At 45.4% G+C, this 276,349-nt stretch overlaps 2 protein-coding genes across 4 annotated transcripts; one reads left to right on the top strand and one right to left on the bottom strand.

Annotated features, from left to right (window-relative positions):
• The first annotated feature begins 89,381 nt into the window (after positions 1-89,381).
• Positions 89,382-148,243, top strand: FAT2 (FAT atypical cadherin 2). Its single transcript, XM_061149460.1, has 23 exons — positions 89,382-92,628; positions 94,045-94,359; positions 98,447-98,505; positions 100,000-100,311; positions 101,282-101,492; positions 103,063-103,202; positions 103,848-104,129; positions 105,192-105,402; positions 108,995-113,053; positions 114,595-114,791; positions 117,808-117,961; positions 120,453-120,686; positions 123,141-123,524; positions 125,884-126,098; positions 127,074-127,211; positions 127,808-127,951; positions 129,977-130,174; positions 134,379-135,189; positions 136,395-136,540; positions 141,938-142,379; positions 144,750-144,903; positions 145,936-146,393; positions 147,711-148,243. The coding sequence occupies exons 1-23, from the start codon at positions 89,382-89,384 to the stop codon at positions 148,241-148,243; spliced, it is 13,044 nt and encodes a 4,347-aa protein (XP_061005443.1).
• A 7,640-nt stretch (positions 148,244-155,883) lies between these two features.
• On the bottom strand, positions 155,884-230,227 carry SLC36A1 (solute carrier family 36 member 1). 3 transcript variants are annotated; one of them, XM_061151775.1, is made up of 11 exons: positions 230,099-230,227; positions 218,416-218,563; positions 211,861-211,951; positions 210,738-210,826; positions 209,953-210,048; positions 207,642-207,726; positions 206,732-206,950; positions 202,234-202,332; positions 198,683-198,849; positions 194,989-195,158; positions 181,477-185,920 (listed from the first exon to the last, which is right to left on the bottom strand). In XM_061151775.1, exons 2-11 carry the CDS (start codon positions 218,556-218,558, stop codon positions 185,649-185,651), a joined length of 1,431 nt encoding a protein of 476 aa, XP_061007758.1. In that variant the 5' UTR covers positions 218,559-218,563; positions 230,099-230,227; the 3' UTR covers positions 181,477-185,648. The 3 variants fall into 3 exon arrangements, with proteins under 3 accessions (XP_061007759.1, XP_061007758.1, XP_061007760.1); XM_061151776.1 differs by lacking the exons at positions 181,477-185,920; positions 230,099-230,227 and adding an exon at positions 155,884-157,896; XM_061151777.1 differs by lacking the exons at positions 218,416-218,563; positions 230,099-230,227 and adding an exon at positions 211,386-211,439 and having other exon boundaries at positions 210,738-210,828.
• Positions 230,228-276,349: the final 46,122 nt, after the last annotated feature.

Raw genomic sequence — 276,349 nt, 5'->3', positions numbered from 1 at the left:
AGGTCTTGAGTGGGTGGGGAACATGATGAGTCCCCCAGCATGGTCTGTGTCCAGGCTGAGGGCTGTCTTGTACTGGATGAAGCTGAACAGGTGGGCAGAGGCCAGACCCTGCAGTCTGGTAGGCCATGTGAGGAGTTTGGATTTTATTTTTTTGTTTGCAGTGGAAGTTATTGGCGGGTTTTAAACCAGAGAAACAGAGACAAGATTAGACTGGCTTTAAAAAGAACACTCTGGCTCTGGAAAGGCCCACCGTTAAGTCCACTGAGCGTTTTTCAAGGTTCATGCGTGCCCATCACGCTGGTGTGATATTTCAGGCTGGTGTTCTGAGGCTCCCCTTTGAGATAGAGAAATAGTTCCAGGAAGTGTGCTTAGTTGCAATGGACCACACACAGAGCGAGGTCTTCAGATGCCAAGTCTAGAGTTGGTTTATTCCTCTCTTATTTTACATTATTTTCAAACTACTAATAATACAAAGTCATTAAAAAAAATCATAAAACTCATAAACTTGTATTACTGTGTTTCTTGTTCACACAATGGGAGGCAAGGACCGGGCAGTTTGATCCCGGCCATTTGAGGAAGGCAAGTCCAGCCTAGTGTCATCATCTAGAGGAATCCAGGCAGAGACTGATAGGGTACATTTTGGAACTGGCTCATTCCTTCACTCTATGACGTTTACCAGATGCCCGCAGTAATGTTTTATGTTCTCCCGAGTAAGCGCAGGCATGGCCTCTGCTGCCCTGGAGCTTTCATTCTGGCTAGGCAGACCATGCAGAAATCAGACCATTTGAGGCAGAAACATGTGATGCAAAGGCCATAGAGCAGAGAGCTCTGACGGAACGTGGCTTGAACGAGTCGTTCCTTCGGGTAGGGAGGGAGCTGCGACATTCCCCTGAGACTGTAGGACGCAGTCCTTGCGTCTTGGTCAGCCTGGGGAGACCCCCTGTATAATACACAGCGCTCACTCTCAGAACAGCTCTGCTCCCCACACTGGCACATGAGGAAACTGAGGTTCAGGCAGGCTGAGTGACTTGCTCATTTTTCATAAACTGGGGGAAATTGGAAACCAGAGCTTTCTCCCCTATATCTAGAATTCTCCCTCTAGGGAGTTTTGCCAAGTTTTCAAGGAAAAGGCAGCATCAAAGAGAGGCAAAGAGCATGAATCAGCCTGGAACCCTGGGAGGACAAGGTGGGGTTGCAGCAACACTGAGGAGCTGAGTTGAGGGGGGCCCTCAGAATCCTTACAGGCAATGTTTTCATGCTCTCCTTCCATCAGTGGCTTCGCTCCCTGTAAGTCAAATCTCTTAAAAAAAAAATTAACATTTAAAGGAAATTAATTATCTCATTACCCTGAGAGAAAAATCAGTATCATTTACTATTGGCATAAATAAACTTAAAAAAAAAAAAAAAAATACCAGAAAAAAAAAAAATACAGGGGAAAAAAATGTAATGCAATTACAAATGTTCCCTGTTCCTGAAGGATGCTGTTTTTTGTCAAACGAAGAAAAGACTTTCTCTTTGATAATCAAATGATCCAGAAGAGAACTGAATTACACTTAATTCAATGCCAAATTGGTAAGTCTCCTAAAATCATTTCCAGTCCTGACGTGGTGGCTCTCTCTCCCTTTGAGCAATTCCTCTTTTCTCCTGAAGGGGGTGGGGGTCCTTCAGAGATCTTCTAGGTCTTCTCTCCCAACAGCTACAGGACTGGTTTGAGCCCCATTTAGCCCAGTGACCAAACACTGAGCTTGTTTCCTGGTCTGTAAAATCCTGAGGATAACGGACCCTGCCTCACAGGCCACTGTATCTGGCAGGGAGGAAGATGATGTTGACGACAACATTCCCGCCTTAAATGAGAGGGGCCTGCACTTTCCCCACTGGCTAGATGAGTCCTTTATCCCTGGTGCTCTCTCCTTCGCAAAGTTTCAAGACCACATCCTCTTTGTGAAGGTGTTACATGCTCAGGAATGTCACAGTGGTTAGGTTGTGCTGGGCTGCCTGGTGTCTACACTGGTTTTGGTTTTAGAACTGCAAGGGTTAAAATATGTCCAGCCGGGAACAGAAATAAGGGAACCCTCATGAGGTAAAGGGGCCCTGGAGAGGGAGTTAAAGCCTAGTTTCCAGGACAGTGGTCTTTGCCTGGACTAGAGCTTTCCCCTCAGGGGTCCAGCCTCTCCTTCTAAATAATGGTAGAGGGGGAGCTGGATAAGATGGTCCCATCTTCAGAAACTCTATGAGATCTCCCCGTCTCTCCTTCTGAACCAGCGGTCCTCGGGATGAGTAAAGACCTGGAGCCATCGAAGCCTCACAACCCAGTTTCCAGATGGCCCCCCAGAGCCAGACGGACCCAGCAGTCGGCTCCCTGAACGTAATCCCCGAGCCAGCTGAGGAGAGCCAGGGCGCCCTCTGGTGGAGCCGGGGAGAAGGGCTCCCAGAACTGTGGGATGCCTCTGAACTGACTGCTACAGCATCCAAGTCGTAAGAACCTACAGAAGTCATCCAGCCGAAGCCCCTCATCTTCCAAACGTGGAAACTGAGGTTTGCAGGAGCAGAAGATGCCGCCTAAGGCAAGACTGCCAGGTAAAACACAGGACTTCCAGTTAAACTTGAATTTTATATAAACGATTTTTTTTTTTTAGTGTATGTTCCATGGGATGTTTAGAACACACTTCTATTAGAAAATTATTCATTACATATGTAAAACTTTGCTAAATCTGGCGACTCAACCTCCAGTCCACTCACTGAGTTAATGTCCGAGCTGGGAATGCAGCCCAGACATGGGTCAGGGCTCTTGCAAGCAGCTCTGCCCAGCACTCAGAGGCATGTGAAATGCTTGCTGACATTATTCTGGGGGAAAGCAAGTGTAAGAATATCAGAATCTGACTTAGATGATGCCAGGAATGTTTCAAACAGAACAAGGGACATGGGTCTTCCCAACTCCATCTCCCCTCTTCCCCCAGCCCCTGGTAACCATCCAAAATCCACCTTTTCGAGGTTTTGGTCATAGAGTTTGCTGACATCCCTGCCCTACTCTGATTTACAAGGGAGGAGCCTAGGATCTGTATTTTTGAAAGTTCCCCCAGGTGCCTCTGATGCATAGCAAAGATTAAAACCTTCAGAGGTGGCTGTAAGGAAGAACAGACAACTGCTTGATGGAGCAGATTTTAACCAGGATATGTCAGTGATTGTCAAACTTCACTGTGCATAGGAATCATGGTGGGTGAGGTAGGAAGAGGGAGAACAGATTGTTAAAAATGCACAGCTTGCTTTCCAGAGATTCTGAATAAGTAGACCCAGGTGAGGGCCTTGGAATCTGCACTTCTGACAAGCACTCGGGCTTCACCTGTATTTATGATGTGTTTTGTTTCTTAAGAAACAAAAACAGAACTGAAGCAAGCATGGATGAATGGTAAAGTTATTAAAAGCAGTTGGTGAGCATAGAAATATACATTATTCCACTTGCTAAAACTTAAATATTTCACTAAAAACACTTTTAAAACTTAGGAACATTTTAGGAGAACTGTGACGCAAGTGGTCTGAAGACCATCCCTTGAGAAACACTGGCTTAGGAGGCAAGAGAGTAAACAGAGCTTCCTGCTTCAACACATAATGGGTGCCAATCACCCCATCCCCACCCTGCCCATGTCTAAAAGCTGGGAGAGTCAAGGAAGCTTCTGGGAGGAGATGGACAGAGGCTGGTCTTGAAAGGTGGATAAGACCCAGAGGAGTGTTAATAGAAGGAAGTATTATGGGCAGGAAGCAAGCAGTCTGATCAGATGAGAAAGTAAGTGTCAGGAGACAGGGTTGTGTCTTGTTTACAGATGGCGTCTAATAAATGATCCCTCTAGCCATGTCCCCCCTTCACAGATCATTGCCTTGTCATATTGAAGGGGTTTGTATAATCAATGAAGCTATGACCCGTGCCGGGTAGGGCAACCCAAAATGGACTGGTCATAGTGGAGAGTTCTAACAAAACGTGATCCACTGGAGGAGGGAATGGCCAACCACCCCCAGTATACTTGCCGTGACAACCTCTAAATTCTGTCAAGAGAATGCATGGCCAATATGAAATCAAACTGATTACATTCTTTGTAGCTGAAGATGGAGAAGCTATAAACAATCAGCAAAAACAAGACCTGGATCTGACTGTGGCTCAGATCATCAGCTTCTCATAGCAAAATTCAGGCTTAAACCAAAAAAAGCAGGGAAAATCACTAGGCCAGCCAGGTATGACTTAAATCAAATCCCCTATGAATATGCAGTGGAGGTAATGAATAGATTCAAGGAATTAGAGCTTATAAACAGCGTGCCTGAAGAACTATGGATGGAGGTCTGTAATAATGTATGGGAGGCAGCAAACAAAACCATCTTGAATAAAAAGACAAACAAGAAGGCAAAGTGGTTATCTGAGGAGGCTTTATAAATAGCTAAAGAAAGAAAAGAAATGAAAAGCAAGGGAGAAAGGGAAAGGTACATCCAACTAAATGCAGATTTCCAGAGACTAGCACAGAGAGACAAGAAAACCTTTATCAATGAACAGTGCATGAAACTATAAGACAAAAACAAAAGGGGAAAGACTAGAGATCTCTTCAGGAAAATTGGAGATATCAAGAGGATATTTTGTCCAAAGATGGGCACAATAAAGGACATAAATGGTTGAGACCTAGTAGACACTGAAGGAATCAAGAAAAGATGGAAAGAATATATGGAAGAATTGTGCAAAAAAGATCCAAATGAACCAGATTGCTATGACGGTGTGGTCAGCCACCCAGAGCCAGACATTCTGGAGACTGAACTCAAGTGGGCCCTAGGAAGCACTGCTGTGTTGGATGTGATGGAATAAAGCTAATAAGTTAGTGGATGTGATGGAATTCCAGTAGAAACTATTCAAAACCTTAAAGGATGATGCCATCAAGGTGTTCCAATCAATATGTCAGAAAATCTGTAAGACCCAGCAGTGGCCACAGGACTGGAAAAGGTCAATCCTCATCCCGATTCCCAAGAAGGATAGTACTAAAGAATGTGCTGACCACTGAACAATTGCACTCATCTCCCATGCTTGGAAGGAATGTTATGACCAACCTAGACAGCATATTAAAAAGCAGAGACATTACTTAGTCAACAATGGTCCATCCAGTCAAGGCTATGGTTTTTCTAGTAGTCATGTATGGATCTGAGAGTTGGACTATAAAAAGCTGAGCTTTTTATAGATGATGCTTTTGAACTGTGGTGTTGGAGAAGACTCTTGAGAGTCCCTTGGACTGCAAGAAGATCCAACCAGACCATCCTAAAGGAGATCAGTCCTGGGTGTTCATTGGAAGGACTGATGTTGAAGCTGAAACTCCAATACTTTGGCCCCCTGATGCAAAGAGCTGACTCATTGGAAAAGACCCTGATGCTGGGAAAGATTGAGGGCAGGAGGAGAAGGGGACAACAGAGGATGAGATGGCTGGATGGCATCACCAATTCGATGGACATGGGTTTGGGTAAACTCCGGGAGTTGGTGATGGACAGGGAGGCCTGGCGTGCTGCAGTTCATGGGGTCGCAAAGAGTCGGACACGACTGAACGACTGAACTGAACCCATGCTAGTAAGGTCACGCTTAAAATATTGCATGCTAGGCTTCAGCATTATATGAACCAAGAACTTCCAGATGTCCTAGCTGGGTTTAGAAAAAGAAGAGGAACCAGAGATCAAATTGCCAACATTTGCTGGATCACAGAGAAAGCTAAGTTTTTCTGGAGAAAAACTTCTACTGCTGTTTCATCAACTATACCAAAGCCTTTTGACTGTGTGGATCATAACAAACTGTGGAAAGTTCTTAAAGAGATGGGAATACTAGACCATCTTACCTATCTCCTGAGAAACCTATATGTGGGTCAAGAAGCAACAGCTACAATCCTGTAGGGAATAACTGATTGGTTGAAGATTGAGAAAGGAGTCTGACAGAGCTGCCTGCTGTCACCCTTTTTGTTTACTCTATATGCTGAGCACATCATGAGAAATGCCAGGCTGGATGAGTTAGAAGCTGGAATCAAGATAGGTGGGCAAACATCAACAACCTCAGATATGCAGATGATACCACTCTAATAGCAGAAAGCGAAGAGGAATTAAAGACCTTCTTGATGAGGGTGAAGGAAGTGAGTGAAAGAGCTGGCTTAAAACTAAATACTAAAAAAACTAAGATCATGGCATCCGGCCCCATTACTTCATGGCAAATAGAGGGGGAAAAGGTGGAATTAGTGACAGATTTCCTCTTCTTGGGCTCTAAAATCACTGCGGATGGTGACATCAGCCATGAAATCAGAAGACGTTTGCTTCTTGGCAGGAAAACTATGACAAACCTGGACAGCGTGTTGAAAAGCAGAGACATTACTCTGCTGACAAACGTCCGTATAGTCAAGACTATGGTCTTCCCAGTGGTCATGTATGGTTGTGAGAGCTGGACTGTAAAGAAGACAGAGTGCCAAAAACCAGTCAATCTTAAGGAAAATCAACCCTGAATACTCTTGGAAGGACTGATGCTGAAGCTGAAACTCCTGTATTTTGGTTACCTGATGCGAACAGCTGACTCATTGGAAAAGTCCCTGATGCTGGGAAAGATGGAGGGCAGAAAGAGGAGACAGCATCAGAAGATGAGATGGCTGGATGGCATCATTGATGCAATGGACATGAACTTGGGCAAACTTTGGGAGATGGTGAGGAACAGAGAGGCCTGGCATGCTGCAGTCCGTGGGGTCACAAAGAGTTGCACATGACTGGGGGACTGAAAAACAACTAGCCATGTCTCCTAGCACATCCTGGTCAGTCACTCTACTAGTGCCATGATGGCCTCCTTTGTATTCCCGAAACAGCCAAGGTCTGCCCTACCTCAGGGCCTTTGCACTTGCTGTCCCAGTTGTTGAAACTACACTCTTTCCCCAGCTTTCCACATTAAAACACTTTTATTACTAGCTTTTCACTAGTAACAAAAACTTTGTCTCTTCACCACTATCAGAACTCAGTTCAAATGTCACGTCCTCAGAGAGACCTTTCAGGTCTACCCCCTCTTTCCTCTCTTACCCCTCTTTCCTCTCCTTCAGATATGCAGATGACACCACCTTAAAGGCAGAAAGCAAAGAGGAACCTAAGAGCCTCCTGATGAAGGTGACAGAGGAGAGTGGAAAAGCTGGTTGAAAACTCAACGTTCAAAAAACTAAGATCATAGCCTCCAGTCCCATCACTTCATGGCAAATAGATGAGGAAAAAATGGAAACAGTGACAGACCTTATTTTCTTGGGCTCCAAGTCACAGAGGATGTGACTGCAGCCATGAAATTAAAAGACGCTTGCTCCTTGGAAGAAAAGCTATGACAAACCTAGATAGCACTTTGAAAAGCAGAGACATCACTGCCGACAAAGGTCTGTATTGTCAAAGCTATAGTTTTTCCAGTGGTCATGTGCAGAGTTGGACTATAAAGAAGGCTGAGAGCAGAAGAATGCTCTTTAACTGATGCTTTTTAATTGTGGTGCTAGAAAAGACTCTTCAGAGTCCCTTGGACTGCAAGGAGATCAAACCAGTCTATCCGAAAGGAAATAAACCCTGAATATTCATTGGAAGGACTGATGCTGAAGCTGAAACTCCAATACCTTGGCCACCTGATGTGACTCATTGGAAAAGACCCTGATGCTGGGAAAGATTGAGGGCAGGAGAAGGGGGCGACAGAGGATGAGATGGTTGGATGGCGTCATTGATTCAATGAACATGAGTTTGAGCAAACTGCAGGAGATAGAGAAGGACAGGGAAGTCTGGAGTGCTGCAGTTCATGGGATCGCAGGGTCGGACACAACTGAGCAAGTGAACACCAACCTGACACTCCTGTCTGCAATGAAAATGTAAGGTCCATGAAAATAGGGACTTGATCTCTTTTTTCACTGCTGTGGCCCTCACCCTGAGCACATTTCTTGGAACATATTAATATTTCATTAATATTTGTTAAGAGAAAATAAGTTAATTAATGAGAGGTGGGACAAAGTCAGCATAGGAAAAGTCTTGGGACCAAGAAAAAGGGCAGGTGGATGTTGGGGTCTGACAGGGAAAAACTCCTTTGACATTGGCCTTGGCAAAGATTTTTTAGCTATGACACTAAAAGTGCAAGCAACCAAAACAAAAATAAAAATTGAGATTATATCAAACACAAAAGATTCCTCACAGCAAAAGAAAATATCAGCAAAATAAAAAGGCAACTTACAGAGTGGGAGAACATGTTTACAAGCCATCTATGTGATAAACAGTTAATATCTAAAATATACTAGGAACTCAAACAGCTCAGCAGCAAAAAAGCCAACAATCTAATTAAAATATGGGCAGACAACTTGAATAGACATTCCCCCCAAAAGGTATTCAAATGACCGACATGTACATGAAAAGATGCTCAACATCACTAATGATCAGGAAAATGCAAGTCAAAGCCACAACACGATATCACCTCACATCTGCTAGAATGGCTGTCAACAAAATCACGAGGATGGTGAGTATTTGTGAGGGTGTAGGAAAAGGGAACCCTCATACCCTGTTGGTGGGAATGTGAAGTGGTACAGCCACTATGGAGAGCAGTATGCAGGTTCCTCAAAAAACTAAAAATTGAGCTACCATACGATCCAGCATTCCCTCTTCCAGGTATATATCTGAAGAAAATAAACTATTTTAAGGAGGTATCGCCACCTCTGTGCTCATGGCAGCATTATTAACAATAGTCAATACATGGAAACAACTTAAATGTTCATGAATGCATGAATGGATAAAGAAAATGTACAAATTTATGGTTACCAAAGGGGGTTAGAGGAGGGAGAATTAGAATTAGGAGTATGAGATTAACAGATACAAACTACTATATAGAAAAATAGAGAAGCAACTTGGATTTACTACATAGCACAGGGAACTATATTCAATATCTTATAATAATAACCTATAATGGAAATAATCTGAAAAATATAACTGAATCGCTTTGCTGTACCTGGAACTAACACAAGTATAAGACAACTATACTTCAACAAAGAGAAAAAAAATGTGCACACACACAAGAATGTTATTCAGCCATAAAGGAAGGAAATCCTGCCCTTTGCAACAATATGGATGAACCTTGAGGGCATTAAGCTAAGCGAAATAAATCTGACAGAGATAAACACTGCGTGTTCTCACTTCTATATGGAATCTAAAGAAGTTGGACTTACAGACAGTAGCCTGGTGACTGCCAGAGGCCAGGGAGGGGTGTGTGGGGAAAATGGGAAAATATTGGTCAAAGGGCACATACTGCCACCTTTAAAATGAATAAATTCTGGGGAGTAATCTACAATCTGGTGACTATAATCCACAAAAATGTGCTATAAACTTGAAAGTTGTTAACAGAGGTCTTAAATGCTATCATCACACACAAAAAAGAGGTAATTTCATGAGGGGATGGAGGTGTTAACTAGGGCTTCCCTGTTGACTCAGTGGTAAAGAATCTCCCTGCCAAGGCAGGAGACGCAGGTTTGATCCCTGAGTTGGGAAGATTCCCCTGGAAAAGGAAATGGCAGCCCACTCTAGAATTCTTGCCTGGAAAATCCCATGGACGGAGGAGCCTGACTGGCTACAGTCCATAAGGTCACAAAGGAGTCAGACATGGCTTAGTGACTAAATAACAACAACAGGTGTTGTGGTAAGCATTTTGCAATACACACATGCATCAAATCACATTTCACCTAATATCTCAAAGCTAGAAAAAATTAAACAAAATCTCTGCATTTCATATACAACTGCTAATTTAGTAATATTTAGTTTTCTATCTGTTAAAAGAAGCCTAAGATTTCTTAGGCTACATATTTGCCAAGGGATATAGAATCTGCCTGCAATGCAGGAGATGTGGGTTCAGTCTCTGCATCAGGAAGATACCCCAGAGAAGGGAATAGCTACCCATTCCAGTATTCTTGCCTGGAGAATTTCATGGATAGAAGAGCCTGGTAGGCTCCAGTCCACAGGGTCACAAAGAGTTAGACACAACTGAGCAATTAACACTGACATGGCTACAAATGCAGGTGGATATGAGTGGGCGGAAGTGATGGCATGGTTATATGAGATGGTGAACAACTCTTGATAAAGCTCTAGACAGAGCAAAGCGCGAGCATCCATTGATTTACAGGATAGCTGCAGTTCAGTAGATCCTAAAACAGTGCAAACCAGAACAACAGAGAAACAAAAACTCAAGTGATTTGGTTAATGCTTGTAAAGGAGAATGAGATTCCAGGCTCAGATAATTATGAACGGGATTTCTTCATTGGCTCATTCAAAAGTCATGAAGGATGTAGGACAGTTCTTCACTGTGTAGCACTGTCTCCTGCATTGGAGGATGTCCAGGCTCTCTCAGCTCCGCCCGTTAAACACCACTGTCCCCAGAGCCCCAGACAATCCCACACATCTCCAAAAGACCATCACGGAGTGTACAGCCACCCTTGAGAATCTGTCTCTTAGCAGCTTCCTGAAGAAACCAGCAGGGGGAAACCTGACGCAAGAAATGAGAACTCCTAGGGGTGTGTGTGTGTGTGTGTGTGTGTGCGTGTGTGTGTGTGTGTGCGCGCGCCTGTGCACGCGCGTGCCCCAGCTCCAGGGGGGGTTGCCCCCAGAAGGACACTGAGGGACCACCTGTTCTACCACACTTCTACCACACACACACACACACACACACACACACACACACTGTGTTTTACAGATAGGGAAACTGAGTCTCGGGGAGGAAAAGGGATTTACCATTTGCTCCATATCTTAGGGAAACAACCAGCAAAGGAATTCAAGAAGCAGAAGCCCAAAGCTTTCATTGCTGTGCCCTGTGATGAAGTATCACAAACCTGATAAAAACCTGCCCAACATTAAACTCCAGACTTTGCAGAAGGGAATAAAATGAAATTAAAATGTCTTCTCTTCAGTTCCCATTTCATTTCCTAAACTGTTGATATTCTTTAGGTATCTTTCTGAAAATATGCTAATAATATATAAAAATACAGGTGTGTACATTTATTTCTAAAAATTTTGTTGGAGGCTAGTTGATTTACAATGTTGTGTTACTTTCTGCTGTATAGTAAAGTTATACATATACATATATCCACTCTTTTTTAGATTTTTTTCCCATATAGGCCATTATAGAGCACGGAGCTGAGTTTCCAGTGCTATACAACAGGTTCTTATTAATTATCCAACCAGGATAATAAGGAGCCACGAGGGAAGCCCGAGAATACTGGAGTGGGTAGCCTAATCCCTTCTCCAGTGGATGTTCCCAACCCAGGAATCAAACTGAAGTCTCTTACATTGCAGGCAGATTCTTTACCAGCTGAGGTACTAGGGAAGACCTCTTATTAATTACCTATTTTATATTCAGTAGTGTGTATATGTCTATCCCAATCTCCCAGTTTATCCCTCCCCTGCTTCCCCCACTGGTAACCATAAGATTGTTTTCTATATCTGTGACTCTATTTCTGTTTTGTAAATAAGTTCATTTGTCTCATGTTTTTAGATTCCACATATAAATGATATCATGCACTATTTGTCCTTCTTGGTCTGACGTGCGTCATTTAAAAGTACATATGATTTTGTTACTATACCATACGATTTACGTGATTTATTTTTCATCACTAGTAATCTTCCCAGAGCGATGATGCATATTTGCCTCCTTCTTCTTCCCAGTGTCTGTAAAGTATTCCATAAAACAAAGGTCCCACAGTTTAATCTGTGGGAACTGTGGTGCTGGAGAAGACTCCCAAGAGTCCCTTTAATAGCAAGGAGATCAAACCAGTCAATCTTAAGGAAAATCAACCCTGCATACTCTTGGAAGGAGTATGCTGATGCTGAAGCTGAAATTCCTGTATTTTGGTCATCTGATGCGAACAGCTGACTCATTGGAAAAGTCCCTGATGCTGGGAAAGATTGAGGGCAGAAGGAGAAGAGGATGTCAGAGGTTGAGATGGCTGGATGGCATCACCGATGCAATGGACATGAACTTGGGCAAACTTTGGGAGATGGTGAGGGACAGAGTGGCCTGGCATGCTGCAATCCAGGAGTTGCAAAGAGTCGGACACGAATAGGGGACTGACAACAACCACCACCACCATGCCCTGTGCTGTTTCTTGAGGTTTCTTGACAAGGTGCATGCTACAGGGCACCTCATACATACAGCTCTGTGCACATGTGCAAGATTTCTGTAGGATGAATTCATAGAAGTGGAATTGCTGGGTCCAAGAACATATGTGTGTTTAAAACATTGACAGATGTTGCCAAAGTGTCCTCCAAAATGCATACATTCCAATTCCTCCTCTGGTATAGAAAGCCACCTCCTCTGCTAGCCAGCAAGGAGAAGCTCTCACCTTTGGGGTCTCAATCTTTTCATCCAAGGAATAAGGTTGGACCGGATGATACCTGGGGTCCCTTGCAGCCCTAACTTTCTAAATCTGTGATTTTTCTTTTTCCTCCAAGATGTCCAGCTTTGGGAGTGGCACTGAGCCTCACCTTCAGCAGATCTCTGCTCTAATCCACTCCCCTCCTTTCCCCTTCCCTCCCATCCCTCCCTCCGAGTCCCAGGGGAGTGGAAAATGCAGTTCAGTTCAGTTCAGCCAGTCAGCCTAGTAAGCATCTCCCCACCCATCTGTCCATTTCCCCACCTGGTTTAACAACTTCTGCCTTCCCTCCCAGGGCTCCCATGCGGGTCTCTTGAGATAACATCTTACGAAGTCCTTTGCCAAAAGCATGCCTGTTTCTGCCCCTGGAAGGAATTATTTTCACTTGTTCTGAAGAAGAGTCTCTGCATGTACTTGTAACTCCTGCCAAGAAACCGGAGAGGCCCCGAATTCCTTAGCGCCTGGATCCCAGAATCGCTTAATCTGCCGGTTGCTCCCTTCCAAGGGGTGCTGAGATGATGGAGTTACAAGCTGCTTAAAGGCTTAGAGAGTGTCAGTTTGAAGGGAGGAGAGAGTGAGGGAGCGTCTGCCGCCACGCTCAACCTCTCAGATGAAAGGGAGAAGGGAGTGTTTATGGGGATCAGTGCAGACACCCTGGAGGGACCAGAGTTCCCCTTGAGCTTCTCAAAGATGACAGAGGATTGGCATCATCAAAGCCCCGAGGAAGACTTTCTACCCGAAAGTCACTTAGCTTCAGGATCCTCCGATGCTCGTGGGGATGGAGGAGGACAGACAGGGCTGTTTCACTTTGCACAACTCCAGGGGGCTCCTGGAGCCCCCTGATCACACTGTGATCACATTCACACTGATCACACCGTGAATGGTGCCCCGGAGAAGTTCACAGTGGTGCTAATGACAACAATACAGCAGCCGGCATGACGCTTTTTTTTTTTTTTTTTAAGTTTATTTAGTTATTAATATTTGGCTGCACTGGGTCTTAGTTGCAGTATGTGGAATCTAGTTCCCTAACCAAGAATTGAACCTAGGCCCCATGTATTGGGAGTGTGGAGTCTCAGCCATTGGACCATCAGGGAAGTCCCAGCATGACTTATTAATTTTGAAAGAACTCTAATGATTTTTTGTTATACTCAAAATGCTAAGTCTCTCTGCACAATCCAACCCAATTTTCCTGTCCGATTTCATGTCTTGCTATCACCCTGGCTTCCTAAGTTCCAAATACACTTTCTGATCCCCAGTGCCTCGGATGCTTATTTAGGTCCTGCCTCAGGGCCTTTGCACAAGCTGCCTCTAGACCTTCCCAAGGTTGGCTACCTCTAAATGCTCATTTTGCTTTCAGACATGGGCTCTCTCTATTTAGTCCCACCTTACATTCAAAGTTCTCTTCACAAGGAACGATGCCCCTTCTCAAATCCACACTTCCTTTTCCCTACCACATTATTTCCGAACCCCTCACCTCATTCATGCTTGTATCTGTAGAGCTGAGACAATGACTGACACCTTACAGTTGCTCACAGTTAATTGTTGAACTGTTGACCTAAAATAGACTGCTGGATATTTCTCCAGCAAAAATGAGTTTATTTGGGGTCAGCAAAGAATTGCAATTTGGGATCTGCGACTGTGGCAAGCCACATGGAAGTCCCAGCATGGCAAGTGAAGGAGAACTCTTTTATAGAGGGAAAAGGAAGGTGGGAGGGCTGGAGTTAACAAAGAGTCCATGGCTTTTCACTGGCTGAGTCCTTGCCGGGAGTCTTTCTTCTTCCTGTTGGGCTCTGTAATCATTGCGTGGCATGAGAGCTCCTCCTTCAGGTCTCTCAAGTTTATTTAATTGAGGTTTCTATTTATTAATTTTTTTTTACAGAACAAGCATTGCATTGAGTCAGGACGGTGAAAGCACCATGGAAGCTGTGAAGCATTATGCTGTTGTTGTTGTTGTTTGGTCGCTCAGTCGCATCTGACTCTTTTGTGACCCCATGGGTTGTAGCCCGCCAGGCTCCTCTGTCCATGGGATTCCCAGGCAAGAATACTAGAGTGGGTTGTTCATATCCTTCTCCAGGGGATCCTCCCAACCCAGGGACTGAACCTGAGTTTTCTGCACTGCAGGCAGATTCTTTACCACTGAGTCAATAGGGAAGTCTGTAAAGTGCTATGGCTTGGGGAAAACCATCCCGAGTAGCAGAAAAGCCATGTGTGTTAGAATTCCAGAAATTTTACTGTCTCCTAGTTTCATGAGAAGTTCTTAAAAAGCAAAGAATTTTTTTGGGGGAGGGGGGTCAACACATCAGTTTCTCCCTCTCACTTACACAGGCTTGTAAATGGTGGGGCTGGGGGTAATCGTTCCATCCAACCCCTTTGCCGTAATGATGGGAAAGCTGAGGCTCTTTCAGAGGGGTAGAAGAGATGGATGTTAATGGCTGAGCTGAGGCTAGGAGCTCAGGACCCCTTCTTGCTGGGCCAGCGTACCCTGGTGTCTGTTGCTTAGACAAAGAACAGAGCGGTGACTGTATTTGAGGGGCAGCCTGATCTGCCATGAGAAACCTGTCACAATGCCTGGATATTGTGTCTCCTGAAGATTCCCATTAAAACAGAAACACTTCATCAAAATTTCATCCCTTCGAAGAGATTTGTTTCTGAGATAAGCCATATGAAACAGCAAAGAATGAGACCCTGAGGGAGGAGGAATTCCAAAGATGGTGGTGGTGGTGTTTGTCATTAATATAAAGGGGAGCTGGGGGGTCTAGACTTGGGGGCAGGAGGGTGGAAAAGAGGTGTGGCACCCATGCCCACCTTTGCCAATCTACTTTTGTCTCATGCTGGCCTCAAACTTGAACCACAGAGAACTGTTCAAATGACAACAAACAAACACAAAGCGTCAAACAAAGAGGTGCTTGTGTTGCGGATAACCAGTCCCACGGGTGGCTTGGGTGTAGCGGAGAGCAAGCTTGGGTTTGGGAACAGATGGCGTTTAGAAAGCTGAGGAGGGTAGAGGGTCACCCCCTGCTGCCCTGTGCCACCACCCCCCCCCCCCCCCCGCCCTGCACCCCCGTGGTGACGGAACAAGACTGTTCCCTCCCAGTTCCCTCCCATCAGAGGCACCTCCTGGGGGCCTGAACCACACACTTGAAGCCCCTCTTCATTCCTGCCCTCCTGGAGGGTGGGGTGGGGAGGACGCAGGGGGCTGTCTGTGACTGCTTGGACAGCTGGACCGGGCAGAAAACAAGCAAGTTCAGCAAGACTTTGATATTCTAGCTAGAGAGCTCAGAACTGTCCACACCCTGCTCCCTGCAGTCAACAACCAGAAACACCTACAAGAAACCGAATGGAACAAATAATGTCACCAGTAGACGTGGACCTGAGCATCCCCTGGTTGGTTCCATTCATCCTCGGCTGCTCCAGGGAGGGAAATGAAGCCAGGACCTGCTGCCAGAGCTTAGTCTGAGGGCTAAGCGGCTCCTGAAGTGCATAAAGTTTTCCCTTCTCTCCCTATTCAAAGCCTATCTGTTGTTAAAGGCTCAGTTAAGGTCCTTTCCAGTCCATAGCAGCTCTCTTCCCTCTGAGCACCTGTAGCTGTTTTCTTCACCCGGCATTTTGCACAGGCAGCCCCGTGTTACCACTGCTTACCAATGCCTGACATCTCTCCACAGTTCTTCCTCAAGTTCCTCGCAGGCACGGAGCTGAACACACAGCACGAGACCCTGATAAAAAAATCCTGGAGCTGGATGGAACCTGAATCACCATGATTATTCACTCTCCCCACCCCCATGTTACAGATGGAGAAACTGAGGCCCAGAGAGGGCAAGGGGCTTGCATGAATGAATACGTGCCCTCCCAGCTAGGGAGGGCTGGGGTGTTCACTGAACTAAGAAACAAGGATAAGGGTCATCCCTGTGGTGTGTCCCCACTGGCAGGCATGGAAGACAGCATTTCAACTGATGAATCTGAGATGTCCTTCAGCTTCAGTATAATTGCATTTTAATAAACCAAATTCTACTTTAGCTCTCTGGGGGCTTTTCTTTTCCCAAACTTTAAACTTTTTATTTTGTGTTGGCATATGGCTGATTAACAATGTTGTGGTATTTTCAGGTGAGCAGTGAAGGGATTTAGCCATACACACACATGTATCAGTTCTCCACCAAGCCCCCTGGGGGCTTTGTGATGAAAGAAATTATATAGGATACTGTTCCTTAAAAGTCAGTGATCAAGGACTTCCTGGTAGCCCAGTGGCTAAGACTCTGTGCTCCCAATGCAGGGGGCCCGGGTTCAATTCGTGGTCAGGAAACTAGATCCCACATGCTGCAACTAGAGATCCCATGTTCTACAACTAAGACCCAGAACAGACAAATAAATAAATGTTTTTTAAAAAGTCAGTGATCAGTCAAGATTTTCTAGTTGTGAGCAACAGAAACTGATGCCAGTGAATACAGCAGAACGGAAATTTACAAAAGGATGGGGGGATGCTTGCAGAACAGAAGGAAAACTGAGTCACCAGGATAGGAAAGGTTCCTATACCCCTGGTTCCCAGGGGGGGTTGGGGAATTCTGGTAGGAGGAACCAGCAACAGTCACCACCACCAGAGACCATAGGTTTGATTAGTTTCAACATCTTGTCTTTGCTTCAAGATGCGTAGGCCAGATAGAAAGGTCCAGTTTGGGCCATGTGCCCACCTCTTGACCCCAGTTAGGGTAGGCTACCTTGACGACAATACCAAGATCATACATAGGCAACTGGAAGTTCGGGGTCTGGTGCTACACCGGCTTCCTACATTTTAGCATAATGCTTCAGAACAGGAGTCAGCAAACTGTAGGCCACTGCCTGTTTTTGTAAACAAAGCTTTACTGGCATACCGCCACATCTGAATGTGCCGTCTATGGCTGCTTCCCTGATAGAGCAGCAGCACTGAGTTGAGACAGAGATCATGTGGCCCGGAATCTAAAGTATTTACTATCTGTCTTTTCACTGCAAATGTTTTCTGACCCCTGGATTAGAATCCTGCACCACCACACCTTAAGGCGTGACTTGGAGCAAGTCCTTTACCCAGCAGCCTCAGTTTACTCATTTGCTAGTGATGGATTTGAGTTGTCCATTCCTTTGTGTGTCTTTCTAGCTGACCTAGTTTAGCACAGTTGTTCTATAATTAAGCTGGTACAAGTAGTTTTTAAAAAACAGTCTTTACTTCACACCCATTAGGGTAGCAATTACTGAAAACAAAACAAAACAGGAAATAAGAAGTGTTGGTGAGGATGCAGAGAAATTGGAACCCTTGTGCACTGTTTGTAGAAATGTAGAATAGTGCATACACTGTGGAAATCAATATTGTGGTTCTTCAAAAAATTAGAATTACCGTACAAGCCAGCAATTCCACTTCTGGGTATATACCCCAAAGAATTGAAAGCAAGGTCTTAAAGAGATATTTGTGTTACACTCATATTCATAGTAGCATTATTCATAACAGCCAAAAGGTGGAAGCACCCAAAAGCCCATCTGTGGATGAGTGGATGAAGGAAATGTATACACTGCAGTGGAATATTCAGCCTTAAAAAGGAAGAGAATTCTGACATACACTACAACATGCATAACCGTGAAGACATTACGCTAAATGAAACAGGCCAGCCACAAAAAGACAAATGCCTGTGATTCCATTTATACAAAGTACTTAGAGAAATTAAATTGAGAGATAAAATAGAACACCAGGGGCCTGGGGTCGGGGTGGACAAAGGGGAGCTGTTGGTTAGTGGGTATACAATGTCAGTTCTGCAAAATGACAAAGTTCTGGAGATTAACTGTACAATAACGTAAATTAGCACTACTGAACTGTACACTCAAATCATTGTAACACTGGTTAAAATGATAAATTTAATGTTTTTTTTCCTTTTTTGGTCACCCCATGCAGCATGTGGGATTGAACCTACACCCCCTGCATCTCTGCACTGGGAGCATGGAGCTCCCAATGGACCAACAGGGAAGTCCCACATTTAATGTTATTTTCGATGTCTGAAAAAGTCTCGAAAGCTCTTAGGTGAGCAAGTCATGGAAGCTCCCCGAGGGCAGGGATTTTGGTCTGTTCTGTGCACTGCTGTAACCCTCACTCCAGGACTGTGCCTGGCATGGAGCAGAGGTTGGGTACACATATTTAGAGAGAGAGGGAACCCCAGCCACTTTGCCATGGTGTTTTATTCACAACCTCTTTAAGTGTGAGGGTGATGTGGCAATTGCTGACTGAAGGTCAAGCCAAACCCCAGAGGGTCCCTGTGGGACTTGTCCTTCTACCTGCTTCCTGCCACCAGCTGAACGGGTGAGGTTGGCACCAGGGCAAAGGCAGCAACTGAGCGTGGGCTGTGACAACCCAGAATCTACCCTGTGCCAGCCCTTGCTAGCATTCTCATGGGTAACTTAAATAAACAACTATGTCCCGGAGCGCCCTTCGTTAATTTGCTCTATCACACATAAATATGTTAAACAGTATCTGAAGCCAGGATGAAACAAAACAAATAACTCAGTCCAAGAGGCACTGCTGCTGCTGCTGCGGCTAAGTCGCTTCAGTCGTGTCTGACTCTGAGCGACCCCATAGACGGCAGCCCACCAGGCTCCCCCATCCCTGGGATTCTCCAGGCAAGAACACTGGAGTGGGTTGCCATTTCCTTCTGCAATGCGTGAAAGTGAAGTCGCTCAGTTGTGTCCGACTCTTTGCGGCCCCATGGACCGCAGCCTACGAAGCTCCTCCATCCATGGGATTTTCCAGGCAAGAGTACTGGAGTGGGGTGCCGTTGCCTTCTCTGCCCAGAGGCACAGTACACCTCATATCTGTCACAGTAACCCTGTTTTGGCCGTGTCAGGTTAAGGAGGCTTTCTCTTCTCTGAATCTGGAAGGGGGGAAGTTGTGACCTGCCTTTCTTCTTACACAATAGTGGGAGCTCCTCAAATGAAAGCATTTTAGAAAAAGTATAATTCTTATTATAACATCCATTATAGAAGCTTTAAAACATATATAAAAATATACAAGATGTCATAATGAGCCCCCAAAACTCATCCCTTGGCTTCAGCAATGATCAATTCACATTCAATTTTATTTCATCTCTATTCATATCCATTCACTCTATCTCTTTTTTAGTTTATGTAAGCTTCTTTTTAATTTATTTATTTGGCTGCAGCAGGTCTTTGTTGTAGCATGTGGGATCTAGTTCCCTGACCAGGTATTGAACGCAGACCCCCTGCATTGAGAGCACGGAGTCTTAGCCACTGGAACACCAGGGAAGTCCCAGTTTATATAAACTTTTATCAAAGCAAAATATACATCCAGAAATAGTGCACACATTATAAATGTATAACTCAGTGAATGTTCACAAATTACACACATCCGTGTAACCAATGCCCAGTTCAAGAAAAAGAACATCACCAGCTTGCCAGAAGACCTCCTGTGTTGCATGGAAAGACAAGGAAGTCTAGTCCAATGTCTTCACTTCGCAGAGGTGAAAACTAAGCCCCAACAGGGAAAGTGGCCGCCCCAGAGTGACAAGGTCCAAGGCGCTACTACAGCTTCATAATCTTGGAGGCGCGATGCCTCTCACACAGAACCCATTCCTCTGGGCTGCAGGCAAAAGCACGTATGGAGCAGAACACATGGGTTACCTAATGCCCTCTACCTAAGGATGCTGACGTCAGGGCACGGTCTGCACTTGCCCTTTGCAGGAATGATTTCTATATCCTGGCCGTTCCCAGGGTTTCACATGGACCTCTCCCTTGACCACATACTCCCAAGAAGCTTAACAAGGGACCTTCAAAGATCCAATCAGCATATGGTTTGCTTAGAAAAGAAAAATAAAAAGCTCATTAAACTTTATTTCAAAAAAGTCCCTAAATTACTGGGTGGTTATTATTTTAAAAATTCTAAAAATAGAGGAACATACCATGCCAACATAGAGCATTCCCTTGCCTGAACTGTAAATGGGGCAGGAGTACAGGTAGCTGCATGACCTATGGGCTTTATATGTGTGTGATTTTTTTAACAGCTAAAGGAGAGAGTTGCCTCTTTCCTTCCCTCTTCCTTGGCTTTCACTCAAAGTCACTGTATTGCTGCCAAAAGTTGGTTGAGGAGGAGATGGGAAGGGGTAAAGTGGTTGCCCCTGGCTATGAACTATGAAAGCCCAGCCCCTCTTTCACTTCCGATGTGGTGCCTTTGTGTGTGTGATGGAAACACAGATGCAGGGGATACAGGTTTGATCCCTGGGTTGGGAAGATCCCCTACAGTAGGGAATGGCAAACCACTTTAGTATTCTTGCCTGGAAAATTCCATGGACAGAGGAGCCTGGCAGGCTACAGTCCACGGGGTCATAAGAGTCAGACATGACTGAGCAACTGAGCACACTCGCATGTCCATTCTTCTACATTGAAAAATATGGTCACAGCATCAAGTTAATTCATTTGTTTGTTCAACAGTTTATTCAGTGTCTAGAAAGTGACAGGCACAAGCTATTCCAGGTGGGCTGGACAAAACCAGAAGCTGTCACTTCCTCTTAGAGTTCACAGCATTGCTCCCCGGCATACACACACATTTATACAGATGTGATTATTTACTGACATGGACACAGAGTGAGGGGTCGACACCTCAGGAGCACAGATCAGTGAACTTCTCCACATACAGAAGTTCCACCACTCACATACAGAACATGTCTGGAACCCCAGAAAGTTCCTTTCCCACTCACAGAGCCCTCTTTACTGAAGCCCATTCTGGGGTATATGGATTTTTCACAGGAGTGGGTTTTATCCCTAGAACTAGACAGAACTTGAGCTTCTCAGTGGAGCCCCTCCTGGGCTGGGCCCCTCTTGCGCTTTGGGACAAGGCAGGCCAGTGGGCACCACTGAACATTGGGGGTGCATCTTCCAAGGACCTCTGGACACCTACCCTCCCTGGGCACGCTAAAGACAGAGGCTCAGCCGTCCCGTGATGACACCTGAGGAGAGGTCAAAGGTGAGGAGAGCCTTCCTGCTCCTCATGGCAGCATTTTCTGTTCTGTCTGGTCTGGGCAGGCCTCAGCAGAGGGGGCAGGGGAAAGGGGCCCAGAGCCAGGAGGTAGTAGGCGGGAAAGAAGGGATTAAAGGCCTGATTCATGTTGCCTGGGTGAAAGGGCAGGGCACCTGGGCACAGGGGTAATGGATAAAAATAATTGCCAGTTTTGAAGTGGGGGTTGGGGGATGGTGGAGGACATTTGAATATGGACTGTATATTAAATAATGGCATTATAGCAAAGTTAAATTTGCCAATTTTGATCATTTTACTGTGGTTTTGAAAGGGAAATACTAGCACACTGAGGGATGCTGTATTTGACTTAATTTCAAACGGTTCAGATAAAAATCAGTATGAGGACTTCTCTGGTGGTCCAGTGGTTAAGACTGTGCTTCTGAAACTTAGCAAAGATCAATAAAACTAAAAGCTGGTTCTTTGAGAAGAGAAACAAAATTGACAAACCGTTAGCCAGACTCTTCAAGGAAAAAAGGTAGAAGACTCAAATCAATAAAATTAGAAATGATAAAGGAGAAGTTACAACACAGACAGCAAGACAACACAGAAATACAGAGGATCATAAAAGACTACTAGGCATGACTATATGCCAATAAAATGGATAACCTGGAAGAAATGGACAAATTTTTAGAAAAGTATAACCTTGCAAAACTGAACCAGGAAGAAATAGAAAATATAAACAGATCAATCACAAACATGGAAATCGAATCTGTAATAAAAAATCTTTCAGCAAACAAAAGCCTAGGGCCAGATGTCTTAACAGGCAAATTCTACCAAAAGTTTAGAGAACAGCTAACAGTTATGACCTATTCTATTCAAACTCTTCCAGAAAATAGCAGAGGGAGGAAAATTCCCAAACTCATTCTATGATGCCACCATCACCCTGATACCAAAACCAGACAAAGACGCCACCAAAAAAAAAAAGAAGAAGGAAAATTACAGATCAATATCACTGATGAACATAGGTCCAAAATCCTTGACAAAATTCTACCAAACAGAATCCAACAGCATATTAAAAAGATCACATATAATGATCAAGTGAGATTCATTCCAGGGATGCAAGGATTCTTCAATATATCTGAATCAATCAATGTGATACATCATATTAACAAACTGAAAGATAAAAACCATATGATCATCTCAATAGATACAGAGAAAGCTTTTGACAAAATTTGACACCCATCTATGATAAAAACTCTCCAGAAAGTAGGAATAGCAGGAATATATCTCAACATAATAAAGGCCATATACAACACCCAGGATTTCCCAGGTGGCACCAGTATTAAAGAACCTGCCTGCCAAAGCAGGAGACATAAGAGATTCGGATTGAATTCCTGGGTCAGGAAGATTCCCTGGAGGAGAGCATGGAAATGCACTTCAGTATTCTTGCCTGGAGAATCCCATGGACAGAGGAGCCTGATGGGCTATAGTTCACAGGGTCACAAAGAGTTGGACATGACTAAAGTGACTTGGCACACACACAAATATAGCAAACACACAGCAAATATTTCAATGGTCAAAAACTGAAAACATTTCCTCTAAATGCTTAAATGAATAAGATAAGGGTACCAACTCTTGCCACTATTATTCAGTATAGTGTTGGAAGTCCTAGCCACAGCAACCAGAGAAGAAAAAGAAATAAAGGCATCCAGGTTGGAAAAGAAATAAAACTCTCACTGTTTGCAGATGACATGATTCTTTACAAAGAAAACCCTGAAGATGCCACCAGAAGATTACTACTAGTGCTAATCAATGAATATGAGGACAAGATGGTTGGATGGCATCACCGACTCAATGGACATGAGTTTGGGTAAACTTCAGGAATTGGAGATGGACAGGGAGGCCTGGCATGCTGCAGTCCATGGGGTTGCAGAGTCGGACATGACTGAGTAACTGAACTAAACTGAATCAATGAATATAGTAAAATCACAGGATACAAAATTAGTACACAGAAATTCCTTGCACTCCTATACACTAATAATGAAAAATCAGAAAGAGAAGCTAAAGGGACAAACCCATTCATCACTGCAACAAAAAGAATAAAATACTTAGGAATAAATTAACCTAAAGAGACAAAAGACCTGTAAGCAGAAAATAAGACACTAATGAAAGAAATTAAGGACTACACAAACAAATGAAGATATATACTATGTTCTTGGATTGGAGAATCAATATTGTGAAATTGACAAAGGAATCTATAGATTTAATGCAACCTCTGTCAAACTACCAATGATATTTTTCACAGAACTAGGACAAATAATTTCACAATTGTTATGGAAACACAACAGATCTTGAATAGCCAAAGCAATCTTGAGAAAGAAGAATGGAGCTGGAGGAATCAACCATTCTGACTTCAGACTATACTACAAAGCTACAGTCATCAAGACAGTATGGTACTGGCACAAGAATAGAAACATAGACCAATGGAACAAGACAGAAAGCCCAGAGCTAAATCCACACACTTATGGGTACCCAATCTTTGACAAAGGAGGCAAAAATATACAATGGAGAAAAGACAATCTCTTCAATAAGTGGTGCTGGGAAAATGGGACAGCTATGTCTGTGTAAAAGAATGAAATGAGAACACTTCCTAACAGCATACACAAAAGTAAACTCAAAATGGATTAAAGACCTAAATGTAAGACCAGAAACTACAAAATTCGTAAAGGAAAACATAGGCAGAACACTCTTTGACATAAATCACAGCAAGATCCTCTATGACTCATCTCCTAGAGTAACGGAAATAAAAAAAAAAAAGTGGGACCTAACTAAACTTAAAAGCTTTTCACAAACTATAATCAAGGTAAGACAACCCTCAGAATGGAAGAAAATAACAGCAAACAAAACAACTGACAAAGGATTAATCTCCAAAATATACAAGCAGCTCATTCAGCTCAATACCAGAAAAACAAACAACCCAATCAAAAGGTGAGCAGAAGACCTAAACAGACATTTCTCCAAAGAGGACATACAGATAGCTAATAAACACACGAAAAGATGCTGAACATCGCTTATCATTCAGTTTAGTTCAGTCTCTCAGTCATGTCCGACTCTTTGCGACCCCATGAATCACAGCACACCAGGTGTCCCTGTCCATCACCAACTCCTGGAGTCTACTCAGACTCATGTCCATCGAGTCCATGATGCCATCCAGCCATCTCATCCTCTGTCATCCCCTTCTCCTCCTGCCCCCAATCCCTCCCAGAATCAAGGTCTTTTCCAATAAGTCAACTCTTCACATGAGGTGGCCAAAGTATTGGAGTTTCAACTTCAGCATCAGTCCTTCCAATGAACACCTAGGACTGATCTCCTTTATGATGGACTGGTTGGATCTCCTTGCAGTCCAAGGGACTCTCAAGAGAATTGCAAATCAAGACTACAATGAGGTGACATCCCACACTGGTCAGAATGGCCATCATCAAAAAGTCTACAAACAATAAATGCTGGAGAGGGTGTGGAGAAAAAGGAATTCTCTTGCTCTGTTGGTGGGAACAAGAATTGATGCAGCCACTACGGAGAACAATATGGAGATTTCTTAAAAAACTAGAAATAGGACTTTCCTGGTGGTCCAGTGATTAAGAATCCACCTGCCAATGCAGGGGATAGGATTCAATCCCTGGTCCAGGAAGATCCCACATGCTTCAGGGCAACTAAGCCTGTGTGCCACAACTACTGAGCCCATGCCCCACAACGAGAGGTCATAGCAATGAGACAGTAGCCGCCGCTCTCCACAACTAGAGAAAGCCCTCAGGCAGCAATGAGTGCAACCAAAAATAAAAATAAATAAACAATTTTTTAAAAACTAGGAATAAAACTACCATTTGACCCAGCAATCCCATTACTGGGCATATATCTTGAGGAAACCATAATTCAAAAAGACACATGTACTCCAGTGTTCATCACATCACTATTTACAATAGCTAGAATGTGGAAGCAACCTAGATATCCATCAACAGATGAATGGATAAAGAAGTTGTGGTACCTAAACACAATGGAACGTTACTCAGCTATAAAAAAAGAATGCATTTGAGTCCGTTCTAATACGATGGATGAACCTAGAATCTATTATACAGAGTGAAGTAAGTCAGAAAGAGAAAGACAAATACCATATATTAACACATATATATATGGAATCTAGAAAGATGGCACTGATGATCCTGTTTGTGGGGCCACAAAGGAGATGCAGACACAAAGGACAGATTTATGGTCACAGTGGAGGAGAGGGTGGGATGATATGAGAGAGCAGTATTGAAATATATACGTTACCATATGTAACATAAATAGCCAGTAGGAATTTGATGTATGATGCAGGGAACCCAGTCAGCGTTCTGTGATAACCTAGGGGGGTGGGATGGGGAGAGAGGTGGGAGGGAGGTTTAAGAGGGAGGAAACATATGTATACCTATGGCTGAGTCATGTTGATGTATGGCAGAAGCCATCACAATATTATAAAGTAATTATCTCTCAATTAAAAATTAAAATAACTTAGTAAAAAAAAGACTTTGTGCTTCCACTACAGGGGGCATAGATTTGATCCCTGATCAGGGAATAAGATCCTGCAGGCCACAGGATGTTTAAAAAAAAAAAAAAAAAGATGGTGTGTGTGTGTGTGTGTGTGTGTGTGTGTATGTGAGTTTGTGTATTTGTGGAAGAAGAGAATGGTAAAGAAACTGAGGCAAGATATAAACTAAAAAAAGAAAAAAAGATATAAAACAAAGGTGAATCTGGATAAGAGGTTTTCTGGAATGTTCCTATACTATTCTTTCAACTTTCATCAAGTAAGTTTAAAATTATAACAAGATACAAAGTCATAGAGAATAATGGTATCTGAGACCTGACTGAATTCGCATATTTCCACTCTGAGGCCAGGGGACAATGTGGTCTTGGGCAGCTTCCTGTCCCTTTTCGGTCCTAAGGCTCTACTTTGTAGGGGTGAAACTGGACACCAGATGTCTTTGTGAGACAGATCAGCTCTGACTTTCTGGTAGCTTAAGGCTCTGGGTTTGTGGAATCACAGGATTACTCAGGAGACCCACTGGGTGACTGATGGATGTTGGGTCCCTCTATTTTAACCTTCGCAAAGTGCCTGGGGCATGGAGTTTGCTTCCTGCTGGGGAGGCAGAGAGGTGAGGTGGTGATTTTGCAATGGTTGCCGTTCTCCAAAATTTAAAGGAACAGAAAACTTTTAAATATGGAAAACAGGGAAATGAAAAGCAAGTAGCCAGGCCTCTACAATCTCATTCACCTAATGTTGGAAGCTATTTGACAGGTATAGGCTGTCTGAACAGAAGGGAATCCCCACTTTCTGTACTACTGAGGAAATTGAGACTCAGATGGGGTGTGACTTACTCAACATTTCATAGATGCCCCCGAGTGGCAGGGTCAGGATTAGAAACTACGTGTTGTGAATTTCAGACTAACCCAATATTGGTGTTTATTTTTATTTATTTGTTTTTGGCCTTAGTTCCCCAACTAGGGATTGAACCTGCACCCTTAGCAGTGAAAGAAAGCACAGCATCCTAACTACTGAATCACCAGGGAATTCCCCCAACATTGGTGTATAATATATGTCATTTTTTTCTAATTATGAAATAAATATAAAACAATTGACAATATGGAAATGACTGAGGAGCCATAGCTAATGGATTTGCTTGCTGGCTTTCCTTCTCTAAGAATCTCCAGATTCCAGATGGGGCGTTCCTCTCTGCTTTTGGGCCCCACAGCTGGACCTTCCTTCATCCAGTAGCCTGGGCAGGGCAGGGCTGGACTCTGTTCCTCTGCAGGGTGTTAGTGGCTTCCAGCTGACAGTCGGTAAAACACCCAGGCCCTGAACCTTCCCTTATGGTTCCTTCTCATCTTCCCATGCAATGCTGGGCTGGAGCTAGCCCACTGACTGGGTGCTGTATATGCCACTCACAGAGTCAGGCTTTGGGAGGTTCAGGAAGATAAACCATCTGTGCAATGTTCTGCCTGAAACTTCACAGTTCATGCTTCATTGCTTTAACTTCAGCTTTGACCAAATTGCTTGGGTAGCCAGGTCTGCCTCCAGAGTTCATCAGAAGAGGGGGGTCATTCTGTTTGTGGGGAGAGGAGGTATCCTGCTCTTCTTTTTTCTCACTCCCAGACCCTGTTTATGCACATCTCCAGTGGACCTCTGAGTTCTGTTCTGGAGTCATCCCCGGATGAGGCTCAGTGCGACCTTGATGGTCAAAGTGAGAATGTCTGAGGGCAGATCCTTTTGTTTTACAAAACAAAACAAAGATAGTGATGAACCTAATGTTTATCAAGCTGTTTTGATGGGCTAGGCACATGGGTTAGGTGCTTGAAAGGCACCACTTCTTTTAATCCTCATAAAGGTGCTATGAGGTATACAGTTTCTTTTCTCTGGTTTATTCTTGTGAAAAAACTGGCTAGAGAGTTTTGATTACACATAACTGGAAAGAGTAGTAGAGATGAGCTCAGAGGTACAATTTCCAGGTCTGGCTCTGGGAGGAGGGGGTCACTGTTCCTTTTGGGCCTGGCTATCTTTCAGTCCCCGGACCATCTCTGTCACCACGCCTGGACTGGGCCCAGGCTCCACCCCTCCTCCATTCCCAGCGCCCCACACTCTGTGCCTGCTGCTGGCAGTGCTGTGAGGCTACCTGAGGCAGCCGAGAGGACAGGCAGGGCCAGCGGGCTGCACAACTCCAGGGCCATTTCATTGTCTTCCATGTGAACGCTATTTCCTGGAGTTGTGCAACGCAGGGCCTGTGAGAAAGAAGCAGGGACCAGCCCAAGGCACATGGACTAGGAGAACCAGCGCTTGGACCCAGAGCCGAGGTCTTTCCCGGAGGTCAGGGCGGCACTGTGGGTGTGTTCAGGAGAGCAGGCAGGGTTAAGTCTTGTCTGGATGTCTGCCCTGGAGGCAGGCCTCAGAGGCTTGGTGTCCACTCCAGCCATTCCTTGGGGCGGTGGGGGCTTCCTTGCAGGCAGATCCACAGCCTCCTCTACCTGGCCCCAGAGCACAGCTGGGAGGCAGAGGTGCCCCTATGCAGCCTGACTGGGAACCTGTCTCACTCCATCCCGGGCAGCTCTTCCAGAAGACCCGGCAGACAGCAGGAAGGAGTCAGGCCTCCTCCCAGAGCCCAGCCCTGGCCTGGTACCCATCCTTTCACTTACTGCCAGTGAGCACAGGGCATAGCAGGTCTCTTCTCTCTCACAAAACCTTCCAGGGTCTCCCACCGCTTACAGGACGGAGGGGTTTAGACACTTCAGCCTGCTATAACAGGTTTCTACTTATCCAGCTGCATCTTAGGCCACAATTTCCTGTGTGCTCCATCAACCCCAGGCCACTTACAACCATCACCAAGCACGATGAACTCTCCTGTCTCCTGCCTTATCTCAGCTTGTCCTCTGCTCCCTAAACGACTTTCTCCTCTCTGATCTCTTATTCTTACCCTGCTGAAATCTTACCCAAGGCCAAACATTTGACTCAGGCCAAATGTTTCTTCTTTACGAAGTGTTATCTTCACATCAGAATTAATATCTTCATACATCTTAGTGTTTATTACTACATGTGCCCCTTCGCCACAGAGAGAAAAGTGACCCAGACACGGGGATGCCGGCAGCCACCCTCAGAGCCCTGATCCAGTCTCGAGGTGTAGGGGTGTGCTGAAGCTTCTCTCTCCAAACCTCCTTTGAGCCCCAAGTTTTTGAATGGCTGGGGAACTCTGCTGAGCTCCCTGGTCATCAGAAATCCTCATTTTTATGGCAGCAAGTGGTGGGGGTAGGGGGGAGATCTGGTGGGTAGAAGCCCTACCTGGGTCCCCAAAACTGACCACAGTGATGGATACATCTGTGGGTACAGTTCTGCACTAGCTTGTTCCCTGGGGGAGGGAGTTGCACAAGAAGATAGGGAAGGGCCCTGTCCCATCCAATTCCTCACCCTGCAGCCATCCAGTGGCCCATTCCATTCTCAGAGCCCTTGTAATTTGCTCTCATTAACCAAGCTTTGTTCTAGGGGGCAGTGGTAGAGAAGCCCAGGCGTCCACTGCAGGCCTGGTCATGTCCCCAACACCCTCCCCTTCCTGCCCTGGGAGGGGAAACCTGGAGTGAAGGCCATACCTGGCTCCTTCCCACGCCACCCTCTCTGCAGGGAGTCAGGGACTCAGGAGAGCTGGCCCCACAGCAGGCGGAAGTGGGTAAGTCTGTTATCAGAAGAGGTGTCCGGGCAGAACACCAAAATCCCTGGGCTAGGGGCAGGGATTGAGATAGGCTCTAACTTGCTGTGTGACCTTGGGTAAGGCCTTTTCTGTCTCTGAGCCTTGCTGGTCTCTTCTGGGATATGAGGCATGCTCAGGCTCTGTACCTGAGTCAGTGTCAGGTCCAAGAATCTAGAAGTCAGGAGCCTTTTCCTTTGGTTCAACCATGCCCAGCCCCAGAGACATTGTACTCCTAGCACCTGAATCTCAGCTGCTTGATGCCCCAACCTGCTGCCATCTCCTCCCAGCCTCCATCCATCACCTCCCCTTTACATTCCACTCCCCAGACCTTGCAAGACAGTGACCCACCACCACGACCCTGTGGGACCCCAGCTGAGCCTCTCAAGGCACTCAGATTCCCCGTGTGTGAGTGCAAATAACATCATTATCTGCTGCCTAGGGTGACTGTGAGCGTTCAAAGAGGTGATTCACACAAAGTGCTCTGCATGGTGCCAGGCACATGCTAAGTTCTCAATAACTAGAAATCATTCTTGTGATTATCGCTCTTGTTAGTATTTTAGAAGCTAAGCTGAGCCAGGGCTCTGGTTAGACAACATCCTCTCTTAGCTTGACTTTCTGTTCTAACATATTACCATTCTCTTTTCCTCTCTCCTTTTCCCCTCACATCTAATTATCTAGAGAAACTGTCCAAGTTGTCCTTTTCTTATCAATGAAAAGACATAATTCCATTTCTTCTTTCCTTTAATAAGCATCCAAATATTTGTAGAACCCCTACCATATCCCAGGTGCTGCAGTCATCGAAGCAAAAAAGACCAAGAAGGTCCCTGACCTCGGTGGGGAGGCAGTGAATAATCAAATACGTTCATATGTAACCATAACCTGGATGTGCTGTCTGGATGGCAGGCAGAGGCATGAGAGAGCTCAGATATCTCACACTGAGGTCCTGTGTAGATGCGGTCTGGCCCATGAGGTAGGGTGCATTTCACAGCAGGACAAAATCAGATACTGCAGGGTCCCCATTCCAAGCACGCTCACGTGCCTGTAAGTGTAGAGTGTGGGAGTGGAGGAGGGTGGTGCTCTGTAGACTGCAGCGGTGAACCTGATCTGCTAAGTGACTGTAATGAGTCACCAGGCCTCTCTCATTTGTTTAGCTTGTGTATGCAAGAAAACTGACTTCCTTTGGTCCCAGGAAGGGCTGGAGAGTCCTCTGACATGCGGGGATTATTTCCATGTGCCTTCATTTATTTGGTAGAGATTCCTTGAGTGCCTACTCCATGCTCTGTATGGGAGGAAGATGAACCGACGTGCTCTGCTCTCGAGAGGCTCATCATAACAAGTCAGGATTTTTTGAGCTGCTCCTATGTTTCAGGCACGTTAGCCATTTTAAGCCATTTTATTGTCATAAGACTCTGATGACAAAAGTTATTACTGTCCCATATTTTTTTTTCCATTTATTTTTATTAGTTGGAGGCTAATTACTTTACAATATTGTAGTGGTTTTTGCCATACACTGACATGAATCAGCCATGGATTTACATGTGTTCCCCATCCCGATCCCCCTTCCTGCCTCCCTCTCCATCCCACGTCCCATATTTTATAAGCATGGAAATTGAGGCACAGAGAGGTTGATTGACTTGTCCAATGCTCCCAAGAGTTGGCGGCAACCTCTCCACCAGCGATTCTCATGGAGTGGCCTAGGGAACTCTGAGGGTTCCAGAGACCTTTGTACATGGTCCAAAAGTTCAATATATATATATATATATATATATATATATATATATTTTTTGTTACTAAGAATTTGCCTTCCTTTCTCTCATTTTCTCATGAGTGCACAGTGGAATTTTCCAGAAGTTACGTGACTTAAGGTATCACAGCAAGCAGCAGGAAGAACCCCAGTATCTTCTATAGAGATTTGCAAGACTGTAGAATGATGCCACTCTCCTCCCTACTTTTTTTTTTTTCCTACTTTTTTATTTGGAAAATGTTTTTCATAAGAATACTTTCTGTGAATATGCAGTGAGTTCACTGTTATTTTTAAAATAGTGAGTGTGAATGAAAATCACTTAAATGTGCTCGACTCTTTGTGACCCCATGGACTATACAGTCCATGGAATTCTCCAGGCCAGAATACTGGAGTGGGTAGCCTTTCCTTTCTCCAGGGGATCTTCCCAACCCAGGATTGAACCCAGGTCTCCTGCATTGCAGGCGGATTCTTTACTAGCTAAGTTACCCCATAAAGTTTTAGAATATTCTTCTCAGTTTGAATTTCTAATAAACTAAGAGGGTAAAGGGGCACAGAGACCAAAAAAGCTTGAGAACTGCTGTGTAATGCTAAGCAGAAATGTTCCCCAAACACTGTAACTCGGGAATAACACTTCAGGAGAGGCCTACTGGAGGTGTGGGCCTGGTGCTGTTGCCAATGTCGTTAGCATTATTAAGAGACAGATCCCTGGATCATGCTCCATGGAGTGGACCGTGTGGGAACCAGCTTCATCACAAATCAATGCTGTGATTCAGAGTGTCTGCCCATGTGACTTGCAACATGGGAGTTAGATTTAAATCCCTCTGTGTGTTTCTCTTCCTATAGCTTTCTCAGGACTATGGCTTGTCTCTTCTTTTTTCTGGCTGCACTGGGCCTTCATTGCTGCACATAGGCTTTCTCTAGTTGCAGTGTGCGGGCTTCTCATTGCAGTGGCTTCTCTGGTGGAGGGTGGGCTCTAGAGCATGCTGGCTGCAGTAATTACAGTGTGTGGGCTCCGAAGTGAGGGCTCAGTAGTTGTGGCACACGGGCTTAGCTGTCATGCAGCATGTGTGATCTTCCCGGACCAGGGATCAAACCTGTGTCCCCTGCACTGGCAGGCAGATTCTTAACCACTGGACCACCAGGGAAGTCCTGGCTTGTTTCTCTTGGTCAGCCATCCCTCCAGGGTCTAAGTGACCTCCCTACTCTTTGTGATGTCCCCCACCTGAGCCCTGCAAAATAAATTTTGTTTCCTACACAGCCTATATATACAAGATGTTCACCAACATTCCCACTGAATTTGGTGACCGTCCACCTGGTTACTTTCACTTGATATGGTGACAAATGAAAACTGAATAATAAAAATGCTGATAACAATAATATCAGGAATTCAGTAGACATTAAGGGCATGGAAACAAATGCCAAACCAAGGCAGATCTGAAGAAAATTCTGTGAAAACTTTCATGAAATCTGTGTCAGTGTCCCTGGCAGGGGAATCTGGTCTTCTGGAGGACAATCTTGATATTATCTTTTAGATTATTCTCTTCATCTGGAACTCTGTAGGAAGCTTCTTGGAAGAGCTCCAAAGGACATATATTTGAGAATTTCATTCCAGGAATAGTAAGTTACGATCTGACACAAACATGATTCTAACTTGCAGTGTTTCTATAAAGGTTTATTCAAAAGATGAGAGCTAAGTTTTTCAGCCACACTGGTTAAATTACTACACTGGAACAGAGTGTGTTAAGTCTCTCTATAGACGCACAACAGAGCTTTCTATATCATGCCTGGCAACTTGGCTTCATTTGGTTCTGCTTTGAACTTTGTGACCCATTCAGAGGCTTGCCTGAGAGCCGATCTTAATTGGAAGCTCATGGTGGCATGGTGTCAAAAGAATGCACTTCAGATCTGACCCGAAAAACAGCATAGACTGTAAGTTTTGGCTCCTGAATCAGGATAGTCCTGTGTGATCCTGGCTGAACTATTAAGACATTCTAGAGCTTCAGCTCCTCAGCTGTTGAATGGAAAAAAAGAAATCTACCCTTCTTAGCCTGACAGCTTTATTCTGGGGATCAAATGTGGTAAAATATTTTAAAAAACAGAAAGCACTTGTCTCTCTCCTGAAGGCTTTGCACATGCTGTTCTTCTTATCTAGAACCAGCTCCAGCCCTGTCTGGTGGCTGGTCTGAAGCTATGGCTCTCTCTGCTCCGGCCACGCTGATCTGCCCTGTCCTGCCCGTCTGTCTCAGGACCTTCGTATCTGCCATGCCCTTTGCATGGAACACTCTTTCCTCAGGTACTGCACAGCGGCCTCCCTGACTTCCTTTAGGTCTCTGCTTAAATGTCGCCTTATCAGAAAGACCCTTTCTGGACACAATATACAAAGTAACCTCCAAATCCCAGGAGCCCTCCATGTTCTTCAGAGTGTGTGTGCAGTTTATCTGTTGATTATCTGACTAAAGGGCCTCCTTGGTGGCTCAGTGGTAAAGAACCTGCATGGCCAACGCAGGTTCGATCCCTGGGTCAGGAAGATGCCCTGGAGGAGGAAATGGCAACCAGGTCCAGTATTCTTGCTGGGACAGTCTCACAGACTGAGGAGACTGGTGGGCTACAAAATGTCAGTTCCATGAGAACAGGGGCTTTGCTTTGTTCTGCTATAATCCTAAAGATTAGAACCTAGCAACCATGCCCTCCTCCACCAAGAAGAAGAAGAAGAAAGTCAGGAGACAGCCATATCAGGAGAGGAGACAGGGTGGGCTGGGTGGAAGAGATTTCAGCTGGGCAGACCTACAGAACAAAGAGGAGGCCCCATGTTCCCTCCTGCTCTGACTCCCACCTCTTGGCTTAGATGTATCAGAGCAAATCCTTAGTGTAATTATGGGCATTTGAATTGTTTACTCCTTGTTAACCACCCTCTTTGCTCACTTAATTGGTTCAAAGCCTGTGGCATGAGTAACTAACTGTGCAGCCATTTGGCATGTGGTGAGCAGGCAGCGGCGGTGTAACTGCACAACGAGGGCTCGCTTGCAGTAACCAGGCTCTAGGTGCAATCCTCACACAGCAACAGAGCTAGACGGGGCCACAGCACCTCTGATGTCCCGGCAGCACACCCGGTGGGAATTGCTCAACCCCTGCATCTTCATGCCGGGCTTCTCCACGGGTGCCTGATTGGTCGCATGGATTCCATGCTCTCTGGGCATCCTACCCATGTGGGCAGAGTAATTCAGACCCCTGATCCAGGAGGAGTGAAATCCAGGCTGGTCTGGCTTCTGCTTGCCTGGCCACCTCACCTCACATGTCTCTCCTCTTCACTCAACTCCTACTTGCTCTCCTGTAGTGGTTCTGCCTCAGGCCCTTTGCACTGGCTGTTTCCCCGTATCCTCACATGGCTACCTCTTCTTTCCCGTGGATCAGCTTGCATGGATGACTGGATGGACTGCATGACATCAGGGAAGTCCTAGTCTTGGTCTGAATCTCCACTTCCCCATCTGATAAATGGGTAGATGGATTCAAGATCTATGTTCCTCTCTAAAACATATGTCTGAGCACTATGTTAGTCATCGAATGAGGCCATAAAATTTTTTGGAGGCATTACAGGGCACTGGATCCTAGGGGCTAGGTAGATAGTGGTGAAAAAAGAAAATAGAAATCCTGCCCTAAAGGGCTATATGTGCTAGTGGGAGGAGATTGACAGACAATCCCTGTGATTCAGCTGGTAAAGAATCAGCCTCCAATATGGGAGACCTAGGTTCAATCCCTGGTATCCACTCCAGTATTCTGGCCCAGAGAATTCTGTGTCCATGGGGTGGCAGAGTTGGACATGACCAAACAATAAATATAGAAACAGATAAATAAGATAATGTCATTTACTAACAATTTAAGTAAGTGCTGTGATGATAAAAATAAATGAATGAGATGGAGAATGAGTGACAGCAGGCAGGTTTTGGTTAAAGCAGTCAAGGAGGGCCTCTTTGAGATAGTGACTTTTGAGTTGAGACCTAGACAATAGTGACCAATCATTCCAAGAAGAAGCAGTAATTGCAGGGACCCAAAGAAAGGAAAGAGGTGTCATCTTCTAGAAACAGAGAGGGAAGATGACCAGTGGGCAAGAGACAGAGAACGAAGGCTTTGTCTAGGGGCCGTGGTACCTCTGTATGTTTCATGTTAGGGGCCATGAGATGTCCACAGAGGGTTTTAGGAGAACAGTGATTTACATCTTACAGCAAATCATTCTGGCTGTTCCTCTGAGAACAGACTACAGTGAGAGAAGAGGGGAGGCAGGGGAGTAGCTATCCAGGGAATAAAAGGCAACGTCAGTATCTGGGTCAAAGGCAGACAAGCTGGTCAAATTCGGGGCATGTTTTAGAGGTAGAGCTGGGAGCACTCACTGGTGGATTGGACGGGCCCGTGAGAGAGGGAGAGGCATGTGGGAAACAGTTGATACACGTCTGATGAATAATAAACATGGTTCTGTGATCCTTCCAGGAGGCTAGTTTGCCAAACAGCTCAGCATCGGGGCTGAGGCACATCTGCAATGATGACAGAGTGATCTTTGTATTTCCCATCTGTCATTGTCCCGGAGGGGGGCAACCATGTGGGTTTTGTTGCTTTACCCCTGATGCCTAGGACAGTGCCAGGCCCAGAATGGCACTTATAATAGTTACAAATGGTCCCTGGAGCTTGTACCTCCCCAGGAACTTCACAGGGAGACTAAGCCAAGAAGGCATTTCTGGGCTCTCCAGCCACACAGAACTTCATGGTCCTACTGGTCCCTAGATGAACCAATCTTGGCAGGTGAGGCAACCCTGCCATGTCCTCACTGCCAAACCCAGATCACCCAGATCCTGCTTCCGGTCCCAGGCTCCCAATTCTGATGCAGTCTGCCTACTCTCCCAGCTCAAAAGCATGCCCATCGCTTAAAATTTACCAGTAGTCTGGACTGCCAACTCCTTCTTCCCCTGTGGGTCACACGCACACTCACAGAGGCCTTTGAGAGACTCAGGAGTCTGCTTCATACTAAGGGTGGAATTTCAACTATATGGGGCAATGTTAAGGGCTGGGGTTCTTTGGAGATGGGGTGGCCTATATTAATCCATGCTTCTTTTGCCTGAGGAGCACCCCACTTTGTCTACCACTGGGGCTGGTACAGGAAAAAGAGATGCCTTTTTCTGAAGGTCCCCCCAAGCTACCTGCATATGGGGAGAGGGCTGCCCCAGAAACTTCCCAGGGAAGAAACTCCAACCCTACCTTTCTTGGCTCAGCCTGACTCTGCAGGCTTTGCCCTGTTCCAGGGCTAATAAGAAAGACTGCCCCAAGGCACTGGGGCTTTGTATTAAATTTTTAATAGCCACAGTGGGTTTGATCCTACACTCCTGGGAGAATTAGTCACTGCAGGTTCAAGTGAGGAATTTATGGACAGGCCTCAACAATCTGTTTCTAATTTGGGGATAGAAATTCTTTGATTCAAGAATCCCAGGAGGCAATATGGTATAGCCAAGAAGGCCTAGGTTCCTACTGTTCAACAAATTTTTTAAAATCTTTGTATCTGGCGCTATGCTACTCCAAACTCCTGCTGTGACTCTGAAGCTGTGTGACCTTGGGCAAGTTCCTCCCCATCTCTGGGCCTTAGCCTCCTGACTTGAACATGGTAGAGTGGGACTCCTTCCAACTCTGACGCCCTGCATCTGGGTCTGTGAAGGACAAATGACATCTCCAGCTGCAGCTCCTCCCTGGAAGGCCTCCCTTATGGAAAGTTAGCTTTGGAGGCAGAGCAACTGCTGGGCGCCCAAGCATGCCCTGCCCTGAAACCCTGCTTGCCCTCCTGCTGTTTGGGAAGGCACTGAAAGGGTTAAAGTTGGCTCAGTCAGGCAGAGAGAGACTCACTCAATCCCCTCCCTCTTCAGGTCCACTCCCCTTTTTGTTCTCTGGGATTTGCTCAGCTTGCTGAGGTTAGGTAAGCCTGCTTGCTGGGCTTGGAGCCCTGCCCCTCTGCCTCTCCGCTGTGAGAGCGCTGAACCGCTGATCTGTAGCAACTTGCCCTCGCTCTTCCCCCAGGCAAGAAATCTGAAGCTGTGGCAAGGGGTGGAGAAATCTTGGAACCTGAGACAGTGATTCTAGCTGCAGCCAGAAGTGGCTCTAGAGATTATGGAGCCCAACTAACTCCTTCTGAGATGGGGAAATGGAGGCCCAGAGAGGGGACTTTTCTAGGTTCATCCAGAGAGTCAGTTCAGTCCAGTCACTCAGTCGTGTCCAACTCTTTGCGACCCCATGGACTGCAGCACGCCAGGTCTCCCTGTCTATCACTCCCGGAGCTTACTCAGACTCATATCCATTAGGTCGGTGATGCCATCCAGCTATCTCATCCTCTGTTATCCCCTTCTCCTCCTGCCTTCAATCTTTCCCAGCATTAGGGTCTTTTCAAATGAGTCAGTTCTTCATATCAGATGGCCAAAGTATTGGAGTTTCAGCTTCAGCATCAGTTCTTCCAATGAATATTCAGGACTGATTTCCTTCAGGATAGACTGGTTTGATCTCCTTGCAGTCCAAGGGACTCTCAAGAGTCTTCTCCAACACCACGGTTCAAGAGCATCAATTCTTCGGTGCTCAGCTTTCTTTATAGTCCAACTCTCACATCCATACATGACTACTGGAAAAACCATAGCTTTGACTAGATGGACCTTTGTCAGCAAAGTAATGTCTCTGCTCTTTAATATGCTGTCTAGGTTGGTTGTAACTTTTCTTCCAAGGAGCATAGACTCAAATGCAGGTTTTCAGATTCCCAGGCCAAAACTTTCTTCCTGGGCTGATTTCTGGAGTTTGGTGACAGTCTTTGGTGTTAAAGCTGTCATGAATAGGTCATGTTGGGGTGGGGGACATGCAGAAGGAAACCAAAGGAAGTATGATTTCAGATGTCTTGAAAGCAAGAAAAAGGGCCTCTGTTAATGCTTCTTCAAGTTGCCTTCTTCTTCTTCTTCTTTTTCTTCTTCCCTTTTAAAATTTATTTGGCTGTGCCAGTCTTAGTAGTGACATATGGGACCTTTAGTTGTAGCCTGTGAGCTTTTAACGCATAAGGGATCTAGTTCCCTGACCAGGGATTGAACCCGGGCCTCCTGCATTGGGAGTGAGAAGTCTTAACTACTGGGCCACCAGGGAAGTCCTGGAGCTGCCTTCTTGACACCCATCCCTGCCCTTACCAAGGATCCCGAATATCTACCCCTCCAATCCTCAGATTGCAGTAGCCAGGTCTGTTTTTACTGAGAAGCCAGTTTGAATAGAGGTTCATTTGTTTATGGCCCAGTTTTGTAAATAGACCGCTACCTCAAGCCCCAGCTTCTCTTTTTATCAGTTGTGTGATCCTGAGCATGTTGTTTCACTCTTCTGACCCTGACCTACCTGTCTGGAAAATGGTGGTGCTAATAGTCCTTTCTTCACAGCGCTGATGAGAGAAGAACAAGGGCTGGGCATAAAGTAAGTGGTGGAGAAATCACAGTGTTACCATCACTCCTCAGCTCCCTCTTCTTCCTCTTCAGTAGAATGGACCTATTTCTTCTGGTTCTGCCCTCTCCACAGGAATGTGAAACTCTAATAAGACAACAGAGATAAAGGAGTTTTATAAGAATGATACAAGGGTCTTTCCTGGTGGTCCAGTGGCTAAGACTCTTGCTCCCAATGCAGGGGGCCCAGGTTTGACCCCTGGTCAGAGAATTACATCCCATATGCCACACCTAAAAGATTTTTTCACGCCTCAATGAAGACCCAGCACAACCAAATAAATATTTTTTTTAAAAAAGAACGATATGGAACCACTGGTCTCTCTTGGTTGTTCCACTGGCACATTTGTTCCATGACTCTGTGCCTCTGGACAATCCCTGATTGATTAGTTGTCTGGTCAGCTCAGGATGTGGTGTAGGGGAAATACCAGGAATTCAGATGCAGTGGGATGCATTCTAACCACCCATGAGCTAAATGGCTCTCCTAGATGGTTATACTTACTGTAAAATGGGGCCAGAATCCTTGCTGTTCCAAATTCATAGGTCTATGGTAAAACTGCAAAGCACTATGCCTGCTTTGTATTCATCCCCCCTTCCTCTGGTTCCACATCTCATTCTCATGACGGAGTCTAGTCCACCTAACCTTCAGTTTTAACCAGAGCTTTGGGGGCGACTGACCAAACCTAACACTCCAGAGTTGGGGCTGAGAATTTGGCCTTGTCAATCAGAGCCCTGAATTCCCTGTGGTCACCATGACTGGTTTGAGGATGGGCCTGTGACCCAGTCACAGCCAACCAGTTTTCATCTTGGAATTTTGACTTGTATCAACAGGGAGAAATGACTCATTCTCTTTTCTGCCAGACAAGATTTGGGTGGGGGGGGGGGGCAGGGATGAGAGCTTGGAGCTCTCAGACGCTATCAGATGAGAAGAACTCAACTGATTCTTAAGCAAATGCAAAGGAAAACAGACAAAAAGTGGAGAAGGGCAGTCTTTTGCCAATGCTGTTTGTGCATTTGGCCCAGGCTTACCTAAAGTCAAGCTATTCCTGGACTTTTCAGGAATATGAGTCAATTAATTTCTTTTATTATTTGCCTTCTTTCTTCCCATTAATTTTTCTATCCATTTATTTATTTTTCCTTAAGCCAATCTAATTTTGGTTTCTGCCATTTGTAATCAAAGTTTCCCAATTGAGACTAAATAAAGAATGATGTTAGTTATTGGGATAAACAATGCTAGCTGCTGACCTGATATCTATTTTTCCCTCTTTATCACTAACAGAACCCTGGATGGAGGACAGAAATAAGGAGAAATGGCATAGTAAGTCCCAAGAGAGATGTGACATTTGGTCTAAGCTAATCATGACACCCATGTTTCATATTTTTCAGAATGCTTTGTACTGACAACAGTCATGTAACCCAGTTCTAGACCATGAAACAAGGAGAAATCTGGGAAAGCAAACACATGGGAAAACAGACATAGCCAGCATCATTCTGTCTCTCTCTTTCTGCCTTGAAAGAGGATGTAATGAATGGAATTGCAGCATCCACATTGTGGCCATGAAGCAGAGACCAAAAAAAAGTTGCAGTGACACCAATCCTAACATCATTGAGTCACTAAGGGCAACAGCTGTCTACATCTTTCTCATGTAATAAAGACAAACACCCATTTGTTTAGGATAACATTAATTGAAATTTCTGTTATTTGCAGCTCAAAGCATTCTTTAGGAATGAATCATCTTAGTCATGAAGAACTTGAGTAGCTACCTGGCAATATTACTGGCCCAAAATTCAGACAGGAATCCTAGTTAAGAATAAAACAAGGACTTCCCTGGAGGCACAGTGGATAAGAACCTGCCTCCAATGCAGGGGACATGGGTTCAATCCTTGGCCGGGGAAGATCCCACATGCTGCAGAGCGACTAAGCCCATGCATCACAACTACTGAGCCTGAGTGCCACAACTACTGAAGCTCGGGTGCCCTAGAGCCCACACGCTGCAACAAGAGAAGCCCTTGCTCCCTGCAACTGGAGAAAGCCTTCACAAAAGCAATGAAGACCAAAAATAATTTTTTTTAAAAAGAGTAAAACAAATAACACTTGTGGAGTAGCAGCTATTGAGAGGAAGGGTGTAAAGTGCCTTCATTGCATACAACTTTATGTTTAGTTGCCATAACCTTACAAAGCAGATACTATTACTCATCCTGTTTTATAGATCAGAGTGATCAAAAGATCTTTTTAGGTTCACATGGCTAATAAGTGCTGGAAAAAAGGCTTCTAAGTAGTCATGATAGTATGAATTCTACCATGTATTTTATTTATAGGAGAGACCCTTGGTTAGTAAATATATGCACTCATTGTCTACACAATGTAGATATACAATTATCTAACAGATTCACTATTATAAATAGAGCAAACCTAAAATAAGTGATAGTTGACACACTGCCAGTGAACAAGGGAAAAAAATAGAAAAAAAAAAAAGCCTGGCTCTTGCAGTGCAGGGGCAAATATCCTAACATACCTTCACAGCCCTTAAGGACATTCCTGCATTAACACTCAATTCAATCATTAATGTTTTATAATGGCCCTGAGTCATCAAACAAAGATGAAATCATGCTTAGCCTCTTGTTTGGGAAAGCAGGGAAGCAGTAATACATCTAGGGAAGGTTCCCACCTGAAATGCTTAACAGAAGGTTTTAGCACATTAATCAGCAATACCTTTCCCCTCACCCTTCCCCAGTTCACTCTGGAAAAATCAACTTACAGAAAGCTTCCACCCCCAGGGGCCCAGAGGCCAAGGTAGTAGAGGACTGCATTTTTCATCACCATTTTCCCGAGATGTTCCCTTCCCAAGCCTATAAATGTCAACTAGCAGGTTTCTAGCAAAGGGGATCTTAATTATTATTCCTGGGGGATACCAATGGGCACTCAGAGCCAAGAACATAGCAACAGTGTGAAGACTCGAAGAGCAGGACTTCGTTGGGACCTCTGCTCATAGCCTGAGTTGAGATCAGGGGAAGTTGTACAAGTGGGAGAAGGATCCGAGAGAGGCAATTTAATCGATTCAATGGCAGGATGGGCAGGAGTCACTGAGCAAAGGGCTTGAAGGCAAAAATGACACCATGCTGGACTTCCCTGGTGGTCCAGTGGTCAAGACTCTGCGTTTCCACTGCTGCACGGCCACACACACACACACATGCACGCACGCACCCCAAGAGAATCAAGCAACAAAACCACCACACCATGCCGAGACTAGATGTGGCCTCTGATGTCCGTAAATCCAACATGCTCTTTTAACAGGTAGGAAAACTGAGGCTCAGAGAGGGAAAGGGATTTACTCAAGGTCACAAAGCAAGGTAACAACAGAGCTCAGAGCTTTGTTTCCTGACTTTTGACCAGGGCAGAAGGGGACACTGGACAAAACTTTGAGGGTTGGAGAGGTTAGCTAACACTTGTGTCCTGAGCTATGAAAGAAATATACCTGGCTGAGGTTTCTCTCACATCCTGGGCCCCCTCTTTGGGACTTCTGGAGCTTCTCAGAGAGCAGGGCCAGGTGGGGGCCCCTCTGAGATATTAATTCAACAAATATATATTGAGTATCTATTATATTCTCACAACAATGATGAAAATAGGAAGCAGTGTCAGTACTCAAGAGGCTGTCAAACACAGTGGTTGAGACTACAGGTTCAGGAATCATAAGGCAGGAGCCAAGCTGGGGGTCTCTTCTTTGCCGCCCCAAGACAGGTTACAGAGGGAAAGACAGACAGGTAGACCCACACAACAGAGCCACACAGGCATAGGCAACGTGACTTACATATTCAAACACAGACATAGACACTGAACACACAGACACACAACCACACAGATGGATGTATAGACAGGTGTGCCCAGAGACACACACAGCTGTCACATGCAGACAGATGCACACATGTACACACACACAGAGCCTTCTCATTTCCCCCATAAGTAAATTGCAGAATCGGCAACTCTAGAGATTGTAACTACATATTTTCCTGGAAAAACAGACTTCTTTAATGCTGCCTGACTCAAGACCAGGGCTGCCTGATCCTACCCTTCCACCCCACCTCCCCCTTGCTGCTACAGGTGTTTCCGAGTAGAGGCCAGAAACCAGGATGTGAGCCCCTCCTGCCTGATTCACTCCTCTTGGCCCCAGAACTTCCTCTTCCCTACTCAGAGCAGCTGCCCAGGACTCTCAGCTCCTCAGCCTCTACCCCTGACTCATTCTGCCTTAGCACAGTCCACAGGACTGTGGTTCACACAAGTCAGGGCACAAAAGAGGTGGGGATGGGGTGATTTGGGTGGGAGGTGGGGGTCATTATTAGGTAAGGGCCCAGGAGGAGATAGGGGTGTGGGCTGTGTGTCTTGAAGGGAGTATAAGGAGTATGTACCAATATCTCCTGGTGGAGAGAGCTGGCTCGTGAGGGTAGAGGGGGGACCTAGTGGTAGCCCTGGGATTGTCTTCAGTTAGGATAGCCCTCATGCTGGAGCTATGGGGCCCCACCCGGCCCATCCTGCCCCTCCCCCAGCAGCATTCTCCCCTTGGGGCCAAGAGTCTATGGAGTCAAGGGGACAGCTCACCCCAAGCCTATGACCTCCCCCATCACTTCCCTCTGCATCAGACCTCTGCCAGTTGGCTTTCTCCAAGCACTGGCAGTGCATCCCGAGGGATGTAGAAGAGGGAGCAAGTTGGTGCTGTTTGCTGGGCAGGTGTTAGGACAGTGTGAGTGGAGTTTTGGCTGAGAGGTGTCAGCACCTTCCTTGTGGAAAAGGAACAGGTAGAAAGGGAAGGCAGGTGGCCCAGAGCCACAGGGCCTGGCATTTGGACCTTTGCTTGTTGCCCCACACTATTAAGGGTGAACCTGAAATTGGTCACTCTTGGTTCAAGGAGGTCTCCCAGAAGGGGTACACCAGGTTGAGTTTCTATTCTAAAGCAAGAAGCATGAAGCTGAATGTCAGAGAACCTGGGTTCTGGCCAAGTTCTGCCTAAGAGTTCTGCTGAATAGGATTATAGTCTCTGGGGTCAGCCACTCTGGGAGTTTCTAGCGGGTGACCCCAGTCAAGATCCCCTCTATGAGCCTCAGTTTCCTCCTTCGTTGCATGAAACCAGTAATTGTCTCCACCTTGTGATGATTAATTAGCATGATCATCTGTGACCCTCATAAGTCCCCTGCTTTCTCTGAGTCTCAGTTCTCTTTCAGGAAAGAGGGAGGGCTTGGTGAAGCTAAATTCAATGGTCTTTTTCAAAATTTTGTTTTATTTTTTATATCTTTTGGGCATGCCACACAGCACGTGGGATTTTAGTTCCCCGACTAAGGTTCAAATCTGTGCCCCCTGCACTTAGAGTCTTAATCACTGGACCACCAGGGAAGTCCCTCAATGATCTTTGAGGTTCCTTCAGATGCTTAGTTCAGAATTAGGTCCCGGGGAGATGCCTCTCAGTGGCCTGAATGCCCCACCAACAGAGCGCAGCAAGCACACAGGACATTATCCAGGCCCAGCTCTCTGCTCTAACTGGTGGTTTGAACCTACAGATTCTTGTCAAAGGGCTTGGGGAGGAAAATGGTTCTTAGAGAATCATACTTCCCACCCCGGGGCCTTTGCACATGCTCGTCCCTTGCTGGGAACACTTGTCACCTTTCATCTCTTACCATTTAACTTCCACTTAGGTTTCAAGTCTTAAATCAAATATCACGTTGTCAGAAAAGTTCAGACCCTCTTTTACAGGTCCTTCTTGTTCCTTGTATCTATTCCTACCTATAGTCATACATCTTTGTAGATGACGTTGGATGTCACCTCCTCCAAGAGACCTTCCTTTCAATCCCATCAAGGTTCAGTGCCCTCCTGCTGTACTCCCAAAGCACCCTGCACTTTGCATTTCACCTTTCAGCTTGGAGTTCTTTGTATTTCATCTTTGAGGGGTGGATAAAATGATGGAGGCACCAGATCAAGACAGGCTCCCCTGCTGCATGGGCCCATGGTGCTTCTTACTCTCCTTTCACAAAATGCACTGCACCTGTCCAACTTGTCATGACTTATTCGATGTCTGTCTTCCTCACCAGAGCAGGAACTTCCTGCAGCAGGAACCTACTTGCCTTCTGCACAGCTGTATCCCTAGCATATAGGACAGTGCTTAGCACATTGAAAGAATTATGAGCCTACATAACAACCTTTTCCACTCTGTGTGCGCACACACACACTTTTATTCTCCATGTCTATGACAGTGCCTGCCACAAGGTAAAATTCTCAATGAGCACTTGTTGAATGAATGAATATATGATTGATCTTTATAGGAGTTGAAGTTCTGGGAGGCCAGGGATCACACCTTCAGTGATGTTGTTTTCCATCTCCTTGTGAAAATGGGATCAAGCAAGATCCCTGGAGAAATGTCCCTGTTATAGGACCAGATCTCCTGGCTTCCACTCCACACAGGCACAGCAGGGCCTCCATGTCCTCACTTCTCAACTGTTTATGATCTGCCCCATTCTCCCGTCCAGCCCCAGCCTTTCTTTCCAGTCTTAATTTCCACAATCTCCCGTCAACCTTAGGTCTCAGTCATGGCTTCCCAAGTGGCGCTAGTGGTAAAGAACCCACCTACCAATGCAGGAGACATAAGATCCCATGGAGAAGGAAAAGGCAACCCACTCCAATATTCTTGTCTGGAGTATCCCATGGACAGAGGAGCCTGGTGGCTTACCGTTCAGAGGGTCGCAAAGAGTCAGACACAACTGAGACAACTTAGCATGCATGCATACGACTTACTATGTACAGCACAGGGCCCCTCCCAGAGTTTCCTGAAGCCCCCTGGTTTTCCCCATTGTCCCAGAGCTGCTATGGAGAGGCTCAGAAGAAGACATGCACAAGTTCACTGGCATAGAGGAAACGTCATCAAAAGAGTGATATTTGACCCTGGCCTTGAAGGGTAACTATCTAGCCAGGCTGAGACTGTGAGGGGGTGGAGTAGAAAAGAGCAAAGAGAGGAAAGGCATTTCAGGCAGAGAGAATGGTCAGCAAAACGTAAGGCAGAACGGGCTGAAATTCTTGGCAATGTGGCCACCCCCTTAAGAACACTGGGGTCCAGCATTATGGGGGTAGCAGAAGGATTGGCAGGGGCTGGAAGAAAACCTGAACCTGGTATCATTTTAGAGAAAATAAGTAGTACTATCATGAGCAATAGAGATACTAAGATGTGATCTTTCCTTTTATTTATTTTTTTTTTGTGTGATCTTTCCTTTTAAAGAGATTGTTGTGTAACTGAGCGTGGGACCTTGCCTCTCTTGGTTCTCAGTTTCCTGACCTTCCAGATGAATGTTTTGGATGAGATGAACCTTCCATCTCTTTCCAGCTCTGAAGTCCTGTGACTGAAACTGAAGTCTTCTCTTGGCTTCTCATTCCTGTTCTGGGCCAGGACCGGTGACCAGATATGAGATCAGTCTTGCAGATTTCAAGACAAATGAGCTCTGTCTGTGCCGCTGGTGTCCACTTCCCGTGCCCGGGGTTTTGCTCTTATGCTGTGTGCGGCCGGCTGTCACTGCGCCCATGGTGTAAGCAGCTCCTCCCGGCCTTTACTCCTCTGAGCTCTTGGAGTGTTCTCGGAGCCTGGCCAGGGGGAAGACAGCACAGCAGGTCAGGAAGGGTAGGTGGGCGAGAGGGATCCTACGGAGGGCTGGCAGGGCATTGCAGACCCCCTGACGGTTCCTGGCTCAGTAGTCAGGCTTCTTTTTTTCCTATACCCACATATTTTTTTTTTTTGCAGCCAATGACTTTTGGAATGAGTCAGACCTGGCTTTGAAATACCTCCTTGCCACTTACTAACTAGGCATTTGGCCTAGTTTAGTTGTATGTTTACTAGTTATTTCATTTGACCGTTAGCTCAGTTTGCTTGTTGAAGCATTCATGTGTACATTCTTCAATAAATGCTTATTTTTTTATTTAAAAATTTTTACTGAAGTATAATTGCTCTGTAATGTTGTGTTACATTATACACTAATGTTCTGCTGAGCAATGAACTGACTCAGCTATATGTATATGTATATATATATGTATCCCCCCCCCCTTGAGCCTCCCTCCCACTACCACCCCCATCCCACCTATCTAGGTCATCACAGAGCACCGATCTCAGCTCCCTGTGCGAAACAGCAGTTCCCACTAGCTGTCTATGTGACACATGGTAGTATATACATGTCAAACTTAATCTTCCAATTCATCCCACCTCCCCTTCCCCACTGTGTCCACATGTCCATTCTCTGCATCTGTGTCTTTGTTACTGCCCTGAAACTAGGTTCATCTGTACTATTTTTCTAGGTTCCACATGTATGCATTAATATACAATATTTGTTTTTCTGACTTACTTCACTCTCTATGACAAACTCTAGTCTGTCCACCTCTCTACAAATGACCCAATTGTATTGAATGCCTACTATGTCACACTCAATGCAAGGAATGCAATGGTCAACAAGCTGACTCTTACTGCCCTCATGACTTAGTACAACAGGAGTGTTCACCTGCATGTCCAACACAATGGCCACTAACCATTCATGACTGTAGAACACTTGAAATCTGGTTAGACTAGGAAACTGAAGACTGAGGAAATGAATTTTTTTAATTTTATTTACTTTTTATTAACTTAAATTTAAAAGCACATATTTGGTTCACTTTTAAGTATGCTTGATATAACTCAGGAATGTGAAGCTATTTTTTCAAATGTAAACCTTACGAAATCTAAACACAGATCAAATCTTGCTTATGAAAATTTAGCATTTGAATCAAGATGTTCTGGACATGTATAAGAACACATTGGTTTTTAAAGTGTTAGTAAGAAAAAAAAAAGAATAGAAAAATATCTCACTAGTAAATGTTGATTTCAAGTTGGATAGAATACCATTTTTGAAATACTGAGTTAAATAAAATGGTACCAAAATGAATTTCACCTGCTTCTTTTAACTTCTTTTAATGTGACTCCTGGAAATTTTACATCACATGTGTGGATACACGGTATTTCTGTTGGATAGTGCTCTGTCAGCCAATTAAGCAATGCAACGTGAACTTAAAAGATTGTTCAGTCCAATTCAGTTGCCCAGTTGTGTCTGTCTCTTTGCAACCCCATGGACTGCAGATTGTGAGCATTAAATGAGGATTTATCTAAAGTGCTTAGTTCAGGATAAATACTCAGTCAATTTTAGCCAATTCTGAATGTCAGACATTGGGCTGTCCCCCACGTCACCCCTTTCCGTCATCTTGACATTGGTGCCTTCTTGGGGCCAAGACCTTGTTCCCCTGGTTGAGGGTGATGTTTTCCCCCAGGAGGCTCTTTGGCCTTTCCTGCAAATAGGGTCTTCCCCATCCCACCTCTCAGCCTTTCAGACACTCTAAGGTGTAGCTGCTACAACAAGGCTCCACTTGATGCCATCTCTGTTTTCTCCTCCGTAGGAGGGCACACTCTCTGCCCTACCTGAAAATCTGACCCATTCTCCAGAAATTTCTAAGTCACTTTTGGATTTCACAGGTTGATAAAATTTCTCAGAATTCTGTGGGCCCAATACAGGATTTCTTTTCTTTTCTCTCTCTCTCTTTGGCTAAATGAAGTCTTTAAAAATTACTGTCTTCTATCACCTTATTTCACAAAAGAAAGAACACTTCTTTAAAAATGGGACTTTTTTGGGTAGAATTTGGGAAATCCCATGGATAGAGGAGCCTGGTGGGCTAAAGTCCGTAGGGTCCCTAAGAGTCTGACATGACTGAGCATGCACACACATGCACATGACAAGCTAATTCTAGAATTTATATGGAAATGCCAGGAACACAGAAAAGCCAAAACAATCTTGAAAAAGAAGAGCAAAGTTGGAGAACTCATACTTCTCCATTTCAAAACCTAACTTCGAAGTCATAGTAATCAAGACAGTGTGGTACTGGCATAAGGATAGACATATGGGTCAATGGGAAAAAAATCAAAAGCTCAGAGGCAAACCCTTACATTTATGTGCAACTGATCTTGATAAGGGCACCAAAACAACTCAACTTGGACATAATAGCCTTTTCAACAAACAGTTCTGTGATAACTAGATACACAAATGCAAAAGAATTAATTTGGACCCCTATATAGTATCATACACAAAACAGCTCAATATGGACCATAGACCTAAAGGGCTGTAAAATCAGAAAATATCAGTAAGAATCTCTGCAACTCTGGATTAGGCAATAATTTTCTAGATATAATACCTGAAGCATAAGCAATACAAGAAAAAAATTTATTAGCTGGAGATGAAAATTAAAACCTTGTGTGTTTTAAATGATGCCATCAAACAAGTGAAAGGACAACCCGCATAACTGGAAAAAATGCTTATACATTGTGTTTATAATAAGGGATTTTATCCAGAATATATAAAGTACTCTTCCAAGTCAATAACATAAAGACAAATAATCTAATTCTAAAATGGGTAAAGGATTTGAATACCCAAAAAGATACACAAATGGTCAATAAGCACAGAAAAAGATGCTTAACATTAGTCATTAGGGAAATTAGTCCCTTAGTCATTAGGGAAATGCAAATCAAAACCCTAGCACAATACAAATTTCACACCTACTAGGATGGCTGTAATCAAGAAGGCAAATAATAACAAGTGTTGGCAAGGATGTAGAGAAATTGGAAAGCTTATACATTGCTGGCGGGAATGTACAAAGTGGCCACTCTGGGAAACAGTTTGGCAGTTTTTCAAAATGCTAAGGATAGAGTTACCATATGACACAACCTTTCCACCCAGGAGAAATGAAAACATATGTCAAAAAAAAAAAAAAAACCCACCTCAAGCATATATGTTCATATAGGCATTATTGCTAACAGCTAAAAAAGTAGAAGAGTCCAGGTATCCATCAACGGATAAAAGGATAAACAAAGTGGGGTATACCTGTGCATGGAATCCTATTTAGCCACAGAAAGGAATGAAGTACATGCCACCACAGGAAGGAACCTTAAAACCATTATGCTCGGTGAAAAGAAGCAAGGAACAAAAGAACATATCTAGTATGATTTTATTTATTTGAAATGTCTGGATTAGGCAAATCTACAGAGGCGGAAAGTAGATTAGAGGTTAGCAGGTACTGAAGGGGAGGGAAGGGGATTGGGGAGTGACCACTAATGGGTATGAAATTTGGGGGCGGGGATGATAAAAAAGTTCTAAAATTCTCCTAGGGTGAACATTGCCTAACTCTGCAATAAATCGAAAGCCATTGACCTGTATACTTTAAACAGGTGAATTTTATGGCATGTAAATTGTATCTCAGTAAGGCCAGAAACCATAAAAGTGGGCCCCAGGACAGACTGCATGTGGGTAAAGAGAGCAGAGCTCTGCGTCCTGAGGGCCTCTGAGTGTCTCAGCTCTGCCCCTTCCCAGTTGTGGGATGGGACCTCAAACAAAAGAGTCGACCAGGCTCAGTCTCAGTTGTCTCAGCTCTCTGGGGGGTGGGGTGGGGAGGGTGCGGGGGTGGGGGTTGTGAGGACTAAACAAGAACATCTGTGTAACGTGTCCAGAACATAGCCAGGGCTCAACAAGCAGCAGGCATTTTTGTTCTTACGTTTCCATCTCATTCAAGTACCGCCCTTTAAATGAAGTAAAGTGACTTTTGTGAAAATCAGTGAGATTGTTCCAGTAAGCCTGTCTGTCCTTCTTTTTCTCACTTTGTAAAAACCACACTGATGACGGCCTCCTTACCTTGCCAGTATCACCCCTGCCAACCCCCGCAGCAGCAGGGTACCGCCCACCCACGCTGCACGCCTCTCTCTGAGAAGGAGACTGCCTGGACTGGAAGAGCTCTAGGGATCACTCACTCCAGTCCTTTCCAAACATATTTTAGAAGTGGGATCAGTCTTCACATGAAACTAAAATAATAATAACCATGATAGCAGCTAACAATTATTGAAACTTTACCATAAGCCAGTTCCATCTAAAGCATCTCATGTGCGTTATCTCCTTCAATAACCCTTGAGGTCCTCAAGGCCTGTTAGTAAGTAGCAGAGTCCTCAGCTCAAGCCTGTTCGTTTAATACAAAACACCTGTGCTCTGAATCCCCGGACAGCTAAAAAGGGCCTGATCACAAGCATTTGTATCTTAGATCCTAGACAGGTTTCTTAACAGCTCAGAGCCTCAGTTTCCTCATCTCAAGATATATATGTGCTCATGATAAAATACTAAGCAAGGTAATTACACTAAGTGCTTTGTACACATTAGCACATGTAATCCACCCAACATCGTGGGAGGGCTCAGTGTTTATTTTCATTATTACTACAAGTCACCTCCTCATGAAGAAACCCAGAGGGTGAAGTGGATTCAAAAAGAGCTATTCTGGTTGAAAAGAGCAGGGACACCACTTCTTTCTGTCTTATCTTCTGTTGCCCCTTCCCCCAAGGCAACCCTAAGAACCCCTCTTTAGGACTCTAGAGCTCCTTAAAGCATAGTTTCAAACTGTGCTTCTCAGCACATCCTCACTCACTGCACAGATGAGAATACTGAGGCCCAGAGAGGGTAGGATACCGGTTCAAGGTCACACAGTCACTCAGGGGCAGAGATGGGACTCTAACCCTGGATTCCTGACTCCCAACCGGGTTGTTGCTGAGGCAACTGGGGTCCCAGGTCTCCCTCCTGCCTCAGAGGAGGTTGTGTGGCTGCCAGAACTCCCAGGTTGGGCTCCCTACCCTCCTCCAGTCTAGAAGATAATCCTTTAAAGAATTAAGTGCGGCAATTATGTGGCTGAGAGGGAGGTTTTGTTACTTTTTGATAACCATTCTTGCAGAATCTCATTTACTGTCAGTTGAGTGCTCAGAGAGAAACCCCCTTGCTTTCCCCATCTTCATCAGAATTTCCTCCCCACCACTTTCCCTTCACTTCACAGCAACAGCCTGGATGGGCAACCCTCCACAGCACCTCCTCTCCCGGCGCTTCCAGTTAGCACAGCTGACGGGCACCGAACAAGCAAAAAGCAGAGCAAAACCCTGAAAGAGAAACAGTCTCTAGTTACCTTCTAGCATGCAGTTCTCTTGTTCAGAGTGGAGCAAGGAGTTGAGTCTGGGAGGAAGCACAGCCTGGCTGTTGCTCTTCCTTCTGCCTGGAACGGTCCTCTCTGACCTTGTGACTGGCTTCTTCTCACTCTGGGTCCCCTCCCGGGTCATCTGTTCAGGGTGGCCTTCCCTGACCACCCCACCAGAGCAGGGCCAAGCTACTCTGACCCTTCTGCTTTCTTTAGAACACACAGCTCGCTCCAATCATCCAACTGATTGATTTGCTGATGCTTTTATTCTCTGCCTCCTCCCCTCCATGGGAAAGTCCAGCAGGCAGGAAGTGTGTGTCTCGCTCACTTACTGCAGGCCCAGGATATGGAGCAGTGACTGGCATGTGGTAGGGGCTCCATGTGAATGTGTGTGTGTTTTCTTAGTCGTGCCACTCTTTGTGACCCCATGGACTGTAGCCCGCCAGGTTCCTGCATCCATGGAATTTTTCAGGCAAGAATTCTGGAGTGGGTTGCCATTTCGTACTCCAGGGGCTCCATAATATTTGTTAAATGAATAAAAGGAGGAAGGAATGGGAGAGCAAAGTTAGCCTCTTTGGTTCACTATGTTGTCTTCAATTGCAAAATTAAAGAACTGGAGTTAGCACGGGCTGCATGTTCACATCTCCCTATAATACTTTTCACACTGAAGTATAATTTTGTTTCTAGACATCCATCTTACCCATTAAGTTCTTGGGGACAGAGACCAAGTTTTAGTCTCCATTCTAACCTTGCACAGGGCGCTGAACATACAGGGGCACTAATAGTGTTGCATGAGTGAATGGATAGACGGATGGATGGATGGATGGGTGGGTGGATGGATGGGTGGATGGGTGGGTAGAAGGCTCTAAGAAGTCCCTTCTAGGAGTAGAGACTTAGGATTCCAGGGTTCCTTTAAGCAGGGGCAATTAAAAGAGAACGTAGGTATCCAGGTCTCTGCCTCCTTTGGTGTTTCAGCTTGGATATACTCCTTAGTCTCCCCAAATCCATTTGGAGGGGTTCAGGCTGTTCCTGCTTCCCCAACCCCTAAGGCAGAGAACTATCTGCTCCGTCAGAGGTAAGACCATGGAAGAACTGGGACTTCTTGGTGGTCTAATAACTCAGAGTCCAAGATCCCAATGCAGGGGCCCCAGGTTCAATCCCTGGTCAGGGAAACAGATGCCACATGCTGCAACTAAAGATCCTGTGTGTCACAACCAAGACCCAGAGCAGCCAAATAAATAATAAATATATTAAAGAAAAGACCAGGGAAGGAGTGGTACAAAGGTGGCATATGACACAATCTCATTAAGGAGTGTAAGACAGCAAATTATCCAAATGGCACAGTGTGTAAAGTTGATACAGCAACAATCCAGTGGACTGGGGGCACTCAGAGCACAGGCTGGTGTACTGTTTTCCTGCAAAGAGCCGGATAGTAAGTATTTTAGGTTTTATGAGCCATACTGTCTCTGTTGTAACTTCTCAGCTCTGCCGTTGTATCATGAGAGCAGCCACAGATGATTCCTAAATGAGTGAGCATGGCTGTATTCCAAGAAAACTAGGTATGGACACTGAAATTTGAATTTCATCTAATTTTCATGTAACACAATGTATTGTGCTTGATTTGATTTTTTCTAACTGTTTGAAATCTCACACCCATCCTTAGCTTGCAAGCAGTACAAAAACAGGTGATGGGTTGGACTGGCTCCTGACCTAGAAAGGACCAGACAGTGTTGGGGAGCTTACCTGGGAGGCTTTCTGGAGGAGTGACAGGGGGGCCAGGGAAGGATTTGGATAGGACAGCAGTAGAAGTTCGGGTCTGAGGTGAGCAGGCAGGGCACCAGCTCAAACGCCAGCAGAGGTCAGGAAGATGCAGGGCATGAGTGAGGCCAGCCAGGAGGGGCTGGGGGGACTCACACACCCATGTCCCATCTGTCAAGACCTGCAGCATGTATGCTCCAGTCCTTTATTGCCAACATGCCCATTTTTCAGATATCCAAAGTTTTGAGAGAAGTCTGGATTATTCTGAAAGGAAATATGGAAAAACAAACAAACAAACAACATAGAGTGGGTCAAACAGAATCTGATAAGGGGTGATTGTGGTTTATGGACCATTAGCTTGCTACTCTGGGCTTTGGATGTTTATGGAGATCATTCAAAATGGAGTGAGTGGGAAAACTTCTGAACTTGGGAGCATGCTCCAAGGATAGATGGACACTAGGAAGAGGGGACTGATGCCCACTGGATAAACAAGGCCTATATTCCCAAATAGCCCATTTCCCTGAAATATTTTGGAGGAAATCATTGTTAAAGTCTAAGCATATTTGGCTAGATTGCAGAACTTAAATCTTTTCCTTTTTTTTTTAATTAAATTTTTTTCTTAAGTTGGCATTACATATAATAAAGTTCACTGATCTTATTAAGTACAGTTCAATGGATTAATTTGTTGGTTCCTAAACTTCATGCACATAGAGTCATACAGAAAATTCTACTTGGGGTCTGACTTGCTTCCCTCGACCTTTTCTGAGATTCATTCATGTCACTATGGGTAGCAGTGGTCTGCTATTTTCTGTGCTCACATACTATTGCTCCATTTACTGATTTTACTGTTAACGGGCATTTTGTTTGTTTCCAGTTTATGGATTCTATGAATGGCATCACTAGTACCATTCCTGTATGTGTCTTTTTGTGGACATAAGCACTCTCTTCCCTGGGCTGTGGACTTGCTGGCAGTCTGGAAGAATGTGCTTGCTGTGAGTGGTTTCAGATTCTGCCTCCAGGTCCTCAGGGGCCCAAGCCCTCTCTCCTTTGCAGTTAGGTGCCCCCATTGGAACATTTGAGAACGGTGGTATGGGGGTGGGGGCAAGAACATGGCACAAAGAACCAGAAGTCAGTGGTCAACACATGGTACCAGTATCAGCATCATTTTGTACCTTCACTCAGAAAAACAAGCTGAGTTGTCTGAGGTCAAGTAGATATTAAGGGGAGACCCTGGGTTTAAATTCAGATTCATCCAGCTCCAGAGTCATGCTGCTAATTGCTCTGCTCTAAAACCTGGGAGTGTGCACCTATATTTTCATCCACCCAGCATCCATTCCTTTCTTTTTGCTAACAGCATCCCGGTTGTGTTTTGGAGAGGCATCCAGGAGCTATCTGACGCAGTCTTAGTGGGCTGTCACTCTGGCGATCCTCAGCCCTGGGCCAAGGTGTAGGCTCAGCACTAGAGTGAGGAGAGTCAGGTGTCAAAGGGCCCCAGGGTGAAAAATTTAAGGATGCACTCACTGTCTATTGTTGTGTTAGTTGCTCAGTCATATCTGATTCTTGGTGACCCCATGGACTGTAGCCCTCCAGGCTCCTCTGTCCATGGAATTCTCCAGGCAAGGATACTGGAGTGGGTTGCCATTTCCATCCTCAGGGGATCCTCCTGGCCCAGGGATAGAACTCGGGTGTCCTGCATTGCAGGTAGGTTCTTTACTGTCTAAGCCCTCACTATGCCTTGAGAGGCATAAAGGTGTGGGGTCAGCCTCTCCCTCATCTCAGTTCTACAGGGGACCCTAGCTCAGCCAGCCCAGCCCCCTGGAAGCAGTCTGGATCTTGAGATTGCTCACAAAGATGAAGGGCATCCTTCCAGTGGTGATGGTCTGAGTTATCACCCATCCACTCCTGGCTCGTGTCTTTTGGGAGGTCTAGCTGTGAACCCGATACTCTCATTCTGGGTCGCTCATAACTGTGCATTAATTTCCCCTTCTGTGTAAGTTATGCAAAGTTGGTTTCTGTGGCTTTTAGGGAAGACACTGTGTGCTCTAGAGCATATTGCCTGATGCTTCAAAGTCTCATTTACTCCATCTGAAAAATGGGGATTCAATGCTTAGCACTCCAGCTGGAAAACATGGCGAGTCCCTGGATAAGGGATACCTCTAGGCGCTGCTTCCCAGCCTGGGCTCCACGTTGGCACCACGTACTGAGACTTAATAGCCTGATGCCTAGGCTTGCAGACATTCACAATCTCTGGGGTGGGCTCACATAACAATATTTTGTAAAGTTCCACAGGTGATTCCAGGGAGCTGTGAGGGCGAGAACAATTGCTCTAAACAATGCGGGATTTCTGTGGGTAATTAGCAGCTCCACTGCTCTCACATCGCCCCCGTGGCTGCACACCTGGGACTTCAGGGTTGCACCAGCATGGCCCCCATCTGGGCAGCAGGCAGATGGGAGGAGAAGCAAGAATCTCTTATCTCTACTAGGCCTCTATTATCCCTGGGTTTTCAAGGATCCCAGCAGCAGCCTGGTGAAAGCCAGAGGACTTAGTTTAAAATCCTCAGGCAATTGGAGAAGCTTGTGTCTCAGAGTTGCTGAGGAGTCTGCAATGTTAGAGCCTAAGGCCGTGGAGAGGTCATTGCGGCCATTTCCTTGCAGGAGGCACTGGCAGGGCCCCTGGAATAGGCAGCAGGAGACCTGGGTTCAGGTTTCAATTCTGCCAATGGGACATCAACCAGTGAGCCTGGGCAAACAGCAACAGCTGAAAAATGAACAGATATTTATTGAAGAATCATTGTATGCAAGGCTTCAAGCTGGTATCCTCAACAGGGGCATGTTAAAGGACTCTGAATTAGAAGACAAAACTGGGATCCCAGAATCTGTACTTGTCAGTGGGCACCCAAGTGATTCTGATATTGTGGGCCCTTGGATACTGACTCTGAGGCTGAGTGATCCAGGGGATTCCTAGGAGGGAAGCAGAGTTGAGCATCACAACAGAAGGTGCTGTGTCTGGGAGGAGTAGCATGTTTTGGATGATGAGACAGAGTAAAGTGAGATACAGACCTCAAGCAGTCTCCTAACATCAGGCCTTCAGTAACTCAACAGCTACTTGATGGAGTAGGACCTACTGCTGTGTAATATACATTCCAGCTCCTATGTCTTTTCCTCCACCAGCCACTCTTGCATTGTCCTCTTTGTATATCTAAGACCGAGAGCTCCTTTAGATTTGCTTATTTCCACAATCCTCCGACACTTACATGTAGCTTTATGCAGTTTCCCCTCTCATCTTCTATTTGAGGCAATTCTTATAATTTCCTGGTTAACACGGCAGACTGGACTGATCATCTCTGTTTCTCAGTACAAAACTCTCATGGTTACAATGGTCAGTAAGAGTCAGTAAGTAAAAGGGCCCAAATCCAAACTTAGGCATCAGACCCTACATCCCTACATCCAATGACCCTAGACTAAGAAGATTATCTGTCTTGTCTCTCTGCTTACTCATCCATTTGTCCCTCATCCATCCAGCCAGCCAACCACATGTCCATCCAACCACGCATTGCTAGCTTACTCTCGTCTGCTCATTTCTGCCATCAATTTAATATGCTCATCTATTTCTGTTTGGGCTTTCCCAGTGGCTCAGTGGTAAAGAATCCACTTACCAATGCAGGAGACATGGGTTCGATCCTGCCCTGGGGCAGAAAGATCCTCTAAGGAAAGAAATGGCAGCCCGCTACAGTATTCTTGCCTGGGAAATCTCATGGACAGAGGAGCCTGGCAGGCTACAGTCCATGGGGTCACAAAGAGTCAAACACAACTTCTTACCTACTAAACAACTTCTGTTTATCCATTTAACACAGCTGGTGTCTATAACAAGTTGTTTATTGCAAATATTTATTGAGCCTGCCATATATCACACTCCCCCTACTTGCATTTTCTGCTTCCACACTCCACGTACCTCATCTTCCCTCTGAATGCTTTCTCCATTGACCTCTTTACAGGACCCTTAGTTTGTGTGACCACAGTCTCCACTTGCCTGTCTCCTAACCCACACTCTCCCCTGATCGCTTGTGACCTGACCCCTTGTCCTTCCATGACTGCCCTGACCTGGCTCCATTCCTCCCCAGGCTAGACTCCAGGGAAATATTGATTGACTCGCTGACTGGACCCCCAGCTGGGCTGTTTGCAACTCCAGGGCAAGGACCACATCTCTTTCAGGGTTCCACCCTTCTCAGTTTCCAGTCTAGGGCTAGGCACACGCTGCGCATTTTGTTCATACTGGCTGGCTGGAATTTGCAGTCCTTGGGAGTTGGAAGGGTCTTTTTAACTATTATTCATTTGACAAATGTTGCATGATTTGTCTTGCTAGATGTTCTTGCCAGGTCTAGAGATTAATGAGTACAACCTTTTGTGCAGATGGGGAGAGGGAAGCCCTGAGAAGGACAGGGGCTCCATCAAGGTCCCACAGCTGAGGCAGAACCTTGAGCACAGTGAAAAGAACGTCACTACTCTGGACCATGATGGCTCCTGAGCTGCTCCCCCAGAGCCAGATGGCATGTGCTTGAAGGTGTCCACAGAGGAGGTATTGGAAGACGTGGGCTGCTTCACCAAGTCACACCAATCAGTCCCTAGCGAGAGCCACAGGGAACTGCCTTCCAGATGGCGGGAAAGCCTGAGTCAGCTTAACCCACACAGATGACATCAGGGTGGCCGGGAGCTGGCAAGGGAGAGGAGTGGCCCTGAGGGCTCTAAGGGAAGGGAAGTAGGGAACCCTAGCTGGCTCCCAGGGTATCACACCCCTGAGACAGGATATCTGAGCAATAGAGTCCATGGCCAAGTACCGAGAACCCTCTAATTAGGCTGGACTTTCTCTCACTGCTGGAAATATCCACTCTCCCTGCCCCTATCCTATGCTAAAATCAGACTCATAAGACATGATGTCAGAGTTTATCTAGCTCTGAGGTTCTCAAACTTGAGAGAGCCCCCGAATGAGCTCCAAGCCTGGGTAGCTCCATGAAAAGACCCCAAGACACAGCAATAAGTGATTAAGCTATGGAAGGACACACAGTGCACTGCTTTAACAGCCCACCCCACCCCTCAGAGCAAGCGAAAACCCCAAATGTTATATATCTCCTACTGGTACATTTACATGTGAATGTAAGAAGGGTTACACACCTAAATATATTATTTGCCTCCGAAGAAGGTATTGCTGGTGGTGGCAAAGAGGACTTTAGCCTTAAATGTAATGTTTTATTATTTGAGAAGGAAAATATATCATGTAAATGCAACACTTAAAGATTTCTCCGATTTTTTTTTTCACCCATCTAATCTGGTTGGAAGTCTGAGAATCTGCGTTTTAGCAAAGTTTCTGTGCTTCTGTAGAGTTGATCCATGAATTGCACTTTGAGAAAAGCTCGTCTAATCCCATCATTGTACGATAAGTTGAGAGTCAGAGAGTCAGGAAACTACCTAAGACCAAACAGCATGATAGTGACTGAGCTGGGACTTGAGCCCAGGAGGTTTTACTCCACGGTGCTCTCTTCTACGTGATGACATGAGAAGGAAACTCAGGAGAAGAGTGGAGATTGGGGATAGGGCGTGGATGTCCACAGGCAGAGTGTGAGCAAGCAGGGCTCAGTGTACACTGGGAACTGGGCCCATTGGTGGCCTCTGTGCTGGAGAGGGATACAGGGATGATGGGTAGGGGAGGAGGAGGCAAGAGGGGGAATTATTACTCATCTTTATAATTTTTCCTCGAGCCAGACTGGTCTCAGGTCCCTCTTCCTTTCTGGATTTCCCTGCCTCCTGCAGCTCACTGCTGAGGCCCTCCTATTTCCAGCAGGTGCAATGGCTCCCATTTTGGACAGCCTTGTGGCTAGGTAACCTTGGGCACTTCTTTTCTCTTTCTTGACTGCATCATCTTCGTCTCTCATCTATACAGTGGACTGGGCTTCCCTGGTGGCTCAGTGCTAAAGAATCCACCTGCAAAAAAAAAAAAAAAAAGAATCCACCTGCAATGCAGGAGACTCAGGTTCAACCGCTGGGTCAGGAAGATCCCCTGAAGAAGGAAATGACAACCCACCCCAGTATTCCTGCCTGGAAAAATTCCATGGACAAAGGAACCTGGCAGAGTACAGTCCATGCAGTCAGAAAGAGTTGGACATGACTGAGGGACTAAACAACAACAAAAATACAGAGGTTCCCAAACCTGACTTGGTGTCCTCTCAGAGATTCATTTGAAAATCCGGGAAGCTGGGCTTCCCTGGTGACTCAGTGGTGGAGAGTCCGCCTGCCAATGCAGGAGACGTAGGTTCCATCCCTGATCCAGGAGGATCCACAAGCTGCGGAGCAACTGAGCCATGGGCATCAACTGTTGAACCTGTGCTCTAGAGCCCAGGAACTGCAGCTATTGATGCCCACAAGCCCTAGAGCCTATGCTCAACAACAAGAGAAGCCACTGCACCGAAATGAGAAGCCCACACACCCCTACTAGAGAGCAGCCCCCGTTTGTCAGAACTAGACAAAACCTTCTAGCACTGAAGACCCAGCACAGCCAAAAATAAATGAATAAATTAATTTTTTAAAAAGTACAGACTGCTGGGCCCCTCTGTAATGGAGCGGGGGCTGAAATGTGGGTTTTTTTTTTTTTTTTTGTCTTTTTTCTTTTAAAACTTTTTATTTTATATTGGGGTATAACTGATTAATAATGCTGTGATAGTTTCAGACGCACAGCAGAGTGTCTCAGCCATACATATGCGTGCATCCATTCTCCTCCAAACTCCCCTCCCATCCAGGCTGTCACATAACGTTGAGCAGAGTTCCCTGTGCTATACAGTAGGTCCTTGTTGGTTATCCATTTTAAATACGACAGTGTGTACTTATCGATCTCAATGGAACTTACATGTTTTAACAACCTCATCCCTCTGTCCCTCCAGGATCCCTACAAAGTCCTCACTTAGAAAACCGCTGTGCTACTAGTCATTTTCCCTGAGCAGTACCTCCAGCCTTGGGCCTCGGGCAGTCTGAGGTCTGGCCTGTGAGGAGAGCTGTGGGCACTGAGGAATCCAGAGTGGCAGGCAGGCCAGGAGACCTCTCCCCAGCCACCCCTTGTCTAGTGGTTCCGGATTTCCTCCTTCAGGGCCGGCCTCTTCCTCGCCTGGGCAGAATGTCTGGAATGTGGGGCTGGTCAGGCTGCCAGAGCTGCCTCTGGAATCCAGGCATTGGAGAGCAGACTCCTGCCTCCGAAGGCCTCTGCCCTGCCAGCCTGGAGGTGACTCTGCAGGACCCAGGCGTCTGAGAAAGCGAGGAAGGGGCGGGCAGTAGGGCCCTGAGCACATCAGGAAACCTCTCCCGGCCTCAGTTATTTTGTCTGTGTGCTAGATGAAGATGCATAACAGAGTTAATGTGTGTTCAGTCACTTCAGTTGTGTCTGATTCCTTGTGACCTCCACGGACTATAGCCCGCCAGGCTCCTCTGTCCATGGAATTCTCCAGGCAAGAATACTGAAGTGGGTTGCCATTTCCTCCTCCAGGGGATCTTCCCGAGCCAGGGACTGAACCCACATCTCCTGTGTCTCCTGCATTGCAGGCAGATTCTTTACCGCAGAGCCCCCAGGGAAGCTCCTTTATTTGTAACAATATCCTACCCTCTACACGTGTGGCGTTTTGGCACTTGCCATCTATCTGTTGTAGGAAGGGGGAGGCTCCCCTTCAGGGCTCCAAGAGTGGGCTCTTGTCTAACACTCAGAAAAGAATTGTCCGAGGAGACACGTGCTGACAAAACAAGAGATTTTATTGGGAAGGGCACCCAGGTGGAGACCCGTAGGGTGAGGGAACCCAGGGGAGGTGCTCTGCCGCATGGCTCAGTCTCAGGTTTTATGGTGATGGGATTAGTTTCTGGGTGGTCTTTGGCCAATCATTCTAATTCAGAGTCTTTCCTGGTGGCGCATGCATCCCTCAGCCAAGATGGATGCTAGCTAGAGGGATTCTGGGAAGTGGACGGACACGCGGTGTCTCCTTTCGACCTTTAACGAACTCTTCCAGTTGGTGGTGGCTTATTAGTTCCATATTCCTTATCAGGATCTCCTGTCATAAAACAACTCATGCAAATGGTTACTAACGGGCCTGGACAGGGTGGGCGGTTTCAGTCAGTGTGCTTCCCCTAACATATCCATTCTCTGCACCCATCACATTTCATTAGCACCGTATGAAGAGCTATTGGAACTTCATAGATGAATTAGACACCACTGATCTGGAAAACCACCACTTTTTGCCCCAGGCACACTCCTTGGAGATTTTTTTTTTTTTTTTTTTTGATGTGGACAATTTTTTATAAGTCTATATTGAATTGTTACACTATTGCTTCTGTTTTAAGTTTTGGTTTTTTGGCCTCAAGGCATGTGGGATCTTAGTTCCCCAACGAGGGATCAAATTGGCAACCCCAAGGCTGGAGGACAAAGTCCTAACCACTGGACCACCAGGGAAGTCCCTTGGAGGTTTGCTGATCCACTCTTATTTAATCCTGACAACCCCTGCAAGATAAGAACCCCATTCAGCACTTCTATTTTCACCCCCATTTGGCAGATGAGGAAACTACTTCCCAGAGAGATTAAGTAACTTGTCCAATGCCACACAGCTGCAAGACGGCAGAGCTGGTTTTGAATCCAAACGTCTAACCTTAAGTCCAAACCTCCCCTTGTGCTCCAACTCCTTAATGCAGCAAGGGGGAGAGGGACCACACAGTGTATCCTGCCCAGACCTCACTGTCAGACCAGAACAGAGCAATCTGCACTCGGCAAGGGCACAGAAGCGCTGGCAGTTCATGGGGAGCTACAGAGGGAGAGGCCAAGAGACCTTCCTGAGTGGGCAACCGTGTGATGGACCTGGTAGGTGTGGGCAGGATGGCAATCTCTCAGAAGGAGCCAGTGGAGGGTGATGCGTTAAAGCTGGCTGATCTGCAGTCCATCTGCACCTCATCTATGAGGCCCAGTGTAAAAGGATAATGTGGAGGGGGGAGCTTATTCAAAAGTTACTGGGATGTGTAAGACAGAGAGAGCAGAGCATTGGCTCGAGAGTGCGGCCTTGCTAGATACAGGTGGCGTGGCCATGGATCCAAATCCTATGATTAGACTGGAGCATAACCAAGGACCAAGGCTAAGAGCACAGGTTTTAGATCCAGATAAACTCGGTTCAAATCCTATCTCTGCCATTTAAGACCTTGGACAAGTCACTTAAAACTAAATCCCAGGTCCTTTCTCTGCAAAATGAAAATGGTAATAGTAGTACCTTATCAGGAGGATCTCTTTCAGGATCAAATGAGATGATGCTTAGCCTAATACTTCATAAATTGGAACAAATAGCAGTTATTCATAGATTCATCATAATTGTTGTTGTTACTATACAAAAGGCAGAAAAGTGGTTGGCGGTTGTGGAGAAGGGGACATGGGAGGGATACTGATTCTGGGGGGTGGGGGCAGAGCCAATCAGATCCCCTGGTCTGGGGGCAGGTAAGGGTGGGTATGACGTCAGAGGTTCTGTTTCATGTCCGTTTCGGAGCGACTCACCACCTCCCAGCTTCCTGTTGGGGTGACCTAACCAAAGTCTTGGACCAGCCAGCCGGGCTCCAGGAGCTCTGTGCCAGCCCCACCCACCAGCACCAGCCTGGGGCAGGCTGACGGAGGGCTGGATTGGGCAGGTGAGCTCATTCTGTCCAGCCTCACCAACCAAGCCGGACACTGCTCCTGGCAGGAGCTGTCAGAACTGCCAGCTGGGGGTCAGGATGAGCTGGAGGGCCTGGTGGTGCCCAGATGCCCATGGCCAGCAGGTCTGCTGAGTGTTTGATTACATTCCCGGGCACCCCAGGCAATGCCAGGGCTAGTGGTTCCCACTCCTGCTGGGTCCCGTCTGTCAGCCGCGGAGCTGACATCCCCCAGCTCGGCCCCCACAGCCCACCTGCCTTCCACCTTCTGCTTCTTCCCCTGGGCTGCAGCCCTCATGGAGCCAGGTGGCCTTATCTCCCGATGACTTCATCCTCCTTAAAGGCACCGTGTCCCTTCCTTTGACAGTCAAGCCTCTGGAGCCCTTCCTGTCCACAGGTACACAAACTGGACCCCAGGGTTCCCGCTCTGTACCCACTCCCATCCCACTCTATGTGACCCTCCCCAGGAAGAACACAGTACGACAGAAGAGAGGCCAGCCCCAGAGATGACAGCTTGCATCTCATGTTTATTGACCGTGTTATCCCAGTGTAACCAGGCCATCAGCCAACTGTCCCCATGAGCTGAATCTTTTCTCCAGACCAGTCCTCCAAGGTGGACTACACTCATCCCATACACTCTGGGTATGCAGTTCACATGGGGCAGTAATGCAGCAGTTCCCTCCATTAGGGTGACAGACCAGTACCATTTCCCTGAAAGCCCCGCATCCCTGGAAACCCCTCAGTCCCATGCCAAGCAAGATGCTTGTCAGCCAATCCTGCACTTGCATCTGTGATGTCCTGGCTCTCATGACTTGTGTCTCTGGTTTCCCCTGCTCTGATTAACCTAAGATTTCAGCCTGCCCCAGAAGGAATTAGGGGGGTTCAGCCTGTTAAAAATGAAAATACAATTATCTGTGCTTCTAGACTCTATGGACACCCTGAAATTTGCCATCTGGTTAGAATTTTCATCACTGCTCAAGCCCTTCATTTATACCCCCTACCCCATGGGGAATGTGGACAGATTGCTCTAGAAAGGAAAACCTAGGAGGGAGAGGGGAAGCACTCACCCAGACCACAGTGGGGAGTCCAGCTTTCTCCAGGCAAACAGGAGGGTGGGCAGGGATAGTGTGCTAGGTCTTTCTTTAGAAGCCTACGACATCCTATGTCAAGAATATTAGAGCTTTAGAATCTCAGAGCTGGATCTTAAAGATCAGAGTTCAACACCTGCTTTAATGAAATAGGGAAACTGAGGTCCAGGCAGGGGATTGAGAATCAGATGTAATTCTTTTAATATCTATGATATGACTGACACTGCTGGGAAACACCGATGGCGGGGCGTATTCTCAGGGAGTCTGAGGCAACAAATCAGTGGGTGGGCAGCGGTTGGACACTAGAATGTAGCTCCCCAAGTGAAGCCAGTGTGCAGCAGCCCCAGTTGAGAACTCCTGGGTTAGACAGAGATCCCTGGGGCTTCCCAGGTGGTTCTGTGGGTACCCTGTTAGGACCTGGGGCCAGCAGGGAGGAGGATCAGGGCCTGGGGCAGGAGTGGAAGGGGAACTGGAGAGGAGGGGACGGATGTCAGTAGCAATCTGCGGTTCTCTGTTCATCCCATTCCTCATCTCCTCTTACCCCCAGGTTGCAGACATCCCTTCGCTGGACAGGCTGGAGGCCAGTCTTGGCCAGGATGGGGAGCCCAAAAACAGATAGTCACACATGACTAGTCAAAGCGTTCGTGGGGCTGCCCAGCCACCTTCCTCGGGTTAATGCCTAATCGGCCCAGACTCGGAGACTTGGGCGGCAATCAGCCAAGTGGATAACTGCCCAGGTTAGCCTTTCCATTGGTGTTGATCACAGGAGTCCTCTCATGCTGTAAACCCCTAAGGCTTTCAGGCAGCCTGTAGGAGGGACGCCTGAGAGACTCCTCCCTGTATGTCTCAGGCAACATGTGGCAGCCACTTACTTGACACCTGTGGTCATCCCCAGTGCTGGTGACAGATCCCTGAGGGCATGGTCCACAGGAACTGCAGTCATTCCATGAATGGATATCTCCCAAGAGCTGGGATACAGCCAAGAGTCTCTTTACTCCTCCATAAACAAGATCAGAACCTGGGGACTTCCCTGGTGGTCCAGTGGTTAAGAATCCACCTGCCAATTCAGGGGACACAGGTTCGATCCCTGGTCAGGGAACTAGATCCCACATGCCCATGTACAGCTAAGCCCGTGCAACACAATTACTGAAGCCTGTACATCCTAGAGCCCATGCTCCATGGCCTGAGAAGCCCCTGCTGGCCGCAACTAGAGAAAGCCCACTAACAGCAATGAAGATCCAGTGCAGCCAAAAATAAATAAATAAGTATATTTTCAAAAGACCAGAACCTTAATAGTTCCACTTAAACACAGGGTCTCCTAAACCAGAGCCTGAATATCTAGAAAACTTAGTCCTAGCCAGAGAATCAGGCGTTAGCATTTGTCATGTGGCAGAGGAAATATATCTTTTCTGAGTGGCCTCAGCAGTTTTGAGTCCATTTAATAAATGAGGAAACAGAGGAAATTGATGTCATCTGCCTTATGTCACGTGGTTTTCATAATAGTAAGAATAAGGATAAATAGAATGCTTATTTATTAGCCAGGTTCAAGGGCTACTGCTCAGCTGGACATCAGGTAGAACTGCTAAGAATCAGAACTGTCTGCTGGGAAAGGTTGTGAGTCCCCCATAATTAGAGGTATGCAAGCAAAGACTTATTTATTTGTCAGGGAAGCTGCAGAAGGGTTGCGAGTCCAGGGAGAGAGGAGGATAGGGGTACTGAACAGGATGGTCTCGGAGCCATTTCATCCCCAGTGCCTGGTACAGTGCCTGGAAAAGAGATCCCGGCACTGTGCTGTGCATTTTACACACATCTCTGTCCCATGATTCTGCACAACCTTACAAAGCAGGGATCCCTGTTACCCCCATTTCACGGCTGAGGAAGCCAGAGATCAGAGAGGTTAAGTCAGTCATGGAGAAAGTCACAGCTAATAACCGTAAGAAGAATTTCCTTTTATGGGGGACTTAGTCTGCTAAGGGCCTTCCCTCAACCTTTATATCATTTAATCCTCATAACAATCTTGTGAGGTAGGAGTTATTAGCCACCCAAAAGGAAACTGAGGCTCAGACTAGTAACCCCCGGCAAGGTTACTGAGCTAGTAGGAGGCAGTGGCAGGGTTCTGAACCAGACCTCGAGGGGAGGGGTGCTTGTGCTTGTTCGTCTCAGATCTGCAGAGTGGGGAGGAGAGAGGAGAGAATTCTGGCTGGAGAACTGAGCAACCTGGGGCCTTTCCCAGGGCCTCGTGGTCCCTGACCGGGGCCTCAGTTTATCCCCTGTAAAGCTGAGAAGGCAGGTGGAGATGGGCCGGACTTCTCAGCAACTCTCCAGCCGTCATTTTCCATGACTTGATTCCCCACCGTGAGTTCTGGGCCACAACCCAGTTGGCTCCCTCCCTCCCTCCTGCTCCGTGAGACAGAGAGCTGGCAGGAGGGGATGATCCGCCTCAATTCTCCCACCTCCTTTTCCCTCCTCCTCCTCCTGGGCTGGGACACACCTACTCCAACTTTCTCAGCAGCCTCTTTGAGTGTGCGCCTTCCGGCTCTGAGACTCCGCGCCTCCCTCCGGAGCTTGTCAGCCCGGTGCTTGTGAAAGGGGCTCCTGCCCAGCGGCCCACTCCGGGGCACCCTCCCCCACCCAAAGGGCCCAGGTAAGAACTGCTGGAGGGTGGGAAGTCAGGGGGCGGGGGTTGCGAAGCTTATCCATTTTGTTCCCGAGTAGGGGCTCCTGGAAGGTGCAACAGAACCTGGGAGACGCTGGGGCAGGCACAGCAGGGGTGGGACACCTGGGCCCTGCCTGAAGCCAGGTACACCTAGGTATACTGAATGAAGCCAGCCCGAGCTTAGCGCTGGGGATCCGGGCCCAGAATGGACAAGGTTAGGGCTTTGATCTCCTGGAGCAGCAAGGTCATATTTGTATGTGTGGAAAGTTGGACTCCTTTTCTTGGAAGAATGAAATTCCCTGCTCGGGCTTTCTGGGGATGCACCTTCAAGGGGATGGGGAGACAAGCTTCTCCTTGATTTGAGGAGGAAAGGCTGGGGCCAGGGAACTGAGAGATGCTAACTCCTCATGTGTGTCCAAGGCGGGGGGCACAGGGTCCCTACACAGACAGAGTCACCTGGTGAGGGGGCGGGAGGCAGGCCTAAGGGAGAGTTAGACATCTGGCTGGCCCTGACTTTTGCGGGACTCTAGAGGTACCCAGATTAGAACCTCAACTCTCCCGGCTTGGGGAGGGCTGTGAAAGGCAGCGAGCCTCAGAGGCCAAGGGCAGCACTGGGGTGGGTGGGGGGGAGCAGGAATCCGATGTGTATCTGTGGAGGTAGGACAGATGGAGCGGAACACTAAACAGGGCCGCCAGGGCCGCAGTTCAGCCCTCCTCTTGGGCGGGGATGGGAGTAGGCCTCTGCTTGGGGGGGAAGCAGCCGCTGTGCTGAGGTGTGCTGAGGGCTCAGAGAGGCTAGTCCGTCTGTCCCCAGGTACACAGCACTCAGGAGCAAGGCTGGGGTTTAGGGCACCAGGGAGGTAGAGAAGCAGACTCAGGATGCAGTATTTTCAATCCTTCAACTTCTTCTATGGATGGGTGGGTGAGGGGCGCTGAGCCTGGGCAGGTGGGCAGTGCCCTCCACGCAGAAATGACCAACAGTGACTACTATGGCTGACACCTTCTGGATGCTTCCTGTGTTAGGGGATGGGGCTGACCACACACCGTCATTTGAAAATGTCACGTTTTCAAAGCAGGCAGGGGAAAGGAGAATTTTATTATCTGTGAGCTTGTAGGTCACGGATGGTGTGGCTTGAAATAGTTCCATACAGCTCTGGGCTGATTTCCCTACATTTTCAATAAGGGGGCAGTTGGGCTATTGTTAAGATCCATTCCTTTTTAATTAATTTAAAAAAATTAGAGCATAGTTGCTTTATAATGCTGTGTTAGTTTCTGCTGTAGAGCAAAGTAAATCAGCCATATGTATACATAGATCCATTCTCCTCCAGACTCAATTCCCACATAGGTCATTGCAGAGCATCCCTGTAAGATTTTTACACCCTTAATCTCACTCCCACAAGGCTGCTGGGTAGGCAGAGCAAGAAAGATTGCATTTTGCAGGTGAGGAAGCTTTGGAACTCAGCATCCCCCAGGGCAGGAAGAGGCAAGCTCCGGTTCCCCCCAGGGCTCTCCACGGAGCACAAGTTACACCTCTGGCAGGAAAGGACTGAGCCAAAGAGTTGGCTAGGGTGGTGGAGCAAAGCAGCGAGGCCCTGTCTGCTACAAGCTCCCTGGGCCTCAGTTTCCTCATCTGTAAAATGGGGAGGATCTGGAGGGAGTCAAGGTCTCCCTAGAACTTGTTTCCGTGCTCACTGGCCTCTTAAGGATGCAGGGAACCAGACGGAGAAGGACACTGGCATGCTCCACATCACACGTGTCAGCTGCCTCTGTGTTTTCCACTGGGAGGGGTGGCCAGGGCCCCTGCACCAGGCCTCTGTGAGCTGGGCCGCCACGGTCCGCTGCTCGTACACCCTTCCCCAGGTGCCACTGAACTCACCTCAGCCTGAGTTTCCCTTCCCCAGGACAGGCTGAGGCGCTGGCACTGCTGCTGGCCAGGCGGGGCCAGGGAGGAGAGGAGAGAACGTGGGGCAGCCTCAGAGGAAACCAGCGTGTGTCGGGGGTGATGGGGTTGGCATAGTCAGGGACGTTCCTGTGCCCGCTGGGTGGACTCTGCCTTTTTGGTTCCTTCAGTAACGTGTGGACCAAGCTTCTGAAAGCTCCTGTGCTTCCTGGGCCCCAGCACAGGCTGAGCTAACTCAGAAACTCCGTGCTACTGTTTCCATGACTAACGGTACTGATGCTTACATTCACAATAGGGGTTTTCAGACAGGTCTATAAGGAAGGGTGTGGGTCCAAGACTTATAAGATGAACTTATGGTTGCCGGGGAGGGGGAAGGATGAGGGGGAAGGAATAGTTAGGGAGTTTAGATGGACATGTACACATGGCTATATTTGAAATGGATAACCAGCAAGGACCTACTGTATTGGACAAGGAACTCTGCTCAGTGTTACGTGGCAGCCTGGATGGGAGGGAAGTTTGGTGGAAAATGAATACATGTATATGTATGGCTGCGTCCCTTTGCTGTCAACCTGAACTTATCACATTGTTAATCTATCAGCCATATACATATACATATACAAAGAAAAAGTTTAAATTAAAAAAAAAAAGGAAGATGAGTGTTGGTCCAAATCCTAGATATTATTGGTTGTATGACCTGGGCCTCAACTTCTTCAAACCGCAGTTTCCTCATCTGAAAAAATGGGGCAAATAACAATCCTTTTCTCAGAGACTGATGTGAACATTAAATGAGATAATGCGTGTGGTGCCCAGGGCATGATCATTAAATTAATTAATTGGCTCCTCTCCCCTTCCCCTGGGGTACAGATCATCTCAGGGCACCCTGAAGTGTCGCTTCCTAAGACAGATCACAATTGTAATTATTAGTTATTTGTGTATATTTTATATGATACTGTCTCTCCTACTAAGTGTTGCTCACAGCTCCAGAATCCGTGTCTAGCACAGCACCTGGCACACAAAAGAAGCTCAGTGCATATCTATTAAGAGAATGAATGAATCTTCACTTCTAGATGAGAACTGACACTCAGAGGGACTAAGCATTAGTCCAACCCCACCATAGATAAGAGTGAAATGGTCCTTTAGAGATCACTGAATCAGACATGGAGGCCTCCCTAGAGAGGACTGATAACTTGGCTGGGGTCACACAGCAAGTGAGTGGGGAAGGCAGGGCCATGTCCCAGATCTTCTCACCTTCCTCTGCCTCTTTCTGCCTAGCCCAAATCAGGAGAGTCATGCTTGCTATGTGAGTGGTCAGCCTCAGAGGCCAGGGAATTGCCCCCATACCCCAGGAAGCAATTTGGGATGAAGAACAAGGTTGATCCCTAAACTGTAAGATGCCTTTCAGGGGACAAGGGACATAGATATCATCAATCAGACCCCTTCTCCAACCCCCCACCAACATATACACACACACATGTACACACCTGCACATCATCCCCTCACTATTGCCAGAGAGTCGGCAAGAATCTGCAACTGTACAAGTGGAAGGTGCTCAGGAGTTCCCTCAAGTCTCCTTTAAGAATTATTGGGTCCATTTTAAGGAAATCCCGAAAAGAGGGGATATATGCATACATAGAGCTGATTTAGTTTGCTGTACAGTGGAAACTAACACAACATTGTAAATCAACTATACTCCAATAAAAATTTCAAAAAAGAATTATTGGTTCCATTTTACAAATGGAAATTTGTAAACTGGTTCCATTTTACTTGCCTAAAATCAGTAGCCAGCTTTTGATGGGTCCTGGGCCTGAGCGCAGCCCTGAACATTGAACACTAAAGAGAGAACTCTTGATGTACTGAGCCCCTTGAACCACCAGGTTAGACCTTGCCACCTATACCTTCTCTTTTACTCTGCACGACCTCCCTGCACGCCTGCAATCATGATCCTCCACCACTTCTTTTGCTGTTGCTATTAGTTTCCAGCATGGACATGAATAGAGACTCAGAAAAGCTAAGCCACTTCCTTTCAGTCGCACAGCTTCTGTTTTCTCAACAGATCCTTAGTTCAATAGACACTTAGCGCTTACGATGTGTCAGGCCTCCAAAGACTCACAGCTAGCGGAGGCAGGTCTGTAAGTGGATGGTTTAATACTTTGAGGTAGGTGGTAAAATAGAGGCAAACTCAAGCAGGCAGGGGGAGCCGAGAAGCCGTACATAGTTAGCCTAGTATGGAGTTAGTGGAGGAAGGCTTCTAGGAGCAGCTGGGACTGAATATCAGTTTTGGAGACTAAATAAGGCTTAAATAAAGAAAAAAAGTGGGAAAGGCAATTCAGAAAGAGAAAATAGCACATGCAAAAGCATAGCTGTTAAAGAAAAGAGCATGTGTGTGCAGGCAACTGTCAGCTGGGTAGGGAATATTTGGAGGTGTGCTCCGAAAGGCAAGATGGGGCCACGTCACTGAAGGCCATGGGTGTCAGGCCAAGGAGTGTGACTTTAATATGTATATATATAAATATGATGATGGGCCACCATTACCCACTGACTGACAAACCACCCCTGAAAGAGGTGACGCCTCAAGCAGTTTCCAGTTTGGAGCCTGCAGAAGGGAGAAATGTCTCCTCTGCCCGCCCACCCCACTCCTGAGTCCTTCTCCATCCCTGAGGCTGGTGAGGGCCCCTGCAAGGTGACCTGGAGTGGCAGGTAAACGACAACTGCCCATCCCCTGGCCGGGGGGCAGGGGACAGCGACGGAGAACTCTCCTGTTCCCAGTTCCCGTTCAGCTCCAGCACCCACAGCAGTTGGCCTCGGTGCCAGTTGAGCAGGACTGCACATGTCAGCTGTGAGGTAACATTAGCATGTATGTGCGTGTTGGCCCATGTGTGCTCACGTGTCCCAGGCGAGAGCTGCTGCTTGTGCCTGCAGCACCCCCTTCTCTCTGGGTCCTCCCAGCAAGTGCAAGGCTAGACGGCACCAAACGCATCACTGGGATACTTAAACACTCAGCCTTGGGAAGTAGTGGAGCTTGATGCCAGTATGGCGTCATGGTTGGCACACCAGCTCTGGAGCCAGGGCGCTCGAGTTCTGGTCCTGGCTTTGCTGCTTTCCAGCTCTGTCTGTGACCTTGAACCCATCATTTCATGTTTCTGAGGGGTTTGGGGTGGATAATGCCATCCACCTCACAGAGCTGCTGTGAGTTGATCCATACAAAGCTCTTAAGCTCTTAGCATAGCAGTCAGCACATACTAAGAGCTCACTAAACATTAGCTACTATTACAGATTTGGGGGCTCCTGCAGTCTTGGAACTGATTTAGAGAATCAGAGCATTGTGGAACATTCAAATCCTAGAATCTCAAACTCTTGGAAGCATATAATTAGAAGAACTCTATTGGATTTTTTATACAAATCTCTACTCTATGTAAAGATTGCTTCTACAGTGTCTCTGATGGATGGTCAGCCTGATTTTTTTTTCCCTTTTCGCAAACATTCAAAAAGATGCATCAATTGTAAGTTATAGCTTGATGACTTTTTACCAACTGAGTGCAAACAGTGGCTAACCAGGAGCCGAGCAAAAAGCAGACACCACCCTGTCCCCACTAGAGCCCTCTGAATACTCCTTGTTGGTCATGCCCCCCACCCCAAGCACAGCTATCATCCAGTCAGGTGGGCTGTTATCAAGTATATTCTTGAGGGCTTGTGTACCATTGTTAGGAGGACTCTAATTATTAGAGAGGTTCCGTGAGCTATTTGAAAGTTGGTAAATGAAGTTTCACATTTGTTTTTACTGTCATATTTCAGTGGCAGCCTTGTTTAGAGCTGAGCATCCCAAATGCCCAGGGATGTTTTTAAAAAATATGGATTTCTCAGCTGCATCCTGAGTCCACATCATTGGAATGTGTGGTCTGGGGGTGAAGCCAGGGAATCTGTATTTTTACAAGCTCCAAGGGAACTCCAGCTGGGTTTGGGAACCACTGGACTAGAGGTTCAGAGCTTGGTCTCAACTCAGACCATTTCTTCCAAACCATGCCCCACACTCAGTGGACACTGGTCTTGGATAAGGCGCTTGGACTTTTTGATCTTTGAGCTTTTTCATTTGTAAAATATGGATGAAATGATAGTACCTACTTCCTTGGGTTGTTGGAGGACTCTGAGGGACAGTGCTCACTAACTGATTGCTCACTAGTTCTGACAGATACTCAGCATTGCTCTTACTGGGAAGAATCCATCTGTGGTGTAGCCAAGGGAGTGTTGGATTTTTCATCTAAAGCCTCTTGTTTAAGTCCTGGCTGGGCTGCTTGCTAGCTGTTGCTAGCTTTGGACAAGTCTTTTGACCCCTATCTTAGGGCCTCAACTTCCCCATCTATAAAATGGAAATATTTCTTGCTCTACATGTAGGGTCTTTGAGAGGATACAAAAAGAACATGGTCCAGAAACCTGCTCTGAGGACAGAAAAATGCTGCATGAAGCAAGCCCTAATGAACTGTGAACTCAGTTGAACCTGGGAACCCAGTACAAAATGGGCTGTCATTGTAACTTGCGGTTCTGGGGAGGGCGGGCCATGTGGAGGTGGGGACAGAGAACTGCTGAGGCATTGGTTTTCCACAGCCCTGGTGTGCCCTGGCATGGTGCCCGTGCTCTCAGGTTCTGAGAATTGTCTCCTTCCTGGTTCCTGGGGAAGGAAGAGTCCACGATCCCACAGTCATGAAATCCCATGTAATCTGCCATAGTCAGAAGTCACCTGGAGTTCCCTTTTATTAGTTAAATTATTTTTCTTTTATTAAAAGTCTTCTTTGAGCTCCTTTACTAGTACTTTTAGAAAGCCTTTAAATTAAGCATAATAAGAAAACAGAAAAAGGCACGGATCACAAGTGTGCAGCTCAGTGAACTTTCCAGAAACTAACCAGCTTCCAGATAAAGAAACAGAACATTACTACCAATTCCAGAAACCTTCTTTGTGCCCTGTCCAGTTGCTAACTACCCCTCTTCTCCTGCCCAAGGTAACTTTATCCCAACATAATCCATAGACAAGTTTTGACTGTTCGAAAGATTTATACAGTTGGAATAGCACAATATGTACTCTTTTGTATGTGGCTGTTTTCACCCCACATTACGTGAGGGGGATTCATCCGTGTTGTTACCTAGAATAATACTTTCATTTTCTTTGCTGTATAGTGTTCTTCTGTATGACTAAGCCACAACTTACTTATCCATCTGCTCTTGGTGGTCATTCAGGCTGTTTCCAGCAGAGGGTTATTATAAATAATGCTGCTCTGAACATTCTCGTGTGAATCTTTTGTGGACATACGTACACAAAACTGCTGTGCAAATGCCGAAGATAGAAATTGTTGGGCCATGAGTATGCCTGTGTGGATGGAATCCACTGATTTTAAGTTCAGTTTTATTCACTGCAAGGAGAACATGGTTCATGGGACTGTGTCTCTATCTGGGAGATAGACCTGTTCCCAAGAATTAAAAACAGTTGTCTCTGGGGTTTGAGATGCTAATGAGTGGAGAGGTTTGCACTCAGAGACTTTCAGGTGAAAGGCATAGGAAACAGATCTGTTGTTTCACCCTCCTGTTTGCTCTTGTTCACGCTTCTATTTGATTTTAGAGATAATCTTGCTTTGCCTGGGAGCCAGTGGTCCCCACAGACGAGGGAAGCCCTCTGAGTTCCACAGCTCTGAGTTTTATTACACTGACATTTGAGAAGCACTTGTCTAGCCTAAAAGTCACCGAAACTTTGGTCTTTTCCTGACTCCCCTACCCACCTCTTCACTGGGGCTAGAGGAGGCCCACAGATGGGATACTAACAACACAGGATCTTAAAGAACGCAATTACCATGGTGAGTGGATCCCAAACACCAGTCACACAAAAATCACCCCAGAAACTTGTTAAACATCTATTCCCGAGCCCCATCCATAAGGATTTTGATTCAGTAGATCTGGGGTGGGGCTTGAAATATGTATTTGTAACCCCTACGCCCCTCCCCTTAGGGAATTCCCAAAATGTAATCCCTGGTTTAATTCAATGGCCAGCCCTGTCTGGTGAGAACGCAGCTGACCCAGTGGTCCTGTTGAGTTTCGGGTCCACAGATAGCTGGGTGGAGAACATTTACCAGGGAGTCGGTGTGGACAGAGCCGGGGAACTTGAGCTGGAGTCCCTGGCAGAGGTTCATTTGCATCTCATTAGTAAGCACCTTGATGCTCCCACATCATCCCTAACCCCTCTGTTGTCCCTAGCTCTACAGTCAGGTTCAGCCAGCTCCCCGCAGGACTGCAAACAGCGGAGGGAGCTGCCTGCCTTGCTCTACTGCTGGAGCGCGGCTCCTCACCTGCTGAGGCCTGCCTACATTCTCATCTGTCCTGAGTTGCTCTGCTCAGAGGGGATTGGACTTGGACAGACAAACAGCTGGGCTGGGCACAGCCAGAAGGAAAGTGATCCAACTGGAGATGAAGCTTTTGCTGAGAATCTGTGTGCTGGTGGGAGAGAACCCATGGATACAAGATCCTTGATGTGGGGGAGGGATCATATAACTCTCCCTCTCAACCACTCTGTCCAGTCCACAGGCCCCGGGAGGCAGGCCAGGGAACTGTTAGATGCACCAGAGATCTGAGTTTTAATCCTCCTTGGCTAGCTGTGTGAACTTGGAGCTTAGGTAACCTCCCTGAGTCTCATTTATCCCTTCTGTAAAATGAGCATAATTACAGGGTTGCTGTAAGCCAGCTTAAAAGTGATAACGCGTGCCAAGGGCTGGCCTCCAGTGAAATCAGTGAGCGTCAGCTGTGATCAGGGCTTGTGCATCTCCTAGTCCCTAAACCTCACCTTCTTTAGAGCATCATTTGCCAACAGCTCAGGGGAGGGTTCCCTCATAGCTCAGTTGGTAAAGAATCTGCCTGCAATGCAGGATACCCTGGTTCGATTCCTGGGTTGTTAAGATCCCCTGGAGAAGGGATAGGCTACCCACTCCAGTATTCTTGGGCTTCCCTTGTGGCTCAGCTGGTAAAGAATCTGCCTGCAATGCAGGAGACCTGGGTTTGATCCCTGGGTTGGGAAGATCCCCTAGAGAAGGCAAAGGCTACCCACTCCAGTATTCTGGCCTGGAGAATTCCATATAGTTCATGGGGTCACAAAGGTCACAAAGAGTCAGACACGACTGAGTGACTTTCACTTTCACAGGGGAGGGTTACCCAGGAAGGTAGGAGAGCAGGCTCTAGTCCCAATTCCCAGACGGATAAGTGGAGACCCCATGAGGCGGTTTGCTCAGGGGGTCTCTAGTTAGATCCCCTCCCAGGCCCTCTGATACATTACCAAGATCCCTCACCAAAGGAGTGGAGCTCCCATCCCTAAATCATTTCATCACTGCCATTTCATCAGTGCCCCTGCAAGGCACTGGGACCGTGTGAGGCACTTCCTCTTAACTGCAGTCTCACTGCAGCGGGATTATTTCTCCAGTTTATATGAAGGGACTGAGGCTCTGTCAGGGTTAAAGATTTGCTCAAGGTCATACAGCCAGCAATGGGCTGAGCACAACTCAAGAAGCAGGTTGCCTCACTTCAGAGCCTGAGCAGGTGACCTCCACACGCTGTGGCCCTGACGGGAGCCTCCCCACCCCCGAGCAGACCTGGCAGGCGGGGGCCACGGGCGGTGGATGGCCTTTGGTACAAGAAACAAAGAAGCTTGGGGACTTCTCTGGTGGTCCCGTGGTTAAGAATCAGCCTGCCAATGCAGGGAACATGGGTTCGATCTCTGGTCCAGGAAGAGCCCACCTGTCTCAGGGCAACTAAGCTCTCAAGCAACAACTACTAAAGCCTGTGCATTTTAGAGCCCAAGCTCTGCAATGAGAAGCCACTGCAATAAGAAGCCAGAAACTACAGAGGAGCCCCAATTTGCCGCAACTAGAGAAAGCCTGCTCGCAGCAACGAAGACCCAGTGCAGCCAAAACTAAATAAACAAATAAACTAAAAAAAAAAAAAGAGAGAGAGAGAGAGAGAAAGAGAAGCTTCAGTCCCATCAGCTTCAAAGAGCCAGTATGAGGAACAGAATTCACTTCACCGGGGGCCACAAGGCCTGCTAACTTTGGAGAAGGCAGTTTGTTGTATTTGGATAGACAGGGGAACCATGCTGGATGGCTTCATTTGACAAATCACATGGGATGGGGCCCAGAGAGTCACCCCAACACACCAGAAAGATCAGGTAGGTTGTGAAGTGTCCACAACATTCTCTGCCTTGTGTTTCCAAGGCCCATCTTCTTCTGCCCGCCTCACACCCCATCTTCTGCCCCCTCACACTCTAAATAAGATCACATCTCTGACCTCTCTGTACCCACTGTGGGGAAAAGTGGTGACAAGAACAGAAATTATTTTTATTACTCAAATGCTGCTCAAGCTGCTGTGTGAGCTTTGCTACAAATTGTTGCAAGGAGACAGGGGATGCCACAGAGACTCATGGTGTGTGTACATGTATGTGTGTGTACCTGTTTGGGCTTAACAGTACTCCTGCAAGGGGCTCCTGGAGCATAGACAGGTATCTGTATACACACAGAGGATATTCCACACATATTTTTGAACACCAAACGTAACAGTAATAACATTACTATAACCATTCCAATAACTATAGTAATAATAATGAATAATAGTAATAGATAACATTATTTTCTATGTGCTAAATGCTTTGCCTGCATAAACTCATTAACTCCTCCATGGAGGTAACTGTTGCTAGCCGCATTTCACAAAAGGGGAAACTGAGGCTTGGATAGAGGAGGTCAGGCTTCCAGACAAGCAGAGGCAGGAGGGACTTCCTTGATGGTCCAATGGTTAAGACTGTGCTTCCACTGCATGGGCAAGGATTCAATCCCTGGTTAGGGAACTAAGATCTTGCATGCCCTGCAGTGCAGCTAAAATTAAAAAAAAAAAAAAAAATTTTTTTATTAATTAAAAAAAAGGAAACAGAAAACAGAGACAGTACAGGGGGCAGGTGTGACCCAGAAGGCTGGTTCCTTCCTCCGCACTCTCCTGAGTGGGAGGAGTGCTTTGTGGGTTCCTGAGGAGCCCCAGGTTGGAAGAGGAGCTGGGGTGTGGGGAGCAACTTGGCCAGTGCAAAGTGCCCAAGATGAGGAGACTGGGTTCGGGTTCCAGGTATGCCACCAAAGTCCAATACGACTTAGTACAGCGCACTATGGACTTCCTTCTCCAGGCAGAGTTCTCCCACCTCTACAAAACAGAGATGAGACGCCTAGCAGCTCTCACACTGTGCCCTAGGCGGGCTTGGGAACCTCACAGAGACGCCTGAGAAGGTGAAGGTGGGAACCAGTGGGGGTGGGCTCAGGGCAACAGGTGGGTCTCAGTCCACTTTCCATAATGATAATGACAGTTTTCAAAAATAGCAGCTAATATTCTTTCAGCAGTTGCTAGGTGTAACAGCGTGTTAACTGTTTAATATGAAATCACCTAGTCAAGCCTGCAGAACAACTATCTGAGGTGCATTCAGTTAGTATCTCTCTTTTATAGATGAGAACAGAGGCTCAGAGGTTCAGTTAGTGATCCAAGGTCCCCCCTGCTGGAACTTGAGGCCTATATGTTTGAAAATTCATCCATAGCTTCTGGAAAGACAAAGGGTTTCACTAGACCCAAGAATTGCAAGACGCACAGAAGAGTGAAGACCCCCCTGCCCCAGGTGAGGCCCATGTGGTGGGGACACTCTGGCCTCTACAATCTGTTCTACCCTCTGGAGTTTTGCAGTCCTCCAGGGATGTCTGTCTCCTGTCTTCAGGACACAATCTTCCAGCCTCACAGAGAGCCACCCCAAACTAACCTTTCTTTCCACACAGGGACCTCCTGGTCCCTGCCTGGCCGGAGGCTGCCCCATCAAGAAGAGAGACTCCACTGGCCTTCCCACGGAGCTGAGTTTGTGCCTGATGGATCCCAAGGCGTAAACACAGAACTTGGAGGAGGTATTCTGTTCCTCCTGCTTTGTCTCCGGAATGTCTAACTGATAAACAGGTTCATCGTCATTCTGAGCTGGACCTGGTTTTGGTAACTTATGATTCCCTCTGGACAGAGAGTCCAGAAAAAGTGGGACAGGATTTGCCCTCCCCTCAAGCCCTCTGATTCCGGGATGCCCTCTGGTTTAGGGAGTTTTCAGCTCCAAATGCAAAGCTCATGCACCTATATAGGCAGTCCCAAGAGGAAGAGATCCTTTGTTCTCTCTGGGGTTCAGTGAGTGTCGGGGGCTCTGAACTCTCCAGCCAGGGTAGGGGGAGCTTCAGGGGTCAAGCAGGCCCAGTGTGTGGACAGGAGGCCATCCTGGAGTCTATTTTCCTTACAGTTTGGAAAGAGTCTTGGTATAGGTATGTGTCTCTTCTGATAAAAACTACCTTGGAGATAAACGGTAGCTGATGCAGCCTCCGCATCTGGGAGAGCTTGGGGAAGGGGTCTGGAGAACGCAGGCCCCATCTAAAGGTGGCAGCCACCACTCAGCTCCAGCCAGCCGTTCTATGGACCAACACAGACAGTGCCTTCCACTTTGTTAAATGGAAGCTGGAGTCTAGATTTTTGGGTGAAGCTTTCCAATGTTTATACATTAACAACTAATTAGGTAAATAGCCATCAAACAACAAAGCAATATACTATGGCCCAACAAAACTAACTGAAGCAGGACAGCCTATGTACTACCCATTGGCCACATGGGATGGCCTTGAAGGGCTCTAAGACTTTATGTCCAGCAGCACCTCCCTCTCTCCTTCAGCTCCTCATAGACCATCATGTCAATCTCATGATGGGGTCCTGCTCACTACAGGTCTTTCCTTTGGCCTGAATTGCCCTGGGCCACCTCCCTGGCCTGCAGGAACCGCTCTCTCCTTTCCCCCTCTAGTCTGTCTGCAATCTCCTTGTTCCTGCCCCAGGGCCTTTGCACTGCCTATTTCTTCTGCTTGGAATTCTTTCTCAAGATGACCTTGTAGCCTTCCCTCTGCTCAAATGTCACCTTGCTGTGTAGGCTTTCCCTGACCACTCTTTCAAAAATAGCACCTCCTCCGTCACTCTCTAATCTTGCTCTCTATGAGTTTCCTTCACATAACTTTTCATCACCTGATGTTTTTTTTTTTTGGTGATGCCACCAGCTTGTGGGATCTTAATTCCCCAACCAGGGATCAAACCTATGCCTCCTGCACTGGAAGCATAGAGTCCTAACCACTGGACTGCCAGGGAGGTCCCTTATAAAGTACTTTTACTTATTTATTTAGGCCACATTGGGATCTTAGTTCCCCAATCAGGGATCAAACCCATGCCTCTTGCATTGGAAATACAGAGTCTTAACCACCAGACTTTCTCTTAACCTCTGTCTCTGCCATTAGAATCCAACCCCCACAAGAGCAAGGTCTTTATCCATCATGTTCTCTGCTCTAGAATGCCTTCATAGGGTAGGCCGTCAATAAATAAGTACTGAATGAATGCATAAATGAATGACTTTGGCAGAGGAAGTCCAATAACAAAACACTTTCTCATTATCCCCCATTTTGTCCCTTTTCTTTTTTAAAATCCAGTTGCCTAGAAGCCCTTTGTTTCCTTCAAATGTCCAACTCTCCAGGGTCACATTATGCCTTTTGAGGGCCCCTTCCTTCATGAAAAAAATATCAGAAAGTATATTTAAGGACAACACTGACATACAGATGAGCTAGTGGCTCCCATGCTGGACAGCTCAGACATAGAACACTTCCATCACTGTAGGAAATTCTTTCGGAGAATGCTGCTCCAGAAAGTCAGCTGCAGCCCCCTCTGAGTCTCTCTTTTTGGAATATGGGTTCCTATTCTGGGCCAGTACTTGAATCTATCACCTGCTAGATGGGTGAACCACGCAGAGCCCTCCAATTATCTGAGCCTCCGTTTCTCATTTACAGAATGAGAATGATAATAAGTGTCACAATAAGGATGAGGCTGGTACAGTAACTAGCTCACACTGAGTGTATCCTGTGCTGGGAATTGCCATGTATTGACTCATGCAGCCTTCTCAACAGCTCCATGAGCTAGATGCGACTCTCATTTCACTTTTTCCAGGAACAGAGAGGTTAAATAACTGCCCAAGGTCACACAGCTGGTGAATGATAGAGCTGGGATTTGAAAGCAGGTTGATCTGACTTCAGAGACCACTTTCTTGCTATCAATTCTACCCAATACTATACCCTTTCCCCAAAGACCAAGTGAGAAAATGCATGCAGATGTGTTTTGAAAATGTATAGATTGCCATCCAGATATCAGACTGTATAATGTCATCAATAATGATAATCAGAATACTAATAAAGAAGGGGACCTCAAGTCTCAGCTCTATTTCACCTGTGCCTTAGATGAGAACTTCCTTTTCAGCCATTTCTCTTCCCCTTAATTCCAGGCTTGGGTTTCTCAGTCTGCTGGTGGTTCCTGCTGCCATTTAGCAAGCCATTATTGGTCCTAATAAGGTGTTACTCTGCGTCTTTCTTCCTCCCCCCTGTGCTTTCACCTGTCATATTATCTGTCTTTCCTCCAGCCCTGGGAAGTGGGTAGGAGTAGCTATTATTATTTCCATTTTACAGACAGGTAAATTGAGGCTCAGAAGAAATCCTGTGGCCTTCCTAAGGTCACACGGCCCATCCAGGGCTCAAGTCACTGGTCCTTTTCCTGTTTGTACCCAATTCTTTGACTTGTTTTTGTTACATAAGGACCCAGCAGTGGCTGCCTATAAACTAGCACATGACTCAAGTGTTCCAGTTTCTTAGAAATGAATCGAGCCTCCCTACCAATTCCTGAATTTCAGTTGACCTAAACCAATAGAGCTGGTGTGCAAGACCAGTCCACACTAGAGTCGGAATCTTTTTTTGAAAAAAAAAACCTTTTTATTTTCTATTGGGGCATAGCTGATTAACAGTGTTGTGATAGTTTTAGGTGAACAGCAAAGGGACTCAGCCATACATACACATATATCCCTTCTCCCCAAAACTCCTCCCACCCAGGCTGCCACATAACACTGAGCAGTGTTCCCTGTGCTATACAGTAGGACCCTGTTGGTTATCCATTTTAAATACAGTAATGTATACATGCCGATCACAAACTCCCAAACTATCCTTTCCCCCTACCCTTCCTCCCACCCCCAGCAGCCATAAGTTCCTTCTCTGTGAGTCTCTTCTTAATTTGTAAGTTCATTTGTATGTTTCCTTTCAGATTCTACATATAAGGGATGAGATATGACGTTTTTTCCTTCTCTGTCTGAATTACTTCATAGAGTGGGAATATTGAGTGGGAAAATTCCCCTTTTGATTTGATGTTAGATTACTCTTCCTAGCACATAGTTCTGCTCCGGGCCTGCCTCTTCTCTAAAACCTTCAGTAGCTCCATACAACTAAGCAGAAAAATTATTTCAGTAGCTAAAGACTTCCTGACAAGCAAGTACCTGGAATGTCAACATTCTTTCACTTACAGTTTTAATCTGGCTCAAAGGCAAAAGGCCTCCTAATTCTCACTCCCTGGTTCTACCCTCCCCCACTTCCCACTTTGTCATAAACAGAATATATTCAGGATTCTTTCTTGAGAGACATGGAGCCAGCCTAACACTGGATACCACAGGCGGGGGATAGGGGTGGGCCTTCAAAAAATAAATGCTGAGAGCGCGCAAATCCATGGTAAATTCATATTCAGACTTTTTGGGGGAGAGTGTGGACATCATCTAATGAAGAGGAATGAATGTAGTGACTCTTTCTCTCATGAAAGACTCTCCAAACTATACAAAATATTTTCCCTCATTGCTTCTCCCCCAAGCCTAGCCAATCCAGAATGTCCAGCTTCAGGAAATCCAGCTTTCTGTTATCAGTTCAGCCTCCCCCTTCTGGGTGCCCTTGACGTGCCAGGCAAATCTCAGTTTACCTCACCTGAGAAATGGGAGTAAAAGGACAGATGTGTTTCCTAAAAGTACTCTTGGGCTATTAGTTAATGTCTAAGAAAAGGGAAGGTGCTGGGCCACAAGTGAGAATGTCATTTTCTGATCTGTGCCTGGGTGATGGGGAGGAATTTAATCATCAGAAACAAGCCTGGCATTTTGAACAAATCTGGTAGGACTTTTAGTGGAAGCTTGATCTGGCTTTGAATTCTTTTAAGTACATCTGCTTCCCCATGGAAGAGACAGAATTACAGAGTCACAAACTCCTAGAACTAGACGCCTGAGTCCCTGCACATGGACCATTATGGATACAGGTCACAGAGCATCAGATTCACAGCACATCCAACCACGCGGTTCAGAACATGCAGGCAGGGCACAGAATGTTAGGATGGCAGAGCCCCCACTTGTCAGATCTGGAGGGGCTCCCAGTCCAGTTTTTCAAACCTGTGCTTCCCAAGAGAATGAGGGACAAGCCTGGAGGCAGAGTCCGAGGCCCTGAGCCCTGCTTCAATAGCGCAGTTCTGCTTTTATCTGTTTATGGGCTGTGTTTCCAAGTGCAACTTGATTAGGAAAAAAAGAAAGCAACAGAGGGGTCTGAAATCACAGATCCATTCCTGCCCCTCCCCCCAAGACACACACATCATTTAGAGATGAAGAAGGAGGTCCAGAAGGCTTAGGTGACTGACTTGACCAACACTCCAGGGAATAAGTGACTTTAGATCTAGGTCTTCCAAGAGCCAGGTCAGCTAACTATACTGACCACTGAACAGGCATCGGTGAATGTGCAACCCTGATCCACAGCCAGAGGAAGTCCCAAGTTACACAAACCAAAGAATCTGCCCATGTAAGTTGGAAAGGACTTTAGAGCTCTCTTTGTCATCCCCAAGGGCAACCATTCCCTTGGAGTAGCACATCCTTTCCAGGTGGCCACCCAGAATCTGCTTGGATTCATCCAGAGACGGGGAGCTCTCTATACTGTGAGACCACTCATTCCAGAATTGCACTTGAGATCACTAACCAAGAAAACAGTGCTAGATCTCAGAGCACTGTTCCTGCCAGTTGTGTTCAGACTTTTATCACTGACTTGGATAAAGACACAGATGTTACAATCACCAAGTCTCTAAACATTAGAATTAAGATTCTGAGAAGCTGGAGCAGTGAGTGAAACAAACGGAGAAATGAATCCTGGTCTCATTAAAGCCCTATGTAATTTAGTTGCAGAAGATCAGCCTGCATAGGAACAGATTGGGAGTGGTGTGAAAAGACATCTAGGAGTTTTCATTACCTACAAACTCAACAATCAATAATCTGAGCCGGTTGCTAAAAAGTAATAGTACTTGGTAATATTTGTTGAAAATTATGTCTTATACCATAGCAATTATGTACTTTAATTCATTTCATTCTCAAAATGATATTATGAAGTCAGAAACCAAGGATCAGAGAAGGTAAGCCACTTGCCCAAAGTCACACAGCCAGAAGCTGTGTGCTGCGAACCACTTTCTGCATGAAATGGGATTGGGAGTTACACAGAGTTTGATTCACACATATATCCTAAAAGAGTCCATTCATGAAGCCGCATACCTGCACTTGCTCGCATCTGTGCACACACACAAGCCCCATGGCTACCAGTTTATTTACTCCCATTCCGTTCATTCTGTCAAGCAGGCACACACTGAGTGCATTCACACAATTATTCAAAATTGCCTCCTAAGTGTGTGTGTATGTGATTTCTCGCAAATGTGCACATTCAGCCACATGCAGATTTCTCTCTGAGCCTGGGGAGCCAAAAGCTTGAGGCCCCACCCCGGACAAGAGCCTGCTCGCAGCTTCCCAGCACAGCCTGTGGCTCGGCTAGCAAGCTTAGACTTGACCAGGGACCAGCGGCTTCCTGCTCTGCCGGGGAGTAGACTGGGCCTTCTCCAGGGGGTTCAGTGGACCCCACCCTTACCCCAATCTCAGTCTTTGATTCTACCTTGGCTTTGAAACAACAGTAACTAATATTTATTGAGAGCTTTTCTATGGGCCAGGCACCATACTAAGCACATTAACATGCATAATCCTGTTTAATCTTCATAAAACCTCAGGAAAGCATTGTTCTTAAAAGCCCCATCTTACAGATGAGGAAACTGAGGTTCGAAGAGGTTAACTTCCCCAAGGTTATCCAGTCAGCAAGTGGTAGAGTTGGACTTGAACCCAAACAGTTGGATTTATAAGTGAGCACATTTTCTCTTTCTGGCAATGTGACTAGGAGGAAAGAACCTGGCTCTGGTTCTCACCCTCTGACCTTGGGCAAGCCCCTTTCTTTTTGAGGGACTTTATATTCCAGCTTCAAAAAGAAAGGGATGCTCACTAAAGGTTCTCTCAGTTTTCCCTCTGTCTTTGCTTTTCCTAAGTCCAGATCTCTCCATTTTTTTCAACTAGTATTTATTGAGCTTGCTAATGTACCAGGCACTGATCAAAGCACTGGGAGTTCATGCATGAATAAGATACACAAAGCTCCTGTCTTCATGGAGCCCAGGAGACAGTAAACAAATAAATAAGAACAATACTGGGAGGTGACAAGTGCCATGGAGAAAATGAGGATGAAGTGATAAAAAAGGGTGTTAGACAGCAGGCTACATCAACCTGGGGGTTAGAAGGTGACACTGTGTTCAGTTGCTCAGTTGTGTCTGACTCTTTGAGACCCCATGGACTGTAACCCACCTGACTCCTCTGTCCATGGGATTCTCCAGGCAAGAATACTGGAGTGGGTTGCCATTTCCTTCTCCAGAAGGTGATATTAGAGTTGAGAAATGGATAACAAGAAGGAGCTAGCCATGGGTGAATCTTAAACAGAGGAAAATAGCAAGTGCAAATTTGGTGTGTTTGCAGACGAGAAAGAGACCCTTGTTGCTGCAGCTTGGTGAACAATAAGAGGAGTGCTGGGAGGTATCATCAGAGATGCAGGCAGGGCCCAGGTGGTGGGGAGCCTTCCAGGCCATGATACAAGTTCAGATTTCATCTAAATGCTATAGGAAGTTGCTGGAAAATTTTAAGCATGGAAGTGATAAGAATTGATTTATGCTTTCACAAGATGTTTCAAAATAGTGGTCCTGGGTGCTGTGGGTGGGGAAGGTAGCCCAGGGAGCTGAACATGTCCCTGCCCCCTGCAAGCCTGTTCACTTGCCTGGGCACAGTGCCAGAAACAAGTCTCAGACACAGGCAGGCCCTTCCCCCAGCAAACCACTCGCCAGGTCTGTGGGCCCTACAACTTGAACGCAGCCATGGGCACCAAACCCCCACCCAAGGGTTCATTCCTTTTGACATTATTCCCTTTGACCACCACCACCACCACTTCCCCCTGCCGTGGCGAGACCCCCATCCCTGCTCCCTTCTCTGAAGCTCAGTTTAAGAACTCTAGCTCTGCAAGGCACCCCTGCAGCTGCTGAGCGGAGTGTCTTGTTGGGACCTGCCCTCCATGGGAGCTGACCTGGTGAACAGGAAGTGTTCCCCACAGCGGGGCGGGCGGAGCTGGGAGGCTGCCTGCATCCTGAACTTGCTGGGCCACCAAATTGAGTGTGGACCCGGGACCAGGTAAGCACTCATTTCCTCCCTCCAGCTTCAACTTCAAAAGCAATGCCATCCTGGGGGAAGGAGTGGGCTCTGAATGATTGGTGGGGGGTCCCCTTCCTGCTTGCAAGGAACTGTGGCAGGGATGGGCAAGTGTGGCTTCTCCCTGTGGCCAGGACCCTTGTGGGCTGCAGAGGCAAGCAAGGGGTGACAGCGAGGGGTGGGAAGGGTGGGGAATAGACAACATCTTTTTCCGTCACCGGCTTTAGGACTCCAGGTGTTAAGTCTGCCTCCATCCTGGCCCCTCTCTTCTGAGGTGCTGGGCTTAGGGCGCCACCAACAGGATGTCAAGTGAGGAATGGCAGGAGGGAGCCTGGAAGGGGGAGGCATAATCAAATTCTTTTCTGGATTTCAGATCCCAAGTTAGGCTGACTTTCCCATTTCTGTCTTCACTCTCCTTCCCATGTTGGGATGCAACCCACAAGGTCTTAAAGAACCTGCCTTTGGTTCTCTCGACTCTAGAGAGACAAGGATCTAAGCCTCTCTTTTTTCCCCTTGCCCTGGACATTTAACTCTTCCTTGCCTTTGAAGACCAAGGCAACTGGAAAAACAAGTCTTGCCTGCTTCCTCCAGGAATGCTTGGCACATCTGGCTGATAGCCATGAACTCCCCAGAGTCAAGACTCCCATGGTCAGGCCAGGCACCAGCCTGGAACACACAACCTCACACGTGCTTCTAGAAGACTCGGTTTGGCAACCAAACTCAGCCCACCCCCATCACCCTCCCCATCCTTGGCCCTGATGAGTCTCATATTTTGACCCAGGATGGAGTTCAGGGATGAGCCATTGAGGAAGCCATAAGGGAGAGGATGGGGAACAGTGGGTCTTAGAGGTGAAGCACTCATTCACGATTAGTTCAACAATTGCCAGGGGCTGCTTCTTACCTGGTCGGCCACTATGTGACTGGGGGCAAGATCCCTCCCCCATCTGGCTCTCTTTCCATCTCTGCAGGAGAAGCGGTCGGAGCTCCATTATCTCTCGGGACCACTTCAGCTCTGGCATTCCAGAGGAGGGAGGGAAGGTTTTTCTCTCTTCAGGATTACAAGACAAGTCAGAATCAGGCCCTGTCCAAAGGGACTTATGGTGGAGGAGATGTAGCTAAGCCAGGGACTTTTGCCCACGAAATATTTATCTACTTATTTGGCAGTATTAGGTCTTAGCTGCATCATGCAGGATCTTTGGTTACAATACTTGGGCTCTCTAGCTGTGATGTGTGGGCTCAGTAGTTGTGGCACTCGGGCTGAGTCGCCCTGCAACATGTGGGATCTTATTTCCCTGAACAGGAATTTGAACCCATGTCCCCTGCATTGCAAGGCAGATTCTTAACCACTGGACCACAAAGGATGTCTCACCAGGATTAATTTGTGCTTTATTTCTATTTAGCTGTCAGACCATGGGCAGGCCCCTTCCATTTATGAAACTTAGATTCCTATGACTAATAATAGCTAATATGTTAAAACTTATGGTCTTCCCTGGTGGCTCAGATGGTAAAGAATCTGCCTGAAATGCAGGAGACCTGGGTTCGATCCCTGGATTGGGAAGATTCCCTGGAGAAGGAAATGGCAACCCACTTTAGTATTTTTCCCTGGGGAATCCCATGGACAGAGGACCCTGGCTGACTACAGTTCATGGGGTCACAAGAGTCAGACATGATTGAGTGACTTTCACTTCACTTCACTTATGTTAAAACTTACTATGTGCCAGGCACTCTATTAGCTCATTTACCTTTGTTATTTCACTTAATTTTCAAATAATCCAGTGAGGTAGATATTATCCTTATTCCTACTTTACAGAAGAGGGGATCGAGGCTCATAGAGGTGAAACAACCTGCCCAGAAAGTCACCCAGCTAGTAAGTAGTGGAGCCAGGCCTGATGGCCCAGCAGCCTGATGCCAGGCCTGTGATCCTGGTCCCTTTGCTTTTTTGCAGCCCCTACATGTACAGATGCAGCTCAGTTCAACTGGAATTCAGCCCTGATGGAAGTGTCTTGTGGGAAGTATTTAGTGCCAGACTGCTAAGCTTGGGTACCTGTTCAGAATGATTTCAGCATCACTGAGGAAGATTTCCCAGGTGGTATTAGTGGTAAAGAACCCACTTGCCAATGCAGGAGACATAAGAGATGCACATTTGATCCCTGGGTTGGGAAGATCCCCTGGAGGAGGAAATGGCAACCCACTCCAGTATTCTTGCCTGAAGAATCCCATGGACAGAGGAGACTGGTGGGCTACAGTCCATGGGGGTCCCAAAGAGTCGGACACGGCTGAAGCGACTTAGCACGCATGCACAGGGAACCACTGAAGGTTTGGAAAAGGGAGGGAAGCAGTTAAGGACTGTGCTGTATCTGCTAGATGCCCTTAAGGAAGCACTTAAACTAGTCTGTTACTCTTCAAACACAAGGCTTTGCGGTCTCAGCACTACTGACTTGCTGTGGGTGTCTGTCCCGTGGACCACAGGCTGTTTGCCAGCATCCTCATCCTCTATCTGCTAAATGCCGACAGCACCTCCTGCACAAGCTGGAATAGCCAAAGACATGTTCGTGCATGCTACATTGCTCTGGGCGTGTCCGACTCTTTGTGACCCTATGGACTGTAGCCCACCAGGCTCCTCTGTCAATGGGATTCTCCAGGCAAGAACAAGACTGGGTTGCCAGGCCCTTCTCCAGGGGATCTTCCATACCCAGGGATCAAACCTGCGTCTCTTAAGTCTCTTGCATTGGCAGGTGCGTTCTTTTCCATGAGTGCCACCTGGGAAGGAAAAAATAACTTCAGATGTTGCCAAATGTCCTCTGAGGGGCAAAACCACCCCAGTTAAGAGCCACAGCAGTAGGAACCATTTCTTTCCTAACTCATACCCTTTCTTTTTCTACCCAGGGTTTCGGGAGGTTTTCCATCATGATTATTGCCTCGTTGGGGTTGGCCATTCTCTTGCTCCACTGTACAACGTGTGAGAACCCCCTCATCTCCTCAGCCTGGCACTTCACATACCCCCTATATAATGCGACCATCTATGAAAACTCTGCTCCCAAGACCTATGTGGAAAGCTCTGAGAAAATGGGCATCTACCTCACAGACCCCCAGTGGGCAGTGAGGTACCGGATTATCTCTGGAGACGTGGCCAATGTGTTTAAAACAGAGGAGTACGTGGTGGGCAACTTCTGCTTTCTGAGAATAAGGACAAAGAGCAGCAACACGGCCCTTCTGAACAGGGAGGTGCGAGACAGCTACACCCTCATCATCCAAGCCACGGAGAAGACCCTGGAGTTAGAAGCACTGGCCCGAGTGGTGGTCCGCATCCTGGACCAGAATGACCTGAAACCCCTCTTCTCCCCGCCTTCATACCGAGTCACCATCTCTGAGGACATGCCCCTCAAGAGCCCCATCTGCAAGGTGAGCGCCACCGATGCAGACCTGGGCCAGAACGCCGAGTTCTATTATGCTTTTAACACAAGGTCGGAGATGTTCGCCATCCACCCCACCAGCGGGGTGGTCACCTTGGCCGGGAAGCTCAACGTCACCTGGAGAGGGAAGCATGAGCTCCAGGTACTGGCTGTGGACCGCATGAGGAAGATCTCGGAGGGCAATGGATTTGGCAACTTGGCTGCTCTCATCATCCACGTAGAACCTGCCCTCAGGAAGCCCCCAGCCATTTCCTCGGTGGTCTTGGCTGCACCAGACCGCCATGAGGATGCCACCTATGCCACTGTCATGGTAGATGCAAACAGCTCAGGGGTGGACGTGGACTCGCTGGAAATTGTTGGTGGTGACCCTGGAAAGAACTTTAAAGCCATCAAGTCTTATGCCCAGAGCAGTGAATTCAGCGTGGTTTCCGTCAAAGACATCAACTGGATGGAACACCCTCATGGATTCAACCTCAGCCTGCAGGCCAGGGCTGGGAGCAGACCTTCCTTTTATTCCCAGATCAGGGGCTTTCACCTACCCCCTTCCAAACTGACTTCCCTCAAATTTGAGAAGGCCACATACAGAGTGCAGCTTAGTGAGTTTTCCCCCACTGGCAGCCGCGTGGTGATGGTGAAAGTAACCCCAGCCTTCCCCAACCTGAAGTATGTTCTAAAGCCATCCTCAGAGAGTGCAGCATTTAAATTGAATGCCCGCACAGGGCTGATCACCACCACGAAGCTCATGGACTTCCATGACCAAGCCCAGTACCAGCTACACATCAGAACCTCACCGGGCCTGGCCTCCACCACTGTGGTCATTGACATTATGGACTGTAACAATCATGCCCCAGTATTCAACAGGTCCTCCTATGATGGCACTTTTGATGAGAACATCCCTCCAGGCACCAGTGTTCTGACTGTTACTGCCACAGACCAGGATCATGGAGAGAATGGATATATCACCTACTCCATCACTCATCCAAATGCTGTCCCCTTTTCTATTGACCCTTACCTGGGGATCATCTCCACCTCTAAACCCATGGACTATGAGCTCATGAATAGAATTTACACGTTCCGCGTACGGGCATCAGATTGGGGATCCCCATTTCGCCAGGAAAAAGAAGTGTCTGTTTCTCTTAGGCTCAAGAACCTGAATGACAACAAGCCTATGTTTGAGGAAGTTAATTGCACTGGGTCTATCCACGAAGACTGGCCAGTAGGAAAATCCGTAATGACTGTGTCAGCTATAGATGTGGATGAGCTTCTCAACCTAAAATACGAGTTTGTATCAGGCAATGAACTCGAGTATTTTGATCTAAATCATTTCTCTGGTGTGATATCCCTCAAACGCTCTTTTAGGAACCGTACTACCGGTCAACCCATCAATTATTCCCTGAAAATTACAGCTTCAGATGGGAAAAATTATGCCTCCCCCATGACTTTGAATGTTACTGTAGTGAAGGACCCTCATTTTGAGGTCCCTGTAAAGTGTGAAAAGACAGGGGTACTGACACATTTCACAAAGACCATCTTGCACTCTGTTGGGCTTCAGAATCAGGAGTCCAATGATGAGGATTTCACTTCCTTAAGTGCATATCAGATCAATCATCATACCCCTCAGTTTGAGGACCACTTTCCACAGTCCATTGACATCCTTGAGAGTGCGCCTCTCAACACACCTCTAGCCCATCTGGCAGCCACTGACCCTGATGCTGGCTTTAATGGAAAACTGGTCTATGTGATTGCAGATGGCAATGAAGACGGTTGCTTTGACATTGAGCTAGAAACAGGGCTTCTCACTGTAGCTTCCCCCTTAGATTATGAAGCCACCAGTTTCTACATCCTCAATGTAACAGTATATGACCTGGGCACTCCCCAGAAGTCCTCCTGGAAGCTGCTGACAGTGAATGTGGAAGACTGGAATGACAATGCGCCCAGATTTCCTCCTGGTGGGTACCAGGTAACAATCTCAGAAGACACAGAAGTCGGAACCACTGTTGCAGAGCTGAAAGCAAAAGATGTTGACTCAGAGGACAATGGGAGGGTTCGATATGTGCTGTTAAGCCCCACAGAGAAGTTCTCCCTCCATCCTCTCACCGGAGAAATGGTTGTCACAGGACACCTGGATCGGGAATCAGAACCTCAGTATATACTCAAGGTGGAGGCCAGGGACCAGCCCAGAAAGGGCCACCAGCTTTTCTCTGTCACTGACCTGATAATCACACTGGAAGATGTCAATGACAACGCCCCTCAGTGCATCACAGAACACCGCAGGCTTAAGGTCCCAGAGGACCTACCCCCAGGGACTATTCTAACTTTTCTGGATGCCTCTGATCCTGACTTGGGCCCTGCGGGGGAAGTACAGTATGTCCTGTTGGATGATGCCCACAGGACCTTCCATGTGAACCCGATGACCGGGGCCCTCAGTCTGGAGAAAGAGCTGGACTTTGAGAGGAGGGCTGGGTATAACTTGAGCCTGTGGGTCAGCGATAGTGGGAAGCCCCTGGCCCGCAGGACCCTCTGCCACGTGGAGGTGATCGTCCTGGATGTGAATGAGAATCTCCACCCTCCCCACTTTGCCTCCTTTGTGCACCAGGGCCAGGTGCAGGAGAACAGCCCCTCAGGAACCTCGGTGATGGTAGTGGCCGCCCACGACGATGACACTGGCTTGGACGGGGAGATCCAGTACTTCCTGAGAGCTGGCACCAGCCTCGCCGCCTTCAGCATCAACCAAGACACAGGTACTGGGAGTGGGGAGGGACGGGAGGGCCAGGTGCTGGGAGAGGATGGGGCTGAGGGATATCAGGGGCTGTTTTGAGAGAAGTCAGGCTGTAAGCTAAAAAGAGCAATAAATAGGGCCACTCCTTCCTGTCCCTCTTATTTTATTTTCATTTTTTATTTTTTTAATTATTTTGGCTACACCACATGACTTTTTGGATCTCAGTCCCCTGACTAGGGATGAGACTCATGTGCTTGGCAGTGAAATTACATAGCCCTAACCACTGGACCACCTGGAAATTTCCTCGCTCTTTTTTAATGGCTGCATTTGTTCATATACTTTTACTCGTATGCATGAGTCTCTATAGGAAAAACTCTCAAAAAATGCAGTTCTTGGGTCAAAGGATAATACACATTTTCAATGTTAATATATCTTTCCAAGTTGTCCTCCAAAAGGTGGCATCAATGTATTTATTCCTTTGAAGCTCCATAGAAAATAAGTGCAATTCAGCAAACACTGGGCACCCTCTACTTGTGAGGCCCTGAGATGGGTAACTTAGAGAAGATCCCAGGTGAATAAAAGTAGGTTATTCACCTTGAGAAGTTTACAACCTGATGGATGATTTCTCTCCAGGGTAAAGGGGAGGGTGATGAAAGAGAATGAGATTGAGAGTCAATTCTAGACTCAGCTTTGCTGCTTACTTGCTACATGATCTTGGTCAAGTCATGCTCTTTTTATGGGCCTCAGTTTCCCCATCTGTCAAAGGAGTAAGGTTCCTTCGGCTCTGAGATGCTATGGCTGTGAACCTGGGCCTTGCCCTCTCACCCAGGTCTTATGAGTTGAGTATGCCCCATGAGGACTCAGGGCACAAACCTCTTTTGCTCACTCTTGGACTCTTGACTTCTGGAACAGTGTTGGCCCACAATAAGTAATCTGTAGAATGAGTGAACTAATGAATGAAGCTAAGTCTCTAAAATCGTGAAGATGATGGAGAGAGGAACAGCAATTTATTCGTCAAATCCCTCACCCTTGAATTAGTATCTATAAGGACTTGAAGCTTGAAGGAACCACTGTAAGGACCAAAGTATGGAAATCCCACCTAGAGAATGTGAAATAAATAAATTGAACTTGGGTTGAAGTAGTCAGAAGAAAGTAGGTCAACTACCACGGCCTTCTGGAAACCCTGCGTGTGCCCATATGCCCGAGTTATGGACCTGTCTTAGCAGAGAAAGGCTCTAAGAGGTTCTTCAGTAAGGATACGAGCTCTCCTGTGTTTAACTCAGCAGCTCCCGTGCTGTATAGGCCACAGTTTCCCTTTCTCGTGAAACACTTGTTCATATTCTTTCCATGGTATGGTTTCAGGACTGTTAGGTAAAGTGATCTCTAGAGCTACTTTGAGCTCTGAAATACTTTGGGTTTGGTGATCACCTCTCCCCAGGAATGATTCAGACTCTGGCACCCCTGGACCGAGAATTTACATCCTGTTACTGGCTGACGGTACTGGCAGTAGACAGGGGTTCCGTCCCCCTCTCGTCTGTAACTGAAGTCTACATCGAGGTTTTGGATGTTAATGACAACCCACCCCAAATGTCCAGACCTGTGTTCTACCCCTCCGTCCCAGAAGATGCACCCCTGCACACTTCTGTGCTTCAGTTAGATGCCTGGGACCTGGACTCCAGCTCCAAAGGGAAACTGACCTTCAATATCACCAGTGGGAACCATATGGGATTCTTTGTTCTTCATCCTCTCACAGGTAAGGACCTCCGAAACCTGGGTGAGTAGGATTCTCTACAGCAATGCTTCTCAAAGTATGATCTGAAGATTGGCATCATGAGTGCCGCGTATGAACCTGCTAGTAGGTCAAGTTCTCAGATTCTACCTTAGACCTACTGAATCAGAAATCTGTTTTTTAGTAAGACATCCAGAGGATTTTGATGTGTGCTGTGTCTGAGAATTGCATTTCATCAAAGTCCATCTCTATGGGAGAATAAGATGTCAATTTTCTTTCCTTAGGGCCTAGGGAAGCTAAGCAGGTTCCCCATGTTGTCAAGTTGGGACTATTTCAACCCTGCAAGTGTTCCCACCATGACCATTCCCCAGAATCACAAGCCACAGGCTGAGTCTCTTAACTCTAGTTTCAAACTGATCTCAAGCCTGCACATGGAGTGGTGGTGATAGAGATCCACTTCAGAGGAGTCAACAATCTCACAAAGATCTATCCTCAGTCCAAGACCATCTAGGATGGTTCAGAGGAATCTAGAGGTCAAAAATTTGCAGCATGAACCAGATACAGTCCACAGCAGTGTTCTGTTTGGTCTGCACAAGCTTTAAACAGCAATTTTCAAGTTGTTGCCAACATTTAAAAATGAACAAAGCTCAAAAATAGTCCCAGACTTCTGTAACTAGAAGACCTAGCCATATGCCAACTGCACATCCCGCAGGGTCACAGCTGCCTGAGCCAACAGCAGCTCCCCGTGTAGGGCAGGCGTGCCCTCTCTCCTCACAATCCCCTCACTCCCGCCTCTTCCTGCGTTTATGCTGCCTGCCTGGCTCCCAGAAGAATGAGAGCCAGTTCCCACGGCTGCAGGTACAGCTCCAAGGCCATGTGTCCCTCTGGATCACGAACAACAATGCTATTGCAGAGAATGATGACATTTTTGCCTTCCAACCCAACCTCCCATTTTCCAGTCCCAACTACTGACTCTTGTCCTTGAAGGACAGAAGTCTAGCAAGATTGGAAAAGGGAGGGGAGAGAGCCAGCAGCATCTTCCTTCATGATCCTTAAGGCAAAAGGGAGTCAGGAAGAGTGATGGGCCTGGGGGTCCTGAGGCAGACAGTGGGTGGGGGACACAGTGCCTCTTTGCCCTGTGACATCTGTTTGGCACCTTTGACCTCGGGGAGTGGATTAGTCTTCCTGGAAGGAGGATGCCTTTTCCAAGCTGGCTCTCTGCCTGGGCCCACTCAGTCCCTCCCTTTTTGGAAGAGGGAAGACATCTCTCACCTAAGGTAATAGGTTCCCTACTTTTCCCAAATCCCTGCTGTGTTTACTGTCAACAGTTCCCTGACACCAGGTCTGGCAAAATGCCCCAAAGGGCAGAGATGCTTAGTCTTCCTTCAGTCGAGAAGAAATTCTTATCAGCACGAACATTTAAAAATGAAATAATAAATCCAGCAATGACAGCTCCTCCCCACCCCCGCCTACCTTTCTTATCCCTGAGATTGCCCTACTTCCATACATGGATCCCTTGGCTGGTTTCCCTATGCCCTTAAGATAAAGCCAAGCCCTGCCATGTCCCATGAACTTGCCTCTCTCACCCCATCACTCCCTGATTCCAACTACGTGGCCTGTCTCAGTCCACGCACGCCCTCTCCTGGCACAGGGCCTTTGCACATACTTTTCCTTCTGCCAGGGGTCTCCTCTCCTTTTTCAAGCTAACTCCTGCTTTTCTTTCATATCTTAGCCAGCTGTTCTTTTCTTAAAGAAGTTTTCTTGACACTATAATACATCTCCTAGCAGCATCTACTTTTAAAAAACATGCTATCACATAGAACATTATATTCATCTGTGTGATTATTCCATTAATTATCCATGTACTTCACTAGACTTTAACAAACTTTCCTTAAAAGGAACTTTGGTTGTTTTTTGAAAACTATAATATCGAGGCCTGGCACAGAGTAGAACCTCAACAAATAATGAGGAAATGAATGAACGAATCTCTGCCAGCATTCACAATCATTGGTTAAGCCCAAGATTCATTTATTCTGCAAATGTTTGAAGGTGTCTGTCCTTATAAGGCATTTAAGTTAAGTGCTGTGGAGAGGGGAAGAAGAATAAGACACAGTTTCAGCCCTTGAGGAACCCAATCCATGAGGAGTATAAAAATTTGGATATAAAAAGAGCTGTAGGAATGGTGTAAAGAGTACAACATTGTAGAAGATGAGTAGATGTGAGGCTGTGACTTTAGAGGAGAGAGGAAGCTGCTCAGTGTAGTGGACCAGCAATGACTTCATGGGACAGCAGGCAGCTGTGCTGAGCTGAAGGACAGGGAAGATTCTGACAGGCAGCAGGCTGGGCGGGCACTTGGCTAAAAATGGTGACAGAAGCAACAGCCAGGAGAAGACCCAGGACTTGCTGAAGACAGAGCAAGTAGGTCCATTTTCTCTTTCTGTTTTTAAAAACTCTTTTCTTCTTTTTTTACATTTTTTAATGGTGAAATAATCATAGACTTACAGGAGAGCCGCAAAGAGAGTTCTCAGACACCGGTCACTCAGCTTCCCCTAATGTTAGCACAGTGTATGCATCAACACTAAGAATTAATACTGGTGCAAGGGAATTCAGGAGATTATAGATTTCATTCAGATTTCCCCAGTTTTCTCTGCTAACAGCCTTACTCCCATCCAGGACTTCATACCAACCTCAGAGAGGGGGATGTGGAAGAACACAGGGGCAATGGTCCAGGGGGTCCGGCAACAATTCCAGGGACACCGGCCCTGAGAAGGTGGGGGAGAAGGTCACGGGAGAGGCAGTGGTGAGAGAAAGGAAAGAGAGAAAAGAAAAACTAGAGACAGAAAAACAGTGACTGAGTTTCCCAGACACACAGATGGGGGGGTGGGGCAGAGAGGAATCCCTGGGAAGGCAAGAGAGGAGGAGGATGGACAGGGATAAATAGAGAGGGGAGAGGGGCTGAAGAGGGAGCAGGAGAAGCAGGAGGGCAGGACCGGGCTGGAAGGAAGGCTCTCCGCCAAGCCCTCTCATCCCGCACTCTTCCTGGGGGTCCCCCGGATGCTGGGCCATCCCCAGCAGGTTCCTCAGCTTGGGGACAAGCTGGGTGGGCAACTTGAAACAATATTCACTCTGTCCCAGAGGAACGTCTTCCTTCCTGGTTGTGGGGCTTTCCAACAACCTTCTAGGACCTCTCCCATGGCTGCCTTCAGTGAGGGAAGAAAGAGCCAGAATGACACAAAGCAAAGATGTGCCCCCAACAGAGGTCACTCCTCACATCTGTACTGGAGACCCCACCCCAACACCAGATCCCCCTTTCCCCTCAGGAAGCCCCCATCCCCACACTTCATTCCATTACTCTATCATTTAATTGCCTAAACAAGATCAAGAAACTTACAGAAAGCTTTTAGAACACCCACAACCCCCTACCAATAGCTCTGCCTTCATTGCAAAGGGACCCGCCTACCCAGCTAGGACCTCTCAGTCTATGGGCTCAGGTGCCCCTCTGGTCTCCCAACAATCTTGAGCTTGACTTGTCTGATGCAGGCAGAGAACTGGCTCCTTTACACCACTATGGCCTCAATTTATAGCCACAGTGCCTAGAAAATGAAAACCAGAATTACAGATCACTAAGTTCACCTTCTGAAATTTACAGAAGTGCTGGGAGGAGCCCAGAGCAGCCCTCTTCTGGCTCATCTGTGCCAGCTGGGCATGGGAAGAGCCCATTCTAGGTGCCAGGTGAGCGAGAGAATTAGAACAAAGGAGTAAAATGTCACCCCTTTGTGATTTCTCGAGAACTAAAGGCAGTGACTGTGATCCCCATTATAACTCCTGATGAGTTGCCCTTTCACTCAACAGTATCCTGGGCTCAGCACCCTCCTCATGGTGAAAGCAGGAAGTAGGTGGGAACCCCTGCTGATACCATCACCTCTGCTGTCCTCTCTCTACCTCTCCTCCCCTTCTCTCTCTCCAGATTTCCATTTCCTCTTTATGTTCTTGCTCTCCCAAGACCAAAAGAATTCTGATCTAGGCTTTGAATATAGGCGTTGAATTTATCCCAGTAAGATGGCCCTGGGAGCCCTTTGCTCCAGTCTCCCCCCAACCATCTCTCCTCCAGGTCTCCTAGCCACTGCCCGGCAGCTGGACCGAGAAAACAAGGATGAACACATCCTGGAGGTGAGTGATGCTGCTGAACCCATTCACCACATTAGAAAACCTCCTGCAGGAGGCCAGGCGGGAGCCAAGCCAGGCCTCGGGGCCACATGCACGTCTCCAGGCAGTAGCTGAGGAGGGTTCTGACTCGGGGAGAAGTTGCTACTTAAGCTGAGCAGGAAGCACTGATCAATTAGCAATGCCTGCAGGGAGTGCAGGAAAACGGAGCAGTACACACGGGTCATGTATTTGTCCAGTATGCTTTCTGGCCTATCCCCATGTTCTAGAGTAACCCAAGGTCAAACACTAGGTCAGTAGCAGAGCCAGGATGAAAACCCAGACCTTTGTCCTCTAGGCCCAGGCTTTTTCTGTGCATGTGTGCTCAGTCACTCAGTTGGGTCTGACTCTTTGTGACCCCCATGGACTCTAGCCCACCAGGCTCCTCTGTCCCTAGGATTTTCCAGGCAAGAATACTGGAGTGGGTTGCCACTCTCTTCTTCAGGGGAGCTTCTCCACCAAGAATCAAACATGCATCTTCTGCACTGCAGTTGTATTTTCTACCACTCAGCCACCTGGGCAGTTGTGCTCTTTCTAGGATGTCTCTAAAATAAGCATCCCTGGTGACCATTCCAATGAGAGGCGTCAGTCTTGACCCAGAGGGGCTTAAATCAGAAGTACTCTAGCAATCTTGTCCTGTGTTATCCACAACTGATGAACAGGCATCTCCGCTAGTCTTAAAGGCATCAGCTGGGAGGGAAACATATTCCTCAGCAGAACTGAAATCAGTGTTGCCTTCTATGATCCCAGGCTCTGAACATTCCCTTTGCATAAAACAGGCATCACTAGTAAGCAGCAGCTCAATGGCCTTCTAGGCACTGAGGCATTACAGTTCAGTAGAGACATTTGTCTTTAAATAGCAAAAATCTTTTTAAAATTCAGAAGCATTTTGAGTTGAAATGTCCTATCTATACTGATGCATGCGATAATTTGCTGGCACATGGAACAGTGCCTGGTCCTGAAATTGTTTTCGTGCCTTTATTCTGTCTCCGGATCTCATCTCATACACTGGGCCACATGCCTGACTCCAAAGGTACCACCCACGCCTCCATAAACGCCTCCTCGTTTGTTTTTTTCTAATCTCCCGTAGCTTAAGGAAAGTGAGAACAAAGCTTAAGAAAATTACAAGCAAATAGAATGTCAAAAGTCTCAGAGAAATGGCCTATGGGCCTCCCGAGTAAAGAGCCCCAGCTTTTGTTACAGCCTTTGTGGCTTTGTCTTCTTCCAGTTCTTTCTGGTTTCTTTCTCTGTTCTTGCTGGCTTTTCTGTGGGTGTGGTTGCCAGAGAGCTGGGTTCCAAGAAGATGAGGTTACGATAATAAAAATCACAAGCATATACCAAAGAACAGACGGATTGGTATTTCCAGGCTTTTGAAAGCAGGGGCAGAGGAAGAGCTGTGGTGGGTGGCGATACCTAGTCATGGCCTTGCGCCTGTCAACTCACGCTGGATCCTCTCCCCAGGTGACTGTGCTGGACAACGGGGAGCCCTCCCTCCGGTCCACCTCCAGGGTGGTGGTACGCATCGTGGACGTCAATGACAACCCCCCTGTCTTCTCCCACAAGCTCTTCAATGTCCGCCTTCCAGAGAGGCTGAACCCAGGGACCTCCGGGCCTGTGTACAGGCTGGTGGCTTCAGATCTGGATGAGGGTCTCAATGGCAGGGTCACCTACAGTATCGAGGAGAGTGATGAGGCAGGCTTCAGTATTGACCCGGTCACAGGCGTGGTATCAGCAAGCAGCACCTTCACAGCTGGAGAGTATAACATTCTCACGGTGAGGGGCTGGTGGGGGTGGGGATGGGGTGCACACCTGCTCAGGGATGGATCTTCTCTGAGGATACAAAACTGGGGAGACAGCCTTCAGGTGTGATGGAGGAAGTCCTCCCCTCCATGGCTTTCTCCCAAAAAGAAGCCAAAAGATCAAAATTCTGGGCCTTTCTTTTTGAAGGCAATAAGGTCCTTGCCTGGGAAATGTACTCTCTTCTTAAAGATTTTTGTTGAGAGGGGCAGAGGCATTGAAATCAAGATAAACCTGGGTTCCATTCTTAGCACTGACATTTTTACACCTGTGTGGGCTTGGACAAGTCATTATACCTGGGAGCCTTTGTTCCATCATCTGTAAAATGGAGATGAGAACATTCTCCTTCTGGAAGCCAATATGGTAAGTGGCTTGGGCCTGGGCTCTCATGTTGGTAGCCTAAATCCCAGCCTCACTGCTGGCCAGGCAGACAAGACACCCCTGGCAGAAGAATTCCCAATGCAGAGCCCTGGGTTCCTCCTGCAAAAAATAGCTGATGATGGTTCCTCTCTGTGGGCAGTCATGAGGAGTGAATTAGATATTGCACATATTGCTCTTAGAGCAGGACCTAATGATAGGGAGAGCTCAATAAATTCTAGTTTATTGGGTTGATTGTTGTGGGGAAGGGTAAAGAGCCCTTGTATGGAAAGTCTTAGGAATGAGCACGCAAAGCCTTCAGTTAACAGTGGCTTTGATTCATCTTTCACTACCCGTAAGGTTCTGGAGCATAGTCCTATGTTCTGTTCACTACTGTGCTTGCTGAAGCTGACTTGCTGCCTGTTTACAGTAAGCTCCTAACTGGGTCGAATGGATGAACTAACAGATGAAAGACAAGCTCAGTCCATCACAGGAAACCCTGTCTCTTGGCCTGGCCACCTGGGTCTTCTTGCTTCTTGGCTCCAACTCTACAGGCAAAGCCTCAACTTGAATTCTGGCCTCTTTTCAGGTCAAGGCAACAGATGGCGGGCAGCCACCGCTCTCAGCCAGCGTCCGGCTACACATCGAGTGGATCCCCAAGCCCCGGCCCTCCTCCATCCTGCTGGCCTTTGACGAATCCCACTACAGCTTTACCGTCATGGAGACAGACCCCGTGAATCACATGGTGGGGGTCATCAGTGTTGAGGGCCGACCTGGTCTCTTCTGGTTCAGCATCTCAGGTAAGGGCCCCAGGAGGGCCAGTCCCTCCCATCCTGAGCCCTAGTCCTCGGGGCACAATCCTTCTGAGCCCTCTCAAGGTCATGTTCCCTGGCATCCTCTGTCTTGGCTGTGAGTGGTAATTGCCTCTTCCCTGTTTCTCTGGGGCAGTGGGTTGTCAGGACACTGCTTCTTCCAAGCTTTCCTTTATACCATCTATGATCTCAGGAATTCACTGGTAACCCCAGCCAGAACTGGATGGGGCCTCAGTTATCCCAAGTTCCTGGGAGACCTAAGACAGGTCCAGAGAGTGGCCAGAGAGACCCGGAGGAGAAAATACAAGTTTTATTCTTCCTCTTCTGCCTCACTATGAACATCATTGCAGAGCTGACTTCACTGACCACGAACTCGAGACGAGCTGTACCCTGGGGCTATGCTTAACGTTCTGGTCCCAGGTTCCATCCTCAAGATCAGAGAAAGGGTGCATTCTTGTGGTAGGAGACACTTGGGTCCAAACTCTCACAGCCTCCTCTGAAATTTCTTTCTGTTTCTAAATCAACATTTTGTCAGAACATATCCGGGTTGGGAGTGGTTCACAGATCCCTTTGGGAATCTGATGAATGTTTAGGCTCTCTTTTTGGAAGGATACTTGTGACCTGTGTGCATGTGCGTGCAGACACGCACACACAAATTTGCATACAAATTGGGGGGGGGGGGATTTATAGATTCTCTGAAACCCAGCCAGGGACTCCAGGTCAAGAATCTCTAATCTAAGAGCTTCAGTACCACCTGAAGTCTTGTCACAGAGACTCCCACAGAGACTTCAGAGGTTGGATACCAAACCTATCTCAAGCTTTTTAATCTCCTAGATTTACTTCCACTGCTAATTCACTGTTCTTTATAAGCATTTGACATTTTTTCTTCTGTACAGAATTAACATATGCACTCTATAGAACATTTGGAAAGTACAAATAAGTACAGAGAGGAGAATAAAAATCACCTAATCAGCGGGAGGATAAACTCCCACTAAATAGAAGTTAATCTGCTGTTTTCATTTTGATGTTTCCCTTTGGTCATTCTGCTTTACACACCCACACACTTAGGGTTACAGGAAAATACTGCTTTATAAACTTTTAAAATATATCCTGAACATGTTTCTGTGTCACTAAACAGATTTCTACTAGCAGACATTTAAACAGCTGCATGCTACTTCTATGTTTTGGGTTCTCACAGTTTATTAATAAACAATTCCCTCTTGTCAAAGTTATTTCCATTTTTCCCCATGTCTAGGCTTCTCTAGACCATGCAAACTACCTGGAAGCCATAACACAGAGCTCCATTACTCCTGCATGTTTTAATTCTAGTAACAGACTACATCGTAGGGCAAATTCTGGTCTTCCTCTGCGACTCCCCAGTCCTTATAAGTTTACCTTTTCCTGAATCATCACTTGGATCTTGATAATAATTTGATAATAACCCGACAGGATCAACTACCACCTTCTCTAGATCTGCCAAATCCCATAGTATTAATACTTGTGCTATTACTGCCTACCTCACTAAGGCTGTGCACGCTTTCCCCCACCCCCCTCCCAGGTGGGGACAAGGACATGGACTTTGACATTGAGAAGACGACGGGCAGCATCGTCATTGCCAGGCCTCTTGATACAAGGAGGAGGTCGAGCTATAACTTGACTGTGGAGGTGACCGATGGGTCCCAAACCATTGCCACCCAGGTGAGAAGCCTCACTGGGAGCCCTGAGTGGAGAAGAGATAGGAGGTTTCCTTGGTTGGAAGTAGCTGTGCTCACCACTATGTCACCAACGCACACTGGGGCCTCCTTGGTAGGGATGAGGACGCAGAAGGCTCTCTGTGCATGTGTGCACCTCAAAGAACACTGAATCTGGAATCAAGGTTCTGCATTCCAGTCTTATCTGATCACTCTCTACATCTGTGATCTTGGGAGAATTCTTGTTCCCACTGTGGATCTCTGTATAATAAGGAGTTTTATCTAAATAAGCAGTTTTCAATTAAAGATAGAGCACCTAAGGGCTTCCATAGGTGTAAGGAATGGTGGGAAGTGGGGCTCTGGATTTCTATTCTGGTTTCAGCCCATTTTATTTGCTTCATATACTGGAATTTCACCCCAAAATTTTCATCTGAAGAAAAGGCCCTTTAAGAAGAATTTTGTTTTTGAAAACCACTAAACTGCCTACCACCTTAAAGTCTTGTGATTCTGAAATATGGTCATTCATTCGACAAAATTTTTATCAAGTGACTGCTGTATGCCAGGCTGAGTTGTTACGGTGGAGAAGCAGACAGACAAGGTCCCTGGCCCCCTGGAGCTTACAGTCCATCTTCTCTTTCACCCTCCTCCCTAGGTTTACATCGTCATGATTGCCAATGTTAACCACCATCGGCCCCAGTTTTTGGAGGCTCATTATGAGGTCAGAGTTCCTCAGGACACAATGCCTGGCGTGGAGCTCCTCCGAGTCCAGGCCACAGACCAAGACAAGGGCAAGGGCCTCATCTACACCATACTCGGCAGCCAAGACCCAGGAAGTGCCAGTCTCTTCCAGCTGGACCCCAGTAGTGGTGCCCTGGTAACTGTGGGGAAATTGGACCTGGGCTCGGGGCCTTCCCAGCACACACTGACAGTCATGGTGAGTTAACTGAAGACTTGGGTAAGGATGTGCTTGCATGCGGATGTGTGGGGGTGTACATGCCTGGAGGCATGCTGAGGGTTCCCTTTCCCCTACTGAGCCAGGCGTACTGATGTTTGTAGTGATAATCCATGAGATGAGTTGTGACATTTCACTGCCTGCCAGAGGCACCTTCCATAATGGATGCCTGAGAGTGAGGAAAGAGATGGGATGGCTGCCAAAGAAGTTCCTGCAACTTTGGCTTTTCCTAAGCTCACTCCAAATATCCCCAACAATTCCCTCCTTGCTCCATGACTGCATTATCACATGAACTCATATAGCATCAGAGCTGGGAGGGGCCCAGAGACCATCCTACCCAGAGCAAACAGATATGTAAGGGCCTAAATGGAGGGCTTACTCTGAGGGTTATGTGCCTGCACTTTCATAACCCTGAGAGTGAGAGCCTCCTGAATTTATGCCCTCCATCCCTCATTTGTCTCACTTGAGTACCAGTCCTGGTCCTACCTATTTCTCTTATTTTACACCTGAGGCTCACAGAGGAAGTGACTTGCTCACCATCATACAGTTTTTTAGATAGAACCAGAATCACAGTCCAACCTTTCCGACTCAAGGCTCAAGGTACTTATATGCTACTTTATCATCCTCTGGGCACTAAAATATATATTAAAGGCTCTGAGAAGTCCGCAGCAAAGAAAACATCAACTTGGCTTAGTTCAGTGCTCCCTAAATTTACTTGACTATAGAATTTTTTTTCCTGAATAATACACTAACATCTTGAAGAACTAATATTCTCTGAGAACAAATTTGGAAAATACTGCTCCTCTGGTTATTTCTGCCTTTCTCCTAAAGTGGAATTATCCATGAAAATAGCTCAGTCTAATAATCATGAGTTGATAAACTTATTTAAAAAGAGAAAAGAACGTAACAGAGCCAAGCTTAAAGGAATACAGAGAGTAATGACTGGGTGTATTTTTCACTGGCATTCTATTTCATTTACCTTTATCTAATTCTGCATCCTCCATTCCACTTGCTGCTCATCCCATTGCCTGCTTGGGCCCATAGGTTCGCGACCAGGAGATGCCCATCAAGAGGAACTTTGTGTGGGTGTCCATTCACGTGGAGGATGGAAACCTCCACCCTCCCCGCTTCACCCAGCTCCACTATGAGACACGTGTTTCTGACACCACAGTCCCCAGATCAGAGCTGCTCCAGGTCCGAGCCATGGATGGTGACCGGGGAGCCAATGCTGAGGTCCGCTACTCCTTCCTCAAAGGTGAGATGTCTGACCCTGAGTGCAGGATACGAGGAGAGGGGCTTTGGCAATAATGAAAAGCACCAGGAACATGGATTTGCAAGTTATTCAAGTGTCAATTACTTGCCAAACTTTGGCAAATTATCATTCTAGAGCATTCCCTGGAACTATAATGACATAAATTAATGTGCTTTCAAAGATGGTGAGAATGATAACAAAGGATTACTCAAGTTATGGGAGAATTTACATTGAGAATACACACACACACACACACACACACACACACACACATATATATGTCTCCACCAATGATCATACATGTAAAGGGTGCTTATGAAGTCCACGAAATAATTTTTTTTTTTTGGCCACACCATGTGGCATGCAGGATCTTAGTTCCCCAGCCAAGGATTGAACCAATGCCCACTACATTGAGAGCACAGAGCTTAACCACTGGACTGTCAGGGAAGTCCCCCATGCAACACTTTAAAAGATAGTATCTTTGTGCATGTACAATAAAAGGGACCTATAAATACTTGATAAGATATATGGCATAGTTTCAGGAGTATTTTCTTCTAAGGCCACATCATGATTTCATATCTATTTTTTTTAATCTAAAAAATGGGAATATTATCTGTGCCAGAAACTCTTTGTGAAGACTAAAAGAGAAAATGTATGTTAACACTTTGTAAATTGTAAAATATTATACAAGTGCCAGGGGTTATTACTAAGTGTTAATTATAAGTAGTTAATATGACAAAAATGATAATATCCAGTATCCAACTAATTATTAATCATAATTTGTAATGTTTGATAATTCATAATCAATAGTTAATTCATAATTAATACTTAATAACTTATTGTTATCTTTAATATGAATTAATACCTATAGGGCAAGATGCTATGGATGTTTAAAGGTGAGCATGACTTGCTCCTTGCCTTCATGGAGCATAATAATGTTCATTTACTGCTTGTCAGTGTCTTATATACTTTCAAGAACTCAGAATGTTTCACATTTCCTTTTTTTGAAGAGACAGTTGTTATACCTTGTCATATGGCAGAAGTCTATTCATCCCTGAAGAATAATAATGCAAATAATAGCCCATTAATTGCTTATTTTTGTGACTTATGAAGTATAATATATCTTTTTTCTCACTGACAGTCCCACTGATGTTGTACTAATTTTTTTAGTAAATCTAAAACATTTTTTAAATCCATGCCTCACAGCATATGGGATCTTAGTTCCCTGACCAGGGATCAAACCCAGGCATCCTGTAGAGGAAGCTTGGAGTCTTAACAACTTGACCACCAGGGAATTCCCCCTGGTACTAATTTTATTTTATAGACTGAGTTAGTTTTAAAATAATCTTCTGATTAAAGAAGTAACACATGGTTATTCTTTAAAACCTGAAAAAAACAAGAATCTAAGAAGAAGAAAATAACACTCAGAGGACTTCCCTAGTGGTCCAGTGGTTAAGACTCTGCACTGACTTCCATTGCAAGGGGCACAGGTTCAAATTTAAGATCCTGCATGCAGCAGTATGGTCAAAAAATAATAAAAATAACACTCGGCCATGGCTTTCATAACCCAGAGAAAATAATTTCATGTACTTCTCTCTTATATCTTTCTATGCATCTTTCTGCAGTGCTAAGATCAAAATGAATATACAATTTTCTTCCCTATTTTTCTCTCAACAGTATAATAAGAAATTATGATTATGCTTACTTGGCTACTTTTAAATTTCTGGTTACTCATTAAAACCACATTCTTTGATCAACCTCAGGATTTGTATCACAAAGGCAAGTTGGGAAATCACCTCAATAGTCAGCTGCAGAGTGACTTTCCTTAGTGGGAGAATCAGATGGAAAGTTTTGTGGTGAAGCCTGGCTATTTATTTTGCCATTGAAATAATAAATGAACTAAGCATAGTAATAAGTAGTACTCCCCTGAGTGAAGGACTTGTACTCCTGGGCAGTGAGCAGAATTATTCAGGTGTTAGTCATGGTATTAAATAGGTAATGGTCTCATTGCAGGAAAAAAAAAAAAAACGTATTTGAAAAACTATATTAGGTGATGGATGTTAACTAAACATTGTGGTAGCCATTTTGCAATATATACTTAAACATAGATCAAATTATGTTATACACCTTTAATGCCATGTTATATGTCAATTATTTCTTAATAAAGCTGAAAAGAAGTGCCAGTTATGCAAGCTGAATAAGTTCTGGTGATCTCTGTACAGCACTGTGCTTATAGTTAACAACACTGTACTATAACCTCTAAAAATTCAAGAATGTAGACCTCATGTTACCTGTTATTACCATAGTATAAAAAAAGATAAAGGGAAAAAAAAAGAATAGTTGCAGCCCAAGTAAGGTCAGACTCTAAAAACTGTGACAACTTTGAGAACTTTTTTAGGAAAATATGATTAGTTTTCAACATTACCTTTTGTGAACTATGTAATGTTGCATAATCACAACTTTCCTCAACTTAAATTTGAAATGATATTCTGTATTTATCCAAATAAATATCCAATTTTAAAAGGACTATAAAAATAACAATCAGACATGGAGAAAGGAGTCCATTTTTTACTCTCATTTGGGCTTCCTGATTAGTCAAGGAAGATTCCTTTGAGTACTAGGATCTCTTTAATTTTCTAATACTTGCTGCAGAAAGACTGTAGGTCTTGGGCCAGACCCTCTTAGCAAGCAATAGATGTTACCCAGATTTTTAAGAAAATATTTTCCATTGACTGGTTTTTATCGTAAGCTTTGATTTATAACAAGCAATACTGTGCTTCTTTTTAAAGAACCAATATATAAAGTTGCCTGTTAAAAATACTTTATATTTTAAAAAGAAATCAATTTAAAAGAAAGTATCCATTAAATAATGGTATAAACTGTATACTATACTGTCGAACAGGTAGTGGCTGAATATTTTTTTAAAAAAAACCTATAAAGGTGGTGTGAGAATGCCTAACCGTTAGGAAATCCAGGTGTGGTGGAAAGGGCATTTGACCAAGAGCCACAAGAGCTGGGTGTGCTACCCAGTCCCTCCCAACTCAACCCCCGCCAGTCACTCCCAACCCAGACAAAGGATCTTCCCACAGTAGACTATACGGGGAATAGACAAGGCAGTTTTCCCAGTCTGTTTCAGTTTAGACAGTTTATGATTCCATATTTACAATTTTCAACTATTGAGTGTGTAACCAAAGCTATTCAAAGTTATACAAAGAATGGTTTAAAATTCTATATAATGTAACTGAAGCTTTTCCTATAAAAGTCACCACTGAAATACAGAGAGGAGTATGCTTTTCCTACAAAGTTTAAATCTCCTTTCTTTCCTCCAAAACCCTACTATGGCTTTGGTTTGTAGCTTTAAGTTATGGCCCCCAAACCTTCCATTTATAGAGCACCTACTAGGTGCACCAATTAAGAGATTTCATAAAGTACAGACCTACCCTACATCTTGTAGCATAACTAAATCCATGGTGGCACAGGATGTGGGTTTTGCCCTGCCCAACTTTTGTGTGATTGTCTTATACTGATCTAGAAAGCCTAGTTGGTACCTCTTGAGGATGTGGTAAACTTCAATTTCTCTTGTCTTTTGTTTTAGGGAACAGTGAAGGTTTCTTCAACATCAACGCCCTGCTAGGCATCATCACTCTAGCACAGAAACTTAATCAGGCAAATAATGCCCAGTATACTCTAACAGTGAAGGCAGAAGATCAAGGCTCCCCACAAGGGCATGACCTGGCTACAGTGATCATTCACGTCTACCCCTCTGACAGCAGTGCCCCCGTCTTTTCAAACTCTGAGTACTTTGTAGAGATCCCTGAATCAATCCCTGTGGGTTCCCCAATCCTCCTCATCTCAGCTACAAGCTTCTCAGAAGTTACCTATGAGTTAAGAGAGGGAAACAAGAATGGCGTATTCTCCATGAACTCATATTCTGGACTCATTTCCACTCAGAAGAAACTGGATCATGAGAAAATTTCATCTTACCAGCTGAAAATCCGAGGCAGCAATATGGCGGGTGCATTTACTGATGTCATGGTTCTTGTTTACATCATTGACGAAAATGACAATGCTCCTGTGTTCTCAAAATCGACTTTTGTGGGCCAAATTAGTGAAGCAGCTCCACTGAATAGCATGATCATGGATGAAAACAACAACCCCCTCGTGATCCAAGCCTCTGACAGTGACAAGGAAGCAAATTCCTTGTTGGTCTATAAAATTTTGGAACCAGAGACTCTGAAGTTTTTAAAAATCGATCCCAGCATGGGAACTCTAACCACCGTATTAGAGATGGATTACGAAAGCATGCCCTCTTTCCGATTCAACATCTATGTCCATGACCAAGGAAGCCCCATCTTATTTGCACCCAGGGCTGCCCAGGTCATAATCAATGTCAGAAATGTTAATGACTGTCCTCCCAGGTTCTTGGACCAGATATATGAAGTAGCAATAATGAAGCCAATCCACCGGGGTATGGAGCTCCTTAAGGTTCAGGCCAGTGATGATGACTCAGAAGTCAATTATAGCATCAAAACTGGCAATGCTGACGAAGCTATTGCCATGCATCCCATTACTGGTCACATATCTGTGTTGGATCCTGCTCTCCTGGGAGTCTCTCGGGAGCTTATTGTCAGAGCTTCTGATGGCCTGTATCAAGATACTGCACTAGTAAAACTTTCTTGGACACAAGCTCCTAACACAACCTTGCAGTTTGACCGGGATGTCTATAGGGCAACAGTGAAGGAGAATTTACTAGACAGAAAGGCATTGGTGATTCTTGGTGCCCAAGGCAATCATTTGAATGACACCTTGTTCTACTTCCTTTTGAATGGCACAGATATGTTTCATATGATCAAATCAGCAGGTGTGTTGCAGACGAGAGGTGTGGGGTTTGACAGAGAACAGCAGGACACTCATGAGGTGGCAGTGGAACTGAGGGACAATCGGTCACCTCAGAGGGTGGCTCAGGCTCTGGTCCGAGTCTCTGTTGAGGATGTCAATGACAATAGACCTGAATTTAAACATCTGCCCTACCACACAATCATCCAAGATGGCACAGAACCAGGAGATGTCCTCTTTCAGGTATCTGCCACTGACCAGGACTTGGGGGTGAATGGTGCTGTCACCTATGCATTTGCAGAAGATTACACATATTTTCGAATTGACCCCTATCTTGGGGACATATCATTAAGGAAACCCTTTGATTATCAGGCTCTGAATAAGTATCGCCTCAAAGTCATTGCTCAAGATGGAGGAACTCCATCCCTCCAGGCTGAGGAAGAGGTACTTGTCATTGTGAGAAATAAATCCAACCCACTGTTTCAGACACCTTACTACAAAGTCAGAGTGCCTGAAAATATCACACTCTATACCCCTATTCTGCACACCCAGGCCCGGAGTCCAGAGGGACTCCGGCTCATCTACAATATTGTAGAAGAAGAACCCTTGATGCTGTTCACCACTGACTTTAAGACTGGTGTCCTAACCGTGACAGGCCCTTTGGACTATGAGTCTAAGACCAAACACGTGTTCACAGTCAGAGCCACAGACACTGCTCTGGGATCATTTTCTGAAGCCACCGTGGAAGTCCTGGTGGAGGATGTGAATGATAATCCTCCCACTTTCTCTCAGTTGGTCTACACCACTTCAATCTCAGAAGGTTTGCCTGCTCAGACTCCTGTGATCCAACTGTTGGCTTCTGACCAGGATTCAGGGAAGAACCGTGATGTCTCTTACCAGATCATAGAGGATGGCTCAGATGTTTCCAAATTCTTCCAGATCAATGGGAGCACAGGGGAAATGTCCACAGTTCAAGAGTTGGACTATGAAGCCCAACAACATTTTCATGTGAAAGTCAGGGCCATGGATAGAGGAGATCCCCCACTCACTGGTGAAACCCTTGTGGTTGTCAATGTGTCTGACATCAATGACAACCCCCCAGAGTTCAGGCAACCTCAGTACGAAGCCAATGTCAGTGAGCTGGCAACCTGCGGACACCTGGTTCTCAAAGTTCAAGCTCTTGACCCTGACAGCAGGGACACCTCCCGCCTGGAGTACCTGATTCTTTCCGGCAATCAGGACAGGCACTTCTCCATCAACAGCTCATCGGGAATAATTTCTATGTACAACCTTTGCAAAAAGCACTTGGACTCTTCTTACAATTTGAGGGTAGGTGCTTCTGACGGGGTCTTCCGAGCAACTGTACCTGTGTATATCAACACTACAAATGCCAACAAGTACAGCCCAGAGTTCCAGCAGCATATTTATGAGGCAGAATTGGCCGAGAATGCAAAGGTGGGGACCAAGGTAATTGAATTGTTAGCCATAGACAAAGACAGTGGTCCCTATGGCACTGTAGATTACACCATCATCAATAAACTAGCAAGTGAGAAGTTCTCCATAAACCCAAGTGGCCAGATCACCACACTGCAGAAACTAGACCGGGAAAATTCCACAGAAAGGGTCATTGCTATTAAGGTCATGGCTCAGGATGGGGGAGGACGCGTGGCCTTCTGCACTGTGAAGATCATCCTCACGGATGAAAATGACAACCCTCCACAGTTCAAGGCATCTGAGTACACTGTATCCATTCAGTCCAATGTCAGTAAGGACTCCCCGGTCATCCAGGTGCTGGCTTATGATGCAGATGAAGGCCGGAATGCAGATGTCACCTACTCAGTGGACTCAGTGGAGGACTTGGAAGAAGAGGTCGTTGAAGTCAACCCAATTACTGGTGTTGTCAAGGTGAAAGAGAGCCTGGTGGGATTGGAAAATCGGGCCTTTGACTTAAAAATTAAAGCTCAGGATGGGGGCCCTCCTCATTGGAACTCTCTCATGCTGTTACGACTTCAGGTGGTTCCTAATGAAGTATCCTTGCCCCAATTTTCTGAACCTCTATATACCTTTTCTGCATCAGAAGATCTTCCAGAGGGGTCTGAAATTGGTTCTGTTAAAGCAGTGGCAGCTCAAGATCCAGTCATCTATAGTCTGGTGCAGGGCACCACGCCAGAGAGCAACAAGGATGGCATCTTCTCCTTGGACCAAAACACAGGGGTTCTAAAGGTGAGGAAGGCCATGGATTATGAGTCCACCAAATGGTACCAGATTGACTTGATGGCTCATTGCCCCCATAATGACACTTACTTGGGTTCCTTGGTCTCTGTCAACATCCAAGTGAAGGATGTCAATGACAATAGGCCTATATTTGAGGCTGATCCATATAAGGCTGTTCTCACTGAGAATATGCCAGTGGGGACCTCGGTCATTCAAGTGACTGCCAATGATCAGGACACTGGGGATGATGGGCAGGTGAGCTACAGGCTGCCAGTGGACCCTGCTAGCAACATCCATGAACTCTTTGCCATTGACAGTGAAACTGGCTGGATCACCACACTCCAGGAACTTGACTGTGAGACCAACCAGATCTACCACTTTTACGTAGTGGCCTATGACCACGGCCAGACGATCCAGCTATCTTCTCAGGTCCTGGTTGAAGTCTCCATTACAGATGAAAATGACAATGCCCCCCGATTTGCTTCAGAAGACTATAGAGGATCTGTGGTTGAGAATAGTGAGCCTGGTGAGCCTGTGGCCACTCTTAAAACCTTGGATGCTGATATCTCTGAGCAGAATAGACAGGTCACCTGCTATATCACAGGTAAGGATACCTATCTTAGAGTGGGATGCATTGAAAAAAATTCCAGTAAGATGTTTCTTAAGACATGGGTTTAAGTCCTTGCTCTGCCACTTAACAGTGTGATTTTGAGCAAATCACTTAACTTTCCAGGACCTCAGTTGCTCCAGTTATAGACTTGGCACGGCTGTTTTAATTCATCTCAAGGGATGCTGACAGGATCTAACTTGAAAAAGCTTTGATAGCTCCCTATAAATTAGAAAGTGCTTTGTAAAGAGGATTTCTTATTACCTTAGCTGAAGTAGATAAAATAGAAGGGAGATACTGTAACTGTTCTCAGTTAGCTTCTGGAAGATGGAGAGGGGATCAACAGTTGTGTGGTCTATAGAAACTCTGTGAGGTGACTATCCTTGCAGAGTAGTACTCTGCCAAGGGCAAGTTGTGGATAGTAGAAAATGCTTCCTAGTCAATCATAGGACCTGAGTGTTAAGTGGGTTGGATATGATTCCCACCCAATCCTCTTCTTTCACACACACATGGGAGAACCAAAGCCCAGATAGGAGGAGAAACTCAACCAAGGTCACACTCCAAGCTTGCATCAGGACTGGGATTAAAACCAGACCCTACAAACTGCTTTCCCCAGTAGATAACTACTGCAAACCTAAACGACTCCAATCTCTGTCCAGGGGTGAAACCAGCCAACTGGTAGCCAAAGAGAGTCTCCTTACTTCTCAGTGTCCCTGTCCCTGTGTCCCAGGTGCCTTGTCATCCCATTCCCATAGTCGTGGATTCTTCTGCTCTCGTAGCTGGCTGGTGGAGAGTTAACAAGCATGACATTCCAACCAAGAGTTATAGACTCCTGGAGACAGAGCCTGGATCAAAGTTGTTTGAAACATGGAGTCTTAGTGAAGTAGAGTCTTATCATTTTATAATATCAGACTCTTAAAAACACAAAAATCTTAAAATCTCTGAATAATAACATAATAAGTGTCACTGTATCATCAACTCTGGGAATAGCTGAATCTTGGAGCTCTGCAATCTTAGAATCACAAAAATCCATCTTCCCTCTCAATGATGGAGGTCAAGAAAAGATGACTCAGAAGCAAACCTAATGACCCATCTGAACCTCCAGTTAGCCTGTGTACTCAGTTGTAAAATAAAACCTCAGAGAGTTTAATGTTATTGATCACTTTCCAGCCCTCCACTGTTGAACAGATACTGGATACTAGAAGGTTCTTGTCTAGAATTGTTATCCGCTTCCCTTTAATTTCCTCCAAAGTCTTCCAATGCACACAAAATAAGAAATGTGCCCCTTAGCTACATATTTTGGAGCAGTGTTTCTCGCAGTGATAATTCCATTTAACAGGAGACCTTTGAAGTTGAAAGAGGTTTCATAACACCAAATAACTGACTCATTGAAGAACTGTGGGTCCCTAATTAAAGGAGGAAATTTTTGACTTTCCCTGAAATCCTAAAAAAAAGTGTCAGGTGGGCAGTCACCTACAGTACAAAGCCTGGTTTGTTCCTATGGCTTGGCTTCAGGAAACTCTGTCCCGTATTTCTAGAGGGAGACCCCCTGGGCCAGTTTGGCATCAGCCAAGTTGGTGATGAGTGGAGAATTTTCTCGAGGAAGACCCTGGACCGTGAGCACACAGCCAAGTACTTGCTCCGAATCACAGCTTCCGATGGCAAGTTCCAGGCTTCAGTCCCTGTGGAGATCTTTGTCCTGGACATCAATGATAACAGCCCACAGTGCTCACAGGTGAGAGCCAGGTGAGGGTAGGGGAGGAGTGGAGATAAGGAAGCTGGAGCAAAGGGTAAGAGGAAGGAGAAGGACTCAGAGTACCATCTCTGAGGCAGGCCATCGCTGACCAAACCCTCCCTTGCTTCTCCCTGGCCGGCCTCAGACTAGTGCCTGGGGCAGGGCCCATTCCAGGTAATTCCTTGCCCTTCCCAAAAGGATGTCATCAAGCTCTTTAGGCTTCATGGTCCATAGCTCTCCCTGCCCCCCACCCCCTACTCCCTACAAAGATCCTTTTTTCTGCAAAACATATCCAGAAGTAAGTAACTTCATTCTCCAAACAGACTGCTATGCTCAATGGAAAAGTCACTGTATCACTCAACTTGTTAGCATGGCTCATTGTTATCAAATATATCCAAAGAGACCTGCCCCCAGAGACGCCCTGCACCACTCACCATGTCTTTATGTGCATATCCCTACATCTGCATGCATTATACAGACCAACGGAAACCCTCCTCCAAGATACATGTATACACAAACATACAGACAGGGTAGCTACATTTTTGATAAGGGAGACTTTCCTAAGGACCTCATGTGTGTGCACACACACACATATATCAGGAGAAAAACTGCATTCTTAGAGGACATAAATCAACAACCATTGTCATGTAGCTTTGCTTTTAAACATATTTTTTAAAACACAAGAAATAATTTTTAATTTGGGGGAGTTGCATTACTTCAAGGTTTGCAAATAATGTTAAACTATTAATATTAAATTTTTATGACATCAAGTTAGCATAATTCAAGTATATAAAAAATCCAGTTCTTCAGTATATATACATATAAGTGCACACTTATATGTAGGTACTCACACACATACACATAGTTGAAAGATCATCTATAACTCTATAAATATGCAAATACATATATACATACACACAAAGATACACATAAGCATGCATGCATGAAGTCGCTCTGTTGTGTCCAACTCTTTGCAACGCCATGGACTGTAGCCTACCAGGCTCCTCTGTCCATGGAATTTTCCAGGCAAGAGAATTGGAGTGGGTTGCCATTTCCTTCTCCAGGGGGTCTTCCCAACCCAGGGATCAAACTCAGGTCTCCCACATTGCAGGCAGATACTTTACCAACTGAGCCACCAAATAACATTCATCCATAACACACCCATTCATACAGGTAAATGTACATCTCTAACTCACACAAATATACTTATATAAGCATGTGCATATATGTATACTTCAATTCTTCATACTTTATTTGTATACATATATGTGAACACGTACCTTGGGATACACAAAAATCATGTATGCTATCACCTTTCCTTCCTCTGTTTTCTATGCTCCAATCTCATAGAAGCATAGTAGAAAAAGAGAACCTGGATTATCAAGTGGGGTGAATGGAAAATGTCTCTGCAGGATCCAAGATGACCACCTTTTTTTTTTTTTTTTTTTGTAAATTAAGTCATTTTTTAAGTAAAATTACACCTACACATTTTAAATGAGCAAAATAGACCTATAAACCTTTCTTTGAAACAGTAAGACCCACTCTGTCTTCTGTATCACCCTTCCCCAGAGACCACCAGGCTCAAGGTTTTTAGCCGATTTACTTTGTATTTGTCTCCAAATCACATGTTCCTTAATAGTGTTTCAGTTTTAGGTATTTTCTTTTGAATTTCCATCATAGAAGGGCTTTCTTTCACCTCCCTTTCCTCTGCACACACTACTATCTCTCCATCCTCCCAATATTCTTTCAATTTGGTTGCATCAGTATTCATTGTTTGGTATTATAACTGTAAGTGCTACTCACAGCTTTATCACGTTGTGTATTGTGATGACTTTATGTATAAAATGTATTTTCATGCATTTCAAATTTGTCTTTTCTGTGCAGGGCTGTGGGGACATTGGTTTTGTATATTTTATTGCTAACCTGTAACCAAACCCTTCTCCCAGCTGTGTAACCTTCTCTCGGTATTCAAGCACATTGCTGCTGCTGCTGCTAAGTCACTTCAGTTGTGTCCGACTCTGTGATCCCCATAGACAGCAGCCCACCAGACTCCGCCATCCCTTGGATTCTCCAGGCAAGAACACTGGAGTGGGTTGCCATTTCCTTCTCCACCAAGATGACCACCTTTTGGATGGTCTCAGAAGGGCAACCTTTTGGGGAGAACAGTGGCCATACATTCTTTCTCTTTTGTCTCAGCATCCTCTGATCAGCCTGTATCCTCCTCATACTGGGGGAGTCTGGGGCCAAGCTCACCTTAGCCTTCTCAGAGATGATCAAGAGCATAACGAGAGCCAGGGGAAAGAGTCTGGGGGGCCATCTCCACACAGCCTGCCAGGCACAAAACCTCCATCCAGAGCATATATGGGGGTCCTTGCTAACCCACACTTGGTAATGGGGGGACAAGTTTGCTTGGAAACTGTGTCCAGCTCCAGCAGCTGGAGAAACATTGGGTTCTCAGGGAGCTCCAGCCTCTCTCCTGTGCCACACACTTCGAAATGTGGCCCTTATGGAGTAAGAGATTGTGGCAGGTCCTGGTGGCTCAGACGGTCAAGAATCTGTCTGCAATGTGGGAGACCTGGGTTCAATCCCTGGGTTGGGAAGATCCACTGGAGAAGATCCCCTGGAGATCCTCCAGTACTCTTGCCTGGAGAATCCCATGGACAGAGGAGCCTGGTGGGCCTACAGTCCATGGGGTTGCAAAGAGTCAGACATGACTGAGCGACTTTCACTTTCACTTCTAGCCCTGAGTGTGAGCTTTCAGACGGTGGAAATTCTCTCTCATTCTCTGCTTTTCTGACTAGGTCTCCCGTCATCTTACTCCTTTTCATCTCCATTTTCCCTGCATGTTCCACCTTATTCTATTCTCCTCCCTCCCTCTCTCCACTTCTCTCCCCTCCCCCACTTCCATCTCTGCTCTCTAATCTCTCTCTCTGCTTCTGTCTTGTCCTGTTACTCTGTCTCTCTGGATCGTAGCACATCTCCCACAATCTCCCTCTTCTTCGTCTTTCATCTTCAGCTTCTCTACACTGGCAAAGTCAGCGAAGATGTACCTCCAGGACACTTCATTTTGAAAGTTTCTGCAACAGACTTGGACTCCGACACCAATGCTCAGATCACATATTCTCTGCATGGCCCTGGGGCGGATGAATTTAAGCTGGATCCTCACACAGGTAGGTTTCCTGAGTTGCAGGATCAAGCCAAGAACTGATACACTGTGCCCAGTACCCAGGGTCCTTAGAGAAGAAACAAGAATTCACTTATCCATCCATCCATCCACTCAGCAAACATATCGGCACTATGTGCCAAGCATTCACTAAATGCTGGGGACAAAAATTGGTAAGACAAGATCGAGGTCTTCATAGTCAGTGGTTTGACATGTGCTGAGTTAAGAAAAATTCAGGATATTAGGTGAGGTTTGACAGCAGAGCTTAAGTTTGGAAGTGCGGTTAAGTAAAATTTGAGGAAATAGCCAGGGGGTAAGGGAGTGGTAAGGTTGGACATTCAAGGCAGAAAGAGATTTCATACAAGACTTTGTTTTGGGAAAGAAAATGCACAGGTAAGGACCTAGAAGGCAGAAACTGGTGCACAGAAGGGCAGGAGAGAGAGAGGGCAAAGGATGAGGCCCCCTGGGGCACAGGGACCAAGTCCTTACCTACAGAGCCATTAAAGTAAAGCAAGTAAAGTAAAGTAAGTAAGGTCGCTCAGTCGTGTCCGACTCTTTGTGACCCCATGGACTATAGCCCACCAGGCTCCTCAGTCCATGGAATTTTCCAGGCAAGAGTACTGGAGTGGGTTGCCATTTCCTTCTCCAGGGGATCTTCCCAACCCACGGGTCGAACCTGGGTCTCCCACATTCCAGACAGACACTTTACCATCTGAGCCACCAGGGAAGCCGAATTAAAGGGTTTAAGTAGGTAAAAAGTCATGATCAAAGACATGATCTCAAGGTTGTATGCTGCAGATTGAGATAAAACCCCAGGGCACTGTTTTTTTGTTTTGTTTTTTTTTTTAGTTCTACCAGTTTATTGCTACCAACCCATCTTCCTCCACCCTCGTGCACACATGCTCGGTCATGTAACCCCATGGACTGCAGCCCGCCAGGCTCCTCTGTCCATGGACTTTTCCAGGCAAGAATATTGGAGTGGGTTGCCATTTCCTTCTCCAAGGTCACTGTTGTAAGGATCCCAATAAAGTATATAGAAATCTAAGCCCAAGTCTGGCACATAATAATAATTCAGTAGATATGGTTTCCATTGTCATTATCAGTTAGGGGACAAAGCAGAGAGTGGGAAACAGAGAGTCCAGCAGAGTAGACCGGAATACTTGGGAGAGGTTTGGCTGTGAGCATCTGGTGGAGAAGGCAGGGTAGAGACTGGTTCCTTCAGAGAACGGGAAGTCCTTGTCCTGCTGCGGTAATGGAGGGTGTGGGGACATGCAATGTAAAGGGCTCAAGTCACAGACAGCCAGCTGCTGACACTTGGAACCAGTAGTTCAAAGGATACTATGGAGGTTGCTGAGCAGGGAGGTGGCAGGTGAGAGTGAGTATTTCAAGAAGCTGCACTGCCCTGTCTGATTCCAGCACAGGCATGCTGAGTCACCCAAGTAGGTGACCTAACCTCTCTCTACTGCTCTTTGTCCAGATGAAGGATGATTAGCAGGGTCTTTAAAAAAATTCAATTTTTATTGAATTGGTTTATCTGAGTAAGGAAATAATACGTGCTCATTATTCAAAACGGGGTTCCCTTGTGGCTCAGTTGGTAAAGAATCTGCCTGCAATGTGGGAGACCTGGGTTCGATCCCGAGGTTAGGAAGATCCCTTGAAGAGGGGAAAGGCTACCCACTCCAGTATTCTGGCCTGGAGAATTCCATGGACTGTATAGTCCATGGGGTCGCAAAGAGTTGGACACGACTGAGCAGCTTTCACTTACTCATTGTTCAAAAATTCAAACCATGTAGGTGTATATTAGGCAGACATTGGAATATCTTCATGATAACCAGCCTGTTAATGAAAGATGAGTACTCTTGGCATATAGTCTATCAGACTGGTTATATATCTCTATATAGCATAGTATTTTGTGCCTTCCTGTTTCTTAGAGCAATATCTTGGAGCTATCAACAAGGCAGTACATAAAGTTCTGCTATTATCACTTTTCCCATTGCAGAATATTTTACTGTATGGCTAAATGATAACGTATTTAACCAGTACCTTTTTGAAACACACAGGATATTTTCAGTATGTTGCTATTTATAAAGAATGCTGCAGATAATATCTCTACATGTATATTTTCTCCTTGGGTTGATTATTCTATGGGATACAGTCCTAGAAGTGAAACTGCAGGCCAAAGCATAAACACATTTTATGTGGTGTTAGAAACTAACTGGCATTTTAAAATGTTGTGCCTCTTTGTAGCTTGTTGGTGTGGATTTTAAATTGGGGATGCGGTGGTGGAATGTGACTAGGAAGGCAAGCACGTGTGGAAAGATACAGACTGAGCCTCTTTCCTAACCATCTGTACACAGGACCCCTTTTATCTGGGACAGCACACAGAGCCGGCAGGGGTGGGGGCTGGTGTTGAGGTTATCTCATATAGACATCAGGAATGTACATGCTAGGATCATGGCCTCCAGAGAAAGCTCACTTTCTGTCCTTTCTCCTGCCAGGGGAGCTGACCACACTCACAGCCTTAGACCGAGAGAAGAGGGATGCGTACAACCTTGTTGCCAAGGCGACAGATGGAGGCGGCCAATCGTGCCAGGCAGATGTGACCCTCCATGTGGAGGATGTGAATGACAATGCCCCCCGGTTCTTCCCCAGCCACTCTGCTGTGGCAGTCTTCGACAACACCACAGTGAAGACCCCTGTGGCGGTAGTATTGGCCCGGGATCCTGACCAAGGTGAGAAAGAAGGACTAGAGGCCATTTGTTTACAGGGTCACCCTAGGCGAGGGTTTGGCTCTCTCTCTGTGGTTCTGGAACTGCAAGAACTGTCACTCCTGAGCCTACAGACAGTTACAAGTAGAAAATGTTCATAAACTGCATACCTAAGTGCTAGGGGACCAAAGATTTTGGCCATTTCAAGACTGATATGAGGCATTTCAGCCTCATTGCTTCTCCCTGCCTCTTAGACCTGGAGCACTTTCAATCCTATCATTTAAACTCCAGGATATGTTTGAATACAATACACTAATCAGAATTATTCAACTCTGATTAATTGGCCACAAGAAAGAAACCTAGGGCACAAACTCTATTTAGTCTACTAAATTCTTGGATCAATTTTCTAGGCAATGAAGTGGAATAGTTTACATTTTACTTTTACATTTTAATATTTTATATTTTAATTTTAATAACATGGTTTTCATTAGGATTCTTTTCCTTTTACTATTTACAAGGCAAATTGGATTCATCCAGTATTCATTTCATATTGTACCATTTAAACATACTGACATTATGAAGTTTTCACTCTGGCGCTCTCTATGTCTATATATATATGTGTGTATATATACATGTTTATACTTATATATGTACATATACAATTATAAAATTTAATTCAAGAAAATTTGACAATTTTGCTGTAGGTAAAAAATACCCTCAGGATCAAAATAGCCAGAGGAACATAGAATATGACAATGATGGAGATGATGGTAGTGATAAGACAGATCAAAATACCCTGCTTCATGTGACACCAACAGAGAAAATTTATGACTTCTTAGAGGAAGGGAGTTTTAGCTTGGAATTGAGGGAGGTGAGAGATTTCGGAGGAATGCAGGTGTTCCAGGGAGGGCAAATAGTTAGTGCAAAGCCATCTAACATCTAAGGCCCTGCAAATGCTCAACTAGCCAGGGCTTGCACACCTCCAGGGACAGGAAGCTCCCAACTTCCCAGGCAGCCCCTTCCTTCCTCGGATAATTAGCAAGTGTTAGCATTTTGGAGCAGATACCTGTCAATCATAGCCCTGCCATTGGCAGCCACACAGGTGTCCTAGACCTTCCAAGACTGGGAAGTGCTAACTATCAGCTCCAGCCTCAAGGTTCCCTTTCTGGATGAAAGAGCCTTGTGTTTCCAACCCTACCTCCCTTCTAGGATTCATCCTCTGGCCTTGTAACAGTTAACAATTAACCCTTCAAAACTGTTATTATTCTAACCCAAATATTCCACCTCAATATTTCAAATGTATCCTGACCAGTACTTCTCTCTCGAGAAAAAAATACACATATGGAAGAATGCGCATGGTATGCACATTTAGTTCATAAATTCAACAAAAGGGCTGTGTGTCCCCATGTGAGTGTGAGATTCAGTCTCTATAGGCTCAGGGCCTGTGCTCCTCCCATTGGGTGAGGCTCTCATGGCTGAGCACTAAATGTTGGCCTTCTTCAGACCCTATGGGCCCTGCCTGAGCCAACTGCTTCATCTGATCCACAACCAAAGGAAATAATGGCCTCTGAGACAAAGTCGGTAAAACACTATGTGCTTTGATTTACTGAGAACTTTCCATGGGTGTATATTTTGTTTTCTGCTTTTTATTTTCTTTTTATTTTGACATAATTATAGACACACAGGAAGTTGCAAAAATAGTACTGAGAGGCCCATGCATCCTTCACCTAGCTTCCCCCAAAGGCAACAATCTGTAGAATGACATTAAAACCAGGAAAATGGTCATGGGACATTACTGATAGAAAATTAAAAAAAGAAAGTGAAGTTGCTAGTCGTGTCCAACTCTCTGCAACTCCATGTAGCCTGCCAGGCTCCTCCATCCATGGGATTTTCCAGGCAAGAATACTGGAGTAGGTTGCCATTGCCTTCTCCAGGGGATCTTCCTGACCCAGGGGTCGAACTTGGGTCTCCTGCACTGCAGGCAGATTCTTTACCATCTGAGCCACCAGGGACATTACTGATAATTAGACTCCAACCTTATTCAAATTACACAGTTTCCATAGGCACTTATTTGAATATGTACATGTGTGCATTTCTATTCAATATTATCCCATGTAACCACCTCCACAATCAAGAATTGTTCTATCACAACCAAAGAACTCGCTATGGGTGGTTTCGAGCTTGTAAAATTTTCATTTTATGAGCTGATACTGGACCCTACCCTCTACATAAACAGCTTCAGATATCCTTAAGGGTTTGCAGAATAACCCTCCCCTTCACAAGAACCTTCTATGAGGTCTTGAACCCCACCCTCGTCAAGAACCCCCACATGAGAGGGTCTCATTGCTAACAGCCTAAGCATTTTAGCCTTTGTAGGGACCCTGCCTTCCAGACCCTCCTCTGTCTGAAAGCTTTGCAGCAAGCAGGGCCCAGGGAAGGTCCCTCTGTATGAATAATGCACTCTGTCTCCCTCCCCAGGCACCAATGCCCAGGTGGTTTATTCTCTCACGGACTCTGCTGAAGGCCACTTTTCCATTGAGGCCACCACGGGTGTGATCCGGCTGGAGAAGCCACTGCGGGTCAGGCCACAGGCAGCGCTGGAGCTCACCGTCCGTGCCTCTGACCTGGGCAGCCCGATACCGCTGTCCACGCTGGGCACGGTCACAGTCTCTGTGGTGGGCCTGGAGGACTACCTGCCCGTGTTTCTGAACACCGAGCACAACGTGCAGGTGCCAGAGGATGCCCAGCGTGGCACAGAGGTGCTGCGGCTGGCCACCCTCACTCGCCCGGGTGCCGAGAAGACCAGTTACCGCGTGGTCAGTGGGAATGAGCAGGGGCGGTTCCGCCTGGATGCCCGCACAGGTGAGACAGCGCCGGCAGGCAGCCCCACCCCTACCCTAAACACACACACACACACACACACACACACACACTGACTCACAGTCTTGGGGAACACTGGATTCTTCACATACCACAGCCCCTCCCTGGCATCCTTCAGCCCCTTTTTCACTCTGGATCTCTCTAGATACCAAGTCCCTTCTTGCACCCTGGGCCCAGCTCACATGGAAACACCTCTCCTTCCATTATGTCCCCACCAACGACTCTGTGTTGAGGATCCCCTCCTCCCACTTTGCAGCTTCACAGTCCCAGCTCACATCCAGCCCCAGGATGCTGAGGCCACCCTCCATCCTTGGCTGCCAAGGCATAAAGCACCTGCTAGAATTTGTGGCTTGAGCAGTCCAAGGCAAGGCTGCCTGCTTTCCTCCTAAAGCCATCCACAAACATCGTGGCTCCCTTGAATTTTCCCTTAGTCTCATAAAGATAGACATCTAGGAAAACTGCTCTCTTTTATCCTCCTATCCATGAAAGAATCTAAGTCAGACTCACAGAATCCCATGGAAGGGCCTCAGAAGCTGCTCAGGTCAGACCAGGCCCCACGTGGATCCCTCCCCACAGTACCTCTGCAATGGTGTGCTTTACCTCCTAAAGCAGCAGCCTTACTGTTGAGCAGTAATTTTTTTCAGTTTTTATTATGGAGACTTTAAACATATTTTTTAAAATAGAGGAAACAGTGTATGGACCCCATGTTCCCATCACCCAGCTGCAGTAATTATCAGCATTCGTCTTGTCTAATTTCATCCTTAACCCACACATCCACCCATTGCTGAGTTATTTTAAAGCAAATTCCAGGGACTTCCCTGGTGGTCCAGTGGCTAATGCTTTGCACTCCCAATGCAGGGGGCTGGGCTTCATTCCCTGGTCAGGGAACAAGACCCCACATGCTTCAACTAAGAGCCTGCACATCTCAACAAAGACTGAAGATCCCACGTACCACAACTAAGGCCCAGTGCAGCCAAATATATTGTAACAGGATTAAGATTCAGTTAAAAAAAAAAAAAAGCAAATCCCAGACATGATATCATGTGGTTTATAAAACTTCAGTGTGTATCTCTAAATGATAAGGATTTCTTGTATAGGCACAGCCATATCATTATCACACCCAAAAGATAATAATTCCTTAATATAGTTTCCAGACAATTTTTCAGACTATATCTCAAATGACTTTTTGAAGTTGGTTTGTCTGTCAACAGCCTCAAAAGTCCACATATTGCATTTCATTGATAGGAACTATATAATGTCCCTTTGAATCTCTAACATTTTCCTCTCCCTCTTTATTTCCTGCTGCCATTTATTTAATGAAAAATTGGGGTCATGTGTGAGGCAAGATTTTCTAATATTTTGGATTGGCTAGTTGTACCTTTATGATGTTATATAATATACCCCCCTAGCCCCTAAGCTTATTATAAATGACATTTGGATCAAAGACCTTGATCATGTTCAAGCTCGATATTTTGCCAACAGTGCTTCATAGATGATGCTGGGCTCTCCTTTGCACCACATTAGGAGGCATATAATGGTTTATTGGTTCTTTTTCCTGAGGTTAAGATTGATGGTGGGCTCAGAGGCTGTCAGTATGATCTATCTATTATAGAGTTCCTCATTAGCTATTCTCTCAACAGAGGTTTTAACAGCCTTGAATGATTATTTCCTAGGTATATTATTTCTTTAGGGGCTGCAAAATGGTGGCTTTTTCTAGCCCTGTCATTCTTCATTCATTTACTAACTGGAATCATTTTATAAAGAAGAGTTTTCTACCATTAACTATTCAGTTATCAAGGAACGGCAGGATAAATCCTTATTCTTTTATTTTCCAGTTTTCACAATAATAACTCTCTGCCCTAACAATTTGTTGAACAATGCTGGGTAGTATAAAACTCTATAATGTAAGTTCTGTCATTTACTAGGTGACTGAGCTTGGGCAGGTCACTTAGCTTTTGGGCGCATCAGCTGATTTACCTAGAAAAAAGAAATCACACCTTGTTCTTGTTCTAAGGGTTATTATAGATCCATATGACACAGAGTTAATATTATAGAGTTAAACAAAATCTCAATGAAATAGTACATAAATAAATGAGGGAAAAGCTGCTGCTGAGATGGTGATAAGGAAAATGAGAGGAGATGGAGGAGGAGAAGGGAGACTATGGGGGAGGGAAATAAACAGAGAGATGATGGAGGAGATGACAGAGAAGATGAGGCAGGAGATCAATCTCTCCCAACACAGCTGAGCTGCCTCTCCTAGCATTTGGCTCAAGACCCCCTCGGTACTCTGCCTTTGTGGTCCCAACTGCCTCAATGCTCCCATCACCTCTTGTTTCTTCAGGGATCCTGTACGTCAACAAGAGCCTGGACTTTGAGACCAGCCCCAAGTACTTCCTGTCCATCGAGTGCAGTCGGAAGGGCTCTTCCTCCCTCAGTGACATGACCACTATCGTAGTCAATATCACCGATATCAATGAACATCGGCCCAGATTCCCCCAGCATCTGTACAGCACAAGGGTCTTAGAGAATGCCATCGTGGGGGATGTTGTGCTGACAGTAAGAATCTGTGATTTTGCCCTGTAGGGGTGGGGGTGGGTGGGGATGGACTCTGGGGGTGGGTTCTTATCTCCCCCTCCTCTAGTCAGTCTATGAGCATAATTATTTTATCAATTAATACACTATAGTCTTGACTGACGTGTAGCCACTCAACCAAGCTCTCTCATGACAAAATATCTCAGAGCCATGTCTGATAAGATCTAGATCAGGTAATGAAATAATGGGAATGGGAGAGGCCCCAGAGGACACAGGGGGCACAGAGGGTCAGCCTGGGAAGGGAGGAATGGGGGGCCATCAAACAACACCTCTTTGCATTTAAATATGTAATTGCTCCCCATTTCATGCAGTAAAAGTGAACTCTGCATGCCCATATTCGAGGTTTTCATCTCCTTTAACATGCACCCTACACTCCAGCCACACAGAAGGAGATGCCTTTCCCCAAACATCCTCTGTACTTTCATATCCCTGGGCTCATATTGTTTCCTCTGCTTGGAATGCTGACTCCACTCCCAGAAGCCTTCCTTATCCTACAAGGCTTTGCAAATCCTTGTCTAACCTCTCCAGGTGAAATTTATAGCCATAAAACTGATCATTCTTTGCTCCAAATTAGACTTGACCGTAAAATTAGACATTAAGCTTCCTGAGGGCTTACTCATTTTGGCATATTCCTCAACTCCTAGCACAGGACCTTAGTACCCTGTCAGTTATGAATGAATGAGTAAATGAAGGAATGAATGAATGGACAGATAAATGAATGGATAGATAAATGAATGAACCAAGACATGCTGACATCCTTACCAGGATGTAAATGAAGATATTCCCTTGGAAAGGATGACTGTGGTCTAGGGACTGCCAGCCCAAGGACAATCTGTGGGGCAGGAACATATTTGTGCCCCCTACACTCCTAGGGGCCAAGATTTCCTCTCTGGTCTCTCTTGCCCCTCCATTCACAACCATCACCTGCCTCCACTGCAGGTGTCAGCAACTGATGAAGATGGACCTGTAAATAGTGCCATCACTTACAGCCTCATAGGAGGGAACCAGCTTGGGCACTTTGCCATCCATCCCAAGAAAGGAGAGCTACAGGTGGCCAAGGCCCTGGACTGGGAACAGGTGAGTCACATGGGACGGATCCATTCTGAGACCATCAGAGCAGAATATAGCCCTGCTGAAGGTCCAGAGGGTGAACTGTGGTCAACACCCTAGCCTGATGCTTCTCCAGACCTGCCCACTGTGTCCCCCATTCCTTTTCTCTGTGGAGACTCTGGGGTGTGTAAAGCCAGAGGCAGGAGAGGGGCGGAGTGACTTTTAACTCAGGCCAACTTCTCACTATTAACCAAGGATTATTAGATCATTATAACAAGTTATAATTTACTGAGCACCTGCTCTGTGACAGGGATTTTGCTATGTGATGTACATACATTATGCCATTTGGTCCTTAAAGTAATCCTAGGATGTGGGTCCTGATATCACCCTCACACAAGTTCAGTCACTCTGCCAAGGTCTCATAGCTAGTAAATAGTTAAACTGAAAGTCAAATTTACTTCTGCCTGACACCAGAACCTGAGCCCTAAAATGCTATGGGAGAGCAATGGGGGCAGGCATAAGGGAGTGTCTCCATCTTATTTTTCCAAAAACATTAGTCATGAATCAGCGGGTGCAGAACTGAGGGTCCTGTTGCTAATTCTCCCCTGGGCCTCTTGCTGTAGACTTCTAGCTATTCCCTGAAGCTCCGAGCCACAGACAGTGGGCAGCCCCCACTCTATGAGGACACAGACGTTGCTATCCAAGTGGTTGATGTCAATGACAACCCACCAAGATTCTTCCAGCTCAACTACAGCACCTCTGTCCAGGTATGCTCAACTTCCAAAATCATCCTGAACCTATCATCTTCCCTCTATTTCCCTTCTAGTGGAGGGTGCTCACCACTGGTACCAGTCCACCCAAACAGTGACTGTGACCTTGCACTGATATCCCAAATGGCAACACAGCCTGATGAAGGGGATTATGGATTATACAATTAAAAATTATCAAGCATTCTGCTAGGTTCTTCTGCATCCATTATCTCATAGGGGGCTCACACAGCCATATGGAAGTAGATAGTACTCATTTTACAGATTTTTTAAATGGAGGTACAGAAACATGCCATAGTCAAAATGTGGCAAATTTGGGATTTGAACTCAAAGGTTTTCCAGATCCCAAGCTCTTTCCACTATACTAATGGTTTATAAACAGGATTTTGAGAAGGCCTTGGGATTCTGTGGGGAATTGTGATCACATAAAGAGAGGTAAGGAAGTGGGTAGGAGCACAGAATTCTGAGTCCCATATCCATCAACCAGGGTCACCTGTTTTGGAAATTGTGAGTATGAGTTAGGATGCTTTGGCTGCTAATAACAGATCACTTGACTAAAAGTTCATTAAACAATAAGCCCTTATTAATCCTATAGCAAAAGTTCTGATAGTGAGAAAACCTATTCCAGAATTGGTTATTTCAGCAGAAAAAAAAATATCACAATTTTGGATTACTTTCTTCCAAATTCACTCACCTTCTTCCTTCTGGTTATAAAATGGCTGCTGCAGCTCCAGCATCACATCCTTGCCTAACCTTCTTCAAAAATGAACAGGAGGAAACTTCTTTTGCCGAATCTGTTTCTATCAAAAGAATAACCCTCACCTGTCAGACTCCTCCAATGGTCAGAACTGGATTACACGATCACCCTTAAATAAAAAAAACTGGCACAGGAAATCAGATTATTACAACTGACTTAAACCAATCATAGTCTGTCTCCTCTTATGAGGAGCATATCTTTGCTGAGGGTATTGCTCTACCTGAATAAAAGTAGGGTTTTATAAGAAAGGGCAGACTACCTGTTGAATATGAAACTATGACTTTCTGCTCATAAGATTGTGTTTTTAGATAAAGTTTTTATTGTTAAAAAGACAGTTAACAATCATTGGAAATATTATAGCATGCTGAATTCCTGTGTTATAGGACAAAGACTGGAACAGGGACTTCCCTGGTGGTCCAGTGGCTAAGACTGTGCTTATAATGCAGGGAGCCCAAGTTTGAGCCCTGGTCTAGGAACTAGATCCTGCATGCTGCAACTAAAGATCCTGTGTGCTGCAATGAAGACTGAAGATCCCACACGCCGCCAAGACCTGGCACAGCCAAATTATGGCGACCCCATGGACTGTAGCCTACCAGGCTCCTCTGTTCATGGGATTTTCCAGGCAAAAGTACTAGAGTGGGTTGCCATTTCTTTCTCCAGGGGATCTTCCTGACCCAGGGATCAAACCCTGGTCACCAGCATTGCAAACAGACGCTTTACCGTCTGAGCCACCAGGGAAGCCCAAATAAATATTAAAATAAAAAACAAACAAACAAAAAAACCTGGAACAATACCCAGGGAATCCATTCTTCTCAGTTGAATTACTAATTGTCTTTGAATTTTTCTCGTTGGATGTGTGTTCCATTGGTCATCTAATCATGAAACCATGTCTAGGTTTTCAACTGATCCTATGAATCACAAAATTCCCATGTGGATCTCAGGCACAAATTTATATACATGAATTATCAGTTATGTGACTTGGACAAGTCACCTCTCTGTAGGATAAAGGGATTCTAAAGACCCTTCCAGCCCCAGTGGCCTTTGTTTCTAAAACCTAGGACTGCCCTCAGGAAGCTCTGGTCTAGACTAACAAAGTCAACCACTAATTCACTGACAGGCAGAATGAATGAATGACAGTTCAAGATGTAGGCATGACCTGGGATTAGCCAGAGTGCCGAGGACTCATCCTAGAGAAGGGAATCCAGAAAGATGTGACAGGAAGGACTAGGACTCACTTTGCTCTTTGATTTTGTCACTCTTGTTCTCAGGAAAATGCTCCCATTGGCAGCAAAGTCTTGCAACTGATCCTGAGTGACCCAGACTCCCCAGAGAATGGTCCCCCCTTCTCATTCCGAATCACCAAGGGGAATGATGGCTTTGCCTTCCGAGTGACCGCAGATGGATGGTTGGTGACTACTGCAGGCCTGAGCAAGAGAGTCCAGGAATGGTATCAGCTTCAGATTGAGGTGAGAGCTGTGGGGGCCACTGGTGGTGACCATGGGGACAAAAAATGTGCTGGCAGTGCTAATAGATAGCTAGCAGGAAGCTGTTGTATAGCGCAGGGAGCTCAGCTTGGTGCTCTGTGATGATGTAGACTGGTAGGATGGGGGGTGGGGGTGGGATGGGAGGTTTAAGAGAGAACCATATACCCCTGGCCAATTCATATTGATATATGGCAGAAACAAACACAATAATGTAAAGCAATTGTCCTCCAATTAAAAATTAATAAACTCAAATTAAAATAAACAGGGAAGGGGTATGTGTATATATATAGCCATTTATATGTGTTGGTCTATATACACATATATACATATACATATAGCTGGTTCACTTTGCTATACAGCAGAAACTAACACAACATTGTAAAGCAATTATACTCCAATAAAAAATAATAAATAAACAAAAGCACCGTCAGTGCTTCTCTTATTAGGAAAAAAAAAATGTACATATGTGCCAGGCACTGGACTAAGTGCTTTACGTGCATCATTGCACTAAATCTCCACACCATGCTTTAGGGTGAGTGCAGTTATCACCCCCACTTTCCTGATGTGGTAACTGAGGCACACAGAGATTAAGTGACTGGCTTAAAGTGATACTATTAGTAAGTGGTAGAGCCGGGCTGCTCCAAACTCCAGCACTCTGACTCCAAGCTCTTCATCCCTGCCCTGCTCTCAGAACAGAAATTCCCTCACCCTGGATCTAATTCCTCAAGTCTGGCCAGAATAGCTCTTTGAACCTCAAGTCTTGTTAAAGACCTACCTCTGAGCATTGATTGGTGTTAAGTTTATCCAGCGTCACAGCAAGCCAAAATGCTGAGATGACTAAGTCTGCAGTGAAGAGAGGGTTTATTAGCAAGGCAGCCAGGCAAGGTGATAGGATAACAAGTCTCAGAACCACCTCCTGGAAGGCAAGGGGCTCTGGGTGTTTATGGATAAAGAACAAAGGGCCAGGCCTGGGGAGTGAGGTGGGCACGGGGAAAGGTGATTAGAAAAAGGTGCAGTAATCATTGTTCTGCCACAGGTGTTCCTAAGCTACAGGCCTCTGCATGTCCAGAAATGGAGGCACTTTGCACTACCTGAGGCTGGAGTTTTCTGCCCTCTGACATCAAGGTCACCAAGCAGAACTTGGGCAAGCCCTGTTGAAGGGCTGGTGGTCCTATCCAGTCTGAACCAGTTCTATTCCCACTAGACACAATTGACTCCCCAAGTATTGGAAAACAACTCAGACAACTATCTTATTGTTTAGGTTATATGCAGATGCAAGTCTTAAAGTGACCTTGACTAGTGAAGGCAGGTGAAGTAGATTTGACTAATGATTATTCATGGTTTCAGTGCTGGGGTTCAATGAGAGAACATATATACATGTGCAGGGGATTACAGTGATATTATCATGGGTTTTAGGAAAACTGCCCAAGAGAAAGTGGCCAAGATGCTGATGAAACATGCTGATGCTCATTGCATCCCCCCAAATCTTTTTTTTAAATCTTAAGTCTAGTGGATACTACTATCCTGTGAACTTCTCTGGGCTCAGAATGTTGTAGTCATCCATTCAGACAGACAGCCGGTCAGGCATTCATTCATTCAGCATCCACTGAGTACCTATCATATGCTGGGTCCCATGCTAGCAACGGAAAGAAGAGGGTGATCCCTGTCCCCATGGGCTTTTGATTCTAATTATGGAGATAAACAATAAACAGATAAAAGAAAGGGATGGGAAGCTCAAAAGGCACTGCAGAGACATATTCAGAGGGTGGCTGCCCTTGAGTTGAGGCCTGAGGAGCTGGCCACATGAAAAGGGGGCTGGAGAGTGTCCCAGGCAAGAAGAACAAGACAAGACCAATCCCACTTTGGGAAAGAGCTTGAAGTGACCCGAGACATGGTCATTCGGTCATCACATGGTAAGCAATGGTGGGAATGAAGCTGCAGGGATGGGCTGGATGGCTCATGGGGGCCTCATAGCTTGGATGACCATGTTATTTGAGGTCCAAACTGTGATGCTCCTGAGAGTGAGAGAGGCAGTAAAAACAGTTAATTGGCTATAACTGTTGATTTTCACAACAAATGAAAATCAAGACTGTCCTGGGCTAACCAGGAAGTACGGTCACCCATGATAAGCCTTGGTAATACTTGTAGATTCTAATCAAGGTGCAGTGAGAAGTGATGGAAGGGTTTCTAACAGGGAAGTGACCCTTCTTGTGTCTCAGGAAGTTCATTTTTTAAGTTCCAGAGAGAGTCAGTTGAAGGGGGCAAGAGTGGTTGAAGGAAACCAATGAGAAGTCATCTAAGCTGGAGGCAGGTGGTGCTGAGACCTTGAGGTGATGATGAAGATGAACAAGTGGACAGATTTGCAACACGTTTTGCTTGGAAATTAGTGGGAATTGGTGGTGGATTGGTTATGGGGAGAGAAAGAAAAGAAAGAATCAGGACCACTCCCAGGTTCATGACTCCAGTGAAGTCTGGTTGGTAGGGCCATTTATGAGACTGGAGAGACTTAGATGGAGAGAGAACAGGTTTATGGGGTAAAATGAGGGCTTTATTTAGGTGTTCAGGTGTCCATGATATATCTAAGTGAAGGTGTCCAATAAGTAGCTGGAAATGGGAGTCTTCAGCTCAGAGAACAGATGTGGGCTAATGTAGAGAGTCTTCAAATCCAAAGGCATAGGTCAAGAGATCAGCTTCCTCTGATCTCTGTAGCCTGGCTCAGATTATCACTTGGTAACTCAGTCACTTTCTTGCATTTGTCCTGTATTTCCACTTTGGTTCACTGGGGGGCAGTATAGGCCAGCGGATTCTGCTCCGGCTCTACCTGCTGTACAGCCTTGAGCATGTTAACTGTCCTCTTTGAGACCCAGTTATATCTTTTGTAAAGTAGGACACTTCAGCATACCTGCCTCATCAGACAGGTCAACTACGATCACACATTTAAAGCATGTAAAAGTGACTGGCACACAGTTTGTACTCAGTTAATGTCAGTTACATGTTATAATGCAGTGCTTAGTCACTCAGTTATGTCTGATTCTTTGTGAACTGTAGCCCGCCAGGCTCCTCTGTCCATGTGATTCTCCAGGCAAGAATTCTGGAGTAGGTTACCATGCCCTCCTCCAGGGGATCGTCCCAACCCAGGGATCGAACCCAGGTCTCCAGCACTGCAGGAGGATTCTTTACCATTTGAGCCACCAGGAAAGCCCATATATTATAATACTTAGCAGTAATATTGATTATTACCATTGCTATTGATATCTCATCAGTTACCCATAATTCCCAGAAGCAGGTGTATTGTTATACCTTTCTTGCCCACTCAAAGCAAATCCACATGAACAAGATATTACTGTAGGGAAAACCATGAAGACCCTTGCTGACAGCTGAGAAAGTGGTAATGCTACTGAGGAGAGGAAGGAAAGCTTCGCCCTTGTCTGCCTAAGTCTGGGCAGAAAGTTGTAGAGATGCTTGGTGAAATGTGCAAGGGAAAGGCATTTCTAATTTATTCTAATAATCACCTTGCTTAAAACCTTTGGTGGCTTTTCATGTCTCTGACTTAAATCCAACCTCGTGTTCCTCAGCCCATCAGTAACCACCTGGGTTGCCTCTCTGCTCACCTCTGGCCCTCAGCCCTGGCCACTCTGGTCCCTTTCTGCTTTTTCAGCATTCTTTCCCACCTGAGGGCCTGACACTTGCTGTTCCCTGTCTGTCACCTCTCCTCCTCACCTCTCTTTTCTCCTGATCACGGCGGAGGGCCTGGCCCATACAAGGCACTCAATACATATTTGTTGACTGAACTGAAGAAGACATGCCCATCCCCAGCCTGACCCCAGTCACATAGGAAAGAGGAGTAAGAGAACCTGTTGGGCTGACAGTGGCCACAAAGGATGTGCTCTGAAATCACTAGGAGACATGTGATGACCCTCCTAAGGAAAGAGACAGAATGAGAGAAGTTCAAGAGGAAGGAAACTGGCTGGCGAGGCTTAGGAGGGACTCAGAGAGGTGTCAGATAAGAAGGTGGTAGAGTTAAGTTTTACCGCCTGGTGTGGGCTGTAAATCCCTCCACAAAGCCTTCGGTTCTTCTGGAGTGATGATTTTCCTTTTCAAATGCAACAGCGCGCTGAGCCCACCCTGGAGCAGCAGGGAGGCCCCGAGAGCCACAGTCCTAATTCGTAGCCTGCTTCACCCACAGGTGTCAGACAGCGGCACCCCGCCCCTCTCATCTTCCACGTCGGTCAAGGTCCACGTCAGGGAGCAGAGCCACTACCCACCCTCTGCCCTCCCCCTGGAGATCTTCATCACCACTGGGGAGGAGGAGTTCCAGGGCGGCATGGTGGGCAAAATCCATGCCACAGACCGAGACCCGCAGGACACATTGACCTACAGCCTGGCAGGAGAGGAGAGTGTGGGCCGGCGCTTCTCAGTGGGGGCGGCCGACGGCAAGATCATTGCCTCCCACGCGCTGCCTCGGGGCCGATACACATTCAACGTCACAGTCAGTGATGGAACCTTCTCCACCATGGCTGGTGTCCACGTCCACGTGTGGCACATGGGGCCGGAGGCTCTACAGCAGACCATGTGGATGGGATTCCACCAGCTCACCCCGGAAGAGCTGGTGAGTGACCACTGGAGGAACCTGCAGAGATTCCTTAGCAACTGGCTGGACATCAAACGAGCCAACATCCACCTGGCCAGCCTTCAGCCAGCAGAGACCACGGCTGGTGTGGATGTGCTCCTGGTCTTCGAGGGGCACTCGGGGGCCTTCTCCAAGCTCCAGGAGCTGGCATCCACCATTGCTCGCTCAGCCAAGGAGATGGAGCACTCGGTGGGAATTCAGATGAGGTCAGCCATGCCTGTGGTACCCTGCCAGGGGGCAAGCTGCCAGGGACAAATCTGCCAAGAGACTGTGCGCCTGGACCCCAGGGTTGGGCCCACGTACAGCACAGCCCGGCTCAGCATCCTGACCCCGAGGCACCGCCTGGAGAAGAACTGCTCCTGTAAAGGTGAGAGATGGGCCTTTCCCAGGTGCCTTTGTGCTATACTGTAGGGATTGAGCAAGAATTAAATATTAAGTGCTTGCTTAGAAAAGTGCCTGACATATAGAAGGTGGTCAATTAACCTGAGTCAGTAACACTACTACTACTATCACTGCAGTCCGATGGGTTTAACCTTAGCATTCCGAGTAGGCAGCTCAGGTTCAAATCTGAGCTTCTATCATTTACTAGCTGTGTACCCTGGAGTGGGTTATTAAAACTCTCTTTCTGCTCCTTTTGACCTGTGTTCCCTCTCTTCAACAGTTCTCTTCCCCTCCTCTCAACCCCCCTCCCCCCAAACCAATCCTCTTCCCTAGGAATCTGGAGCCCTGACAACTGATAATCTTATTCACACTGAGGTTTTAAGGATTTAATAAGTGAACTCACTTCTGGGGAGGGTGGATTTAAAAAACAAAATCTGGGGAGGGCATTGCTTAATATAACACAGCATTTCTCAAAGGGGTTTCCACAGAATGCTATATCCAAGGGCCAATGGTAGGTGGTCCGCATTAAAGGGTCCCATGGTCAAATAAGCTTGAAAAACTCAAGTTTAAGTGAAGTTTCAGACCCCTCACTATGCAACAGTGCCTTAGCAATTGCTATTGGGGATGGAGCATGCAGGACCTTATGGAAGTTTTAGCCACATTATTTATCACTATTTTCTTTCTTCTTGGCTTAGCAGCCTATCATGTGGGACGTGCTTATTCAAATGATTACACTCCTAATGATGAAGGAGATATCTTGAGGCAAAAAGCCCTTGTGGTGTTCCTGAAATCACATATATACGCAAGATCCTCTCCAGCCTGGCCTCCTTCTTCCCCAAGTGATGTCAGAAACAACATGGAAACTATGGAGGATTTTGATATCAACCAACATACTTGGTTGATAATATTTCTGGCTTGATTCTTGTTTCCTTCATGGTTTGAGCTCATAGTTTCTGACCCAGGCTGGGACCCAAGGCAAGGGTCCCTGGGGCCAAAGAAAGGTGTGCAGGGTGATGGCCCCTGTCTAACAGTGTGACCCTGGACAAGTTACCCCACACCCTCGCTTCTTCACCTGTAAAATGTGAGCAATGACTTTGCTTGCCACCCAAGGGTTGAGTGAGACAAAGTCGGTTCCAGTGCTCCGTGGTGACCACTTGGATGTGGAGGTGACACCTTTGGTTGCTTTCACAGGTACTGCCGTGAGGTTCAGCGGTCAGAGTTTTGGGCGGTACCATCTCCCGGAGGCTCAGAACGGGCACATCCACTTCCGCCTGAAGACTCTCCAGTCACAGGCAATTCTCCTGTTCAGCAATAAGGCAGTGCATCTCTCCCTGAAGGTAAGGCATCGCCACCCCGAGAGATTTCCTGGGGGCGAGCCAGGCTGGGGAGGTGGGGTGGCGTGGGCGTGGCCAAGAAGGCAAACTTCCGCAAAGAAATCCTTGCGTGGTTTACTGTGATCCTGGGTGCAACTCTCGAAGGTCAGAACATGAGACTTTCTAGTTACAATGGCCAAAACCACCCCACTTGGGGACACATCATGTCCTAGTACAACAGAGGTTGGGCTGTTCTGAGGGATGACAGAGAGCCTCTGAAGATAGAAAGAGAGATGCATGAGGCCACCTAGACCTGGCTGATGCTTTTATCACCTTGGCCGAGTAAGAGACCAATGTTCCCCAAGATGGGTTGGACCAAGGGGGCGCTCAAGATGCCAAACTCAGCATTAAGGTACATGGAATCATATGGAGGAAAATGAATTTCCTTTCTCAGGGTCTTTCAGTTTTTCCGATTATATCTTGTAGAAAGTCTCAGAGTACCTGCCTGATTTTAACACCTCCATCACACATGTCCATCTCCCAAAGAGAAAGGAGACTTTGGCAGCTGGTTCGTGCTAAGTTGCTTCAGTTGTGTCTGACTCTTTGCAACCCTATAGACTGGAGCCCAGCAGTCTCTGCTGTCCATGGGACTCTCCGCGCAGGAATACTGGAGTGGGTTGCCATGTCCTCTTCTAGGGAATCTTCCCTACCCAGGGATCGAACCCACGTCTTATGTCTCATGCATTGGCAGGTGGGATCTTTACCTCTAGCACCACCTGGGAAGCCCCATTTAGAATTTTTTAAATATTTATTTATTTTTACTGCACTGGGTCATCATTGATGGGCACAGGCTTCCTCTAGTTGTAGCAAGTGGAGGCTACTATTTGGTTGTGGTGCTTGGGCTTCTCATTGTGGTGGCTTCTTACGTTGCAGAACGTGGGCTCTAAGAACAGGGGCTCAGTAGTTGTGTTGCTCTGCGGTGTGTGGGATCTTCCCACAGCAGGGATCTGTGTCCCTTGAGTTGCAAGGTGGATTATTCACCACTAGACCACCATGGAAGCCCTAGTTAGAACTGAATTCATTTAGCAAATATTTATCAAGCATTACTATGCAACAGGTACTCTTCCAGGTACTTAGGTCTTATCAGTGAAAAAGATTTTAAAAAACCCTCTTAGAGTTTTCATCCTATGGTGAGAGACTGACAGTAAACCTAATAAATCAGAAAATTACAGAATCTGTCTAAATATGATAAGTGTTTGGGGTTAAAAGAAAAAAAAAGGTTAAGGGGGATCAGGAATGTGGGAAGTTACAATTTTAAATAAAGTGGTTAGGGAAGGTTTCATTGAGGGTCTAGTTATGTAGCCCTCTGGAGGAACAGCATTCTAGGTAGAGGGAACAGTCATTGGTAGGAGATTGCTTGGCATGTTTAAAAACAGCTCAGATGTCAATATGGCTTGAGTGAAATGAGTCGGAGAACAGTATTAGCATGAGTTGAGGTCTGATACATAATAAGATGAGATGAGATCATATCTATAAAAAGTTCTCAGGCTATTTAAGGACACTGGGTTTTATTCTAAGTAATGTAGGGGATGTTAAAGGTTTTGAGCAAAGAATTAACATGGTTTGACATATGTGAAAAGGGTCCTCATGGCTACTGTGCTGAGCATAGACTTTAGAGGAACAAGGATGGAAGTGGAAAGACCCAGCCCAAAGGAAGTAATTCTGGTAAGAGATGATGGCAGTTTAGATTAGGGGAATGAGAGTGGAACTGGGGGAAAAAAGAGTTCAGATGCTAGAGGTATTTTGAAGGCAAAGACAACAGGACTCCTGATGAGCTGAATGAGGGCTAGGAGAGAAAGCAAGGAGTAAGATGTTGACCTGGAGCAACCAGAAAGAATGGAGTTGCTGCCAACAGACCTAGCCAAGGATATGGATAGAGTAGACTGGGGAAGCGGGGGTGACCAGGAGTTCCATTTTGGACACATGAGCTTGAGATAACTATTAGACCTACTAGTGGAGCTGGACAAACAAAATCTAGTTAGAAAGTTCTGGGCTGGAGGTAAAGATCCGAGATTCTTCAACATATAGGTAGTATTCACAACCATGAGACTGGAGAGATCACCAAGGAGTGCAGGTTAAAAAGAGGGTACATCAAGGATTTATCCTTGAGATACTCCAACACTGAGAAGTCAAGAGAAGAGGAGAATCCAATAAAGGAGAATGAAAAGATGCAACCAGTGATGCTGAAAGAAAATGAACAGAGTGTTGTATCTGGGAAGCCAAATGAAGGGCTTGTATTAAGAAGGAAGCAGTGGGGCTTCCCTGGTGGCTTGGTGGTAAAGAATCCATGCAGGACACATGGATTCAATCCCTGGTCTGGTGAGATCCTACATGCCTCAGAGCAACGAAGCCCATGCACCACAACTGTTGAACAAGTGTAGAGCCTGGGAGCCTCAACTACTGAACCCATGTGTCACAACTACTGAAGCCCGAATGCCCTAGAGCCCAGTGCTACGCAACAAGAGAAGTCACTGCAATGAGAAGCCCATGCACCGCAACTAGAGAGTAGCCCTCACTCTCTGTAACTATAGAACAACTGCGTACAGCAACAAATACTCGGCACAGCCATAAATAAATAAATAAATAAAATTATATATAAAAAGAGAAGGAAGCATTAAGTGATCAGCTCAGTCATGTTCTGCTAAGAGGTCAAGTAAGATACGAAGTGATATCAATCATTGGATTTGGCAACAAAGAGGATGCTGCATAATCTGACATCAGTGGTTTCTCTGTCATGGTGTCACAGTGGGTAGGAGCAGAATTTTATTACAAAGGGAAAGCAAATAAAGAAAGTGCAATCTGACAGGAGATTTGGGTTCAATAAAACTTTTCTTTTTTTTAAGATTAGAGCAATAGGGACTTCCGTGGTGGTCCAGTGGCGAAGACTCTATGCTCGCAAAACAGGGGACCCAGGTTTGATCACTGATCAGGGAACTAGATCCCACATGCCAGAGCTAAGACATTCTTATGCCTCAACTAAAGACCCCACATGCTGCAACAAAGATCAAAGACCCTGCATGTCACAACTAAGACCTGGCAAATAAATAAATACATAAATATATATATTTTTTAAATATTAGAGCAATAACAGCATGTCTATATGATGACTGGAATGACCCAGTGGAGAATGAACAAAGATACAGGAAGGGGAAAGGATAGTCAGTGGTCTCTTGTCCAATATATACAAGGTTAAGAAGGGTGGGGTGGGATCTAGTGCATGAATAGAGAGATTGGCTTTGGACAACATGGACAGATGTGATGGTGACTGTGCCTATAAGTTCCCATCTGGTTGCTGAGAGCAAGGATGGGGAGAGAGGCATTAAGTGTCTAAGGAGAGAGAAGTGAAAATAGTCATTTGGAAGAGTGAGGGGACTAAACAAGAGAGTGAAAGTGAAAGTGTTAGTCACTCAGTCTTGTCCGACTCTTTGCAACACCATGGACTGTAGCCCATCTGGCTCCTCTGTCCATGGAATTCTCCAGGCAAGAATACTGGAGTGGGTGGCCATTCTCTTCTCCGGGAGATCTTCCCAACCCAGGGATCGAACCTGGGTCTCCTGCATTGTAGGCAGATTCTTTACTGTCTGAGCCAATAGGGAAGCCCAGCCAAGACAGTACAATCGTACAGTTGTTGGGTAGTACAAAGGACACATTTGAGACTCATGGCCATGAAATTAAAGGGAGACAGATAAACAAAGGCTGTGTGTTACTCCCTAGCCACGTTCAGCTCCATGGTACCTATACAAAGTAGAGGGAAAGTTGAGTTTTACCTGATGTGTGTATTTGCCAAGTGAGAGCTACCAAGTTAAAAAGGGAAAAGAATTTATCTATGGACTTTGAGCTTGATAAGGTGAGGAATGAGGACATGACAGATGGGAGAGACAGTGAAGAAATGGAGGGATCAATGGAGTCGTGGTCTTTGGTAAGTGAAAGCAGTGATTTAATAACAATGTTTTGTGTAAGATGTATTATTTTTTGAAAATTTTTTAATTGAACAATAATTGCTTTACAAAATTTTGTGGTTTTGTCATACCTCAGTAAGAATCACCCATAGGTACACCCATGTCCCCTCCCTCCCATCTCCTTCCCCATCCCAGACTTCAGCCTGTCACAGAGCCCCTGTTTGAGTTCCCAGAGTCACACAGCCAATTCTCATTGGCTGTCTATTTTACATATGGTATGGTAATTTTCTATGTTACTCTCTCCATACATAAGATGTGCTTATTTTTGACATTCTCTTTCCTCAATGGCAAGTTATATTGATTTTCTATTTGCTGTAATAATACTAAGCATTCTTTTTAATAAAGGTATATGTAGTATTCAACCAGGGCAAAAGTCGGCAAGATTGTGTACAAGTGGCCAGTCTCTAGAAAACACTGGGTTAGATCTTCACATTTCACCCAGAGGAAGCTCTACTCAACCCAGCTCTACTTAATAGTTTCACTTTGTTGTTGCTCGGTTGCTAAGTTGTGTCCAACTCTCGGTGACCCCATGAACTGCAGCACACCACCATTCCCTGTCCTTCACCATCTCCCAGAGTTTGCTCAAACTCATGTCCATTGAGTTGATAATGCCATCCAACCATCTCATCCTCTGTCATCCCCTTCTCCTCCTGCCTTCAATCTTTCCCAGCATCAGGGTCTTTTCCAGTGAGTTGGCTCTTCGCATCACGTGGCCAAAGAATTGGAGCTTCAGCTTCAGCATCAGTCCTTCCAGTGAATATTCAGGGTTGATTTCCTTTAGGATTGACTGGTTTGATCTCCTTGCTGACCAAGGGACCCTCAGGAGTCTTCTCTAGCACCACAGTCCGAAAGCATCAATCCTTCAGTGCTCAGCATTCTTTATGGTCCAGCTCTCACATCCATACACGACTACTGGAAAAACTACAGCTTTGACTATATGCACCTTTGTCAGCTTGTGGATCCCCTGAAATCATCTTTGAGATCCACTTCAAGAACTGCTGAACTGTTGAATAAGGCGTGGGGGTGAGGGGGAGGTTTTTGGTTTCCCTGAAGGCTTAGGAGGGTGGAACACTAGAGAGGCCCGTGAAGAAGAATCCAAAAGACAGGGTCCAGAGAGATGTCTCTGGGCCTCAGTTTCCTCATCTGTGAAATGGAGATGTCACCTCTGCCCAGGACATTCCATGGAGAACAGCAAAGGCCAAATGAAACCATAAATGGAAGTGCACTTTGAGGGTTTTTATGCTCTACAAATACAATGTCTAAAAAAATACAGCCTTGAAAAAATCACTACCCCTTCTACCTGTAAAAATACACTAACATTCTTTGCACTAGCAGCTTCTGAGCAAGGGTTTTTCTAAGCACTTCTTGGTTTTGCTGATGGTCATCTGGGTTTTCTTTACAGCTGGTCAACGGAGTGCTCCAGCTGGAATACCACTGCCCCGGTGGCTTCTATGGAAATCTTTCCTCCCGGTCGCACGTGAATGACCATGAGTGGCACTCTGTTCTGGTGGAGGAGATGGACACTTCCGTCCGCCTGTTGGTTGACAGTGCAAGCAGCACCTCCCTCGGGCTCCCAGAGAACTGCCGGGGTCTGAAGCCTGAAAGGGACCTCTTTCTGGGTGGCCTCGTCCACTCGCGTTCTTCCCCAAATGTCTCCCAGGGCTTTGAAGGCTGCCTGGATGCTGTTGTGATCAACGGAGAGGCACTGGAGCTGCTGGTCCATGGCAAGAAGGTGGCTGGCTTGCTGGAGAGGCAGGCCCTCACGGAGTGCTGCTTCCCCAGTGACCAGTGCGGCCAGAACCCATGTCTCAATGGTGGGAAGTGCTCGCAGACCGGAGGGGCAGGTAAGGCTGTGGCTGACCCTGAGGCTTATCCCAGGAGACTCTGCAGAGGACCCTGACACGCTGGACTAGCAATCGTGGATCACTGTAGAGTTGACTTAGCATATTTCTCCACACCGCCCCATGAGGGAGAGAGGGGGAGGGAAGAGAGCCACTAAAGCTCTATTTTACTACTCAGGAAACCACTGTGCTATGGAAGGGATACCTGGAAAGGTGAGGGAACTCAGCCAAGGTCACGGGGCTGAAGTTAGAGACAGGTTCAGGGTGCAGATCTCAGTGGAAATAATTCCTCCCTTCCCTTTACTGTCTGGTGAGTTGGGATTGGCTAGGTTTACACCAGGAGAGGCCAAGAGTCTTCTTTCTCCTTCAACAAGAACTATCTTTCTACTTGTTTTTCTGGATAGGGGAAGGGCGCGAATGGGGACCTCCATGTAGAAGGCTGAGGTCAACACAACTGTGTCATCATTGGTCCATGCTAAGTTCCTCTTTCTTACTGCCCTTGATACCCCAATGCCTTTTCCCTTCCCCAAACTCACAGGCAAACATTTAAAGCTGGTTTTTGTTTTGTTTTTTTGGCCACACTGCACAGCATACGGGATCTTAGTTTCCTGACCAGGGATCAAACCCTCACCCCTCAGTGGAAGCATGGAATCTTAACCACTGGACTGCCAGGGAGGTCCCTAAAGTTTTTAAAAGAGTCCTTTCAACATGCATGAACTATGTTTCACTTGCTTGAATGTTTATACTCTTCCATCCACACTGCCACAAGTAATTCTTTTTTCTAATTTATTTATTTTTAATTGGAGGATAATTGCTTTACAACGTTGTATTGGTTTCTGCCATACATCAACATGAATCAGCCATAGGCATATATATGTCTCCTCCCTCTTGAACCTCCCTCCTACTGCTTTTAATTTTGGCTCAATTTGCCGAGGTGTGCATGTGCTTACCTTTTCCCTCTCCACTTTTCTAGCAATGGACATCCCACTTCCATCAACAGTGCTGCGCTAAACATCCTTCCATGTCATCTTACGAACCTACATGAAAACTTTTACACACACACACACATGAAATTCACAAACCCAGAGTATACCAATACTTTGACTAAGTCAGGCCAGATTGCTGTCCAGCATGGCTGCAGCAGTCTGTACTTCCACCAGCAAGTGCATGGGGTTCCTAAGCACCTATATCCCTGTCAACACTTGGCCCTCTCCCATTTTCTAATGTTTGCCTGGCTGATAATACTGTCATTTCTATCTGAGATATCCAAGGAGTCCATCACTTGTGTGTCCCTACTGCCATCAGTCTGACCCCAGCCCTCATCACCTCTCATCTTCTCTTCTGCACCAGCCACCTCTCTGCTCTCCTGCTTCTGTCCCTCCATTAGCATCTTCCAGCAGGACACCAGAGCCATCCTTACACAGTGCAGATCTGAGCACATCGCTTTCCTGCTTGGAACCTAGCGGTGGCTTCCCCTTGCTATTCAGATGGAGTCCCGATATCTTACTCCTGCCTGTGGCTCCTATGCACTGGACGCTTCACCTGCCAGCCCTCCTGCTCCCACTCTCCCCTCTGCTCCCTAGGCTCACGCCCGCCCTCACCCCTGGTGATATGTCATGCCCTCTCCTCTGAGTCTCTGTACATGTTCTCCTTTGCTTAAAGCATCTTCCTCTTTGCCTTTCTCTTTTTGCCTGGCTAATTTTTACTCATCCTTCAGGTCTGAACTAAAATACCACCTCCTCCAGGAAACTTGCCCTGGTCCCTAGTTTAGGCTAGTTCCCTCCCCTAACACTTTCTTTCAATAAAATGAATTTTTATAATAATTACTAATATACTGATATGATCTATAACTGTCTCAGCTTGATCCCTCAAGTTGCCATTTGCTTGTGGTGTGACTTTGAGCCAATGTCATACATTCCCATGCTCTGCTTCCTGGCCAGCCATCAACTTCCACCTGTCCCCAGGTACAAGGACAATAATAGTAACTAATGATGAGGACTATAACAGCAACCAATCTCAGAGCCGACAGGTGGATCAGATGAGCTAATACAAGAAGATGCTTTGAACAGTGACTACACTGAATAGCATTGTCTAGGATGACAATGATGACACCCATTAGCATCTGTTAGGTGACTAACAGATGTTCCCTGTAGGCTGTAAGTTGTTTGAGGGCAGGGATCAAGTCTTCTTGCTCAGCTGAGCACCACTGCCCAACACAGTGCAGGTGGCAGAGGGAAGCACTCATGAACTAAATTTGGACACTGGGATCTTCAAACACTTGAAGTCCCCCTCCATCCTGGAGGACCAGTCCACCCACAGTCACCTGATGACTAAACAAGTGCATCCTCTCACCTCCCTGCCCTTTCCTCCCAGGATATATCTGCACATGCCGCCCACAGTTCTCTGGGAGGCACTGCGAACAAAGAAAGGAGAACTGCACCTCGACTCCCTGCCTGGAAGGTGGAACTTGCATCTCCTCCCCCGAGGGAGCCCCCTGTATCTGCCCTCACCCCTACACAGGAGACAGGTAAGCACAGAAGAAGCCCCCGGCTGTGGGCTCCTCTACCTGAGGTTTGCAGCACCTCTGCCCTCTGAGCCTAGAGAGGCCAGTGGGCAGCCAGGGGCTGAGTAATCCAGCGACCTGGCCTCTTGGCCTCTCCCAGGGGTCAGGCCTTCTTCCTCCCACCACCTGCATCAAGAACACCCTGGGAGGGGAGGTGCTCACTATAAAGACAGACCACCCAGGCCCTCTGCTGAACCTGGTGGACTGGACTCACCAGGCTGGGGCCCAGGAATCTACTTCCTACCAGCTCCTCAGGCACTTCTGGTCTATGCTGAAGTCTGAAAATGCTCAAGTTCTTATTCTCTTGCTCTGGCCCCTGACTTTTCAGAAAGAGGCCTGGGGGCAATGATTCCCCTAGGGACAGGCTCCACTGTGGACTCAGGCCCCACCACTAGCTACCTGTGCCTCATATGAGGCTGCCCTGCGGTTGCCAGGGAAGGAGAATCACCCCCTGGAATCCTAGACACAAAGAGGCTTCTGGCAAATCACTGGTTTTATGGTTTCCCAACTTGGAAAACTTTAAAAATCATGAGGGAGACTTATGAAAACTACAGATTACTGGAGCAATTAAATTGGAATCTCCAAGGAAGGAGGCCTGGGATTCTGTTTATAACACGCTCCCAAGGGACCCCCCACCCCTGTTGTATGTAAGAAATCCAATGATGTGTTCCACCCACCAGGCGGGGAAACTGAGGCCCAGAGAAGGAAAGGGCTTCTCCAAGATTCCCCCATATGTTTATCTTAAAGTCCTTTCTCTCAGCACCTGGTCGGGGAACTAAGATCCCACATGCCATAGGGCAACTAAGCTCACAGGCTGTAACTACTAAGCCCGAGTGCTTCAGAGCCCGCCTGCTACAACTAGAGAATCCGTGAACCGCAAAGAAAGATCCTGCATGCTGCAACTAAGACTCAATAAAGCCAAATAAATAATAAATAAAGAGGGGACATGGAAAGGCCTATATAGTGACCAGGTCCTCTATTTCTCTGTACCTATAGGTGTGAAATGGAGGCCAGGGGCTGCTCAGAAGGACACTGCCTCGTCACCCCTGAGATCACAAGGGGGGACTGGGGACAGCAGGAGATTCTGATCATCATAGTGGCCCTGCTGGTCATCGTCGTCATCTCCACGGTGCTTCTCTTCTACTGCCGCCGTTGCAAGTCGCACAAGCCCGTGGCCATGGAGGACCCAGATCTCCTGGCCAGGAGTGTGGGTGTTGACACCCAAGCCACGCCTGCCATTGAGCTCAACCCCCTGAGCACCAGCTCCTGCAATAACCTGAACCAAATGGAGCCCAGCAAGACCTCGGCTCCAAATGAACTCGTCACCTTTGGACCCAGCTCTAAGCAACGGCCCATGGTCTGCAGCGTTCCTCCCAGACTCCCGCCAGCTGCAGTTTCTTCCCACCCTGACAACGAGGCCATCATTAAGAGGAGATGGTCAGGAGAGGAGATGGGTCAGTATAGCCACAGGCTGTTAGCCTCTGGGATTGATGGAACAGGGCAGTAGATGGAAACACTCCATTATCTGAGACATGATGGTTTTCAGCCACCATCCAGTCCACGAAGGGATGTGGTCAAGGTCAGGGTGCACTAGTGGGCTGGACCAGACTTCAGGCCTCTGGACTCAAGAGTCTATGCCTCGTTCCACTGAACTGTGATGCACTCTAAATTCCAAGTCACTCCACAGGATTAACTCTTTCTAATATTAGTTTTCTAAGACGTCTATGGCAGAAACCCACAGACCCTGGATGGGGGTGGGGAGGATCCGTGGGGTTAAAAGGGAGCTTCTATATATATTTACTTGGGTTTCTCTGATGGTTCAGCTGGTAAAGAATCTGCCTGCAATGCAGGAGACCTGGGTTTGATCCCTGGGTTGGGAAGATTGCCTGGAGAAGGGAAAGGCTACCCACTCCAGTATTCTGGCCTGGAGAATTCCATAGACAGTATAGTTCATGGGGTTGCAAAGAGTCAGACATGACTGAGTGACTTTAACTCACTTGCATATATATTTACACTTTTCTGGAAAGGGAGAGAGAGAGGCAGTTGTCCAGTTGGCTGGCCACCCAGTCTAGAGGTAGAGCAGCCTTGGGCCAGACCTGGCTCACCCCAAGGAGGGATCTTCACCCTCCTTTCACCTTCAGCTCAAAAGGGGGTGAATTTGTAAAGTACTTTATGTTTCCAGGCTACTAATAGTTCAACAGTTATTGGCATTAACTGTCTGCCGATAGGGTAACTGGGACCCACATAGACGCAGTGACTTGTTGTAACTCTCCCAACTCTTCAGGACCTGGGATAGAGGTAGGACCAAGGATGCCTGACCACCAAGCTTCCAAGCCACATCTCATGTAATCACCCCCTGTGATAGACACCATCACGTCTCCTAGTCCAAAAGACATGTTTGTTTCCCTCAACTAAGGAGACAAAACTCAGACAAAACTCAGTAGGATTTTGATGGAGCTGCTGTCTCCAGGAATGGGAGTTGGCTGCATGGAGCCATTCAGATTCTTCCCTTATTCACTCACCCTTGAAGCAGTGGCACAGATTTGCAAAATGGGCTGGCTTTGAGTTAAACCTCTGGCTTTCAACTTGGCCTCACTGAATTCTAGATATTAATTTAAGCGGCCAGAGACAACACACACAGATGGGCCACATACCCACTGATTCCTTGGCTCCTCTCTGCCACATGCTAAGTCATGTACATTAGCTCTAAGGCCAGCTAGAACCTTCACCAGGGAAACTCAGGGCTCACCCTATCATGTGTTCCCTTTCAGTGTACCCAGGCGGAGCCACGGTCTGGCCCCCAACTTACTCCAGGAAGGAACGCTGGGAATACCCCCACTCCGAAGTCACCCCTGGCCCTCTGCCACCATCGCCTCACTGCCACCAGAACCCAGCCGTGATGCCGGACCCCAGTGGCCTCTATGGGGGCTTCCCCTTCCCACTGGAGCTGGAAAACAAGCGAGCACCCCTCCCACCCCGTTACAGCAACCAGAACCTGGAAGATCTGATCCCCCCACGGCCCCCCAGTCCCCGGGAGCACCTGCCGGCTCCCTGTCTCAATGAGTACACGGCCATCAGCTACTACCACTCACAGTTCCGGCAGGGAGGGGGAGGGCCCTGCCTGGCAGAAGGGGGCTACAAAGGGGTGAGCATGCGCCTCAGCCGGGCCGGGCCCTCTTACGCCGACTGCGAGGTTGGGGGTGGGCACCCCATGGGCCGGGGCCAGCCCCAGGCCCCCCCCAACTATGAGGGCTCTGACATGGTGGAGAGTGATTATGGGAGCTGTGAGGAGGTCATGTTCTAGCTGTCCTCAGAGGGGGGCAGGCGGGAGGCTGAGGACGCGACACCTCCCCCCGTCTGGTGGGGAGTGAATTGAGCATGGCTGGGAAAGAGGGAGGGAAGCCCCCATACCCAGTCCAAGCTGCCAAATCTTGAAATATGCTCTTGCAGACCCCCAGCTGGTCCCTGAGGATGGAGGGAAGCTGAGGGTAGAGCTCCAGACACAGCACCAGGCACCCAGCAGAAAGGGGGTGCCCAGAGCCGTTACCCTGGAAACCCAGGAAAAACTGGCTCCTGGGATAGGCAAGAGGCAGTGGGTCCCCCAGTGGTCCCCAGGGATCCAGAGCCTGAACCAGTGGGCCGACCCTGACGGGCACACTCTTAGACCTGCCCACAGCTGCGCTCTGCAGGCCACGGCAGGCCCGTGCCTCACAGGCAAGCACCACACCTGCTGTAGAGACAAGTCCAAGGTCACACACCCTGCGGGGCCACAGGGGCCCTCCAAGGGGCTGAGAGGTGAGCAGCTACCACATGTCACCTGTGCACCCTGCCTGCCAGGCGTCGGGGGTAAGGTGATGAACCTCGGTGACGAGACTTCTCCACCGGCATCGCTTGGCCTCAGCCTCCTGATGGTCCCACTCCTCTAATCTAACTCTAAGCACCTTGTCCCTCCTTTTCTAAGCCATGTGACTTTCTACCAGCCAGGGCCGGCCAGGATCTGTGCAGCCCTGAACCGTCTTTGTTAAAGAATTCAGACCTCATGAAACTCTGGGCTCTTCAGCCCAAGTTTCGCAAGCACTTTGGGCCAAAGGCAAGAAGGGCACGATTCTTCATGTTTGAAATAATTCTTAGGCACTTTTCAACCTTGCTGTCTGGATGAGCTGCCCCATAGGGACTTTTCTTCCCTAGACACAAGGAAGTCAACTCCTGCGCAGGGAAGGGAGGCAGCAGGGAGTCAGACACCAGGAGGGTCCTCTCCTGCCCCCTCTGTCTCAGAGGCCTGCCAGTCCAAGTATTACCTGCAGTGACTCAACCCTATGCATGGAGGGTCAGTGTGGGCGCATGTCTGCACACATGGGCGCCCATGTATAGTACATGTGCACACATGTGCAGAATGTATGTAGTGGAGTGGGAGGGACCAGAGGCTTCTGGTGGCCTGGCCACTCCTTCCCCTGCCACTCTGGTCCACTGCTTTTTCATGTGTGTTGTTTAGGGACACAAAAGTAAAAAGGAAGAGAGATGGTGACTCTTACCCACGAGGCTGCTGCTTACAGCTAGAGGGAGCTGTGTGGGTGAGAGGGTGTCTGTGTGTGTGGTTCACGGCTGAGCGGGTGACTGTGAGCGTGAATGATAGGGTGCCTGGTTTCATTGCTCATCTGTTGTTGTTGTTGTTTTTTTTTTAACAATAAAATATCTTTTTTACTGTTATTTTCTTTGTCCCCTAGGCTGTTTGGGGTTGGTTCAGGGGAAGGTCACAAGGGTCTACCGGCCATTCCAAGCTAAAGTTCATGGAGTCTGGGGATTGGAAGGGACCCCAGAGGTCACTAAGCACCATGATTCCCTTGAAAAATGGCTAAACTGCAGATCCCTGAGTTCTACTCACACATACAAAATCAGAACCTCTGGGGGTAGGGCCTAGGACACTGTTTGGAAAACCACCTCTAGTTCTGACACAGTGGGGCACAGTGAGTGGACAAGTCTGCTAAAGAACAAGTGAATGAAAAGCCCAGGAGAAGACTTCAGGACTGCTGACCTCCGGCCAGCACCCTTGGCACCACATCGCAGTGGCCAGGCTGAGGGGACTTAATATCACAGGTCTTGGGAGGCCATTCCCCTGATGCCCAGAGTCACCTGTGGCCACAGCTCCACAGCTCATCTCAAGGCCCAGCTGGATGTGAATGTCACCAGGCAACCTGGTCCTTGGAGGCCTTGCTGGTCCATCACTGAGACTGGAGGGTCCAGTCCCTGCTGTTGGGCTCCCAGCACAGGTAAGCAAAGAAGGCATGCCCATGGGTGGTACCACAGAAGACAGTGGCTTGGGCATCCAATGGGCTCAGTTCCAAACTAGCTCTGCCACACCGTAACGTGGCCTCAGGCAGGTACAACCAGGCCTCTCACTGGTCAGTAAAATGAAGAGTAAATAATACCTCTATTCTGAGAGAGAAGATCAAAGAGCTGATAGCAGCATAAACAATAAATGGTGACCTTTATGCTAGGGAACAATACCAGGTATAGTATGAAGATAAGATTAGCTTATCAGAACGGTGCAGGAAACCACAAAGAATCTAGTCCAGCAGCGCCCATTTTTCTGTTGCCTTTTGGTTTTACTTTTATGATTTTGATCCTGATTAAATGACACTTGTTCTATTGTTTATTTAATATTTTTCATTTAGATTTAGATTTTTAAAAATATTTTTATTCACCTTAAAAGGATATGGCTTCCCTTGTGGTTCAGCTGGTTAAAGAATCCGCCTGCAATGTGGGAGACCTGGGTTCGATCCCTGGGTTGGGAAGATCCCCTGGAGAAGGGAAAGGCTCCCCACTCCAGTATTCTGGCCTAGAGAATTCCGTGGACTGTATAGTGCATGGGGTTGCAAAGAGTTGGACATGATCGAGGGGCTTTCATTTTCAGTTTTGGACTTCCCTTGTGGTTCAGCCAGTAAGGAGTCTGCCTGCAATGCAGGAGACCTGGGTTCAATCCCTAGGTTGGGAAGACTGCTGTGGAGAAGGAAACGGCAATACACTCCAGTATTCTTGCCTGGAAAATCCCATAGCCAGAGGAGTCTGGCAGGCTACAGTTCATGTGTTCGCAAAGAATGGGACACAACTGAGCAATTTCACTTCTCACTTCTCTAAAAGGATAATATCCATAGATGAAAAGAAGTGAAAGTTACTAATTTTCCTAGCACCACATGAAAACACATAAACATCCCGGTTTTCAAAATGGCTATGCAGGGTCCCCTAAATCACCTCTGGGAAACACGGAGCCAGTTCATCATCATTCCCAATGCTCCTCACCCTGAGGCCTGCAGAGCAGAAGGGGTGGATCTGAAGTCCCACAGGTAGCACTTCACAGTAGTGAGACCATACTCAGGTCTGACCCCAGACTGGGGGTCTCCGTAGAAAACTCCCTGCTCTTCTCATAATTGCAGAGCCTTTCTCTACCCAGCCCACCTCTCTCCCCACCAGGTCCCTCCTTCCCTTTGTCTCCTGTGCCCGCACATTCCCAGATCAGCCACTAGAGGGCTCTCTGGGATCAAGATATAGAGCTGTGGCAGCCCCAGATGTTTTTCAGGAAAATCCTCCCATTCTCAAGCCACTGGGGTTTTAACTCAAAATGTCCTGAGTCTGACACAGCGTGACAGTGGCATGGAAAGACAGAGACCCAGGTCTCCTGACTTGACCCAGGTGAAAACACAGTTCACCATAATCATCCCCACCATCACCTCTTAGTGGCACTTGCCATATGACAGGTGTTGTGCAAGCGCTTGGCATGTCTTATTTCATTTAGTCCTCATCAAGTTCATGGTGTGATGAGCTTTATTTTCTTGGGCTCCAAAATCACTGTGGATGGTGACTGCAGCCATGAAATTAAAAGACGCTTGCTCCTTAGAAGAAAAGCTACTGACAAACCTAGACAGTGTATTAAAAAGCAGAATCACTTTGCTGACAAAGTTCTGTCCAATCAAAGCTATAGTTTTTCCTGTAGTCATGTACAAATGTGAAATGGGATCATAAGGAAAGCTGAGAGCTGAAAAATTGATGCTTTCAAACCGTGGTGCTGGAGAAGATTCTTGAGAGTCCTTTAGACTGCAAGGAGATCAGATCAGTCAATCCTAAGGGAAATCAACCCTGAATATTCATTGGGAGGACGAATGCTGAAGCTGAAGCTTCAATATTCTGGCCACCTGATGCGAAGAGCCAACTCACTGGTAAAGACCCTGAAGCTGGGAAAGATTGAAGGCAGGAGGAGAAGGGGATGACAGGGGATGAGATGGTTGGATAGCATCATCAACTCAATGGACATGAGTTTGAGCAAACTCGGGGAGATGGTGAAGGACAGGGAAGCCTGCCGTGCTGTAGTCCTTGGGGTCCCAGAGTTGGACATGACTGAGCGACTGAACAACAACAAAGCTTATGGTGTGAATACTGTCATCTGTGTTTCATAGATGGAGGAAAAGAAGCACACAGCAAGTAAGTGGCTTGGGACTTCCCTGGTGGTCCAGTGGCTAAGACTTCACACCCCTCAATGCAGGGGACCTCGGTTCTATCCTGGAAGCTAGTTCTCGAGTGCTGCAAGCAAGAGTTCACATGCTGCCACTAAATATCCTGAGTGCTGAAACTAAAGCCTGGCACAGCCAAATAAATAAATAAAGATTTTTTTTTAAGTAAAGACAAAAGAGTATTTACAATATTTATATTTAAAAAAAAGAAAAGAAGTTAAGTGGCTTGTAACTTATGGTAGTGACTTCAAGTGGAGTCTCCCAGTTCATGAGTGCTAGGGCCAGGATTCAATCCAGGGATGCCTGACTCCAGAACATTTGAGTTTTTGAAACTAATCACAAATCCGGGACATCAGAAGATTAAGGAACAAGAGCAACTAGGACTGAGAGGGCTTAGTGCAATGATCCAACTAAGTTCAGAGACCAAGAATGTCACTATAACTGTAGGTGGTATTAACAGCTGGAGTGTCTGGGTTTGGGGAGGTAGAGTCTGCTCAGGCCCCCAGGGGTCAACTTCGGCCACCCTCGTAATCCTGCATCCAGCTCTGAGGCTGGGCCTTAAGAGCGACACAGTAATCTTGGGCACTGATAGAGGAGGGCAGCCGGGAAGCGGTGGGGGAGGACTCAGAACCATGCTCCAGGAGGAAGGGCAGCTGGAACCCACCAGGACCTACGGCAAGGGAATTGTGAGACTGCTTTTTGCATGGGCAGCCTGCACTGGCGCACCATCACACGGCGTTTCTCAAGGCGTCACGGAGAAGCAGTGCTTTGGAGCGACACACAAGAGGTCTTGGGTGAAGAGCAGCAAAAAGTGAGTGTCTGAGGGTAAAGACGGGCAGACAGAGCCACACTACCCTTTTGTGGACTGAAGATTAGAGATTCTTGGCGGGGGTTGGTTTCAGTTTCACCCACCACTCACCAGTTCCTAACAGGCCACAGACCCGTACGTACAACAGGGGAAGGGGACCCCTGTTCTAGAGAGCAGCAGCCGTCACAACTGGGTATTAAAGTTGAGCTTCAGATTGAGCACAGGGAGAAGGACCGGCTGGGCTAAGAGAACAGCCCAAAGGGAAGGCCTGAAGGTCTAAAGTGTTTCTGCACTGGGGGAAGTTCTGATGGGTGGGGGTGAAGGGACGGTGGAGCACAGGGTGGGGAGAACAGCCTGGGGTGGGAATGTGGGAGGAGCTAGGTGTGCAGACGGGGGTCTAAGACATACTGTGTCCACCGAGGGATGCGATGTGAGCAGTGACAGAGTCAGGTGGCAGGGCAGTGGATCCAAGGGCCAAAGACATGAGGTCTAGAGTCAGACAGACCTGGCTCCACCATTTAGAAAACGTGAGATCTTCAGGACTTCCCCAGTGGTCCAGTGGTTAGGACTCCATGCTCCCACTGCAGGGGCATGGGTTTGATCCCTGGTCAGGGAACTAAGAGCCTCCATACTGGTGGTGTGGCCAAAAAAGATAATAATTCTGGATTTTTCAAGTCTCCTGCCATTGTATTTTCATACTTCTATAATTAAAAAAAATTAAAATAATAATAGAAAATGTGTTATTTTGGGCAAGTCATTTAACCTGTTATGCTTCAGTTTGAAAAGCAGGGATATTAGCAGCACCTTACCTTTCTGGGTCTGAGGACAGAATATAGGTAAAGTGCTTAGCATGGTTGGCACAGTAAATGCTTAGAAGATGTTAGATATGTTATCATTGCTATTAAAAAGGCAGATCCTATTGTAGTATCCATGATCACACATCTTTGTTTCACAGCCAAGACACAAGGACATCTCCCCAGTTAGGGGTAGGTAGAGGCTAAGTATATTAAGGCAGAGGTTCTTGAGAGGGTGGTGATTTCCAAACAACTCAACACACACACACAAACAACACACAGAGAACTTTGACCATGTCTGGAGGCACTTTGGGTTGTGATGACTGGCAGGATGCAGGTGGCATCCAGTGAGTAGACCAGAGTTGTTGATAAAAATCCTACAGTGCACAAGACAATCTCAATAGCAAAGAATAATCCAGCCCAAAATGTACATGGTATCAAAGCTGAGAAACTCTGTCTTAAGGAAATATACGTGGCCTTTAAGTAGCACCATAGCAGCTAGGAACTGGCAAAAGCACACTTATGCCAAAAATTGTGGTTGTAGCACATGGTTTTGCTCATTTATAAAAAGGCACCATTCTGGATTCTACATTTGTTAGAGTAAATATCAATATCAGGTTGAGTAAAAAGCAATCCAAATATATATACACACGTGTGCATACATGTGTATATGTATATGTATGTACATGTGTGTATACATATATGTATGTACATGTGTGTGTGTGTATACATAGCTAAAATAATATACCATATACCATGACCAAGTGGGATTTATTCCAGGTAAGCTAGGTTGGTTAACTATTCAAAGATGATCCATTTTAATCCATCATATCAACAGGCAAAAAAGAAAAATTTTAATGTCATAGCAATTGATGCAGAAAAGGCATTCAACAAAATTAAGCCAGTCCTGATTTCAAGAAAATCTCTCAGTACAGGAATACAGGGGAACTTCTATAAAATCCTACAGTTAGCATCATATGTAAAGGTGAAAGACTGAAAGCTTTCCCTGTAAGATCAGGAAAAAGGTTAGAATGTTCACTGGGACCACTCTTCTCTAATATAGGGGCTTCTCAAGTGGCACTAGTGGTAAAGAACCCTCCTGTCAATACAGGAGATGTGGGCTTGATCCCTGGGTTGGAAAGATCTCCTGGAAGAGGGCATGGCAACCTACTTCAGTGTTCTTGCCTGGAGGATCCCCATGGACAGAGGAGCCTGGCAGGCTACAGTCCATGGGGTCAGAAAGTCAGACACAACTGAAGTGGCTTATCACGAATGCACTGAAAGTTCTGGCCAGTGCAGTAAGACAAAAAAAAAAAAAAAAAAAAAGTATACAGATCAGAAAAGAAGTACAACTACTACTTGCAGACAACATGAACATCTGCATAGAAAATCCCAAGAATCTTACCAAAAACTCATACAACTACAAAGTAAGTGCAGAAACATCAGGAGACATGAATAATACTCATAAATGAATTTCATTTTTATATAATATGTATATAATTTCATTTTATATATACAGATGTATATGTGGAAACTGAAATAAAAAAAAAAACAGTACCACTTACCACTGCTCCAAAGAAAATTAAATACTTAGGTAAAATCTAACAAAACATTTACAAGATCTGATAAGTGGCTAAAATAGAAAATAACACCACCACCAAATGCTGGCAAAGATGAAAGAAAAAAAACTGGATCATTCACATACTGCTGATGGAAAGGTAACATGGTATGGTCACTCTATAAACTGGTTTGGAAGATTCTTTTAAAACTAAAAACAGGCTTTCCATATAACACAGCAATTGCCCTCCTGACATACATCCCAGAGAAATAAAAAGTTATTTTCACAAAGCAACTTATACATAGATATTCACAGTAGCTTTATTTGTAAGAGCCAGACCTGGAAACTATGCAAATTTCCTTCAATAGGTAAATTGATAAACAACCTGTGGTATGTCCATTCCATGGAATACTACTCAACAATGAAGAGGGACAACCGATTCATACACGCACCAACTTGAATGATCCTCAAGGAAATTACACGGAGTGAAAGAAGTCAAGCTCACAAGGATACATAGATTATAATTACATTTATAGAACATGCTTGAAATAATATCATGACAGAGATGATGAACAAACAGATCAGTCATTGCCGGGGGCTAGCGGATATTGGTAAGGTTCAGGATGTGGATGTGTCTATAAAGGTGTCAGGCGAGTGTATGCTCCTCGGTTCTGCCTCGTCACAACAAGGATTTGGAGTGACAGACATTAAAGTCCTCGGCGCGTCACAGCTCTTGGGTCTTGGACAGACCGTGTTATAGCTCTCAGACAAATCAGTGTTACAGCTCCGTGTTACAGCTCTATTTAATTTAGAAAATAGCAGGAGAATCCATCCCCAAGGCGTGAGGGCATGCTGACCCAAAGACGCGCAGAGAAGAGAGGAGGGGAGTGCGCCAGCATGTGGGGGAGAGAGAGAGAGAGCCCTCTGGCTCCTCTTTTTATATGTTTTTTCCTCCCCCTGGGCCTGCCCTATGTAAATTGAGCTAGCCAGGAGTGCTGTTTGTTCTACCTGAGGTCCTCACTCTGGTCCTTGGACCTTCCTTTGACGTCAACTTCCTTTGTTCTATTTTCACAGGCTTTTCCCCTCCTTGTCTTTTAGCCGCCGCCATTTTGAACTCCTGTTTCCTATTCTAACTACCTCACATTCCCCCCTCAAGAGAGGGAGGCCCAATTCTTTGGGAATGGGGCATCGAGGTCTTTCTGGCTACTTCCTGCTGAACTAGGATGGCAAGGAGTATTGGACCTCCTCCTCTTGCCAGTCTCAGGCTTCAGAGTCCTTATAGTGGTGTCCATCTAAGGGTGAGTGAGATTTTCCATGGTCAGCAGTAGTTTTATATCTTTGTTGAACTGGCACTGCATGTTGTACTTTGTTGACCTGGTGGCAGAGGCTTAGCCTCTATGGTCTCAAAATTTGAGACTACTGCATACCCAGCTCTTTTTCCATACAAGGCAAAACTGCTTCCAACAGTGTACCAGATTTTCTCAAGGTTGGTCAGAGGATCTTCAGACAATCCCTCTTGGGGTTTTGTCTATTGGTCCAAGGTTTCTAGGCAAGAGTGAAAGGGGAGAGAGCCCTCAGGGGTAGGCAGGAGGGTGGCTGGGTTACAAACCTCACAAGTAGATATAGTGAGGCCTGGATTTTCCATCAGTACTACTTGATATCTGAGGATTCTTTGATCACACATCCATAAATGACCTGTCGCATTTAGGAGTTGTTTCACTTGGTGGCTGGTAAAAATAGTTAGTTTGTCCCCAGAGGAGAGTTTTAAAGCATCTTCTATCATGATTGCAATAGCTGCAAGATTTTGAAGGCAGGGGGGCCAGCCTCGGGCGGTTGGATGGAGCCTCTTAGATAAGTAAGCCATAGGCTGGGGCTCAGATCCCAATCTTTGAGTTAACACTTTCAAGGCTATTCCTTCTCTTTCATGGACATAAAGTTAGAATGCTTTTTCTGGGTCTGGCAACCTCAAGGCAGGTGCCTGAGTTAAGGCTTGTTTTAGTTTAGCCTCTGCCTTCTTTTGAGGAGTTCACCACATCAGTGGGATTGAATCATCCCGTCCCTTTAAGCTTTCATATCTGATGCACGTTGAGACAGGAATTTGTCCTTTAAAATCACCTGTCCCTCATAAGAGTCTAAGTACAGATTGGTAAACTTTTGGAGGGCTTCTTTTAGCCTTTCCAGAAAGGCAATGGGGTTCTTGTTAGGCTCTGAGTTATTGCTGAGACCCGGGCATAGCTGATTATTTTTTGTTGAGCTGCTTTCAGTCCTGCCTTCACACAGATTAGAAAATGATCCCTAAAAAAAAAAAGAAGAAGAAGAAAATCAGCCCTTTCCCAGATGCGCTCAGGGTCATTATAATTCCAGTTAGGATCAGAGGAGGGGACTGCAGTTTGCCCTACTGGGTATCTATCACTTGACATGTGAAGCCCCGTTGCATACCTTCAGGCTTCCCTTAAGACCCTAGTATGCTCAGGGTCAGATAAAGTTTGACTAAATATGACTATGATGTCCTTCCACGTCAAGTCAAAGGTCAAGGTAATATGTTGGAATTGCATCTATATATTTGCCTGGATCATCTGTATAGCTTCCCAGGTCTTGTTTGATCTATCTTAGTTCTAAGAGGGAGAAGGGCTTATGGACCTGGGTTTGTCTGAATTCTCCTCCAGTTTCAACTAAGGGACATACTCGAGCTGACTTTTGTGGAGGGGGTGCTCCCAGATATGGCAGCACGTTTGGATACAAGGAAGGAGCACCAGGCAACTCGGGAGTTGTGGGAGGCTCTAGTCTCTTTGGGGGCATGGGAGGTGAGCCTTTATGGGGGAGGGGGAGTTCCTTCTCTTGTTGCTTGGGCCTAACACCATTTGCCTAGTAGGCTCACTTTTAGGGTGTACAACAATCCCATACTTAAGACAGAGTTCCTTCATATCTTTTGCTGCTGCTGCTGCTGCTAAGTCGTTTCAGTCATGTCTGACTATGTGTGATCCCATAGATGGCAGCCCACCAGGCTCCCCCATCCCTGGGATTCTCTAGGCAAGAACACTGGAGTGGGTTGCCATTTCCTTCTCCAATGCATGAAAGTGAAAAGTGAAAGTGAAATCATTCATCGTATCTGACTCTTAGCGACCCCATGAACTGCAGCCCACCAGGCTCCTCTGTCCATGGGATTTTCCAGGCAAGAGTACTGGAGTGGGATGCCATTGCCTTCTCCTCGTATCTCTTAGTTGAAAGAAAATTTGGACATCGGGGATCTCTGTCCATTCCCCTTGTCTTTTGCAGTATAATTCTAGTTGCAGAATGGTATTGTAATTTAAACTCCCATCCTCAGCCCAGTGTTCCTTGACCCCCAGTGGATAATGTGGCCACGCAGTGGCACAAAAGAATTTTAAGCAAATTTCCTTAGAGTTAGAGGATCGAATAGTTTCCAGTTATCAAGGATGCGTCTCAGGGGCGTCTGCCGGAAAGTTAATTGGTTATTTCCCATCTGAAAGACAGTCATGACAGGGAGGAAAAGCAAAAGAAAAAAACTAATTGCCCCCTTCAATTTTCATGGGTGGACTTCCTTAGGGGTGAGTCTTTCTGAAGCTTATCCTACCCAGTACTGTTGCAACCTGAGAGCCAGGCGTCCCCAGGTCAGGTTGCAGATCCCCAGGCAGGTCGAGGCGTGATGGCTTCCTGGGATCCCTGGACTGGCGGGTCCCCGAGCAGGTTGAGGGGTGACAACCTTTCGAGGACCAGATCCCTAGGCAGGTGAGGGCAGGTTGACCTCCTGGGATCCCCAAACTGGAGTTGGGCATCCCCAAGGTCTCCAGCATGACCAGTGCTGGATAGGATTAAGGGGTTGTAATCTTAACTCATTGCTGATTTGTTCACTGTGGATGGGAATAGATATGATGTAAAGCAATCCTGGTAACTCAGATGGTAAAGCGTCTGCCTACAATGCGGGAGACCTGGGTTCAATCCCTGGGTTGGGAAGATCTCCGGGAGAAGGAAATGGCAACCCACCCCAGTATTGTTGCCTGGGAAAATCCCATGGATGGAGGAGCCTGGTAAGCTACAGTTCATGGGGTCACAAAGAATCGGACACGACTGAGCAACTTCACTTCAAAGCAATCCAAGCCTGTGCCCTGAGGCTAGGAGACAGTGAAATGGTCATAAGCCTTATCCCTTTACTGCTCTAAGGGATTGTAAGTCACTGATTTCTTCCCCTAGTCCTCCATAAGAGCAGGTTAGGGTGTCTCCAATGGTAAACATTTCGTTGTCATAGACCCACTTTATGTAATAATAGAAGTAGTGACAAAGGAGTGGGTTATCTGGCCCTGTTAGGGACATTAAGGTATTTTAATAGGCTGGGTGGAGCCACATTACAAGGGGGCAGGGTCCTGATTGTGGGAGTTAGTAATTGGCTTAAGAAAAAATTTGTTTAGAGGCAACAGATCAAATGCTCCATAAAAGTGGAGAGGAGATTTGATCCAGGGGTATGTTTGTAACTTTAGGAGAAGGGTGGTAAGGGTTTGGGGCCAAAGGGCCTGCAGGGCTAACTCCCAAAGTGACAAACATAATCCCTGGAAGCCCAATTGCCTCTGAAGGAATGCCAACAGAGGGACTTCTAGCAGTCATTGTGTGCCTGTCACCCACCCTAGTGGGTTCACTGGGAGATGCTGATGTTGTACATGTTGTAGGAAACATGGAAGGTGAAGGCCTGAATATCTAGAGGGATTGGATATTATACCGTATTTCCCTCCCAAGGGCCATCTATTTTCTGGTTGTCCCTCCAGAAGATTGTAGAGGCAACATTGTGGGCCCAGGTGGGGCTGAGGAAAAGAGCATGAAACAGGAGGGAAGGGGGCAGGGCACAACCTTTGAAAGAATGACATAGCACAAGGGCATAACATAAACCGATTAAAATCAACTGGGTCCAAGATGACAAGTGAATTCAAGTAAACCTTAATCCCTAATCTGTAAACCAAAAGACACCCAGAGGTGGCAGGACAGCTGTAAGGCACTCCCAAAAGATGGAGGAGTGGGTGGTTCCCCAATGGTTGGGATGATCCTCCCCATCATCAGCATACGAATTCACCCACCCACCCCCACCCCCGCTAGCCAGGCCGCATTCCATGGCCCGAGCCCTTGCCCTTGGCAATGGGCCACACCCTGAAGCGTGTGCTTCTCTCTGAATCCTAACAAATCCACCTCTCACTTATGGCTTTGTCTCTCACTGAATTTTTGCAATGAGACATCAGAGCCTGAGCTTCATTAGGTCCTGAAGCCAGGCATCCTGGGTTTTGGCCAGGCTCGAGTCCTGGGAGAGAGCTGAAGGACAGGAGGAAAAAGCAGTGGGAAAACCATGCCAAGGGATCCCCTTCATAGCCTGCCGGAAAATCTGCTAAATACCTGACCTGTGCTCACAGTTTTCATTGGCCTGATCCTTGGCACAGAGAAGATTAAGGACAGAAGAACTCCCACCGGCTTGCGTAACAGCTACTGGGGCTCAGCAGATACTGCCTTTGGGACGTACCAAAGAGTAGCCTCTCCAAAGTCCTTCAATTGTGCCCACTGCTGCCCGCCTGTTCACGGGGGGTTCAAGGAAACAAGAAAAGAGAGATTGTAAAGAAATTAAGATTTTGTTAGGCATATGTCCCTCCAGCCATAGGAGCAAGGACCTCCTACCTTAACCGGAGGTCTTCTGGAATCTGAGACTGAGCTGCGTGAGCTTTCTGCTGAGTTCGTTTTTCGGTGTCCCAGTTTCCAGCACGATGCGCCTCTTGTCACTTCCCTAGTGCTGGGTTTTCTTCGCATTCCGCTTCTACCACAGGAGCTTTCGCAGAGTTGGGCTCCTGCTGTGCTTGGCCTCCTCCTTGCGGGCCACGCTGAGGTTGTTTCAGCTAGGTTAAATCCGAGTCACAGCACCACAGATGTCAGGCGAGTGTATGCTCCTCGGTTCTGTCTCATCACAACAAGGATTTGGAGTGATGGACATTAAAGCCCTTGGCGCATCACACCTCTCGGGTCTTGGACAGACCGTGTTATAGCTCTCAGACAAATCAGTGTTACAGCTCCGTGTTACAGCTCTATTTTATTTAGAAAATAGCAGGAGAATCCATCCTCGAGGCGTGAGGGCATGCTGACCCAAAGATGCGCAGAGAAGAGAGTGGGGGAGTGCACCAGTGCATGGGGGAGAGAGAGAGAGAGAGAGAGAGAGAGATCCCTTTGGCTCCTCTTTTTATATGTTTTTTCCTCCCCCTGGGCCTGCCCTATGTAAATTGAGCTAGCCAGGAGTGCTGTTTGTTCTACCTGAGGTCCTCACTCTGGTCCTTGGACTTCCTTTGACCTTCCTTTGTTCTATTTTTCCGGGCTTTTCCCTTCCTTGTCTTTTAGCCACCGCTAAAACTGGACTCCAGTTTGCTATTCTAACTACCTAACAAAGGGGTAGCAGGAAGGGGTCTTGTGGTAAAGTTACAGTTAAGCACAGTGACCATGGTGGAAGAAGCCACACATGACTAAAATTGTTTAGCCACACACACACACACATACACAAGCATGTACACACACACAAATGAGTGCATTATAAATGGAGAAACAAGAATGAGTTCTATGGATAGTGTCAATGTCAACTTCCTGGTTGTGATAATATACTATTGAAGGAGAAAACAGAACAGGCTCTATCTTGAAAGCAGGACTCCATCTTGGGCCAGACTGTGGACTTCGAGCTATGTGCCCAGTATCTATGGAAACAACATACCAACTGGAAAACCAGACCCCCGGAAGGGAGAGCCCCAGGGCTCTCCATGGCCTAAAAGAATACCCTAATTATCTGTGTGACTGAATAGAATCATACATTCTATTATGCTTATTGGGGAATGACCACAAGCCTATTGATAATTGCCCACTGTTAACTACCTAGGTTTAAGGCATATGAATCACGGGTTGACTTTGATTGTATTTTTCTTTTTCCTTTGTTTAGACTAGTTTCAGGGAATTTGGGGAGGTGAGTTTGGGCACATATGCTTAGGGTATATAAGGTTTTCACAAAAACTGGTCGGGGTCCTGGGCTAAGAGGAGACTCTGCCTTGGGCCCGCCAGTGTAATAAACTGCACTCCACTATCTGCATTATCCTTCTGATTGAGTTTGTTTCCCGGAACACGTGGCTACAACATTTGGTGCATTGGCTGGGAAACTCACTTTGAAAAGACAAGTCCCATTTGGGATTACTCTGAGGCCGTGTGACTTGAATCTTCTAGAGTGGGCAAGGCGCCTCGCCCTTCTGGAAGGATTCTGCTTCTCAATGCCTGGACCTTTCACGTTAGCAGGTAGTAGACGGCAGCAGGGGAACTGAGTGCTCAGGTGAGGAGGAACCCACCCAGTAGGGTGGAAGAGGGGGCCTGATCACCCCCTTGGGAGGGACTAAAAGGAGCGGGGACCCACAGGAGCCTGGAATAAGCAGGCGGCAATTTCTTGGTACATAGGTTGATGAGCATGTTAGGGCTTAGGAAGGGAATTTGTGAAGGTCATTTAGGAGGTCTGTCCGTGCCGTCTCGGGGAAAATTATTACCAAGTGATCACCAGGGGATTTTTAGGATAGGAAACTGGTCCTTTTATGCTCATATTCTGCCCTCCCCCAGGAGGTGTCCTCTCTACTGAGAAATTCTTGACCCCATCGGAATTGTCAGGCTAGAAGGAGGGGGATACATATGTGAGTATGAATTGGCTTTTCTGGAGACGGCCTGGGACATGGGATATTTAACCCATCTGTGTTTTTATCCGCACCTGATCAAGCCCACCAAGGCTGAACGGACTTTAAGGGAGAAATAGTCTTGGACCACGTAGTGTTCTGGTTCAGCCATGCTGACCAGCAGGTGAAGACACGCCGATCCCCCTTCTCCCTCTGGGATCTGTCAGGATTTGGACGAGGATGACCTGCTCCTCCCCCATACTGGATGATGACGCGCCCACCGGCCCAGTGCTCCACCAGAACCGGAGGCCACCTTAATGCCCGATCCAGGGCCAGGTGAAGTTCCTGCAGCAGCCGCTGCTCCTCCAGCTCTGCTGGAGGTCATAGGGCTGCCACCTCGGCAGGCTCCGATCCCAGCAGCAGATGCCTTTGGCCAACACTTCCAGGATCCGGCTCCAGCAGAACCACCCAAGCCATACCCGCCTCTCCCAGTGAGTACTGACAGGAAGGGGAGGGAGACGTTAGAATTAAGCAGAGACTGCGACTGCGCTCTGACAGAGAGCCGGAGGGAACAAAAGAGAACAGACAAGAGATTTGCAATGCTAGCTGCTGCTCTGGGAAAGTCTATCTCAGGCCCTCCGGAAAACCTCCTCTGCCCCAGGGACAGGACAGTCCTTCAACCGGCCCCAACCGAGGCCCCGGGCCCCGTTACAGCCAAACCAGTGTGCCCAGTGCCAAGGTTTTGGCCACTGGAAGAATGAATGCCCTAAGGCAAGGAAGGAAGAGGAAGCTCCCGCAGTTGTGGGGCTTGCTGACTTGGAAATTAAATAGGGCTGCCGGGGTTCAGAGATATTAGGTCCCCGAGAGCCCATGGTAACCTTAAAAGTGGGGGACCAAACATTCCTGAGTGCTCAGTACACCTGTTGGGAAGAGACTTGCTCTCCATACTAGGAGCACAAGTGACTTTCTCCCCTGAGGAGAGGCCCACCTTCCGGGTGGGCACTATGACTTATTTGCTCTCTCTCTCAATAACCATCCCCCCAAGATGAGTGGAGGTTGCATGAGCTTCCAAAGGAAGACTGGGTGGGCCGGAAGAGTGTGAGAGAGAGCTAACTCAATTATTCCCTGAGGTCTGGGCAGAAGACAACCCCTGGGGCTGACTAAACATCAAGCTCCAGTGATAATAGAACTCAAACCAGGCACCATCCCGGTTAGAAAGTACCAGTAGCCACTACCGATAGAGGCCCGGGCCACCATACTACCCCACATCAATAGACTGAAACAAGCAGGCATTCTGGTAGAGTGCCAGTCAGCTTGGAATACGCTGATCCTGTCAGTCAAAAAGGAAGGAGGACAGGACTATAGGCCTGTACAAGATCTCAGGCTAGTCAGCCAAGCTACTGTGACTTTACACCCCACTGTTCCAAACCCCTATACCTTATTTAGACTCCTCCCGCCAAGGGCTAAAGTTTATACTTGCCTAGATCTCAAGGATGCCTTCTTCTGTATATGCCTCACCCCAGCATCACAGCCCACCTTTGCCTTTGAATGGGAGGATCCAGTCAGGGGCACCAAACAACAGCTCACCTGGACCCACCCACAAGGGTTTAAGAATTCCCCAACCATCTTTGGGAAAGCTTTGGCTTCTGACCTGGACTCATTCCAGCTGGAAAAGCACGGATGTTGGCTCCTACAATACGTGGATGACCCGCTGCTGGCTGCTGAAACCAAGGAAAAATGCTGGGAAGGGACAAAAACACTGCTCCAACTGCTGATGGAAGCAGGTTACCGGGTGTCGAAGAAGGCACAGATCTGCAAGAAGGAGGCAGAATCTCAGAACTGCACTGCTTGCTCATAGGTTAATGCTGCCTCTTGACACAGACAGAGACCTCCAGGGATTCAGCTGAAAGGCATGCTGCCCTTTGAACACCTGGGAGTGGGCTTCACTGAAATGAAACCTCACCGCCACTACCGTTACCTGCTGGTCATGGTATGTACATTCTCGGGATGGGTAGAAGTTTTTCCTACCTGGACTAAAAGAGCATCAGAAGTAGCCCGGTGCTTACTTAGGGAAATAGTTCCCAGATTTGGATTTCCTACCAGCATTGGATCAGACAGTGGCCTGGCTTTTGCAGCTGACTTAGTACAACAAGTAAGCAAAACTTTAAACATCAAATGGAAACTGAACACTACATATAGGCCCAGAGTTCTGGGATGGCGGAATGAACCAACCGGACACTTAAAGAGCCTCTCCAAGTGGATCATAGAGACTGACTGCTCCTGGGTGGACTTGCTTCTGACAGCTCTGCCCAGACTCAGGATGACCCCACGGTCCCATTGTGAAATGTGAAACCCAAACGACTCCATTTTAGGATAGCACCACCATTTTGAGTAAAACCCCCTCCCGAGGAGAGAAAACGAAATTTAAAGAGAAAGAAACTCAACGAACCAATCAAGGGAGGACAGGAAAGTCCCTCACCCCCCTTACTCTAACCCACCAATCAGTAGCTAACAAGACATCCTTAGTTGAAGAATTAACCAATCCCCTTAAGCTTCCCTTCCCGCTTCCCCTGCTGCACAGTATGAATTAACCAATCCCTTTAAGCTTCCCTTCCCGCTTCCCCTGCTATACAGTATAAAAAGGGTTTGCTGCTTTCACTGGGGGCTCCTTCACCGTTGTGTGAAGAGAGTCCCTGCTCGAGCTTGTAATAAAGTTCCTCACTGTTTTTGCATCGATCCGCGGCTCCTGTGGTGTTTGGTGGGATTCGGCGATCCAGGTACAACATTTTGGGGGCTCGTCCAGGATCCCTGGACCCTCCAGGACCCGTGCTTCAGAGGACGAACGGCTAGTAAGCAGTAGGAGCAGCTGCATCTGTATCTGTAAGGGGGCCCCGCTCTGTAGCTGGACTTAAACCTAGGCGGATGCGCTGATACGGTCTCCAGCAGGGAGCAGGAAGAGACGTCTTCCAGTTCCCACTCAGTAGTACCATATATATATATATATATATATATATATATATATATATATATGTACATCTTCCACTTCCCACTCAGTAGTACCATATATATATATATATATATATATATATATATATATATATATATATATATATATATATATATCTGATATACATCTGATATACTCTGCACCTTTTGTTCTCGGAATTGCACGCTCTGTTATTTGTCTGGTGTGTCGTCTTGTTTGTTCATTGTGTGACTGACCGACGATGGGACAGACCCAATCTGGATGCTCTCCGCTTACCTTAATAACTGACCATTTCAAAGAAGTTAGAGTTCAAGCTCATAATCTGAGTGTAGAAATTAAAAAATCTCAGATGGTTATCTTTTGCAGTGCTGAATGGCCCAGCTTTAACGTAGGCTGGCCTCCTGAAGGGACTTTTGACTTAAGGACTGTCCGGAGAGCCCGAGAAATCATCCTCAGACCTGGAAGCGGACATCCAGACCAGGTCCCATATATTCTGGTTTGGGAAGATTTAATAGTCAGCCCAACCCCTTGGATCCAATCCTTTTTACCTCCACAGGCAGCAGCAGTCACGGAGATCCTAGTGGCTGAAGAAAAGAAAAATCCTCTGGCTGCCCCCTCTGCCCCGGTTTTACAGGAAGATTTGACTCTTCTTGATCTCCTTATCACACCTCCACCATATTCTCTCCCTCCTCCTATTCAGCCCGAACCCCCACTTCCCCAACCTTCTCCAGAAGTGGCTGGGGGAGGACCTGCAATGAACACCCAAAATCATAGGGCTGCCTCCCCCGGGGGGCCTGACGACTCTACTTCAGCAGCTATTCTTCCTCTCAGGGCTCTGGGTCCCCCTGATGTTGATGGAAATCAGCCCCTTCAATATTGGCCCTTTTCTACTAGTGATGTATACAATTGGAGGACTCAGAATGCCCCATTTTCAGAGAGACCTAAAGAGCTTATTAATTTGTTAGAAACTGTTCTGTTTACTCATCAACCTACGTGGGATGATTGTCAGCAGCTACTCCAGATATTATTCACCACAGAAGAAAGAGAAAGGATCCAGCTAGAGGCGCAGAAACTGGTGCCAGGAGATAATGGGCAACCCATGGCTAACCCTGCGACAATTAACTCTTCCTTCCCTTTGTCTAGGCCACAGTGGGACTATAACACGGTGGAAGGTAAGGAGCGGCTCCAGGTCTACCGCCAGACTCTGTTGGGGGGTCTCAAAGCAGCCGCTCGCAGGCCCACTAATTTGGCTAAGGTAGGTAATGTACAGCAAGGGAGAGAAGAGAGTCCTGTGGTGTTCCTGGAGAGACTGATGGACGCATTCTGTCAGTACACTCCCATGGACCCTGAGGCGGAGGATACTAGGTCAGCTTTAATGATGCATTTTATTAATCAGTCAGCCCCAGATATAAGGAAGAAGTTACAGAAGAAAGATAGATTAGGTGAAAGATCTATTCAAGATCTTATGGCAGTAGCAGAGAAAGTTTATAATAACCGAGAGACACCTGAAGAGAAGCAGACTAGAGCCGCTGACCAGCAGACCCGAAATATGGCTCGCATTCTCCTGGCCACCACCAGCGCCCAGCCGAACGAACGAGAGAAGAGATTGAGACAACTGGCAGAAGGTAAGCCGAAACCCAACCCCCAGGGAAAACCAAAGTTAGGACGGAACCTGTGTGCATATTGTAAAAAAGAAGGACATTGGGTTAAGGATTGCCCTAAAAAGTTCAAACAAGGAACCAACGTTTTGGCTCTGGGGGACCTGAGCGACTAGGGGAGATGGGGCCCGGAACCCCTCCCCGAGCCCAGGGTAACCTTAAAAGTGGAGGGGACCCCAATTGAGTTTTTAGTGGACACTGGGGCTGAACATTTTGTCCTGCTTGACCCACGGGGAAAACTCTCTTCAAAGACTTCATGGGTGCAGGGGGCCACTGGTATGAAAAAATATTCATGGACTACCTGAAGAAACCTAGATCTGAGCACAGGCCGGGTATCCCACTCTTTCATGGTCATACCAGACTGCCCCTACCCACTGCTTGGCCGAGACTTGCTAACCAAAATAGGAGCCCAGATCCATTTCTTACCTGAGGGGGTGGATGTTACAGACCCGGCTGGTAGGCCGCTACAAGTTCTAACCATGCAAATAGAAGATGAGTACAGATTACACCAAGGCCCCTCCAAAGTAGCCCCTGAGGCTGATATGCAACAGTGGCTTAATGAATACCCACAAGCCTGGGCAGAAACCCGAGGTCATGGCTTAGCCAAACATCGGCCCCCAATCTATATTGAATTAAAACCAGGAGCAGAGGCCATCAGAGTCAAGCAATATCAGATGCCACAGGAGGCACAAAGGCGTATTTGCCCTCACATACGCAGGCTGTTGGCTCAGGGCATCTTACGCCCATGCCAATCCAACTGGAATACCCCCCTTCTCCCAGTCAGAAAGCCGAGGTCCAATGACTACAGGCCAGTGCAGGATTTGAGACAAGTTAACCAACGGGTGATGGACATCCACCCCACAGTACCAAACCCCTATACTCTTTTGAGCACTTTAAACCCCAATCACCAGTGGTATACGGTACTGGACTTAAAAGATGCTTTTTTTAGCCTCCCCCTGGCACCCAAAAGCCAGAATATTTTCACCTTCGAATGGTCAAATCCAGAGGAAGGCATTCATGGGCAACTAACTTGGACGAGACTACCACAAGGATTCAAGAACTCGCCCACGATCTTCGACGAAGCATTACATGAGGACCTGGGTGAGTACCGTATCCAACACCCATAAGTTACCTTGCTACAGTAGGTGGACCACCTTTTGTTGGCTACAGAATCCCAACAAACCTGTCTGGAGGCAACCAGAGACTTGCTGTATACTTTAGGTGAGCTGGGATATCGGGCCTCCGCAAAGAAAGCACAAATTGGCAGACAAGAGGTTCATTACCTGGGATACGTATTAAAAGAAGGACAGCGGTGGCTGTCCAAAGCTAGAAAAGAGACTGTGTTAAAGATCCCTAAGCCCCAGAGTCAACACGAAATTAGAGAATTTCTGGGGTCCGCTGGATTCTGTAGATTATGGATCCCAGGTTTTGCTGAAATGGCAAAACCACTATACCAGGCAACAAAAGGGACTATACCATTTGCCTGGACAGAGGAAATGGATAAAGCCTTCCAGGACATTAAGGCAGCCCTCCTGTCAGCCCCTGCCCTAGGTCTGCCTGACGTCACTAAGCCCTTCCTTCTCTATGTAGATGAGAACAGAGGGGTAGCCAAAGGGGTGTTACTCCAGAAACTGGGACCTTGGAAAAGACCAGTGGCATATCTTTCAAAAAAAACTGGACCCAGTGGCTAGTGGATGGCCCCCCTGCTTGCATATGGTGGCTGCTGTGGCCTTGTTAGTAAAAGACGCTGGCAAATTAACCCTGGGACAAGAACTGCAAATAACATCCCCACATGCCATAGAGGGTATATTGAGACAACCTCCAGATCGATGGATCAGTAACGCTAGACTGATCCATTACCAGGGACTACTACTAAACCCTACCAAGATCATTTTTCAGCCGCCAACTACCTTGAACCCAGCCTCACTCCTGCCGGATCCAGACCTGGACGCTCCACTACATGACTGTGCTGACATCCTGGCCCAGGTATGTGGGATCCGAGCTGATCTGAAAGACGTCCCCCTTCCGGATGCTGAACTGACTTGGTACACGGATGGGAGCAGCTTCGTACAAAATGGACAAAGGTATGCGGGTGCGGCTGTGACCACTGAGACAGAAGTCACATGGGCTGCCCCTTTGGCCCATGGGACTTTGGCCCAAAAAGCCGAACTTATAGCATTGACTGAAGCACTCAAAAGAGGTAGAGAAAAAAACTGACCGTTTATACTGACAGCAGATATGCCTTTGACACAGCGCACATACGCGGGGCCATCTATAGAGAGAGAGGACTCCTGACACCTGAAGGAAAGACTATAAAAAATAAAGAGACAATTCTTGAGCTTCTACAAGCCCTTTGGCTGCCCAAGAAACTGGCCAGAGTCCACTGCCCAGGCCACCAAAGAGGCGACTCCCCCGTGGCAAGGTGCGATCGACTGGCTGATCTTTCGGCCAAGGAAGCTGGCCTAGCATCTGTTACCCCGGTTTTGGCAGTCTGACTCCCTGATCCAGGGACTGTGACTCTACCCGATAACCCCGAATACAGTGAAACAGATATAGAATGGATTAACTCCTTACCTATGACACAATTTAAAAATGGTTGGTGGAAAGACACTAAGTCAGCGCCTGTCCTACCTGAACAACTGCGGGCAGAACTGCTCAGGAAAATTCACAATGCAACCCATTTAAGGGCGAAAAAAATGCAGGATCTTGTCAGAACTGCAAAGATTGTCATCAAAGACTACTGGGCGAAAATAGAGAAAATTGCCTCAGACTGTAAGGCTTGCCTGCTAACAAACCCAACAAAGACTTTCAGGAGCAACCAAAGGAGCCAGAGAAAGGGGAACACGCCCTGGAGCCTACTGGGAAGTAGACTTTACTGAGGTAAAACCGGGACAATACGGATATAGATACCTGCTAGTCTTCATTGATACTTTTTCTGGATGGGTAGAGGCCTACCCAACAAAAAAGGAGACAGCCCAGGTAGTAAAAAAAAAAACTCTTAGAAGAGATCCTGCCACGGTTCGGATTCCCTGCACAGGTAGGTTCCGATAACGGTCCCGCCTTTGTCTCCAAGGTAAGTCAGGGACTGGCGGCGGTTCTGGGGACAAATTGGAAATTACATTGTGCCTATCGACCCCAGAGTTCAGGGCAAGTAGAAAGAATGAATAGAACTTTAAAAGAGACCTTGACCAAATTAACCCTAGAGACTGGCGGGGACTGGGTGGTGCTCCTCCCCTTTGCCTTGTTCTGGGTGCGGAACTCACCTTACATGTTGGGGTTAACCCCCTTTGAAATTATGTTCGGGAGACCTCCCCCTATTCTACCTAGTTTAAAGACTGACTTAATAGCTGACTTACCTGTTGATGCTCTATTTTCCTCCCTCCGACTCCTCCAACGGGTGCACAAGGACATTTGGAAACGGCTAGAAGCCCTATACCTCACCAAGCCACCGCCTGAACCGCATCGTTTTCGGCCAGGAGATTGAGTCTATGTGCGGAGACACCACTCAGGCACCCTCGAACCATGCTGGAAAGGACCCTACTCTGTCATCCTAGTCACACCAACGTCCCTCAAGGTAGATGGTATCTCAACATGGGTCCACTTCTCGCATGTGAGGCCTGCTGATCCTTTCACCGACCTCCACGAGGTTCTGCCACAATGGAGAGTCTCCAAACATCCGGACAATCCAATCAAACTAAAACTCCGGAAACACCCCAAAGAAGCATCTCCCTCTTAAGGTACTTTGTACTCTGGGCAGCCTTCCAGGGGATTACCTCAGCCAATCCTCATCATCCGGTTAACATGACCTGGATGGTCTACAACCCTGAGACTGGAGAAATACTTAATTCGAGTTCCAACGTAGCCCCCAAAGGGACATGGTGGCCCGTATTGACCTTTGATTTGTGCGTCCTGGCGGCCGACAATAACGGCTTCCATGGTCCCAGCCAACTGACCAACTTTTTTGCTCATGGCTCCTACGGCTTATTCACCCATAACTGTGAGGGTAAGGGCCCACAGTATTTAGAACAAGTGCCTGTCTATGTCTGCCCAGGGGGAGGAAGGGATCGGAACCAAATTGAAAAATGTGGGGGAGTTGACTCTTTTTATTGCACCGCTTGGGGATGCGAAACCTCGGGAACGGTCCCTTGGCCCATCAATCCTGGCAACGACCTCATTCAGATAAAATTACCCCAGAATACCCCAAAATGCAGGTCTCATGGAATATCGTCTAAACCTGGACAATGTTTTCCATTACAGATTAAGTTCACAGATAAAGGGAAAAAGTTTACCAGGTGGGATGTAGGCCGAGCTTGGGGCCTACGTCTTTATAAGACTGGGTTTGACAATAGAGTCCGATTTGAACTTAAATTAAAGATGGGACCACTCTACTTGACCCCCAAGGTAGCTTTGGAACCAAACCAGGTGATAGCCCCAAAACCTTCCTCCCAGGTGGTAACCCCAAAACCTCCCTCCCAGAACCAAAGTCGGGATACTGGGCCTACTCCACACACTCCTCCCATAGCTGACATGTCTCCACCTACAGACCCCCTTATAAAGATGATCTCTTCAGCATATCTTACCCTTAATGCCTCTCGTCCGGACTTAACAAATGGTTGCTGGCTCCGCTATAATGTAAGGCCTCCTTACTATGAGGCAGTTGCTTTTTCTTCAGGATTCAATGTGGCTGCCGATATCTCAGCCTGTAGATGGCAGCAACAACCTGGTATGGGCCGCCTGACAGTAGGCTCCATTACGGGTATAGGCACCTGCATAGGGGCCATTCCTGAGACTTATCAACAGCTATGGAATAACACAGTCCCTATGACCAACCTCATTAATTCCACCCACCAGTGGATCATCCCACCAGAAAATGGATGGTGGGCTTGCTCCGCTGGACTAACCCCGTGTGCCCATCAGGCGGCACTAAAAACCTCTCAAGATTTCTGTGTCCTAGTCCATCTAATCCCCCGGCTAAACTATTATTCAGAAGAAGAGCTGCAACCAAGGTTAGAGACACCAGATCAGTATAGGGTAAAAAGAGAAACAGTCACTGCCCTAATTTTAGCTGTCCTGTTGGGATTGGGGGCTATAGGAACTGGAAGTGGAACTGCAGCCTTAACGCTCCAAGATAAGCAGTATAACCAACTGAGGGCTGCCATAGATGAAGATATTGAACAGCTTGAAAAATCCATTTCCCACCTCCAAGAATCCTTAAGTTCTCTGGCTGAGGTAGTGTTAGAAAATAGAAGAGGTTTAGATTTGCTATTTTTACAACAAGGAGGACTATGTGCAGCCCTAGGAGAAGAATGCTGTTTTTATATTGACCATTCAGGAGTAGTACAGAAATCTCTACAGAAAGTTAGAGAAGGCCTAAGTAGGCGAAAGCAAGAAAGAGAAAATGAACAATCATGGTTCGAGTCTTGGTTTAGTACTTCCCCTTGGTTGACCACCCTGATTTCTTTTCTATTAGGACCCCTCATTCTACTGTTATTAATCTTAACTGTAGGTCCCTATATATTAAATAGAATTATGTCCTTTGTAAAAGATAGATTTAATACCGTCCACCTAATGTTACTCAGATCTCAATATTTGACTGTCTCCACAGATGATATAGTTGACTCTGTAGAAGACCCATGATTGGGCCTTCCATAGGAACTAGAAGAGGGGGAAATGTGAAATGTGAAACCCAAACGACTCCATTTTAGGATAGCACCGCCATTTTGAGTAAAACCCCCTCCCGAGGAGAGAAAACGAAATTTAAAGAGAAAGAAACTCAACGAGCCAATCAGGGGAGGACAGGAAAGTCCCTCACCCCCCTTACTCTAACCCACCAATCAGTAGCTAACAAGACATCCTTAGTTGAAGAATTAACGAATCCCCTTAAGCTTCCCTTCCCGCTTCCCCTGCTATACAGTATAAAAAGGATTTGCCACTTTCACTGGGGGCTCCTTCTCCGTTGTGTGAAGAGAGTCCCTGCTCAAGCTTGTAATAAAGTTCTTCACTGTTTTTGCATTGATCCGCAGCTCCTGTGGTGTTTGGTGGGATTCGGCGATCCGGGTACAACACCATGGCTATTCTCCATACAAAATTGTGTATGGGAGGCCCCCTCCCATAATTAAACAGTTGTCAACAAATTTGCCTCGGGTAAGAGGGGATAGGATTTCACAGCAGATGGAACTGGGTAAGGTAATAAATCAGGTAACTAAGTTTGTACAAGAAAGGGTGCCATTCCCCCTTGGGGAACAGATTCATGAGTTTACACTTGGTGACCAAGTATGGGTCAAAGACTGGAAACATGATTCATTAGCCCCTCGGTGGAAGGGCCCTTATACTGTTATTCTAACTACCCCTACTGCAGTTAAAGTTGCAGGTATTGCCCCTTGGACCATCATACGAGGGTGAAGAGAGCATACCACACAGACCCAGAAAACGCTGAGTGGACTGCACAGAGGGACCCCACTGACCCTTGAGAGACCAAGATCATCCTTAAGAAGAAGAAAAAGAAGATCCTGGATGAGCCCCTTCAGGATGAAGCCACATAATCAACTCCTGCTGGTTGGTCTCATCAACGTGCACATTCCTACATGGACTTCCACAATACCTCCAACTGTTGAGTATGTGGGGCTATGCCTCTGTCTGTGATGGATGGACTTCCCTGGTGGCTGCAACCGCTCCGCCGAGATTTTAAACCACTCTGCTCTTTTCTGGGACACAGTCATAATCTCTCCCTGTTCTCTTGATGTAAGCCAGACCTACAGTCAATAGACTTGGGTCATGGGGTTACATATTATGTAAATACTAGTTTCATAAAAATAACAGAAGCGGTAATTCAAATTAGAATGGTTTTGGACATGCACACCGCTGCTCAAGGAGAGACCTGTGCTATAATTAAGGTTGAATGTTGTGTATATGTTCCTGATTTATCTGGTAATGTATCAGCTGCTTTAGATGTCATGAAAAACCAGGTAAAAGCAATGTCAAATGAAAAAAATCCCTTTCTGGACTTCAGTACTATCTTGGGTGAAGGGTGATTGGTGGAAAATTAATTTACCATTGTTATAGTTGCCTTGAAAGTTCTGTTCTGTGAACCTTGCATTTTACAATGTATTATGAGCTTTGTAACCCAAAGGTTGGTGTCATTCTCCCAAATGGTGGTCGGAGAGCCAGGGTGCAATATATCCTTATGAATGATCCTCATATTATGAGTTAAGAGCATCAAGAGGGGGGAATGAAGGAGGAAACAGGACAGGCTCTATCTTGAAAGCAGGACTCCATCTTGGGCCGGACTGTGGATTTTGAGCTATATGCCCAGTATCTATGGAAACAACACACCAACTGGAAAACCAGGCCCCCAGAAGGGAGAGCCCGGCCTAAAAGAATACCCTAATTACCTGTGTGACCGAACAGAATCATACATTCTATTATGCTTACTGGGGAATGACCACAAACCTATTGATAATTGTCCAGTTAACTACCTAGGTTTAAGGCATATGAATCATGGGTTGACTTTTGATTGTACCTTTCTTTTTCCTTTGTTCAGACTAGTTTCAGGGAATTTGGGGAGGTGGGTTTGGGCACGTACGCTTAGGGTATATAAGGTTTTCACAAAAACTGGTCAGGGTCCTTGGCTAAGAGGAGACTCTGCCTTGGGCCTGCCAGTGTAATAAACTGCACTCCACTATCTGCATTGTCCTTCTGGTTGAGTTTGTTTCCCAGAACGTGTGGCTACAACACTATAGTTATGCAAGTTGTCAACATGGGAGAGATTGGGTGAAGGGTGCACTGGATTCCCCTATATATTTCTTTGTACCTTTCTGTGAACTTATAATCACTTCAAAATAAAAAGTTTATCTTATTAAAGACCAAAGTTCTAAAAATATTTTTTTTAATTTACTTTTATTTATTTACTTGACTGTGCTGAGCCTTAGTTGTGGCATGCAGACGCTTAGTTGCAGCATGTGGGATCTAGTTCCCTGACCAGGGATCAAATCTGGGCCCCCTGAATTGGGAGCTCGAAGTCTTAGCCACTGGACCACCAGGGAAGTCCCTAAAGACCAAATTTTAAAAGAAGAAAATTATTTGAATAAATACTTCATCAAAGTAGACAGACCAGGGAACCAGGGAACTAAGGAATCAGGAAACCAAGAAAAGAAGGAAAATGGTCAATTTGATGAAGAGGAAGGTGAAGGAGGAGAAAAGGAGATGGTGAGGATGCTGGTTACATCGAGTAATGAAACCAAGAAACAGAAAGCAGTTTTGTGACTGCTGCTAGGGAATGAACTACTAATGTACACTACAATACGGATGGATCTTGACAGCATTATATAAAATGAAAGAAGCCAGAAAGGTCACATATTGTCTGGTTCCATTTATATAAAGTGTCCAGAATAGCAAAGTTCCATAGAGACAGAAAGCAGATTAGTAGTTGCCAGGGGTAAGAGGAGGTAGTGTTTTAATCACATTTTCTATTTTCTGCACTTTATGATGTTTTGACTTCTTGAGGCCTTTGTGGACCCAGAGCAGGACTGCCCCTCCCAGAGTCAGCTGATTTCTGGAGACAGCAAGCAGCCTGCTAGAGGACATCCCTTTGATGAGCAAATCAACCAATCCAGAGAGCAATTCCCAACCCAACTCATCTTATCAGTGTGGAACACAGTCCCCACCCTAAATCACTCCAGGCCCAGTTCTGGACAACTAGGGACCACCTCTACAGCCCAGGCTGCTCAAAGTGTTTACCTATCTAACCTCAAGTTTGCTCAGCTTGCTAACCCTGCCCTGCCTTGCCTTTCCCACAAAAATCGCCATAAAGGCTCCCACCCACGCTTCCGTTTCTCTTCTTCTGCCTCCTGATCACCCCTGGCACTTTTCTGTGAGGCTCTGCCTCCTGTTTCTATGGATCTGTGAGTATAAAAACTTCATCCTGAAACTTTCCTGGTGGTCCAGTGGTTAAGACTCTGCACTTCCAATGCAGGGGATGCAGGTTTGATCCTTGGTCAGGGAACTAAAGTCCCACATGCCATGCAGCCAAAAAATGAATAAACAAAATTTTAAAACCATACTTCATGACAGTCCTATCTGTTTCTGTGTACTTTACCATATCTAAGCAAAACAAACCCCATGTACATTTTAATTTTTTAAATTTATTTAATCAGAGGCTAATTACTTTACAATATTGTAGTGGTTTTTGCCACACATTGACATGAATCAGCCATGGGTGGCACATGTATCCCCCATCCTGAACACCCCTCCCACCTCCCTCCCCATTCCATCCCTCAGGGTCGACCTAGTGCACCAGCCTTGAGTGCCCTGTCTCATGCATCAAACCTAGACTGGCGATCTATTTCACATATGGTTATATACATGTTTCAGTGCAGTTCTCTCAAATCATCCCACCCTCACCTTCTCCCATAGAGTCAAAAAGTGTGTTATCTCTGTGTCTCTTTTGCTGTCTCACAAATAGGGTCATCATTACCATCTTTCTAAATTCCACATATATGCATTAATATACTGTATTGGTATTTTTCTGACTTACTTCGCTCTGTATAATAGGCTCTAGTTTCATCCACTTCATTAGAACTGATTCAAATGCATTCTTTTTAATAGCTGAGTAATATTCCATTGTGTATATATACCACAACTTTCTTATCCATTTGTCTGCTGATGGACATCTAGGTTGCTTCCATGTCCTAGCTATTGTAAACAGTGCTGCAATGAACATTGGGATATACGTGTCTCTTTCAATTCTGGTTTCCTCAGTGTGTATGTCCAGCAGTGGGATTGCTGTGTGATAGTATGGCAGTTCTATTTCCAGTTTTTTAAGGAATCTCCACACTGTTATCCATAGTGGCTGTACTAATTTGCATTCCCACCAACAGTGTAAGATGGCTCCCCTTTCTCTGCACCCTCTCCAGCATTTATTGTTTGTAGACTTTTTGATAGCAGCCATTCTGACCCATGTACATTTTAAAACGGCAAGTGGGGATGGGAGAGAAAGTGTTTAAAGTGTATATGGTGGCCATTTGGGGTGATAAAAATATTCTGGAATTAGGTAGTGGTAATAGCTGCACAAGACTGTGAATGTGCTAATTGTCTCTAACGGTAAATTTTATTCTGTATTTCTGCATTTTGCATTTCCACAAAGACAATCATGTTGTTTATGAATAAAAAGTTTTAATTAAAAAAAAAAAGACCAACAGCAAAAAGACCCAGAAAAAGATGCACAACATCAGTAGCGGTTAGGCAAATGCAAATTAAAATCACAATGAGGTACCACTACACACCCATTAAGACGGGTAAAACTGAAAAAACCAAAATATGAAGTATTGGGAGGAATGCGAAGCAAATGGAACTTCCATAAATTGTTGGTAAGAATCCAAAATGGTACAGCCACTTTGAAACACAAACTTCCAGTTTCTTATAAAGTTGGTATACACTGAATCATACAACCTCACAATTACACTCTAAGGTTTTTACCAAAAAGTAATAAATACAAATAGGAAAAGGAGTATGTCAAGGCTGTTTACTGTCACCCTGCTTATTTATACGCAGAGACCATCATGAGAAATGCTGGGCTGGATGAAGCACAAACTGGAATCAAGATTGCCGGGAGAAATATCAATAACCTCCAATATGCAGATGACACCAGCCTCTTGATGAAAGTGAAAGAGGAGAGTGAAAAAGTTGGCCTAAAACTCAACATTCAGAAAACTAAGATCATGGCATGTGGTCCCATCACTTCATGGCAAATAGACAGGGAAACAGTGGAAACAGAGACAGACTTTATTTTGGGGGGCTCCAAAATCACTGCAGGTGGTGACTGCAGCCATGAAATTAAAAGACGCTTACTCCTTGGAAGGAAAGTTATGACCAACCTAGATAGCATATTAAAAAGCAGAGACATTACTTTGTCAACAAAGGTCTGTCTAGTCAAAGCTATGGTTTTTCCACTAGTCATGTATAGATGTGAGAGTTGGGCTATAAAGAAAGCTGAGTGCAGAAGAACTGATGCTTTTGAACTGTTGTGTTGGAGAAGACTCTTGAGAGTCCCTTGGACAGCAAGGAGATCCAACCAGTCCATCCTAAAGGAGGTTGGTCCTGGGTGTTCATTGCAAGGACTGATGTTGAAGCTGAAACTCCAATACTTTGGCCACCTGATGCGAAGAGTGGACTCATCTGAAAAGACCCTGATGCTGGGAAAGATTGAGGGCAGGAGGAGAAGGGGACGACAGAGGATGAGATGGTTGGATGGCATCACTGACTCAATGGACATCAGTTTGGGTAAACTCCAGGAGTTGGCGATAGACAGGGAGGCCTGGCGTGCTTCGGTCCATGGGGTCGCAAAGCATTGGACACGACTGTGACTGAACTGAACTGAACTGAATAAATACGTATGTCCACACAAGGATCTGGGCGATATCCATAGCAGCTTTATTCAGAACACTCAAAACTGGAAGCAACCCAAATGTCCAACAACTGGTGAATGAATAAACAAACTATGGTTCAGCCACACAAGAGAGTATCATTCTGAAATAAAAAGACTCCTGAGACATGTCACAACGTTAAGTATAAAAAGCGTTATGCAAAGTGAAAGAAGGCAGACAGAAGGGACAACACTTACGTTCCATATACATGACATTCTAGAAAAGGCAAAACTAGAGACAGAAAAGTTAAATAAGTTGTTCCCAAGGGCGAGTAGCAGGGGGATGGGACTGATAGCAGAGGGACACAAGGGACCTGCAGGGGTAAAGTTAACATTCTGTATCTTCACTGAAATGGTGGTCAGATGACTGCATGCATTTGTCCAAGCTCATCAAGTTGTATACTTTAAAAAAAAAAATGACTTTTATCATATGTAAATTATATCCCTATTTATTTTCCCAAAGGTGGGAGGATACCAATGGCCAAGGATCTAGTAAAGGGTACTGGCTGAAGACACACACAGTTTCTTGGCACACATCTGCAATAGGCTGGGTCTGAGGAAACCAACCTACTTAGCAAAAAGCCCTAGCTAGATCTAGGGTCCAAATCCAGTTCCTGTCACTCCGCTCATGTCTGTGCAAGTGCAGTGGGCTGACCTTGAGTGCCTTGGTTACCTGGAAGGAGGGATTATGGCCATTATGTATGGTTATGAGCAGGAATAAAAACATGAGGTGAACAGTCTAAAAAGGGCTGAATGCTCTGCCTGAAGCCAGTGAGCAAGACAAGATTATAATGAATGAACACAGAACCAAAAATACAAGTAAAACTGCTTCTCTCCAAATCTTGGTTTTCTTCAATTCAGCTAATACTTCATAAGATGTTTCATAAGCCCCACATGCCAGGTACCGTATAGCTTTCTCTCTAACCCTCTCAACAGTTCCTAAGGGTGGCCCTCCCACCTGAGACTGCAACAAGGAGGGCGAGGCAGCCAGCGCCTCAGGAAGAGCTTGGGTTCCACAACCACAGGGCTTGCGTAAGCATCCCAACTCTGCCCCTTGCTGGCTGCTGTCCTGGAACAGTCACTGAATGTCTTTGAGCCCCTCAGTTCTAGTAGTAACAGTGATCACCGGAACAGTCATCTTTCCCCACCTTCCTCCGTAAGTGTTGTGCCTCAACAGTGTTCCTTGAGGGCTCTGCTTTTAAAGAAGTCTAATCTAGTAGCCAATGAAGATTAGTTTCCAAACCATCTTAGGGGCAGCTTGGATGGCCTTGCTTTTCCTCTTCAATGTGACAAAAAAGGAAGGGGAGTCATCTCTTCCATGTCCGGACATCTATCTCGTTACTTCAAGAAGAGTGGGGGTAATACAAGTATTACCTCTTGTATCAGTCAGGGTTCTTCAGAGAAGCAGGACAAGTAAGATGGAGATGAACACACATGAAAACATATGGGAGGTGGTGGGAGGCGGAGAGAGGAGGAGACAGAGAGAGAGACACACAGACAGGCATTTCAAGAACATGTGTGATTGTGTGGGCTGGCAAGTTCAGAATTTACGTGGCCAGCTGGTGGTTGGAAACTCTTGGGCAGGAGTCAATGCTGCAGTCTTGAGGCAGAATTTTTTCTTTCTCACTGAAACCACCTCCATTATGCTCTTGAGGCCCTTCTGCTGATTGGATGAAGCCCACCCACATTTTGGGGATTATCTTTTTATTTAAAAGCAACTGACTGTGGATATTAACCACAACTACAAAATGCCTTCACGGCAACACCTAGGTTAGTGTTTAATTGAATAACTGGGTTATTCAGTACAATCGCCCAACCACCTTGACACTGAAAACCATCACACTTGTCCTGGGTGGTCCTCTGACATGCACAGAGGGGGCTAAGAATTCCTACTCAAGCTTTCAAGAGAAGCAGGAGTAGACTTAGGAAGAGCAGGATTGTCTAACAGGAAAGTAACTACCTGCCCTTTCTCAGAGACTCTCCATCCACAGGTGGGTCTACTGTGCACACTACTCCCCCAGATGAGTTCTGTGACATAAACCAAGAAACATTTTGACCTAAGATCCAGTAAAGGGATCTGAGTGATCGGGGGAAAAAAAGAGAGAGAGAGAGAGAGGGAAAACAAAGACACAGACTCCAAGCTCTCAAAAATAAAAAATAAAGTTCATTTATTAAGGAAAAGTTTAACACATGATCCATGTGCAGAACCCAAAACAAAATCTTCCATGAGTTCCTGCATGATCCATATTTCTACATGTACCATTCAGAACACACACACCCACACAGGCACATAACATACACAGGACTGTCTAGTTATCAAGACCTGCTGGATGGCAGTTTTTCATATTCCTCTTATTCACACATCCACTGACATGGTTTACAACAGAGTCACATAATTTTATTGTTCAGTAAAACAAAACTACTTCCACAGCATCACCTTGATTGAAACAAAAGAACATGGCTGACAGCAGGCACCTTCACCATTACTCCCCACCACGACTCTGGTAACCTCAGCTCAGCACCATTTATGTCCCCTGGCCAGGGAAAGACCCGGGGGTACAAAGGACATGGAAGAAATGTCACAGGCTGATGCTGTGAGTGCAAACAGCCTTGCAACTAGCAGGACTGTCTAAAAGTATTAACCATGATTTCAATACAAACCGTACTCTTTCCTTTCCTCTTAATGGTCTTGGAGATGCGTAATGTACCTTGGAAAATGAAATTCTAAGGCAGACTTGGAGCCGACTCCTGTACATCAAGTCAAGCCTTTTTAATTTTATTTCCACAGAGAAGAAGCAGCTTTGTGTTCTGAGCTAGGTAGATGCCAGGGCTCACCTGAACATCCAATCAGCCATGAAATAAACTGATACAGACTCCCTTGCGGTGAGTAGTGAATAGAGAGAGCCATAAACAATCTCACAAACTGAGATTCTGCACTTCCAAAAAACATGAGGTGAACATGTAGTGTTAAACAGAGATGATGTTCTACAATTTAGGATGGGAGAGATTTGAGGAAAAAAGCCAGGCAGGAGAACAAGGAGGAGGAAAAGATTTTCCTAACATACCTGTTTGGAGATCATCACTTTAAGACAACTTTGCAAACTGCAAAGTTTGCCTTTCGTGGGGGTAGAGGGTAAACGGTGAGCATTATCAGCCAGTGAATCTGACTGGAGAGGTGAGTACAGAGGAGTTAAGCTGCAGGTTCTAGGCTAAGACACACCACACAGTCACATCCGTCTGGCCAGGGTCTGTGCACAGAAGGGCTCTTAGCAGCACAACATAAATATAAATAATGCCACTTGTGAATGGTACAACTTCTAGAAAAAGTGACTAGAGGATGCCAGGTCACGCTGTTCCCAGCAAGAACCTGCATTTAAGGAGAGGTATACTACCTGCAGGGAGTTGGAAACCTGCTCCCCATAGCAGCGTCTGCAGGAGGGAACAAAGGGCTCTGAGAAGCTACCTCTGGGCTGATGGAACCTGGGGCCGCCCTGGGGAGAATGGAAAAGGACACAAAGTGGAACAGTGCTGGGCCAGAAAGCCCTATCGTTTACCTTTGGTCAGGAAGATGCGGCCTCACATTCCTGCAAGCCTTTGCTCTTTTCCTCCCTGATTGGTCTCCTACTTATGCCGGGGCTTCTTCACCAGAAACTAAAGCAGGGCCCAGGAAGAGGCTGCAAAGGCAGCAGGGAGGGAGCCCTGCTTGAGAAGCCCCGGGGGCAGCGGAGGAGTAAGCTTCCCTGAGCTGGGCTCGCCGGCTGCTTCTGTAAAAGGAAGGGCTTCCTCCACTACAACTGTCTGGCCGACCCTTTACTCAACGCCTGATTGCTGTGCAACTGCACAAGGCAGGAAGGTCCCCAAGGCATCCGCCTTGCCCGGGTCTCCTGAAGCAGCCGTGTGATCGGGCTGCCCGAGGAGAAAAAGCACAGCAAACAATCGAACAGGGCCAAGGCCAGGCCAAGCTAGTTTGCTGAAACCCCAAGGCTGCAGCGGTCTCTCCTACACTCCAGGTTCCCTGGGCAGGGGCCCTGAAGCAATAGACCTGGGGCCAGAAGACCTCAGGATCCTGCATCCAGTCGTCGGGTCCCAGCATCCCAGGCAGAGTCTCAAGGGCCGCCTGGACAGGACTGCCTCTAGCAGTGCCCTGAGCACACAGAAGCCTCCAACGTGGAAGCTGCGGGTGGGACACATGTCTGAGCCCCTAATACTGGCCCGTACCTTCTCGATGGAAACAATACTCAGGACCGCTCTGGAAAGACGCTGGAGCCTGGGCTTGCAAATGGGAGCTGATGGTTCTTGAAGTTACACTTTGGTAACCAGAAGCTAGTTAGAAAGCTTGAGGCTCCAAAGGGCAGGGCCACTGCCACCTCCAGCTAGAACCCTGGTCAAGTGAGCACCTGTGAGTGACCACCAAAGAGCCAAAAGAATGGGGGAAAGTGTTCACTTTCCTAAGGGAGATCAGATCACCACTGACTGCATCTTCCTAAGTGAACAAATGATTAGGTAGGTCAGGTGTCAATGAATGAGACAGTGGCTTTGGAACAGAAGAGAAAGAAAAAGGCTGGGGCTGTGAGTGTGGGTCCCGGCCCCCAGGAGCTTTGGTGAAACACAAAAAGTAAACCCCTGATAAAGTAGTGCTGCTCTCCCCACTTTCAGGTAAGAGGCTGGCAGGGGTGGAGGACAGCACGACCCTGTTACCTACACAGGAGTGTGTGCGTGCACACACACACATACACAACTCAAGAGACACAGATTCAGTGAACCTGTGATACCTCTCACACCAAGAGGGAGGAAGAGGCAGCCAACAGCGCAATGGACATTTCCCAGCTTTGTCTGCAGTTTGTCCCCAAACCTGAAGGTTGACCTTGAGGTGAGTCAGCCCTGAGGCTGCCTCTTTTCTGATACCCAGGGAGGCATGCGGGGTGGCGGGGAGAGGGACGAGGGCACGATTAGTGTTCAGAACACAGGAGACCAAAGTCCCAACCAAGTGCTTCCGTTGGAAGTCCAGATCCTGGAGGCAGCTCAGGGCTGGGCACTGTGTTTGCCCACCCACCCCGTCCTCCGGGGCTTGTAAACAACCGAGCACCACATGTAGTGTCAGACCAGCTGCTGCAAACTCTGGGAACTGCCTTTCACACTGGCCTCATCTTCTCGTTCACGGCAAGAATCGGGGTGTCCTCCTGGATGCTGCCGTGCCTTCTGTCCGTCAGGAGCTGAGGTGGGGGAACAGGTCTGAATGCACAAAGTGGCAATTTTCTAAGCCTCCTATGGAGAGAAACCCACCCCACATCGCCATTCTTCCCCTCCGCCTCGTGCGTTGGCAAACATCTCCTGAGTCCTTCCTGCCTTCTCAGGAGGAAATCAGGTTTGCCGATGGGAGGCAAAGTCCGTGACTCCCCGCAGAGGTCCGCACTTCGATGGTCCTGACTAAAAGCTCTGGGGTCCTCAGCCAAGGGGGCTAAGGGCCTCCATAGACGCCTCCTGGATTCAGTTTCCTCTCAGAAGGAGTAGTTGAGTGAGAGTTCTAGTTCACTGAGGAAGGAACAAGTTGCAAATAGTCCCAGATCTAGAGACAGAATCTAAAAACAAAATCTGGTTTTAAATAAAATATAAATATTTTCAATTTTGGCAGCACTTGCTATCTTTCAGCAGTTTGAGCAACTAAGATAACAGTATCATGACCCACGCAAGGAAACCAGAGAAGAGGTGGTGTTGCCAGGGGTCACGGCAAGCCAGAGAGAGTGAAGGCCAAAACCTCCAGCTTTGGGGGCTGGTTTTCAACTACTAGGTGGGCTCCACTACTGGGCGGAGACTCGAATAGGCAGGAGAATACTGAGGTAAAATACTTGGGAGAGGGCTAAGAGGTGGGCCTGGCTTGATAAAGAGGGGCATGCCCACATTACTTCATCTAGGCGTGGTCCGGGCAAGGAGAAAACATGAGGTGAGAGACACTGAAATTTTTAGATAAAGTGAACTGTGCAACAGGGATAATTTGGAGAGGTGGGTCAGAAGGAGAGAGGAAGGCAGTGAAGGGAGGAGGTGGGATCAGGAAAAAGAGGTGAAAAGTTCTGGATACAAATGAACAGAGACGGCGCTGCCGCTAGAGGTAACCTCACATGCAGCAGCGAATCTGCTGCCCACTCCCTACCCTGTCTTCATCCCTACCTGACCCAGGGTACCCAGGAACCAGGTAGGGGTTCCCAGACAGCGACCTTACCTTCCCCCAGAGCCTGGACCCCACCTGAGGCTTTGGGGCCAGGTGCTGGGGGAACACACAGGGGGGAGTGGGCTGGTGCAGGGTCGCACCCAGCTTGCTATACAAAGGCACTGGTGGAGTTGACGAAGATGGGAGCGCTGCTTGGCTGGATCAGCTCGTACAGGGTCAGACACGTCCCTACCACAAAGCCCACGAAACCCAGGATGCTGATCAGGGCGTCCTTGACAATGGTGATGGGGCTCATGCCCTCTGAGTAGTAGGTGGTGATCTCCAGGAGGGGTGGGATGATGAGGGCCAGGGCACTGCTGCTCACGGAACCCACCAGGGAGATGACCAGGTCCAGGCGGGGGATGAGGATGGCCAAGACGCCTGTGGGAGAGAGGACACGCTTGTTGAGGACGACCCAGAGCTGGGAGAGACTGCCTCACCATTCAGCAAATCTAGCCAGTCCTTCTCACAGAAGGGGGAGCTCCAAGGAAGCCAAGGCATCATCCAGCTCAATTTCTCACTGCGCGGATGAGAAAACTGATGCCCGGAGAGGTGGCATATCCCGGGACTCACTGCAAGGTAGGCAGAACTGGGACTGGAACCCAGATCTCCCAGCTTCTCTTGTCACAGTCTGTGACTTCCATCTTTCCGAAAAAAAGGAGCCAAATTACATTCCAGAGCAATCTGGTCCCACTATAGGAGAGTGAGTGGAGAGCAGAAAAGGAGGCAGACCTTCTCTGAGCGACTGCTCATCTTCTTACTCCTGAGGGCACCTCCATCACAAACCTCTCTACTTGAAAGACAAGAAATGAAATGGTGGGGCTGGGGGACCCTCCTTCTGAACAATCCCATGTAAGCCCCATGGCATAGGGTGCTTTCATGCAGCAAAAAGAAGCAGATCTGTGTGCAGGCTGACCTCAGGAGCAAAGCCCCCATGATGACTGCATTCCTGTGTTAGAGCAAGCTGGTGGCTTCCACACCTGACACTTAGCCCGGGTGTATGTGAGGAAGGTGCAACAGATGATAAAGATGAAATGAGGACTACGTGAGGAAACGCCACAGCTTTCCACAGCACACCAACACCTGTGCCACTGGCCAGCGAGTCAGACAGTGCTGTTTAAATCCAAGCAGAGGACTTACTCTATTGCCCATTGACCCTGCTACTCCCCCTAACTCAACTCTCCACTCGGCGGGTGGGGAGTGGTGAAGGCCAATGTTGCATAGGTTTATTGAGGATTATGGGCTCTGGGATTGGGCACTAGTGTTTGGACTCTGGCTCTGTCTTGAGTGGCACATGGCTCTTTTCTACTCCCCAATTTTCTTGTTGACAAGATGAAGATATAAAAGCTCCTGTCAGGGAGGTCGTGATGATCAAAGGAGGTCACACAGGCACTTAACAAAAGGCCTGGTGTACACCAGGCACGAAGTACAGTTAATATTATCACCAGTAGTGTATATTTCGTTGCTCATGGCAAGTGTACCATTAACTTGCTGTTGATGAATCGTCTTCTCTGCTGCTGGGCTCTGGCCAGCAGTTCTGAGCATTGAGACAGTAATCCAAGGCAAATCTATCTCCTCCCTGATCACTATAAGAGACTCTCACTGGACACAGTAGACTCATACTGGAGGGTTTCAGTTCTACATTCATTTCATAAAGCAGAAGCGAAGTTCTGAGCATTGAGACAGTAATCCAAGGCAAATCTATCTCCTCCCTGATCACTATAGGAGACTCTCACTGGACACAGTAGACTCATACTGGAGGGTTTCAGTTCTACATTCATTTCATAAAGCAGAAGCGAAGTCCAATTGCTCTGAGGAAGGCATCACAGTGGTGAGAAGCCAGAACGTCTCAATCCCATGCAGCCGACTATACCCTCCAGATGGACTATCGGAATCGACTGCTGCTTCTTTGGGTGAGCAGTGGGCTACATTTAGAGGCCAGGTTTTAAGAGAAACACTCACTTTTTTGCCTGGAACACCACTCCATGCGGGAAGGCAAGAGGCAGGCTGGGAACTGGGATGAGCAGAGCCACGTCGCCCGTCTCACATTCCCTCACTCTGCAACTGTGCTGTACAATAATGCCACTGTCACTAGCTATCCGAATCTGAATGCACTCGGTCCCCCAGTCACACTGGCCACACTGCAAGGACTCAACTGCCACCTGTGCCCTGTGGCTACTATCCCGGACAGCACAGACCCGGAGCACTCCCATCATGCAGAACGTCTCCTGTTAGCAGACGGCACTGGGAAACAACGACTCGCTGAGCTGAATTCACCTCCGCCACATGGGCACAGACCTCCACAACCTGTCTCCGTGGAAAGACAGCCCTGAAGAATTTACATGATAGAAAGTGACACAACTGGAACTATGGCTCAAGCCCCTGATTCAGTAACATCATAGACCTGATGATCAAGAAAATACAGAATGGTATGAGCAGGAGGAGGGGATCTGGCTGATCAGCAGATCCTGTCTGTGAAGAACTGAGGGGTTCAGATACCGTATTAACTTTCCCAGAGACACACCACAATCATGAGAAAATCCAGTACAGGTCAGCCCTGACCCCTCTGCTTTTCAGAGGACTCCAGACAAGGATTTTGAAGCCTGATAACAAAAGGAGGTACAAGGAAAATGAGTTTCAGATCTGCCTATGCTGCCCAGGGTTTTACAGCTCCAGGGCGATCCCTTCCTCTTTCTTTCTTCTACATTCAACCGTCACGGCAATTATCTCTGAATACCCTCACTGTTCTGAAGCCTTCAGAGTCTACCAAAGGTATAAGCTTTGAACTTGCTCTGAAAGTTTAAAATAGTCTGTTTCAGCCTTCAGCTGTTTCTAAATAGAGCTGATGATGTCCCTCAAATCGTCAGGGTTGAGTTTGGAGGAAAGTTGGAAGTGTTTGTAGGTTGATGACAAAATGATGCTCTCATCACGGAAAACCTAAGACAAGAAGAGTTGATCTGCTATGTGACCTGGAGTAAGACACTTGCCCTCTCTGGGGTCTGGGTCTCTCTCTGCCTAATGTTTAACCACACAGTGGTGGCTCCAGATGTTTCAGTTCAGGTGAGCAGTGGGATAGAAACAGCTGAGGCAGTCATCAGATCTGAGCCTCGGAGAGGCTGGTATAAGAGTGTGGTTAAGTGTCTGGACTCAGAACCCAGGCTACAGTCTACCACTGACCAGTCAGTTACTTAACCTAGTTAAGACATCTTCCCTACTGCTAAATAGGGATGGTCAAATGAGATCATTCAGGTAAAGAACTTGGAGTACTACACACATAACAAAGGCCTCATAAATGCTGGCTAACAGCATTACCCATCCCTGCTCAGGAGCAAGCTGTATGTGACCTGGGGTGTGGAATCAGCTCCCATTCTGAGCCTCAGTTCATTTACTATGGAGTAAGGTGACTTCATTAACACTGGATGATCACTTGCATTGCACTTGACTCTGAAATTTTAAGGAACTGCACAAGGCAGATTTAGTCACTTGGCAAGGTGTTCTGGAATAGGTCCCTCAATTCACTGTCACCTGGGAAGTACCATGTGCTGCTCCAGAGTGGTACAGCTGACTGACAGGATTCCATTTTAGAAGATGAGGTTGGGCCAAAAATGTAACTTCTAGCTCCCCCGCCCCCGACTAGGGCTTCCCTGGTGGTTCAGTTGGTAACGAATCCGTCTGCAATGCAGGAGACCCAGGTTCAATCCCTGGGTTGGGAAGATCCCCTGGAGAAAGAAAGGGCAACCCACTCCAGTATTCTTGCCTGGAGAATTCAATGGACAAAGAAGCCTGGTGGGCTACAGTCCATGGTATCACAAAGAGTTGGACACGACTCAGCTACTAAACCACCAAGTCACTCTGGTTTTGTACTACTAAAGGAAGTATGAGTTATTCCTCCTGGTCCCAGGATGCTCCAACCACTGAAGAGAAAGCAGGCATTTGTGCTAAGACAATAAGTCCCTGGAGCAGACAAGTCAGAGGACCTGCACGGCCCCTCCCAGTGCTGAGGGTCTGTCCTCTCCTTTCCTCTTGCATATTAGCCTGGAGGACAGATGGGTACTTCATGATATGAGCTAAGTGAAGTCACATGTGCTCCACTCTGATAAAAATTAAGTGAAAACAGAATTAAGTGAAAACAGAAAGAAACAGAAGCTTGCGAGATCAGAATCTTTTCTCAGACTGGATGGAAATGTTCCATTTCATCATGACTTTAAAATAGCAGCCTGAAAACTTGTTCTTGATTTGACTACCAATATACAAGATAAGCATGTTTAACACAAATGTCCTTAATAGAGGTATTTTTTAAAGGGCAAAACTTTAAAAAACCAGGACCACAGGGCTGCAAAGGGAGGACCCTCTTCCTGTCCTAGCTTGACCGGATACACAGCTGAACCCTAAATGCAGCCTGACACTGGAGAAACATAATGAGGGGAGAAGGCAGGAAGAATGAACTTCCCATTAGTTAATATGCTGGGGGAGGAGGAAGGGAGAGGGACCCAAACGGAGGGCCTAATAACCAAGGCCTCTGTTTACCAAACACCAGGCAAACTCAGGTCAGTTCAGTCACTCAGTCATGTCCAGCTCTTTGCGATCCCAGGGACTGCGGCACACCAGGCTTCCCTGCCCAGGCAAACTAGATTTCACTAATTCCAGAGATGGGAATCAGGTACTCAGGAAACATATGGGAGCAACTAAAACCTCTTCTAACACTGAATGTCTTTACTCCATGAGTTAAAGCTCTTAAGAGAAATCCAAGAAGGTAGAGACCCTAGGCAGCAGCCAGCTGGGAACCCGCTCCCCATGCCGTGCAGTGCTTAGTTGCTCAGTTGCGTCTGAGTCTTTGCAACCTTAGGGACTACAGCCCACCAGACTTCTCTGTCGATGGGAATTCTCCCGGCAAGACTACTGGAGTGGGTTGCCATGCCCTCCTCCAGGAACCATCTCCCTACTCCCCCACAGAAAGAGCATCTCATACAAAGAGGGTCCAAGATAGCACACTCCCCACTGGCAGTTCCCCAGCCCCCTGCAGCAGCCTAGCTATGATGTGAACAGCTTAGCTGTGGGCCCTGAGGACTAACAGATCACATGGTTAATCAAGAGGGCTCCAATGGTATTGCGAAACATCTTCCCTTTGGGTTAAGAGACACGGAAAATGTGATCTTTTAACTGCTGAAGCAGCAGCAGGCCAACGGCCATGTTCAGAGAAGGAACTGACTGGAATTCTGAGCCTGTGGTTTTAGACAACAACAGAAAGAGTTGACTTACACACAAGAGCAGAGAAAGCACTTAAGAGACAAACACACTGACAGAAAGCCCTTGGACACTTACAGCTCCTGCATGCAGAAGTGCTTACTGCTGTTTATTACCATCAGTGTAGGGGAAGCTCACCTGTGTGACTCTCAAATGGCTGGAAATCTGTCTTTAAAATTACTAACAGTCTTGGACAGAATGTATAATTTCATTTAGGGGGAGTACAAATTTTTAAAATAATACAAAAACAAGGGAAACATCCTACATGTCCAGTGTTAAAGGAGTAGTTTACTAAACACGAACTACCAGTAAAATGGAATATCATGCGGTCATAAAAAATATTTACAAAGGATATGTATAGTCATGAGACAATTTTAAACAAAATGCCAAAGACAAAGTTACATGTATATGAGGACTGCAATTATTTATAAAAAGTTCCCAAGGGGATTAACACACAAGATAAAATGCAAAAAAAATTATTTTAAGTCACGGGGATATTGCGAATTTCTTTTTCACTTACTCTAAATCTAGACAATCTTCAAATCTTTTATTACATTCACTTTTTTTGGAGCAATATTTTGGTAGAAATTTAAAATCAAGCTCAAACTACTAGTGCAGAATCACAGAGTTTTAGACATGAAGTGAGGGGATCCCTTTCATATCTTACAGATGAAGAAACTGAGGCCTCATGACCGTCCCCGCGGTGGGGATGGGGGCTCAGAGCACAGTTAGTGCTGCTGCTCTTTTTCTTCGTAGCTGCAAGACCGAGATGTGTGGGAGGCCAAAAGGGGTGGAGAAAGCCACTTTGTTTGGACCTGGAAGCTTCATTCTTTAAACAGTCTGGCTGCTTGGACTGCTTTATATTCCAGGCTGTGATACATCTCTTAACTGAGATGGTTGTACTGTTATTCTGGTCTTCAATAACAGGTTTATGACATTCTCATAATAAAATAAAATGTGTCATGTGGCAAATGCCACAGCGAATCAGTTCAAACCACTGGAGGACAGGTTAGTGCCTCAAGAAATCCAAAGAAACTACTCTTTGTACATCTCCGGCCTCTTTCAAGTGGAGCAGCCTCTCCCAGTCTCTCCTCTACACAAGGTCTGGACATAAGGTGATCTGCTAGGTCTGCATGGCCAAACATACGGGCTGGAAGAAACTACTGTCCCACATGAAACTGTAACAAAATGAGCACCAATCTCTGACATGCATATTTTTCCTTCCTTTCCTCTCCAACAGTGTGAAATAAAGCATCAAAAAAGTAGACATGGTCATCTTTGGCAGATGGGGAAGAGTGGTAAGAAAGTTGAATTCTAAGTGGAAAAAAAAATGAGGCTGAACCAGATTTTCCTGCTTCCCTTTGGGATAGAGAGTTAGGAGGTGGAGAGAAAGTTGGGGAGAAAACAAGAAAATAGCCCAAATAACAATAAAACAAGCTGCCATTAAAATTTATGGGTATAAATGAAAACAATCAGTTACATCAAAGATCTAAGATCATATACCAATTAACCTTCAGCCAAAGAATCTGAAGTTACAGAGATACAAAAACAAAATGAACTCAGATAAATGCAATTAAGTTGGTGCTACAGTAAAATGCCACTCCCGAATCCCACAATAACTTCAAAGTCTCCAGGGAAGACAAGGGAGGCTGAGCACTCAAGAGATGAAGGGGCTGTGCCCTTTAATAGGATGACAATGCAAGGTCAAGTCATGAGAGATCACAGGAGAAGGGGAAAACAGCCCAATGTGCTTGAAGACCAAAAGCAGCTCATATCCTCTGAGCATCACACTGCAGAAGGGAGGTGAGACCCACAGACGGAGCCAGGAAAAGCGAAGTGAAAACCGAGAGGCATCTAAGGACAGCATGAGGTCTGTGAGTCAGGATTGCTGGCTCCTGTGGGGTGCAGCAGAGAGGAGCCTGGCAGGAAGAGAGACATATGCTACCAGAGGCTGAGCCAAGCTTGAGAAGAAAATGGGGTGGTGAGAGGAGCCAGGGCCAGCTCAGTGCCCCAGCTCCTCCAGCAGGGACAACACATGTACACAGACAGACCTATTTTCTCTATAGGAACCACTCGGAAACAAAGCCCATTATTTGAGCTATCCCTATCCTTTCTTCTAGTGCCCCTTGGACTTCAAGAATCGGGGCCTTAGAGGTGACATTATGAACACCGTGCACATGGGTGCTGTCTCCTCAACACCCAGATCTAATTCCTCTGTACAGGAAACATACATGCTTGATCAAAGCCTCCAGGGTTGCCGGCAAGAGACAACAGTAAAATCTAGGAGAGTACAAGCCTCTGATCTTATCACACATTCAGGTGCTTTACTGAAGAGTCAAAGCTGCACCCAGCACATTCCTTCCTTTCAAATGCTTTGGGGCAGCAGTGGCCTGCAGGCAGTTGGCTGTTTTCCAGGCTGGTCTAAGGAGATAGCCCAAAGGGCTGTACAGTGAAGAATATGAGAAGCAGATTCTTGGTTGCCATCAGCTTTCTGGGGCTGGTGAAACCAAGGTGTGCGCTCTGCTACCCAGGTCCAGCCTATAAGAACGCCTCAGCAGGAGAGCTGCCCAAGATTAAATAGGAAGGTCTTCAGTTCTCAGCTCCAGTGAGTTCCTTCCATGCATACCTGGGACACAGAGCTTCCACTCACTGCCCTAGAAATAACATCAGGAAGGTACCTGTAGGTGGCTGGGGGACAGCCATCCTGGGATGGGCGCCAGTCTGCTCCCCACATCTACTTGGGTGGAAGGAAAGGATGACAGCCTCTTGCTTGCCCTGCTCTTGCTAACAGTCAACCAATGAAGTAATTTCAAACTTTCCAGACTATGAGCACACGTTAGACAACTATCACATCATTTATCCCTAAAACACTCCATTCTGGTCCAATGAACAAACATTGTATATTAACACATACACATGGAATCTAGAAAGATGGTACTGATGAACCTGTCTGCAGCAAAGGAATGGAGATGCAGAAGTAGAGAACAGACTTGTGGACACAGCTGGGGAGGGAGAGAGTGGGATGAATGGAGAAAGTAGCATTGACATATATACACCATCATGTGTAAAATAGCTGGTGAGAAGTTGCTATATAACACAGGGAGCCCAGCCTGGCATTCTGTGATGACCTAGATGGGTAGGGTTGGAGGAGGGGAGGGAGGCTCAAGAGGGAAGGGATATATATATATATATAATCATGGTTGATTTGTGTTGTTGCAACCAGAAACCAATACTACGTTGTAAAACAACTTTCCTCCAATTAAAAAATAACTTAAAAAAAAAAACCTATTAAAAGAAATACAGATCAGCTTTATTCCAAAGACAGAGGCTTGGACTGCATACTTTAAGGAAAGTTCCAATACGATAAGCAAAGATGTCTCTTTTCCCAAAAGAGTAAAGGTTAAAAAAAAAAAAAAAAACTAACCATGGCCAAAAAGAGACATCTATGATTCAAGCATTTCAATTTGGAAAGAAACTGCAAATCCCTTAAAATTTAAATTAGGTATTACAGACCAATTTATTCAAGAATTATTTTATCAACCTCACAGGAGCTTCAAAAAAATAATTTATTTTTGAATTATACCAGTTTTAACCAAGAACAAATAAGGCTCTATCTCGTCTCTCAGCTCACACTCCCAGGTATGTGGTCAGAAGAGAGGAATTAAACACAAAGTGATAAAGCAAACGCCTAGGGTAGTCAACAGAAATTTTCTAAGAAACAGATTTTAGTGAGACTACCATCCAAAAGTATCTAGAATAGTATCAAGCAGTCTCAAAATGCAATCCAGGGAATAGACTGTCACCCTGGAAACATGATTATTTGAAATAAACAAACATACACCTGCTATCAAAGAACTTACAGTACTCATTATGCATGTGTGTTAAATGGATCTTTTTTAAACTTCTGCCATATTTCATACAGAATAATAATTGCACCCGTTTACTAAGCATCATGACCACTGCCATTACATTTTAGGCTGTCTCTATAAGAAACCACCATTCCCATTCCTGTATCCTTTAGAGCATGTCTACAATCAATTCAGTCCCTCCACAGACATGCCTCAACTCTGATGCTGGGACAGCGCCCCAAGTTCCCTGCTCACACAACACTGGCTACGACACAAGCCCTCTCTCACAAAAGCCCTGGGGACTGGGTGCCCTCTGAGGAGAAAACAGACAAGGTAATGATCCTGTCTTCTACTCACATGTCAGACAGACCAGCATGGTGCGCACGGAGAGATCTATCACCAGTTCGCAATGCTCAGGGCCTCGGGTCACAAAGAAGGGGATGATGATCTCGGCTGGGACGTAGAACTGGAGGGCGTAGGTGAAGAAGATGCCGATGGAGTACAGCAGCTTAACTGACTGGTACAGCCTGCAGAGAGAGTCAAGACACACTCAGAGCCAGCTGTGCACACTCACACACCCAGCAGTGAGAGGGCAAGATGGCCCTGTGGTGATTTGGCCATATCTCTCCAAGTTACAAACGCATGTCTCCTTTGGATGAGCAATTTCAGGTCTAGGGATTTATCCTATAGGTATACTTGTACATGCACACATAAACTTACAGTAAAAATATTTCGCTGCAGCTCTAAGTCTGAAAGATTAAAAAGAGTTCCAATGTTAATCGGTAGGGTTAAATAAATCATGGCACCCCAATGTGCTCAGACATGTCTGCTTCTGTGACCCCATGGATTGTAGCCTGCCAGGTTCCTCTGCCCATGGAATTTTCCAGGCAAGAAACTGGAGTGGGTTGCCATTTTCTACTCCAGGGTATCTTCCCGACTCAGGGATCCAAACCATGTCACTTGCATCTCCTGGATTGGCAGGTGGATTCTTTACCGCTAGCGCCACCTGGGAAAACTGGCATTCCCACAGAAGTGTTAAAAAGTAGGAGAAAGAACTCTGGTGCTGATACGAAACTACCTCCATGACATACAATGAAGTGAAAAAAAGCATGAAGCAGAACAGTGTTGACAGTACGGTACCCACTGTCTAAAAAAGGAAAAAGAAGGAAAAACACTCCCTTTCAGACACACATACATGTGACATTCCTATATATGCCAAGTATCTTGAGGAGGAAACACAAGAAATTGATAATGATCACCTCTGAAATGGAAAATTGTAAAACAGGGGTCCTGAAGAGGCAAGTGGAAACCTAATATTTTCTGTATGCCCTTTGAATATTTGGTATCTTTTCCATGGCATATAGCCTTTAACAAATAAAAACAGGGACCAACAAGACATTATAAAAATTAAAAAACAAAAACCGTTTTAAAAAGCAAGGGGGAAAAAAAAGGAGTAAACAACAGGAAAAAAATACAATTCAAATGCAACAAGCCTTTTCATATCCTTCCCATCCAACTCAGTGCTCCCTAAAATCAGAATGAACAGGCAGGAACAAAAGCCATCTTTCCATCCCACTAGGGCTGGCTACTATCCTACCACTGCTTCATGGGAGGCTTCTCAGAGAGACTGCTAAGCTACCACAGGACACGTCTATCTTATCCCAGACCTAGGACAGTGAAGAGTAGAAAAAAGGTCTGATCAGTAAGTATTCAGATTTGACATGCTCATTAAAGAGAAGGCCATCCTGCCCCTAAGCAAAGTTTCACTTCAAAGAAGATCCTCATGCATTACCAGCAAGAAACTGGGGCCTCCCTCCCTTGCTGGAAATCTATTTAAAAGTGGTGATTATAGGGACTTCCTGGTGGTCCAGAGGGTAAGACTTCATCTTCCAGTGCAGAGGACGTGGGCTCAATCCCTGGTCGGGGAGCTAAAATCCCACATGCCTCAGGGCCAAAAGACCAAAACATAAAACAGAAGCAATATTGTAAAAATTCAATAAAGACTTTTTAAAAAAAATTATTATACTGTTCATGGTGTGCACGGACTTTCTCTGTGGTTGAATGTAATACCTAGAAGATGTTCTAATGCTACAAGCAGGAGAACACCCTGGGAGACACTGAGATTGACAAAAGGTCTTTTGCTCCAAAAATGCAAAATTAAAAACCCTTCGGGAAAAAACCAGCTGGCAGCTCTATAACTAAATCAGTGCAGCCCCAAAGCCTTCTGGAGTGCTGGGAAGTCTAGATTCAGGATAGCCACCTGCTGGGACAGCCAAATAAATCATACCGGAAGGGAGGCAGAAAGACTAGGGAAGCTGGGGTGGAAACACCAGAGGAAAGAAGACAGACGCTCGCCTATGGCTTCAGATTATGTCGGCTGCTTCTGCTGCTCCTGATCCATTTATCTTCAGTTATGCTGAGCTACTACTTGACTCTTCTCTTTTGAAAGGGCATGAGTATTTGGAAATTGAAAAGCAGGCACTAGAGGGAAAGAGAAAGACTTTTGGGAGGAAACAGCCCACTTCAGGGTTGCCACTTGTCTGTTCATCAGGGTGACCAGTATTAAACACTGATCCTACTGAAAAAACATTTTTCTCAATTTCCTCAGTCTGTCCTTGTACAACGCCTCACCCATTAGACCTCTAAAACCAGGCCGACCTGAAAGGTTATTCTGATCCCTAGGGCGTTCGATAAGCTTTACAGCATCTGCTCACAGCTGCTGTCTGCAATGAAATTTTAATCTTCCAAAAAGAATTGCTGCTCAGGACACACCCTCTGACATTTACCTTTCCAGGAAGGATTTCAGTATGTCTTGGTGTTTCTCTGCAACACAGCAATCATGACTTAGGGAAAGTGAGATACAGAAGGGCTCCTAGCCCATGGTGACAGGCTCCACCTGTACCTGTACATGGAGCAAGTGACAGTCTTGGAACAGGCAGAGCAGAAGCTGGGGACCAGGCAAGTTTGCCCTCCTCTCTCCTTGTGTATCTGTCATGGTTCGAGGTCAGTGGACTGGACGCTTGACCCTTCTGGGCTCAGATCTCCTGGGAGAAGTGGCACCATCAGTCAGTGGATCAATCAATCCACAAGGCATCTGTCTCTATCAGAATGACTCATCCAAAGTACAAAGCTCAGCACCATCCTACTTCTCCATAGTGCCAGTACGGTAGTACCACGATCACGCATGTTACTTGATCTGCATGACCATTCTGACAGAAATAACTAGTCTCAGTTCCCAGAAAGAGGGAACTGAGGCAGTGGGAAGCTGTGACCTGTCCAAGGCTATAGAGAGCTGGGACATGGCAAATCACCTCTATCCTCTGGGCTCCAGTGGCTTCCTGGTAAGCTCTCCTCATTTATAAATGTCTCATAGTCTCAGCACTTAGTCCTCCCTTTGTGTTCAAAAATGTTTCACTTGGTTTAGATTGTATGCCAGGCATTGTGCCAGGGGGGTGGCGTAGAATGAATAAAGCTTACAATGTAGGGAGAGCACAGCACAGGTAAACAGACAACTACAATACAATGGAGTAAGAACTAGGACAGGATCCTCATGGGACCCCGCGGCAGCAGAGAGGAGGGCCACTGACCCAGCCTTGACGTTTCAGTCGGTGAGACATTAGAGAATTTCTCAAACAGAGTGACTCCCAGTATAAGGCCTCTTCACTGAGAAGGGGCTAGATGGGGGTGGAGCTAGAGCCTGAGTGGCCCTCACTGCATCTAAGGGTTTCCTCTTCATCGTTAAGAACTAAGGGACATTTCTGTGCCCTCTCAACAGGGGGACTGCATGACGGGACTGAGGGTTAGATGGCTCCCACAGGTAACAGGAGAAGAATAGATACGAGAGAGAGTCAGACTCAGGCAGGGAGACCAGTCAAAAGGCTTGATGGGCAGCCAAGGAGGGATGGTGCTAGTCTGGGGACTGGGGGCAAGAAGGGGCTAAAGTGAAGTGGGCTGATTTAAGAGATAAGGAGGAGGAAAAATACACATTATGACCCTCACTGATTTTTTGAAAAAAACCAGTGCTCCTAGGATTCCCTCCTCCCCTACATACCAACAGTTGGGCAGGTTGAGGGTTATGCTGCCTTGGATGTTAGCTCCAAATTGCAGGTAACCCAGAATCCCCAGGCTGACATAGAGGGCAGTGACGATAGTCATTCCTACGTAGAGGATGAGTGAAAATTTCTTAGGATCCTTCATTTTGTTTTCAAGGGGCAGAACCTAGAATAGTGAGAGATGAGAAAGCAACATTAATGGTCAATAACAATAATCAAGTAATATTCTCAGAAAAATGTAACCTCTCTTTTATTCCCCAGAATTTCCCCAAAGCACATCTGTATTTTACTAGACAGACAAATGTAAGGTGTTCATCAGACGTTATGCTTGCAAACTCTGGGAGATGGTGAAGGACAGGGATGCTGCAGTCCATGGGGTTGCAAAGAGTTAGACACAACTTAGCAACTGAACAATAACAACACTTGCCGGGCTGGAGGAGCTTTGGAGCCTGCTGTGTAAGCAGGAAGTCCCAAGAGGCATGGTGGGCAGGCCCGGAAGCCAGCACTCCTGTTGCAGGCTGGCTCTCTGCCTCCTGCCGGTTGGGAGTGCCTTTTGCACCTTGAATGCAGGTGCACAGCCCCCAACAGGCCCTCTCGCATCACGCCCACTCAGCATGAGGAGGAAGAGACCCAGCGGTGGCCCAGGCCAACTGTATCTTGACGGAGATCATGGCTCTGCTAACCTGTCCCAAGAATGCAAAATGCAGGTCAAGGAAAACTGCCACTCCAGTTCCCAGAAACTGTTTCCTTACCTTAAAAGGGGTGGGTACTAGCTGTGACAAGTGAAACCTCCAACTTAGAGAAACTGAGGTGCTAGGGGTGGCATGACTTAATAGAGGATCCTGGAGGCTGAGGTTTGTGGAGATGTATAACAAAACCCAGTTTTCAGACTCCTATTTCAAACCACTGACCCTGCCGCCTCCTCCCTCACAGCAGAGGATTTTCTTTAACATATTCCTTTTCACATTCTTTTCCATTATGGTTTATCACAGGATATACTTCCCTGTGCTATACAGTAGGAACTTGTTGTTTATCCATCCTGCACATAATAATTTGCATTTGCTAATTCCAAACTCCCCACTTCCCCCACTCCCCACCTACTACACCCCCGGTAACCACAAGTCTGTTCTATTTGTGAGTCTGTTTTTGTTTCATGATATGTTCATTTTAGATTCCATATATAAGTATCTTTCTGATTTACTTCACCTAGTATAATAATTTCTCGTTGCATCCAGGTTGCTGCAAATGGCATTATTTCATTCTTTTTAATGGTTAAATATCCCTGTGTGTGTTTATGTATGTGTGTATTCATTATCCATTCATCAGTTGATGAACACTTAGGCTGCTTACATATCTTGGCTATTGCGAATAGTGCTGCTATGAACATAGGGGTGCATGTATTTTTTCAAATTATAGTTTTGTCTGGGTATATATGACAAGTATAACCCATGACTGGGACTATTAGATCATATGGCAACTCTACTTTTAGTTTTTTGAGGAACCTCCATACTATTATGAAAGGCATTTTATGAAGAATGGTTCATACAGGGAAGAGAGAAAAGACCAAATTTGATTATGACAACCTTCATGATCTGCTATCAACCGCACCTGGCTGGGCTGTTGCAGGAAAAGCAACTTAGGGCAACATCTAACTGGCCCCTCCCCCTGTCTTTGATCTTGTCATTATGCCCATTTTCCACAAGGGCCTCTGGCCACCAGACAGAGCATGTCTCAGCCAGACACACCAGCAGACAGCAGACACCATGAGCCTGTTGTTGGCCCACAGCTACGGGGTACATCACAGCTCTGCATCTCCAACCGACCTGCATCCCCCACACCAGATCAAGGGGCTCAAGCTTCAGTTGATCCACAATCCAACAAGAAACAGTTTCTAAGCTTGTCTTTGGTTTCTTTCTATGGGGAGTCTTGGGAGCCAGAGGGCAGGGAGCCCATCTCCTCCAGGCCAGCCAGTCTGGACCAGGGGTGCAGAAACACAGAGAGCACAGGAAAGCTCATTGAGCCCAGATGTTCTCCTGGTCACACCCAACAACCCTCAGATCCGGCCTAAGAGTCAAAATAGCCATATATCTATTTTAAAAAGAGAAAACACAGACAAATCTTGAATTAACAGATAATGACGGTAACAGAATGACTCTCTATCTCAGCCCCTGCTGATGAAATGAAGCAAAGAACAACTTCTGCCCTGTGCTGTTAGGGAGAGCTGATAAATTCAGCATAATGTTCCTTAAGAACCCAGGGTCCCCGGGCATCTTTCCACATTCACTCAGCCTCCTCTTTTCAGATCTGAGTATTTGGGAGCTCTTTATCCTGCTGTAATATGGGCCCCTTCAGGCCTCTGCCTAAGCAGCAGGGAAACCATATGTTTGTGAATCAAGATGAGATGTTCTTCTTGGGCAATGAGAAGCCCCAAGAGCAAGCAGCAGGGAAGGTTTAAAACCTCAGAACAGTCACATACACATGATCATTCAAAAAGTCTCTCCCATGGTGTTAAGAGTCTTATTAACACATTCTATTGACACCACCAAGGCAATTCCTCAAATTGTGACAAAAAATGTCCACCTCTGAGGTTTTCTTAAAAGCGTATAAGGATGCTCACCTTATACACTTTAAAGAAAACCTAGACAGTGCACCTGAATGAGAAGGAAGTCCAAATGGGAGGGTATGTGTATATGTTCAGCTGATTCATTTTGCTGTTTGGCAGAAATTAACAAACATTGTAAAGTTCCATTGAAAATTAATTGTAAAAAAGTGTGTAAGGTGATAGAGCAATCAAATAGGGACAAAAAGATACTCCATGAAAGGAGAACTGTCTTCCCATTTCCTAAACCCTAGGCTAATAGCTTTCTTTAGAAAAGAAATCTGGACCTTTATTATGAAAAACACAAGTAAAAATCTAATTAGGTATACCGGAGGGACAGATTCCTCTCTTTAGGGGAAACTGGTGAAATCATAGCAATGATGGAGGAGCTGAGCTAAGAGTGAAGACTATTGGTTTAAACATGGAAAATACAGCTCAAAGTTTCAGGGCAGAGAATTCACTCATATGTTTATTGATTTAATGATAATATCAATACTATTATTAATGAAAATAAAAATTATTGAATGCTCACCATATGTCAGGGATTATGTGAAGTACCTTAGACATGTCTCATTTAATCCTAAAAACTATTAACACTAGGCTCGCTTTTCAGAAGCATACAATGAAGAATCCGAGAAGGCAAGACCTTGCACAAGGTCACATAGGTACTCTTTGGCAGAGGTGAGCCTAACCCCAAATTGGTCTAGCTCTAGACCCTGGATTCCAAATTTCACCCACCACTGCTTACTGCACACACAGGAGATGAGTGTGCAATAGACAGGCTTGAAGGGAAACAAAAACTGGAGCTAGGAAACTTCAGTGGAGTCTCTGAAATGTTCATTAAATGGCCAATAAACCTTAAAGATAATTTCTAGGAGCATTTCCTCAGCATTCCTTAAAATGGACCTTAAGGACACCGAGGGCACCAGAGAATCATGATGTATCTCTTACCATCCCGATGCCTTCAAATGCGAAAATGGCCGTGCCAAAGAACAGAGGGTAGGTCTTCCAGGAAGCCACCAAGGGGAGGTGGCTGGGGTCCGGGATATTCTGAAAGAGAGGAAACAAAATAGAGCAAAGGCTATACAGAGATTCATGATTTCAACCCCAGCATCAGACAGGCCAAACTTTACCTAAATCTAAGATTCTCTTAAGGGAAAAACTATGACACTATGACACCTGAGAGATAATTTGGTGTTGTGTGTAGCCTTTCTAATTTTTCCTTCAAGCCAAGAAAAGTCTACTTGTTTTGGGGAAACGCAAATGTTAGAGACTATACAAAAAGAATCACACTCTTTCACTAGGAGATTCCATCCCCAGAAATATAATCTGACAAGGAAAAGGTGATTAAAATATGAAGAAAATTGAGCAAAGCCTTTGAACGGTAAGCAACAGCAAGCCTAAATGTCCCTGAACATCTGTACTGTTAGTGTACTGCACATCAACTAAACCACACTATTGCACTATTATGCACTATTTAAAAAGTACAAAGTGGGATAAGTAGTACATGAAAAACTGCTAATGAAATAATAGTGAGAAAAATATTTTTAAAATTTATATATTTACGATGATACAACTACATAAACATTCCACACAGATACAGCTGGAAGAAAAGGTGGTAGGTTTTTAGATGAGTACTTTTCCCTTTTACCTCTACTTTCCTCTCTGTTTTCAAAAATTCTGTGATCAGCACTTGGAAAATATTATTGACAGGCACACGACAGCAGTATTGGTACAAAGGGGGAAAAAATAGCAAAAACAGCATTTTAAAAAGAAGGCAAATAAAAACCAAGGCAACTGATAACATGCAGGTACAATGTACCTAGCTGGCTGACCAATGGCAAGATTCCCCAGTGACAGCTGGTATTGAAGGAGCAGGACTCAAGAGACAAAAGCTGCCATTCTTTCAGAATTTGACTTTTAGATTTAAAAATGTCTTTAAAACTGCCTTTTACAATGTTTTAAAGCTGATTTAACTATAGAGGTATCTAGATAAATATGGAGCCTGTTCTAACAGCGTGACAGAAAAATATTAGAGAACAAAAAAGAGACCTATTAGTCTCTATATTAGGTTTCTCTTTGAAAGATTTCAAAGCAATTATATTGATATTGTAGTCTCCTTAAAATATGAAGAATTTTTTAAAATGCTTTCTTTTCTGAGCCCCTGCTAAGAAACCAGTTAGATCTCTTTATGAGAAGCACTGCAGTTCCTGGAATGAAGCTGAGACTAGTAAATCTTTTTTTTTTTTTTTTTTTTATGAAACATGGTGGTGAGATTGTCCTTTAATTCCCTGAGTCATAGTATAACTAGAGTTTCTGAAAACTGCCCAGGGTCATACATTGGGCTGAGACATCACAGAGGGAATTTCAAAATACAGGTCTGGGGATACTGGTGTGAATGAGACCAGCAGAAGAAATTTATAATTTCACATACTTAATGATGGCTACTGCCTTATACCCGAACCAATTAAATGGAAAAACTTAATTTGCAAAAAAACATACAAATTAAAATCAGGTCATTTTCAACATATTATCTCCTCATTTGCACTACATTATCATGTAACTATAACAGCTTTTTGAGAAATTGCTGTTAAATGTACATAAAGATTGCCAGATGTACTCCAATTCTAGGAACATTATTAACTGTGAAAAAATATGTCTCCATTACATACATGTAGCCTCCAGGTACAGCCATAAAAAAAAATAAAGAAAGAATTAAGGACATGCAGTGATAAATTAAGGACATGTACTGGGAACCCAAACATTTACTGGGACTCTGCTCAGAACTGTACCACTTGTCATGCACGTGATGAAGAGACCTGCTCAGGTGGAAGGAGTAAAGCGACTCCCTCCAATGCTCAAGGTTAGGAAAAAATTCAGGAACTTTGGACACTGGGGGATTTATCAAGACACAGAGGGAAAGACACCAAGATGGGACAGCAGTAAGAGTAGCGACAAAGACAACCAGAGGGACAGCTTTAGCTATGTGCCACTTCAACAAGAAGCTGCTGGCCACCCAGCCAGACCACATTCTCCCTTCTCCAGCCCCGGTAGAGAGCACTCCTGGGTCACAACACTCCTCCTCACTGAGCCCAGAGGCAGGCTCAGAATCGCTCTCAGGCCTCAGCAGGGCTGCCTCATCCGAAAGCGCAGGTTGTACTAGGCACAGACAGACCTCTGGACAGACACTTCTCTCAGCTGGGACTGAGATGCTATGGACCCTGTACCTCCATCCCTGTCCTCCAATCACAACAACCACAGCCCAGCTATCTGCAGTGGTATGAAATTAAATGTGGTGTCTACGTGAACTGGCCTCACTTCCTGTGTCTTTGAAAATTTCACTGCAGCATGTCCTAAGCACCGACTGAGATCGCTAATCATAAAATTAAATCATACATTTATTGATGCTTCCTTGTGTTAACTTAATGGGCCAGAGATAGGGGAAGAAACTCTCTAGAAATGATCATTCATGTGTTCACAGGCCCTCCTTCCAATCCATTAAAAAAATAGAACACAGACAGCTGTCTATTTGATGCTTTAGAAAATAATTCTACAGGAGAAGAGTCTGTATCTGCCACCCACCTGAAGGAAAACACAGAGAATGCTCACTGACTATAGTGTTTATCTAAATTCATTATGTCATTGCCTCAGTATACAAAGTCGCTGCATTTTATGACCCACTGTTTTCCTGGGAACCTCATCGGTGGGTAACTGGGTCACTGTTATGCAGACTGTGAAAATGAGGTAATGTCCACCTGTCAGACTGGCCCAAATTAAAAAGATTGATATGTCCAGTGTGGCTAGCATGGGATGTTTACGAACTATGGAAGGGAGTCTGTAAAATTGGTAAATGGCTTTTGGAAAAAGCAACTTGGCAGTATAAAAAATTCTAAAGTGTATACTCTCCAGCAAGTATACCACCAGCTCCTCTGTATGCATATATTATATAAATACACGGAGAAGTATTTATACATGTCCAGAAAAAGATAAGCATAAGGATACTATCATAATACTGAAATAACACTAAGGTGATACATGAATTGACAGGCCACTGACTGGGGACTGGTTAAATAAACAACAAAACTATGGCACATTTATTCTCTGAGATACTATTTAATAATTTTTTAAAAAAAGAGGTAAAAACAGATATATCAACATGGAAAGCTTTCTGCGGCACTGTTAAAGAAAAAAACTAAGGTAGATAAACACTATATATAATAATTTTTAAAATTATGTTAAAAAACACAAAACCAATTTTTGTTTTATATAGTTCTCTACATAGGAATATAGGAGGTAAATCCATTCAAAGGACCTAGAAAAGACATGTAGCGGGTCCTAGAGTGGAGGAGATTCACATAGGTACTTGTGTTCTCTGTATTTTAATGAGTATGTATTGATAAGTTGTTTGGGGAATTATATTCAATATCAGGAGATGATGAAGGACAAGGAAGCCTGGAGTGCTGCAGTCCATGGGGTCGCAAAGAGTTGGACACAACTTGGCGACTAAACAAACAAAAATCTTTCTTTGAAGTTATCGTTTTAAAGGGTGGTGGGGGAGGGATAGTTAGGGAGTTTGGGACTGACAGGTACACAATGCTATATTTAAAGTGGATAACCAATAAGAACCTACTGTATAGCAGAGGGAACTCTGCTCAATAGTATGTAACAACCTAAATGGGAGAAGAATTTGAAAAAGAATACACATGTATATATATAACTGAATCACTTTGCTGTACATCTGAAACTAACACAACATTGTTAATCAACCACACTCCAGTATAAAATACAAAGTTACAAAAATGAAATAGAAGGGAAACATGGATATAAAAATAAGATGCTCAGCCTGATCTTCTACCCATCCATATACAGATATCCTCTCCTGCACCACCCCACAGACCTGCCCACATGGGCCATGTGACGGGGAATGATCACCAGATTTAGAATTCTGACAAATAAACACAAAATGGGAGTGGTAAAATAATAATATAATATTCCTTGTTATATCATAAGATGATTCTTCTATTATTAGTATAAAAACATAAATCTTATAATTTAACATTTAAGAATCATTAATATTTTCTGTATTTTCCAATCTTATACAGTGATCATATATGATCATCTAACGGGGAGAAAGTTTACACTAGCGGTCTCAGTGGGGGTGATTCTGCCCTCCCTGGAGATGCTGGGCGACATCTAGAAACACTTTGGCTTTCACAACCTGGGGAGCAGTTGCTACTCGTGGGCAGAGACCAGGATGCTGCCAAGCATCCGGTAATGCATAGGACAGCCCCCGCAACAAAGAGTTATCCGGCCCAAGCGTCACCAGTGCCCATGTTAAGAAACCCTAATCTAAGTACACCACTTGTAAGTAATACCTCTATTTATGCTCACTTCCTCACTTTGTATCTCTGATTATCTATAAGACACAGTGAGAAGGCTGGGCTCCCACCTGAACAGTGAACTGGTAGATCATGACCAGGCTGACTGCCATGGTGATATTGGCCAACAGGGAGAAGATGGACAGGGCTCGGAGGTTCCTGACGAACACCAGCAGCACCATGAACGGCAGGAACACAAGCATGTAGAGTCTTGAGTCCATAGTGGGCGTCAGGATCACCGTCTCGTTGTTGTGGCAGTTGCTGGTGGTCCCATTGGCTGTTTCTATCACCTAGAATGAAGGGGAGAAACAGAGACAGCCTCTCCAACGACAAAGGCCAGTGACCCTCCCACCGGAAGGGGTTCTAGGCTAAAGGCTCAGTGTGTGAACAAGGTCGTATAAGAGGTCAGTGGTCATGGAACCATCTTCAGAGATCTTCCTAATTGTCATTAGCAACCCAACTGTCAGAGCTGGGATTGATCACATCATACCTAAAGACAAGAAAGGACTTTCCTGGTGGTCTACTGGTTAATAATTCACCTGCCAACACAGGGGACATGGGTTTGATACCTGGTCCAAGAAGATCCCACATGCCACGGGGCACCCAGACCCATGCGCTGCAACTACTGAGTCTGTGCTCTACAGCCCACGAACCACAAGAGAAGCCATCACAACAAGAAGCCCGAATGCCACAACTAAAGAACAGCCCCCACTCGCTGCAACTAGAGAAAGCCTGGGCACAGCAACAAAGACCCAGCACAGCCATTAATAAATAAATGAATAATAAAAAATACAGACCAGAGGACAGCAAGACATCTTGAGGTTTTTCGATGTCCTAGGCCTTTAAATAAAATCAGACGACGCTGACCCTGTTCTGTGTAAAGTGTTAAGATCTCATTCTCATGCTGAACAAAATTGGCTTGGGAGGGATCCTAAACAGAAAGCCCACTCATCTCTTGCCATTCTTTTCACTAGGGCCTACCTGTTTAAAGTTGTCAGCCAGAAAGACAAAATAGATACAGCAGAATCCCAGTTGTGTGACGATTAGGAAGAAGTCCACAATGCGCCTGTGGGTGGGGAAGGAAGGAAGATAAAAGATCAAACGGTAGAAAGTAAGACAGCCAGAGAGATGGGGGTTTGAAGACTGCTTCCTCCCAAGTCATCACAGACCCTTCCCATCAGGTTACAAGGATGAGTGTGCCCTGCTAAGAGGAGAAAGTGTGTCACTGGTGTAGAGCCCTGGAAGAAGGTGAGGGGGGCGCTATCTGTGTGGTTCCCGAGAACACCTTCCTGGCTGCATGCCAGGAATGCTACACGCAGTCGGGTAGACCCGAGACAGTCCTGAGACTGGACTGGCCGGAGTGGAGCACACATATAAGGACCACTGCCCAGTCCCTTGGCTACCCCTTCCCTATGGCCCGCCTGTCCCATTTCATCATGTTTGTCCTAAAGCTACAGGGAGCCCTCAGCATAAGAGCCCAAGAAGTGGACCCCTTCACAGTCTCTTTCATAACCTGGATCAAAAAGCCAACTGACTCTCACACAAGGACATGGAAAGAGATATATCAAAACAGCCTGTGGTTGAAGCACAGTAACACCACCACCACCTAGTGACAACCTAATGGGTCATCAAAGGGAAAATGCTTAAATTACAGGCCATTTTAGATGGAACAGTACACAGCAGGTAAAAAGAATATGTTAAATCTCCGTGTGCCGAAACAGAAAGTCTAAAGACCTTTAAGGAAAAAAAGAATCCCACCGAGTTGCCAGTCAGAATGCATAGTATGATAATTAGTGTAAAACATGTGAGGAATCTGTACATTTTTTTTTATACATGTTTTTACATACTCAGAAAATTCCAGGAGAATATTCATGCAACTGTGACTTTACTTTTACTCTTCACTTGATCTTTTTCTATCTTGTTAAAAAAAGTTGTTGTTGCTGCTTTTTTTTTTTTTTTTACCATGAGCACACATTAATTTTATTAAAGGAAGGAAGGAAAGGAGGGAGGGATGTAGGGAAGAAGGGAGGAAAGAAAAAGAGGGGGAGGGATTGGGAGAGAGAGGAGGACAGAGAAAAAACAGAGATGCAGAAAAAGAAAGGAGAAAGGAGAAGAAAGACTCAGCCAACAACCAACCAACTAACAGGGTTCACTTGGCAACTTGGCTTCTCCAGAAATTATTTTGCTGAAAGAATTACAGAAACCTGCATCACAGGAGGACGCTTACTATGTGTGAAGGTAAAAGTCTCCCTATGATCACAAAAAGGAGTTTTTCTGGAGAACATTAATATGATTCAATTTAAAAAAAAGGTGGGAGGAACTTCCTTGGTGGTCCAGTGGCTAAGAATCTGCTGTGCAATGCAGGGGACTCTGGTTCGATTCCTGGTCAGAGAACTAAGATCCCACATGTCCCAGGGCAACTAAACCCATGCACTGCAATGAAGATCCTGAGTGCTGCAATTAAGACCCAATGCAGCCAAATAAACAAACATTAAAAAAAAAAAAAAAAAAAGGATCCAGCCCTTGATGTTATCACTTTTCTACATCAAAACGTACCATTGCCTCAAACGGGAAACAAACAGTAGAATACCTCTCTCCAGGTGTCTGGAAAATTATCAGAAGGAGAAATATCCAAACACCTCCCACGTCAGCTCCTAAAACATCTCTTTCCCTAACAAACCCTTTTGCTCTAATTCCCCTCACCTCCCCCTTGAAGCCCTGCTTCTCCTTCCCAGTGCCCAGCCCTGAAAGCACCTATCAAGCACGCTTCTCACTGGCACAGTGGACAAGAGCATCTTTAGGATTCCTCCCCCTTGGGGCCCCTGCAGTGCATTGCTAGTTCCTAATACTCTCTCTACTGGTACACCCTGACCTCTTGTTCTCAACAGATCTCCCACACATCTTTCTCCTTCTCCTGGAGAGCCAGGACCATGTAATATGGGGAAACCATCCTCCCTACACCTGGAATTGCTTTGTACCACTTACAAGAGTGTGTTCAAATGTCTGTTGACCAAAAGAGGGGATACAATACCATCACTGGTCACAGGCTGTCAAAGCTGGAAGAGCCCTTAGCTACCTTTCAGGCCAGTGCCCTCCTGTCTTACCAATGAGAAAACGGAGGCCTAGGGAGAGGAGTGGTCACACAGCTCAAGGTCACACAAATGACCACTGGCAGAGCTGAGCCCAAGCAATGTTCTTCCCACTAGCTACACGGTCTTCAACCCCTCACCACCCTATCTGAAGACCCCCACACTGGGCAGCCACAGCCGCAAAGAAGAAAGAAACCCATTACCTTCCCCAGTGAGCGTGGTTCCGGAGCCAGGAGACGGGGCTGGCTTCCAGGCCGTACATCACCGTATCCCCATAGTCCAGAAAGGGCTTGTTCAGTCTGGGAGGAAGCAAGAGATGGGAAGGGCGCAGTGTGGGGTCAGACAATGACAATGACAGGACAAACAGCTCATGGAGACCTGGGTGGGTTCCCCATCTGCCACCCCAGGCACACCACCAAGTCCTCAGTCTGATGCTTTTGAGGAGCATAAGTCTGAAGTCAATGGGACAGTTACTTCCTTATAATTAAGCAATCATCTGGTAAAATCTTTTCAATAGGGCCATATTACAAAGCACATAAAACTACAATATGGTCTCTGTACACTGGTTATAGGTTAGTGTGACAGATGGTGTATGTGTGTGCAGTCACATCCGACCCTTTGGGACCCCATGGACTGGAGCCCGCCAGGCTCCTCTGCCCATGGTATTTTCCAGGCAAGAACACTGGAATGGGTTGCCATGCCCTCCTTCAGGGGATCTTCCCGACCCAGGGATCGAACCCACGTCTTCTGTGCCTACTCCAGTGACAGGTAGATTCTTTACCACTGAGCCACCCGGGAAGCCCATGTGACAGATGACAGCAAGCTAAGAAAGAGCAGAGAAACTTCCAGAGAAAGGCCGTTAACCAGCAGCCACCCTCAGCTAGCACAGAGAGCCGAGAGTGATGTGTGTTGAGTGCTCGCTTCCGGCGCTGGTAACGGAACCTGGAAGGACAGTCTGTCACTCGAGAGGTGCATGGAACACTCTCACCTGTAGCAGAAGTGGTGAGCGCACTTCACCAGGATACGCATGCAGTGCACAGCCACGAGGCCAATCACCAACAGGCTGAGGGGACCCATCTGTGGACAGGCGTCGCGGGCCAGGGAGGGAGAATAAGGCAAGCAGAGTTAGAACTGGAATTTGCACATGGTCAAAATGTAACTAGGGTACCTTCCAATGACAGAACTTCCAGCAGGGCATTCGAGAAACAAACGTGCTCACAGAGATTAGTTGAGCAGGAAGGGCACCCTCTGAACCTCGGCAGGCCTTCTAGAGAATGAATCTCACTGAGGAGAATGACACAGATTAGGCTGTTTTGAGACTGCTGCCTACTCAGCAGAATAGAAGGCTCCTGGGACTGTCGGGGAAGAAGAGAGGGAGGGGGCGAGTTCTGTCTAGAGTAATGGCACAGGCCAGTCTTTAGCTGAGGACAAGTCCAGCCTCTGAGCTACCTCTAACTTTATTTATTTATTTTTATTTTTCCCATATAATTTTTTTTAAGTTGATATGTTGTATTTTCATTTTTATTTGGTTAAGATTTTTTTTTTCCTTCTGGCCTCGAGCCATGTGGGATCTTAGCTCCCCAGTCAGGGTTTGAACCAGTGCCCCCTGCAGTGGAAGCACAGAGTCTTAACCAATGGAATCCCCCATCTCCAACTTTAAAAGAAAGCAGAATGGCTTTGGACAGGCAGTCTATCAGGGGAAGAATCAAGAAAGAAAAAAAATAAGATTTTCAGAGTTGTCTGTCTAAGGGCAGGGCATGAAACGACTGAAAAATGGAGAGAATTCTGTTATTCTTTAGTTAATATTATTGATGGAAACGGCCAGGACCTCCTCCTTACCTCAAGGAGCCTCCATGAGGGCAGGAATCTTTGTCTATTTCACTCACTAATAATAGTCTTAAGAATTTAGAAGAGTGCCCGGCACACAGCAGATCCTCAATACATACCTTTAGATGAATAAACCTGAACCCTGCTTTTTCTCAACTGCATTTGAAAAAGAAAAGCTCCCCTTTTCAAAATGTTTTACATGAAGTAAATTAAACACACACACACACACACACCATCTCCTAAAATTTGTCACAATATTTCCCTGCACTAACGCAGACCCTTACCAAGATGCCTGCATTTTTCACCGCCAAAGGCAGCCCCAGGAGTCCTGTGCCAATGTTGCTTTTTAGCAGGTGGATCAGGGTCTGGAACCATCTAAAGTGGGAATAAGGCAGAAAAGGGCAGGTTAACAATAATAAGATGTAACATTTTTTGAGTACTTACCATTGAGCTAAGTACCTTCATGAATCATCTCATTCAATTCCCAGCATGGCAGACATATTCTTTATCACTGAGCCACCAGGGAAGCCCAGAACAACACTATAAGATAAGTATTAACTTCATTTTACACAGGATGAAGCAACTTGTTCACGGTCACACACCTGAGTGTGAGTCTGGATTCAAACCCAGGCTGTCTAGCCCCCAAGCCCACCCTTCTAGTCACTGGGCTATGTCCATTCCCCGAGGCATCTCTGAGTTCACCTTGCTTAGAGATTAGACCAGAGGGACAGTATGGTGTTGCTCCTGGTGTATTGGTTTTCACCCTGGAACTTTCCACTATAAAAACTCAGATCCAGAATTGCAAGAGAGGATTCCAAGCATAACTATGAAGGACAGACACACTGGTGTGAGTAAAGAACAGGGGAAATAACAAAATAGAAGCCCCAAATCCCTATCAGAAAGTTTTATGTAATGTGAACAGAGTAAAAGTCATATGGTCCCACAGTCCCTAGTGTATTGTGTATTAAAAAAAAAAAAAAAGTCAAATGCCATAGAGTCCTAAGATTGGAGAAGCCCTTTTCAGACAGTCACCTAGTTTATCTTTCTGCCTTGAGAACAGTGTTTCCCCTTGGCTGTTATAGACTGTCCCTCTCAAGCTGCAATTGGAAAGCCTCTCATGTGTCGTTATTTTTCCACTTAACAAACACCATCTATAACGTGTAAAACATTGTGTTAATGCAATGGTGGAAACTGCATGGATCAGACGTGAACTTTAGTCTCTAGAAACTAATTAAGTCTGCAGGAAAATAAGGCAGACACATGAAAAAGATCAAACATGATACGACTTTGCCCCAGACTTCCTCAAGATTTGGTCCCTGGCACTGTCTGGAAATTCTTCTCCACATATAATCTAAATACCTCCTAAACAATGCTTCCACATATGTCTTCCAAACTGCAATTTAGTAGAAACTGAAAGCAAATCATGTGTTAACTTGTGGTGGTGGTTTAGTCACCAAGTCGTGTCTGACCCTTGTGACCCCATGGACTGTAGACCGCCAGGCTCCGCCATCCATGGGATTTCCTAGGCAAGAACACTGGAGTGGGTTGCTATTTCCTTCTCCAAGGGATCTTCCCTACCCAGGGATCAAATCAGGGTCTCCTGTATTACAGGTGAATTCTTTTCCATTGAGCCACTGGGGAAGCCCATTAACTTGTAAGAACCATAATAAATAAGATCCGTCTACACTCTCTGGAAAGGAATTTTACTCTCGGTAACCTTTCTCCCTCTACCTCTAGAAAGAAAATTTCTTGACCTTCCTACTGTCCCCAAGTTTCTCACGCACGATCAAGAAAACTGCTTCAAGTCTGAACGAGAAGAGGCAAGTGCTCTCCTGGACTAAATAAAGAGAAGGCAAGGGTCCAGGGGTGACTCTTCCATTATCAGGGGCCAGTGACCAGGAGATTATGGGCAGAATGACGGACCAGTCAAATTTCTATCTTGGCAAATGTTTAATCCACTTAAGGGCAAAGGTAAGCACTTCATCAAAACTACCTGCCTACCGGAGGCCTCCCCAAAACACCTCTGGGCTGGGTTTCATAGGAGATCAGATCCCTCCAGCCCTGGTTCTGCCATTAATTCATTATGAAAATTCCCTTCCCTCCTCTGGGCCTATCATCTCATATGAGAGGACTGGACCAGAACAGCATACTTCAACTCTGAAACAGCAGGGCTTAAGCAATTGACCAAAATTATTCTCTGTTAAAATAATTAATGTATTTATTTTTGGTGGTGCTGGGTCTTCGTTGATGTGCTCGGGCTTTCTCTAGTCGCGGAGAGTGGGAGCTACTCTTCATTTTGGTGCACAGGCTTTACATTGTGGTGGCTTCTCTCATTGCGGAACACAGGCTCTATGCGCGCGGACTTCAGTAGTTGTGGTACATGGGCTTAGATGTCCCAAAGCATGTGGAATCTTCCCGGACCAGGGAATCAAACCCATATATCATGCAGTCAGGCGGATTCCTATCCACTGTACCAAAAAGACTTCCAAAATTAAGCTTTTCACCAATGGCCACGAGCTGGGATTACCCAAAACCATATGAGTTATCACAGTATCAATTCCATGGACTAGAGAATCTTAACTATGGGGGTAAGAGGGAAAAATAAGCCTAGCAAATCGTAGTTCTTATACTTTTTTGGGCTTAGGACCCTTTTATGCACTTATAAATTATTGAGGATCCCACATAGTTTTTGCTTATATGGATTATATCTGATTATCTATCCATCTATATATATTGTACATATGTGTATATATATATATATACATATACATATATATATTTTATAAATTAAACCAAGAAACTTAAAAATATGTATTAATTTAAAATAACAATAAACTTACTACATGTTAATAAAAATAACCAATTTTTAACAAAAAATAACTCTATTTTCCAAAAAAATAAAATGTGAGAAGCACACTATCTTACTTTTTTTGCAAATCTCTTTAATGTCTTGTTTGATAGCTGGATTATCTTCTGCATTCAACCTCTTGTGATACATTGCTTTGATGGAAGTCCCTGAAGAAAATCTGCCCTCATACAGATATGTAGCTAGAATGTATCTTAATAGCCTGTTCAGGCAACTGTGATATTTTTTATTTGATACTACATCAAAGCTCAACACACATAGTTTCTTAGGAGTTAGCTGTAATGTGGAATCTGACCTTTTCATACTCTGCTATGTGAAAATACACTGGCGATCTTGCTCCTTGATAGATCTTTTACCCACACACAATTTCCCAACATCATACTTTGGCCATATGGGAGATACTGGTTCCCTGAGCTATATGGATCTTTCAAATGCTGGCACATTTCATTATACGACATTAAAAAAAATCACATTTATTAGTATCAGCCCTAATCTCATTAGACAAGTCTTTATGTAAAGGGAAGCTGTCAAGGTCACAGTGCTGGATATGAGTTTATTTTTTCTGATTTTGCTCAAAAGCTCAAATATCACTGTTGGCAACAAACAGTACTGTTTTTTTTTTGGCTGTGCTGGATCTTCACTGTGGCTGGACAGCTTTCTCTAGTTGCAGCATGCTGGCTTAGTTGCACCTGCGGCATGTGGGATCATAGTTCCCCAGCCAGGGATTGAACTCGCGTCCCCGGGATTGAACTCGCGACCCTTGCACTGAAAGGTGACTTTTTAACCACTGGACCACCAGGGAAGTCCCTTAATAGTTTTTCCTGAGGTGACGGTCTCATTACTTTCATTTTCAAGAAAATATCTGCCAAGTACTCAGATCTGAACAACCTACAGTTTCCTAGTTGTTCGGTAGAAGTATTTCATGTGCACTTTTCATTTTGTCACACAGAATATTAACAAAATATTCTGGACTGAAGGGTCAAGATTTAGTAAAATTAGTGATATGACTGCTTCATCAAGGACATGCTTAAGTGAAAGATACAACGATGATGAGCCTAATTTGGTGTTACCTCCTTGATGCATGCTAAGGCACCAGCAATTTTACCCATCGTTGCTTCTGAACCATCAGTGCAAATGTTAACACAGTGAAAAGACAAATCACATCTAGTATTATTATAAAAACAGTTTTCACTTCGTGGCCTTCTTAAAATGGTCCTGGGACACCCAAAGGGTCTGAAGACCATACTTTGCAAATGGCAACTCCAGATAACCTACCGAAGACTGGTTTCAGTCAACTGGTTTCTCAGCCTACCAGCCTGGGGGAAAAAGTATCAAAGCTCGGTCGAGAGCAGTATAATGTAGCTCAATAGGGCAACAAGAAAACTTTGCCCGAAAGAGTAAAATCTGAGGCCGTCAATAAAGCAGTCAACAGCTTGATAACTTGAAGGGTTAGGAAATAACCTCACCAAACACATTATCATGGAAGCACCTGGGGCTCCTATCTGCACCCCTGACTGGGGATTCTTACTGAGTCCTAATCCCCTAGAAGAGCCTGGTGTGCATGCATATACTTTGCTTCTTGTACTTTGTTCCATGTATTTTTTCCACATACTTTGTTCCTTAGCAAATTAGATAACACAGTGGAGTAAGTCCCTAGGAAACAGGAACCCAGCTCAAAAACTTGTCCCTAACACTTCTCACCTATAGAGCTAACTAGGTCCCAAATCAGCTTACACTTAATCATACTTGGCACATTTCTACAAGTAACGCTTCTGGGGACCCAGGCCCCAGGCAAGCACTCAACCAATCCTCTAAGTCCCAAAGGAGTACTTTTCCCTGCACCACTTGTGAAGGGCTTGTGACACCTGCCATCACTTACAGAGCAGCTTTCCTGGGTCACCTACCTTGTTTCACAATAACAGGGCAGGATGGGCCCTCAGAAAAAGTACATCCCCAAGCAAGGCCAAGAGAACATTGATCAAACATTCCAATCGGTCAATCTCCAGCAAACAATGGGAGATAATTTGGCGTTGACTATTAGTTACAACCCAGTGTGGAAAAAAAAAAGAGAGATTCAGAATAGTTAACAGCCATGCATTGTCTTCAGTATGACAAAACCTATGAGCTACCATCCTGATGTTGCTAGATGATTGGCTGTGAACTTTAGAGGAGTCCCTCTAAAAATGAAAATCTAGAGCCCATATGGCAAGCACTGTATAGACAAGCTGAGGTCTAAGAACAAGGAGCAAAAACTGGAAAGAAAACTAGAAAGAGACGCTTAGAAGTGTTTTACAGTAACCAGAGTGACTTCTGAAGAGAAGCCATCACATGGCTGCATTTGACACTCCTTCCACCTGGGGAAGTCCCAGAGGTAGCTAAGGTTAGGGAAGAGAGAGGAAAGACAGTTTTCACTGCTGCTGGTTGGGGTCTAAGCAATCTTTTCCATCAACTAACACTGCAAGCAGATGGGGGAATCTACAGTAGCATGCCACAGGAGAATCTCCATAGGATGGAACCTTTATGAGCAGAAAACCAGCGAGAGGTGGAGAAGGGCTTATAATGTGGGCAGACCGTCTCCTCTAGTTTGGAGTTCACTAGAGAAAATGCCTTGCACCAGGAAAGACTGCAGCCAGGGGGGCTTTACCAGTAATGAGCTCCAAGAGAAGCTCCCATGGTCTCCTTGGGCAGTCACAGGGGACAGTGTGAGTCAAGGACATAATGGATCCCTCAGTGAGTCACACCCAACCCCAAGGGAACACACAGAGGATGACGGCAAAGCTTGAGAAATAAACAGAAAGGCTGCAGAAGATGGGGTGCTGCGGTCCAGAAAAAATGTTAGGGCTCTGCTGACTTCAAAACTGAACCAGACAACTCAGTGGAGTAGAAAACCCTCTTCTGAATCTTCTCATTTGAAGAGTGAATCAGCAGAGCTTCACACAGGGGTCCTCAATCTTATATTTGGAAAAACTGAGGCTCACAGAGGGCCAAACTAACCCAGATGAGACTTGGGATTCAGTTTCCAGAGACAAGGCGTAAGCCCTCCTAAGGGCATACAAAGCAAATCACCTCTTCTTTTTCTTTTTAAAGATTTTATTTATTTATTTTGATGAGGATCACTTTTTTTAAAGTCTTTATTGAATTTGTTACAATATTGCTTCTGTTTTATGTTTTGGGCTCTTGGCAGTGAGAGCCGAGGGACCTTAGTTTCCTGACCAGGGACTGAAAGCACATCTCCTGCATTGGAAAGCAAAGTCCTAACCACTGGAGTACCAGGGAAGTTTCCTCTTCTTTACCAACACCTTGAATCTTTTAGGACCTCCCTGGTAGCTCAACTGGTAAAGAATCTGCCTGCAATGCAGGAGACCCCACTTCAATTCCTAGGTCGGGAAGATCCCAGACTTCCCACTCCCATATTCTTGGGCTTCCCTGGTGGCTCAGACAATAAAGCATCCACCTGCCATGCGAGAGACCTGGGTTCAATTCCTGGGTTGGGAAGATCTCCTGGAGGAGGGCATAGTACAGGAGAAGTTATTCTTCCCTCTTTCTATTTATTCTGTCAAATGCCCTGGCTGTTTGGTGATGGGGACAGAAGTCTGGGGGAGACTTTGCAAAGGACTGTCTGTATTGGACTTGGAGTTATTGAAGCTTCTAGCACAGATGACCCAAGGTTCTAAATTAAGAGAATGTTCTCTCTAGAAGTTTTTCTTATGTTCAGGCTGTTACTTAGCACCAGCCTTCTGCGACCAACGCAGGTGAAATGAACAAAGAATAAGAAACAGAGTAGAGATTAACTGACAAAGAGCTCAGATCTCAGCACCATCACTCACTTCATCTCTTTACGTGTTACTCTCATCTGTAAAGTAGGGAACTGATAAAATTGGGGGGCAAAAATAACTCAAAGGGAGATTACATTACTAACACAGAACGTGGGAATATGATTCCCACCCCTCAGACAGACAGAGCAGCTACTTACGTTGTGCTGTTGCTTTCCCCAAACCGCATGTAGGACCCTGAGGAAGAGAAGTTGTTCAGGCCTTCGGACGGGCTCTCCTCCGGGCTCGCGTCGGTGGAGCTGTAGTCGCGGTAGTCCTCATCCCGAAGTCTCTGCGTGGACATGGTAACTGGAGGGACAGGGGTGGCACTCAGACCTCCAGTGGCTCGTGCCTTTAGCTCCAAGCCTGGGGTCGGCTCTAGGGCAGAAGCAGCCATTGTCACAGAGTCAGTGACAGCTGCACTATGGATCACGGACGTGAGAATGCCTGATACTGACCGAAATGAAAAAGGTACAAAGTGCACATGGGCAGGCTGAGCTCACTCGACTTCTGCCTCCCAACCGACGGTGCCACATTCACAAGTTTCTAAATTTGCCAGCACACCAGGACAGAACAAAGGTGAGGCACTGCTTGGGAGGGGTGGGAGGAGATGCAGACAGGCACTTCTTGGTAGTCTTTCCTATTCCTTAGGTTGGGATTAACAACCCCTTCCATTGAGCTAATTTCTTGGATCCCGAACAACAGTGACTTTTTATCTACATCCATCTTCCCCAAAAGCAAGCTCTTAAAGGACAGGAACCTAAATATTCCTAAGCTGTATTCTATTTTTCCTATGCATTCAGTACAGTAAGAACCTTCTGCAGTCCAGAAATCCCGTCCAGATCATCTGAATCTACTCAAACTCTCCACTAGGTCCCAAAGTTACAAAAGATGTTCCCTTTCTCGCTGCCAGGACCTCTGGTACGTTCTGTACTCTTTGATGTATACTCACTCCCTCATCCTAGGACTCTTTTCTTGCAACCAGCATGAATATTGAGAAACGGAGCTAAAAGCAACTCGGAGGAAGACTAGGAGCATGAGAGGTACCCGCCACTGGCCCTTGTTGCAACATCTCCCTTCCACCCGTCTTCCTTTTTATTTTAACAGATCTGCCAATTTTTTAAAGATAGTGGAAGAAGAAAACCTTCCTATTACATGCAGAGGAAGGACATAGAGGATGGTATCCCCTGGGTGGACTTTGTTTTAGTAATTAAGCAGCAGAAAAGAGAACAACAAGGACTTCACTAAGATACACTACAAGTATACATTCCAATAGCTGTGTAAGCTCCCAGAATATGAGGGTCTGTTGCTAAAAGAGCCGTTGGAGGTCACTCCAAACTGCTCATTTTACAGATAAAGCATCAACCCCCGCAAAAGCTGAAGGGACCTGCTCTGCTACAGCCAGGTAGCAGCCAAGCAGTAAACATACATCCTGACACTCCACCTGAATCTGGAAACATCACTGAATACACTGCCAGTTGCAGTAATGAAATATCATAATGAAAGAGACTCAACTTCCTCCAGGAATCTGCAATTGAGTAAAGAAAAAAAAAAGGGTTCATGAACATTAAAAATTACAAATAAAAATCCTTCTGACACTTGGCAGACTGGTACGATCACCTGCCTACAAAGTGCTTTCCTCTATCCTGAGTCTCATATGCTGCCTCAGATGCCCGGGAGGAGACAGGACCTCTGAGGGCCATCACAACGTGCTGTCCCACCTGACACATAACATTAGCTGCCAGCGACTAGAAAGCTCTGTGTCAAGTGCTCCCAGAAGTCCAGCCCCTGGGGATTCTTCGGACCCCACCTGGCACCTGAGTGGTCCAGGGTGATCTCATTTTCTCCCACCAATCACATAACCTCATGAAAAAAGTGCTTGGCAGAAAGCCAGCAAAGGACTTGGAAGTCCCAGAGAGGATCCTGCCTCACTTCACCACCAGAGCTGACCTTGCTAAGCATCTAAGAGGGCATCATTTACTCACATGGTGGAAGAATTCAAGGAGTCATCTAAGCTCTTGGGGCAACTAAACTCATAAGAAGGCTGGGGTGGGAGGAAATCTATAAAGTATCTTAATGTGAACAGTTGAAAGCTGCTACTCAGGTAAAATCGATTAAGTGAGTTTCTATGCAGGACATCCCTGATGGTTGAGTGGCTAAGACCACATGCTCTCGTTGCAAGGAGCCCAGGTTCAATCCCTGATCAGGAAACCAGATCCCACATGCCACAACTAAAGATCCTGAGTGCTACAACTAAGATCCAGCATGCCAAATAAGTAAATAATTTTTTTTAAGGTTAGTATCTATGCATGTGAGAAGTGTGAAAAGTGGAAGTATTAGTCGCTCAGTTGTGTCTGACTCTTGCGATCCCATGGACTGCAGCCTGTTCAGGCTCCTCTGTCCAAGGGATTTCCCAGGCAAGAATACTGGAGTGGGTAGCCATTCCCTTCTCCAGGGGATCTTCCCAATCCAGGGATCAAACCTGGGTCTCCTGCATTTCAGGCAGATTCTTTACCATCTGAACCACTAGGAAAGCATGTCAGAAGACCTGGGTGCTAAAGTTGCCTCTTATCACTAGTTTGCTCAGTGAAGCAATAAGAAGCAATTCTTATTTGCCTCAGGTCTTAGTTCCAAATGCTAAAATTTGGGTGTGCAGGGTATGGTATACCTCTTCCAGTAATCAATGTAATTCTTTATGCAAACAATGGCTACTTTTGAGTCTCTTCCAACATACCCAAAGCGTCTGAGGAACAGAAGTCTTCCAGGTGAACCCTGCATATTACCAAGGGAGAGGAACAGAAAACAGGCACTGACAAGTTCCCCAATCCCTCCCCATCAACCAAGAAACCACTCTTGGTACGGATGCTCAATTTATTTCAAACACTGTTAAGAAGCCTCCTCACGTCACTGTAAAAACTGAAGTGACCCACAGCAGATTATCACTAAGAAAACTGCTCAGAAAGAAGCTGAAATCTATAGATCAAAAGTCCAGTGAACAACCACAGGATGTGGAAGATGTGGCTTGGCAACTGTGCATGTTGAAAAAGGAGAATAATGCTACTTACAGGTTTTAGTTGATGATAAGCTCCACAGAAATCAATGATAACACAATAGATGCCAATTCTGCTAATGCAATTCTTGGTTTCACTACAAGAAAGAACCCCAGGGAGATGACAGACTGTTCTTTTTTTTTTTTGCCACACCTTGTACTCTGTTCCAGGCAGCACACTATAAAGGGGATAATGATCAACTGCGGTATAGCCAGGGGTCAGCACCAAGATCACTAGCGGGAAGGAAAGCAGCTAAATGAAGAATGGTTGGAAGTCCTGAGAAGGTTCAACCTGGAGAACTGGAAACTCAGGAGGTACAAAAATTGTCTTTCAAAGCTGTTCTAGGGATCAGATTCATCCTTTAGAGCCTCAAAGATTACTCAGAAACAGGATCATTAGGTGGAAAGTAAAGGGAGACAGCTCTTTGGCATAAGGAAGCCAACTCTCAAAGGAGTTATCCACAGGACTTCCCTGGTAGTCCAGTGACTAAGACTCGATCTTCTGATTCTGGGGGCCCGGGTTTGATCCCTGGTTGGGTAACTAGATCCCAGATGCCACAACTAAAGATCCTGTGTGCTGCACCTAAGACCTCGTGCAGCCAAATATATAAATAAAGATATTAAAATATATATGTGTGTGTGTATATACATATATATATATATATATGAAAGGCAGTATCCAGGAACTTCCCTGAGTCCTTGGTTCAGGGGTTAAGACTCCATGCTTCCACTGCAGGGGTACCGGGTTTGATCCCTGGTCGGGGAACTAAGATCCTGCATGCTGCATGACAGCCAAAAAGGAAAAAAACAAAATGGGAGTTGTCCACATGGATCACTGGATCATTCTAGGAGATAGTGTATCTTATTCTTGGAAAGTTCCAAGCAGAAGCCCTTCTCAGAACTGCTAGGCAGGAAATGAAGCCTGCAGAGAGTGGGTGTGATCACTCTCTGGAGGTTACTTCCTTCTAGGGCTCTTCTGGCAACCAGGGCCTCCGCATCTTTTCTCTAGCTATCCCCACTTACTGCTAGTTCTCTTGGCCACCCTGCCCTGAGTTCTCTGTGATGAAATCTGGTTTCCACCATCTACTGCTATAATTGCCAATTCCTGCCCTGTGGGAGTTTTAATAGACCTTGTTAACTGTCCAAATGAGGGATGTAATATTTAAGAGTTCAAAACAAGCTTGTTCTTCAGGTTCTTGAGGACAATAAACTGAGTTTATACAATATGTGTGGTCCATCAACACAAAGTAAAAAATCTCCATAAAATATTTAGATTCAAGAGAGTACTAAGTAAGAAAAGTCTGCATGTTGGGTGACAAATATATACATATATATATATATATATATTCAAGTGTACATTCGAACCAAAATTGAATTGAAACATCAACTCTTTAAATAACCTTGATAAATGCTCTTCTTTTTCCTTATAGAAAAATTATTTTTAACTAATCAATAATTGCTATTTTAAGGTCTTTTCTCACTTATTTCATATCTACTCTTCCTTAAATCAATGCAGTATACATACAAATGATGTTTAGTTGTAACACAATGGCCCATCACTATATTAATAAAATAATTTGCTTCACTAGCTCCCAGTTAAATTTTGAGCTTCTGCTTCTTTTAATAACTATCTTATATCATAGCTAAAAAATTCCCACACATAATTTTTAATTTTCAAGTCATATCCTTGGAGTACAGTTAGATGAATAGGTTTTTTAAATGGTTTTACTACACAAATGATTGAACTAACCTAAAGTGTCACTAGCAATATATGGACATGCCTATCTCTTCATAACCCTGCCAATGTTGGATTTTATTTCTTTTTTTTTTTTTGGCCATACTACATGGCTTGTGGGATCTTAGTTCCCCAACCAGGGACTGAACCCGGGCCCTCATAGTGAAAGTGCTGAGTCTTAACCATTGGACAACCAGTGAATTCATGGATAGTATCATTTTTATTTCTGATATTTCTGATGAATGAGTGACTCCTTGTATTTATTTTATTCTACATTTCTTTAATTTCTGAAAACAGACAACTGATAATCAAGACTTTAAGAGCATCTTTCCCCCACCTATCAGACTCATAGTTTTGAAAATACTTAACTCATTTTTGAACTCACTTTTGAAAATCTAAAATGTTCTTAAGATAGCTACTTAAGAGTTCAGTGATAGGATTTTACTAGTGGTCCAGTGGTTAGGACCCCTTGAATTTCCAGTGTAGGCAGTGCTGGTTCAATCCCTAGTCAGGGGGCTAAGATTCCACATGCAGCACAGCTGATTGGCCAAATTTAATTTACTGATTAAATTCTATTCCAAATTTCAGTATAATACACAGGATGACTTCCAACAAGGAGAATCCATTTATATGAGTTTGTAGGTCTCTTTTGGGGCACACAGGAAAGTCAAGGATGGGGAAAGAGAAGAGGGCGGGAAAGGCACTACAAGTGTCAGTTTGCTTCATTACCAAAAGCCAAACAAGACTCCTAAGGGGGACTCGTAAACACATAAAAATGTCATCCACTAAAAACTATTAAAACTAATAAATTCAGCAAAGTTTCAGGATATAAGATCCATATACAAAAATCAGTTGTATTCCTATACACTTTCAGTGAACAATGTGAAAACAAACTTGAGAAAACAGTTCCATTTACAACAGCAACAAAAAGAATCAAATATTTAGGAAGAAATTTAGCCAAGTAGGTGTAAACTTGTACATGAAAACTATAAAACACTGTCGAGAGAAATTAAAGAAGACCTAGGTAAATGAGAAAACATCCCAATATTCATGAACTAGAAGATTTAACACTATTAAGACGGCAATATTCCCTAAACTGATGTACAGATTCAGTTGAATCCCTATCAAAATCCCAGCTCCCTTTTTGCAAGAACTGATAAGCCAATTCTAAAATCCATATGGAAATTCAAAAGGTCCAGAACAGCCAAAACAAATCTGGAAAAAAGAAAAAAAGCTGGAGGACTTTCCAATTAAGCTACAAGGCAGTACAATATTAGCATAAGGACAGATCAACTGAACAGAATTGACAGTCCAAAAATAAACTCTATACCTAGGTCAGGTGATTTTTGACAAGGGTGCCAAAACAATTCAATGGAGGAAAAAATAGTCTTTTCAACAATTAACACTGGGACAACTAGAAATGCACGTGCAAAAAAAGAAACTGGAACTCTACCTCCCACCATATATAAAACTTAACTCCAAATAGGACTTTCCTGGCAGTCCACTGGTTAAGACTCTGTGCTTCCAATGCAGGAGTCACTGGTTCAATCCCTGGTCAGAGAACTAAGATTTCATATGCCACTCAGCATGGCCCCCCACCCCCAGAAAAAAAATTCAAAATAGATCAAAAACCTACATGTAAAGGTTAAAACTATAAAAACTCTTAGAAGAAAACATAAGCATAAACCATTGCGACCATGAATTAAGCAGTTTCTCACATATGACAGCAAGAAACACAAGAAAAAATAGATAAATTAGACCTAATCAAACTTTAAAATGTTTATGCCTCAAAGGACACCACCAAGAAGGTGAAAAACAACCCACAGAATAGGAAAAATTTTCTATTAATTGTATTTCTGATGAGGGACTTGTGCCCAGAACATATAAACAACTATTATAATTCAATAATAAAATGAAACCCAATTTAAAAATGGGCAAAGGACCTGAATAGCTGTTTCACAGAAGATGTGAAAAAAGTCAATAAACATATGAAAAGATACTCAATATCTTCAGCCATCAGGTAAATGAGAAACAAATATCACAATGAGGTATCACTTCACATCCACCAGGATGGCTAGAATCAAAGACAAGTAACAGCAAGTACTGGCAAAGATGCAGAGAAGTTGTAGGGAAACGTCTCTTACATTGCTGATGAGAAAGTAAAACGGTGCAGTCACTTTGGAAAACAGTCTGGCAGTTCCTTGAAAGGCTAAACACAGTTACCATGAAGAGAAGTGATAGTGTTAGTCGCTCAGTCGTGTCAGATTCTGTGTGACCCCATGGACTGTACTGTAGCCTGCCAGGCTCCTCTGTCCATGTGATTCTGCAGGCAAGAATACTCGGCTGGGTTGCCATTTTCTCCAGGGGATCTTCCTGAATCAGGAAATGAACCCGGGCCTCTTGCATTGCAGGCAGATTCTTTACTGTCTAAGCCACCAGGGAAGCCCATAGTTACCATATGACCCAGTAATTTTGGCTGTTAGGGATAATGCTGCTATGAATATTTGTGTGTACATTTTTATACAGGCATACATTTTCATTTTGGTATGTACCTAGGAGTGGTGGACAGGACCCAGCAATTCCACTTCTAGGTACATACCAAAATGAAAATGTATGTCCATAGAAAAATGTACACACAAATATTCATAGCAGCATTATTCCTATCAGCCAAAAAATGGGAAAAAAACCTGATGAGTGGATAAATGAAAAGTGATATATCCATACAACGGAATATTACTTAGCAAAAAAAAGAAAGATATGAAATACTGATAGATGCTACAACACGGATGAACCTTGAAGACATTATTCTAAGGGGAAGAAGTCAGTCACAGAGGAACATTTGGGAGTTGGGAGGGATTAAGGGGTGATGGCTAAAGGGTTGAGTTTCTTTGGGGGTGATGAAATGTTCTGAAAATGACTGTTGCACAACTTTGTGAATTCAATAGAAAAGCTGTTAAACTGTATGTTTTAAATGGTTGAATAGTATGCTGTGTGAATTATATCTCAATAAAACTGCTAAAACAAACAAACTGATCTCTGGGCCCAATCTGATTCACCCTCGGCATTTAACAGGCTTCTTAGACAATCCTAATTACAGGCAGATTTATATAAAGCTCTCAAAAAATATATATATATATATGATCTTATTATGATAGGTACACCCCAGGCCTCATCTCCTACCAAAGTTTATGGATTGGTGATATATGCAGATTAAAAGTACTACTATTATTATAAAACAATTACATTTTCTAGAACCCAGAGAAGCAGTGAATTCTCTAGATATACGTTCTCTTCTCCATTGCTGGAATTCCAAAAACATGAACAAAGACATAGACTGTGTTCCTATATGTGGTCTAGCGGGAGGGAAGTAAAAATGTCTGACATCCACATGATTTGTTTTCGAGGACATGGGATAGTACTCCATCTGATCTACCACAGAATCACTTCCCCTGACTTGAGACTCCTGCCTGAGAAAGTGTGGTGCATGGGCAGTCACAAAACAGCTGCTGACCTCAGCAGGCTCTGCACAGGAGCAGCTGAATGAGCAAACACACGGACTTTTTACTCACCATCATAAAAATCTCTAAACATTAGCACCAGGCATGACTGACAGGTGACCAAGCTCCAGCTTCCCAGTTATAGATGAGAACACCAAGGCTTCAGCTGGTTAACAGTTTGGGATCAGAACCCAGCATGCCAGATTCCTAGGCCAGTGTTCTTTCTAACACACCACCTATTCTCCCTAAAATCTCCCTGGGAACAGAACTCGGGCAGGATTAAGTCTACAGGGGGAATCCCACATAATAAAAAGTACATGAGATCAGAGCCTAGTTATGTGACCCTAATCTCCTTTTGTCTTACTTTCCTCATCTGAAAAATGTTATCAATAACACTTACATCACAATATTGTTACGAATGTAGAAGTAAAAGATGTTAAATACGTTGCTTGGTGCATAATGGACCCTTATTAATGGTAACAACTATGTTATTACTAGAGAGAAGGAAGTTCAAGGCAGGGAGTCACTACACAAATAAAGTGCCACAGGACTTCCTCCATCCTTTCACTCTGGAGAGCTGAGCCAGGTCTCCATCTCAGAAACAGTGCTCTATCTGCCGAGAGCATCCCAGTAACCCATGGAGACAGAATGCTGAACTTCACAGCAAAGGGAAAGCACAGAGGAATCTTTCCTACTAGACAGGATCATTGAGAACTGGCCCTGGGTGTCAAGGATTCCAAGAGAAATATCTGGGAGAAAAGAGCAGAGAGAGCACCAAATATAGCATCAGGAACCTACTCTTTTTAGTATATGCAGAATGCCCTATCCAGTGGACCCCACACTCATTAAATAGAAGCTAGCTTTTTGTGCTCAGACCCAGTTAGGTCTGGCCAAAGGAAGGAGGTACAGGATTCCTCCAAGATCTGAGTTAAGACTCAATGTGAACTTCCTCTCTGGGAAAAAAAGAAATGCTAGCCCAGGACTTAGGGGGTAGTCACATACTTCTCGAAGAAATTATGAGGACTAGTCAGCAAAAGTAGAAACCAAAGTCCATTCACTCAGCCCAGTTCTAGGATCTTACTCCAAGTCAGGGTGGAAAGAAAGGAATATATCATTAACAGTAATGTCTCCTCAGCATCTAATCCTGGAAGAGGTATCAAGAACTTAAAGAACTGAGACACTCAGTGGGGAAGGGAGGAGGGAGAGGGAAAAAAAAGAAAACGCAGAAGCATTTAACATGAGAATTGTTATCTAAGCAAAGAGAAAAATAAAGCATGCACAAAAGTGGACCCCCTGCTCCACTAACTCTACCTCACATCCCACCTGCTAACAAGTCCAGTCATAGAATTTCATATAACCTCAGAGCTAGAAGAAACTTAAAATTCTAGTCTGATCCTCTGCCTACCACATTCCCAAAAGTAATTGCCCAGTGACAATGACCTCTAGTGATAGGGACTGTCATACTCTATGTTGCAACATGCTAGAGCACCACTTCTTTTAAAAGTCCTTATTCTCACCCAACGGGGAGGGAAATGGCAACCCACTCCAATATTCTTGCCTGGAGAATCCCGTGGACAGAGGAGGAGCCTGGTGGGCTGCTGTCCGTGGGGGTCAGAGTCGGACACGACTGAAGCGACTTAGCATGCATGCATGTATTGGAGAAGGAAATGGCAATCCACTCCAGTGTTCTTGCCTGGAGGATCCCAGGGACAGAGGAGGCTGGTGGGTTGCCGTCTACAGGGTCGCGCAGGGTTGGACACGACTGAAGCGACTTAGCAGCAGCAGCAGCATTCTCACCCCAAAACCACTTCTCTTATGGTATTTCCATCCACTGGTCTTAGTTGTCATCTCTGGAACACTACAAAAGAAATGGAATCCGCCTCCTTATACTGCCTTTAAAATAGATAAAGTTCTGAGCACTTCAAGCTGCCACAGGGATGAGGCCAAATGAACAGATACATGCTGTAAAGGGAAAACAAGGACTCAAGAGCAGACAATTATAAATGGCACAATCAGAAAACAAAGGGAGAGAGACTTAATATCATCATCAGAGCAGGCTCTGTTGCATAAGGCCTCCACCCCAGTCTCAAACTCAGAGCAAATGATCAAGCCTTTGGTGTCCTCTTGACTTCAAGAACACCTTTTAAAAAACCACATTCTAAACATACAATCATGTTAATTACTGTAAAATAGGCTCTCAACAAGAATCAAAGAGGCCCTTGATCATACTTAAAATAATAAAAGTCAAAATCATTTTCAGCTGTCAGCATTTAGCTTAGATATAATATAAACAGGAAGAAAAAGGAGGTGGATTTCATGGCAACCTACAACAAGTAGGGAAATTGCTTCCTGGACAACTGTATTAAGAAACAAACGGAGGGGGGAGGTAGGATCTCTCCGGTTAGAAAACAGACTGAGATACAGAGAATGTCAGAGCAGAAGGAGACCGTAGGGATTCCACCCCATCACTGTACAGGCTGGGAAACCTAAACCCAAGCAAGGATGGGAGTCATCTCAGGTTGCAAAGCAAGTGTCAGAACTAGAACAAAATCTCCTAATTCCCCAATCTTGGTTCTTTCCATTACACCAAACTATCTTCTTTCAGCAAGCCTCAAATAACTGCAAAACATTCATCGGAATAAGCATTCCCCAAATCTGACAAGCTACATTAAAAACAAAGCAAAGGTCTTGACATTCTTCAAGTTAAATGCCAGCGTTCTCCACAACCTCAGCTGGGAGCCGCCTACCCTCCCAAGAGCATACTCTGCTTCTTATTTCACATTTTGGGATGACTTACACAAAATTGCAGGACGGTTAAAAACAAAACCTACAGAATGATGAGTTTGCAGAAAAATCGGGTAACAGTGAATGAGGGAACCACACCCAGAGCCAAGCTGATCCAGCGGCAATCGAGAATGCAAAGCTGAAAGGGGGAGAAGAACGAACGAAGGAGAAGGGTGTTAGGTGGTGTTTTTTTTCACCTGTCAAATTTTCTGCAGGAGGCAGTGTGGTGAAAAGCAAAAAGCCGCTGGAGTTCAGGGAGACTTGGATTCTAGTCGCAGGGCTGCGACTAACTCACTGGATGACCTTAGGCAACCCCTGCCTTTTCTTGGACCTCGATTTCCTCAACAGCTCTAGAAAGTGATTGCAAAAAAATAATTTCCCAGAGTCCTGGTAGTTCCAGCATTCTATGACCCAAAGACCGGCTATCAGCAATCTCCCAGCAGGGCTCCCGCAACTGCCGGGTCACCTCCCCGCGATGTCTGGACCACTGTAGAAAGCGCAGCAGAAGCCCTAGGTGATCCTTCCCATCTCGGGACCTGTTCCCACACCTGTCAAACAGGATGGGGAGGTCAAAGGAGACAGCACGAACACCTCTCATCCCGGAGGGGTGCCCACAACGCACCGCAGCTGCCACCGGGGAGTCGAGGAGACTAGGACTCGCAGCCCAGGCCGGTCGGTGCCAGACCCGGAGCATCTGCTAAACCCGGAGGAAGGCGACTTGGGTCCAGCAGAAAGCGACCACCCGCCGCCAGCCCCAGTCCATCAGCGCGCGGACTTACCGCTTGGGTTCCGACTCCAGCTCTGGCTCCCACGTCGGTGCAGCAGCCCACCAGTCCACCAGTTCCTGGCTCAGCTCGAAGCCCTAGCCATCCCCACCCTCCGCTGCCCAAGCAGCCGCTTCCGGGCCCGTCACGTGACCCAGGCGCTCAAACCCTAGGCCCGGGTCACGTGCTCCCGCGGCGGCTACGCCTCCCCTCTCATGGGCTCGGCTTCGCAGCACCACCTGGCGACTGGGAACTGAAACTGCGGGAACGACGGTACTCTGGGAGTTGGGACTCAGCCGGACGTCGAACATCTGAGCATCAGGCGCGAGCCCACCGTCGCAGAGCACAGTCACCTGAGCTGTGGGCTTGTGGAAGGTGGCTCAGTTTTCCCCCGGACTTTCTTTAAGACGTTTCAATGAGCATATGTTGCTTTTATGAATGAGTAATAATACATCTTTTCAAAACTTTAGTCATATTTTTAAACTTCTACCAAACATATGTGGTGGCGACCGGAAGTGGGACTCGAGGTAAGGCCAATTCTTTTTTAATATATTTAAAAAATTTAAGTAACATTTTTGAATGACAATTTTTCAGTATGTTTGAAGTGTATGTCTTATCTACGCTTCTCTTTTACTTTAAAAAATTTCTTTAAAAATTTAAAGATTTAAAAATTTTTACTTTAAACTTCAAAAGTTAAAGATTTAACTTTAAAAAGATTTACTCAGAGAAACAAACCCACAAACTATTAATACAGCTACCAAATGAATAAATCTTAATTATACTGAAGGAAGTCAGAAAAAAAAATTGTGTTTATATAATCTAGAAATTTTAAAATAATCTACACTGACAGAAAACACATCACTGGTTGCCTGGGAATGGTTTTTGAGGTCAGGAGAGAAGGAAGTGATTATAAAGGGACATAAGGAAACTTTCCAGGTAATATATACCGGCCATTATCTTGACTGTGGTAATAGTGTCACTGGTGAATATACATGTTGAAAGTTATCAAGTTATACACTTTAAATTTGTGCAGTTTATTGTATGTAAATTATACTGCAATAAAGCTGTTAAGATATTCAGTAAAAATTATAAGTAGAGTGGCGGGGCCTGAGGAGGGGACTTACAGCAGGGAAGCAGCCTCGCAGAGACCATGGCAGAGGGCGGGAGCCCCCAAGTTCCTGTGGCAGCACTGTGAAAGGCTGGGAAGCATTGCACACCCCTCTCGCGGTGGCCGCGCTTCCTGGGCCTGGACAATAAAGCCGAGGAGCCAGAGGAGAGAAAAGGCGGGGACCAGAGCCTGGCCGGCAGCGGGCCATGCAGACAGCCAAAGGGCCCCATGGCGGCCAGCGGCAGCAGCTGGGCCAGGAAGCCCTCCGCTCTTGGCTCTCCAGCCTCAGCTCTAGGCTTCCCAAGACCCCTTTCCCGTGGATTCCAGCAAGGCCTTTGCCCCGACCCTGGCAGCACGTTGACCAACACCTGGTGGCCAGTGAGGGTTTACAGGCTCAACAACGATGAGGAGTGGGACAGCCAGGGCTCTGGGCATGTCGTCCAGTTGTGTGGAGTGGCTGAGGGCATGTCCGTGCTAGTCTGGGCCACTGGAAGAGGGAATGGCAAACCACTTCAGTATTCTTGCCTCAAGAGCCCCGTGAACACAAGGAAAAGGCAAAAAGTTAGGACCCTGGGAGATGAACTCCCCCGGTCGGTAGGTGCCCAATATGCTGCTGGAGAAGAGTGGAAAATCAATGGAGAAACCCCAGAAACAATGAAGAGACAGAGCCAAAGAGAAAAAAACACCCAGTTGTGGATGTGACTGGTGATGGAAGTAAAGTCTGATGCTGTAAAGAACAATATTGCATAGGAACCTGGAATATTAGGTCCATGAATCAAGGTAAATTAGAAGTGGTCAAACAGGAGATGGCAAGAGTGAACATTGACATTTTAGGAATCAGTGAACTAAAATGGATGGGAATGGGCAAATTTAATTCAGATAACCATTATATCTACTACTGTGGACAAGAGTTCCCTAAAAGAAATGGAATAACCCTCATAGTCAACAAAAGAGTCCAAAGTGCAGTAGTTGGGTTTAGTCTCAAAAAGGATAGAATGATCTTGGCTCCTTTCCAAGGCAAACCATTCAGCATCACAGTAATCCAACCACTGATGTAGAAGAAGCTGAAGTCGAATGATTCTTTGAAGACCTACAGGACCTTCTAGAACTAACACCAAAAAAGAGGTCCTTTTCATTATAAAGAAAGAGAAAGTATTAGTCACTTAGCTGTGTCCAACTCTGCGACCCTATGGACTGTAGCCCACCAGGCTCTCCTGTCGAAGGGATTTTCCAGGCAAGAATACTGGAGTGGGTTGCTCTTTCCTTCTCCATAGGATCTTCTTGACCCAGGGATCCAACCTGGGTCTCCTACATTGTAGGCAGATTCTTTACCATCTGAGCCACCAGGGAAGCCCCATCATAGGGGACTGGATGCAAAAGTAGGAAGTCAAGAGATACCTAGAGTAACAGGCAAGTTTGGCCTTCGAATACAAAATGAAGCAGGGCAAAGGCTGACAGTTTTGCCTAGACAATGCACTGGCCCTAGCAAACACCTCTTCCAACTACACAAGAGAGGACCAGATGGTCAATACTGAAATCAGATTGATTATATTTTTTGCAGTTGAAGATGGAGAAGCTCTATACAGTCAGCAAAAACATGTAATACAGTAACATGTTCTTATTAAAATGTTAGACAATATATGACTCTGTAAACTGAAAATTCCTCTTTTCCCAAATTCGTTCTCCTCTCCAAAGATTTACAGTTACCATCATGTTACTGTTGTTTTCTAAACACTATGCTATGTATTTATAGAAATATCTATGTATAGGCATATACAGATCATGGTGTTAAAATTTAGAATCATGAATACTAGTATTTACTGTTTTGCTTAAGTTTTTCCTCTTCACTGTTTGCACTGTTTAAATTATTTCATAAACATATACTACTTTACATATATATGTTCAAAATCTCTATGTGTTCTATAAACTATTTATATGTTTTTAAAAATCTACTCTGGTTGGTTCATTTCACCAGGGAAAAAGAAAAGAATGTAGATTTATGCTCAGTCAAAATAAGAGGATGAATGAGTTCATCCCATCCCTGGTAGAACTCCCCAGTTCATTGACTACTCAGTGCCAGGAGCTATGCTTGAAATGCTGCTGAGCCCAAGTCCAGAATGCCTCTTTTAGGTCACCTCTGGGCCTCAAACTTCATTTATTCTATGATTCCTTCTAGTATTTTACCCAGAAAGACAGAGCTTATTGGAATTACTGATGCAAGTGGAAATTTGCCTTCCCCATCTGCACCTGGGAGGCCTTGACTGTAGATAAGATTCTTCCTCCCATAATGACTACTACACCCTTATTAGAGAGACTCTTGATAAAAGGCTGCACAATTTTCAGATACTGTTAGGACTCTATCAGCCTTATCATTGGTGGTAGTTTGGTCACTGAGTCTGTCCAACTTTTGTGACCCCATGGACTGTAGCCTGCCAGTCTCCTCTGTCCATAGGATTACCTAGGCAAGAATACTGGAGCATGTTGCCCTTTCTTTCACCAAGGGATCTTCCCAAATCAGGAATAGAACCTGGGTCTCCTGCCTGTGCATTCCAAGCACCTTCTTTAAAAACAGCCACTAGATCACCAGCCCAGGTGGGATGCATGAGACAAGTGCTCGGGCCTGGTGCACTGGGAAGACCCAGAGGAATCGGGTGGAGAGGGAGGTGGGAGTGGGGATCGGGATGGGGAATACGTGTAAATCTATGGCTGATTCATATCAATGTATGACAAAACCCACAAAAAATAAAAAATAAATAAAAAATAAAAACAGCCACTAGAGAAGCCCAGCCTTATCATTGCATGCATGCCAAGTCGCTTCAGTCGTGTCTGATTCTTTGCGACCCCGTGGACTGTAGCCCACCAGGCTTCTCTGTCAATGGAATTCTCCAGCAAGAATTCTGGAATGGGGTGCCATTTCCTTCTCCAGAGGGTCTGCTGGACCCAAGGATTGAACCCACATCACTTATGTCTCCTGCATTGGCAGCCGGGTTCTTTACCACTAGCGCCATCTGGGAAGCCCAACCTTATCATTATGAAGCCCTAATTAGAAATTAGAGACTTCCGTGGTGTCCAGTAGATAAGAATCCATCTGCCAATGCAAGGGATATGGGTTTGATCCCTGGACTAGGGACTAAGATCCCACATGCTTCGAGCAGCTAAGCCCATGAGTCACAACTACTGAGCCTGTGCTTCCTAAAGCCCCTGCTCTGCAACAAGAGAAGCCATTACAATGAAAAACCCATGCACCACAACTAGAGAGTAGCCCTCTCAGTGCAAATAGAGAAAGCCCGTGATTAGCAAGGAAGAGCCCGTGTGCCACAAAGAAGACTGAGTGCAACCAAAAATAAAATGAAAGAAAGAGAGAAACTAGCACACAACAGCATATCTCTATATCTTTGCCAGATAACCCTTATCTTTGCCAGGTAACTTTTCCCCAATCTATACAAATCTCTACCTCTGCTCCCACTGTTTACTCAAAAAATAAAGATTTCCAATGCAAAATGGATTTGTAAATAACTGTTTTGACTCTTACAAACTATTTTAAAAGCAAAAAGGAAAAAAACTTTGCAAATTCTTTTTCAACAAAACTAGAAGAGAAACAGAATCCACAAATACCAAAATACATGTAAGGGCATGGAAAGTACCTGAGACTAGACAGAAACTGTGCAGGAGAAAGGAAAAGAAACTCAGGAGTGAAGGGACTGATGGGGGTTGGGGGTGGGGGTAGATCTTAGGAAAGCATCAGTAAAAACTTTCTGAAAGCGAAAAGCTCACTCAGAGTTGCACAGCTATATCCCTTTTGTCTGAGACAATGTGCATGGACAGTTTAGCAAAACTAACAACAAAAACTCTCCTAAACCTTGTTTGGATGGGGAAGGCAAAGAAGATGAGGACAACAGAAAGAATTGCACAGATGAGCCAGATTTGCAGCAGTCCATCTGCAGCAACAGAGAAGGAAAGGTAGGAAATACATGCATTGATGAGGATGTGAAGCAACTGGGACTCTCATCCGTTGCTGGTGGGAGTGTACAATAGTGCAACCACTTTGGGAAACTCTTTTGCAGGTTTTTTTTTAAGTTAAACACATACCTATCCCATGATGGAGCAGTTTCACTCTTAGATATTTACCCAAGAAAAATAGAAATATCCATTCTGGGACCAGGGCCTGGTGTCTTGGATGGAAAATTTAAGGAGGGACTCACTTCCAGGGTGATGCAAGTGCAGAGTTGGCACTTACATGTACGTAAGAGTGAGGGCCTCCTTAAATTTTGTGACCTAGGTTTTCTGGCTTGCCTCACTCTAGTCCTGGCTGTGATCCACACAAAGAACTTGTACTCACGTGTTCACAGAAACAGCTTAATAAAACTAAATTAGTATCAACTCAAATATTTATCAATAGATGAATTGTTAAGCAAATTGTAGCATAAATAGCAGAAAGGAACTACCGATATATGCAAAAATGTGGTGAATCTCATTATGCCAAGTGAAAGAAGTCAGGCACAAAAGACTACATGCTACGTGATTCATTTATATAAATATATAGAATAAGCAAAAACTAATCTAGTGGCAGAAAGCTAATGAGTGGTTGGTTGGGATTTGTGGGGTGGGGACTGACAGCAAAGGGACACAAGAGCTTTCTGGCACCGTGCTAAAATTCTACAGCTTGATTGGGATGATGGCTGCAAAGTCTTGTACATTTGTCAAAAGCCATTACCTAGACAATTAAAATGTTAACTTTTTGTATTTAAAAGGTTAATTTTAAAATTTTAAAGAGATTATCAGGTACCTGAGAAAAGCCTCTAAGAAGCATACTCAAATACACCAACACATGAAAGAACCTTCGAAGAAACTGTGCAAAACATAAAAGCACAAACTGTGGTCCCTGAACCAGCAGTATCAGCATCACCTGGGAACTAAATGGAAATGTAAATCTGGGGTCCCACTCCACACTTACTATATAACAAACTCCAGGTGTGGGACCCAGCAATCTATGTTTCAGTCAGCCCTGCAGGTGATTCTCATGCTCCCTCAAGTCAGAGAAACGCTACCCTAAAAAATCCTCAGAGGAGATGTTGCAATCATGAAATTAAAAACAATGTGCTTCTGTTGAAAACAGCCAGGACATGGAGGCAACCTAGATGTCCATCAGCAGACGAATGGATAAGAAAGCTGTGGTACATATACACAATGGAGTACTTCTCAGCTATTAAAAAGAATGCATTTGTATCAGTTATAATGAGATGGATGAAACCGGAGCCTATTATACAAAGCGAAGTAAGTCAGAAAGAAAAACACCAATACAGTGTATTAACACATATATATGGAATTTAGAAAAATGGTAACGATGACCCTATATGCGAGACAGCAAAAGAGACACAGATGTAAAGAACAGACTTTTGGACTCTGTGGGAGAAGGTGAGGGTGGAATGATTTGAGAGAATAGCATCAAAACATGTATATTATTATATGTGAAATAGATCGCCAGTCTAGGTTCGATGCATGAGACAAGGTGCTCAGGACTGGTGTACTGGAATGACCCTGAGAGATGGGATGGGGAGGGAGGTGGGAGGGAGGTTCAGGATGGGGAACACATGTACACCTATGGCTGACTCATGTGAATGTATGGCAAAAACCACAATATTGTAAAGTAATTAGCCTCCAATTAAATAAATTTTTTAAAAGTAAAAATAAAAAAACTTTAAAAAATAATATTCTGGACTTCCTTGGTGGTCCAGTGGTTAAAAACCATGTGCCAGTGCTGAGGAAAGAATCTTCCTGATCTGGGAAGATTCCACATGTCGTGGGGCAGCTAAGCCCATTCACCACAACTACTGATGCCTGCAGATCCTAGAGCCTGTGCTCCATAGAAGAGAACCCACCCCAATGAGAAGACTGCACACTGAAACTGGAGAGTAGCCCCTTTTTACCATAGTGAGAGAAAGCCTGCACACAGTAATTAAGACCCAGGACAACCAAAAACAAATAAACAAATATTAAAAAAGAATACTCAGAAAAACTATAAATTTTATATTTTAAAATTTTTAATTAAGTAAAAATTTGGAAATTTAAATACAGTTAGAGAAATCAAGAATCAAATCAAATAGTAAGAAAGTTAGGATGAGAAAATATGTTCATTTTCTTATCAGTAAATATTTATAGAGTGGACTTTCCTGGTGGCTCAGCAGTAAAGAATATGCCTTCAGTGCAGTCTCAGGATTCGGTCTCTGGGTTGGGAAGATCCCCTGGAGAAAGACATGGCAAGCCACTCCAGTATTCTTGCCAGGTAAATCCCATGGATGGAGGAGCCTGGTGGACTATAGTCCATTGGGGCCACAAAAGATTTGGACATAACTGAGCACATGCACACATACAGCTAAGTAAGATACATATCAAGTCAGCAGATATATCTGCTGTGGAAAGTGGAAGAGGGAGTCTAGAGGCAGAGGGAAGGGATTGCAACCTCTTTATTTTTATTTGTTTATTTTTGGCTGTGCCTCGAAGCATATGGGATCTTACTAAGTTTCCATACCAGAGATCGAACCTGTGCCTTCTGCAGTGGAAGCTTAACTACTGGACCACCAAGGAAGTCCCTACAACCTTTTAAAATAGTCAAGAAAGGTCTCACTGAGAAGGCAAAATGTAAACAAAGACCTGAAGTAGGTGAAGAAACAGGCCATGTGGACTTTTAGGGAGAGCATTCTGGGCAGAGGGAATAGTATATGGCCCTGGCGTGGGAATGTGCCTTACCTGTTTGAAGAATGACAAGGAGGTCACTGTGGCTGGAGCAGAGAGAGTTAGTAGAGAAGTAGATTAAGTCAGAGCAACACCGAGGGTGGAAATTGTACAGTGCTCTGTGAGCCACTTTAAGGGATTTTTTTTTTTTTTTTTTTTGTGAATGAGATGGGAAGAGATTGAGGAGTTTCAGCAGAGGAGTGCCATGATCTGACTTGGGTTTTAAAAGGATGTTTTGTCTGTTGGGTTGATATTGGCAAAGACACAAAACAGCGAGATCTGTTGGGAGGCAGTTTGCAGTAAGTCAGAATAAGATTGTGATGACTTGACAAGAGTGACAGCGGTGAATGTGGTCAGTTTCTGAAAACATTTTTATAATAGGTTGGATATGTTGATGGGCTGGAAGTGGAATATGAGACAGAGGAGACAAATATTTTGGTCTTAGCAACAGGAAAGAGAATTGCTTTTAACTAGATCAGAAAGACAATGGCAGGAATAGGTTTGAGTGGGGAGGAATTGGAGATTATTGTGTGTGAAGCCCCTATTAGCCATCCAAGGGAAAAGGTAGGCATTGGAATGATTGTGGAGAGGAGAGAGATCCAGCCTAGAGATAAAAATGTCACCATTGTCAGCAAATTAATGGTAGTTAAGCAGAGAGATTAGATGAGATCATCAAGGAAGTGAGTGCAAATGAAGATGAGAGAAAACCCAAAAATCAAGTATGGGGAGGACAGAAAGATGATTATGAGTGAGCACAAGTGACCACTAAGGCATGGTCATTGAGCTAGGAGGAAAACCAGAGTGGTGTTGTCCTGGAAGCCAGCTGAAGAAAGTTGTTCTAGGAGGGGAAGGACTGCCTATGTCAAATGCTACTTCGTGGTCATGTAGAAAGAGGACTGAAAACAGACCATTGTATCTAGTCGAGAATAACCATTGATGGGGACTTCTCTAGTGGTTGAGAGTCCCACTGCCACTGTAGGGGACATGGGTTCTATCCCTGGTTCAGGAGGATCCCACATGCTGTGGGGCAACTAAGCCTGTGCACTACAACTACTGAGCCAGCACTCTAAGTCTGTGACCTGCAACTACTGAAGCCCGCGTACCTAGAACCTGTGCACCCCCGCAAAGAGTAATCCCCACTCACCGCAACTAGAGAAAGCCAATGCAAAGCAAAAAAGACCCAGAACAGCCCCCTCCCCCAAAAGAATAACCATTGATGGTGCTCAAAAGAGCAGATTTGATTGGGTTCTGGGAGTGAACCCAACTCTGTTTGGAGAGAGTTCTTGGCCAATATTATTTATCTGTATCCCAACTAAACACCACCACACCCAATGCCCCTGTACCCTAAATTATTTTGAAGCAAATTCAAGTTATATCCCTACAGGAAAAAATAAGGAGAATGGTGAGATTGTGTGTGTCTTATGAGTCCTGCTCGGTTTCCCCTTTCTCTCTCCGTCTCTCCTTTCAGGACTCCTTGAGTCCCCAGTCCATTACCTTTGCACTCTGTGACAGATGGGGAAAGTGCCATTCATAGTCAATTACTTAAGGGAGATGGGATCCAAAGGTCAGTCCCCTGACCTTTAGATGGGACCAGCTCAGTGATGAAAGTTGTGCTCCAGCAGTCCCGGTGGGATCCGGCTGAAGCGAGTCTCCAGCTGAGACTGCCTCCTCCCTTAGCCTTGCCCTTTTTCTTCACTTCTGCTTCCCTCTCATCCCTTTTCCTGAGAATGCTGCTGCTGCTGCTAAGTCGCTTCAGTCGTGTCCGACTCTGTGCGACCCCATAGACAGCAGCCCACCAGGTTCTGCCGTCCATGGGATTCTCCAGGCAAAAACACTGGAGTGGGTTACCATTGCCTTCTCCTCTCCTGAGAATACTCCTTCAGTAAATCACTTGCTCAAGAAACCCTATCTCAACTTCTCATTCTAGACATAAGGCATCATCCCCATTTTACTGATGAGGAAAAGTAGACTTTATTTATTTTTTAAATGGAGGAAAATTGTTTTACAATGTTGTATTGGTTTCTGCCGTATGACAGCACAGATCAGCCACAATTATACATATATCACCTCTCTCTTGAGCCTCCCTCCCCTCCCTGCATCCAACCCCTCTAAATCATCACAGGGCACCAGGCTGGGCTCCCTATGTTATATAGCAGCTTCTCATCAGCTATCTGCTTCACCCATGGTAGTGTATATATGTCAATGCTACTTACTCTGTTCACTCCACTCTTTCCTTCCTTCACTGTGTCCACAAGTCCAAAAGTAGACTTTAGAAAAATTAAAACACTCACTCATGTTCACATGGCTAATCAGGGCTTAAGCCAGAATTCCAGCGACCACATACTTAATCATCTCACCACACCCACCACTCAGCAGCATCCAAAGTTAATGAAGCAGGAGAGTGGAGAATGTCATTGAAGGGCTGAACATGCAGGAGCCCAGCCTCCTGAGCAGGCTACTATGTCAAAACTGTTGAGATACAGCCTCCCGACCTTCTGTAGCTCTGGGCAGGTGACATTACCTCTTGGGGCTTAACCTCCCTGAGCCTCTGCCTCCTCATCTATCAGCCAGAAAAGGGTCTGCCAGGCGTCAGAGCATTTGGCACACTGTAGATCAGCCCACCAACACATGAAGTGATTCTGATTTTTCTCACTGTCCTCCTCAGACTTGGTTAGCTTGAAGATAATATGCCTTCTTTGCCTCTTTGGGTTCTTCAGTCAGGAATTGGAGTTGTTCAGCCTCATGAGGATGGGAAAGGGCAGAGCGACTTACAGACACCTTAAAAGAAGAAGAATTCCTGTCCCCAGTGTCTCAGAGTGACCCCATGAAAGTGATGATATTGATAGTAAGATCTCAGATGCACTGGGTGCTTTGCCATGTGCTTTACAACTGATTTACTCCCCACCTAATATCTTATGAGATCATTATTTTTAATTCCACTTAATAGGTCAAACTGAGGCAAGAAGACAGAAAAACTATGCCCAAAGTCATGCAAGAATCTAAGTGTTGAAGCCAGGAGGCAAGCTCTGCGTGACTCCACAGCTGGTGTTCTTAAAAAGTATCATGGGTTGAAACCTGGTTGTTAATAAATGAAGTCCATACTCACACTTTGTGAAACGAGGGATCTTTTTGCTTTTTTCCTCTTTTATCAACATGTTTCTGCTCCTTCTGTTTTTTTCCTGTGGTTGTTTCTTTTCTTTCCGATTTGTTTTCTTTTTCTTCTTTTTTACACCCCTAGACATAAAGAGAATGAGGGATTCTTCCAGGGAGCCTCCTTTAACTCTAGATTATCAGAGCTGGAAAGCCCCCACTGGGTCAGTGAGCCCAACCTATCATTCTCAGTGGAGGCCTAGAGGTAAGGGGCAGAGTTCCCAGAGTCACACACATCATGTGTTTCTTGACTCTTGCTTCCAAGCCCTTGGTCCCACATCATGCCGAGGTTACCAAATAGCACAAGTATAATTAGCATATTTGGTTAAGGAGAAAAAACACCTGGGGTGCACAACACAGTCTCTGTATATATATCTGGATTACATGAATTTAAGTTGGTGTGGTATAAAAGTGTTAAAAGTTCTACTTCATAGGCAGAAATTAGGGTACTTAGAATCCCACTAAAATTTAAAGTTTCACAGGGTATCCCGTAATAGCACAACTGATGTTCAAAAGAGTTAACTGTAAACTGTGCTGCACTTTGGCTGGGACACAGAAGTGTCTGCCCAGTTTTGTCAGAAGCCAGAGAAAAATGCCTTTGTTCACATGGAACTTCTGTGGGTGGATTGAGTTATTTATTAGCCATAGTGTAAGCATCTATTGTTAGTGTAATTTAAAATATTCTATAAACCATAACAGTATAATTTGAGAATTCATTCAGTGGCACAAGTGCCGAAAAGTTAAAAATTCTTAGTTTGGGAATGGAAATCAGAAATTGCTATAGAAATGAGAAATTAAAAACAGCCAAACACATCAAGATGTAACATGCAGATGACAAAGGAGAGTGCATCCGATTTAGTAAATTAGCAACATGGTTGAAATGAAAAGCAGCCTTTAAAGCAAGGACCTCACTGTGGCAACAATCAGCAACTCAGATACTAGGGAAAGTGCTGGTGCTATATCAACACACTATAATGTGCCTCTGAGCCAGGCTCTTGTGACTTTTGATAATTAGAAAGGGAGTAATGATGATAAATTTTATCACTAGTGTCTTCGTGATAAACGAAGTATGTTTAGAGGGGGGAAAATGTGTTACAAAGTTAAGAGATTTATGCATTCCACAGACCCAGAGAAAAATTTTGCAGACTGTCCAAAAGCCCATCCAGAGAATCCAGTAGGACCACTCTGCTATCAATCCAACACTCTGATGTATGGGAGAATGCTCAAGGGATGGGAAATTCTGCAGGGACACAGAACCAGAGGGCATATGTGAAAAAATGCCAATTGTCTGTCAGCCTAAGCTAACCTGCAGGCAGGATCGCAATGACAGGAGCATTGTCAGTGCATGTGTATGAGAACCCGAGTACACTCCTTAGAATCAAATGCTGCTCTTACAGGAGCACATCCAAAGAACAGGCTTTAAAACATATTATATTGCTTTTGTGGGGTGCGCATTGGTTAGTGGGGTACCATAAATGGGTTATAGGTTTACTGATATTGGTACTTTTCCCCCAGGGGCAACCAGGTGGCTGGAGCTTCTGAGACAGTTACCTATAGTCATGAGCAATTCTTTTATCCTGACAATGTATAAAATGTTAGCATTTTCCACATGTGTTATGGTATAAAAGAGATTGGGACCCAATGGGTAAGTTTTGTGTTTGTATGATTTTTTTTTTGTTCAGGTGGAGATACTTTTGAGAATGAAAGAAGCTGTATTCATTTTTACACCAGAACACCAGGCATAGAGTGGGACTGTTCCAAGAAAACCAGGATGTATAGTGGAGTATGCAGAATGATGGTCCCCAAGATGTCTAGGTCCTAATTTCCACAGCCTGTGAATATGTTACCTTAGACGGCAAAAGAGACTTTGCAGATGTAAGTTAAAGCTCTTGATGAGAGGAGGTTATCCTAGATTGTCTCAGTTGGGCCTAATGTAATCACAAATGTTCTTATAGGAGGGAAGCAGGAAGGTCAGAGAAGAGAGAAGATGCTACTCTACTGGCTTTGAAGATGGAGGAAGGGGTCACAGGCCAAGGGAGTACAGGTAGCCTTTAGAAACTGGAAAAGCAAGGAAGCAGATTCTTCCTAGAGTCTCCAGAAAGAACACAGCCCTGCCAGCATCTTGATTTTAAGACTTCTGACCTCCAACACCACCAGGTAACAAATTTGTTTTGTCTTACGCACAAAATGTATAATTTACTAAAGCAGCAATAGGAAACCAACACAAATAACTGTTTATAAGAAGTTTATCTTTATGCTTACATAATTTTTAAAAGTACAAAGATATGTTAAAAGGAACTAAAATGAAATAATTGTATTGAGAGGAGGGGTAGGGGAGGTTGACAGGTGTAACTTTTCATCTAACATCATGTTGATTAGTTGAGAAATGTCATTGAAGTGCATTATAGAGAAGAAATGGAGAACTAAAGAACTAAAACAAACAAACAAAAACAAAAAAAGAATTGCCCCAGGAAGAGGAATGGAGACAGTCAGATAAGGAGACTCTAGCTTTTAATTAAAAATCTCTTGGTTCAAAAAAATTAATTAAGGATTTAACTATGGATATATTTCTTAGAATATGAATATTAATTTTTAGAGTGTGTGTTGGGGAGCCTCCAAGAGCTTACTGATCTCAGGTTCTCCAAAACTCTAGCTTCCAGTCCACCTGAAAAGAGCACACAGCTTCCGTCTCACCCATACACACTCCCCTACCTCTGACTCGGCCAAGAGCTTCCTTGATCTCAGTCTCAGCACAGGACAACACCAACTGGTAGGTCTTCCTGAAATGAGGCAGGAAAAGGCCACACTGGATGAGGAATATTCCTAGGACTGGGCCCAAACTCTTAAGAGATCTGGAGCAAACTAACTAGGTCCCATCTGTGGAGTAGGTGGGCAGACCTTGGGATTACCTCACAATGGTAACAAAGAACCTGGGAGACCTTAGAAGAGAGAAGTGCCTCCTGGTTGCCACTGAAGAAAACACTGATGTAAGAGCCCAGAGGGAAGGGCTGAGGCTGACTCTGCCATGTCCTAGCAACTCCCTTTCATCCGGGCTTCAGTTTCTCACCAATGAAGTTAATAGGGGAGGAAATTCATCTCCCACATCTTTCAGCTCTGTGAGTCCTTCTTTTTCGTACTTCAGCAACACCCTTCCTCCAACAGTTACTGGATGGGCCCTCAGTCAGTCAGCCACAGAGTCATTATATATCACACTTTAGAGTTTCTTTGAGATGGTCTGCTACAACCCATTCATTCTTGTTTTTTTTTGGGGGGGGGCACCCCTTGTGGCTTTTGGGATCTTAAATCCCCAACCAGGGATTGAACCCATCTCCCTGCAGTGGAAGCACTGAGTCCTAACCACTGGATCACCAGGGAAGCCTCCTCCCCCAATTCATTTTTTATGTGGGAAACTGGACCTCAGAGAGACAAAGGTATTTGGTCAGGGTCATGCTTTATAAGAGGTATGAGAGCATCTGGGTTCTCCTCTGAACCCTCACTTAAACCCTGGGGTTTTGTGGTCACAATTTGCCATGTGAAGGTATTGAATGGTACCTGTTTAATATGAAAATACATTGTGACTGTGTTTTTTTTAAAAATACAATGTAAGATGCTATTATGGACAAAACAACCGTATAAAAAAGATGAGTAACTATATTAGTTTCCTATTGTGTTAGTTGCTTAGTTGTGTCTGACTCTGCGAATTGCTGTCTAATAAATTACCATAAACTTTGTGGCTTAAAATGACTTACATTTATTGTCTCTCAGTTTCTGTGGGTCAGGAGTTCAGGCATGGCTTAACTGGGTTCTATGCTTATAGGGGCTCACTGGGTGCAACCAGGTGTTGGCTGAGCTCTAGTCTCATCTTGAGGCACAAATGGAAAATAATAGTTCTTCAAGCTCAGGTTTTTGGCACAATTAATTCCTTTGCTGTTGTAGGACTGAGGGCTCCAGCTTCTTGCTGCCCCTCAGCTCTTTGCTGACCCTCAGTTCCTAACCATGTGGGCTTCCTAACATGACCACTTACTTCTTTAAAGCCAGGTGGACTTTTTGTTTGTTGAATATCTCCTTTATTGCAGGTCTTAAATTTTATCTTGTGAAATATAGCATGTATAAAGAAAGGTTTATAAAATATATATGTCTAGTTTAAAGAATGATATTAGAATAAGTACCTGTATGCCCACCACTCAAGAAATAAGCTGTTACCTTAGAAAAAAAGCTCACTAGACTTTGAAGTCTCTAAAGTTTGCAGGTAAAATCTCATATGACATGATGTAATCATGAAAGTGACATTACATCATCTTTGTCACATTCTGTTGGTTAGAAGCAGAGAAGGCATGGCACCCAACTCCAGTACTCTTGCCTGGAAAAACCCATGGATGGAGGAGCCTGGTAGGCTGCAGTCCATGGGGTCGCGAAGGGTCAGACACAACTGAGCGACTTCATTTTCAGTGTTCACTTTCATGCATTGGAGAAGGAAATGGCAACCCACTCCAGTGTTCTTACCTGGGGAATCCCAGGGACGGGGGAGCCTGGTGGGCTGCCGTCTATGGGGTTGCACAGAGCCAGACACGACTGAAGTGACTTAGCAGCAGCATTGGTTAGAAGCACAGGTCCCACTCACACTCAAGAGGAGGAGATAAACAACAGCATGAATGACATACATATCAAAGCAGGCAGCATGTTAGAGTCTATCACCGCAGCGGTAAAAATTGTGTGTGTAGACACCAGTCAGGATGGCTGCTATCCAAAAGTCTACAAGCAATAAATGCTGGAGAGGGTGTGGAGAAAAGGGAACCCTCTTACACTGTTGGTGGGAATGCAAATTGGTACAGCCACTATGGAGAACAGTGTGGAGATTTCTTAAAAAACTGGAAATAGAACTGCCATATGACCCAGCAATACCACTTCTGGGCATACACACCGAGGAAACCAGATCTGAAAGAGACACGTGCACCCCAATGTTCATTGCAGCACTGTTTATAATAGCCAGGACATGGAAGCAACCTAGATGCCCATCAGCAGATGAATGGATAAGGAAGCTGTGGTACATATACACCATGGAATATTACTCAGCCATTAAAAAGAACTCATTTGAATCAGTTCTACTGAGATGGATGAAACTGGAGCCCATTATACAGAGTGAAGTAAGCCAGAAAGATAAAGACCATTATAGTATACTAACACATATATATGGAATTTAGAAAGATGGTAATGATGACCCTATATGAAAAACAGAAAAAGAGACAGATGTACAGAACAGACTTTTGGACTCTATGGGAGAAGGCGAGGGTGGGATGTTTCGAGAGAACAGCATCGAAACATGTATATTATCTATGGTGAAACAGATCACCAGCCCAGGTTGGATGCATGAGACAAGTGCTCGGGCCTGGTGCACTGGGAAGACCCAGAGGGATCGGGTAGAGAGGGAGGTGGGAGGGGGGATCGGGATGGGGAATAGATGTAAATCCATGGCTGATTCATGTCAATGTATGACAAAAACAACTACAATATTGTAAAGTAATTAGCCTCCAACTAATAAAAATAAATGAAAAAAAAAATTGTGTGTGTAGAAAGGACAGAAATTTCTACTCCTGTCAAGACAAGTGAGAAGAGGGCTAAGGTTTAGCCTTTGGATTTGGCAGTGGGAGGCATTGTTGCCATTGGCAAGAGCAGTTTCAGTGAAGTAATAAGGGTAAAGTCAGCTGAAGTAAATCCAACAGAATGGAAAGTGAGAAATCGGAGAGTGAGTAGAAATGACTCTTTTAAGGAGTTTGACTGTGGAAGGGAACAGAGAGATGAGAGGTGAAAGGTCCTGTGGTGTTTATATGTTCATGGGAATGACACAATGGAAAATAAAGGTTTGATGATGCAAGAGAGAGGGAAGGATCTTTGCAGGAGGAAGGCTCTTGAGTAAGTGAAGGAAAGGGGATGAGATCCAGTGCACAAGATAAAGGGACTTAGGGCAGGATGAGGATGACTCAGCTATTCTTATGGCAGAAAAAGCCTAGTCTGTGTGTTCAGACACATGTCAGTGTGTAGGTTTAGTGGCTGGAGGTTAATAAGGAAGTTCTCATGATTGCTTCTGTTTTCTCAGTGAAATAAGAACAATGTCATCAGCTGACAGTGAAAAGAGGGAAAGTAATGGAGGTTTGAATTCAGAAAATAGCCTCTTAAAGAGTGGAAGAGCGACATAAATAAGACAAATAGGTTCGCCCCACAGTGCTAGGACTCACCTGAGGTTTCGTTTTTGTTGTTTTAATTGGAGGATAATTGGTTTACAATGTTGTGTTAGTTTCTGCTGTACAACAGTGTGAATTAGCCATATGTATGCATGTAAACCCTCCCTCCTGAGCCTCCCTCCACCCCCTCCTTCCCACCTGTCTAGGTCATCACAGAGCTGGGGCTGGGCTCCCTGTGCTATATGGCAGCCTCCCACTAGCTATCTATTTTACACATGTAGTGTACATATGTCAATTCTATGCTCTCAACTTGTCCCACGCTATCCTTCCCCCACTGTGTCCACAAGTTCGTTCTCTATGTCTGTGTCTCTATTCCTGCCCTGCAAATAGGTTCATCAGTACAATTTTTCCTAGATTCCATATATTTGTGTTAATATATGATGTTTGTTTTTCTCTTTTTGACTCACTCTCTGTGACAGACTCTAGGTTCACCCATATCACTACAAGTGACCCAGTTCAATTCCTTTTTATGGCTGAGTAATATTCCATTGTATATATGTACCACCTGAGGTTTTCATAAGTTGAAAGTGTGACTGGTTGGCAAACCTGCCTTGTGCTCTCTGGCCACATTCAGTGGCTTGGATGTGGTCTTAAAGCAGAGGCAAAGGCGTGCTGGGACCGTGCTGTGGCTTTGGAGGACGGCTGCAGAACAAGGAGAGGGACGAGGGATGAGAGTGTGTAGCCGGGAGCCTGCACAGTTGACCAGTCACCAGTGAAAAAGGGAGTGAAGCTATGTGGGGATGAAGAGCAGTGGCTGGGTCACAGACTAGCATTAGACTAGAGACCCTGATGTGGTTGCAGTCTGGTAGGGTCTACACACTAGTGGATGTGAAACAGACCAGCAGGAGTTGGTATGGCACCCAGAAAATAGGGTGCTTGAAACAGAGGCTTTGCAGGTGGTGCAGGAACACAACACTATAAATCAACTATACTCCAGTAAAACTTAAAAAAAAAAAGAGTGGTACAGGTTTTGATAATGTCAAGGTCCAGGGTGTGATGGTAGAAGGGAATGTGTGGGGTAGGGTGGAGAACAAGCTATTTGGAAGCAAAAGGGGGGGTCAAGGATTTAAGAGACTGGAGCACAGGTGACTGTTTTATATGGATAAACTTATCAAGAATGATCACAGCAAGGGACTTCCTTGGTGGTTCAGTGGCTAACACGCCACACTCCCATAGCAGGGGCCCCAGGTTTGATCCCTGGTCAAGGAACTAGATCCCACATGCTGCAACTAAGACCCAGCACAGCTGAATAAATAAATTTTTTTTAAAAAAGAATGATCATAGGGAAATGGTGGAGGAAGAGAGATAGGGCAAGAGAGCGATAAAAACAGTGAGAGAGAGAAAAGGTGCTAGGTGGAAGAGGGGGGTGGGTCTGAAGGTTGTGCATGCCGAAGCAAGTAGAGGTGCCTTGGTCTGCTGGCCCGTGTTCCCGAGGAGCCAACTGTCTTAGAGAGTAGGGAGGAAAGAAACAGGAACAAGGATCCTCCCTGGCTCCTGGCCACGTGATATGAGAAGAGGGGAACCTCTCTGAGAGGCCTGCAGAGGAGCAGTGACCTTAGGGGGATGCTGAATTTAGTTAGAGCAAGGAGGTGAAAAGAACATTGCTGTGCGGGAGACTTAACCTCTTTTTTGGGGAAGCCTCCCTGTTTGTTACAAACACTCAGCCTTTTGAAATTTTCCTTCAGAGCACTTATCACAGTTGAAAATTTTCTTTACTTCCATATGGGAAACCCTGATTGATATTCGTGACTTCCAACTGTCAGCCAAGTGTTTTTGTCTCGTCACAACAAAGATTTGGAGTGACGGACATTAAAGCCCCCTCAGCGTGTTACAGCTCTCGGGTCTTGGACAGACCGTGTTATAGCTCTCAGGTCTCGAACGGACCGTGTTACAGCTCTTAGACAAATCAGTGTTACAGCTCAGTGTTACAGCCCTATTTTATTTAGATAATAGCAGGAAAATCCATCTTCGAGGCATGAGGCCACGTTGATCCAAAGACGCGAAGAAAAGAGCGCCCCATCGCGAGGGAGAGAGAGAAGAGAGCTTTGGCTCCTCTTTTTATGTTTTTCTCTCCCTGGGCCTGTCCTATGTAAATTGGGCCAGCCAGGAGTGCTGTTTGTTTTACCTGAGGTTCTCACTGTGGTCCTCGGACCTTCCTTTGTTCTATTTTCGTGGGCTTTTCCCTCCCAGGTCTTTTAGCCACCGCCATTCTGGACTCCTTTCCCCTATTCTAACTACCTGACACAACTAAGTTCATGGAAGGCAGGTTCTGCATCCTGGTAGTGGTGGGTCCCTAGCACCCAGCTGAGGGGTCACCACAAGGATACTACTCCATCAGTGTTTTTGGCCAGAAAGGAAAGAACAGACTTCCAAGAGTGTAGGAGATGTAACTAACTTCCCTTTCCCTCTACAGTAGAGGAAGACACACCAAAAAGATGTGGGAATAGAAACTACCAGTTAACCCTCTCCTGCATACCTTGATCTGTGCTTGAATACCCTTACTGACAAGGAGCTTATTACCCCCCAGAAGTCTTCTAAGGATGATGTTGGAGAGATATGAGGGTTGTTTTGTTTTTTTTAATTTTCTTAAAGTGAAGACTAGGTAGCACTATCAGTAAAGAACCTACCTGCCAATGCAGATAGATGTAAGAGACACGGGTTCTATCCCCAGGAAGATCCCCTGGAGGAGGGCACAGCAACCCACTCCAGTATTCTTGCCTGGAGAATCCCATGGACGGAGGAGCCTGGCAGGCTGCAGTCCACAGGACTGCACAGAGTCAGGCATAACTAGCTGACTTACAACGTTGTGTTAATAACTGACTCAGTTATATATATATATATATATATATATGTGTGTGTGTGTGTGTGTGTGTGTGTGTGTGTGTGTATGTTTTCCTATTTTCCATTATGGTTTATCACAGGATATTGAATATGGTTCCTTGAGCTGTACAGTAGGACCTTGTGGTTTATCCATTCTCTATATACCAGTTTACATCTGCTGATCCCAAGCTCCCAATCCAACTTTCTCCCAACCCCACCCACACCTCTTGGCAACCACCAGTCTAGTTTTAGTGTCCTTGAGGGGTTTCTTAGATGCATGTGAAAGCTGCTGCATGGTACCGTCCACTTCTGTTGACCTTCTCCCCACTCGGGAGAAACAACCAAACTGGTTAAATAACCATGATATAGCCTTTTGCAAAATAGTACACAGTTGGAAAAAGAATGATGTATGAGCCATATCTCTTATGCACGGATAGGCACAGTCTTCTTTAAAAACATAAAGGTAGAAGTGGGTTTAATATTGTATAAAGGTGTGTAGGTGTGTGTGTGTATCCCATGGCACTCCTAAAAGAAACCTGCCCAAGTACAGTCACTCCCTTCCTTGGCTTTTGAACCTCAGTTTTCTCCCCTGTAGAAATGGGTATTGAAGGACTTCCCTGATGGTCCAGTGGTTAAGACTCCACACTCCCACTGCAGTGGACACGGATTTGGTCCCTGGTTGTGAAACCATGCACCTCTGATTGGGACTTGAACCCACGATCTTTCAATTAGAATCACTCACCTGGTGTCTGGATTTGCTGAGGCTCAGGTTCTGTGTGTCTAAGCGCAGAAGGGATTCAGTGAGAGGTAAAGCAATAGATGAGAAGTAGATTTGTTAATATAGGATGCTTGTGAGGGATGCAGGCAGGCAGGTGACGGAGCTCTGCCTCAAGGGTTAAGCAGGCTACATTTTTATAATCAAAGTAAAGTGGGGAAGAGGGAAAAGACCTCCCTCTTCGTCATTCTTTGAGTAGATATTAGGCTTACATCACCAGCTCCTCCTTCATATCAGATAGGAGAGTATTTGACCTTATGAGATCAAACTGGGACTGTCATGGCACTTACTCAAATCAGCAGAAAGATGGTAACGTATTACTAAAATGTGTTGAATCATCTCAGGTGTCTGTATAATGAGAATCTCCAACTTTGAAATGCCACCTTTCCCTTAAATTCCTGTCCTTGGTTCTAAGGATCACGGTCTTGCTGACCACAGCCAGCAGAATGCAAGCCTCATTTTTTTTCTCTTTCACTTAATAACCTGGGATATATCTCTTGCTTTTATTCATGGCTTTATCGTTAAGCAAGCTTGCTTCATTCCACGACTTTCTGATGGGTTTCTTGAGTGATCATTAACTTACAGTGGTCCCCCAAAGTTCCCTCGGTTTCCAACTCTAACTATAATGCCCTACTGAGACTGCTACAACTACCTGTGCAACTATCCTCTCTATCCCTATCAGTCAGGGAACTAAGATCCCTTATGCTGCGTGGTACAGCCGAGAAAGGGGGAGGAGGTTGACAGTCTGCTTATTGGAAAGTTTAAGTAGTGTATGCAGTTGTTTTGTAAGTGTTAGCATACTTGACACTTAATAATAATACTTCCACTATTATTTTTAGCATAATTACTGATTAACAATTACTCTCATCCTGAGTCTCCCTAGGCCAGAGTCTTCATAGGAATTCCACAAACCTCATGAAATTGTAGGTAAAATTTAATAATTACTGTTTGCTTTTTCTCTGAGAGGATCAATTCTTCATCTCATAGTAAAAGAAATTTGTGATTCAAAAAAAGAAGAAAAGTTATGGATTTTCTGAATAGCAATGGAGTGATAACCCCTGAATTTTCCCTTTAATTTAGAAGTCCATTTTATCTTCCCTGAAAAGCATTCATATCTCCAGAGATTAGCCCCAAGAGCCTGTCCTCTATCTTTCCTTTTCCAGTGATGTTGAAATCTGCACACCCTCTATCCTCTGAAATTTGCCGTGCTCTTGGGTTCTGTCTTGGCTCTCTGTGATGCTATAGAGGTGACTGGGAGAGTGTCCATGGTCAGACCCATTTCATGTCTAACATAAAGTGCTTTTATTTTATATTCTCTGTTCTCCTTTTGCAGGCAGCAGAGCCTAGAGGCTCTTCCTTCAGTGTGGTGGAGATGGAGGGCAGAGAAGTTTACCTTCTTTGAATACTGGTGTCACCACTGACCAGCTCTGTGGCATTGGTCAATTTCCCTAAGCCTCAGCCACTCCATCTGTAAAATGGGTCTAATAGTAGAGAGCTGGTCTCTAGATTAAATGAGACCATAGCACTTAGCAAACACCCTCAATGGTTACTCTAATTACCCTATCTTAGGAAATGTTCAAAAGTTCTGCTGCCAGGAAATAATGCATAAAACCATAAGAAATGAGACCCTTGAGAACTGCAAGCCCACTTCACACAAAGAGAAAATGAGCCTAGAGAGGGGAGGGGACTTGTTCCAGGTTGCACAGCAAATCAGAGGCAATGCCAAGGTAAAAACTGGACTGGAGCTCCCAGAACAGGGCTTGTTCCACTGCTTCACAAGCCCCATTTGTTACAAGTGATAATCCCTCATTGACTCATCATTACCATCCAGAATCCATACTTTACATTAGGGTTCTCTCTTGGGTTCTATGGATTTGAACACATGTATGACAAATCAGCTCAGTTCAGTTGCTCAGTCATGTCCAACTCTTTGCAACCCCATGGACTGTAGCACACCAGGCCTCCCTGTCCATCACCAACTCCCAGAGCTTGCTCAAACTCATGTCCATTGAGGCGATGATGTCATCCAACCATCTCATCCTCTGTTGTCCCCTTCTCCTCCTGCCTTCAATCTTTCCCAGCATTATGGTCTTTTCAAATGAGTCAGTTCTTCCCATCACATGCCCAAAGTATTGGCGTTTCAGCTTCAGCATCAGTCCTTCCAGTAGATATTCAGGACTGATTTCCTTTAGGATGGACTGGTTGGATCTCCTTGCAATCCAAGGGACTCTCAAGAATCTTTTCCAACATTACAGTTCAAAAGCACCAATTCTTAGGTGTTCAGCTTTCTTTATAGTCCAGCTCTCACATCCCTACACAACTACTGGAAAAGCCATAGCTTTGGCTAGATGGACCTTTGTTGGCAATGTGTCTACTTTTTAATATGCTGTCTAGGTTGGTCATAGCTTTTCTTCCAAGGAGCAAACATCTTTTAATTTTATGGCTGCAGTCATCATCTGCAATGATTTTGGAACGCAGGAAAATAAGTCTGTCACTGTTTCCATTGTTTCGCCATCTATTTGCCATAAAGTGATAGGACTGGATGCCATGATTTTCATTTTTTGAATGTTGAGTTTTAAGCCAGCTTTTTCACTCTCCTCTTTCACTTTCATTAAGAGGCTCTTCTGTTCCTCTTCACTTTCTGCCTTAAGTGTGGTGTCATCTGCATATCTGAGGTTATTGATATTTCTCTCTGCAATCGTGATTCAGCTTATGCTTCATCCAGCCCAGCATTTCACATGATGTACTCTGCATATAAGTTAAATAAGCATGGTGATAATATACAGCCTTGACGTACTCCTTTCCCAATTCGGAACCAGTCTGTTCCATGTCCAGTTCTAACTGTTGCTTCCTAACCTGCATACAGATTTCTAAGGAGGCAGGTCAGGTGGTCTGGTATTCCCAGCTCTTGAAGAATTTGCCACAGTTTGTTGTTATCCACACAGTCAAAGGCTTTGGCATAGGCAGTAAAGCAGAAGTAGATGTTTTTCTCTACCTCTCTTGCTTTTTCGATGATCCAATGGATGTTGACAATTTGATCTCTGGTTCCTCTGCCTTTTCTAAATCCAGCTTGAACATCTGGAAGTTCTCGGTTCATGTACTGTTGAAGCCTGGCTTGGAAAATTTTGAGCATTACTTTGGTAGTGTGTGAGATGAGTGCAATTGTGCGGTATGACAGATATCCACCATCATTTATCATGCAGAATAATTTCATTGCCTTAGAAATCCTCTGTGCTCTCTGAACTCTTCCTCCCCTCACCCCGGACCGCTACTGATCTTTTTACTGTCTCCATAGTTTTGCCTTTTCCAAAATGTCATATAATTGAAATCATACAGTATGTAGCCTTTTCAGATGGCTTCTTTCACTTAGTTACATACATTTAATTTTCCCCCAGTGTCTTTTTATGGCTTGACAGCTCATTTTTTCTTTTGCACTATCTGAATATACCAGTGTATTTGTCCACCTACTGAAGGATATCTTGGTTGCTTCCAAGTTTTTGCCTTTATGAACAAAGCTGTTATAAACATTCATGTATGGTCTTGTGTTGCCAAAAGTTTTCAACTCATTTGAGAAAATACTAACGAATGCAGTTGTTGAATTGTATGGTAAGAATCCGTTTAGTTTTGTGAGAAACCACCAAACTGTCTTCCAAAGTGACTGTTGCATACTATTGTGTATTCCCACCGGCAGTGTGAGTGCTTCTGTTGCTCCACATTGTCATTAGTATTTGATGTTGTCAGTGTTCATTTTGGCCTTTAAAATATACATGTAGTGAACACTGACACCACAGGTGTTGTGGTGAGAGGAGGCTTCTCTCTAGTGTGCTTTGCAGGTTTCTCATTGCAGTGACTTCTCTTGCTGTGGGGCTCTAGGGTGCTCAGGCTTCAGTAGTTGTAGCACATGGGCTTAGTAGTTGAGGCTCAGACTCTAGAGTACATAACTGTGGTACATGGGCTTAGTTGCTCCACAACTTGTAGGATCTTCCTGGATCAGGGATTGAACTCATGTCTTCTGTATTGACAGGCAGATTCTTTACCAGAGCCACCAAAGAAGCACGTCCATGGTTTTTTGTTTGTTTTTTGTGGGGTTTTTATATATATATTTTTTGCCTGCATCAGGTCTTAGTTGCAGCACTAGGGTTGTTGCAACATGCAGGATCTTTTAGTGTAGCATGTGGAATCTAGTTCACTGGGTTTGATCAGGGATCAAACTCAGACCCCCTGCATTAGGAGCACGGGTCTTAGCCACTGGACCACCAGGGAAGTCCCATCTCCATGTTATTTTAATTTGCATTTCCCTGATGACATATGATATGAAGCATCTTTTCATATGTTTTTTTTTTGCTTTCTGTATATTTCCTTTGGTGGTTTCCCTGGTGTCTCAGTCGGTAAAGAATCCGCCTCCAGTGGAGACCGCCTACAATGCAGGAGACCTGGCTTTGATCCCTGGGTTGGGGAGATCCTCTGGAGAAAGAAATCGCAACCCACTCCACATTCTTGCCTGGGAAATCCCATGGACAGAGGGTCCTGGTGGGCTACAGTCCACGGGGTCGCAAGAGTAGGACATGACTTAGTGACTACACCACCACCACCACCACCACCACCACCATACTTCATTGATGAGAGATCTGTTCATGTCTTTTGCCTATTTTTTTAATTGGATTGTTCATTTTCCTACTGTTAAGTTTTAAGGGGGATAATCGTCCTTTTTCAGATATGTCATTTGCAAATATTTTCTCTTAGTCTGTGACTTGTCTTCACAAATCCATTTTTGTCCTGTTTTTCATCCCAACATACCTACTCAGCTCCTTTCCTTCTGTCCACATCCACATCTCCAGCTGGGTCCTGGCAGCCTGTAGATGGTAGTCTGTGGCCGTGCCCTACGCGGGTGTCCTAGTGAGCCATGCCCACCACTTCCACTGCTGGTGAGAGTCTTCGAGCCATCTCATGAACAAGACTCCCTTTGCGTTAGTTCTCCCGCCAGGTTTTGCCATGTTTCCTGCTATTTCTCCTTAAACGCATACCAGAACAAGGCCCTTCTATCATGCTCCTTCAGCCAAGGGTATGTTCCATCACAAAGTTGGGGTCCTTTTTTCACTTTCAACATACACAATTTTAAAAAATAATATTGAATATGTTTTTAAAACTACAGGATTTTTAAAAAACTATTTATATCTGTATATAAATTATTATACATAATGTTTATAAATATATTTAAAATGTTTGGACTTAATTACACTACACTGTTAAAAGTACATACTTTGAGGAAAGAAGTGGGAAGGAGAATTAGGTTTTGATGAAATGGGAAGGGAGTATAGATAGAGATTTTCCCTTTTTACGTATATACTTCTGTACCATTCAATCATTTTATAACAAGCATTCATCACTGCTATATTTTTTTAACTAAATGGAAAAAAGTCACATGACTTCTCATTTCCTTGAACTTCTGATGTGCCTTTAGAAGTATGAACTCCTGCACGGCTGGTAAAAACCACTGTACCAAGGGGTAGTGTATGTGATAATCTTCATCACTAGCACAAAGACTAGCAATTTGTGTGGTGTCTGGGAAGCTCAGGGTGTGATAGGAAAATCACTGTTGTGGAGCCAGGAGACCTGAGGTCAGTTCTTGAATCAGTCATGTGATCTGAGGTACTCTGCAAGCATCTTTACTCACCCTTATTAACTCTGTTAATTGTGGACCAGCCTAAACAGAAAGAGCCTAGGGCTGAAGCATGCTGAGGCCAAAATGTAGATGATGGAGGCCCTTCAGCTCCACTGACTTCAGCAGCCAGGGCCAAGAAACTAGAAGGTTCAGGTAAGCATAAAGGGAAGATGGGCCAGGCTAAGGAGGCCCCAGGGCAGTTCAAAATGATTCATTACCTAGAGTGGCATGTAGTAACTAAGAGTCAGGAGGATCCTGTGTATACTTCCTAAAAGATCAGTCAACTCACCGAGAAACCAGCATCTCATTCAGTTATCGCTTCATCCATCCACTTGCTGAACAAGTGTCAACTGAGTATTGACTATAGACCAGGCTTTCTAGGTGTTAGAGTGATAAGGTTAAATGAAGTAGGCATGATCCCTACCTTGATGGAGTTTCATGACCTAGCAGTAGAGACAGAGTAAATAAGAAAATAAGTAAATGTATAATTCTGAACTAAGATAAGAGTTACAGGGAGGGTGGGGAAAACCTGTCTAAGGACATGAAGTTTAAGTCAAGATCTGAAGAACAAGAGTCATATGATGGAAGAGGTGTGGGAATAGTATCAATCAAAGGCCATGGAGTGAAGTGGGCTCAGAGTCCTCCAGAAGCTGGTGAAGCATGCTAAGTGAGGGGTAAGAGATACAGAAAGAGAGAAGGGAAAGGTAGGCAGGAACCAGTCATGTGCTAGAATGTTATTCTAGGAGTAGAGGAAGGCCCCATAAGGGTTGTAAGCAGAGAAAGGTCATAATATAATCAATAAATTTTAAAAGATCACTCAACTGCTGCATGGATCATTGATTGGAGGGCCAAGAGAAGAAAGAGTCATTCTGTGGGGGAAGGGATGACCAAGACCAAGCAGGGATTTCAGTGTCCAAGTCAAATCAGAATTTACAGGGGTCAGAGCCTGCCTTCTCCAAGCAGGTGAGATTGGGCAACAGAGATGGGGTAGGGAGGCCAAGGCAGGCCCTTGGCTCCATAACTACCTGGACACAGAGGCTCTACCTGGGAACATACCTGGACACAGGTGAAAAGAACTTGCCAGGGCATTCCTGCCTCTCCCTGAGCAGCAGGAGGTCTGAGGCTTCCCCAGGGCTTCCTGCCTGTGGCTGTGAGTAGCAGGGGGACCCAGGCAAGACAGGTGAGGCAGAAGTTAATAACTCCAGCACAGTGGGTGGCCCCATATTCCCTGTTTTCATAGCAAATAAGCTTCTCCTCCCAACACTCAGGTACAATCATGTTTTTCCTCCTGTTTGTGGACCAGCTGGGATTCTTCTGTATGTTCCTTACCTTTGTGCTAGATCTCTGTAAACAGATAGGCAAAGCCCTGTGGGAGAAGGCAAGGGTGGGATGTTTCGAGAGAACAGCATCGAAACATGTATATTATCTATGGTGAAACAGATCACCAGTCCAGGTTGGATGCATGAGACAAGTGCTCGGGCCTGGTGCACTGGGAAGACCCAGAGGGATCGGGTAGAGAGGGAGGTGGGAGCGGGGATCGGGATGGGGAAAAAAATTTAAAAAAAAAAAAAAAAGAAATGCAAGGTGGCAGAAGTTATCCCACCATGAAAGTGAAAGTGTTAGTCACTCAGTCATGTCCGACTCTTTGTGACCCCATGGACTGTAACCCTCCAGGATCCTTTGTCCTTGGAATTCTCCAGGCAAGAGTACTGGAGTGGGTTGCCATTCCCTTCTCCAGGGGATCTTCCTGACCCAGGGATCAAACCTGGGTCTCCTGCATTGGCAGGCAAATTCTTTGCCATCTGAGCCACCAGGGAAGCCCACCATGAGCTTTGAGCAATTCTTTCCCAATCAACCAATTTGAATAAATTTCAAGTTAGTGAAAGCCTAAACTATGAGCCTTTGCTTTTGAAAGCCTAAAAAATTCAGTCCTTATCTCAAACCAGTACTACTTTAGAATCTTCAAGTTCTCCCTATTGAACAGGATATATTCTAATCTGGCTCATAGGACCCTGGATAATGTGGTCTCCACCTACCATCCAGCTCACCTGACCCCCACCTATCATACAGCTTGTCTTTTGTATGTGTGCTATATTCTAAAACATCTGGGTTCTCTAGTGCTCCCAGGTTAAAAAAAAAAAAAAAAAACTGTTGCATGCAGTGCAGGAGACCTGGGTTCAATCCCTGGGTCGGGAAGATACCCTGGAGAAGGGAATGGCTACCCACTCCAGTATTTTCGCCTGGAGAGTTCCATGGACAGAGCCTGGTGGGCTATACAGTTCATGAGGTTGCAAAGAGTTGGACATGACTGAGAGACTGACCATTATAGCTGATTTACATAGGTGAGATTTTTGTTTGGTTGGTTGGCCATGCCACACAATATCCAGGATCTTAGTTTCCCAACCATGGATCGGACCCACACCTCCAGCAGTGGAAGTGCACAGTCCTAACCTCTGAACAGCCAGGGAATTCCCTGTCCATTTCTTCTTGATTGTCCAAGTTGTTGGTGAACAGCTGTTGATAATTCAGCCCTATTTTCTTTCATGTATAGTTTCTCTTGAATATAGACGTGTCTATATGTCTTCTCTTTAAGTAGCCTATGAACTCACTGAGACTAGAAAAGTTCCTCTTGAACTATTAAAATAGCTGCTTGACAAATATTTATTAGGTGTGTATTTTCAGCAAATAGGTCTTCAAATCCTTGTGTTGGAAGAAACTCAAGCAGCATAGGCCATAAAAAGGCAGGCTACAAAGCACCAAGTACATTTAGGTCTCACTTGTATAGATATATATGTTTGCATGTGTGTATATACATATGTGCCTGGGAAATCTCATGGACAGAGGAGCCTGGCGAGCTACAGTCCATAAGGTTGCAAAAGAGTTGAACGTAAAAAAAAAAAAAAAAGTTGAACGTGACTCATCAACCAAACAACAGCACATATGCATATGTATAAATGTATATAATGTGTACTCTAAAATATTAACAGCAGTTACCTCTCTCAAATGAATCTATAGATGTATATATATATATATTCTTTTCAATTATGGTTTATCACAGGATATTGAATATAGTTCCCTGTGTTATACAGTAGGACTTTGTTGTTTATCCATCCAATAGATAATAGTTTTCATCTGCTAAGCCCAAACATCTAGTCCTTTCCTCCCCTGACCCCCTGCCTTCTTGGCAGTCACAAGTCTCTTCTCTACACAGATATATTGTTTATCTTCATTTTAAAAATCTTTATGGTTAATTTTTTCTTTTTAGAACAGAAAAATAATGTAGTTATTTCTTAAAATCAATCAGTAATATAAAAATTACCAAATTACAAGTCCCCATAAATCTCTCCTCCTACAAAAACATACCAGTAAAAGTTATGTGAATAGTTTTTCAAGTTTTTTTCATGAATATTTGAATATTCATACCTAATAATCATTTTCAAACTATGATATTAATCTGCCATTTACTTTTTTCTTGCTCAGTAATAAATCATTGATTCATTGTACATGATTTACCAAGTTAACTCTTTCAGTAAATGAGTTCATTCAATAAATACATATTGATTATCAACCATGTGCTGGTCACTGTGTTGGCAATACAATAGTGAGCAAACTGTATAAAGTCCTTACCCTCGGGAAATTTATATTCCAATCGGAAAGATGAACATTAGCCATAATCATGCCAGCATACAATTATAATCCATAATAAACCCTATTGAGGAAACGGGCTAGGTGCTCTGATCTAGTTTACGGGGCCTGATCTAATGAAACTGAACAGTCAATAACTAAGAGAAGGTTAGGAGAGAAGGGAAATATTGTGCAGAGGAACCTCTAGTGGCCTGGTGCTTGTGAGGGCTGATGATTGGCAGAACAGGCTGGAGGGCATGGGGTCGGGGACTGGTGGGTAGCAGCTGATGTTCACGTCATCCTTTCTTATCTATAGGTGACTGAAACAGCCAATGGGACTGCCAGGACAGATGGATCAAGACTCACACCTCTGGATGTGAGTCCTCAGCATCTACGCAGTGTGGGCGCTTCCCTTCCTGGTGCTGCTGTATTCATCTTGTACTTCTGAGCCGTGTTGACAATGCTCAGTGCTAGCCAAGGTCCTCCTCATCTTCCAGCAGGCAAGCTCCTCACCCCAGGCCATAACCTGACATGACTGAGCAACTAACACTTTCATATGTTTTTTTATATATATCTGTATTGACATATGTACAGGATTGCCATACAGAAAATTTCTTCCACTGTGTTCCTAATAGAACAGTTCTCTATTTTTTTAATGCCCAAACTTCATAGAATAAATGTATCTATCCCACTATAATTTTTCTGTACAATGTTTGTTTAGGAAGCTTTTATACTTATATCCCCAGACTCACTGCAGCAGGTTTAACAAAACAATCTGCAAGAAACATCTTGAGGTTTTTCTTACATTGTCTTACATTCCAGACACAGCCAAATGTTAGAATCCCACACAGACAACTTAGAACTCAGAACAAATGTCAGCAAAGAGGATATGGAAGATGTTATGGTAGACAACCAACTTTTTGTAACAAGCAGGTTAATTTGTGTTCAGTATCACATTGCAAGCATTTATAACCTAACATCAGTTAATTACTTACATATAGACATGCTATGGGGTCGCACTGAGTTGGACAGGACTGAAGCAACTTAGCAGTAGCAGCAGCAGCAATGTTATTATCTTAGGTATGTTTCAAAATTTGCAACTAACACCTGGCTAATTAAAAAAAATATATTTTCTAAAAAACATTTTCAAAGTAAATTTAAAATGGCAATTCAAGTGTTAAACAGGGTAATGATATGTTTAAATGAGATCTGCAAATTTCTTTAAAAATTAGGTGACAAGGGCATTAAAGTTATATTTTATTTTCCTGAGATACAGGTCTGGGATGTTTTTCAGTTGATAATAAAGTTTTCACTCCTGCAATGAGATTTATTCTGAAATCATATCTAACCATCTTTGCATAGGAAACAAATTTGCATGGTACTCATCAGCAAAGGTCATTCTCTGTACAATATGGGGACTGGGCCCATAGTTATCACCCTTCCATCTACTGTGTTGATTCAGAGTCCCCAGAATTATTTTACTTATTCAAAATACAACTTCAATAAATAAATAAAATACAAAAACAACAACAACAACAAAAATTGGCTGTGTGTTTAGAGTTGGTGTGTCATGTGACATAATCTTTCCAATTCAAAATAACAAGAACTAGATTATCAGGCATGCTTGCACAGATCAAAATTTTAGGAGATTACTGATATTAAGAAGGGCTTTCCCCCCCACCCCCAACAAGTAGTTATTTTGGTTTTAGGAAAAAAAACTGTAATAAGGACTCTCATTCAACTCAACCTAAAGTACTGGGGAACAAAAGGAGACTGTATGAGAAAGGTCTTGGGAACTTTCATGGAACAGTCAGGCCCTAAGAAGTATCCTAAGGCAGTCAGGCGTGGGAGCAGACCCAGGAGTCAAGTCACATTAGGGCTTCCAGCGCCCCTGCTGTTTAGCTCTGAGTATTGGCTTCATTCCTTTCTTTTGATGTGAACAAGCTTTGTTCACAGCTCTTGAGTTTCAGCTTTTACCATTTTAGGCACCAGAAGGAGACTAATTTGATGATCTGTCTGGTTCCAGTAATCCAGGGAAAGAATTGATTTAATGGTTCAGCTTGGGTCAGGTACCACCCGTGAACAAATCAGCTGTAGTTAGGAAAGTGCTGGTAGAAACCACAGCTATTCAGAAGTGGGGTCGGGTCACTTCAGGTAAGAGGGGAGGGTTTCTGAGCAGTTAAGCCCATAGACATCCATGACAAGTTTTGAAGGAAGAAAAAACAGGAATAAAAAGTAGACAGATTCCATCCCTAGCCTTCAGTTTTGCTCATTAAAGTCACAAAAACTTAACCAGTGTATCCACCATGTCTGGATCTCTATGTGGATATGAGTCCTAGCTTTGCAGCTCACAAGCTATGTTGCCCTGGATAAATCGGGCTTTTAGAATGGGGCTAATAATTTCTCTTTTTCTAGGCTGTTGTGAAAAACTCCTGGTGAGAAACCAGTGGTTCTTGGAGAGGCGGTGGAGTGAGTCCAGTGAATACAAGTACGAGCTCTAGAGCAGTGTCCTCAGTCAGGAGTGAGTTTGCCCCTGGGAGTCATTTGGCAATGTGTGGATTTATTGTGGTTGTCACAAGTAGGAGGGGGTACAACTACTGGATAGAAGCCAGGGATGCAGTTAAACATCCTATGATGCACAGGACAGCCTCAGATGTCAAGAGTGCTCAAGCTGAGAAACCATGCTCTAGAGCCAAGTTATCTGATTCTATTTATATCTCCATCACTTCAAAATTTGGTAAATTACCTTACTTTTCTATACCTCAGTTTTCCCATCTGCAAAGTGGAACTAATACTACGAACTATCTCCTAAGCCTATTGTGAGGACCAAATGGATTAATATATGTAAAGAGCTTGTGCCCCTGCCTGGTACATAGTTCTCCCTAAATGTAAGCTGTTACTTCCTCCAAACTTAACTAAGCTTCAGAATCACTTTGAGACCTTGTCTAATAATAGACTCCCAGGAAACTTCCCTAGTTGTACTAGATCTCAATCTTTGGAATTTGGAATCCAAGAATATGGGGAGTTTAGAGTTCCCCGGTTGATTTGAATCATCAGCCAAGTATGGGGGTGAAGCCTTGCTATGCAGAGTGTGGTTTTCAGACCAGCAGCAACTCGGAGCAAACTCCCATGTGCACACAAATCACTTGGGGGCCTTGTTACAAGTCAGGTTCTGGTTCAGCAGTCTGGGTGCCACCTAAGATTCTGCTTTTAGGACAAGCCTCCAAGTGAGGCCAACACTGCTGGTCCTCCGACAGTACTCTGAGTCCCAACACTCCAAAGTACTTTATAACTGCATGTTATGGATTCCATACCCCCAATATTGCTGCTGGACCCAAAGCCTATTGAGTGCCACAAGGTTGAGTTGGAATAGCTGCCATTGCTTCTTCTTCTCAAGAGCTAAAAGCAAAGTAAGGAAAGAAAGCTGTGTGGGAATGCTTCAGATAGCCTTTATCTCCTAGGGACCCCCTCTACCCCACCTGAGCCGCGATGGAAACCCCCCAGGAGAAGGTCATCCACTTACCACTTGCCTGGCTGCAAAAGTATATCCCCTTAGCCAGAAAGAATAAAGAACCGTTGGAGGCTTCTGAAGTCCCATTTATTGTAAATTACCTGGAAGTCATTTTGCTTACAGTGGAATTGACCTGGAAGTCAACTTGTTCCTTTTCATGGCTGATGTCTCGTTGTTCTTCAATGTCAGGCCCCACCAGCCTCCAGTAGTCTGTGTTCACAGAGAGTCAGAGATAGGACCGCACCTGAAAGCTCTTTAATTCAGTGGTTTTTCAAGGTGTCTCTGACACATGTGTGTGATGAACTTAGTGGGGAGATGGGTGATGTTTGTTTACTTTATTTTATGTATATATATTTATTTATTTATGGCTGCGCTGGGTCTTTGTTGCTTCACATGGGCTTTCTGTAGTCGTGGTGAGCAGGAGCTACTCTCTAGTTGCAGTGTGCAGGCTTCTTATTGCAGCGGCTTCTCTTGTTTTAGAGCTTGGGCTCTAGGTGTGCAGGCTTCAGTAGCTTTACCACTTAGTCTTGGCAATTGTGGCCCACGGGCTTAGTTGCCCCGTGGCATGTGGGATCTTCCTGGATCAGGGATCAAACCAGTGTCCTCTGAATTGCAAGGGAGATTCTTAACCACTGGACCATCAGGAAAGACCCTATTTACTTTCATAGTAATATATTTGTGTTAATATGTTCAATCCATGGTGGCTTAGAATTGCATTATAATACTTCTTTTTGAAATTTAGTTTTAAATTATTGCATTGATGAGAAAAATAATAAAAGTATAACACACGTGATAAATGACTTAACTTCCAGACATGCTGTTTCAGTTCAGTTTCCTTGTCTTATGGATGGAGAAACTAAAGCAAGAGAGGCCCTGAGTCTCGATTTTCTTTAAAATAAAGATAATCATCCCTACTTGGTAGGGTTGTGGTAAGAACTAAACAGTTCATTTACAGCACTTTGTACATTGCCTGGCTCATCATACATACCTAAGAAATGTTAGCTGCTCACATTATGAGTATTAGATGAGAAACCTTATTAATATGATCATTGACAGTCTCTCTGAGCCTCATGCTCCCCATCTGTAAAATGAAAGCATCAGATGAGAAGGCTAAGCATCTCTGGCCATCCAGCTCCCTCATCCTCTAATATGCCAGAGGAAAATATCTGACAGAAAGATGTGGAACATTAAATCTTCTCTTTTCAGTAGGCCTCATTTTATCCATCTATAAAATGGGAGAAATAAAGACTTCTATGACAATTCCTACCAACAAGTCAGCCTATTTAAACAACCTATTAAACATCATATTAAAAATCTGTTCACTTTGGTATGTTCTTAATTGACACATTTGAGTGCTAGAGCTAATCCAGCAAGAGAAAAATTGTTGGAAAAAAATAAGCACTAAATGTATATGCTCACATCCACTCACAGATAATGAAAACAAAGACTAGAAGCCATGTAGCTTGTCAGAAAGCAAAGGGCTGTTAAATTCTAAAGCCAAGGCTTAAGCTCCTGTCTCCCAGCTCTCAGACCAAAGTTTCCTTCTCAACTTCTCATTCTGGTCTCCTTCTTTTATCTTCAATTTCCTTTTAAGTTCTCCTTTGACAGGACTGTCTCTGGATCTCCTCACCACCAGCTCCCCCACTCCTTCCTCTCTCTCTCTCCACACACACACACACACACACACACACACACACACACACACACACACACACACACACACAAGCAAGGCTGCCTGAACCATTATTCAGAGCTGATGCTCCCACATTCCTACTCTGAGACACAAAATGATAGGTCTCAGAGAGCTGGAGCTGGAATAAAGGATGAACACATAGAGAGTTTTCTAGACAACTAACGCATACCACAAATAAGGAAAAAGATTTCTTCAGTCCTGGTGCCAGTGCAATCTGCATTCCTTTTTCATCCTTTGGACAAGATCCACAGCATATTCTGGTATGTAAGAGCCTCTCCCCTCTCTTGCCACAGAAAAGGAATCCAAAATAATACTTTGGACTGCAAATCTGTGCTTCTAGGTCACTTTCCAGACCTAAAATTAGGGATGGTGCTCACTCAGGTGGTCTGAGCCTAGAAGCACAACTCCTACAAAGACACCAACTTAGATTAGTACACTTGAACAATGATTTTCTCTAACAGCTATCATCATTATCATAATCCACAGGCCACAGAACTGCTCAGAAGTACAGCCTTCACTGAGCATGGAAGGATACTCAGCTGGAATAAAGGATGAACATATAGAGAGTTTTCTAGACAACTAACTCATACCACAAATAAGGAAAAAGGTTTCTTCAGTCCTGGTGCCAGTGCAATCATCACCGTGGCTGGAGTAGAAGACCCTTAAGGCCTTTTTAGTAATTGTTACTGTTATAGTTCAATAGTTTCTTGAACCTAGTGGTGTCATGTATTGGAGTATGGCTTTTTCTTTTTTTTCTTTCTTTTTTTTTTTGGCTTTACCTTGAGGCTTTCAGGATCTCAGTTCCTTGACCAGGGATTGAACCTGGACCATAGCAGTGAAAGCCCAGAATCCTAACCACTAGGCCACCAGGGAACCTGTTCTGTTTTGTTTGTTTGTTTTTCTGTACTGAGCTTTTTGTTGGCTGAAATGAATGAATATAGAATGATAAACAGTGGGTAAATGGGATCTCTACATAAATGGGGACCACTGAGTAATTATGGCCTTTCCATTCGCAGGTTTTGCCTTTGGAAAACAAAATATGGGACCATGCCAAGGCCATTCATCCACTCATCCTGTATGGAGGGATGCTGGTGATCACTAGAGTGTACAGAAGGCTCTGGGCCTCAAGCTACCATAAGTTTGGGGCCACCACCCAGGTAAGCATCATCCTCAACTTCCCCAACTGCTAGTGAGTTAGTTCAGTCCCCAGAGACAGAATGATGATGTACAGGGTGTGGCTGGCTTCCCCTCAACAGAGGAGATTAGCAATGGCATGGCTGAGAATTTCTTCTGCATAGAGAAGAAATGCCAGCAAGCTGCACCATGGAAAGAACTGGACCCCTGAAAATGCAACCCCATACATGTCATCCCTCTTTCTTAAAAAAAAAAAAAGAAAATCTAAACCAAGACACATCTTTTTTTCTTGTGTGAAAGCAAAGTCACTCAGTCTCATCCAACACAATACTACCCCATGGAATTCTCCAGGCCACAATGCTGGAGTGGGTAGACTTTCCCTTCTTCAGGGAATCTTCCCAACCCAGGAATCAAATCGGGGTCTCCTGCATTGCAGGCAGATTCTTTAACATCTGAGCTACCAGGGAAGCTCCCCTAATTGATTTTTGGCTACTGTAAGTATGGCCCTAAAGAACAGAAATTCACATTCTTAATCTAATATACAAATAACGTTTGTGAACGTCATTCAGTCGTGTCTGACCCTTTGCAACCCCATGAACTATACATAGTCTGTTGAATTCTCCAGGCCAGAATACTGGAGTGGGTAGCTGTTCCCTTGTCCAGGGGATCTTCCCAACCCAGGGATTGAACCCAGGTCACACACATTGCAGGCAGCAGATTCATTACCAGCTGAGCCACCTATGTTTAGAAAAATATAATCTGATCACTGAGACTTAATTTTCTCAGTAATCCATACTCACCATTTATAAGAAAGAGAAGAAAGAACAGCATTAAATAAATACTATTCTCTTGATTTGGTCCTTAGATAAGTCCTCAAAAAGGAACTCAAAAGAAGGAGAATTAATTCTAACCAGGAAAGAGAGAGGCATCACCGAAGCCCCTGAGACTTGAACCATAAACAGGATTGTTCAGTTCAGTTCAGTCACTCAGTCATGTCCAACCCTTTGTGACCCCATGGACTGCAGCATGCCAGGCCTCCCTGTCCATTATCAACTCCAGGAGTTTACCCAAGCTCATGTCCATTGAGTTGGTGATGTCATCCAACCATCTCAGCCTCTGTTGTCTCCTTCTCCTCCTGCCTTCAATCTTTCCCAGCATCAGGGTCTTTTCAAATGAGTCAGTTCTTCCCATCAGGTGCCCAAAGTATTGGAGTTTCAGCTTCAGCATCAGTCCTTCTAGTGAATATTCAGGACTGATTTCCTTTAGGATAGCCTAGTTGGATCTTCTTGTAGTCCTAGTCCAAGGGACTCTCAAGAGTCTTCTCCAACACCACAGTTCAAGAGCATCAATTCTTTAGCACTCAGCTTTCTTTATAGTCCAACTCTCACATCCATACATGACTACTGGAAAAACCATAGCTTTGACTAGATGGACCTTTGTTGACAAAGTAATGTCTCTGCTATATAATATGCTATCTAGGTTGGTCATAACTTTTCTTCCACGGAGTAAGTGTCTCTTATTTTTATGACTGCAGTCACCATCTGTAGTGATTTTGGAGCCCCCAGAAATAAAGTCTGTCACCGTTTCCATTGTTCCCCTGTCTGTTTGCCATGAAGTGATGGAATCAGATGCCATGATCTTAGTTTTCTGAATGTTGAGTTTTAAGCTAACTTTTTCACTGTCCTCTTTCACTTTCATCAAGAGGCTCTTCAGTTCTTCTTCGCTTTCTACCATAAGGGTGGTGTCATCTGCATGTCTGAGGTTATTGATATTTCTCCCAGCAGTCTTGATTCCAGCTTGTGCTTCATCCAGCCCAGTGTTTATTATGATGTACTCTGCATTTAAGTTAAATAAGCAGAGTGACAGTGTACAGCCTTGACGTACTCCTTCCCCTATTTGGAACCAATCTGTTGTTCCATGTCCAGTTCTAACTGCTGCTTCCTGACATGCATACAGATTTCTCAAGAGGCAAGTCAGGTGGTCTGGTAATCCCATCTCTTGAAGAATTTGCCACAGTTTGTTGTGATCCACACAGTCAAAGGTTTTGGCATAGTTAATAAAACAAAAGTAGACGTTTTTATGGAACTATCTTGCTTTTTCGATGATCCAATGGATGTTGACAATTTGATTTCTGGTTCCTCTGCCTTTTCTAAATCCAGCTAGAACATCTGGAAGTTCACAGTTACATACTGTTGAAGCCTGGCTTGGAGAACTTTGAGCATTACTTTGCTAGCGTGTGAGATGTGTGCAATTGTGCAGTAGTTTGAGCATTCTTTGGCATTGCCTTTCTTTGGGACTGGGGTGAAAACTGACCTTTTCCAGTCCTGTGGCTACTGCTGAGTTTTCCAAGTTTGCTGGCATATTGAGTGCAGCACTTTCACAGCATCATCTTTTAGAATTTGAAATAGCTCAACTGGAATTCCATCACCTCCACTAGCTTTGTTCATAGTGATGCTTCCTAAGGCCCACTTGATGTTGCATTCCAGGATGTCTGGGTATATATAGGTGAGTGATTACACCATTGTGGTTATCTGGGTCATGAAGATCTTTTTTGCATAGCTCTTCTGTGTATTCTTGCCACCTCTTTTTAATATCTTCTGCTTCTGTTAGGTCCATACCATTTCTGTCCTTTATTTAGCCCATCTTTGCATGAAATGTTCCCTTGGTATCTCTAATTTTCTTAAAAAGATCTCTAGTCTTTCCTATTCTATTGTTTTCCTTTATTTCTTTGCATTGATCACTAAGGAAGACTTTCTTAACTCCCCTTGATATTCTTTGGAACTCTGCATCAAATGGAAACCACAAAAACCATAATCACAGAAAACTAACCAATCTGATCACATGGACCACAGCCTTGTCTAACTCAATGAAACTGTGAGTCATGCCATTTAGAGTCACCCAAGATGGACGGGTCATGGTGGAGAGTTCTGACAAAACGTGGTCCACCAGGGAAGGAAATGGAAAACCACTGCAGTATTCTTGCCTTGAGAACCCCATGAACAGTATGAAAAGGCAGAAAGATCAGACACTGAAAGATGAACTCCCCGTATTGGTAGGTGCCCAGTATGCTATTGGAGATCAGTGGAGAAATAATTCCAGAAAGAATGAAGAGACAGAGCCAAAGGAAAATCAACACCCAGTTGTGAATGTGAATGGTGTTGGATGTAAAGTCCAATGCTGTAAAGAGCAATATTGCATGGGAACCTGGAATGTTAGGCCTATGAATCAAGGCAAATTGGAAGTGGTCAAACAGGAGATGGCAAGAGTGAACATCGACATTTTAGGAATCTGTGAACTAAAGTAGACTGGAATGGGTGAATTTAACTCAGATGACCATTATATCTACTATTGTGGGCACGAATCCCTTAGAAGAAATGGAGTAGCCATCATAGTCAACAACAGAGTCCGAAATGCAGTACTTGGATGTGATCTCAAAAATGACAGAATGATCTCTGTTCATTTCCAAAGCAAACCATTCAATATCACAGTAATCCAAGTCTATGCCCTAACCAGTAATGCTGAAGAAGCTGAAGTTGAATGGTTCTATGAAGACCTACAAGACCTTCTAGAACTGACACCCAAAAATGATGTCCTTTTCATTATAGGGTACTGGAATGCAAAAGTAGGAAGTCAAGAAATACATGGAGTAACAGGCAAATTTGGCCTTGTGCCAGGGTCCAGCCTCGGCAGGATCCAGGGGGTACCCTCAGGATGAACGGCGTCGGCGAGAGAGAGAGAAGACACGTGAGACTAGCCTTGATAGGGCCAAGTCTGTGTTTTACTTTTTGACAACTGGTTTTATACCTTTTCACAGAACGTTTTCAAGGTACAAGATGCTTACTCATGATTACACAGGATTAGCATTACATCATTTTGATTTTTAGGAAAAGCAGGATTTTTTTGCTTTCTAATTCTATAGTAATTCCTAGCACATGATCTTCTGGCCTTGGGGCTATTAACATTTTATGCAGGTCAGGTGATTGTAAACCTATTTTCTGTTTTTATGGTGACCTTAACTGAAAGGTAACAGTGTCATAGGGAAATAGTACAGAGTAGAATTATATTCTTGTTAATACAAAAATTAATCTTTCTGCAAAAGTTGTCAGTTGCATTTATCTAAGAAGTTTACCCCATACTGACTCTGCGACTTTGGTGAGGCAGCTTCTGCCTAGCACTCCTGACTGACAATTAACAACCATCTCATTGTTACCACACTAGGGCTAAGTCCTTATTTCTCTAGATCTTTAACTATATTAACAATGGTTTTTATAACACAACCTTAGCACATTAAAGGCAAAAACACAGCAAGCAAATCACAACCCAATAACCACCTATAGAATAATTTTTCTTATGTTTTCTAATAGGACTCCTTTACCCCTTAAAAGGGCTCTATATCTATTAGGGCTTTTATATAATCAGGTTCTTTATGCTATTTTATGATTAGGATATTATAAGCAATCATGCATATTAGTACCAAGGGCATAAATGCATTTGGCTAACAAACTACCAGCAAAGGAGTTTAAATTAAAACACTCCTTTCACCCTGAATAATCTCATAAAATACCACCACCTGGGAAACTTATTGATTAAAGTTCTAAATTGATTCTTATTTGGGAAGAGATCAGGGAAGGCCTTCCTGCCTGTGTCAGAGAAATTAGGGAGTAGTCCATTGAAGCAGGCAACAGAAAGACAGGTGTCATCTTTAAGGTGAGCGCTGGGGGCAGCTTTTCGAAATCCCTGAAAACCTGATCTGCCTTGCCTGTCAGGCTTTCTCCTCGTGACCTTGTCATGGGTGGGATCTCGTGAGCTGGCCTTTTCGAAAACCCCTGAAAACCTGATCCGCCTTGCCCATCAGGTTTTCTCCCTTACGGCCTTGTTAGGGGTAGGGTCTCGTGAGGTGACTTTTTCGAAACCCCTGAAAACCTGATCCGCCTTGCCCGTCAGATTTTCTCCCTTATGGCCTTGTTAGGGGTAGGGTCTCGTGTGTTGGCTCCCGGCAGCCTTGGAGTACAGAATGAAGCAGGGCAAAGGCTAATAGAGTTTTGCCAAGAGAACACATTGGTTATAACAAACACCCTCTTCCAACAGCACAAGAGAAGACTCTACACATGGACATCACCATATGGTCAATTCCGAAATCGGATTGAGTATATTCTTTGCATCCAAAGATAGAGAAGCTCTGTACAGTCAGCCAAAACAAGACCAGGATCTGACAACCAGAGTTCAGATCATGAACTCCTTATTGCCAAATTCAGACTTAAATTGAAGAAAGTAGGGGAAACCACTAGACCATCCAGGTATGACCTAAATCAAATCCCTTATGATTATACAGTGGAAGTGACAAATAGATTCAAGGGATTAGATCTGATAGACAGAGTGCCTGATGAACTATGGATGGAGGTTCGTGACATTGTACAGGAGGCAGTGATCAAGACCATCCCCAAGAAAAAGAAATGCAAAAAGGCCAAATGGTTGTCTGAGGAGGCCATACCGTGAAAAGAAGAGAAGCAAAAGGCAAAGGAGAAAAGGAAAGATATACGTATTTGAATGCAGAGTTCCAAAAAATAGCAAGGAGAGATAAGAAAGCCTTTCTCATTGATCAGTGCAAAGAAATAGAGGAAATAGAATGGGGAAGACTAGAGATCTCTTCAAGAAACAGGAGTGTGACAGGTTCAAATGGAGGGAAAGGTGTGAAAGTGTATCTCATTCTCAGGGAATGCCTCTAATTGACAAGTCTGGTTGCAGTGTAGAGAACATGGCGTGGAAACAGAGAGGGACTATTTTGAGTTGACAGAGTGAGAAATTAAACTTGAAACACAATGGGCTTTGAATCTCAGACTCAAGTTTGGAACTCTTTCCTGTAGGCAATGATATACCATTAAAGGCTTTTTGAGCATTACAACAGTAGTCACTGATCTTTTCTCTGACTTGTGTTCTCTAAGAAGCAATGTATTTTTCTACTCTTAAAAAATGAGTTCCATGTGGTGAGCACTTCATGATCGTAGACTTTCAATGACCATCATTTCCAGCACCTACATTTTAGCACATACAAAGTATATCCTGATTTTAAGATGAGGCAAATGAAGTTCAGGGAAGTAGTCATCTAGATAGTGGTAGAGGCTGAGTTTAACGCGGATGACCATTATATCTGTCACTGTGGGCAAGAATCCCTTAGATGAAATGGAGTAGCCATCATAGTCAACCAAAGAGTCCAAAATGCAGTATTTGAGTGCAGTCTCAAAAACGACAGAATGATCTCCATTTGTTTCCAAGGTAAACTATTCAGTATCACAGTAATGCAAGTCTATGCCCTGACCAGTAATGCTGAAGTAGCTGAAGTTGAATGGTTCTATGAAGACCTACACGACCTTCTAGAACTGATACCCAAAAAGATGTCCTTTTCATCGTAGGGTACTGGAATGCAAAAGTAGAAAGTCAAGAGATTCCTGGAGTAACAGGCAAATTTGACCTTGGAGTACAAAATGAAGCAGGAAAAGGCTAATAGAGTTTGCCAAGAGAACACACTGGTCATAGCAAACACCCTCTTCCAACAACACAAGAGAAGACTACACGTGGACATCACCAGATGGTCAATATAGAAGTCAGATTGAGTATATTATTTGCAGTCAAAGATGGAGAAGCTCTTACAGTCAGTAAAAATAAGACCAGGAGCTGACTGTAGCTCAGATCATGAAGTCCTTCTTGGAAAATTCAGTCTTACATTGAAGAAAGTAGGGGAAACCACTAGGCCATCCAGGTATGACCTAAATCAAATCCCTTATGATTATACAGTGGAAGTGACAAGTAGATTCAAGGGATTATATCTGACAGAGTGCCCGAAGAACTATACACAGAGGTTTGTGATATTGTACAGGAGGCAGTGATCAAGACCATCCCCAAGAAAAAGAAATGCAAAAAGGAAAAATGGTTCTCTGAGGAGACCTTACAAGCAGCTATGAAAAGAAGAGAAATTAAAGGCAAAGGAGAAAAGGAAAGATACATGCATTTGAATGCAGAGTTCCAAAGAATAGCAAGGAGAGATAAGAAAGCCTTCCTCAGTGATCAATGCAAAAAAAAAATAAAGCAAAACAATAGAATGGGAAAGACTAGAGATCTTTTTAAGAAAATTAGAGATACCAAGGGAACATTTCATGCAAAAATGTGCTCGATAAATGATAGAAATGGTATGGACCTAACAGAAGCAGAAGATATTAAAAAGAGGTGGCAAGAATACACAGAAGAGCTATGCAAAAAAGATCTTCATGACCCAGATAACCACAATGGTGTAATCACTCACCTATATATACCCAGACATCCTGGAATGCAACATCAAGTGGGCCTTAGGAAGCATCACTATGAACAAAGCTAGTGGAGGTGATGGAATTCCAGTTGAGCTATTTCAAATTCTAAAAGATGATGCTGTGAAAGTGCTGCACTCAATATGCCAGCAAACTTGGAAAACTCAGCAGTAGCCACAGGACTGGAAAAGGTCAGTTTTCACCCCAGTCCCAAAGAAAGGCAATGCCAAAGAATGCTCAAACTACTGCACAATTGCACACATCTCACACGCTAGCAAAGTAATGCTCAAAGTTCTCCAAGCCAGGCTTCAACAGTATGTAACTGTGAACTTCCAGATGTTCTAGCTGGATTTAGAAAAGGCAGAGGAACCAGAAATCAAATTGTCAACATCCATTGGATCATCGAAAAAGCAAGATAGTTCCAGAAAAACGTCTACTTCTGCTTTATTGACTGTGCCAAAGACTGATTGTGTGGATCACAACACTTTGTGGCAAGCTCTTCAAGAGATGGGATTACCAGACCACCTGACTTGCCTCTTGAGAAATCTGTATGCATGTCAGGAGGCAACAGTTAGAACTGGACATTTGGAACAGACTTGTTTCCAAATAGGAAAAGGAGTACGTCAAGGCTGTACACTGTCACCCTGCTTATTTAACTTATATGCAGAGTGTATCATGTAAAGTGCCAGGCTGGATGAAGCACAAGCTGGAATCAAGACTGCTGGGAGAAATATCAATAACCTCAGATATGCAGATGACACCACCCTTATGGCAGAAGTGAAGAAGAACTAAAGAGCCTCTTGATGAAAAAAGAAAGAAGAGAACAAAAAAGTTGGCTTAAAACTCAACATTCAGAAAAGTAAGATCATGGCAAATAGATGGGGAAGCAGTGGAAACAGTGACAGACTTTATTTTGGGGGGCTCCAAAATCACTGCAGATGGTGACTGCAGCCATGAAATTAAAAGATGCTTGCTTCCTTGGAAGAAAAGCTATGACCAACCTAGACAGCATATTAAAAAGCAGAGACATTACTTTGCCAACAAAGGTCCATCTAGTCAAAGCTATGGTTTTTCCAGTAGTCATGTATGGATGTGAGAGTTGGACTATAAAGAAAGCTGAGCACTGAAGAATTGATGCTCTTGAACTGTGGTGTTGGAGAAGACTCTTGAGAGTCCCTTGGACTAGGACTACAAGAAGATCCAACTAGGCTATCCTAAAGGAAATCAGTCCTGATTATTCATTGGAAGGACTGACGCTGAAGCTGAAACTCCAATACTTTGGGCACCTGATGGGAAGAACTGACTCATTTGAAAAGACCATGATGTTGGGGAAGATTGAAGGCAGGAGGATGAGAGGACAACAGAGGATGAAATGGTTGGATGATATCACCGACTCGATGGACTTGAGTTTGAGCAAGCTCTGGGAGTTGGTGATGGACAGGGAGGCCTGGTGTGCTGTAGTCCATGGGGTCGCAAAGAATTGGACACAACTGAGCCACTGAAATGAACTGAGAGGTTGAGTTAGAATTCAAACTCCTGAAACTCAATCCATTTTTTCCAATGTACATATTATACATTCTCTGAACTCATGCTGATTCAATTATGAAAGAGACAGCTATTTTTGAGGTGCAGGCAGTTTCACCCTTTACCACATTCATTGAATAGATGTTTCTAGAGGAACTGAGGTGGGAGATGTGGACCAACAACTTATGTCTTAGGCCTTAGTCCCTTCATGCCCTTCATCAAGTGAGACGCTTGTGCCTAGAGATACATGTATAATATTTTCTACTCTATGGCCGCTAAACACATTGCTGTATATTAGGGGCTTTAATGGATTATTTAAGGCAGTTTTGGCAATTCTCAATTTCTGCCCCATATTCTGGTTTCTCCAGGTCCTCCAGGGGCTCCTGGTATCTGCAAATGGATCTTCCCTGATTCCTTTTGCTTTACAGATTGTAGAGTCTGTAAGACTCCTCTCCTTGGATGGTATTTACCCCACCTACCCCATGCAGTTCTGTGTTCCCCTCGGAAATCATCACGTACTTCTCTGTTTCCTGGATAGTGAAGCACTGGACCTTCATTGTAGATCTGGGGGTTTGCACTGCCATAATCTGTCTGACATGTGAGTAAAAGGCAGGCAGTCCTGCTTCTCTCCTGTCTCTCCACCAGGCTCCAGACATCTCTAGGAAAATTCCACGGGGTCAGGTCACCAGGCTGTCCCTAGGGAAATTCCAGGCAGAGCACGTCTTTTCAGAATTAAGCTGAATCTAAGATCTCATCAGTCAGTTAGGTTCTTTGTTGGAAAGCAGCAGAATACAACTCTGGCCAACTTACGCTAAAACAAAGTGGTTTGAGGGTAGCTCCAGAGTCAAAGAAGCAGATCTTTAAAAATTCAGAAATTAGGTGGAGCCTATGATTGAAGTCAGAGGAATGAAGAGACTCTGTCTCTAAGATAAGTTTCCTCCACCTGTTTTCTGTCCTTGGGCTTTCTGCTCAAGATGCAGATTCTATGGAGAGTCA

Source organism: Dama dama, chromosome 9 (genome assembly GCF_033118175.1).
Source record: "Dama dama isolate Ldn47 chromosome 9, ASM3311817v1, whole genome shotgun sequence".
Lineage (NCBI taxonomy): Eukaryota > Metazoa > Chordata > Mammalia > Artiodactyla > Cervidae > Dama > Dama dama.
This window is presented reverse-complemented; position numbering and strand designations above follow the sequence as displayed.

What these genes read in the sequence shown, in the direction of transcription:
- SLC36A1 (XM_061151775.1), bottom strand. Translation starts at nt 218,558, where the DNA reads ATGTCCACGCAGAGACTTCGGGATGAGGACTACCGCGACTACAGCTCC. An exon ending in GCTCACCACTTCTGCTACAG is followed by an intron (nt 210,049 to 210,737) that starts GTGAGAGTGTTC and finishes GCTTCCTCCCAG; the next exon opens with ACTGAACAAGCCCTTTCTGG. An exon ending in CATGCTGGTCTGTCTGACAT is followed by an intron (nt 185,921 to 194,988) that starts GTGAGTAGAAGA and finishes TCTCTCCCACAG; the next exon opens with GCGTCTTGGCCATCCTCATC.
- FAT2 (XM_061149460.1), top strand. Translation starts at nt 89,382, where the DNA reads ATGATTATTGCCTCGTTGGGGTTGGCCATTCTCTTGCTCCACTGTACA. An exon ending in GGCCCGGGATCCTGACCAAG is followed by an intron (nt 120,687 to 123,140) that starts GTGAGAAAGAAG and finishes CTCCCTCCCCAG; the next exon opens with GCACCAATGCCCAGGTGGTT. An exon ending in ACTACAGCACCTCTGTCCAG is followed by an intron (nt 127,952 to 129,976) that starts GTATGCTCAACT and finishes TCTTGTTCTCAG; the next exon opens with GAAAATGCTCCCATTGGCAG.